Source organism: Dendrobates tinctorius, unplaced genomic scaffold, assembly GCF_039654945.1.
Source record: "Dendrobates tinctorius isolate UK_male_01 unplaced genomic scaffold, ASM3965494v1 ptg000019l, whole genome shotgun sequence".
Classification (NCBI taxonomy): domain Eukaryota; kingdom Metazoa; phylum Chordata; class Amphibia; order Anura; family Dendrobatidae; genus Dendrobates; species Dendrobates tinctorius.
The window spans coordinates 50,524,090-50,812,447 of record NW_027361687.1 but is presented as its reverse complement, the minus strand read 5'-3'; the positions used below and the strand labels follow the sequence as shown (position 1 = coordinate 50,812,447).

At 47.2% G+C, this 288,358-nt stretch overlaps 1 long non-coding RNA gene across 1 annotated transcript; it reads left to right on the top strand.

The window, feature by feature from the left end:
• Window positions 1-105,624: 105,624 nt before the first annotated feature.
• On the top strand, window positions 105,625-274,548 carry LOC141082703 (uncharacterized). Its single transcript, XR_012230554.1, has 4 exons — window positions 105,625-106,015; window positions 106,351-106,469; window positions 108,640-108,749; window positions 273,633-274,548. It is a non-coding gene; the product is annotated as an uncharacterized lncRNA (long non-coding RNA).
• Window positions 274,549-288,358: the final 13,810 nt, after the last annotated feature.

Here is a 288,358-nt window from a genome sequence, read left to right as displayed (position 1 = left end):
GGGATTCTCGCTGTGCAGCGTCAGAAATCCGATGCCTAACATTACCCCTCTGAGCCTCGCTGCTCTCAAACTCTGCAATGAGAAGAGGAGCGTGGATGTTCTCCACTGGCTCCCAGGTCCGAGCCTCAGGACCATGACCCTTACAATTCACCAAGTAAAACTTTTTGCCCTGCATCACCTTGCATCCCACGATGGCAATTGACCTCAAACTCATCAGACGACAGTTCTGATGTCCCAGCAGATGGCTCAGACAACCGGGACGTGAACCGGCTTAAGGAGAGACACATGAAATGTGTCCGAGATAGCCAAGTGTGGTGGAAGGACCAGACGGTAGATCACAGGATTAATCTGCTCGAGGACCTTGAAAGGGCCAATATAGCGTGGTGCGAACTTAGCGGATTCCACCCGCAGCCTGATGTTTCGAGCTGAGAGCCACACTAAGTCACCAGGGGCGAAGGTCAGAGCAGGGCGCCGGCGAGTATCAGCGGAGGACCTCATTCTCTCATTGGAGGCCCGGATAGCATCCTGTGTGCGATCCCAAATGTCACATGCCTCCACCGCCCAGTCTGCCACCCTAGAGTCGGTGGACGACACGGGCATGGGCACGGGGACGCTCGGATGCTGACCATAATTTAGGAGGAATGGGGTCTGATGGGTGGAGTCGGCCACAGCGTTGTTCAAGGTGAACTCCGCCCACGGCAGCAAAGATGCCCAATCATCCTGCCTGGCCGAGACAAAATGTTGCAGGTATGTCACCAGGGTCTGGTTGGCTCTCTCAACCAACCCATTCATCTCAGGATGATAGGCTGAGGAGAGATTTAGCTCAATGCTGAGCAGAGAACAGAGCTCTCTTCAGAACCGAGACGCAAACTGAGGACCCCGGTCACTGACAAACTTATCTGACATGGCGTGTAGGCGGAAAACATGTTTAATAAACAACGCTGCCAGGCCCCGTGCCGAAGGTAGCTGAGAGAGTGGTACCAGATGTACCATCTTGGAGAAATGATCGGTGACCACACAAATGACGGTGCTGCCACTGTACTTGGGCAGACCCACCACAAAGTCCATACCGACCATCTCCCAGGGCCTGTCCGCAATCGGCAGGGGATAGAGTAACCCAGCGGGCCGCTGCCGAGAGGACCGATTCTGGGCGCAGGAGACGCACGCCTGAATATAGTCCCTGACGTCACGAGCCATATGCGGCCACCAGTACGTCCTCGCCAGGAGATCAGAGGTTCGTTTGGTCCCAAAACGTCCCCCCACCCTGGACGAATGAGCCCAAGAGAGGACCTCCGGTCGCAGATGGGCAGGAACAAAAGTCTTGCCCGGAGGTACCGACTCAAGAGCAACCGGAGCCACGGTCCTCAGACTCTCCGATGGAACTATCAGCCGAGGCTCCTCCTCCTCTGATGACACCATGGAGCGAGAAAGAGCATCGGCCCGGACATTCTTCTCCCTAAAGAGAAAATGCAGTGTGAAATGGAATCGGGAGAACAAGGACCATCTGGCCTGGCGAGAATTCAGCCGCTGGGCAGTCTGTAGATAGACCAAATTTTTGTCATCAGTGAACACCTGGAAAGTATAGCGAGCCCCCTCCAGGAGGTGTCTCCACTCTGAGAAGGCCAGCTTCATTGCTAGCAACTCCCTGTCCCCGATGGAATAATTCCTCTCCGATGGTGTGAAAGTCTTAGAGAAGAAGAAGCATGGGTGCTTCCGACCTTGCGAGTCCTTCTGGAACAGGACCGCTCCAGCACCGACGGAAGAGGCATCCACCTCCAGAATGAAGGTCTTATCTTCATCGGGGCGATGTAGAATGGGAGCGCTAGCGAAGTGGGATTTAATCGCGGCGAAAGCCTTGGAGACAGTTTCCGACAACAGTTTGGGGTTTGCACCCTTCTTGGTGAGGGCTACCAAGGGCACTACCAAAGTTGAGAAATGGGGGATGAGTTGGCGATAGTAATTTATGAACCCCATAAAGCGCTGCACCGCTTTGAGAGAATGGGGCTCCAGCCAATCCATCACCGCCTGTAGTTTGGCAAGATCCATGGCCAACCCCTGGGCCGAGATGATATAGCCCAGGAAAGGCAAGGACTCCTGCTCAAACACACATTTCTCCAACTTTGCGTAAAGGGAGTTTTCCCGCTGGAGATCGAAAACTTTGCGAACATCTCTCCGGTGGGAGTCAATATCTGGAGAGTAAATGAGAATATCGTCCAGATAGACTACTACCAAGGTGGTAAGCATATCCCAGAAGATATCGTTCACAAAGTCTTGGAAGACGGCTGGCACATTACATAGCCCGAAGGGCATCACCAGGTATTCATAGTGCCCATCTCTGGTGTTAAACGCCGTCTTCCATTCGTCCCCCTCACGGATGCAAATCAGGTTATAGGCTCCTTGCAGATCAAGCTTAGTAAACAATCTCACTCCCCGTAGCCTATCGAACAGTTCCGATATCAGGGGTAGACTCAACCCCGGGGAGGCTCAGCACCGGGCAAGAGGTCAATAGGACAGTCGTAAGGGCGGTGCGGCGGAAGGGTCTCCGCCGCCTTCTTGGAGAAAACATCTGCATACTTGTGAGGCTGTGAAGACTCCAAAGGTGAACCCACAGGACCGCGAAGACGAACCTGCCCCCGGGCGAGCAGGCCAGGTGTACCACCCCCTATACAGGGAGTGTTAGGGGCAGGCCCGGAGGAGACTACCGCCGCGGAAGCTGGTACTTGGGGACAACTGGAGGAATAGACAGGCAGACACCGGGATGGAAGGCAGGCTGGCGAACACAGGAGGGACGGCTGCAGGACTGAACGGAGAGCAGGCAGGAGGAACCGGAGTAGGCAGGAGAGAATCAGGAAGGCACACACGGGTGACGACAGGAACGGACAGGAATGGCGGACTCTGGAAGGAAATACAAAGACGGTGAGAGGTCAACTGAATAGACAAGGCAGGTTACAGGCACAGGGCTGGGTACTAGCGAGTGAAACGCAGGAGACGGTGGCCCCGAGAATCTGTCGTAGGACACAATAGATAATCAGGCATGGGTCTGAAGGGGCAGCTCCCTTTTATAGGAGCAGGACTTCCAGGTCAGGCCTCCAGGGTCACGGGGGCGGAGAGATGGGCTGAGCCAGTCTGTGCTGAGGTGTGGGGTGAGAGGAGCGCATGCGCCCCGGGCTGATCACAGAGGCTGACCGCGGGGCAGGTCGCAGGAGAGCCGGTCGGGCGTGCGCCTGCTACAAAAGCATGCTGGGAGCTGCGGGATGACCGCGAGGCAGGATGCAGGAGAGCCGGTGGACGCACGCCTGCTGCAGGAGCGCGCGGGGAGCGGCGGACGCGCCCAGAGGCCATGGACAGCACGGGCCCAAGAATGGAAGCAGCGGCAGGAGCCGTGGGCGTGAAGGAGGCGGCGGGCGCGGGAGCAGCGGTAAGCATGACAATACTGCTGGTAAGGCTTGGGAAGTAAGGAGAGATCTGCGGGAACCTCAGAGGAAAGCGACCTGTACACAGTCCCTCAAACACCTACCCTCACTGTCATGGTATCTGGAATTTTGGTCTGACAAGCGAAGGGTTAATATCATGGTATCTGGAATTTTGGTCTGACAAGTGAAGGGTTAATGGTTGGAGCCTCTCTTTGGTCTCAGGGAGGGTATTTATGGCCACAGGCGAGCAACCGTCCCTGTCGTTTATACTTCATACTTGAGTGTGTCCGACCCTGCCTTTGCTAAGTGCCTCTCGCCTGTTTCCGTATTTGTGGTGTGTATGACCTGGTCTGGATTTTGGTTTTTGTCTCTTGGCTTCCTGATTTGCCATCCTGATCGACCCATGTTCTGATCTTTGGCTCCCCTAGACTACTCTCTGACTTTCTGATTTTGTACCATGCAGCCCGACCCGTGCCTGACCTCCTGCTTCCCTGACCATTCTTGCTCTGCCTGACTCTGTACCGCATTGATTCTCCTGTGTATGACTTCTGGATTGCCCGACCATCGCTACTGTATAAACCCCTGGCTCTCTGAGCCCTCTGTCTGTCACTTCAGCGTCCCTGCGATAAGCTCCGCTCCCTCTGATGTCACAGGTCACGTGGTGCTAGGTCCTGCAGCCTCTGAGTGCTTCTGCAAGCGCTCCGCCCCTTCTACAGGTCCTGCGACCTCCCAAACTGTGCTCCTGCACTGGTCCGTCTGACAGCCCCGTGGTCTGAGTTCCTTCACCAACGCCGGGACCACTGACCGGTCACGCTACATGCCTGCAGATAAGGGTAAGCGTGATACTCACAGGACTTGCTCCAACCGAGGATTTTTCCCTAGGACCACTCTATGTGAGGAGAGTGAGCTCGTAACCAGGGAACTCCTAGGAGGACCTGGTCGATACCTTCGGGCATGACCAGAAGAGACAGCATCTCCTGATGGGAAGGAGACAGTGAGAGTCTCAGTGGAGCTGTCTGGTGGGTGATTTGGGACAGAAGTGTCGCACCATTCACCACTCTGATAGTGACTGGCTGAGGTAGCAGGACCAGCGGGATTTCGTGTTGTAGGGCGGATGCAGATGACATGAAATTGCCCTCCGCTCCAGAGTCCACACAAACCTCCACCACCAGAGTGGAAGAATTAAATTCTAACGCCCCTTTAAACAGGAGCTTAGAGGAGAAAGTTGCTGTGTCTAGTAGGCCCCCTCCGATCACTACTAGACGGGAGCGTTTCCCGGACGCTGTGGGCGCTGGTTAGCTAGGTGCCCAGACTGCCGACAACGGAAGCTAACTGAAGGTACCCGTGCGGACCGGGTCCTGGACCCCGTGCGAGACACCTCCATGGCCTCTGGAGACTTAGGCGGCTGACTGAGGGGTTCCAGCGGCCTAACAAAGTTAGGAGCCAATCTATATTGTTGGCGGGACTTGGAGCGCTCTAGCCCTCGCTCAGTGAAACGAATACTAATCTGGGTGGAGACCATAATGAGCTCCTCCAAGGTGGTGGGCACCTCCCTGGTGGCCAGGGCATCTTTGACATGATCAGCCAGGCTTCTCCAGAAAATGGGTATGAGAACCTTATCCGGCCACTCAAGTTCTGAGGCCAGAGTTCTGAAGAGGATCGCATACTGACTGACCAAAGACGAACCCTGGGTTAGGGCCAACAACTGCAGTGCGGTGTCGTGCATGATCCGAGGCCCCAGGAACACCTGCTTCAAGGTGACCAGAAAATGGGTGGCACTCTGTACCAGGGGATCCCCACGCTCCCACAGTGGGGTGGCCCACTCCAAGGCCCTGCCCGGCAGAAGGGAGATGATAAATCCCACCTTGGCCCGCTCAGAGGGAAATTGTGTGGCCAGCAACTCCAGGTGAATGGAGCACTGACTCACGAAACCCCTCCATGAAGCACTATCACCCGCAAACTTTTCAGGCAGCGGGAGGCGAGACAAGGTCAGGATAGGACCAGCCGTGCAGACACGGGTGACAGCCTCTGTAGCTGCTTGAACAGCGACCGAAGTAACATCCGCAGCTGAGGTGGAACGCTCTAGCGCTGCCAACCTACCCTCCAGCTGCTGGATGTATCTATGCAGTCGTTCGTCCACCATTATTAGCCAGACCCTGGCGCTAAGATAAGGGGTTTCTTAATGAGTCATTCACCAGAGACATTCATGCATGCATACATCACTCACTCCACATAATCTGTAAATACAGTCTTATCCTAGCGCATGGCCGAGCGGCCATGCGAACCTTTTATAGCCGTGAGCGTCCGGGACCTTCCTGGCTTCTCGGATGGGCCAATCTGAACAGGAGCAGGGCCTGAGCATGTGACCTTCGATCTCCAATGGGAGATCACTCCACGGGCATGCTCAGTGGCCCGACATGGGGACTTAGTCCCTGGAGAATCTTGCTGCTGAGCAGCATGTATTGTCATAGCTGCGCCAGAGGTGGCAGCAGCAAGCAAACCCACGGAGCTGGTCTGGGCAGAGTGCCTGGACCGACGAGTTTGCTGAGCAACCTCCTCTGCGGCTGGAGAGGAATGGGAGACTGCTGGAAGTAAGGCTCGGGATTCTCGCTGTGCAGCGACAGAAATCCGATGCCTAACACTCACTCTGTGGGTGGTTCTCCATTGGGTTACGCTCTATTGATCCCTCTGCTGCCACCAGTTGTCACGGGGTCCTTCTCCGATACCACACAATCTACAGAGCGAGGGAAGGGTGAACAATCCCAAGACCTTTATTACAGGCAAAATTAGAAGGTCCATAAACAATCCACCACACTGAGGATACAATAGTCCAGAACAAGAATGTAGTCCAGAAACAGGATAAAATGTCCAGGGAGACGAGATTCCAAAACTCTAGCACCAGAGGATAAAATGGGTCCTTCTCTCTGAAGTGCAGTCTTTACATGATCCTCCCCACACAGGAACTGACTTGACCAGCTCCTGTCCTCCCCACCCCCTTCCTTGTGTCCAGGGGTAGTCAAACAGGTTGGGGTGGTTTCCAGGCCTCCCAGAGGAGAACAAAGGAGCCTTGCTGATTAAAGAACTACAGGGGGTCATCAAGAGACAGATACAGTCAGGCTATAGACATACAAGAAAAACACTATGAAAATAAGTGAAATAGAAATATACACAAAATGATATCCACATAGCCTATCCTGTGTGATAGTGTCTGCTGAGCTGTGTATCTAATCCTATCCTGTGTGATATGGAGTGCCCTCACTCGCCAGGGCCGTGGGGTACTCGGTACCGGGCCGGTTGATCTTCTCAACGGGAGTTGTCACGGCAGCAGTGACCCGGTCCGTGGCCCTGGGGCTCCATTGCAAAAGGGGTTGTTTCAGTGTGCTTATGGTGGTGAAAGTTCATAAGTGATTCGTGACGCCACCTGTGGTGTTCAGCAATGAAGATGTAAGCCGACGCTGCAGACAGATCATCTGGGACAGATGGTGTGGTGCAGCAATGATGTTATAGCCCTCCACAGGCAGGGCTGTATGTCATGATATGTATTTTTCCCCAATACTTTGCAATGTCTTGTGTATACCTGTAACAATATGTTTCCTTTCCCCATTGCCTGTGTCTCTGGGACTATAATGTAATTATGTAAGTAACCTGTCTCCTTTCCACAAGACTTGTGTATCTAGACCATAATTGAATTCAGGCTTGGTTCAACACAGCTAGGGGAATCACCATTGTTCTCCTCAGCAGGGGGAGGACTCACAATACACATGCTTGTAGACACCTCGGAGCCGTGCGATGGACCAAACCATTGACTAGGAGGTGGGAACTTCTACTCCCCTACACTTGGGCTGATCCCAGGAGCCCAAGACAATGGACTTATGTATGACCCAGCAGATGTGAGTTGGATGCTAAAAGAGAAGGATGAGGCTGTCTGAGGAAGCCTCAGCCTCTGTGTGATCGTGGTGGATTTCTGGGACTCTTAAAGGACTATGGTTTTGTGATCTGGCACAAGGATTGTCGGGAGGTGCCCCCGAATCAGTTTCCTGTGGACTTATTTTGGGACTCTGCAAATTACCTTCGTGTTGTTCCTGTTTTCTGGTCAATAAATCTGTTGGATCGTTCCCAGGCCTGTTGTCCCTCCTTGCTCTGGAGAATACTCCCGTCACACTGTAGTCCCAGGGCAGTGCAGGTGAAGTGACACTTAGATGGTGTAGTGTCGGGCGCAAGGGATGTAGCAGTGGTGGGCAGGTTGGCGCAGGAATAAGTGGAGGACACCAGGGCATGTAGTTTCAAAGTTTTACTCACAGTCTGTTGCAGGTACAGGTGCCTGCCTCCGTGCCGTGTCCTCCGGGTCAGGCGCTCAGCCAACTTCCAGGCAAGATGAAGTCCTCCTTTCCAGCACTCCGGTAACATATGTGCCTTTTCTGAACGTCTCCCTCTTAGCGCCTTTGAGTGAAGTACTCACAGTACTGAGTTACACTGGAGTTCCTCCTGTCAGATGTTCCTATGAACTCTACTTGTACGGCAGACAGCTGTAGCCTGCTTCGGGGACTCCTTACTACCTAGTCCCGGCTCACACACGTTGCTGTTGTGCCCCCAAGTCTGGTGTGGGAATAAAGTGCTCACTACTTCTATTCCTCCGGTGTCTGTCGCAGGACCATTAGTATCCATACAACCTCGGGGACCGGACCCCGACCTTGCGCTTAGAACTTGGGAAGGGTTCTCCTCTAACCGTGGTCCTTGTTCTCTTCTTCTCCTCACGTTCCGTATCAATCCTTTCTTTCTTATGGAGAGTCAGGCTTTCTCTCAATGTTCCTTTCTTGTGCCAGCGGACCCAGATCACTGAGGTTGGCTGCAGCACTACCTTCATCCGTCCCACGCAGAGGATCTCCTTTCACAGACTGACCTCGTCAGACTCCTGTGACTAACTGACTGCCCAAATCCTATCCTCTTCCCGCTCTTTTAGTGCAACCTAAACTCCACCCGCCTCCCAGCACGCTTCGTGTTCCAAGCAGGAAGCCACCAAAGGGTGCTTTGCTACACTACTATGTTGTGTGGGATGCAGGTGTTGGAGTGTGGTCAGGTGCCTCCAACTTACCTGAATGGTGGGGTACCACACCTCAGGAGGAGGTGCAGTACCTCTGTGGTGACTGAACCCTCAGGGGCGCCACAGATACTGGCTGCTGAGCCATGTATCTAATCCTATCCTGTGTGATACTGTGTGCTGAGCCGTGTATCTAATCCTCTCCTGTGTGATACTGACTGCTGATCCGTGTATCTAATCCTTTCCTGTGTGATACTGGCTGCTGAGCCGTGTATCTAATCCTATCCTGTGTGATATTGACTGCTGAGCCGTGTATCTAATCCTCTCCTATGTGATACTTACTGCTGATCCATGTTTCTAATCCTATCCTGTGTTATACTGACTGCTGAGCCATGTATCTAATCCTATCCTGTGTGATACTGACTGCTGAGATGTGTATCTAACCCTATCCTGTGTGATACTGACTGCTGAGCCGTGTATCTAATCCTAGCCTGTGTGATGCTGACTGCTGAGCCGTGTATCTAATCCTCTCCTGTGTAATACTGTCTGCTGAGCCATGTATCTAATCCTATCCTGTGTGATACTGTCTGCTGAGCGGTGTATCTAATCCTATCCTGTGTGATACTGACTGCTGAGCCGTGTATCTAATCCTATCCTGTGTGATACTGACTGCTGAGCCGTGTATCTAATCCCATCTGGTGTGATACTGTCTGCTGAGCGGTGTATCTAATCCTATCCTGTGTGATACTGACTGCTGAGCCGTGTATCTAATCCTGTCCTGTGTGATGCTGTCTGCTGAGCGGTGTATCTAATCCTATCCTGTGCGATACTGACTGCTGAGCCGTGTATCTAATCCTATCCTGTGTGATACTGACTGCTGAGCCGTGTATCTAATCATATCCTGTGTGATACTGACTGCTGAGCCGTGTATCTAATCCTATCCTGTGTGATACTGACTGCTGAGCTGTGTATCTAATCCTATCCTGTGTGATACTGACTGCTGAGCCGTGTATCTAATCCTATCCTGTGTGATACTGACTGCTGAGCCGTGTATCTAATCCTATCCTGTGTGATACTGACTGCTGAGCCGTGTATCTAATCCTATCCTGTGTGATACTGACTGCTGAGCCGTGTATCTAATCCTATCCTGTGTGATACTGACTGCTGAGCCGTGTATCTAATCCTATCCTGTGTGATACTGACTGCTGAGCCGTGTATCTAATCCTATCCTGTGTGATACTGACTGCTGAGCTGTGTATCTAATCCTATCCTGTGTGATACTGACTGCTGAGCTGTGTATCTAATCCTATCCTGTGTGATACTGACTGCTGAGCCGTGTATCTAATCCTATCCTGTGTGATACTGACTGCTGAGCCGTGTATCTAATCCTATCCTGTGTGATACTGACTGCTGAGCCGTGTATCTAATCCTATCCTGTGTGATACTGACTGCTGAGCCGTGTATCTAATCCTATCCTGTGTGATACTGACTGCTGAGCCGTGTATCTAATCCTATCCTGTGTGATACTGACTGCTGAGCCGTGTATCTAATCCTATCCTGTGTGATACTGACTGCTGAGCGGTGTATCTAATCCTATCCTGTGTGATACTGACTGCTGAGCCGTGTATCTAATCCTATCCTGTGTGATACTGACTGCTGACCTGTGTATCTAATCCTCTCCTGTGTGATACTGACTGCTGAGCCGTGTATCTAATCCTATCCTGTGTGATACTGACTGCTGACCTGTGTATCTAATCCTCTCCTGTGTGATACTGACTGCTGAGCCGTGTATCTAATCCTATCCTGTGTGATACTGACTGCTGACCTGTGTATCTAATCCTCTCCTGTGTGATACTGACTGCTGAGCCGTGTATCTAATCCTATCCTGTGTGATACTGACTGCTGACCTGTGTATCTAATCCTCTCCTGTGTGATACTGACTGCTGAGCCGTGTATCTAATCCTATCCTGTGTGATACTGACTGCTGACCTGTGTATCTAATCCTCTCCTGTGTGATACTGACTGCTGAGCCGTGTATCTAATCCTATCCTGTGTGATACTGACTGCTGAGCTGTGTATCTAATCCCCTCAGGTGTGATACTGTCTGGAATGACCACGCATTGACAAGGATGGCATTGTGGAGCCAGCAGTGGGAGGATGTATTAAGTTACAGATGTTTGGTTCATCAGACCACAAATCAATTATGTTTGCTACTGTTATGTAGATGATATATGGCAGGATTATGTGGTCTCTAGATGGCGACTCTATTTCTCCATGGTATTGTACTAAGACGGCAAATTAGTGGTACTTTTGAGAACGTCGACTCTTGACGTCACTATTGGGGGTCATCCACCAGGTCTGGAGGGGCACCGTGCACAGTACCCACCTGCTGACCCCTGGCTAGCAGATGTGCTCAAAGTTTACAGCATTCTATAGCTGACTCTAGATGTCCACGCTCAATCCCGGGATGACAATAACAGGAAGCAGATGTAGACAGTGATCATCTGTTATCATTCCAGTACAGGAAACTGTAAGCGAAGAATGACTGCCAAGCGTCACAGTTGAGGTCTCGGTGGGCCCAGGATGCCCTACTGCAGTCATTCTCATGTTATGGAAATAGAGGGGTGTGTCAGTAGTAGGGCGACGCTCCCATTAATCCTCCCGACAACCCCGAGAATATATGAAGTAGTGTTAGCCTATTTATAATTTAATGACACCTCCCCTTTAATTTTGGTAAATTTAAAGGGATTGGTCCCTTCCTATATATATGTAATTCTTTTACCTGGTATAAATGCCGCTGTTCTCCTGAATACAGCGTTGTTTTTCTTTTGTCCCTGCTCCTCTCCATTCCTGAGATATGGTCACTTTTTCCTGTTTATTAGTCTAGCACAGGGCATGGTCCTCAAGTAAACGCCCATGAAGAAATGTTCAGAGGCACGCCCACCTGGCTAACAAGTTTAATTTTTATATACTGGGAATACAGGGCTATATGTCTGGAATGGAGAGGCACATGAAAAAAGAAAAACAACTCTGGATTCAAGAGAACAGCGATATTTACACCAGGTAAAAAAATACATAGGAGAACTTATTTTTTTCTCCTTAATGTGGATAATTCCTTTTATATCCTCTCCTCCCACTCTTTTGTGTGTTGGCCTATGTATGTAGATAATGGCAAGAAAACAAAGATGGTTAGCGCTGCAGCCTTGCAGCGCTGGAGTCCTGGGTTCGAATCCCACCTAGGACAACATCTGCAAGGAGTTTGTATGTTCTCCCCGTGTTTGCGTGGGTTTCCTCCGGGCACTCCGGTTTCCTCCCACACTCCAAAGACATACTGATAGGGAATTTAGATTGTGAGCCCCATCGGGGACAGTGATGAAAATGTGTGCAAAACTGTAAAGCGCTGCGGAATATGTTAGCGCTATATAAAAATAAAGATTATTATTATTATTAAATGCATAATAGTGACTATTGGAGATTCGCCGTGGGTGGAGCTTAGAACTTCTATTAGTTTGTAAATAGATAGTAAAGGTGACATTTCCCTTTAAGGCTGTGTGCCCACGATGCGATTTTTAAGCGTTTTTGCCTTGATTTTCGATACTTTTTAATTGTTTTTAAACAAAGTGTCTGTTTGTTGTATCCATTAATAAAATTGATACTTTTTGATTATCATATCTTTGTGGTGATCCCTATTTGTGTGCATATACTTTCTTTTCTTCATGTGTTTTTTTTTGCCTTGATTTTCGGCGTGAAAACACTGCGAAAACGTTTAAAAATCGTGTACAGAACGCCCCCCATGCAATACTATGGCATTCCGCACATGCTGTGCTAATGCTGCGCTTTTTTCCGCGGCGGAATCGCATCGCGGAAAAAATCGCAGCATGATCATTCTTTTCTGCGGAATCGCAAAGAATTGCCGCGATTCCGCACCCATAGGAATGCATGGGAATCGCTTACTTCCCGCATGTGGCTATGCCCACCATGCGGGAAGTTAAGCGTCTCATGTGCGGTTGGTACCCACGGTGTGGAGGAGAGGAGACTGTCCTCCAGGCCCTGGGTACCATACCCCTGTAAAAAAAGAATAAAAAATAAAAAATCAGGGTATATTTACCTTCTGACGTCCCGCGCTACATTCCCGGCCTAAGCGTTCCCAGTAATGCCTTGCGGCAAGGTCCTGTGATGACGTAGTCTCGCGAGATCACTATAGTAACGCGAGACTAACGTCATCAAAGGTCTGGCAAGGCATTACTGGGAACGCTGAGGCCCGGGATGGCAGCGCGGGACGTCGGAAGGTAAATATACCCCGATTTTTTATTTTTTTTATCATTTTTAACATTTTATCTTTTACTATTGAGGCCGCATAGGCGGCCTCAATAGTAAACAGCTGGTCACACTTGTCAAACACTCTGTTTGACGAGTGTGACCAACCTGTCAATCACTTTCCAAGCGATGCTTCAAATCGCTTGGAAAGTGCTTGAGAAAATCGCGGCAAAATCGCGGTAAAATCGCGGTGAAATCGCGGTGAAATCGCGTGTAAACAACCGCACGATTTCTGGGAAGGAGTCCGGTTTTCATTGTGCGTTTTAAAACGCTACGTGGGCCCATAGCCTAAATTAGTATAGATGGCTAAAAATGCTTCCCATTATGGGTGATAAATGTCCATGTTCCCTCCAAGTTGGGAGGTTAGGTGGGGTCAGCTTCAGAACCTATGTCTCTTTTAGAGGTTGTCTCCTCCCCCCTCACAGGTGACTCTCATTTCTGTAAGCCCTCCCTTCTTCGAGTCCATCTCCATCTTGGAGACACATGTTTTATACAGCTCTGTACAAGGAAAGTCTCTTTTTACCTACTGTAACTGCGCATTATGCAAGGATTCAGCCGAGAATAAACCTTCTACTGGACCTTCAAACATGCTCCTTTCCAGTCGAGTTTAAGCTATCTGCAGACATCACTAAACGTGAGTAACGGTAAACAGTCACCATGAGATGGCAGTCTGAGCGTCCAACACTTAGTTTGGCCATGAGGCAGAATAGTAAAAAGAGACTCCTGCAGTTACACCTGTAAAGTCAGTCTCCAGCTTCTACAAGACAGAACAGACATCTGAAGATCTGCTTACATCATATAGATACCATCAGCTTGTATCAGCCTGTGTGCAGCACAGCCCCTCCCCCAGCCTTCACCCTGCAGAGACTGTAGCAGCTTGTATTACACAGATCTCATCTGCCTGTGAGTTATGATGGCTGAAGGAAAGTCTGCAATATCTTTACAAGAGTTCTCAGTCAGCGACAGACCAAAGCGCTCTGCTAAGCCATCAAGGAAAGCTATAGAGAACCTTGAAATTATTAAACATGAACTTTCTTGTAATATATCTGTCTTATGGCAAAGACCCAATAATGGCAAAGAGTCAAATTAACAGCATCTCCCAGTATGCCTTTCACGAGTTACCACCAGAGGGAGCCCTTTAACAATCGTACTCTGCATACCAGTCTTACAAAGACACTTGCCAAAAATACATCTCAACTCTACTGAAATTAAATATGCCAGAGTCATTAGAGGAATGCCAGGTCTTCCAACAGCTCAATGCCGAATGAGATAGCACCGTGTGCGACATCGTGAACAAGACAGAAGCAAAAATCACACAGATGTCAGAAGCTACATTGCACAGATCCAGGTCCGCTAGGAGCTCAATGCACTCAGTCAAGTCAAACTCATCAAGGTACTCAACCCTCAGTGAGCAGTTCATAAGATCGTGTGCTGAAGCAGAATCTACGAAAGTGCAAGCCATTTTCGCTCAAAAGAAAGCAGAGAGGGAATCGGAATCAGCGCACAAGAAAGCAGAGATTGCATGCAAGGAAGCAGAGATGGAAGCTGAATTTGCACGCCAGTAGGTGAAATAGAAGCCCTGCAGAAGGAATACGAACATGCAGCAGCCATGGCAAAGCTAAAGGTCTTCGAGCAGGCTCTAGGTGGGAGCCAAGGAAGCAGCCTCAATTCGTACGAACTCGACATGGAAGACCCACTTAAGCGCACAAGAAATTACATGCTGAGCCAAACCAACGAACCCCTGACCACCAATAACATTCCCATCTGCACCGACCTCTCTCTGGAGCATCAGGACGTTGATCCGCCTGCAGCTCCCAGCTTTCAAGGTCAGTCCAATGTACCACAATCACTCAAACCCGAACCTCCTTCATGCGTCAATACACGGCCTGACCGTACACCTCAGCAAACACCATACGCCAACATCTACATGCAACCTAACATGCCGATAAGGCACTACGCTCCTCACAACTGTGTGATTCCAGACCCGCATACAACAGAGATCATATGCCACAAATCGGTGGCTGGTCTAAATGCCTAAGCCACTCCGTATCTTCCCATGTTCTTGAACCAAGAAGCTACGACCCACGCTAACAGCATCACTCAGCAAGCAAATGTTTCTCCAAAGTCAGAAAGAACAGACATGTCTGATTTTGCGAGGTACATGATACGCCGAGAACTCACCAACACCGGTCTCACAAGGTTCGACGACCAGCCTGAAAATTACAGAGGTTGGAAATGTTCCTTTAAAGCTGCAATTAGTGACCTTGGCATCACTGCTGCTGAAGAGCTGGCACTGCTAATCAATCCTCGGGCTCGGACCTCAATCCACAGAGCGGGTCAAGAGGCTCAGATCCGTCCACATCAGCAATCAAGCAGCTGGTCTTATGGTTGCATGGGAAGGACTAGAACGTAGCTTTGTTAGTCCTGAAGCCATAGAGAATGCACTGTTTAAGCATCTACAGGATTTTCCCAAAATATCTGGCAAGGACAGTTCAAAATTCCTAGAGCTCAGCGACCTTCTCCTAGAGCTCCAGTTAGCCAAGGCAGACACACACCTACCTGGTCTCAGCTACCTGGATACCGCTCGGTGTGTTAACTCTATAGTTTCTAAGCTGCCATACAATATACAAGAAAAGTGGACCACTGTTGGGTCAAAATACAAAAGAGCCAATCAAGCCTCATTTCCTCCATTTTCTTTCTTCTGTGATTTTATCAAGGATATTGCAGAGCATAAGACTGACCCAAGCTTTTCCTATGTAGAACCCATTGGACCCGGTCCTACTCCTCCTAAGTATGAGGCCCACATTCTGTGAAAAATGAGGATGAATGAACTCATGGAGATCAACATCCAACACTGCGGAGACACCATCACATGTTTCTCAACGCAGTGATTCTAGAGCAATACCCCCATCCCTTATGGGAAATATGTAAAAACATGCAAAAAACAAGCCGCGGAGACACCATCACATGTTTCTCAACGCAAGCAATGACTAGTCAGGTCTTTCCCCAGGAAGGAACAACCACGGGAAGGGCAGTCTTGCTGCGTTGAGAAACATGTGACGGTGTCTCCGCAGTGTTGGATGTTGATCTCCATGAGTTCATTCATCCTCATTTTTCACAGTCTTCTACTAGTCATTGCTCCTACTGGCCAGTTTCCTACTCCACACTGATGAGGGGCAATACCCCGAAACAGCTGTCTGTGGATGGATACCATGTTTTGGCATAGGTGGTTTCCTTCATTGGAGACTGCCCTTCCCATGGTTATTCCTTCCCGGGGAAAGACCTGGCTAGTCATTGCTTGCGTTGAGAAACGTGATGGTGTCTCTGTGGCTTGTGTTTTGCATGTTTTTACATATTTCCCATAAGGGATGGGGGCATTGCTCTAGAATCACTGCGTTGAGAAACGTGATGGTGTCTTCGCAGTGTTGGATGTTGATCTCCATGAGTTTATTCATCCTCATTTTTCACAGTCCTCTACTAGGCATTGCTCCTACTGGCCAGTTTCCTACTCCACACTGATGAGGGGCAATACCCCGAAACAGCTGTCTGTGGATGGATACCATGTTTTGGCATAGGTGGTTTCCTTCATTGGAGACTGCCCTTCCCATGGTTGTTCCTTTCCCGGGAAAGACCTGGCTAGTCATTGCTTGCGTTGAGAAACATGTGATGGTGTCTCCGCGGCTTGAGGCCCACATACTAACCTGTAAAGCCAAGGAGGCCCAGTGTCAGCGAAAAAGGCCGACATACTTTCCACACCTACATCAGCTCCAGACAATAGCAACACAGGGGACAAGGTCGTAGATCCTAATCTTATGTGTCCCATTCATAAGAAGCCACATCCCTTAAAGAAGTGCATTGGCTTCAGAAAGAAGCCACTCCGGGAGCGCAAGGAACTTCTAAAGACATTTGGTGTATGCTACAGATGTTGTGCTTCTACTGAACACTTTGCTAAGGACTGTAAAATTCTTATTAATTGTTTGGAGTGTGACAGCGAGGATCACGTGCAAGCACTCCATCCATCCCAACCTAGCTCTGCTCAGCTTACACCTTCCATACCCACCACAAGCTATGGCGGAGAGGAAACAGAATAAGCAAGTCCTACCAAGGTATCATCTTCATGCACAGAAGTAAGTGGAAAAGACCTCTGGGACAAGTCATGCGCAAAGATATGCCTTGTGCACGTATATCCTAAGGCTCAACCCGAAAAAGAGCATAAGGGTGTACGCCATCCTGGACGATCAAAGCTTCCGATCACTTGCAAGGTCAGAGCTCTTTGATTTAAAGGGAAATGCTTACCCCTACACTTTGGGTACTTGCAGTGGTGTTACAGAGGTCCCTGGGAGAAGAGCCAATGGACTTATAGTATCTTCACTTGAGAACAACATAGAGATACCTCTGCCCACACTCATCAAGTGCAACCAGATACCATCCAATAGAGAGGAGATTCCAACGCCAGAGGCTGCTCTTCACTACCCTCATCTAATCAAGGTAGCCAACAAGATACCAGCTCTTGACAACAGAGCAGATATCCTGATCCTGCTCAGTAGAGACATTCTCTGACTGCACAAGGTACATCAGCAGATCAATGGACCGCATGACGCTCCATTTGCTCAACACTTTGATCTAGTCTGGGTTATCATAGGCAACGTCTGTATAGATAAGATGAAGAGGCCTACAAAGATTTACTCATGTAAGACTCATGTCTTGCCAAATGTTCACAGTACATACTGTCAACCATGCCCACATCACTACTGGGCAAAAGAAACACTGAGTGACTGTAAGGGTATGTGCACACGCTGCGGTTTTGCTGCGGTTCTGCTGCGGTTTTGGCCCTGCAGAACTGCAACAGTTCCACAGACATGGTACTTTACCATGTTAGCCTATGGGTTTTCAAAACCGCAGTGCTCACGCTGCGGTTTTTTACCTGCGGAAAAGCTGCGGTTTTTTTTCCGCAGCATGTCAATTGTTTCTGCGGATTCTGCTGCGGTTTCACACCTTTAACATAGTAGAGGTGTGAAACCGCAGGGCAAAACCGCAGGCCAAACCGCAGCAAAACCGCAGGTCACTTTACCTGCGGTTTTACCTGCGTTTCCGCGGGAAAAAACCCGCAGCAGAATCCGCAGCGTGTGCACTCACCCTAAGAGGCAGCGAGAAACCCATGACAACATGAACATGTTCTCCTGCGACGACAACCTCGGGTCAATGGTGTTTGATTCTACAAATGAAGATAACAAGTTGGCACCAGCAAGATAGGACATAGAATTCATCAAGGTCATGGACAAGGAATCCACCCAGGATGACTCCAACAACTGGACAGCACCCTTACCGTTTCGTTCTCTAAGGACAAGGTTGCCAAACAATCTACAGCAAGCAACTGCAAGACTCGCATCTTTAAAACGCACTTTAAAGAAGAAACCAGAGATGGAAAAACATTTCATCGACTTTATTCAGACTATCTTTGATAGAGATCATGCAGACCTGCTTCACAACTAAAGGAAGGGGAAGAATGCTGGTACGTTCCATCCTTTGGCGTCTACCATCCTCACAAACCCAACCAAATCAGAGTGGTGCTTGACTCCAGTGCTCAGTATGAAGGTCTCTCTCAATAACCTGCTCCTTACCAGACCCAACCTGAACAACAGTCTCATAGGAGTGCTGGTTCCATACCTCCCAACTTTTGAAGAAGGGACAAAGGCTGGGCCACGGCAAATTTTAGGCCACACCCCGACCACACCCATTTCACAACTAGTCACACCCATGTCCATGACTAACCACACCCATTTAGCAATGCTGATCACACTGACTGGTACTGAGGGCACAGTGGCTGGTACTGTGGGCACACTGACAGGTACTGAGGAAAAGAAAAAACAGAGCGAGAAAAAAGAAAACAGAGAGAGAAAGAAAGGAGAGTGAGAGAGAAAGAAAGAACAGAGAGAGGAAGAACAGAGAGAGAAGAAAGGACAGAGAGAGAAACAAGAAAGAACAGAGAGAGAAAGAAAGAGGGGAAAGAAAGAACAGAGAGCGAAAGAAAGAATAGAGAGAGAGAAAGCGGGGAAAGAAAGAACAGAGAGACAGAGAAAGAGCAGAGAGAGAGAAAGGAGAGCGAGAGAGAAAGAAAGAATAGAGAGAGAAGAAAGGACAGAGAGAGAAAGAAAAACAGAGAGAGAAAGAAAGAGGGGAAAGAACAGAGAGAGAAAGAAAGAGGGGAAAAAAAGAACAGAGAGTGACAGAGAAAGAACAGAGAGAGAGAAAGAAAGAAGTAAATAAAGAAAGAGGGGAAAGAAAAAGAAAGAGAAAGAAAGAACAGAGAGAGAAAGAACCATCCTGCTGTCCGCTCCATCGGAGGAGGACATGGTGATGGATCTGAAGCATTCCCTGAAGTGTCTCCATGGTTCCATCACAATCTCCTCATTAAATTACCTATTTTCAGGTCAGCTTCCAGCACATCACTTCTGGTGGAACGTCATGTGCGAGTTTTAAAGTGCTCCTCAGGGCTCTGCCGTGTACTCCTGTGTCCGTGGGAAAAGCCCGCTTTGTATGCCTCGTACACACTTGGCTCCGCTCTGTACATACCATACACATATGGCTCCACTCCTTACACACACGGCTCTGCTCCACACACCCTATACACACACGACTCCGCTCCACATACCCCTCACACGTACAGCTCTGCTCCATACACCTCGTACACGTGCGGCTCCGCTCCGTACACCTCGTACACGCGCAGCTCCGCTCTGTACACCTTGTACACACGCGGCTCCGCTACGTACACCTCATACAGACATGGCTCCGCTCCGTAAACCTTATACACACATGGCTCCGCTCCGTACACCTCCGTACACACGCGGCTCCGCATACCCCGTAAAAGCGCGGCTCTGCTCCGTACACCTCGTACACCCATGGCTCGGCTCCGTACACCGCATACACAGGCAGCTCCGCTCCATACACCTCGTACACGCGCGGCTCCACTCCATACACCTCGTACACCCAGGGCTCCGCTCCGCACACCCTGTACACACATGGCTCCGTACACCTCGTACACGTGCAGCTCCACTCCATACACCTCATACACACATAGCTCTGCTCCATACACCTCGTACACACATGGCTCTGCTCCGTACACATCGTACATGCGCGGCTCCGCTCCGTACAACTCGTAAACACGCGCGGCTCTGCTCCGTACACCTTGTGCATGTGCGGCTCCGCTCCATACAACTCGTACACGCGCGGCTCTGCTCCGCACACAAAGAGGGGAAAGAAAGAACAGAGAGAGAAAGAGAAAGAACAGAGAGAGAAAGAAAGAAGTATAGAAAGAAAGAGGGGAAAGAAAAAGAAAGAAAGAGGGGAAAGAAAGAACAGAGAGAGAAAGAAAAAAGAAACATTAGAGAGAGAAAGAAAAAGAGAGGGAAAGAAAGAACAGAGAAAGAAAGAAACAAAGTGGGAAGGAAAGAACAGAGAAAGAAATAAATAAAGAAAGATTCTATAAAGATACTATAGCGCCCGGATCCCATTGTAGTGCCCACCTGAGCCTCCCGATGCAGGACATATCATGATCAGCTCACATAGCCGGCATCCCCGATTCTAAGGCCATCCTGCTGTCCGCTCCGTCGGAGGAAGACACGGTGATGGATCTGAAGCATTCCCTGAAGTGCCTCCAAGGTTCCATCACAATCTCCTCATGAAATAACGTATTTTCAGGTCAGATTCCTGAACATCACTTCCGGTGGAATGTAATGTGCGAGTTTTAAAGTGCTCCTCATGGCTCATGTACTCCTGTGTCCGCGGGAAAAGCCCGCTTTGTATGCCTCGTACACACTTGGCTCCGCTCTGTACATCCTGTACACACATGGCTCCACTCCGTACACACACGGCTCCGCTCCACACACCCTATACACACACGGCTCCGCTCCGCATACCCTTTACATGCACGGCTCCACTCCGTACACCTCGTACATGCGCGGCTCCGCTCTGTAAACCTAGTACACGCGCGGCTCTGCTCCGTACACCTCGTACATGTGCGGCTCCGCTCCGTACACCTCGTACACACAGGGCTCCGTTTCGCACACCCCGTACACACACAGCTCCGTACACCTCGTACACATGCGGCTACACTCCGTACACCTCATACACACATGGCTTCACTCCGTACACCTCATACACACATGGCTCCGCTCCGTACACATCGTATACACGCGGCTCTGCATACCCCGTACACATGCGACACCGCTCCATACACCTCATACACCCACGGATCCGCTCCATACACCGCGTACACGCGCATCTCCGCTCCATACCTCATACACACGCGACTCCGCTCTGTACACCTCGTACACCCAGGGCTCCTCTCCGCAGACCCCATACACACACAGCTCCGTACACCTCGTACACGTGCGGCTCCGCTCCGTACACCTCATACAAACATGGTTCTGCTCCGTACACCTCGTACACACATGGCTCCGCTCCGCACACCTCGTACATGCGTGGCTCCTCTCCGCTTACCCCGTACACGCGCGGCTCTGCTCCGTACACCTCATACACGTGCGGCTCCGCTCCATACACCTCGTACACGCGCGTCTCCGCTCCGTACACCTCGTACATGTGCGGCTCCTCTCCGTACACCTTGTAAACGTGCGACTCCGCTCCACACACCTCGTACATGCGCAGCTCCGCTCCGTACACCTCATACACACACGGTTCACCTCTGCACACCCGGTACACCTCGTACACACATGGCTCCGCTCCATACACCGCGTAGACACACGGCTCCGTTCCGTACACCTCATACGCACATGGCTCTGCTTCGTACACCTTGTACATGCGCGGCTCCGCTCCGTACACCTCTTACGCGCACGGCTCCGTTCCGTACACCTCATACACGCGCGGTTCAGCTCTGCACACCCCGTACACCTCTTACACACATGGTATCCATTCCGTACACCTCGTACGCACGTGGCTCCGCTCCGTACACCTCATACACACATGGCTCTGCTCCGTACACCTCATACACACACGGCTCAGCTCCGTACACCTCGTACACACACGGCTTTGCTCCGTACACCTCGTACACACACGGCTCTGCTCTGTACACCTCATACACATGGCTCTGCTCCGTACAACTCATACACGCGCGGCTCTGCTCCATACACCTCGTACACATGCACCTCGTACACCCAGGGCTCCGCTCCGCACACCCTGTACACACACGGCTCCGTACACCTCGTACACGCGCGGCTCCGCTCCATACACTTCATACACACAGGGCTGCGTTTCGCACACCCCGTACACACACGGCTCGTACACGTGCGGTTCCGCTCTGTACACCGCATACACACATGGCTCCGCTCCGTACACATCGTACAAACGCGGCTCCGCATACCCCGTACACGTGCGGCTCTGCTCCGTACATCTCGCACACCCACGGCTCCGCTCCATACACCGCGTACACGTGCATCTCCGCTCCATACACCTCGTACACACGCGACTCCGCTCTGTACACCTCGTACACCCAGGGCTCCGCTCTGCACACCCCGTACACACACGGCTCCGTATACCTTGTACATGCGCGGCTCCGCTCCGTACACCTCATACAAACATGGCTCTGCTCCGTACACCTCGTACATGTGCGGCTCCGCTCCGTACACCTCGTACATGCGCGTCTCCGCTCCGTACACCTCGTACACTTGTGGCTCTTCTCTGTGCACCCCGTACACATGCGACTCCGCTCCGTACACCCCGTACATGTGCGGCTCCGCTCCGTACACCTCGTACACGCGCAGCTCCGCTCTCTACACCTCATACATGCACGGTTCAGCTCTGCACACCTCGTATACACATGGCTCCGCTCCGTACACCTCGTACACACACGGCTCCGCTCCGTACACCTCATACACACATGGCTCTGCTCCGTACACCTCATACACGTGCGGCTCTGCTCCATACGCCTCGTACACGAGCGGCTCCGCTCCGTACACCTCGTACACAAGCTGCTCCGCTCCATACACCTCGTACACACGCGGCTCCGCTCCATACACCTCGTACACACGCGGCTCCACTCCTTACACCTCGTACACGCGCGGCTCCGCTCCGTACACCTCATACACGCGCGGTTCAGCTCTGCACACCCTGTACACATCGTACACACATGGCTCTGCTCCGTACACCTTGTACACACACGGCTCCTCTCCGTACACCTCGTGCACACACGGCTTTGCTCCGTACACCTCGTACACACACGGCTCTGCTCCGTACACCTCGTACACACGTGGTTCTGCTCCATACACCTCGTACACATGCGGCTCCGTTTCGCACACACCGTACACACACGGCTCCGTACACCTCGTACACGCGTGGCTCCGCTCCATACACCTCATACACACATGGCTCCGCTCCGTACACCTCATACACACATGGCTCTGCTCCATACACATCGTACACACACGGCTCCGCATACCCTGTACACACGCGGCTCCGCTCCATAACCTCGTACACCCACGGCTCTGCTCCATACACTGCGTACATGCGCAGCTCCGCTCCATACACTTCGTACACACGTGACTCCACTTCACCTCGTACACCCAGGGCTCCGCTCCGCACACCCTGTACACACACGGCTCTGTACACCTCGTACACGCGCGGCTCCACTCCGTACACCTCATACACACAAGGCTCTGCTCCGCACACCTCGTACACACATGGCTCCACTCCGCACACCTCGTACATGCGCGGCTCCTCACCACTTACCCCGTACACGCGCGGCTCCGTACACTTCGTACATGTGCGGCTCCGCTCCGTACACCTCGTACACGCGCAGCTCTGCTCCGTACACCTCGCACAAGTGCAGCTCCTCTCCGTACATCCCGTACATGTGCGACTCCGCTCCGTACACCCCGTAAACGTGCGGCTCCGCTCCGTACACCTCGTACATGTGCAGCTCCGCTCCGTACACCTCATACACGCGCGGTTCAGCTCTGCACACCCCATACACCTCGTACACACATGCCTCCGCTCCGTACACCTCGTACACACACGGCTCCATTTCGTACACATCATATACACATGGCTCTGCTCCGTACACCTCGTACACGTGCGACTCCGCTCCGTACACCTCGTACATGCGCGGCTCCGCTCTGTACACCTCATACACGCGCGGTTCAGCTCTGCACACCCCATACACCTCATACACACATGACTCCGCTCCGTACACCTCGTACACACGGCTCCATTTCGTACACATCATATACACATGGCTCTGCTCCGTACACCTCGTACACGTGCGACTCCGCTCCGTACACCTCGTACATGCGCGGCTCCGCTCTGTACACCTTATACACGCTCGTCTCCGCTCCTTACATCTCATACACGCGTGGTTCAGCTCTGCACACCTCGTACACACATGGCTCCGCTCCGTACACCTCGTACGCACGCGGCTCCGCTCCGTACTCCTCATACACACATCGCTCTGCTCCAGACACCTCGTACACACACGGCTCCTCTCCATACACCTCGTGCACACACAGCTTTGCTCCGTACACCTCGTATACAGACGGCTCTGCTCCATACACCTCATACACATGGCTCTGCTCCGTACACATCGTACACACACAGCTCAGCTCCGTACACCTCTTACATGCACGGTTCCGCTCAGTACACCTCATACACGCGCGGATCAGCTCTGCACACCCCGTACACCTCGTACACACATGGCTCCGTTCCGTACACCTCGTACACACACGGCTCCATTTCGTACACATCATATACACATGGCTCTGCTCCGTACACCTCGTACACGTGCGACTCCGCTCCGTACACCTCGTACATGCGCGGCTCCGCTCTGTACACCTTATACACGCTCGTCTCCGCTCCTTACATCTCATACACGCGTGGTTCAGCTCTGCACACCTCGTACACACATGGCTCCGCTCCGTACACCTCGTACGCACGCTGCTCCGCTCCGTACTCCTCATACACACATCGCTCTGCTCCAGACACCTCGTACACACACGGCTCCTCTCCATATACCTCGTGCACACACGGCTTTGCTCCGTACACCTCGTATACACACGGCTCTGCTCCATACACCTCCTACACATGGCTCTGCTCCATACACATCGTACACACATAGCTCAGCTCCATACACCTCGTACACGCGCGGCTCTGCTCCGTACACCTCGTACACATGCAGCTCCGCTCCATACACCTCATACACAGAGGGCTCCGTTTCGCACACCCCGTACACACACGGCTCCGTACACCTCATTCACACATGGCTCCGCTCCGTACACCTCATACACACATGGCTCCGCTACGTACACATCATAGACACGCGGCTCCACATACCACGTACACACGCTGCTCCACTCCGTACACCTCATACACCCAAGGCTCCACTCCATACACCGCGTACATGCGCAGCTCCGCTCCATACACCTCGTAAACACGTGACTCTGCTCCGTACACCTCGTACACCCAGGGCTCCACTCTACATACCATGTACACACACGGCTCCGTACACCTCGTACACGCGCCTCCGCTCCATGCACCGCATACACACATGGCTCTGCTCCGTACACCTCGTACACACAGGGCTCCGTTTCACACACCCCGTACACACAGGGCTCGGTACACCTCGTACATTTGTGGCTCCACTCTGTACACCTCATACACACATGGATCCACTCTGTACACCTCATACACACATGGCTCCGCTCTGTACACATCGTACACACGCGGCTCCGCATACCCAGTAAACGTGCGGCTCCGCTCCGTACACCTCGCACACCCACGGCTCCGCTCCATACACCGCGTACACGTGCATCTCCACTCCATACACCTCGTACACACGCGACTCCGCTCTGTACACCTCGTACTCCCAGGGCTCCGCTCCACACACCCCGTACACACACGGCTTCGTACACCTCGTACACGCGCGGCTCCGCTCCGTACACCTCATATAAACATGGCTCTGCTCCGTGCAACTCGTACACACATGGCTCTGCTCCGTACACCTCGAACATGCCCGTATCCACTACGTACACCTCGTACACGTGCGGCTCCTCTCTGTACACCTCGTACACATGCGACTCCGCTCCGTACACCCCGTACACGCGCAGCTCTGCTCCGTACACCTCATACACACGCAGTTCAGCTCTGCACACCCCGTACACCTCGTACACACATAGCTCCGCTCCGTAGACCTCGTACAAACACGGCTCCGCTCTACACCTCATACACACATGGCTCTGCTCCGTACACCTCGTACACGCGCGTCTCCGCTCCGTACGCCTCGTACACATGCGGCTCCGCTCCATACACCTCATACACCCGCGGTTCAGCTCTGCACACCCCGTACACCTCGAACACACATGGCTCTGCTCCGTACACCTCGTACACACATGGCTCCTCTCCGTACACCTCGTGCACACACGGATTTGCTCCGTACACCTCATATACACACGACTCTGCTCCGTACACCTCATACACACATGGCTCTGCTCCCTACACATCGTGCACACACAGCTCAGCTCCGTACACCTCGTACACGCGTGGCTCTGCTCCATACACCTCGTACACATGCGGCTCCGTTTCGCACACCCCATACACACACGGCTCCGTACACCTCGTACACGCGCGCCTCCACTCCGTACACCTCGTACACGCGCGGCTCCACTCCGTACACCTCATACACACATGGCTCCGCTCCGTACACCTCATACACACCTGGCTCCGCTCCGTACACATCGTACACACGCGGCTCCGCATACCCTGTACAAACGCGGCTCCGCTCCGTACACCTCGTACACCCACAGCTCCGCTCCATACACTGCGTACATGCGCAGCTCCGCTCCATACACCTCATACACACGTGACTCGGCTCCCTACACCTCGTACACCCAGGGCTCCGCTCTGCACACCCTGTACACACGGCTCCGTACACCTCGTACACGAGCGCCTCCGCTCCATGCACCTCATACACACATGGCTCTGCTCCGTACACCTCGTACACACAGGGCTCCGTTTAACACACCCCGTACACACACGGCTCCGTTCACCTCGTACATGTGTGGCTTCACTCTGTACACCTCATACACACACGGCTCCACTCTGTACACCTCATACACACATGGCTCCGCTCTGTACACATCGTACACACGCGGCTCCGCATACCCCATACACGTGCGGCTCCGCTCCGTACACCCCGTACACACACGGCTCCTTACACCTCGTACACGCGCGGCTCCGCTCCGTACACCTCATACACACATGGCTCTGCTCCGTACACCTCATGCACACATGGCTCCACTCCGCACACCTTGTACATGCGTGGCTCCTCTCCTCTTACCCCGTACACGCACGGCTCCGTACACTTCGTACATGTGCGGCTCCGCTCCGTACACCTCGTACACGCGCAGCTCTGCTCCGTACACCTCGCACAAGTGCAGCTCCTCTCCGTACACCCCGTACATGTGCGACTCCGCTCCGTACACCACGTACATGCGCGGCTCCCCTCCGTACACCTCATACACACGCGGTTCAGCTCTGCACACTCCATACACCTCGTACACACATGCCTCCGCTCCGTACGCCTTGTACACACACGGCTCCGCTCCGTACACATCATACACACATGGCTCTGCTCCGTACACCTCGTACATGTGCGACTCCGCTCCGTACACCTCATACACACGGCTCCGCTCCATACACCTCGTACACACACGGCTCCGCTCCGTACACCTCATACACACACGGCTCCTCTCCGTACACCTCGTTCACACAGGGCTTTGCTCCGTTCACCTCGTACACACTCGGCTCCGCTCCGTACACTCGTACATACAGCTTCACTCCGTACACTTGTACTCACAGTTCTGCTACATCCACACTGTAAACCCCTCCTGACCCTACACAGAAACGTCACCTCATCCAGCACTATGACAACCAGCACAGCAGAGTCCTGCAGAGTGCAGACACAGAGGCCCCTGATCATGTGACCCCCCTGACTCCTCCCCTCCTGTGACCTCATCACAGGTCCTGTGCGCACAGCCAGCTACAGAACAGCCTAGGACGTCATTGTAGGCTGCGGTGGCTCTCTGGGAGGGCGAGGATGGGGTTGGTGCATGGGGGGGCGTGGTGGCTCAGTGCAGTGTGGGATAAATAGAGTCCCGGGCGGGACGTGGGTGGGGGAGTGTCAAAAATGGGACTGTCCCACAAGAATCGGGATGGTTGGGAGCTATGCTGGTTCGCTTCGGGCATGAACCCGTGGCAGTAATGGCCGAGATCCAACAAATGTTTCACTGTTTCATCATGAGGGAAGACAGTAGAAACTACCTCAGGTTCCTATGGCACAAGGACATTAAACAGGACACGTTCACATTCCAGGTATCAGCCCGCGATAAGCCTTTCACCAAATGAGGAGTCTTATCTGTGGTTAAAAGCATTTACGATCCCCTTGGATTGATAGCACCCATCTCTATCCAAGGCGAGATACTGTTGAGACAGACGCCGAGAACACAGAATGGGACACTCCGCTACCATCCCAGAAACAGCAAGGCTGAGAAACATGGAAGAAATCTGATCTTAGAACTTCTTCAAGTCCCACATTGTTATTTCTTAACGTCCCTTTCAACTGCCATCCAAAGAGAGGTTCACATTTTCTATGATGCATCTACAGAGGCTATAGCTGCAGTCTCAGAATCCAGCAACAGGGTACATTGTGGCTTCATCCTGGGTAAGGTCAAACTAACCCGAAACACGCAGATTCCATACCAAGGCTTGAACTTTGCGCAGCCGTACTGGCAGTAGAAACAGCAGAAGTGTTTGCTATAATAAATGCCAGACTGCTGGTACCAGTGTTGTCGGACCCTGACGCCCCAATGATATCTACACCAGCAAATCATCTTTGCAACGGGGTCTACCCAAGCTGGGGTACCTCTTTCAGTACCACCCTGTGTTTTCGGAGGTCCGCTCTGCGTTGGCTGGAGTCTGAATGAATGATGCTGGCTGGAATTCCTTGGTTACATGTGCGCATATAAAAGATCACTGCTTCTCCACGTATTTCCAGTCTGACAACACTTTACTCACAGGACACAGAATATATCACACAGATACAGAGGGCAGGCCAATAGAAAAGCAGCAGGCCAGACATGCATTACAAAAGCCGCAGGTGGCCGGAGCCTGCCGATGTTTACTGTAGGAATTACAAAGGTGGGGGGAGGGTGGACAAAAGGAGAATATTGTGTTCCCTCTCCCCAGGGGCGCAGCCTGTGGGCTGATGCATTAGGGACATGCATCTCACATAGAACCTATTATACATACATATAACTGCACAACATATTCTGGGTGCTGAGTGGTTCTGTAGCACGTAACAATCTTACACAGAAAATTGGAACCGCCACAATTCCTCCTGGAAATTTCAACCACAATGACATGTACAGATGTACAACACCTGTCTAATGTCTTTTGGCACCATGTGGAAGACCGAATACCTGCATCTGCTCCAGAGCCGTCACAAATGGCAGACAGCAAAACCTAACCTCCAAGAAGGAGACCTCGTCCTCCTAAAAGTCAAAGAAGCTCATCGCAATGACTGACCAATGGGTCTTTTCACCATGGCTTTACCCAGTGATGATGGAAAGACCCAAAAGATGGAAGTCGAGGTAACTAAAGGTGGTTCATCACGAGTTTTCCTTTGCCCAGTCACTTGTACTGTTTCTACCAAAGGAGGACATCACATAGAAGATATTTCTACTGGACACAGCTCACGATGGATAGCATACCGACATACACACTTAGCTTTTAAGAACTTTCATCTTTGGATTGTTTGGGTTGGTGGAAGTGTTGGCATGTTGTGGCTTCCCCAATCTGAAGATAGGTTCTCCTATGGACTTGGACTATCCATCCGTTGAGGACTTCACATCATCAACCAAGAATTGGACTTACAAATGTTAGGCTATGTACCCATGATTGCTGAAAATTCATGACTGAAAACCGGACTCCTTCCCAGAAAACGCGTTTTTTATGCGTTTTTTTCCCGAGCGTCCCGAGTCTCATAGAAAATAGATAGAAATGTGGATTTTTCTGGAAATTAATGAGCATGCTGCATTTTTTACTGCGATGCTTTTTTTCGCGGAAAAAAAACGCATCAATATGCACATGAAGTGCAGAATTCATTAAAATGAATGGGATGCTTCATGTAAGCGGTTTTTTAAGCGTTTTTGCTGGTAAAAACGCTTAAAAATAAAAAAAGCTTACGTGTGCACACACCCTTACAGTTTATTTTTGCATGTTGTGTTTCTTTTTTGTCTTCTAGGTTTCTAGGACGTCGTTGATCATCATCGTAACACGTCATGTCAAGTTGAATCATCATGAATTCTAAAGATTTCAGACGGGGAGTGTCATGTCCCATGATTTAGAATCATGCAGACAGTACTGCATTTAATCATATTGTTGTTTTTCATTGCTGTGTATAGAACTGTCCTTTTTAGAGGTTGTCTCCTCCCCCTCACATGTGACTCTCATTTCTGTAACCCCTCCCTCCTCCATCTTTGAGTCTTTCTCCATCTTGGAGACACACGTTTATACAGCTCTGTACAAGGAAAGTCTCTTTTTACCTACTGTAACTGCGCATTATGCAAGGATTCAGCCGAGAATAAACCTTCTACTGGACCTTCAAACGTGCTCTTTCCAGTCAAGTTTAAGCTATCTGCGGACATCACTAAAAGTGAGTAATGGTAAACAGATGCCATGAGATGGCAATCTGAGCGCCCAGTACTTAGTTTGGCCATGAAGCAGAATAACTGCATTTAGGCAGGGGGTTAGCTTAAAAGTCTGGCAAAGATCGACCTCTGTGTGCTCTCCTGGATAGAAGGAGCAGAAGAGAGATTGCTGCCAGTGGGAGGAGGCTGATGCAGCAACAGTGCTGTTGCTTGTAAATAGATTGTAAGTACCGCCCCTGAGGAGTAGAGTGCATGCAAGTATGAGGATTGATTGTCCATGAGGTGAAGTGCTACTGCTTGGGAATTACAGGGAGAAAGTACCTCACACATTCAGACCCAGTGAAGAGTGTGAACCTGCCAACATGAAGTAGACACCCAGGTGGGAGGCGAGAAGTGTATCTGAGGTTGTGCTGAAAACACAGTTATAGTTATAGGCTGTTTGTGATGTAGTTTGTCTGCACCATGGGGAACTTTGAAGAACTATCTCATTTTTGGGCTGTACATCCTCGTAACCTTAAAGGGGCAGAGCTCTCAAATATAAAAATTCAAGTATAAATAGAAAAAATATTAGAAAATAAAGTAAAAGTTTTAATAAAAGTTCTAAAACTGTTCACCATCTGTATAGGGCATAATGTCTATCTTTTGCCTAAAGCTTTATGTGTGACGTGCTTGGATCCTCTTTATCGAGCGGGCTGGCATACTTTACAGGCTAACCTTTAAAGTACTGGTCTTCAGTGTGCTAACACTGGTGGGTCCCTGCAGATCTGACTTTTGCAAGTTTTCGTACATTGCCCTTTAGATTCTCCAGATATTCTGAGCTATTTTACAGAGACATAAAATGTTGAGGAAATGTTTTGTTCTGTGTAATGGGGCAAAAGGAGATGCTAAAGACTCTTCTTAAAGGGGTCATGTGCCCTACATGATCCCTTGCTACATGCTGAGTTTCAATTAGACAGAAAAGGTTTTTAGTAAGTCTTTTGAAAACTACATCTAAAGATGGCCTGGGGCGCCCATCACAGTCCAGAGAAGCCGTACGGGGCCCCTAGCCTCACCGGGAGGTTGACATGACAGGGTCTAGTGGGAATAGGGTGAGCGTCCAGGATCTGGGTTGGTTGGGGGTTAATAACTTTAGGAGGTGTGACTTTGGGGGGTCTTTTCTGCGTGGGTTTAGGTGAGAGGAGGGGTTAAACTGGGGAGGGTGCAGGACTCTGGGGAGGGGGGGGAGGAGTGAGAGGACCAGTATATAGGGTTCGGCCATCTCAGACCAGGAGCCATTTTAGGTATCCCCCCAGACTGTTAAAGAAGAAGCTCCCACCCACCCGCCCTTTATGTTTAAGGTTATTGGAGCGGGGATTTATAGGTCATTTTTTCTTTAGAGGGTAATTTTTACTTATTTTATGTGGGTTGGTTGTTTCCGAAATTCAGTGAGGTATACTGGGAGGACTTTAATGTTATATTGTTTTGTCATGGCAGCGGGGCATGGGGGGAGGTCCTCGAAGTCTGTGGATCTTTGGAATGGTGAAGTGGTGGGGCGGGATCTTAACAGGTCCTGGACTCCCTATGGAGGAATTTAAGTGGACAGGGTGAATTAATCCCGTGTAATGGATAATCAGGGGACCCGTGATGGGTTCGGTTTGGCAGGGTTGACTACTGTATGCCTCCGAGCTGGTGTTGAGCGACTGGGGGTAAGACTCAACCTGGGGCCATGGTGGAACTTTCTGAGAATTGGTGGCTTTCTAACTTTGGGGCTTCGAGGACCGCCTCCTATGGTAGAATGGTTTGGCTTTAAAATGTTAAATAATTGTTTGTAATACTTGTTAATAAAAGGCTGCTGTGGCCATTAAATCCATTAGTTGTCTGGTGTATTTAATGGGGGGAGGTGTTTTTCGTAATATCTGGTGGGTGGTGATCATGCAAGGGTAATTACGGGTTTGTTTTCAAGCTCACTTGAATCACGAGTACCCTCATGTCAAGAGTTGGATATGCTGGATGTGTGAGAACAGTGGAGCTATTATATGGGGTTCAGACACTATGGAATTGGAGAACCGAGAGTGCACCCTGTATAGACAGTTCAGTATATGTAGTTAAGCACCTCAGTACAGCAGATTCGAATGTGTGGACATCATGTTGGAACAGTAGAGCTGTGTAGATGTAAGAGGGTGTGCTGTTCCATCTAAGTTCTTCTTTTATGTTCTATAGATTATTATTTTCCATGCTGTGTAGTCCTGCATTTGCTCTGCTGCCACCTGCTGGTCTGTTTTCAGTTTGGCAGCCTGCAGCTAATTAATTCACGCCTTCTCTTCCTGTTAGCAGCCATTTTAAGTTTCATTTTCTGTGGGAGAGAAACGCCTGTACCGAGCTGTGAAAGTCATCAGTTTTTCGACCACATTTGCTCCACTTTACTTACCACAATTTGCTCACATTTGCTGCACATTGCTGAACCTCTTTGCTCACACTTCGTTGCTCGCATCTTGTTGTTAACATTCTGCACGTCTGGAGAACCTACTGTATTACCAATCATACGCTGTATGTACAGATTTCCAAATAAACAAGTCTGGACTTCACAATCCCTGGTGTGTATCATCTCTCCGGACGCTGAACAGCCACCATAGTCCTGTCTGCTCTGCATTGAGGAAACGGAAGGTAGGAATCTCTCCCAGCCCCAATCAACTACACCTCCATTCGCCTCATGTGGGGACAGAACAGGGGGTGAAGGGAAGGAGGAACTTAAATGGGGTTATGTGGCGCCCCCAGGAGTATGGTCGCCACAGTTGCTTTGCCTTCCACCAGAGGAGGGTAATGCCAGGCTTGGAGGCAATGATGGGTCTCTCTCGCAGTCAATCCATGCATGCAACACAGTTCCACTCCAGGCCAGCAGGGGGAACTCTGAACCGTAATTAAGGGGAGGAGTGCTCTCTGAGGGCAAGAGGAAGGAGTGGGGAGTTAGTCTGCGGAGGGTGAAGTGTGCAGACGTGTGGAAGGAGCACTGAGATAGAGCTAAGAGGAATAGCTCATCTCTGGAGAGAGCGCATGAACTGGAGCCTGGTCTTCACGGTTGTATGGATACTAACGGTCCTGCAACAGACACCAGAGGAGTAGGAGGCTGTAAATGCCCTACCCCCATCTAAGACTTGAGGGCACAACAGCAGCTTGGAGAGTGTGCCGGGACTCAGGAGAGAAGAGTCCCCGAGATAGGCTACAGCTGTCTGCCGTGCAAGTGAGGTTCTTGAGAACATCTGACAGGAGGAACTTCAGTGTAACTCGGTACTGGAGATTCCGCAAATAAGCGCTAGTAAGGAGACTGCACAGCCCGTCTGCTGAGAGAGAATCCCTGAATTGCTTCCAGGCTAGCCTGCTCCAATACCATCTGTAATCAGGACCCTGGACTGCAGTTATCAAGTAAAGGTACAGAAATTGCACCCCGCTGTGTCTTGTCTGCTTCCTATCTTTCCGGCACTGCTACATCCCCGTGCCAACCACATCTACACTGCCCTTGGACATGGGCCATGCACACAGTGAACAAGTCTGTAGGATAGTGTTCACACTACCAAAAGACTGAAACACAGAAAAACACAGTATAAGGCTAGTTTTACACTACCGTTTTGGGCCGCAGCGCACGGCCGCCGCTAAGCCTCGCCCCCCTGCACGCCCCCTCCAGTCATCTCTGCCTAGTATCGCACATGGCTGCATGCGATCTGCACACCCTATCTTTAGCATAGGGTGCACTGACCGTGCGCTAGTAGAATTTTGCATGCGCTGCGCCCTTTTTACGGTGCTCCGAGCGCACCAAAATGCAGCATGGTGCGTTCGGCGCAAAAGGGCGCAGCGCACGCAAAATTCTACTAGCGCACGGTCAGCACACGGTCTGTGCACCCTATGCTAAAGATAGTGTGTGCAGATTGCATGCAGCCGTGTGTGATACTAGGCAGAGATGGCCGGAGGGGGCGTGCAGGGGGGCAGGGCTTGGCGGCGGCCGTGCGCTGCGGCCCACAACGCTAGTGTGAAGCTAGCCTAACAAACGTATAAAAAATTACTCTGTTGTAAAAAAGTAACAGTAGCCAGCAAGTGTTAGCAAAAAGATGTTAACAAAACGGTATTTGGTTGATACGTTTTTTGCAAAAATGTATACTAAGCCGCTTTACCAAACGTCAAGGTATACCCATATCAAAGCAGTCCCTAACTGATGTATTTAAAAACCTGACCATGTGTTTGATACCTATATGAGCAGGATTCAGAAAGGTAATGTCCGATGTAGACACGCTGTGGAAGACGGCTTATATGTGCGGCGCACAATGCGGTCTGATCAGTGCCTATCAATGCAGCCTTGCCAGTCCATATCCTTTCAGCCTCACCAGAGACCATATTGGTGGAACTCTGCTTTTTATCTCAGGCTCAGACTGATGTGGTGCGAGAGTCCCCAATAGGCAGGTAAATGTCCCTAATAGGCAGCATATGTCTCCAATAGGCAAGAAAATGTCTCCAACAGGCAGGAAAATGTCCCCAATAGGCAGCATAGATCCCCAATTGGCATGATAGACTAGACCCAGCTTTTAAAAAAAAACAAAATACCAGTACTGATCTATGTCGCCCGCTGGCGCCTGCTCGACTCCATCTTCTATTGGCACAGGCAGCATGATGTTGTGGCGCCCCCAGGAGTATGGTCGCCACAGTGGCTTTGCCTTCCTCCAGGGGAGGGTAATGCCAGGCTTGGAGGCAATGATGGGTCTCTCTCGCAGTCAATCTATGCATGCAACATAGTTCCACTTCAGGCCAGCTGGGGGAACTCTGAACCGGGATTAAGGGGAGGAGTGCTCTCTGAGGGCCAAGAGGAACGAGTGGTCAGTCAGTTAGTCTGAGGAGGGTGAAGTGTGCAGATGGGTAGAGAGAAGCCGGAGGTTGAGCTGGGAAAGGAGAGCTCCCTCACAGTGAGCGCATGAACTGGAGCCTGGTCTCCACGGTTGTACAGATACTAATGGTCCTTCAACAGATACCAGAGGAGTAGGAGGCTGTGAATGCCCTACTCCCATCTAAGACTTGAGGGCACAACAGCAGCTTGGATAGAGAGCCGGGACTCAGGAGAAAGGAGCCCCCGAGAGAGGCTACAGCTGTCTGCCATGCAAGTAAGGTTCTTGAGAACATCTGACAGGAGGAACTTCAGTGTAACTCAGTACTAGGAGTACTTCATTCAAACAAGCGCTAGGAAGGAGACTGCACAGCCCATCTGCTGAGAGAGAATCCCTGAGTTGCTTCCAGGCTAGCCTGCTCCGTTACCATCTGTAGTCAGGACCTTGGACTGCAGTTATCAAGTAAAGGTACAGAAATTGCACCCTGCTGTGTCTTGTCTGCTTCCTACCCTTAGGCTAAGTGCACACGTACCGGAACTCTCGCGGAAATTCCCGTGAGAATTCCGGAATTCCATTCCGCGGGAAAATCGCATTTTAAATTCCCGCGATTTTCCCGCGGAAAAACTAGCATTTTGCAAGCGTATTTAGCTTGCAAAATGCTAGCGTTTTCCAAGCGATCTGTAGCATCGCTTGGAGAACTGATTGACAGGTTGGTCACTCGTCAAACATAGTGTTTGACAAGTGTGACCAACTTTTTACTACTGAGGCCGCCTATGCAGCATCAGTAGTAAAAGATAGAATGTAAAAAAAAATTAAAAATTGGTGTTATTCATACCTTCCGACGTCCCGCGCAGGCGTTCCCAGTAATCCTTTGCGAAAATGCCCGCGATGACGTCCGTTCTCGCGGGATCGCGATGCCTCGCGGTAATTCGCGATGACGTCGCGCGAATGACCGCGAGACTTCGCGATCCCGCGAGAACGGACGCCATCGCGGGCATTTTCGCAAAGGATTACTGGGAACGGGAGCGTGGAGAGAGGCGGGAATGCTGCGCGGGACGTCGGAAGGTAAGAATAACAATATTTTTTATTTTAAAATTCTATTTTTTACAGGGATATGGTACCCAAAGCCCGGAGGACAGTCTCCTCTCCTCCGGACCGTGGGTACCATCCGCAATTGTTCTGCTTACTTTCCGCATGGTGTGCACAGCCAAATGCGGAAAGTAAGCGGAACAATGCAATCCTATGGGTGCGGGATCACCGCGATTCCGCAAATTAATGAGCATGCTGCGTTTTTTACCGCAAAGCGATTCCGCGGTAAAAACCGCAGCATTAGCACAGCATTGCGGAATCCCATAGAAATGCATGGGATGCTTATTTTTCACGTTTTCGCGGCAAAATAGCGCGGTAACGCGAAAAAAACGCCACGTGTGAACTCAGCCTTACGGCAATGCTACATCCCCGAGCCAACCACCTCTACACTGCCCTGGGACTATAGCTTCACCTGTGGGGAGCTTTTACATCCTTGCTGCACCCTACCATCAGTCCCAGCGGATCTGCATGCAGCGTCGGCTTAACACCTCCCTTGCCGAGCACCACAGGTGGCGTCACAAACTTTTCCATTCCATTAACTACATTTCCCCATTACTTGGGCGCCCAGGGCCACGGACTGGGTCACCGCTGCTGTGACACATTCCCCTGACACCAGCACGGTACCGAATACCCCACAGCACTAGGAGGGCGACCCAATGTCATCAGGCCGCACAGGCGGCGTGATGACAATCACGTGGTCTGTGGTCCATATGGAGGGCCGCGCATCCCCTTTCATCACCGCCTCGCCGTTAGGCCCGCGATTACAGGGCCCGCTGGCATTGAACTGTAGTGAAGTTAAATGTCGGCCAGGCCCAGAGGCCCAGGGGCCGGATAAATGTCCTCAGCAGGCCGCATGTGGCCTGCGGGCCATAGTTTGAGGACCCCTGGTCTATAGACACAATATTAGGACTGGAACAGATCCCAGAGCTGGATTGGGATGGATATAGGCACTGAGTAAGAAATGTGTGTTCAATACCTGAATACACAAGTACTGTGTAGCCTCCTGAGTTAGCTTTAAATGGCTTTGGATCATTACATCACAGGTGGGCCCTGGGCTACCGACCGTGTTAAACCGACACACTCTAAAGCCGAGTGAGAAAGCACTGGAAGTAGGAGGACGCATGGACCAAAGCTGGAGCCAGGACGTGAGGTTTTTGGGGTTTTTTTTGCAGGTGCCAAATCACTTCCATGTACTGTAAACTCCAAAAAGCTCCCACTATAAGGAGTCAAAACCATAGTAAGTATGGAGACGGAAACCCATTGCATTTCCTTTTCTGAAGCAGCACTTTATCTTGGATGCCAATTGGATCTTCTACAATGATCACGTCATTTAAAGCTTTTCTTTAGCAAGAACACATCCACATCTGGTCCTGAAGGACTATCAAGAGCAGACCTATGGTCACTCTCCTGGCCCAGTGGTTTCCATCGCTCACAGCTGATTTCGGCGGCTCGGTGTGTATTGAGTATTCCCCTCTAAATGACCCCCATACATTGAGTATTGTTCTTAATATTCTAGAATAGAGGTGGAGTATATATCTGACCTTATTCAGTTTGACTGCCAGGGCCAGTCGATAACACCACAAGGCATATTGTGGTGGATCAATCACACCTGCTTGCAGCGATCAATCGGGTCATCGATCTTTCTTTGAAAACAATTTCGTAAAAACTTCATTCTGGTCAGATAAATGGCAACAAATGACCGCAGGAGGTTAAAATAACCCTTCCAATAGGAAATCCAGAAAATGTCAAATGTTTTTAAAGGGGAAGAAAACCAAATACAGTATATATATCTAGTGGCATAGCATCATTGATCGGTAGTGGTCCAGAGCAGTGATCATTAGCGAATCTCTCACACCGTCGCACACTGGTATTTTTTTAGAGGGTTGCTCTTTTAGTTTAAGACTGCTCTGTGCTCTCTAACTTGCTCGCGGTGACATTTATTATCTCAGATAATCATGCTTTTAATTGTTATCGAAAGAATATCATAATACGTTATAAAGAATGGGCCTGTAACACTCTTCTATCAGCAACAGTTCCCATAGCAGCAGAAGTAAAAAAAAAATAAAAACAAAATTGACACTAAACCTGATTCCTTTGTATCTAAATCTCAGCATTCCTTATGATTACTACTCATTGATCTCTGAATGGATGAAGATTGGGCACTGGAAAGTGAACCTCAGAGGATGACATTACTGACCGACTTTTTGCCCAGAATGTACTATATAGTGCTCATCCGACAGCTATCAAGGGTACTAGGACTGCCCTGAATTTTCAGGTACATTCCATGCAAATTTGTGGATGTCTTCGAAGAGGATAAGTTTATGCAAAACCTGGCCAAAGAGTAGACAGTCCCTGTTAGGTGTGGGTGTTACCATGCAGGCCCGGGGCAGAGCTCAAAAGTCCCTTTCCTCAAACACTATTGTTGATAGCTGGGCAGGGGCGTTTCTGGGTAGAACTAGGGCCGAGCGCAAAAATCCCTTTTCCCCAATTAGTTATGTTGGTAGTAGGGCATAGGTGTTCTTGAGTAGAACTGGGGCAGAGAGTAAAAATCCCTTTCCCCCAATTAGTAATGTTGGCAGTTGGTCAGGGGTGTTCCTGGGTAGAACTGGGGCGGAGCTTAAAAGTTCCTTTTACTCAGCTACTAATGTTGATAGTTGGGCAGGGGTCTTCCCAGGAAAGACAGGGACAAATTAGACACAAGTTACCCTTATGGAATAACTATACTTATTTGGAAGGCCCAGATGAAGAAAGGGCAAAGCATGCATTGGGACGGCGGGGACATTACTCAAACCTTCGTATAAGATGTAAGTTTTTCCACTTTCTTGTATTTCTTCCTTAAACAAAGTCCTTTAGACCTTATTAATAATAACCAGTTGCATATGTACCACAGTGATATATCTGATTTGGATTGCACGCCTCCTGCATTTATTGCTTTATGCTTTACCGAGGTTGTTTATTATAATAATGACTCATGTAGACATATATTGTTAGTTTATTTCACCTTATAGGTGTTAATAATTGCACATGTCACTTCATAACAATTTTGAGCAGTCATTTATATATAAGGGTATTTTTTGTATGTTTAGTCACAACACTGGCTGTGGATGTTCCCATGCCACAGGTTAAATTATTTCTTTACTCCTAACACTGGTCATTGTTACGGATGGTGTAGAGGTATTTACTGGAGATCGCCACACATGCTTAGGTACATTTTTTTAATTAATGAATTTATATTTAATAAAGTTTTATTTGGTTAACAAATATACTCTGGGTTTCTAGGCCTTTTTGTTATGCCTGAAGTAATGTGAAGAATGAGACAAAGCCTAGAAAGTCCATTTTTCCAAGACATAAATGTTGGTAGTTTGGTGGTGGTGTTTCCAGATGGTATTGGGGTGAAGCTTAGGTTACTTTTCCCAAATCCCAATGTTGGTAGTTGGGTAGGGGTGTTCCCAAGTGGGGCTTGGGTGGAGCTTAAAAGTCCCTTTTCTCTCTAAGGCCGGGGTCACACATGTCAGAAACTCGGACGAGTCTCACATCTTAATTCCCGGCACTGGTAGGAACCCCTGAAGATACCAATTGCATTGTATTGTGTAATGTGTATAGTGTTGTACGTTTTTGTGAATATCATGATATAATGTGCCCTGTGAAATGCATGTGATAATGTACAGTTTAGGACACAGTAAAAGATAGGTAGCATAGGGATAGATAGTTGACGGTAGTTTAGCTAGAGTGATTGCTTGCTGTAGATAGGCAGATAGGGTTTAAAGAGTGAAAAGAGCAGTGCTACTGTTGGGGTGATTCACAAAAGGAATGGAGACTTGTGAACAGGGATAACGAGATCCTGAATTAACTGACGAAACAGAGTGGCCTTCCGGAAAAGGGTCTTTGGCTAGGACGCAAAGTAATGAGAAACCCCGAGCTTGCAATCGCTGATAGTAATGGGCCTAAACATGAATTTTATTTTGTGGGACTAGTGGTGGTGCCAAGTGTGTGGGTTCCAGGGCGCAAGTATTAGAAGAAATAGGATGCAGAAATGCTAAGTGAGTAGAGAGACTTGCTGCTCAAGACTGTGGCATAAAGCTGTGTTGTGACTAAGGGTATCGTTACACCTAGGGACTCACCAGCGATCCCGACCAGCGATATGACACGGTCAGGATCGCTGGTGAATCACTAGGTGGTCGCTAGTGAGCTGCCACACAGGCAGATCTCACCAGCGACATCGCTGGGGACGGGGATCGCTACTTACCTGTCAGACGAGGCGATCCTGCGTCCTCCCGCCCGGCTCCACGCGTCGCTCGTCGGCGCCACAGGAAGCGCCGCAGGAAGTGGACGACGAGGAATGATCCAGCAGCTTCTCGCGCGATCAGCGATTACCAGCGGGGGAGCCGGTCGGAGATAAATATCACATGCAGCGATATCGCTAGCAATATCGCTGCAACGTCACAAAATCGGTGACTTTACAGCGATATTGCTAGCGATATCGCAGTGTGTAACGGGGGCTTAAGTAGGATGAAACAGTGTGCTTCAGCGACCTTGGAGTAGTCTACAGAGGACGGATACTGTGTAAGTGAAAATGCTTTGTACTGCAAAGGAACCGTCCATAAGACTTTGTGCCCGCTATCTGTTTTACATAACCCTTACCAAGTTACCGTTCAGTAAGACTGGATTTTTGAACAGATGTCTCCTTCATTGAACTGTGGAATCCATGGTCCTGGCCAGCCACACCACCGGCTATAGGCAGCCTGTAAGGGCGCAAAGCCCTTACAACACGGATACAAACACCCAGCCATGACCCGCACTTTCATGCAGCGTGCCGGGACATAAAAGGAGGCGACGAGTGCCTTGCCGGTGGCTGCCGCCCTGCGTCATGCTACATAAACACCAGCTAAAAAAAATGACATATTTCTAATAAGCGACCGGTCCTCTTTAGAGACGGGGAGCAGGCACTATTGCGGGATGTTGCAGCATAATTTTCCTAACTGAACCGTGTGAGTGTGATTCATGTTGCTGGAAGCGGCTGATATTTTCTCTTCCATCTCACATTGAGTATGACAGGGCAGTCTGTTCCTGCAGATGCCGCCGGCCGCTCCTCACCAATCTCTGTGCCCTCTGTGATTACGGAGGAGGATAACTGGCACAGGGCCCCTTCAGCTTCTTCTGCGACCCACTGACATACAAGTACTTTTCTAGTCACTGCAAAGTGAACTGTCTGTGCTGACATAATCACAAAAATTGGCACGTTACGCCCCCTCTCCACCAAAATCAACGTACGCCTCTCCTGACTTACTCTGTGCTGCTGGAGACCACTGCTACCACCATGTATTATTTCAGAGAGTCCCAGATTTAGGGACTATGTATAAACTTCAGGTCAGCAGACAGTATCACACATGATCAGATTAGATACAGACTCGAGCAGATGGTATCACACATGATCGGATTAGATACACAGCCCAGGGATATACACAGAATGGAACATTATTTCATTATGAGGTGTGAGGTCCCTGGTGCCTCGTACCTCAATTATGTTTCCTGGGCAGTGACCCTGGGGCTGACTACCTGCAGTGCGGTCACGTATCCGTGTAACAATCCCCCGTGCTGAGGTTTCGCTATCTTTGGCTGATCTCAATCCTCTGAATGAGGAGACTCAAGGTGAGCCGGGATCTAATCGAATTTTCCGAATGCTATTGACGAGCGGCCATGACGTATCCGAGCAAATCTGCAGACGTCTTTATCTGATTCCGGCCTCGCTGCGCCCTAATTAACTTGATTTGATCCATAAATCTCGGCCTCGCGTGGGCTTTAAATTGTCCGACGCCGGACCCAATCCCAGAGACACATTCTCCTATCACATCACAGTCAGGAATAATCAGTTTCATGCACACAATTTCAGCCGAGTCCCTGGTGCGCTAAATCAGAGACAATTTCACGCCACCATTGGTCGCACTAGTGCGGAATGTAATCAAGCCGTCGCTGATCGCCATAACAGGGTCTTCTGCTGTGCATCTCTCAGCCGCAAGGAAAATAAGAATCTAATGCTCCATCTGGTAGTTGATCATTTCCCTAGAAAAGGCAGGACTGAGGCTGATCCTCTGGATAAACTGTGATGTCATAACTGGGGCATAATGATGTCATCACTAGCGTTTGATGACATTATCAGTACATATTAACCCTCCGTCAGGAACAATGGATCTGACAGGCGCAGCTCTTCTACTTTCATTTCTCCATTCTCACCAGATTTTCAGGAAACCCCCTCCCTCTAGATAGTCTCCTGGCTCTAGCTGCTGTGTGAAACCTGATACCACAGTTGGTCTGCAGAGCTTCAGGAAGGAAGATATAGCTGGGCTGGCTTCTCAGGCTCATTGGTCCCGAACACATCACACTTTATAAGTTTGGTATGTAATGTTTTTAGTCATTACTATTGTTTATTTAGCTTGTTTTATGAATAGATAGAGAAAGGTTTGTGGATATTTCATATAAATAAGGCAGATTTTCTTACAAATGAAAGTGTACTTCTCAGGAGTTTTGAAATTTGTGTATATCAAAGTTATTACTTTTATGTTGAGTAAATGGGTTTGTTTTGCACCTGATAATGTGTAGTCTCTTTTATTACATCCCTATGAAGGTCTCTGATCACTTTTAGATCACTGAAATTGAGAAAATTAGATATTCTAGGCATTTTTCTAGCCTGCGCTTGACAGGCACATTGTTCCATTACGAGTTTGTGCGAATATTGTTCCTGACAGAGGGTTAAGGATGTCATCACTTGGGCATGATAACTCCATCAGATTGTGGTTTCTTTTAGTAGGTTATGATGACAATATCACTAGGTCATGAAAGTCTCATTACTATGGCATGATGACGCCATTAATTGGTCACAATTCCTTCATTAGGCCCATTATGACATCATCACTATGTTGTGAAGTTGTCATCACTAGTTTATGATGACACCTTAACTAGGTCATGCTTTATTTAATAGGTCACAACTTTAGATGTTCATGATGACCTCATCACTAGGGGAAATAAAGATGGAATCACTAAGGCATGATAATACCATCATCAGATCATCCTCTGACAATATCATCCTCTGCATCCGTACTGTTACACACTTAACATTATGGCTGGTCCATACAATCAGGGCAACTGTTACCACCCACCCTTCGTGTCTCCCTCTTTCCTCATAGACTGTAAGCTTGCGAGCAGGGCCCTCATTCCTCTTGGCATCTGTTATGATCTATGTGATTATTGTTATGCTGTAATGTCTATTGTCTGTACAAGTCCCCTCTGAAATGTAAAGTGCTGCGGAATATGTCAGCGCTATAGAAATAAAATGTATTATTATTATTATTATTATTATCCTCTTTTTTTGTAGGTCATGGACATCATCACTAGGTCACAACTTCTTTAGTTGTTCATGAAGACATCATCACTCGGGCACAACTTTTTTAGCAGATCATGATGACGTCACTTCGCCTGACGAAGCTGCTTGACAGCGATACGCGTGGGGCTTCCCGCACCCCCGTGTCGCTGCTCTCTCTCTCCCCCTTGTTCTTCTTATTTGGGATGGATGGTTGTGCCTTGATTGTTGGGCACTATATTCTATGTTACTTTAAATGGATGCTATTTTTGTAAGATCCTTTTCTGATTGATCTCTTGGACCTATAACTGTCCACCTTTTGAACCTTATTGGAGGTCTCTTTCTCCTTTTTGGGGTGGATCTATTTATGTATGTGGGGAATGGGTGCAGCGCATCTCTAATTGCTATTCCATTAGGTCCTGGACTGTGACATTTCAAGCTTGTGGGGATGCCCACCATTTATATATCAATTGAAGTTGACCAGGTTTTTTGCATGAATTTTGGTTACAACATATATGGGTAGTTGTCATCTCTGTACTTTATGCTTGCTCAACTTTGATTCATCACTATATACAGCTCTGTATTTCTTGGACTTTATGTTAATTGTTTTTATACTCACCTTGCCTTGTCAATAAAGTTGTTTTTTACTTCATATATACAGGTGTGCACAAAATTATACGCATTGGCTTTTTCTTATATTTCCGATGATGTAATCACTAGGTCACAAGTTCTTTAGTAGATCATGAAGACATCACCACTAGGTCACAACCTCCTTAGTAGATTATGGTGACATCATAATTGGGTCACAAATTAGTACTACAAAATAAAGATCCGTGTGGTGAAAGAAAGATGAACATACAGTACTAACAACCAGAGATTTTACTTTTTTCTCCATAGATGATGATCCCCAGGGAGCCTCTTCTGCTCCCACTGTTGTAAACCTTTCATAAAAACTCGATATTGCTACATTACATTTCAGAAGGGTCCTCGGAAAACCGGCAGTTGGAAACTAAACATTAAAGAAGTGGTTTCTCCGAGCCAGGAGTACTGATGTATCGGGGGGGGGGTGATGGAACTTTTTACACCTCCTTATAATTAGTGGTTTTGTAATATTACACAATAACTGGTATTTAACATTATATTCCTGCATATCGCCAGATCCAGCGATCACACCGGTGAATTATTCACAGGGAATATTTGAGAATTTACAAAAATAAAAAAGGTGCACAGTGCCGTACGGACAAAGGTGAGAAGAGTGTGTCTACATGCGGGCAGCTGACCCAACTTGTATAACACACTTGGCATTTGTTTGCTTCCCTTCAAAGCGCGCCCGCTAATTACCCGGCTTACAGCAGCTGTTTTTTTTTTTTTGCTCATTTATTGTAATACGTGCAGGCGGCACTTCAAGGTCTCTCCACAATACGGGAGGACGTGATGGGCATTGGCGACCTTTTGTAAAGGCAGTTTGGCATCTGAAGTGGGTGCTTAAGAAGACAACACATGTTATGCATCAGTGGGCGCGCGTGAGTTTTTTGCTTTTATTTTTGAAGGTTGAATATTAGGTGATCAGATTGGACTGACACATTGATAGATGGGTATGTTTCCAATAATTCTGACCTTTTTTCAACAGCCATGTTGGTTAATATAGTCACTGGGTAGAACTTAAAAAAAAAAAGCAAAAACACTTTTTTTCCCCTTATTGTGGCCACCAGATGGCGTGATGTTATAATAGCAGCGCCATCTATCTGCATATTGTTTGGAATTATTTAGAAATGTATGGACTATTTTAAAGATACTCGATTTTTCATCAGATGTTACCTTAGTGGGCTGGTGCCGATTCTGTGGAGCCATTACTGGCTGGCAAGATTCTGTGTTATAAAAAAAGGAAGTTGTAAAATCAATCCTGGACTTTTCTCCGCCAGTTACCGGAATCCACTGTGATACTCCTGCCATCAAAATGAAAATTTAATGACGGAAATTAAATTGGCATGGCCATAATTAAACGATTTATACAAAGTTTTCAGCAATTAGACTCGGCATAAGAAATTCACGAGCATCTTCATTTTCAGGGATAGATTTCACACGTGAAATGTGGGATGTAGGGAGATATAGCTTGTGTGTGTTAGGCTAGTTTCACACTTGCGCCTTTTTGCGCAGCGTATCGAGCGCACAAGAAATGCATGTCAAAAGCGCATGCAAACGCTTGTAAACACTGCGGTTTTTTGAAGCATTATTGTGCGCATAACGACAAAAAATCGCAGCGTTTTTATGCGTTTGTAAGCGTTTTTCATGCGTTTGCATTTTTTATGCGCAATGGTGTCACTTCACAGGAGAAAAAATCCTTGAAAAATTCTTGCAACACACTCCACCAATGGGACAGCAGTGGGCGTTGTGGAACCTAGAAAAAAAAAATATTAGAATGTTTGTAATTTTGGAGAATGAAAAAGATAGAAAAAGAAACAGAGAAGAAGCAAGATAAAAGATGAAAATAAAGACATAAAAAAAAAATAAGGACAGATTATATACTAACATTGTGTCTCCTCGCCACAACTTGACTACGCTGCTCCCGCTCAGAATCCTCCCGCTCAGACTACTCCCGCTCAGACTGCTCCCGCACTTCACCTTGACTGGCCATTTCCAATGTCTGTAAAGCGAAAAAGAAATTAAAACATTTCTAGAGGCAGCTAAACTTACCCAAAGGCAGCAACATCTTCACCTCACGATCAGCTTGAGCCAGTTCTTGCCGAGATGGCGAATAGACCAATCCAGAAGAAGACATGCTGAAATTTAAACAAAAAATACATTAGTACATTAAAAAATTGTACAGGACACACACACATTATGTTGAAGAATACTCACATTTTGGCTGCTGAAGCTTGAATCCACAGTTGGAAGGCTGTCTTGTCTCTTCAAGGCTGTCTGTAGAGTATTGGTCTGGCCCTGAAGACACCTTCTTTTATCTAGACTCCTCTCAAACAATGTTGCTTGTTTAGGATGAGGTTTAGACAAGGGTCTAGACATTGTTTACTCAAATCGCGTGCGCACACAAAGCGCTGACGTGCACGCATCCAAGCGCACGTCAGCGACCCCATAGACTGTAATGCTATTTTTGGGCGCACCCGTGCACGTGCAATTTTTTTAACGATGTAGGCGGAACAAAAAATGCAACATGTAGCGTACGGCGCGTCTGGGCACACACCTGTAAAATGCACAGTGCACACTAAACGCTGATGAGCGCGTACAATCGCAAGACCCTGCGACCACCATGTTAAAGATAGGGGAACATTGCGCGTGCGCCCGATAGCACACGATGCGCTGCACAATAAAACGCTAGTGTGAAACCAGCCTAACATGGAGTGAGTGTATGTATGTATCATGTAGAATATGTGTAGCATGAAGTGTGTGTATGTATGTGTATGTAGCATGGAGTGACTGTGTGTGTGTAGCATGTAGAATATGTGTATCATGAAGTGTGTGTGTATGTAGCTTGGAGAATATGTGTAGCTTGGAGAGTGTGTGTAGCATGGAGAATATATGTGTGTAGCATACAGTTTGCATGTTTGTAGATTGGAGCGCATATGTGTGTAACACGGATGGTGTGTAGATTGAAGTGTCTATGTACCATTGAGAATGTGTGAGTAGCACTGAGTAGGCGTTTGTAGCATGAAGTGTGTATAGCATGTTGTGTATGTATGTGTACCATGGAGAGTGTGTATGTAACATGAAGAGTGTGTAGCATGGTGTGTATGTATGTGTACCATGGAGAGTGTGTAGCATGGCAAATGTTAGGACACCCACAACCACACCCATTTCACAACTAGTCACACATGTCCATGCCCCAACCACACCCATTTAGAACTGCTGATCACACTGACTGGTACTGAGGGCACAGTGGCTGGCATTATGGGCTCAGTGGCTGGTACTGAGGAAAAGAAAGAACAGAGAGAGAAAGAAAGAAAGAAAGAAAGAAAGAAAGAGGGGAAAGAACAGAGATAGAGAGAAAGAAAGAGGGGACAGAAATAGAACAGAGAGAGAGAGAAAAAAGAAAGGGGGAAAGAAAGAAAGAACAGAGAGGGAGAAAAAGAACAGAGCGAGAAAGAAAGAAAGAAAGAGGGGAAGAAAGAAAGAACAGAGAGATAAAGAGAAAGAAAGATGGGAAAGAAAGAACGTAGAGAAAGAAAGAACGTAGAGAAAGAAAGAACAGAGAGGGAGAAAGAAAAGAGAGAAAGAAAGAAAGAAAGGGGAAAGAAAGAACAGAGAGAGAAAGAAAGAAAGAGGGGAAAGAAAGAAAGAACAGAGAAAGAAAAAAGAACAGAGAGAAAAAAAAGAGTGGACAGAAAAAAAGAACAGAGAGAGAAAACAGAAAGAGGGGAAAGAAAGAACAGAGAGGGAGCGAGAAAGAAAGAACAGAGAGAAAGAAAGAACAGAGAGCGAGTGGACAGAAAAAAGAACACAGAGCGAGAAAAAAGAGGGGAAGAAAGAAAGAGGAAAGAAATGAAGAAAAGAGAGAGAAAGAAAGAACAGAGAGAAAGAAAGAGGGGAAAGAAAGAACAGAGAGAAAGATGGGAAAGAAAGAACAGAGAGAGAGAAAAAGAAAGAGAAAGAAAGAACAGAGAGAGAGAAAGAACAGTGAGAGAGAAAGAGAGGAAAGAAAGAACAGAGAGAAAGAAAGAAAGACAAAACAGAGAGAAAGAAAGAACGGAGAGAGAGAAAGGAAGAACAGAGAGAGAAAGAAAGATTAGAGCGAGAAAGAAAGATTAGAGAGAGAAAAAAAGAGGGGAAAGAAAGAAAGAATAGAGAGCGAAAGAAAGAACAGAGAGACAGAAAGAAATAAAGATTCTATAAAGATACTATAGCAGCCCGGCTCCCATTGTAGTGCCCACCTGAGCCTCCCTTTGCAGGACATAACATGATCCACTCACATGGCCGGCATCCCCAATTCCAAGGCGATCCCGTTGTCTACGCTGTCGGAGGACGAAATGGTGATGGATCTGAAGCATTCTCTGAAGTGCCTCCATGGTTCCGTCACAATCTCCCGAAATTACCTCAGTTCCGGTCAGTTTCTAGCACGTCACTTCCGGTGGAATGTCATGTGCGAATGTTAAAATGCTCCTCAGGGCTCTGCTGTGTACTCCTGTGTCAGCAGAAAAAGTAAGCTCCCGGCCGGGGCAGTGGGGCGGACTCTCTCTCAAAATCGGGACTGTCCCGCTGGATCCAGGATGGTTGGGAGGTATGAATGCTCCCCACCATACACCTTGTACACGCATGGCTCCGCACACCTCATACACACACGGTTCTACTTTGTATGCCTCGTACACACAGAGCTCCACTCAGTACACATATGGCTCCACTCCGTACACCTCGTACACACACATCTCTGCTCTGTACACCTCATACACACATGGCTCTGCTCCGTACACCTCGTACACACACGGCTCCGCTCCGTATACCCCATACACACACGGCTCTGCTCCGTACACCTCGTACACACACATCTCTGCTCCGTACACCTCATACACACACATGTTTAGCTTGCAAAAGAGAAGACTGAGAGGAGACTTAATAGCGGTCTACAAATATCTCAAGGGCTGTCACATTGTAGAAGGATCATCTTTATTCTCATTTGCACAAGGAAAGACTAGAAGCAATGGGATGAAACTGAATGGGAGGAGACACAGATTAGATATTAGAAAAAACTTTTTGACAGTGAGAGTAATCAATGAGTGGAACAGACTGCCACAAGAGGTGGTGAGTTCTCCTTCAATAGAAGTCTTCAAACAGAGGCTGGACAGACATCTGTCTGGGATGATTTAGCGAATCCTGCTTTGAGCAGGGGGTTGGACCAGATGGCCCAGGAGGTCCCTTCCAACTCTACGATTCTATCTCCGCTCCATACACCTCATACACACGGCTCCACTCCATACACCTCATACACACGTGGCTCCACTCCGTACACCCTGTACACACATGGCTCCGCTCCGTACACCTTGTACACATGTGGCTCTGCCCTGTACACCTTGTACACACGCAGCTCCTCTCCATACACCTTGTACATACGCAGCTCCTCTCCGTACACCTTGTACACATACAGCTCCTCTCCGTACATCAAGTACACACACGGCTCTGCTCCGCACACCTTGTACACATGCGGCTCTGCTCTGTACACCTTGTACACACGCAGCTCTGCTCCATACACCTTGTACGCACGCGGCTCTGCTCCGCACACACACTGCTCCGCTCTGTACACCTTATACACACACGGCTCCGCTCTGTACACCTCGCACACACACACGGCTCCACTCTGTACATCTTGTACACACACAGCTCTGCTCTGTACACCTTGTACACACACAGCTCTGCTACATCCACCCTGTAAACCCCTCCTGACCCCACACATAAACTTCCCCTCATCCAGCACCATGACAACCAGCACAGCAGAGTCCTGCATACACAGGCCCCTGATCATGTGAGCTCTGACTCTTCCCCTCCTGTGACCTCATCACAGGTCCTGTGCACACAGAGCAGCCCAGTGACATCATTGCTGGCTGTGAGGGGCTATGGTGAGTCTCTCCGGGAGGGCAAGGATGGGGTGCATGGGGGGCATGCAGTTTATCTTAGCGCAGTGCTGGAAAAATAGACTCCCGGGTGGGACAGCGGGTGGGTGGGGTCAAAATCGGGACTGTCACGCTAGAATCGGGACAGTTGGGAGGTATGCTACCACCCTAGCCTCCTTACACAGAATACACCTTAGGAGGGTTCAGCAAAGTAAACAGGGCCTTTCTGGCATAATGGCAAAACATAACATAATGCAAAGTCCATATGTCTGAGGGATTCACCAGCTCAGACCACCATGTGTCTTCAGCTCCTCCTGGAGCCACGTCTGGAGACTTTCCTCTACAAAACCACAGCACAAAAAAAAAAACAGTGGCTGTACATTTATCATCCCAGCCACACCCTTGAGGAGGAAATATGGTGTGTAGGCATCCCACCCATCTCTTACCTACTCACCTACAAACCTATCCCAACATGGCTGATTAATGCCTTCAGCAAATAGCATGCTGAAGAGAAACTTAAGGGTTTCTCGATCACGGAAGAAAGCAATCTACATGGCACAAATCTCCCCTCATATACCGTGCCAGTGACCCTGTCACAGTGTATAGTTTGGTGTGTGTTTGTGCTTACAACTTGTTGCCTTGGAAACCGACCACCACTGCTAGATAGCAGAACATGCGCAATGTTTACAATCTCTTTTCCAGTGTCTTCTCTGAGGCTGGCCTTGATCTTCGGAGCTTGCTATTACCTATGCTTTATTGAGCTGCTGGAGCTACTGCTCTCCCTCTTTATTCCTTCTACTGGATTATTGCTGTGCTGCACCAGGTGGAGTCATGGCACCCACTGTTTTGGCTTCTATGGACTCTAATCTTATAAGCGTGGTAAGCTCCCTCCTCCACTATTACCGCCTACTCCCAGTTTCAATGCAATCTTATAAGCTAGACAGCAGCAGTGGTCGGTCTCCTAGGCAGCAAGTTGAAAACAAAAGAAAAGTGTTAATTTCTCTAGAATGGTTGCAAATTTAATAAAGCAGTAAATTGCAAAAGTTCTTGCTTTAACAAGTACTGACGGTGTCCTTCCATGAAAATGGGAATAATAATCCTTTAAGGTAACTAAACTGAGTCTGGGTGGTCCCATCTTCAGATTAGATCTACAGAGTGGTACTGAGCTGTTCCCTCATTCCTGTGATGAATGTCATCACTTCCCTGGGCACAGCTGTTTCTTGGCGCTGCCCCTCACCCATAAAATGAGATGACTCGTGTTTACGGGAAATAAACCCATTTTCACGCTTTCTTTATGTCATTAAACTTGTGGCTAGAGAGTGAGCGAGACAGGAGAAAAGAAGCGAGCGGCAGCGGATGGCAGGAGACGTGCTAATTACTGCGGTACAGCTGTACTGCATTCATAAATAAACACACACGATCGATACCCAGCCCAATCTGCTCCCACCGAGGTCTGGGAAGCTGTAAACATCAGATGATTCGCAAGGCCGCGCAGGGGAGCCTGGCACGAAGCGTGCGGAGGGTGGTCTTTTTAAGGAGTATCTGTCGCTAAGCCTAGTTCCCAATAAAATAGGGAATTTGAAGGATGAGAACTGTGAGCTGAACAACCGTGCACAACCGTACCCTTTAAATTGCCCCAAAGTCTCAGTTATAAGCAAGAAGCTCCACCCCTCTGACTTTTAGGGCACTTCCTGGAAGTCACATCCCAAGCCTGCTGATTGGCTGTAAAGACGCACAAAAGGGAAGGGCCTATAGCTCTGAACTGTATGGCGGATTTAAAAAAACAAAACAAAACAGAGTACTCAGGGAAACAATGGGATTAAGATAAGAGCAAATACTCGTCACTTCTTTCTTGGTGACAGGTTCCCTTTAAAAACAAAGCATCAAATGTACTTTTGAAAGGCGCATTTTATTTTTGGGGGGTAATACCCAGAACGATCTCAGAAGATGGTGGATAAAGTCGCTCCAGTGTAATTATGTATTAGGTGACAGGTTCTGTTATTATGTTGGTCCAGACTATGTGCCGCTCATTGCGGCCCCCGATCTACGCCATAAATATATATTCGATGTCTCCATTTACGCTCCAGTGTTTTGTCACTTTGATCTTTGCTCTTTGTCATTTAGATGGAGGCGGCCATTGGCAGCTGAGATAGAAGATTCTTCATGCAGAATATGCTGGACCTTTAGAAGTAGCCAGAGCTAAATGGGTTGTAAATGGCTCTGCTCCTGCAGAACGGCGCGGCGGCGGTGGCCGTAGACGTTCCCTCGCTGCAGGGTTGTTCTGTGCTCCGGTGAATACAATCTGCTTGGTGCTAAATATTATTTAGAATTCATGGCATTGATCCATGGGGTGGTCAGGAAGTGCAGGCACCATAGAGACCAAGAGACAAAGCCACATCAATGAGTAACATTTGTATATGATTGCGTGATAGCGGGTGATGATCCATACAGATGTCATCACAGCCCCCGTGCCAGTCTGCCGCTCTATACCGCCATGCTGGTGGGAAAAAGTGCACCACTACATTACCTGGGTAATAATATCTGACTGCTACGGGTAACAGAACACTGTATATCTGGCTGCTATGGGCTACAAAAGACTGTATATGATTGCTATGGGTTAAAAAACACTATATAATATTTGGTTACTATGGGTTACAGAATACTGTATAATATCTGGTTACTATGGGTTGTAGAATTCTGTATAACATCTGGTTGCTATAGGTTATAGTCACTGTATAACATCTGGTTACCATCAGTTACAGAACACCGTATAATATCTGGTTATTATGGGTTACAGAACACCACGATATCTGGTTGCAATGAGTTGCAGTCACTGTATAATAGCTGTTACTATGGGTTACAGAACACCCTATAATAATTGGCTACTATAGGTTACATAACACTGATATTTTGTTGCTATGGGTTGTAGAATTCTGTATAACATCTGGTTGTTATGGGTTATAGACACTATATAATATCTGGTTGCTATGGGTTACAGAACACTGCATATTATCTGGTTTCTATAAGTTACAGAAAAGTACGATATCTGGTTGCTATGGGTTATACAACATTGTATAATATTTTGTTGCTATGGATTATAGAAAGCTATAATATCTTGCTGCTATGGATTATACAACATTGTATAACATCTGGTTGATATGGTTATAGAACTCTATATTATTTTGTTGCAATGGGTTACAAAACTCTATAATATTTTGTTGCTATGGGTTATAGAACACTGTAATCTCTTGTTGCTATGGGCCTTGGAACGGTGTATAATATCTACTTGCTATGGTTACGCCACATTATGTGGTTGCTATGGGTTACTGAACTCCACTACATTTCAGGATAAATTCCCCACAACTAATGAATTCATTTGCTGTACGATGGAGCCGCCGGGTCACTGCTCCTGATGAGGTCACAGAATCAATGCAAAAATTCAGAAGCAGGAAAATAAAGCAATCTCCAGCAGCAATTGATTTACATGTGAGAGCAATGGGCAAGACTGAGCAGAAAAGACATCATGAGATGGCGGAAGAGCTAACAATCTACAGGTATAATCATACACACGGTTACATTATACATCATCACAATGACATGATACAATGCCATAATAACAACAGAAATCTGTACAGTGACATCTTACATCATCACATGACATCATCACAGTGACATCACATGTACCCACAATGACATCATACATCCCCTCAATAACACACTACATCCTCAAATGACATTGTCACAATGTCATCAAATGTACCCACAATGACATCAGACATCCCTACAGTGACATCATGCATCCGTACAATGATATCATACATCACAGTAATATGGCAACAGACCACAATGACATAATTAATCACAAATTACCTATTTCACAAGTAACTTAACATGATCCAAGAATGACATCACACAGTTTCATAATATCAATATACATCACCTCAATGACAGCATGCATAACCACAGTGACATCACACATACCCTCAATGATGAGGCATCTCTGCAAATTCACAAATGCACACAATGACATCACACATCACAACAAAGACATGATACATCCCCACAATAACATCATTAATAAAAAAAATGACATCATTCATCACAAATGACACCACACATTCCCACAATGACATCAGACGTCCCCACAATGACCTCAGATATACCTACAGTGACATCATACATGACCACAGTGACAAAATACATGTCTACAATGACATCACACATCCTGACAATGACATTAGACATCTCTAAAACACCACACAACCCCACAATAACATGCTATAGCTCCACAATGACATCAGACATTCCCACAATGACCTTATAATCACAAATTACATCATTCATCAAAAATGACATCACACATCCCCACAGTGACATCAGACATCCCAACAATGACATCAGATATCAACACAATGACATTATTGACATTATACACCCCATCATTCTCTTGGATTAGGAGAGTCCAAACCTCCTAGAATTTTATTGTGAGTATTGAATTATGGGTAGAACACATTGAACAATGGATAGTTCTGAAACATCTTCACAGACTCTAGATCAGTGATGACGAACCTTTTAAAGACAGAGTGCCCAAAACTGCAACCCAAAACCCACTTTTTTGGTCGCAAAGTGCTAACATGGCAATTTTTGCTTAGAAAAAGCAACTTATGCGGAAAACAGGTGGGGGCAACTGAAAGCAGGTAGAGGCAACAGAGAGCAGCCACAGACAGTAGCAGGGGTACCAGACTGCAGATATAAAGGAATATGCTTCCTATCCTGGTATGTGCTCTCCCCATCCTGGTATATGCACCCATACCTTGGTATAGGCCCCCACCCTGGTATATGCCCCTCATCCTGGTATATGTCCCCCATCCAGGTATATGCTCCCCATCCACGCTTATGCACCCCCATGTTGGTATATGCTCCCCAATCCTCGTATATGCTCTCCCCCCTCCCATCCTGGTATATGCTCTCCCCCTGTCATCCTGGTATATGCCCCTTATTCTGGTATATGCTCTCCCCATCCTGGTATATGCTCCTCATCCTTGTATATGCTCCTCATCCTGGTTTATGCTCTCCCAAACTGGTATATGCTCCCCCATCCTTGTATATGCTCCCCCATCCTTATATATGCTCTCCCAAACAATGTATATGCTCCCATCCTTGTATATGTTCTCCCAATCCAAGTATATACCCCCATCCTGGTATATGCTCCCCCAATCCAAGGAATATGCCTCCATCCTTGTATATGCTCCCCCAATCCATGTATATGCTCTGTAGGGGTTTTACTCACTTGGGTGCGACGGGAGGAAAACAGGAGGCATGTTCCTTTAAAAGTTCATGGGGGTTTATTGCTTCATAAATCCCAGAAGCAAAACAGAAAATAAATAGCCTTTAGGTCCGGAAAATACAACACAAAATGTCCACAGCAGGGCTCTGCTCTGCCAGGCCTGTGGGCACACAGGCTGGGTTAGTGTCCAATTTTTTAAGCTCGGTCTGGAGCCAAACACACAGGAGGCCTTCTCGCTCCCACCACTCAGACCATGTGCCAAACAACAGCCTTCAATTTATAGGTTTTGACCACACCCATAGTTGAGGCATGTGGGTAGCCAGACCTTCCCATCTGTCATAGCTAACCACAAGCTGCCTCAGATGCACCAAACGAACCTCTTAGAAAATACTTCGGGTTACATCAGAGAGAGCAGCCATCTCTGTGACACATACCTCCCATCGACTACGCGGCCATTAGCCTCCTTACATACCTCTCCCCTCTGCCTAAAGCCATGGGGCTTGGCACTTTCTACTACCAGACAAGGGATTCTGGAGAGGTATCGATATTACCATGTAGCTTCCCTGCTCTGTGTTCCACATGGAAGTTGAAATCTTGCAGGGCTAAGAACCAGCGGGTGACCCTAGCATTTTTACCCTTTGTTTCCCTCATCCATCTGAGTGTGGCATGCTCAGATACCAATCTAAACTTACGTCCTACTAGATAGTACTGTAATGTGTCCACAGCCCACTTTATGGCCAAACACTCTTTCTCTACAGCTAAATAATTCCTTTCACTTGAGGATAGCATCCTACTTAGGCAGAGAACAGGGTGCTCCTCCTCGTGTATCTCCTGGGAAGGACTGCTCCTATAACGATATCTGAGGCGTCTGTTTGAAGTATAAACTCTTTCCTAAAGTCAGAGGCCACCAGAACCGGTTGCTTACACAGAGACCCTTTCATTTTGTGAAAGGCCATCTCTGCCTCTTCAGACCATTTAACCATTACTGATTTCGTCCACTTAAGGAGGTCAGACAGGGGCACAGCCATCATGGCGAAGTTTGGGATGAACCTCCTGTAGTATCCCACGATTCCCAGAAAGGCTCTAACTTGCTTCTTGGACAGTGGTCTCGGCCATGTTTGAATTGCTTGCACTTTACTGATTTGGGGTTTGATCTTACCTCGACTTACTATATATCTCAGGTACTTGGCTTCTTCTTTCCCCAAGGCACTCTTCTTGGGTTTATTGAAAACCCTGCCTTCCTTAGAGCATCAAACACTGCTTGGACCTTTTCTAGATGACTCTCCCAGTCCGGGCTAAATATAACAATATCGTCCAGGTATGCAGCGGCGTATTGCTTATGGGGTGCAAGGATTCTATCCATAGCTCTCTGGAAGGTCGTCGGAGCCCCCTGCAGTCCAAACAGAATCCGGACATACTGGAAGCATCTGTCCGGCATAGAAAATGCAGTCTTCTCCTTGGCTTCCTGTGCCATGGGGATCTGCCAATATCCCTTCGTCATATCCAAGGTGGTTATGTACCTTGCGGGCCCTAGTCTCTCGATTAGCTCATCGATGCTTGGCATGGGATGTGCATCGAACTTGGAGACTTCATTCAACTTCCGATAGTCGTTGCAGAACCTCCATTCACCATCGGGCTTTGGGACCAGGACAATCGGGCTCTACCAACCGCTCTTGGACTAATCAAAGACCCAGAGTTTCAACATGCACTCCACCTCCTTAGAGATCACTTCTCGATGGGCCTCCAATCCGATAAGGCTTCACGTTTACGCGCACATGTAGCTCCATCATAACTTTTGTTTTCTACAACCTTCGTGCACCCCGGCAATTCCGAGAACAGGTTCCTGTTCATCTGTAGCAACTCCCGACACTGCTGTTTCTGGGCCTTCGACAGCATTTCCGCTATGGCAACACCTCCAACCTCGCCTTCTGGGTTGCCCAGCAAGCACGGAGTTTCAGCCGGCTCTCTGTCTTTTCATAGCTTGATGAGGTTGACATGGTAGACCTGATATGGTTTCCGTCTTCCTGGTTGATGAATCTTATAATTTACATCACCAAGCTTCACCACCTCATACGGCCCTTGCCATTGGGCCAAGAACTTGCTCTCCACCATAGGAATTAGCACAAGAACTCGGTCCCCTGGATTGAATTGCCTCACTCTGGCTGACCGGTTGTAGACGCTGGCCTGAGTTTTTGTGCCTGGAGGATGTGTCCTTTTACAATGGGCATCATCTTCGCAATCCTCTGCTGCATCAGTGCCATGTGCTCAATGACGCTTCTGTGGGAAGTGACTTCGGCTTCCCAGGTCTCCTTGGCTATATCCAGGAGACTTCACGGATGTCGGCCATACAGAAGTTTGAATGACGAGAACCCTGTGGAGGCCTGTGGAACCTCACGGATGGAGAACAACAAATACGGTTGTCATGGTCACATGTGTCTGGACGCAGGATGATACCGCAAGGCGGACCCATAACACACATGACCCAGGATACAGCGCCTCCAGTGGCGAATTTAAATAATACGTGCAGATGGATACACCTCCTCCACCAGGCGAATTTAGGTATTACACGTTAATATAAATTCTGGAAACCCCGCCTCCGGTACGGCGAATTTAAATAATAAGGGGGAACCTGGGAAACATTAACAATGGTGGGCCCTGCGATAGGGAAATGGGGACATGGAGACCTCCTGCACTCCCCTGAGCCAGTGTCCCTGCACTCCTCACATTCCCTATACAGGCTCCGCACCTGTCGCCGCACGCGAACCTTAAGCCCTTGCTCGCCCTGACCCTAAACCCTCACTAGGGAATTGGTCGGTGCGGAGACTAATCCCACCACTGCACTAGAGACACAAAAGGAAAGAAGACAATACAGGGGAAACACCACTTAGCTTTAGGCTCTGTGCTTATGCTCCTGCAACAGAGCCCCACCTGCGTGCGTCTTCTCCTCCACCCGGATCCATCACCATCCTGGATCCTACTCCATAGTGCAGCCTTGGAGCAGAGTCCATCTCCAGTTGCAGCAGTCCAATAACAGAGTCCCAAGGATGAGTCAGCCTCTGCCAAAATTCTAAGCATGCTTGAGTCCAGCTCTCGGCCACCAAGCTGAGCATGCCGAGTGCAACTCTCTCCATAGTCGCCACTCCACAAAGCCATGCACGCACTTCCCGCCGACACCATAAACTGCGACTCCTCCACGCCATGCCAGCAATTCCTGCAGACACCATTAGCTGCCACTCGTCTCCTCTGGCTGACTGCGCAGGACTCCTCTTCAGCTCCATGTTCACCCAGGCTTCACAAACTCAGAATGACTCAATCAATCAGTATCACCAGCCGTGATTGCACACCCTGAGACTCACTTATAGAGCCCCACACCTGATTCATAATTACGTGCACATTAAACCTAAAGTGCGATACCACTAACCACCACCGGGGACAGTCAAGTCACTTGGCACTTGCCAAAGTAAAAAAAGTTCACCCTGTGCAATTTAAAACTGTCAGATCAAATTCAAATCATGACAACGGTAAGAGACAGTCTGTCACACCAAGGCAGGCGGTGCGAGGTTAGTGAATCCACTTGACCACAGAGGACACTGAGGAAGCTGAACCCTAGAAACCATCAGGACAATGATGTCAGATGAATTGCAAGGCTTTATTTATACTCTTAAATAGGAGAACCCACAAGAGAGAACCCCCTGGGCCAAAATACCGAATTCTCCCGAGAGAGCTCTGGCGAACGAACCCCTTAACAGGGATTGACCCGGCACAATCGAGGAGGCTCAAGTGCAACAGCTCCAAGCCCAGAGGGTCAGACTCAAGAGGAACAGTGGAACTGAGGGGAGGAGAGTGAGAGGTCCAGGGAGCCAGAGAAGGTGAACCAGAAGGGCCAGAGAGTACCATCAGAGTCCACAGGTAGATGGTAGGTAGGCAGGACCTCGGCACTAGAGGAAAGCACTGGGTATTAGTACAAGGCAAGACAAGGCTGAACAAGCAGGGGCTGGTCTGGAACCTGAAACAGGTAACCTAGAACAATGCACAAAGTTGCCCAGGCACCTCCCAAAGGAAGTGAGGGCCTTAAGTATAGACAGGCCTCTCAGCGATTGGCTGAGAGGTGATTATAGGAAAAGGATGCACTGGCCCTTTAAATCATTTGACAGCGGCGCACGCACGCCCTATGCTTGCTCCCTCACAACCCGGAAGTGAGGAGGCAGAGGAGACACGTTGGGAAGATGTCACAGCCTGAGGGAACATCTCGGGAGCGCGGACAGGGTAAGTAAGATTGCAGGGAACAGGGGAATACCTGCAGCCACACGGAGCCCGATCTCCCAATATCCGGGAGACGGGTCCCTCCGACCGGATCGTTACACAGTCCCAGTCTCTACCGTCCTTTTCTTTAACTTTCCTCAGCATGCTTGTTCTGTCTCCAACATAATCAATGAATCTTAACTGCCTGTTCTGATAACATACAATGATTGCTGTATGTATAGAATGCTCAGTCTTTTCCATAGATTCTAATGTTTGGTGTTTTTGGCTCCATCTAGTGGCCAAAGCAATAACTGCAGCGTTATCTTAGTTTCATTTTCGTTTCTGTATTTTCCCCCCAATCCACAATGTATCCCGGGTGACTTTGCAAGGTACCATGGTCTATCCCAGCCCCCTTTTTCTCTTTAGTCAGCCATTTCTATCAAATCTGCATACTGGAAGCACCTCATCGCTCTACTCCCCTTGTGTCAGCATCGGTGTTTTACCACATCTATATATCTACGTTCAATAAACCACAGATTCAACTACAGTCTCCCTTATTGGACCCCGGTGTAGCAGTTTAGCTGCTTGTTAAGCTATATGAATCCCGTTCATTTAGTGAAGACATGACAATGCTCTTTAGTGTTTTATTGAACCTTTCAACAAGGCCATCTGTCTGAGGATGGTACACTGAAGTCCTCAACTGGAAGATTTGCAGGACCTTGCATAACTCCCTCATCACCTTACTCATAAAAGGTGTTCCCTGGTCGGTCAGGTTCTCCTTTGGCAAATCTGTCTGGGAAAAGACATGGACCAATTTGCGGGCTATACATTTTGCAGAGGAGTTTCTCAGGGGAATTGCTTCTGGGTAGCGTGTGGCATAGTCCAGGATGACCAATATATATTGATGCCCACGAGCATATTTCATCAGGGAACCGACTAAGTCCATAGTAATTCTCTCCAATGGCACTTCAATAATGGGCAATGGCACGAGGGGATTCCGAAAGTGAGAGGTGGGGGCGGTTAACTGACATGTAGGGCAGGACCTGCAATAGTTTAATATTTCCTGGATACACCCAGGCCAATAGAACCTCTGGACTATCCGTTCCTGCGTTTTTTCCACTCCCAGATGTCCCCCCAAGATGTGTGAATGGGCCATGTCCAACACCTTCCGTCTATAGGGGCCCGGCACTATTAACTGTTCCACCAGCTCCTCCCTCAATTTTGTGACTTGATACAACAACTCCCCACTCATCATAAAATAGGGAAACCTTGTGTCAGCCCCTGGTTCCTGTGCAACCACATTAATGACAGTGACAATATTAAAGGCTTCCTTCAGAGTGGGGTCCTTATGTTGGGCAGGCCCAAAATTCCCACTGGTTACCCCTAACTCCGGAATGTCAGACACAGGGGACACTTCCTCCTCATTCCCCACAAAAGCACAAAAGAAAAACCTGTCTGCCTCTGGGTGTGGTGATACCTTATTAGGGTTCACTGGTTCCCCAGTCACGCCAGCAGACTCAGAACCCTTCCGCCACAGATTCCAAAATAAACAAACGTCCCCGTCTATAATAATAGGGTGCAACAAGTCCCGAATGACGCCCACCTCATGGGACTCAGTACCATGGGCCGTTTCAATGTCCACTCTTGCCATAGAGTAGTCCTTAGCAACACCATATATGCACCGAACGCCGACTTTTTTCCCTGGGATCAGTCGGAGAGGAAAAATGGCCCTCACAAGGGTCACTAGACTCTGGGAGTCTAGCAGTGCCGTTATCTCCTGCCCATTCACCTTCACGGGACACGCTTAAGGCTCTTTGTTGGGTGGAGAGTTCACACTGCAGGCCGGATATGCATAATATGAACAACGGCGTCCTATGCTGCCGTCCATCTGCTCGGGGGTCATGGGACAATGGGCGGCTATATGTCCTGGCCCATGGCACCTCCAGCAAATGATATCACCCGTCGGGACCTTGGGCACCACCTCCCCCGCCCCTTTGGATCTTGGATGCACCACCCCATTTTGGGCCTCTGTCCCCTGTTGGGACCCCCAGTAAGGAGTGGGCTGCCTTCCCACTGAGGAACCTTCAATCCCCTGGTATCTCTCAACCAGTTCATCGGCATTCCGGGGATCATCCTGGGCAACCCAAGTCTGTATGGGCCTCGGCAAAGAGTGCACAAACCGGTCTATCACCACCTGTTCTATTATATGCGCAGGCGTGGAGAACTCTGGTTGCAGCCACTTCTGGACCAGGTGCAACAGGTCAAATATTTTGGAGTGAGATGGTGTGTACCGGTGATACGTCCAGCAGTGAATCCGCTGTGCCTTGATAGTCATTGTCACCCCCAAGGGCGGGAGAATCTCAGTTTTTAGCTTGTCATGCTCTTTGGCGTCCTGCAAAGTTATGTCATAGTACGCCTTTTGAGGTTTCCCCCGTCAAGTATGGCGCCAGTACCTCTGCTCACTGCTCTGGAGGGAGTTTCTCCCTCTCGGCCACCTGTTGTGAACACTTTAGACCTGACTTCTGAGTTTGGGCTCCCTAAGGTGGCTGCTGCGGGTAATGGAGCTGGTCGGGTTGACAGAAGTCAATCACCTGAAGAGGATGATTGGAGGTCAGGTGTTACAGACTGGGAAGATTTAAGTCAGCAAGCTTCCCTCAGTTGTTGCTGGTGATTTGGTTTTCTTCCTGTGCATTTTGAAGTCCGCTTGCCCCCTGCTTGGTCCTGCATCCTTCAGATAAGTTATTTGTTTGCTGGAATATTTTTGCATTTGATCCAGTTTTTTCCTTTCTCTGCTTTCTGCTTTGCTGTGTGGGTTCAGCATTATTCCCTGCTGGGATTTGTGCTGGACCCTGCTCATATGCCACAGCTTATGTCAGTCTGTTCAGTATTGCTAGTCCCCTGTTATATCAGTATCTTTTGCTTTGCTTCCAGTTCACACCAGAATGCTGATCAAGCGTGGGAGAGGTCGTGTGGCCTCAATATATTTGAATATTAGACGTGTTGGATTTTTCTTGCATGATTGCAGACAGTATCTTTCCTGTCCTGTTCTAGCTAGACAGTTTGGGCCCCATCATTTGCTTAATCTATTTTCTGCCTGTGTTTGTGCCTCATCTTGTCTCATCGGTAATATATGTGTCATGTCGGACACTGTTCACACCACGGTGTCCGGCAGACAGCGGTAATAGCCTGTTGGGTATTCTGTTCCAGTCGGGAGAGGGTTAACCAGGTTGTCATGCTGGCTGAGGGCTGGGCCACGCCCTTGGTCTTTAAATAGTTCGTCCTGACTATGGGCGTCGCCGACTATAGCTTTAGCCTAGTGCTAGCAATACCGGTCAGCAGTGGTGGTGTTGGAGCGTCTGATATCTGGTGCAGTATATCCCTCAGTGGTTCTTTCTCCAATCTGTTATATATATATTTGGTTGCCCTTGCACATTATTGTATTCCCTTGTGTATTATCTGTGTGGTGTTTCTTTTACCCCTGTCCATACGTATTTGTGGGGTCTGGTGTCTGGTCCCCTCACTGGGTGGAGGGAGGTGGGTTCAGCTTAGGGCTGGACAGGAGACAGGGACAGGGTGGAGGCTCAGGCAGGCACACCTTCAGTGTAAACCCTGGGTAGAGGGACAGACAGGGTTCCCCTAGTCTGAGGGACATCGCAGGGGTCCCGGGGGTTTTGCCTAAAGTAACCTAGGCATACCATGACATTATAGTCGGCCCAAATAATAAAGTGAAAAAAAAAAAAAAAAAAAGGTATAGATAGGGAATATAGGGGTTACTTACTATAGATCCCATACTTTCCCTAACTAAGCAGCTGGAGGCTCTATCCATACAGGTCACTGAACTTAGGGGGGCGGTCCAGCAACAAGGTCTGTCAGCTCCTGCAGTACCTGCTGAGGCTGGAGCCAGGGCAGCTGAGCCCAAGTTTCCCCTTCCTGAACGATTTGCTGGTGATCGTGGTAAGTTCACGGTGTTTCGTGAATCATGCAAATTGTATTTCCGTATGCGTCCACATTCCTCAGGTAATGAGGCTCAACGCGTGGGCTTGGTGATTTCTTTGCTGAGTGGTGACCCACAGGCCTGGGCCTTTTCACTCCCTTCAGACTCACCGGCATTTGAATCTGTAGATTTTTTTTTCTCTGCTCTGGGTTTGATCTATGATGATCCGGATAGATTAAACTTAGCAGAGTCTAAGATACGCTCACTGCTACAGGGTGATCGACCAGCTGAGGATTACTGCACGGAATTCCGGCGCTGGGCGGTGGACACGCAGTGGAATGACCGTGCGCTTAGAAGTCAATTTTTGCATGGGGTTTCTGGAAGGGTTAAACAGACTCTCCTAATGTACGAGACTCCCGCCTCTCTGGAGGCTGCGATGGCACTTGTAGTACGCATAGACCGACGTCTCCGTCAGGGGGCGCTGGTTTCGTTGCCTCCGGGAGGTGGGGGAGTGGTCGGTGAGGTTGCCGCGGGTGAATCCGTGGAACCCATGCAGATCGCTGGTATAGCACAGTCACCGAGTAACAAGCCTAAACGTCCTTGGCACAGAAGGCAGGGGCTCTGTTTTTTTTGTGGCAAAGGAGGACATTTTATTAACGCTTGCCACCTGGTACCTAAGAAGGGCGCGCCGGCGGAAAACTGATAGGCTCAGAGGGTTTGGAGGAGTCTAGTCTGAGCCTTTGTGTATCCTCCGTCATGGTTTCCCAGTGTATGCTCCCTGCTAGGGTGGTACTTGGGGGGCAAATGCTCTCTATTACAGTATTTATTGATAGTGGCTCAGCTGCCAATCTCATTGATGAGAGGTTCGCGCATACAGCAGGATTTCCGGTGGAGAAACTGCCGAACCCCATCCGGGTGGTTACCATCAATGCTTCCCCGTTGTCTCAAGGGGAGATCACAGAGTGTGTGTTGGATATAGAACTCCACATCGGAGTATTACACTCAGAGCGGGTAACTTGTAAGGTGCTTAGTAACTTACCGGCTCAGATGGTTCTGGGCTTTCCATGGTTGTCAATGCATAATCCTGTTATTGATTGGAAGACCCAGGACATAATTCAGTGGAGCAGGGAGTGTCAGGAGAGGTGCCTGGCTACATGTATTTCCGCTTTGACCCCCAGTATCCCGGAGCCGTTGCTGGATTATGCGGATGTATTTTCTGAGAAGGGTTGTTCGGAACTACCACCGCATCGCCCCTATGACTGTGCTATTAGGTTGAAACCAGGGGCCAAGTTACCTAAAGCTAGAATGTTTAATATCTCAGGTCCCGAGAGGCTAGCTCTCAAGGAATACATTGCGGATAGCCTGAGCAAGGGTCATATTAGACCTTCCTCTTCTCCTCTGGCTGCTGGCTTCTTCTTTGTTAAAAAGAAGGATGGCGGTTTACGCCCGTGTCTGGATTTCAGAGAACTCAACCAGATTACGGTCCGTGATCCTTACCCTATGCCACTTATACCCGATTTATTCAACCAAGTGGTTGGTGCCAGGTGGTTCTCCAAACTGGACCTCAGGGGGGCGTACAATCTTATAAGAATCCGTCAGGGGGATGAGTGGAAGACAGCGTTCAATACCCCTGAGGGTCACTTTGAGAGTTTGGTAATGCCGTTTGGGTTGACTATGGCACCGGCGGTCTTTCAACACTTCATTAATGATGTCTTCTCTCAGTTGTTGGGGAGGTTCGTTATAATTTATCTTGACGACATCCTCATTTTCTCTCGCGACCATGATACACATATAGAGCATGTTAGACAGGTTCTGCAGTTGCTCAGAGAGAACAGGCTCTATGTCAAGCTTGAAAAATGTGTGTTTTTCGTACAGGAGCTACCGTTCTTGGGTTATATAATCTCCGCCTCAGGTTTTAAGATGGACACCGCAAAGGTGCAGGAGGTACTACATTGGGATTGGCCTGATAATCTTAAGGCGCTTCAGCGATTTCTTGGCTTCTCCAATTACTATAGGAAATTTATTAAGAACTTCTCTATGATTTCCAAACCACTGACTGACATGACTAAGAAGGGTACCGACTTTTCTGACTGGTCTGAGCCTGCGGTACAGGCGTTTGAATTCCTCAAGAATAGTTTTGCCTCAGCGCCCATTCTGGTGCAGCCCGATGTCTCCTTACCGTTTGTCGTGGAGGTGGATGCGTCGGAGGTTGGAGTGGGGGCTGTACTGTCTCAGGGCCCTTCTTGGACCAAGTTGCATCCGTGTGCCTTCTTCTCCAAGAAGCTGTCGCCTGCGGAGCGTAATTATGATATTGGCAACAGGGAACTATTGGCCATCAAATTGGCATTTGAGGAGTGGCGACACTTCTTGGAGGGGGCTGTTCATCAGATTACTGTGATAACCGACCATAAGAATTTGCTTTATTTAGAATCTGCTAAGCGCCTGTCCTCCAGACAGGCTCGCTGGGCATTATTCTTCACCCGGTTCAACTTCATTGTTACCTATCGACCTGGGTCGAAGAATGTTAAGGCAGACGCTTTATCCAGGTGTTTTCCTGGTGGAGAGTTATGTGAAGAGCCGGTGCCTATTCTCCAAAAGGGTGTGGTGGTATCTGCCATCACGACAGAGATTGAGGCAGAGATTGCGGAGGCTCAGGAGGTGGTACCGCCGGGGTTGCCTGCTAATAAATCTTTTGTGCCGCTACATCTACGCTCTAGAGTGTTGGGCGAACATCACGACACGGTACTGGCAGGTCATCCAGGGGTTAAGAGCACTCTGGAACTGGTATCGCGTCGTTTTTGGTGGCCTAAAATCCGGCAGGATGTGGCCTCATATGTGGCTGCCTGTACCACATGCGCACGGGCCAAGACTCCTCGTTCCCGTCCCGCTGGTAGCTTGCAGCCTCTCGGGGTGCCCAGTAAGCCATGGACTGAGATTTCCATGGATTTTATTACTGACTTGCCCGCCTCGGCAGGGAACTCGGTCATTTTGGTAATTGTTGATAGGTTCTCCAAAATGTCACATTTCGTTGCTTTACCGTCTTTGCCCAATGCTAAGACTCTTGCTCAGATATTTATTCGCGAGGTGGTCAGACTTCATGGTGTCCCGTCTGACATTGTGTCTGATCGAGGTACGCAGTTTGTGGCAAAGTTTTGGAGAGCTTTTTGTTCTCGCCTTGGAATCAAATTATCTCATTCATCGGCTTTCCACCCTCAGTCGAATGGACAGACTGAGCGGATGAACCAAAACCTGGAGCAATACTTGCGCTGCTTTATTTCCGACAATCAGGAAGAGTGGTCAGCGTTTCTTCCTCTGGCAGAATTCGCAATAAACAACCATTGCCAGGAATCGTCTGGGGAATCTCCTTTTTTTTGTGTGTATGGTCAACATCCTCAATTTTGCACCTTGCGTCAGGGGTGCTCAGTTGGCGTCCCTGAGGAGGACCAGTTGGGAGCTCAAATGTCGTCTGTTTGGAGGAGAGTCAAGCAGCGCTTGTTGAAGGTGGGTTCCAGGTACAAACGGGTGGCTGACTGCAGACGTGTGCCAGGTCCGGACCTGTGTGTGGGTGATTGGGTGTGGTTATCTACTAGGAACATTAAGCTCAAGATACCGTCACTTAAGTTGGGTCCCAGGTTCATTGGCCCATTTAGAATCTCCGCAGTGATCAACCCCGTGGCATTTCGTTTGGAGTTGCCGGCTGTGTATAAGATTCATAATGTATTTCACAAAGCATTGCTAAAGAAGGTCGTGGGTTTGGTGGATGGTTCCCCCGGGCCACCACCTCCCATCTTGGTGGATGGCGCGTTGGAATTTGAGGTGTCCAAAGTGGTGGACTCTAGGGTTGTGCGTCGCACTCTACAGTACCTGGTCCACTGGCGTGGCTATGGTCCTGAGGAGAGGACATGGGTGCCGGCCTCTGACATTCATGCTGATCGACTGGTTACTATGTTCCATCGTCGCCATCCGGACAAGCCAGGTCCTCGACATGGTGAGGTTCCGGAGGTCCCTCGTAGAAGGCGGGGTACTGTCATGTCGGACACTGTTCACACCACGGTGTCCGGCAGACAGCGGTAATACCCTGTTGGGTATTCTGTTCCAGTCGGGATAGGGTTAACCAGGTTGTCATGCTGGCTGAGGGCTGGGCCACGCCCTTGGTCTTTAAATAGTTCGTCCTGACTATGGGCGTCGCCGACTATAGCTTTAGCCTAGTGCTAGCAATACCGGTCAGCAGTGGTGGTGTTGGAGCGTCTGATATCTGGTGCAGTATATCCCTCAGTGGTTCTTTCTCCAATCTGTTATATATATATTTGGTTGCCCTTGCACATTATTGTATTCCCTTATGTATTATCTGTGTGGTGTTTCTTTTACCCCTGTCCATACGTATTTGTGGGGTCTGGTGTCTGGTCCCCTCACTGGGTGGAGGGAGGTGGGTTCAGCTTAGGGCTGGACAGGAGACAGGGACAGGGTGGAGGCTCAGGCAGGCACACCTTCAGTGTAAACCCTGGGTAGAGGGACAGACAGGGTTCCCCTAGTCTGAGGGACATCGCAGGGGTCCCGGGGGTTTTGCCTAAAGTAACCTAGGCATACCATGACAATATGTTTTAGGGGCTATCTATTCCTTTGGGGTTCTACTCTGGGGCAGTTTAGCTTTTCTCTTTCTTGCTTTAGGCTTAGTTAACTCTTTGGCTGTGCTGAGGCGTCTAGGGCATCATAGGTACGTCCCACGGCTAATTATAGTTGTGTTGTTAGTTTTAGGGGTCTGCAATCCACTTAGTTACCAACCTTTCTGGTTTTCTGGTTGCCTAGCTTATTCCCCGGCTATCCTCCTCGATGACCTAATCATAACAGCCACCCTTTCAAACACCACCAGGAAGGCCTCAACGTCATCCCGGTGGTCATTTTCTGCAAAGCCCGTCTTACTGCCTTCCGGACGTGGGCGTTATCAGCTGGACTTGGGGTTGGGGTGCTCCTCCTGCCCTGTATGACGGTTGCCAGAAGCTGCATCTGCTGCACCTGCTGGCTCTGCTGGATCTGCTGTAACAACAGCCTGTTGGTCTCTTGCTGCTGCGACTGGACTAAGTGATTCAGCAGGTCCTCCATTTTGTCTGGTGATGATTGCTGGCTTGCTACAAACTTAACCCTGGACTTGCAGTCCTTCCTGTAGCAGTCACATGTCTCCGCTGGGAACGCTGCCCACATTCTCCACCAATTGTAGGGGTTTCACTGTGTGTACACAGGCTGGGTTGGTGTCCAGTTTTTTAGGCTTGGACTGGAGCCAAACACACAGGATGCCTTCTCCCTCCCACCACACAGACCATGTGCCAAACAACAGCCTCTTTTTTATAGGCTGAAACCACACCCAGTGGTGAGGCATGTGGGTAGCCAGACTCGCTCATCTCTCATAGCTAGCCACAACCCGGACCCAGGTGCACCAAACGAACCTCTTAGTGCTTACGTGCACTAAAGAAAATACTCAGGGTTTCATCAGAGAGAGCAGCCATCTCTGTGACACATACCTACATACCTCCCATTGATTACGCGGCCATTAGCTTCCTTACAGCCCCCATGCTTATATATGCTCCCCATCCTTGTATACAATCTCCCATCCTGGTATATATGCCCCCATTCTTGTATATGTACTTCATCTTGGTATATGACCCTTCCATCCTGGTGTATGCTCCCCTCATTCTTGTATATTCTCCCCCAATCAAAGTACATGCCCCCCATCCTGGTATAATGTCCCCAATCCTGGTATATGCCCCCCTTCCTTGTATATGCCCTTCATCGTGGTATATATGCCACCATCCTGGTATGTCCCCCATCCTGCCGTTGCCGCTGTTCAATGCATAGAAAAAAGACAAAACACAATAAACATTGCTGCTCATCTCTCTTCCTTCCTCCCTCTCCCCCACCACGTTGTCTTCTGAATCTAGCAGCTGGTTTCAGCGTCCAAATGAAGGGAGGTGCATGACATCACTGCCATGCTCCCAGTTGAGTGTACGCTGTCTGCTACTGGCCTCTGATTGGCTAGCAGCATGTATTATGGTGCACGGACCCGGCAAGTTTGTGCGCTGCAATACACTTCAGCTAGGTGTGTGTCCAAGAGCGCAGATCCAGCTGAAGTAAGGACTGGCATCACTGGTCTCCTCACCCGCTGGTCCTGATCCACTGATGCAGAAAAGCAATTTCCCACAGGGAGGGCTCTGTGTGCCCCTAGGTTTGCCACCGCTGCTATAGATCATTTGTGAGTCCACCACCAGTGACTTTCTGACCTGTATGGCCATAGATTCACCAGGTGCTCAATCCTTGGTGCAGACATAGTTAAATTCTCTCCACAGAGCAGCAGAATATGGGCCGAGCCCTCAATCAGTGCGCTGCAGTCAGAGACATTAGCACCGATTCATTATGACTGGAGCTTTCTGAATAGTGCCTTGATAAATTAGACGGCTCTATATTTAGCAAATTGTTTTATTTTTCAGCTGCCTTGTTCTCCTTTCTAGAAGACATGAATTAGCATCACACTGTCTGCTCCCACAATTATACGTTAGAGCCGCAAAGAATCCCATCCAAGGAAGAAAAACAGCAAACAAGTAGAAGGAGTCCATGGTTGACCCAAAGGTCATCATGAAGGACGAGTATCAATGTGGTCTCCTCATGGGCTGAGAAATTCAAAATCTCAATACAAGATGGGTCGCTGTTGAGCATCACGTTCCATCAAAAAGTCATAGTTAAGAAAACTCAAATGGCTCGGTCTATTGTTGGCAGCTATCTGCTTGGTGTCCATCAAAGGGTAGGTTGAAAATGTCAGTCATTGGACAATTTTTTTTCTACGTAGAGCCATCACTTGAAGATCCTGAGCCCCCAAACCTACCATGTGCAGTTTTTTAATACTGATTTCTTCTTATGTTGTAAAGCAGCATTTGCCCTCTTAAGCACAAAGGCCCAGGAACAGCTGCTACCTCTACACTCCTTGAGCTTTGTCCCACCATTAACCACTTCAGCAGTCTTCCAAAAACTGTATTTTTGCACTTACTGATAAGTTTGTCTTCATGCCTGTGGTTGTGCAGGAACTCTATAGCAATGCTGATATTTGGCCTGGTGCAAGAATATTTTGGAACAGTTGTACCTTATTGGTCACCCAGGATATTCATTTCTGAGTTTAATTCTTCAGTGCAAGTCCTATGAACAATAGGGGCAGCCCATGTGGCTGTTTTAGGTTGTGAGGGTCTACGATCTTTCATTGACCCCCATTTCTCTCCTCCATCATGGGTGGGATGAGAACATCACCATTGTGAATAGTTAGCGTCCAGCATCATACAAGAAGCCCCACTTTGCCTGTTACATCTCTCCTCCATAGTCCTTTTCTTCGACATCTCACATTTACACATCTCGCCATCGTGTAGCAGCCCTCATATATTTAGATATCTATCATCCAGTCTTCTCCTTCATGAATGTCCACAATACTTATAATTAGAGTTGAGCGACTTTTGCTTTTTTAGGGTCGCGTTTCGTTTCGTGAAACCCGACTTTTCCAAAAGTCGGGTCGAGCAAGATCGTCCGATTCTAGGGAAAAGTCGGGGTCGTCCCGAAACACGAAACCCAATGTAAGTCAATGGGGAATAAAAGTCGGCAGTGAGAGGAGGACAGGAAACACACCTACAGTGCCCATTTGAATGCCAAAAGCATCAATTCTTCTTACTTAAGCTTGTCAACCTTAATTAACTTCATAATACAAGTTACGCACTGAAAAATGGGGGTTATTTGGCTAAATTTGTGGGGGGGGAGGGCTGGCTGCAGGTTTTCATGTGCCCTGGGCGAAAGAGCGCCCCTTTAACACATACCACAACTCATCATGCTCCGATACGGCAGAGAAATAGCGGTATAGTACAATGAAAAATACCTCACTTTTTACATCTCATGACGAGGCCCATCTATTTCTCCATACAAAATCATTGGTCCCATATAATGTTTGAAACAGTATATGATGAGCTCCACATAATGCTACAGTATATGTTGGTCCCCATGGATGAAGCTCCACTGTCTTATGGGCCCAAATAATGCTCCAAACATAATGGGCCCCATTTCTAATGCTCTAGTGTATAATGGGCCCTGTAAATGCTGCTCCAGTGTCTGATGTCCACCTTTGGAATGTTCCAGTGTATGGTGGGCCCCATCTATCATTCTCCAGAGTATAGTGCTCCCCAAAAATTGCTGTCCCAACATAGAAAACAATCAAATAAGTCTCCTCGCTAGGGAATCCCTGTACTTGTCTGGACAGGTGCTGTAGCTTGCTTAACAGCTCGCCAGCCGTTCTCACGCCCAGTATGGATTGCACGTGATTGCACAAAGGTTAGAAAGGGTACCGTATCCCTGGATAACATGTATGGATAGCGTACACATTCAAAATATATGTCTATACAGCATGAGGCAGGCTCAGACGGTGTTAGGCCCAGTATGGATTGCACGTCATTGCACAAAGGTTAGAAGGGGTACCGTATCCCCGGATAACATGTATGGATAGCGTACACATTCAAAATATATGTCTATACAGCATGAGGCAGGCTCAGACGGTGTTAGGCCCAGTATGGATTGCACGTCATTGCACAAAGGTTAGAAGGGGTACCGCATCCCCGGATAACATGTATGGATAGCGTACACATTCAAAATATATGTCTATACAGCATGAGGCAGGCTCAGACGGTGTTAGGCCCAGTATGGATTGCACGTCATTGCACAAAGGTTAGAAAGGGTACCGTATCCCCGGATAACATGTATGGATAGCGTACACATTCAAAATATATGTCTATACAGCATGAGGCAGGCTCAGACGGTGTTAGGCCCAGTATGGATTGCACGTCATTGCACAAAGGTTAGAAGGGGTACCGTATCCCCGGATAACATGTATGGATAGCGAACACATTCAAAATATATGTCTATACAGCATGAGGCAGGCTCAGACGGTGTTAGGCCCAGTATGGATTGCACGTCATTGCACAAAGGTTAGAAGGGGTACCGTATCCCCGGATAACATGTATGGATAGCGTACACATTCAAAATATATGTCTATACAGCATGAGGCAGGCTCAGACGGTGTTAGGCCCAGTATGGATTGCACGTCATTGCACAAAGGTTAGAAAGGGTACCGTATCCCTGGATAACATGTATGGATAGCGTACACATTCAAAATATATGTCTATACAGCATGAGGCAGGCTCAGACGGTGTTAGGCCCAATATGGATTGCACGTCATTGCACAAAGGTTAGAAAGGGTACCGTATCCCTGGATAACATGTATGGATAGCGTACACATTCAAAATATATGCCTATACAGCATGAGGCAGGCTCAGACGGTGTTAGGCCCAGTATGGATTGCACGTCATTGCACAAAGGTTAGAAGGGGTACCGTATCCCCGGATAACATGTATGGATAGCATACACATTCAAAATATATGTCTATACAGCATGAGGCAGGCTCAGACGGTGTTAGGCCCAGTATGGATTGCACGTCATTGCACAAAGGTTAGAAGGGGTACCGTATCCCCGGATAACATGTATGGATAGCGTACACATTCAAAATATATGTCTATACAGCATGAGGCAGGCTCAGACGGTGTTAGGCCCAGTATGGATTGCACGTCATTGCACAAAGGTTAGAAGGGGTACCGTATCCCCGGATAACATGTATGGATAGCGTACACATTCAAAATATATGTCTATACAGCATGAGGCAGGCTCAGACGGTGTTAGGCCCAGTATGGATTGCACGTCATTGCACAAAGGTTAGAAGGGGTACCGTATCCCCGGATAACATGTATGGATAGCGTACACATTCAAAATATATGTCTATACAGCATGAGGCAGGCTCAGACGGTGTTAGGCCCAGTATGGATTGCACGTCATTGCACAAAGGTTAGAAGGGGTACCGTATCCCCGGATAACATGTATGGATAGCGTACACATTCAAAATATATGTCTATACAGCATGAGGCAGGCTCAGACGGTGTTAGGCCCAGTATGGATTGCACGTCATTGCACAAAGTTTAGAAGGGGTAACGTATCCCCGGATAACATGTATGGATAGCGTACACATTCAAAATATATGTCTATACATCAGGAGGCAGGCTCAGACGGTGTCAGGCACAGTATGGATTTGACGGCCCAGATTACACAGCGGAGGAGCAGGGAGAGGTAAAGATTGCAAATGCTGGGGCCCTGGCCAAGCAAGGGGGGCCCACTCGTGGGCGTCGGTACTGGCACTGGGCCCCTCATAGTACAGCGGTGTGTCTGACGGCGGGTGTGCACCACCACCGTCAGAGACACTTGATTGCACTATGAGGGACCCTGTGCCAGTGCCCGCGCCCAAGAGTCGGCCTACCCACCTGTCCAGGGCAACGGCACTCGCACGGTGTCGTGCGCTAGGTGGTGACCCCGGCCATGGGGGGGGAGGCAGCACAGTTAGGGAGTTTTAGAAAGTGGCATATGTTGATGTTGGACATTCAACTGATGCAAAAGGCGAAATAGGTGAAGTACCAGGAAGAGGTGGACCAAAGCAAGCCATTTTTCTGTCACCCTATGTGTCATCAGGGGAAGGTGGGACAAAATCCTTGGAAACCCATGCGTGGTTCATTTTAATGAAGGTTAGATCATCCACATTTTGGGTGGACAGACGGGTCCTTTTTTCTGTCAGGATTGATCCAGCTGCACTGAAGACTCTTTCCGATAGCACACTTGCAGCTGGGCAAGCGAGCTCCTGTAAGGCATATTGGGCCAATTCAGGCCAGGTGTCCAGTTTAGCGGCCCAATAGTCAAAGGGGAATGACCTGTGTGGGAGAACATCGATATGGGAGGAAAAGTAGTTTGTAACCATAGTTGACAACTGCTGTCTCCTGTCACTTTCCATCGATGCAGTATTACCAGTTGTGTGAGCGGTATTTGAAAAATCAGTCCACAACATTGTCATGAAACCCCTGTCTCCAACGCCACTTCTGCTGTGTGCACCACGAACACCTCTGCCAAGCTGCCCCCGGCCCGTACGGCTCGTGTGAGAACCATCACCGCTGCTGTGTGCTGGGAATGCCTCAAGCAACCGATTTACCAGAGTTGCTTGTTTATTAGCCAATATTAGGTCAAGGTTCTCCTGTGGCATGATGTTTTGTAATTTGCCTTTATAGCGTGGATCCAGGATGCTGGCCAACCAGTAGTCGTCATCGTTCATCATTTTGGCAATGCGGGGGTCCCTTTTTAGGATCCGCAAGGCATAATCTGACATGTGGGCCAATGTTCCCGGTGTCAATGATGCACTGCGAGTGCTGGGTAGAGGAGCACTTTCTGGCAAATCCACATCCCTCCAGTCACGCACAAACCCTGTACCAGACCTTGCCACGCCAACATTTTCACTTGCCCCACGAGATGCATCCTCCTCCCCTAAGTAATCATCCCCATCATCCTCCTCCTCCTCCTCCTCTTCTTCCTCCACCTCGTCCAGGAGAGGTCCCTGAGCAGACAATGGCTGAATGTCATCAAGGATTCCCTCCTCCTCTTCCTCCTCATCAACATTGGCTGCAGATGCCTGCTCCTTAAGGTGCGTCAAAGTTTGCATGAGCAGACGCATAAGTGGGATGCTCATGCTTAGGATGGCGTCGTCGTGGTATCCTCCCACAAATGCATTATGGCCTGCCTCTGCTCGCACAGCCGCTCAACCATATGCAGGGTGGAGTTCCACCTTGTTGCAATGTCGATAATGAGGCGGTGGTTGGGAAGGTGGAGCAATCGCTGCAGCTTCTGCATACGAACGGAGTGTATAGGCGACCGGCGGATGTGCGCGCACAGTCTTCGCACCTTCTGGAGCAGGGCTGTTAACTCCAGATAATTTTTGAGGAAGCACTGCACCACCAGGTTCAAGGTGTGAGCCAAGCAAGGTATGTGGCTGAGTTTTGAAAGGGCTATGGCTGCCACAAAATTACGGCCGTTATCACTAACTACCTTGCCTGCCTCAAGATGTACACTGCCCAGCCATGACTCAGTTTGTCGCTTCAAGTACTCGGCCAGCACCTCGGCGGTGTGTCTGTCGCCCAAACACATCATCTGCAACACAGCCTGCTGACGCTTTCCACTAGCTGCTCGATAGGGGGACACATCGTGTGCAACAGTGGCAGCTGCAGATGGAGTGCTCGTACGACTGCGCTCTGTGGACGAGCTGTCGCTTCTGGAGGAGGAGGAGGAGGAGGAGGTTCGAACGCCTACAGCCAACTGTTTCCTAGACCGTGGGCTAGGCAGCACTGTCCCACCACCGCTGTCCCCTGTGGACCCTGCATCCACCACATTAATCCAGTGCGCAGTGATGGACACGTAATGGCCCTGGCCATGCCGACTGGACCATGCATCAGTTGTGAGGTGCACCTTTCCGCTCACTGACTGCTTGAGTGCATGGACAATGCGGTCTTTCACATGATGGTGGAGGGCTGGGATGGCTTTGCGAGAGAAGAAGTGGCGACTGGGTAGGTCATAGCGTGGTACTGCATAGGCCATGAGTTCACGGAAAGCTGTGCTTTCCACCAACCGAAAGGGCATCATCTCAAACGAGATTAGTTTGGCAATGTGGGCGTTCAAACCCAGTGTACGCGGATGAGAGACTGAGTACTTTCTTGACCTACTCATAGTGTCTGGGAGGGTGAGCTGGACTTGAGAGCTGCATATGGTGGAAGTAGCGGTGGACAGGGCGGACTGAGAGAGGGTTGATGATGGTGATGGAGTTGGTGTTCTTTCTGATGGCCTAGAATCAGTCTTTCGTTGATATAACAGTGGGATTCCCTGACTGCTGTGGCCTTGCAACGACACCTCAACATTTGCTGCTGTGCTAACCGGTGTGCTTACAGTGGGGGAAACAATGTAGCGTTGCTGACTACCTTCGTTGTGATCAGTTGCACATGTGGCACTTGAGGTTTGGTGTTGTGTCCACGCTTGCAAGTGCATGCTGGTTAAATGTCTAAGCATGCAACTGGTATTCAAATTTTTCAGATTTTTCCCTCGGCTAAAGGTCTTTGCGCACTTCTTACAGATAACCTTGGCCTGATCATGAGGATTTTGTTCAAAAAACTGCCACACTGCACTCTTCCTACTTTGGCAGACATTTTGCGGCCTAGCACGCTGTGATCTTTTGACCCTCTGGACAAGCTGTCCAGCAACTCTTTTGATGTTTGGAACCTGTCTTTGGAGTGCTCCGGGCCTGCCAGATAACAGCTGTTGCGATGTCGATGTCTGCTGTGGATGCTCCTCATATGAGCTATTGGAAGCAGCACCCTCTTCCCCCAATGGATGCCAATCTGGGTCAACAACTGGGTCATCCATCACCTCCTCTTCTATGTCATGTGCACCTTTCTCTGTGTCACCGTGTATGGTGGTATAGTGTGCGGGAAGGGGCACCTGAGTCTCATCAGGGTCAAAATCTGGCTCTGTACACTGCGAGGACAATGTAGTGCTCTGAGTGAATGTACCAGCAGAATCATCCATCAGCGGCTGTGCATCAGTGCACTCCATGTCAGATTCATCTTGGCCTGGGTAATTAACCATTTGACTTGATAATCCAGACATGGTATGTGAAAACAGCTCCATGGAGTAATCAGTAGTATGGCCTGCGTCATCCTTCAATCTTGGTTGGGGTGAAGGACACAAGGAAAGGTGTGGTTCATGAACATGAGCCTCCAATGACGACTCAGTGCTTTTACTTTTTACAACTGAAGAAGAGGAGGCGATAGAGCTGGAGGCTGAGTCAGCAATGTAAGACAAAACTTTTTCCTGATGCTCTGCCTTTAAAAGCGGTTTGCCAACTCCTAGAAAACTAAGCGTTCGAGGCCTTATGTAGACAGACGATGACGCAGGGTCAGCACCTCCTGCATTTGGTCCTATTTTGCTCTTGCCACTACCACCAGATCCACCACCAACACCATCATTACCAGCTGCCAACCCCCGCCCAATTCCACGGCCTCTTCCACCAGCCTTCCTCATTTTTGGTAGAAATGTAGACAAAATCCAACAAACTATATAGTAATGTAAAACAAGGTACAAGGTGTCTATAGGACAGGGGAGTTTTAGAATTTCTGCACACACTTGTGGACAGTGGACACTTGTGGATTGTGTGCGGCCCACTGATATCTGAGCGCTATGTGACACGCTCGATGGCACAGCTGCCTGTGACCAAAGTGACGAGAGGATAATGGAGATTTTGAATCTCTGCGTACACTTTTGGACACTGGACACTTGTGGATTGTGTGCGGCCCACTGATATCTGAGCGCTATGTGACACGCTCGATGGCACAGCTGCCTGTGACCAAAGTGACGAGAGGATAATGGAGATTTTGAATCTCTGCGTACACTTGTGGACAGTGGACACTTGTGGATTGTGTGCGGCCCACTGATATCTGAGCGCTATGTGACACGCTCGATGGCACAGCTGCCTGTGACCAAAGTGACGAGAGGATAATGGAGATTTTGAATCTCTGCGTACACTTGTGGACAGTGGACACTTGTGGATTGTGTGCGGCCCACTGATATCTGAGCGCTATGTGACACGCTCGATGGCACAGCTGCCTGTGACCAAAGTGACGAGAGGATAATGGAGATTTTGAATCTCTGCGTACACTTGTGGACAGTGGACACTTGTGGATTGTGTGCGGCCCACTGATATCTGAGAGCTATGTGACACGCTCGATGGCACAGCTGCCTGTGACCAAAGTGACGAGAGGATAATGGAGATTTTGAATCTCTGCGTACACTTTTGGACACTGGACACTTGTGGATTGTGTGCGGCCCACTGATATCTGAGCGCTATGTGACATGCTCGATGGCACAGCTGCCTGTGACCAAAGTGACGAGAGGATAATGGAGATTTTGAATCTCTGCGTACACTTTTGGACACTGGACACTTGTGGATTGTGTGCGGCCCACTGATATCTCAGCGCTATGTGACACGCTCGATGGTACAGCTGCCTGTGACCAAAGTGACGAGAGGATAATGGAGATTTTGAATCTCTGCGTACACTTGTGGACAGTGGACACTTGTGGATTGTGTGCGGCCCACTGATATCTGAGCGCTATGTGACACGCTCGATGGCACAGCTGCCTGTGACCAAAGTGACGAGAGGATAATGGAGATTTTGAATCTCTGCGTACACTTTTGGACACTGGACACTTGTGGATTGTGTGCGGCCCACTGATATCTCAGCGCTATGTGACACGCTCGATGGCACAGCTGCCTGTGACCAAAGTGACGAGAGGACAATGGAGATTTTGAATCTCTGCGTAGACTTGTGGACAGTGGACACTTGTGGATTGTGTGCGGCCCACTGATATCTGAGCGCTATGTGACACGCTCGATGGCACAGCTGCCTGTGACCAAAGTGACGAGAGGATAATGGAGATTTTGAATCTCTGCGTACACTTTTGGACACTGGACACTTGTGGATTGTGTGCGGCCCACTGATATCTGAGCGCTATGTGACACGCTCGATGGCACAGCTGCCTGTGACCAAAGTGACGAGAGGATAATGGAGATTTTGAATCTCTGCGTACACTTTTGGACACTGGACACTTGTGGATTGTGTGCGGCCCACTGATATCTGAGCGCTATGTGACACGCTCGATGGCACAGCTGCCTGTGACCAAAGTGACGAGAGGATAATGGAGATTTTGAATCTCTGCGTACACTTTTGGACACTGGACACTTGTGGATTGTGTGCGGCCCACTGATATCTGAGCGCTATGTGACACGCTCGATGGCACAGCTGCCTGTGACCAAAGTGACGAGAGGATAATGGAGATTTTGAATCTCTGCGTACACTTGTGGACAGTGGACACTTGTGGATTGTGTGCGGCCCACTGATATCTGAGCGCTATGTGACACGCTCGATGGCACAGCTGCCTGTGACCAAAGTGACGAGAGGATAATGGAGATTTTGAATCTCTGCGTACACTTGTGGACAGTGGACACTTGTGGATTGTGTGCGGCCCACTGATATCTGAGCGCTATGTGACACGCTCGATGGCACAGCTGCCTGTGACCAAAGTGACGAGAGGATAATGGAGATTTTGAATCTCTGCGTACACTTGTGGACAGTGGACACTTGTGGATTGTGTGCGGCCCACTGATATCTGAGAGCTATGTGACACGCTCGATGGCACAGCTGCCTGTGACCAAAGTGACGAGAGGATAATGGAGATTTTGAATCTCTGCGTACACTTTTGGACACTGGACACTTGTGGATTGTGTGCGGCCCACTGATATCTGAGCGCTATGTGACATGCTCGATGGCACAGCTGCCTGTGACCAAAGTGACGAGAGGATAATGGAGATTTTGAATCTCTGCGTACACTTTTGGACACTGGACACTTGTGGATTGTGTGCGGCCCACTGATATCTCAGCGCTATGTGACACGCTCGATGGTACAGCTGCCTGTGACCAAAGTGACGAGAGGATAATGGAGATTTTGAATCTCTGCGTACACTTGTGGACAGTGGACACTTGTGGATTGTGTGCGGCCCACTGATATCTGAGCGCTATGTGACACGCTCGATGGCACAGCTGCCTGTGACCAAAGTGACGAGAGGATAATGGAGATTTTGAATCTCTGCGTACACTTTTGGACACTGGACACTTGTGGATTGTGTGCGGCCCACTGATATCTGAGCGCTATGTGACACGCTCGATGGCACAGCTGCCTGTGACCAAAGTGACGAGAGGACAATGGAGATTTTGAATCTCTGCGTAGACTTGTGGACAGTGGACACTTGTGGATTGTGTGCGGCCCACTGATATCTGAGCGCTATGTGACACGCTCGATGGCACAGCTGCCTGTGACCAAAGTGACGAGAGGATAATGGAGATTTTGAATCTCTGCGTACACTTTTGGACACTGGACACTTGTGGATTGTGTGCGGCCCACTGATATCTGAGCGCTATGTGACACGCTCGATGGCACAGCTGCCTGTGACCAAAGTGACGAGAGGATAATGGAGATTTTGAATCTCTGCGTACACTTTTGGACACTGGACACTTGTGGATTGTGTGCGGCCCACTGATATCTGAGCGCTATGTGACACGCTCGATGGCACAGCTGCCTGTGACCAAAGTGACGAGAGGATAATGGAGATTTTGAATCTCTGCGTACACTTTTGGACACTGGACACTTGTGGATTGTGTGCGGCCCACTGATATCTGAGCGCTATGTGACACGCTCGATGGCACAGCTGCCTGTGACCAAAGTGACGAGAGGATAATGGAGATTTTGAATCTCTGCGTACACTTTTGGACACTGGACACTTGTGGATTGTGTGCGGCCCACTGATATCTGAGCGCTATGTAACACGCTCGATGGCACAGCTGCCTGTGATCAAAGTGACGAGAGGATAATGGAGATTTTGAATCTCTGCGTACACTTTTGGACACTGGACACTTGTGGATTGTGTGCGGCCCACTGATATCTGAGCGCTATGTGACGCGCTCGATGGCACAGCTGCCTGTGACCAAAGTGACGAGAGGATAATGGAGATTTTGAATCTCTGCGTACACTTGTGGACAGTGGACACTTGTGGATTGTGTGCGGCCCACTGATATCTGAGCGCTATGTGACACGCTCGATGGCACAGCTGCCTGTGACCAAAGTGACGAGAGGATAATGGAGATTTTGAATCTCTGCGTACACTTGTGGACAGTGGACACTTGTGGATTGTGTGCGGCCCACTGATATCTGAGCGCTATGTGACACGCTCGATGGCACAGCTGCCTGTGACCAAAGTGACGAGAGGATAATGGAGATTTTGAATCTCTGCGTACACTTGTGGACAGTGGACACTTGTGGATTGTGTGCGGCCCACTGATATCTGAGCGCTATGTGACACGCTCGATGGCACAGCTGCCTGTGACCAAAGTGACGAGAGGATAATGGAGATTTTGAATCTCTGCGTACACTTTTGGACACTGGACACTTGTGGATTGTGTGCGGCCCACTGATATCTGAGCGCTATGTGACACGCTCGATGGCACAGCTGCCTGTGACCAAAGTGACGAGAGGATAATGGAGATTTTGAATCTCTGCGTACACTTTTGGACACTGGACACTTGTGGATTGTGTGCGGCCCACTGATATCTGAGCGCTATGTGACACGCTCGATGGCACAGCTGCCTGTGACCAAAGTGACGAGAGGATAATGGAGATTTTGAATCTCTGCGTACACTTGTGGACACTGGACACTTGTGGATTGTGTGCGGCCCACTGATATCTGAGCGCTATGTGACACGCTCGATGGCACAGCTGCCTGTGACCAAAGTGACGAGAGGATAATGGAGATTTTGAATCTCTGCGTACACTTGTGGACAGTGGACACTTGTGGATTGTGTGCGGCCCACTGATATCTAAGCGCTATGTGACACGCTCGATGGCACAGCTGCCTGTGACCAAAGTGACGAGAGGATAATGGAGATTTTGAATCTCTGCGTACACTTTTGGACACTGGACACTTGTGGATTGTGTGCGGCCCACTGATATCTGAGCGCTATGTGACACGCTCGATGGCACAGCTGCCTGTGACCAAAGTGACGAGAGGATAATGGAGATTTTGAATCTCTGCGTACACTTTTGGACACTGGACACTTGTGGATTGTGTGCGGCCCACTGATATCTGAGCGCTATGTGACACGCTCGATGGCACAGCTGCCTGTGACCAAAGTGACGAGAGGATAATGGAGATTTTGAATCTCTGCGTACACTTTTGGACACTGGACACTTGTGGATTGTGTGCGGCCCACTGATATCTGAGCGCTATGTGACACGCTCGATGGCACAGCTGCCTGTGACCAAAGTGACGAGAGGATAAGGGAGATTGGATTGCTTTTAAAAAAGCAGTTTGCGGAGCAGTGGGTAAACAGCAATGCCAGCGTGTCAGGAAGCCTTAGAAGGCAGCCCAACAACCAACACCACTGATACACCACAATATAGCCTCCCCTTGCACTGCACACACAGTGACTTGTGTGTTGTGCAGGCCAAATCGCTAGCAGCAGAAGCAGTTTTTTTGTCTTCTTCCCTGCCTAACGCTCTCCCTACAGAATCAGCAGCAACCTCTCCCTATACTAAGATCGGCAGAAGTAAGATGGCGGTCGGCGTGCACACCCTTTTATACCCCCTGTGACGCCCACCAAAGCAAGCCAATCACTTGCATGCCCTTCTGAAAGATGGTGGTGACCCGTGCCTATGTCATCACGTTGCCCACAGTGTCCGTGGATCCTGATTGGCTGAAAAAGAGCGCAAAACAAACTTTTGAAACGCGACTTTGGCGCGTAAGTCGCCGACCTCGTGGCTGACCTCATCCTAGGGTCGGGTTTCGTTTCATGAAACCCGACTTTGCCAAAAGTCGGCGACTTTTGAATTTTTTCGACCCGTTTCGCTCAACTCTACTTATAATCAAAATCTAATTTGCCCTCGGTGGTTAGCAGTCTGTAAAAAGACAAAACTAGATAAAGAATTTTCATCCACGACCTCATGGGAAATTGACCCCTAAACCCAAGTCTTAATTAAAGGTTCGTCTTGCTGGAGGTCACAAAGTTATGAATCATCTTGTGACTTTTGTCTGCTGAGACCTCAGTAGTGGCTTATTGCTTGCCCTGAAAAAAGGAGCCTTTTCCTCAACTGACCATTGAATCCTTCCTCACAAAAATTACATCAGATGGTCTAGATGTTGACTGTCGTAGGGTCCATTTCAGAGGACCACAAATCTACTTTTATTTTTTAACTACTTTTTAAATAATCAGGCACCTGACTGTATCAGAGCCATGCGGGAAGAGTGGCTTGAATCCTGGAAAGCAGGGGTAGCTGAATGCATTGCTAAAAAAATGGTAATGATGGTCCAGCTCCTTAAAAATCTTCATACTTTATTGATCCAACATGGATATACAACAATAAAATTTCTTAGAAGAGGTGAACCTCAGGGGTTAAAGCTATGCGTTTCGATCTGGAACAGATCTTTATCAAAGCTAACTACCTACTGACAGTATGCGTTCTATATAGTCCGTGGGAACCAATCAAATTGTCGGTCAAGTGTCAGATGACGCAAATTCAGGTCCTAAAAGGTAAAATTCCACAGATTACATGAACCCACATGGTTAAATGAACACAAGCAATAGACATAATTAAAATTTCTATATATAGAAAGAAAAACATATAATGACAAAAATATTGTTACGGAGACATGACAAGCACTTCAGTAGTGAAACATAATTTCATTTTTCGTTTGGTATTCTCGTATCAGGATATATATCCAGAACGCTTCACGTGTGAGGAGACGCCGTCTGACATCTTCCCGCGTATAGATTTACTGACCTGCTCTATGCCACAGACCTGAAAGGATGCAATGCTACGTGAATGGTATGTGATGAAATGTTTGGCAGCTGTAGAGATGTTACGATTAGTATTATTGTTACTGGCTATGTTCCTCAGATGTTCTGAGATGCGTGTTTTAAGTTTACGTGATGTGCATCCTATATACGACATTAGGCAGATAGAACAATTAATTTTATACACCACATTGGTGGAATTGCAGTTAATGAATTTCTTTATATTAAATTCCATTGTACTCTCCTGATTGCAAAATGTCCTTGTGGTTAATGCATGTTTACAAGTTTCACATTTATTTGTGCCACACTTAAAAAATCCCTTCTCATCTAACCAAATTTTTCTTTTCTTTGTTTTGGAAGAAAACACTCTTGGGGAAACAAAGTTTCCAATTGTTTGTGCTCGTCTGCCTACCCATTTTCCAAAATCGATGCCAAAAATTGGTCTTCATATAAAATAGGGACAAATTTATTGATAATATTTTTGATTTGGCCAAATTGAGGGCTGTACTGTAGACACACATAAAGCTTTTGTAAATTACGGTATTGTTTTTTAATTGATTCTGTGTCCTCTTATCAGTTGGTATCACCAGATCCTTGCATTTTTTTTGTCTACTATATTACGGGCCCTTTTTAGCATCCAATCAAGCTACCTTCGGTTTTTAAGTTTTTTTTGTAAGAAATTCAAATTCTGACTCCATGTTTTTGCTGGTACTAGAATTTCTTTTGTGTCTGGTGAATTCACCCACCGGAATTGCCTTAATCGTGTGTTTGAGATGGCTACTGGTTGCGTGTAAGATGGTATTACCACTGTAACGTTTACTATGTGGTTTTGTTGATATAATTGTTCTTTTCTCCCCCCCCGTAAATCCAAGTCCAAAACTGAAATATCACTAGAACTTTCTATGTAGGTAAAGCTAATATTATATTAATTTGAAGTAACATATTGTATGAATTCTGGTGTGGCAGACACATCCCCCCCCATATAATGAGGACATCATCGATGTAGCTGCCTTACCAGACCTCACATTGTGAGAATGAATTAGATTCAGTAAACATATATTCTGACTCCCAGAAGGCCATGACTAGATTGGCAAGCGATGGAAAAAATTTGTCCCCCATCGCTACACCTGTTCTCTGGAGATAAAAATTCCCATCAAATGTAAAAATGTTGTGTGTCAAAAGATAGTGCGTAACCTGAAGAAAGAAATTAATGAGGTCCTGAGAATATGTACTATATTCCTTCAAATGAAAATGTAAAGATTGCATTGCTAGATTATGAGGAATACTAGTATACAATGAAATTACATCACAGCATAGCCAGGTATATTCAGAAGACCAGATTTTTTTAGAAAAGTTCCTGAGTATATCCCTTGAGTCTTTAATATATCCTGGAACCCTACATACCAAGGGCTGTAACAATGAATCCACCCATTCTCCCAAATGTTCATTAGCTGATCCTATACCCGACACAATGGGTCTCATTGGGGGTATTTTTTCTCCTTTATGAATTTTCAGAGCTCCATACAGTATCGGAAGCATAGGATCAGAGACACAAAGGAATTTGGCTTGTTTTTTAGTAAGGACACCCAAGCTGAGACCATCATTAATGATTTCCTTAATCTCTTTAACTGAGCTTGATGTGGTGTTGGTCCTGAGTTTTTCATATGTCGATGCATCAGATAGCATTTCCATCATTTTTGCTTGGTAGTCATCTGAGTTTAGGACTACCACCGCCCCCCCCTTGTCCGACATTTTTAAATGTTTCTTACCACATTGTTTTCTTTCAAAAATGCATTGCTACCTGAATAATCAGGCGGTGACCAGCTATCTGAGCCGGCTGTGGATGATGACATCTTCGGTGCCAGTTAACCATACTATGGATTAGGAGTGACAGCCATAGGGGAAGAAAAAACAGGAACTGAACAAGTGAGTAACACAACCTGTGCTGACAGCGTCCCTTTAAATAAGTTCTTATCTCTCCGCTTCCAGGAACCCTGTGAATAGAAAGTGGATATTAGGTTTCCCAGCACTCATGTCACAAGTTTTGGGTGGTAGACGGAGTTAGGGCCCCGTCACACATAGCGACGCACCAGCGATCCCGACAACGATATTACCTTGTCAGGATCGCTGGTGTGTCGTTACATGATCGCTGGTGAGCTGCCAAACAGGCAGCTTCACCAGCGATCAGCACCAGTGACAGGATGGTAACAAGCAACGCATGTCGCTTAGTTACCCACTGTGTACCTTAGTTACCAGCGTGCTGGTGCAGGGAGCTGGTAACCAAGGTATACATCTGGTTTCTAAGCAGTGCGCGGCACTTAGAAACCTGATGTGTACCTTGGTTACCAGCTCCCTGCATCAGCGCGCTGGTAACTAAGGTACACATCGGGTTTCTAAGCGCTGCGCGCCGCTTAGAAACCCGATGTTTACCTTAGTTACCAGCGTTATTCTGTCCCTGGGGCCTGTGGCTGCAAATATGGCTCTGTGAGATGCTGAATCTCTTCACCTTACTTACAATTGGCGACGATCACAGATAGCTCAACTCAGCTGTTGGCACACATGTTATGAAGAATCCAGAAGAGACTTTGATTTTTTTAAGAATTCTTGTTGAATGCATACAAACAGCAACAGGTAAAAAAGACTTTCTTCAGACAGGCTGAAAACACATGTGCTTCTAATGAAGCCAAGATGGAGAATGAGACACAGGGTGAAGAAGAAGGAAGTGACATCACACCCAGAAGAGGGAGACAGGAGGGACAAACTTGATGGAGAGGGAGGATTTCAGCTATGCAAAACACAGGAACACATAGCAACAGTAAACAATATGAGAGACTGCAATACAGCATGTAAAATGCACAGGCCAGTCTGAAAAATGTCTCACTCATGGGACATAACACTCCCCGTCTGAAATCTATACATTTCAAAATTTTTATGATGTCCTCTGGAGATGTCACTGTAGACCTGAAAAACAAAAGGAAAACAAGCATGCAAGAAAATAACAACAACAATTGTAGTCCAATTGGCATTATCCAATCTTCAGTTGGAGGCATGAAGTTCTCAACAGCAGAATAGAAACGTAAACTCATCTTCAGATTGGGGAAGCCGCAATGTGCAAACACTTCCACCAACCCAATAATCCGCTGGAGAAAGTTCAAATGTTAAAATGTTCCAACACAGCTGGAGGAATACGTGGAGGTAGGCTCCCTACTTTGAGCTGTGTCCATAAACATGACATTCATGTGATGTCCTCCTTTGGTAAAAGTAGCACAAGCTCAGTGACTGGATGGAAGAAAATACGAGTTGAACCGCCTTTAGTAACCTTGACTTCTACCTTACGGATCTTCCCGTCATCACTTGGTGTAACCTTGGTAATAAGACCCATTGGCCAGTCGTTGCGATGAGCTTGTTTATCTTTAAGGAGGATGAGGTCTGCCTCTTGTATGTTTTGCTGACTGCCATTTGTGATGGCTTTGAAGCAAGTGCAAGTATTTGGTTTTCCAGCGGTGCCAAAAGGCATTGGACAGGTGTTGTACCAGTTTCCACTGACGTCTGTAAATGTCCCCGTCCACAAACTTCCCTGGAGGGATTATGGAAGCTTCAACCTTCTGAGTAGGAAGTGTAGCAGGAGTAAGGATCATTGGTGCACCAGGGTCCGATGTTACTGGTACCACTATACTGTCTGTGTAGACGGTAAATGAATCAATAGCAATGTCCATTTCATCCTTTATAGCTACAGCTAACTCCAATGCCAGAACGGCAGCACAAAGTTCGAGTCTTGGAACAGAGTTATCAGGTTTCGGGGTTAGTTTTGCCTTACTGAGGATGAATCCACAATGCACCTTGTTACCTTCTTCCAAAGTCTTCAGGTAGGCTGTGGCAGCTATAGCCTCTGTAGAAGCGTCAGAGAAAATGTTGACTTCTCTTCTGATGGTGGCTGAAAGGGTGCTTGGGAAATAACAACGAGGGACTTGGAAATGCTCTAAGACCTTCAGAGACTTCTTCCATGCCTCCCACCTTTGTTATTTCTGGGACGGTAGCAGAGTGTCCCAATCCGTACTCACGGCGGTCAACTGTCTCAACAGTATCTTGCCTTGAATGGTGATGGGTGAGATAAACCTGAGAGGATCATAGATGCTGTTCACAACAGATAGGACTCCTCGTTTAGTGAAAGGTTTATCGCAAGCTGACACCTGTAAGGTGAACATGTCCTGCTTAATATCCCAAAGCAGACCGAGGCTGCGTTGCGTGGGAGGAACGTCAGAACCCAGAACAAGATCCCTTACACCAGCAGCGTGATCCTCAGATGGAAATGCTTTCATTACCTTTCTACTGTTGGAGATGATCTTGTGGAGTCTAAGGTTTGCTGTTGACAGCATTTCCTGAGTCCTAGAGAGCAGATCAATAGTCTCTTCACTTGTGGGAAGAGACTTAAGCCCATCATCTACATATAAGTTTCTTTCCACAAATAGTTGAGCATCAGACCCATACTCTCTCTCACCTTCCCGTGCTGTCTGTCTTAGTCCATAGATGGCCACTGCAGGCGAGGGGCTGTTCCCGAAAACATGCACCTTGATCCTGTAGTCTACGACCTTGTAGCGGACGTCGTTGTCTTTGTTCCATAGGAATCTGAGGTAGTTTCTGCTGTCTTCTCTCACGTTAAAGCAATGAAGCATTTGTTGCATGTCGGCCATTACTGCGACAGATTCTTGTCTGAAGCGAATCAGCACTCCTATAGGGCTGTTGTTTCGATTAGGCCTAGTGAGGAGCAGGCTATTTAGTGAGATGCCTTCATACTGAGCACTGGAGTCAAACACCACTCTAATTTGGTCAGGTTTGCGAGGATGGTAGACACCAAAGGATGGAAGATACCAGGATTCTTCACCTTCTTTTAGTGGGGGTGCGGGTTCCGCGTGACCTCTATCGAAGATATTCTGCATGAAGTCGACAAAATGTTTCTCCATCTCCGGCTTTCTTTTTAAGGTTCGTTTTATGGATGAAAACCTTGCTGTTGCTTGATGCAGATTATCAGGTAGCCTTGTTCTTGGAGAACAAAAAGGTAAAGGTGCTACCCAGCTATCTGAATCGTCTTGGGCGAATTCCTTTTCCATAATCTTTATAAATTCTTTGTGCTCCCATGCAGGTGCTGGCTGGTTGTCTTCTCTTGTAGAGTTGAACACTGTTGACCCGAGGTCATCATTACGGGACAGGAATATGTTCGTGTCGTCAGAGGTTTCTTTCTTACACTTGTTGTCACTTATCTTCTCTTTCACCCAGTAATGATGTGGGCATAGTGTTGAGCATTCCGATACCGCAAGTATCGGGTATCGGCCGATACTTGCTGTATCGGAATTCCGATACCGACTTCCGATATTTTTTCAATATCGGAATTCGGCATCGGAATCGGAAGTTCAGTTGATTGACAGCCTGACGTCATCATGATGCGCGGTGTGTGCGCATCATGATGCGCCGTCATTTCGGGCCTTCCGGGGGTCTCTGCCGGGGGGCTGTGCCGGCCTGCCGGGGGGCTGTGTGGACTGCCCGGGGTCTGTACCGGCCTGCCGGGGGGCTGTGCCGGCCTGCCGGTGGTCTGTGCACCCTGTGGGGGTCTGTACCGGCCTGCCGGGGGGCTGTGCCGGCCTGCCGGTGGTCTGTGCACCCTGTGGGGGTCTGTACCGGCCTGCCGGGGGGCTGTGCCGGCCTGCCGGGGGGCTGTGCTGATGTCCGGGGGTCTGTGCAAGCATCGTCCGATGGGACTACAAGTCCCATCTGGCGATGCCTGCTACCATGACAGTGATTGACACATTAGCCAATGATGGGACAGTAGTAGTCCCATCATCCGGCTAATGTGTTAAATGTTAAAAAAAAAAAATACTACATACATACTACATGCTACATACATACTACATGCTACATACATACTACATATATACTACATACATGCTACATACATGCTACATACATGCTGCATGCTACATACATACTACATACATACTACATGCTACATACATACTACATACATACTACATACATGCTACATACATGCTACATACATGCTGCATGCTACATACATACTACATACATACTACATGCTACATACATACTACATGCTACATACATACTACATATATACTACATACATGCTACATACATGCTACATAGATACTACATGCTACATACATACTACATACATACTACATACATGCTACATACATGCTACATACATGCTGCATGCTACATACATACTACATGCATACTACATACATACTACATGCATGCTACATGCATGCTACATACATACATGCATGCTACATACATACTACATGCATGCTACATACATACTACATGCATGCTACATACATACTACATGCATGCTACATACATACTACATGCTACATACATACCACATACATACCACATACATACTACATACTACATATATACTACATGCATGCTACATACATACTACATGCTACATACATACCACATACATGCTACATACATACTACATACATACTACATACATACTACATGCATGCTACATACATGCTACATACATACTACATGCATGCTACATACATACTACATGCTACATACATACCACATACTACATACTACATATATACTACATGCATGCTACATACATACTACATGCTACATACATACTACATGCTACATACATACCACATACATGCTACATACATACTACATATATACTACATACATACTACATATATACTACATACATACTACATACATACTACATGCTACATACATACTACATGCTACATACATACTACATGCTACATACATACCACATACATGCTACATACATACTACATATATACTACATACATACTACATACATACTACATGCATGCTACATACATACTACATGCTACATACATACCACATACATACTACATACATACTACATACATACTACATGCTACATACATACTACATATATACTACATGCATGCTACATACATACTACATGCTACATACATACCACATACATACCACATACATGCTACATACATACTACATGCATACTACATGCATACTACATACATACTACATGCATGCTACATACATACTACATGCTACATACATACCACATGCATACTACATACATACTACATACATACTACATGCTACATACATACTACATATATACTACATGCATGCTACATACATACTACATGCTACATACATACTACATACATGCTACATACATGCTACATATATACTACATGCATGCTACATACATACTACATATATACTACATGCATGCTACATACATACTGCATGCTACATGCATGCTACATACATACTACATACATACTACATGCTACATACATACCACATATATACTACATACATACAATACATTCATACAATACATACATAGACATACAGTACATATAACATAGAGTAACATACTTACCAATACTTGTCACATTGTTCCCCGAAGCCATTGTCTTTTCCGGAATAAATATTAACATAACAAACCACAAAAATACTCACCCACGATCCGAAGCAGTCCACGAGTGTGTCCCACGACGATCTTGGGTAGAGAACTGCAGCATCAGATGATGCTGCCGTTCTCTACGGGCTGCAGGAATCCAATGACGGAAGGTAGGTATCCTTCCGCACTGTATTCCTCCGCCACTTAAAAAAAAAAAAGTCCCTAGTCTCACTTTATGCCATTGCTGTGTGGGAATTTCCCACACAGCAATGGCATAAAGTGAGACTAGGGACTTTTTTTTTTTTTAAGTGGCGGAGGAATACAGTGCGGAAGGATACCTACCTTCCGTCATTGGATTCCTGCAGCCCGTAGAGAACGGCAGCATCAGCTGATGCTGCAGTTCTCTACCCAAGATCGTCGTGGGACACACTCGTGGACTGCTTCGGATCGTGGGTGAGTATTTTTGTGGTTTGTTATGTTAATATTTATTCCGGAAAAGACAATGGCTTCGGGGAACAATGTGGCAAGTATTGGTAAGTATGTTACTCTATGTTATATGTACTGTATGTCTATGTATGTATTGTATGAATGTATTGTATGTATGTAGTATATATGTGGTATGTATGTAGCATGTAGTATGTATGTAGTATGTATGTAGCATGCATGTAGCATGCAGTATGTATGTAGCATGCATGTAGTATATATGTAGTATGTATGTAGCATGCATGTAGTATATATGTATGAATGTATGTAGCATGTAGTATGTATGTAGTATGTATGTGGTATGTATGTAGCATGTAGTATGTATGTAGCATGCAGTATGTATGTAGCATGCATGTAGTATGTATGTAGTATATATGTAGTATGTATGTAGCATGCATGTAGTATGTATGTAGTATGTATGTAGCATGCATGTAGTATGTATGTAGTATATATGTAGTATGTATGTAGCATGCATGTAGTATATATGTATGAATGTATGTAGCATGTAGTATGTATGTAGTATGTATGTAGTATGTATGTAGCATGCATGTAGTATGTATGTAGTATGTATGTAGTATATATGTAGTATGTAGCATGTAGTATGTATGTAGTATGCATGTAGTATATATGTAGCATGTAGCATGTATGTAGTATGTATGTGGTATGTATGTAGCATGTAGTATGTATGTAGCATGCATGTAGTATATACGTAGTATGTATGTAGCATGTAGTATGTATGTAGCATGCATGTAGTATATATGTAGTATGTATGTAGCATGTAGTATGTATGTAGCATGCATGTAGTATATATGTAGTATGTATGTAGCATGTAGTATGTATGTAGCATGCATGTAGTATATATGTAGTATGTATGTAGCATGTAGTATGTATGTAGCATGCATGTAGTATATATGTAGTATGTAGCATGTAGTATGTATGTAGCATGCATGTAGTATATATGTAGTATGTAGCATGTAGTATGTATGTAGCATGCATGTAGTATATATGTAGTATGTAGCATGTAGTATGTATGTAGCATGCATGTAGTATATATGTAGTATGTAGCATGTAGTATGTATGTAGCATGCAGTATGTATGTAGCATGCATGTAGTATATATGTAGTATGTATGTAGTATATATGTAGTATGTATGTTGCATGTAGTATTTATGTAGTATGAATGTAGCATGTATGTAGCATGTATGTAGTATGTAGTATGAATGTAGCATGTATGTAGTATGCATGTTGTATGTATGTAGCATGTAATTTTTTTTTTTTTTTTTTACATTCAACACATTAGCCGGATGATAGGACTATTACTGTCCCATCATTGGCTAATGTGTCAATCACTGTCATGGTAGCAGGCATCGCCCGATGGGACTTGTAGTCCCATCGGACGATGCCTGCACAGACCCCCGAAGCCTGCACAGACCACCGGCAGGCCGGCACAGCCCCCCGGCAGGCCGGCACAGCCCCCGGAGCCTGCACAGACCACCGGCAGGCCGGCACAGCCCCCCGGCAGGCCGGCACAGCCCACCGGAGCCTGCACAGACCACCGGCAGGCCGGCACAGCCCCCCGGCAGGCCGGCACAGACCACCGGAGCCTGCACAGCCCCCCGGCAGGCCGGCACAGCCCACCGGAGCCTGCACAGACCACCGGCAGGCCGGCACAGCCCCCCGGCAGGCCGGCACAGACCACCGGAGCCTGCACAGACCCCCTGGCAGGCCGGCACAGCCCCCCCGAAAGGCCCGTACAGACCCCAGAGAGGCTGTACAAGGGCAGGAAAGGGTTTTTCTTATTCCGATACCGGAAGTCCCATAGACTTGAATGGGACTTCCGGTATCGGAATCGGCGATACCGATACTTTTTTTAAAGATCGGCCGATACCATCCGATACGATACTTTGAAGTATCGGACGGTATCGCTCAACTCTATGTGGGCATGGTTGAAAGTGCTGCAACCATTCAGTAGGACGTGAGTCTTAAATGAAGAAATCCTCGAAGGTCTCTTCATCTTTTCTATACAGACATTGCCTGTGATAACCCAGCCTAGGTCAAGGCGTTGAGCAAATGGAGCGTCGTGTGGCCCGTTGATTTGCTCATGAACCTTGTGAAGTCGCAGAATGTCTCTGCCAAGCAGGATCAGGATGTTTGCTCTGTTGTCGAGAGCTGGTATCTTGCCTGCCAAAGTCTTTATATGAGTGTGATGGAGTGCAGCCTCTGGAGTTGGAATTTCCTCTCTGTTGGACGGTATCTGGTTGCATTCGACCAGAGTGGGTAAGGGTATCTCCACATTGTTCTCAAGAGAAGACACCATGAGTCAATTGACTATTCTCCCAGAGACCTCCGTAACACCAGCGCTGCAGGTTTCTAGGGTGTAGGGGTGAGAGTTTCCCTTTAAGTTAAACATGTCAAAGAGTTCTGACCTTGCAAGTAATCGGTTGCTCTGATCGTCCAGGATAACATACACCCTTGCGGTTTTCTCTGGTCAACCCTTGGGATACACGTTCACCAGGCATATCTTCGCACATGACTTATCCCAGAGGCCTTCTCCGCAAACTTCTGTGCATGAAGAAGATATTGAGATAGAACTCACTGTTTGAACAGCATCCTCCCCACCTTGCCTTGTGGTGGGGAAAGGTGTAAGCTGTGTAGTGTTAGATTGGGATGGTTGGAGCGCTTGCACATGCTCCTCACTGTCACACGCCAAACACTTAATAGATATTTTGCAGGCCGTAGCAAAGTGTTCAGTAGAAGCGCAGCACCTGTAACATATCCAAAAGTTCTTCAGACGCTCTTTGCATTCCTGGAGTGGTTTCTTTCTGAAGCTGATGCATTTCTTTAAGGGATGAGGTCTCTTGTGAATGGGACACATACGATTAGGATTCTCAATCTTCTCACCTTCCTAACTCTTATCTTGTGATACTGTAGGTGTGGGAAGAACATCTGTCTTGTTGACGGACATTGGAGCTCAGCGGTTCCTGTAGTTAAGACGTGGATTCTCGTGTTTAGGAGATGAAGCAGGGTCGCTGTGTTCTCCATAGGAAAAACTTGGATCAGTTATACACTCTGCAATATTTTCTATGAACTCGCAGAAGTAGGAAAATGGAGGGAAGGAGACTTGGTTTTCCCTTTTGTATTTTGATCCAAGCATGGCCCACTTATTTTGGATATTGGACGGCAGCTTAGAAACTATTGGGTTTACCCTGTGAGCAGTGTCCAGGTAGCTGAGGCCAGACAGGTACGGGTCTGCTTTGGCCAGCTGAAGCTCTAACAGGAGGTCGCTGAGCTCTTGGAACCTTGTACTGTCCTTATTAGGTTCCTTTGGAAAATCCTCTAGTCGCTTGAACAGGGCCTTTTCTATGGCCTCAGGACTGCCATAGCTTCTTTCTAGTCTCTTCCTTGCAGCGGTGAGACCCGCAATGGGATTACTGGTGTAGACGGATTTAAGTCTCTTGACCCAATCTGTGGATTGTGGCCCAAGCCACCTGATTAGCAGGTCTAGCTCTTCAGCGGCGGTGATGCCGAGGTCACTGATTGTGGTTTTAAAGGTGCACTTCCAACCCCTGTAGTTCTCAGGTTTATCTTCAAACTTTGTAAGACTGGTCATAGTTAGATCACGCCGAATCATGTACCTTGCAAGGCCGGTCATATCAGCATTCTCCGATTTTGGAAGGACTGTTGCTGGCTGGATAGCATTGTTCCTACAGTCTGTGCTTTGACCTGGGAATGCAGGTACATATAGGCGTTCAGTCCATTAGTTTCTGCCACACATGGGACTGGAATTGTGTGACTTACCAGAGTGTGGTGACTTGCCTGCATATTGGCCTGCACGTATGTTTTTGTGTAAAGATTTGGTGAGGTGCAGGTTTCCGGTACATTTCGGTGCACAGCGGATCAGGAAGCAAGGTTGGCAGCGTATTGTACTGACCTCGGGTGCAGGATGTGGGTAAACACTCTGTGTCCTGTTGTCTCAGGGGAGCATCTGTGCGGTCAGGAAGGATTGCAGGAGCAGGGGTAGCGCTGTATTGGCTTTGTACAGTCTCTAGTAAGAGGGTCTTCAGTATCAAAATCACTTAAACTGATGCTGTCTCTTTGGCTCCCACTGATGGCTTGTTCCAGGACCTTTAACTTTGCCATGGCTATGGCGTATTCGCGTTCCTTCTCTAGGGCCTCTATTCTGTGCACTGCTTCGGCTGCCTCTATTTTCATCTCAGTTTCCTTTTGAGCGAAGGCAGCTTGTATTTTAGTGGCCTCGGCTTCTGCACGTGCTTTTACGAGCTGTTCGCTGAGGGTTGAAGATTTTGAGGAGCGTGACTTAGATGATCGCTTTGACTGTCTGGCTGAGCCAGAAATACAAGATGACATCTCGGCTATTAGCATGATTCTTGCCTCTGTCTTGGCTTTTATGTCGCGCACCATGTTTTCTCTCTCAGATTTAAGTTGTTGGAAAGCTTGTAGCTCTTTGCAGGTAACTAATGGATTAAGTCTCTTTAACAATGATATATACTGGTCTGCTATTTTTGCATAACGTTGATAATCTGAACACAGTTGTGCAAGGGTTACCTCTTGTGATCGTTGGAGAGAAGCAGGCTGAGACAGGCTGTCTATGTGAATCAGCAGTTTTTGCCATAGCTCTGCTGTAGCACGGAGATCATGTTTACTGGATTGTAGATTCTCCCTTACTTTCCATGTTGGCTTTGTGGGACGTCTAGCCTTCTCACTAAATGATGGATCAAGTTATATGCACTCTTCCTCTGACAATAGGTCTGGCAGAGACCATGTAGTCATTCCTTCAGCCATCCTGATTCACAGGGAGAAAGGGAGCTGTATAGTCTCTTATATGCTGAGAGCGGATGCTCTGCAGGAAGTTCTGTAGCTTTATAGAAGCTGTGGGCTTTACAGATAAATCTGGTCTTTTTTACTATTCTGTCCCCGGGGCCTATGGCTGCAAATATGGCTCTGTGAGATGCTGGATCTCTTCACCTTACTTACAATTGGCGACGGTCACAGATAGCTCAACTCAGCTGCCGGCACACATGTTATGAAGACTCCAGAAGAGACTTTGATTTCTTTAAGAATTCTTGTTGAATGCTTACAAACAGCAGCAGGTAAAAAAGACTTTCTTCAGACAGACTGAAAACACATGTGCTTCTAATGAAGCCAAGATGGAGAATGAGACACAGGGGGAAGAAGGAAGTGACATCACACTCAGAAGAGGGAGACAGGAGGGACAAACTTGATGGAGAGGGAGGATTTCAGCTATGCAAAACACAGGAACACATAGCAACAGTAAATGATATGAGAGACTGCAATACAGCATGTAAAATGCACAGGCCAGTCTGTAAAATGTCTCATTCATGGGACATAACAAGCGCGCTGATCGATCAAAAAAACGTCCTGGCCATTCCAGGACGATCAGCGATAACCGGCAGGGGGCCGGTCGCTGATCGCTGTCACACATAGCGACCTCGCTGGTGAGATCGCTGTTTTGTCACAAAAATTGTGACTCAGCAGCGATCTCGCTAGCGAGATTGCTATGTGTGACGGGGGCTTTACCCTTTAAATTTACTGCTAATATGGTTAGCCGCATGTTAATTGGATTAGAGGTGGGGGAGGGGCAGCTCTTTAACACACTCCATGGAAATTTAGACTTCGAGCTGAAACACGGAGCTTCTCGCCAGCATGACTTTCACAAAACTCATCCAAACTTCTAAAGGTATTATTGATCAAAACGCAGAACAGATTCCTAATGACTTGTGAAGGAGATGGAGGAGAGTGGAGCAACATGAAGACAAAGCTCCTCACTCCCGCAATCTCCTCCTAATGACAAACATCCCCCTGCACGGCAATCGCAGAAAGATCAGCAGCAGCTCTGCGGAAATTCGGTTTATACTCCACTCGCAGCCAAAGCTGCATTTACATCAACATTACATCTCCCAAAATGCAATGCAACAGAACATATTCTAAACATGTCGGGGGGGGGGGAAGTGGAGAGAAGGGAAGCCTGCCCCTGCAGGAAGTCTGCTGGAAAACACCCACAGAATTCTGAATGCAGCTCTGGGTGTGACTAGAGTATGATATATGTTACTGAAGTTTTAATCAAAGACTCCTGTCTACTCATATGTAGATTTATGCATTACCAGCAGAGGGCGACAATGAGTTGTCAGGTTTTGGAAACCAGCAGAATTGTGAATGCAGCTCAGGATGTGACTTTTATTTTATTATTATTATTTATTTATACTGTATAGCACCATTGATTCCATGGTGCTGTCTGTACATGAGAATGGGTTACATACAAATTACAGATATCACTTACAATAAACAAACTAACAATAACAGACTGATACAGAGTGGAGAGAGGACCCTGCCCTTTCGGGCTTACATTCTACAGGATGGTGGGGAAGGAGTCAGTAGGTTGGGGAGTTACAGCAGCTCCAGTGTGACTAAAGTATATTTCAATAAAGCATAAGGTGATGTTCACACTATCAGTATGTGGTCAGTATTTTACCTCAGTATTTGCAGCCAGGAGTGGGTGATAAATACAGAAGTGGTCAGTGTCGGACTGGGGGCCCACTTGCATACGGCTATTACACTACCCTCGTTCACAAATTTACCTATATCTCTATATAATAATAAACTGGATAGTTTGATTAATGAATGATGAGATGTTGCCTTTTTCTATACAGAATCAATTGAATTATGCCAAGTACATCTCATACAGTGAGGTTGGGGTCCCAGATCTTCACAGGGGCCCACCGGGGGATTCCACTGTTACCCTATGGGCCAGTATACTCTTCCTCTGATTGTGCCACTCCTGGTTTTGGCTGATACTGATGTAAAATACCGACCAAATACTGAACGTGTGAATGTGGCCATAGTCTCCTCTCTGCTCATATGTAGATTAATGTATTACCAGCAGCGGGCGACAACGAGTTGTCAGGCATTAGAAACAAGCAGAATTGTGAATGCAGCTCTGTATGTGACAGGAGTATAATGTCGCTCCCCATCGGTGTGTGCATGGCGTCTTATGTTAGCAGCACGTCTCCCCTGTGCACCGTTCTGTAATTCCTCGCCTAGTTCTGTAATCGGTGGCGGTAATTATGAGACGCTGCACTCACTGTAATGACAGCCGCGTGGAGTTTGATTTCTGGAATTGTTCCTTATGATGTTCATGTGCGACATTCTGCCGGGTTTGATGTGGAGGAAGCGATTTTTTTTCTTCCCTTTCCTCTGATTTTCTGTACGGCTCAGTCTTTCCAGGCACGCCGTCCAATCAACTGGGGAAAGATAGGAAGAATCCTGTAATCTGGCATCTAATGATCTGGAAACAAAGGAGGAGGAGGCAAAAATGAGGCCTTTCTGCCCCAGGCTCAAACAGAAAGGAACAGTATCACACCACCCAACTGTTCTAGATCAAGCAGGACAGATCCTAATTTAGGGAGCTCTGTCACTGTCCCAGGTGGTCGGGAGTCTGTCCTCAGGTCACAGACACAGATGAATATAATGGTGAAGCCGGCAGGTCTTCACCATTATTTCAAGGTAGAGCCTGAAAGTTCAAAGCTCTTCAGGTCACCTGACCTGAGAATGTCACAGGCAAATGTGATACTGTGTGTGGGGGTAATGACGGTACAATGCTGTGTGGGGGGCACTGTGGTGCCATGAGGAGTACTGTACTGTGTGGGGGGGGTCATAAGAGGGTACAATATTGTTTGTGGGGCACTGAAGAGCCAAGAGAGGAGTACTGTACTGTCTCTAGGGGTTATGAGAGGGTACGATACTGTGTGGGGGCACTGTAGCCCCACAAGAGTTCTGTACTGTGTGTGGGGGTCATGAGAGGGTACGTGTGTGTGCGTGTGTGTGGGGGGGGTCATGAGAGGGTACGATGGTGTGTGAGTGGGGCAATGTAGGGTCATGAGAAGAGTACTGTACTGTGTGTGGGGGAAATGAGAGGGTATACTACTTTATGTGTGCAGCACAGTAGGGCCATGACAGGGGTTTGGTCCTGTGTGTGGGGGTTAGAAAGGCCATCAGAATACTATGTGTGGGGGACCATGACAGGGAATATTACTGTGTGTGGAGCCATGAGAGGCCATAGTAATGGGGGGCCATGAGGGAATATTACTGTGTGTGGGGGGCCATGAGAGGGCATATTACTGTGTGTGAAGGCTATGTAATACCATGGCCGCCGGGGGATAGCTTGTGCGGCCGCTCCAGTACTCACTGTACCGGAGGCTGTTTCATCACCCGTATGCTGTTCACTTTGGGGGACCCAATTGACTGCAGACAGAGGCTGGAAACAACTTTAACAACTCAGCTTTATTCTCTTCAGGGCACAGCACGTCCAATACAGCCACAGAACTCTTTACTTGGTAACAGCAATACATCTTCATCTACAGCAGTACGTCACTTCTTCCTTCACATCACACATATGCACCACACAGGCAAGCTGACACGGCACACGGAGCATGATGAACACGGAACACTTCCCTTCTTCCAGAGCCCGACTTCAGCCCACGAAGGTACCCGACTTTTCCGTTACAGGTCACCCCCTTAAGGCACTGTTGCTCCTGTTCGTGTCCTAGATTCACAGCTCACTAAACTCTCCACAAAGCTCCCGTACTCCAGCTGCTACTCCCACAGGGACTCTTCCACGGACCTCCCTGGCTTGCAATTCTCCAGACATGGGCTGGACTCAATAGACTGACTTGGGTTGTCACTTCAGCTCTTCCTTGACTCCTTCTTCTGTCTTGCTAGACTTACAGTCCCTAGTCCCTGACTGCAAGGCCTCCAGCACCACTACATGCTGGCTACTGCTGTAGGCACTCCGATGTTCTTCACTCTTGTCCTGTCCTGTTCGCTACCCCAGCTCAACTAACTCTTGGAGGGAAATATATCTCCTTTCCTCCTGTCTAGTCACTCCTCTAAGTTAACTCCTAAGACGTCTTCTCACTAGTTGAGCTCAGTGCCCCCATCTAGTGGCCCTTTGCTATTACTACACCTGACTTATCTAACTAAAGTAATGTTGTGTGGACACAAACACACACACACACAACATGCATACTGCACACAGAATATGCAACAATATCAACATTTGCAGGTCAAAGCCCTTGCCCTCCTTACAGCTATACGGGCCATGAGAGGAGTACTGTACTGTGTGTGTGGGGGTCATGAGAGGGTATGATACTGTGTGTGTGCTGCACTGTAGGACTATGACAGAGGTTTGGTACTGTGTGCGTGGGGATCATAAGAGCCATTAGGATACAATGTGTGGGGGTTATGAGAAGGAATAGTACTGTGTATGGGGGCCATAAGAGGGAATAATACTGTGTGTAGGGGCCATGAGAGGGTATAGTACTGTGTGAGGACGCTATAAGGGCCATGAGAGGGGTACTGTACTGGGTGTGTGGCACTTTATGGCCATGAGAGGGGTTTGGTACTGTGTTGGTGTAGAGGCTATAAGAGGAGTACTGTACTGTGTGTGGGTGGGAGAGTAGTTGTGTGTGTGAGGGGGCCTGAAAAAGGTATGGTGCTGAGGGGGCCATGAGAGCGGTACAGTGTGTGTGTGTATTAAGGCCATTATTACTATGTATAGGGAGTCATGGGTATTATTAATATACTGTATATGGGGGATTGACGGCATTATTACTTCACATGGGGGGCTCAGGGGGCATTATTACTATATATGTGATGGTCGATTAGGGTGTATGATTACTGTATATGATAGAATCTGGGGCTAAAATTATTATATATGGGTAAGCAGGGGTATTATAAATATGTACGATATTACTATACATGAAGAAGCTGAGTGAACGGTATTACTACTAACTGATCAGGGGTATTACTATACATGGGGGATCAGTGGACATTATTACTATTTATGTTGGGATCAGGGGTATTAGTACAGTATATATGATTTCTATATATGGGTAATCAGGGGTATAACTACTATATATGGGAGATCAGGGGGCATGATTACTATATATGGTGGTGGGGTTACTCTAGGGCATTTACTACATTGTAGGGCTACTAGGGGCATTATAACCATCATAGAGGCATTATTACTTTCTAAGGCACTCACACAGGGCTTTAAAATTTTCTAGGGGGCAATTTTACCATATAGAGAGCACAATGGAGGCCTTTTACTTTGCAAGGAGCATAGTAGTGAACAATACTATGTGGGGTATTAAGTGGAGCCCTGTTATTGTACCATACAGCAGGTGCTCTAATAGGGAAGAATATGACAGTAGAAGGCTCAGCATTGGGGTGACTGCAGGATGAGTAGTTTGTGCAGGACAGGAATCGATGAGGACGGGGCAGGAAATACATGTTTTTGAGAGCCGCAGAGAACTACTGCGCATGCCCAAGATTCCCAGCACCGCAGTGTGATTAAATCATAAGCGATTGCGGGGCGGGATCTCTGGCAGTGTGTCCACGCAGGCACGATAGCCAGGCCATGAAGTGATGTGAGAGAACGGGCAGCACTGACTACGCATGCCCAAGAAAATACATTACAGCGCAGGTGCCAGCATTTGAATTGAACACAGAGGAGGCAGAGCTAAGACATAAGGAGGAAATGAATGATGGATGCGAGGCGTCGGTGTCATAGGGCGAAAGACCTGCCCCCTGGTCAAAATTCTGGTATGTCTGACTAATTTTTAAAAATGCTTATTTCGGCGGTGGAAGGGACGCTAAATAAAAGAGCCACCTTGACAGAATGCAGCATTAGTGCTGCACAAGGTGGCTCTTTTACTTAAAAACGCCTGGGGGGGTGACAGGTTCCCTTTAATTTTCATCCTGGTCTTTTGTACAATGATTCTTTTTAGTTACAGCAGGGTCATATACTGATGCTGGCTACCCCGAGCATGTAGAAGAAGGTGCTATGGTCAGATGAGACCATAGTAGAACCTTTTGGGCTAAATTCAAAATTTTATGTATGGCGGAAAACTAACAATGCACATCACTCTGTAAACACCATCCCCACTGTCACACATGGTGGCAGCATAATGCTGTGGGGAGGCTTTTCTGAAGCAGGAGCGGGGAATCTGATCCAAGTTGATGGGAAGATGGATAGAGCTAAATGCAGGGTAATGATGGAGGAAAACCTGTTAGAGGTTGCAAAAGACTTAAAACTAGGGCGTAGGTTCATCTTCCAGTGGACAGCGACCCTAAACATCCTTCCAGAGCTACAATGGATGGTTTACATCAAAGCATATTCCTGTGTGTGAACGGCCCAGTCACAGTACAGACCTAAATCTCATAGAGAATCTGTGGAAAGAAAAATTGCTGATCACATAAGGTTCCATCCAATCTCACTGAGAGAAAGCGAGGATGCAAAGAAGAAGGGGCAAAAATGTGACAACTAGATGTGCAAAGCTGGTAGAGCCAGACCCCAAAAGACCACACGAGAAATTGCAGCGAAAGATGGTCCTACAAAGTATTGATTCGAGGCTTTATACCCTGGCACCACCCGCTCTGGCGCCCAGTCCTCCCGCTGACAGGTCTGAGTTGGTTTTGCGCTGATTACTTGTAATACTTCAGGTGACAGATGAATGGACGATAATGATCCCATTTACCTCCTGATAACAATGTGCGGTGATTTCCTGCCGGCCATCACATCTTTATAGTGCGTACTGTAATTAAGAGTAACAGGAAGCTCTGAAATACTCTGTGCTGTGGAGCAGGCCAGATTTATTCCCAGTGCTTCCTACCATGACACTGCCCAGTGCCCAGGCTGCATTTCCTAGGATCTGATGAATGCAGCCCACAAAAAACAGCATATTAATCCCCTGAAATACTCTGCACTGTTTAGATTTCTTTTGCATCCTTTGCTTCCATTATGACACTGCTCTTTCGCTTTCTGATTTGTCTTCTGGGCTCCTCTGTAGTTGGGAATGGATCCTCCACTGCTGCCACACGTACAGTAGGACTGGCTCTAGAACAGTGTATTATATCGATCATGTGAAGATTAGCCACCTGGTCATAACCAATCGGAGCCTGTCCTTCCCCTTCTGGGCAGCGCAGAGGACCAATGACAGGAAGAGAAATTGGCCAATCAGTTGCGTGTGGGTGGAGTTTATTTAGTGCGGCGGAAGTAGAAGGAGAGACAAAGAACCATAAGAGTGGGCGGCAGATGAGCTTCGCTGTGCGGTGTGTTCCCGCCTCCCCTTACCCCCAGCAACCAGTAACCCTGTGTTAGGGGTTTTCCACTTCTTCACACTTAAAGGAATTCAACACATTTCCCTACATATTCTGTGACTGGAAACACCTTTATAAACGTTATCTGTCCTCAGTAATGTAAGTCACATTACTGAGGACAGATAATATATATAAAGGTCTGGCCAGACTGGCCATTTGGCAATTCTGGCAAATGCCAAAAAGGCCTGTCTGGGTGTGGGCCGCCTTGTCTGCTACGTTGTTAACAGAATCAGTGTTCTCAAGGCACCCATACTGCTAAGAGTTGTGATGGAGCACAAAGTCACTGACTCCCTCACTTACCCCAGCAGGCAGCGGGTATCATTAAAAAAAAATGGTCTTGTAGCAAATCTTGCTTTCCTCCATCCAGGGCAATATTAGTAATATATCCCCATCTGGTTCATGGGGACGGGAATAACATGGGCCTGTGTGATTTTAAATGCCAGGGCTGAATTTCAGCCCTAGTCTGTACCTGATATGTGACCATCCACTCTGAGGTACCTGTGACTGTCTGCTGTGAGGAGACCGCGACCGTCCGCTCTGAGGGATCCGCGACCGTCTGCTCTGAGGGACCCGTGACTGTCCGCTCTGAGGGATCCGTGACTGTCCACTCTGAGGGACCCGCGACCGTCTGCTCTGAGGGGACTGCGACCGTCCGCTCTGAGGGATCCGCGACTGTCTGCTCTGAGGGACCCGCGACCGTCCGCTCTGAGGGATCCGCGACTATCTGCTCTGAGGGACCCGTGACCATCCGCTCTGAGGGGACTGCGACCGTCCGCTCTGAGGGATCCACGATCGTCTGCTCTGAGGGACCCGCGACCGTCCGCTCTGAGGGGACTGCGACCGTCCGCTCTGAGGGATCCACGATCGTCTGCTCTGAGGGACCCACGAACGTCCGCTCTGAGGGGACTGCGACCGTCTGCTCCTTTTACTTACAGCAGGGAATATGGTAATTTTGCTTCTATCTTGTTTTTTTTTCCTGTCACGTGCAGTAATATCCTCACTGACATCACCTAATAATTGGGCAGGTGACTGACTAAACACCGCACCAATGTGACACACCTCTCTTGAAATACTCTGTGCTGCTGTGGTTTCCAGCTCTTCCCTCATTCCCTTCTTCCCATCATGGCACTACCCTTGCTGCCATGTCTTGACTAGCAGCATGGCACAATGAGGGCAGGCTAGAGCATTCAGCAATCGCGGCGTACCCCTCTCTTAAAATACTCTGTGCTGCTGTGGATTCCTGTTCAAACACCCCGTCTTGTTTCCGCATGCCCCTGTTATATGCAGTCATGTCCTCAAAGGCTTCATCACATGAATGACCAGGTCAGTACCTGCCAAAAGATGGGCAGACTCATATACTCAAATACTGCTGGTCCACGCTGTTTTTATCACGATATGAACGTCCACTCCCCTCGCTCACATCATGGCACTGCTCCGGTTACTGACAGCTCCCTCCACCTCTGCAGTATCACGTGGAATCCTTGTCTTAATGACTGCCTCCTTAATTCCTCTGTGCTGCTGTGGGTAATTCTGTTCTCTCTCCAGCCTTGTTCTCGCCCGTCTCTCCTTCCCTATTTATAACATGACAGTCGCGTTATGTAAGCACACAAATGACTCCGCCACGGTCGTGTACTAAGCAGACGCTCCGACACGTTCCCAGCGGGAGCTGCGGCGCTTCCTCGGGAGAGATCGCAGAATAAATGCAGGTGATTACAAGTAAATGGCGTCTAATGCGCATTATCATCGCCGCTGCGACTTCACACCATTCCACAAACATTAGGCAAAAAATGGAGGATATAGTAAAAAAAAAATAAATTAATGGAGGTGGGAGAAGAGGAATAAAATGGCACCATTTACTGGTTCTAATTTGTCTTCCCGAATAATGTGTCCCCTCATAGCGAGCGGTGGCGGCGGTCTATGTTTGCAGCCTAGGTGATATCGACGAAGCTCGGGAAAAATTACCCTGGATTGTGCCGGCAGCCGGACTCCAATTTCTTACACATTATTTATTTTTTAATTTATCTTTTTATTTTTTTTATAGTCTTCGAGGCCGTGGCGAGAATCCCGGAGAGACTAGAATTTCATTACCCTCCTTCTGAGAGAAGCGCTGGGTCGGCTTTAATGTGACAAGAGGGCGAGGATGGCAGAGCTCATAAATAGGTAAATAAGAAATGCAGGAAGGGTCATCGTCTCTTATGCTCCCTGGTCTGGGATTTGCTCAAGGCCTTCAGGAAACTCCAAGGAAGGAACAAGAAGAAAATGGTTTCTAAGGGAAGTTATACAAAGCATCGCATCAGGTGATAGTACTGCCATATGGCTCACAAGTAGTAATACCGAACAATGCCCACATGGTGTTATACAGTATGTAAATAATAATTTCATACAGGATCTAATCTAAAACACAAAATTTGAGCTTGGTTTGAGTTGATACACATGCAGCATATAAATGCATGTTGACATTAGCCATAAAACATAAAACCTGCAAAAGACAAAGTGAACAAAAACACTGCTGTAACTAAAGGATCTAATCTAATCCTAATAGTTAAAAAATAATCAATAATTCTGCCATTTAACCTATAGTGCCGCCACATGGCTCACAAGCAATGATGCTGTACAATGCCCAGAGAGCCACACAATGCATCAATAAATCTTTCATACCATCTAGAGCTAGTCCTGCCATATACAGTAATGTACAAGTAACAATGCCGTACAATGCCCACATACCATCATAAACGGAATGTATAATTATTCATACTGGACCTAATATGATATCCTAAAATTATATGTAATACCACACACTCCATTAATAAATCTGTCATACAATCTAGAAATAATCCTGCCATGTACTGTAGATCACAATAATGCCGTACAATGCCCACATAGTGCAATAAAGAGAGTATATATTAATTTCATACAGGACCTAATGTGATATAATCCTATAATAATAGAGTCACAAACTCCATCAATAATTCTGCCATTAAACCTATAGTACTGCCATATAGCTTACAAGCAATAAAGGTGTACAATACCCAAATAGCATCTTACAAAGAATAAAAAAATATTTCTTACAGAACATCATGGACTTTGACACACAATCAGTAATTCTGCCATGCAATCTATAAATAGTGCTGCCATATAGCTCACAGGTTACAATGACAACTTCCACATGGAGTGAATATATCATCATTTCATGCAGGAGCCAATGTCAACATACTCTGCCATATAAGCCATGAAAATACTGACATGTAATTCACATGAAAGAGGGTACAATATTATATATTGTCATAGAGAAAATAAATAATGTCAAACAGGACTTAATCTACTTTGCCATACAGTCCCAAAATAATAGTGATGTATGATACATAAATAGTGCTGCCAAATGGCTAATGCTAATAAGTAATAATACCATATAATGTCCTTATAGCATCATGGATTAAATACAGGACCTAATGTTCTCTGGTATGCAGTCCAGAGATAATAGTTCTACAAATTCTGTCAATAATTCTGCCATGCAAGCCATAAATAGTACCGTCATATAGTTCATGTGAATCAATGCAATACAATGATCACATAGCATCATAAAGTGAAAATGTAATAATTCCAAACAAAACCAGAAGTAATGTAACCTACAGCTTGCAAATGTTAGCATCATAAAGGGCAGAAATAATGTTGCAATAATAATACCACCATGCAGTGCTGAACATCATAGAACATTGTAGACGCATACAATAGGCTATCGACACGGGACCTGAGTAGTTTTTTGTTCAGTTTTCTAGTTTCTTTACAGACACTGAATTGTTGATCTACAGCTGTGTCACCCAAGAGGTTCTGCAGCAGCAGTTTATAGAGTTGTGAAGCCTCTGTTGACTTCATATCTTGGCCTCCAGGCTCCAGCTGAGCCCCTGTCAGTGAGGCCTGAGCTGGATTGATAAGCAGACAATTACAGAGTTATACATCACTGTAAGGCTGCCCGATGGGGAGATTGCCGCTGACTGTGCCAGGGAGAGCCGAGGAGATGGAGCCCAGGGGGGACGATCGTCTGAGGATTATAGAGGTCAGCAAGTGGGGCCAGTAGATGGAAAGGTCTTGTCAACATTCACCCACTCTCTGCCCCAACGTCCTCCTCTGAGTAGGGCAATGGTGGACCCTAGTGAACATGTGCCGCTACAACCACAACGACTGGTTCACAGGATGTCAGCTCTGGTCTGGTGTGATGCCCCGATGATGCATTGGTTAAATTTTGAAGCCACTTCTTGATATAACTAGCTTTATATACACCATGCTGAGAGCGTTGCCACAAACCAAATTGCTTTTTTTTTTCATGTTGCAGGAAAAAAAGGTCTATGGGAAACGCGGCCTTCTCTCACTGCAGAAGCAGCCAACAAATGGATTATCACCCCCATCATGGTCAGGAGTTAATTTCCCGGAATCAATGTGAAGGTGAGAGAGAAATAAGTGGAGCAAAGACCCCCTGCAGAACAAAGAGATAGCCACTCAGTAATATCTCTGGAGGCAGATAAGATCTTCTGCCTTCATCCAACATCAAATGTGACTACTGCCAGAGCTGCACTCACTATTCTGCTGGTGGAGTGTGCATATGGAGCGCCCCACCAGGGCCTAGCGGGGTATTTGGTACCGGGCCCATCGATCTAGCTGCCCACGACTCAATCTAGAAGCAGGGTCTGAGCCTCCAGCCAGGGCGCCGGGGAGATCCAGCTCAGCTTCCCCGCGCTCCGCAGGCCTCCTCCCCTCCTCTTCCATCATGGCGTTCTGGCGTTCTTCCTGTCTCGGCGCCTTTCCTGCTGCTGGCTTCCGCTCCTCCTTCCGGGGCGGCGTCTTCTTCCAACTCCTCCATACCAAGCCAGTATACGAACCCCTCGGGGGGTGGGCCAAGTTGCTGTCGCATAGAAGTTCAGACAGGGGAGGCCCAGGACAGTCCGCGCTCTTTTCTTGGGACCACCCATATTATCACGCCCTTCTTCTCTAGGCTGTTGGCCATTTTTAATATTCATTTCACAGTCTATTAAATTGGGTCTTCGCACATTCTCACAAGTTTTAAGTCCAACAAGTCTTAGGCACACAGAACCCGATGGCATCGGGTCTCGTCATCCTGTTCGTGACGCCAGAATGGAGGGCCCCACCAGGGCCTAGCGGGGTACCGGGCCCGTCAATCTCAATGGGAGTTGTCACGGAAGCTGTGACCCGGTCCGTGGCCCTGGGGCTCTATGGCAAAAAGGGGGTGAATGAACAATGAAATAAAGTTTATGAATAGTTTGTGATGCCACCTGTGGTGCTCAGCAAGTGAGGTGTTAGGCCGACGCTGCATGCAGATCCTCTGGGACTGGTGGTGGGTTGCAGCCAAGATGGTGAAGCTCCCCTCAGGTGGAGCTGTAGTCCCAGGGCAGTGTAGATGTAGCAATGGAGGAGAGGCATAGGATGTGTAGAGGCTGGTACCCAGATGTAGTAGTGCGGGGTGTAGTGGTGTGGGAATAAGTGGAGGACACCAGGGCATGTAGTTCCAAAGCTTTACTCACAGTCTGCAGTTCACACAGATGCCTGCCTCCGAGCTGTGTCCTCCGGGTCCTGGGCTCAGTCAACCTCCAGGCAAGATACAGTAGGATGCTCCCTTCCAACACTCCGCCAACATGTACCTTTTTGAACGTCTCCTCTATAGCGCCTTTAAGTGAAGTACTACTAGTACTGAGTTACACTAGAGTGCCTCCTGACAGATGTTCCCAGGAACTCTACTTGTACGGCAGACAGCTGTAGCCTGCTTCGGGGACGCCTTACTCCTGAGTCCCGGCTCACTATCCAAGTTGCTGTTGTGCCCCAAGTCTTAGATGGGAGTAGTGCATTTACAGCCCCCTACTCCACCGGTGTCTGCTGCAGAACCATTAGTGTCCATACAACCTCGGGGACCGGGCCCAGGCCTTGCGCTTAGAACTTCTAGGCAGGGTTCTTCCTCTAACTCACGTCCTCTGTGTTCCCTTTTACTCCTACGTTCCGTACTTGTCTTTCTTTTTTATGGAAGCTCAGGCTTCAGTTCAATGTCTCTCCTTCTTTCCTTTCCCGTGCCAGCAGACCCAGGTCACTGAGATCTACTGCAGCACCTCCTTCCTTCATCCTTCTCTTAGGGATCTTCTCTCCTCACTCCTCTCTGAGTGACTCTCCTGACCGACTGAACTAACTAACTAACTAACTGAAATTCTAAACCTTCCCACTCTTTTATGCATTCTAAACTCCACCCACCTCCCAGCACGTTTCGTGTTTCCAAGCAGTGAACCACCAAAGGTGCTCTGCTACTCTCTAAGCAAGGAGCCGCAATGTGGCTTTGCTACACTACTTTGTGGTGAGGGGTGCAGGTGTTGGAGCGTGGTTAGGAGTTCCCACCTTACCTGGATGGTGGGGCACCACACCTCAGGAGGAGGTGCAGTACCTCTGTGGCGACTGAATCATAGAATTGTAGAGTTGGAAGGGACCTCCTGGGCCATCTGGTCCAACCCCCTGCTCAAAGCAGGATTCCCTAAATCATCCCAGTCAGATGTCTGTCCAGCCTCTGTTTGAAGACTTCCATTGAAGGAGAACTCACCACTTCTTGTGGCAGCCTGTTCCACTCATTGATCACTCTAACTGTCAAAAAGTTTTTTGTAATATCTAATCTGTGTCTCCTCCCATTCAGTTTCATCCCATTGCTTCTAGTCTTTCCTTGTGCAAATGAGAATAAAGTTGATCCTACTACAATGTGACAGCCCTTTAGATATTTGTAGACAGCTATTAAGTCTCCTCTCAGTCTTCTCCTTTGCAAACTAAACATTCCCAAATCCTGCAACCTTTCCTCATAAGACATGGTTTGCAGACCGGTCACCATTCTGGTCGCTCTTTTCTGAACTTGCTCCAGTTTGTTGATGTCTTTTTTAAAATGTGGTGCCCAAAACTGGACACAATATTCCAGATGAGGTCTGACCAAAGAGGAGTAGAGGGAAATAATGACTTCACGTGATCTAGACTGTATGCTTCTGTTAATACATCCTAGAATTGCATTTGCCTTTTTTGCTGCTGCATCACACTGTTGACTCATATTCAGTCTGTGATCTATTAGTATACCCAAGTCTTTTTCACATGTGCTGTCACTTAGCCCTATTCCTCCCATTCTGTATATGCTTTTTTCATTTTTATTGCCCAGATGTAGTACTTTGCATTTCTCCCTGTTAAAAACCATTCTGTTAGTTGCTGCCCACTTCTCCAGTTTATTTAAATCTTTTTGAATCCTCTCTCTCTCTTCTCTAGTATTAGCTATCCCTCCTAGCTTTGTGTCATCAGCAAATTTAATTAGTTTACCCTCAATTCCTTCATCTAAATCGTTGATAAAGATGTTGAACAATACAGGGCCCAGGACAGAGCCCTGTGGTACCCCACTTGAAACATTCTTCCAACTGGATGTGCAGCCATTTACGACCACTCTTTGGGTCCGATCACTAAGCCAGTTATGAATCCACTGAAGCCTCAGGGATACCACATACCCCCCCCCCCCCCGTTAAACACAGCACGTCCGCGGGCTGCAAGTGAAACAAAGATGTTACAAAATAAGGAACATACAAAATTTTTGAAGTGCTTAATAAACAGTTCTTAAATACACACACACATTACATTACTGATCCTGTAATGATCTTGCGTTACATCCTGTATTATACCCCAGAGCTGCACTCACTATTCTGCTGGTGCAGTCACTGTGTGCATACATTACATTACTGATCCTGTACTGATCTTGAGTTACATCCTGTATTATACCTCAGAGCTGCACTCACTATTCTGCTGGTGCAGTTGTGGCGCTCCTGAGGGTTCAGTCGCCACAGAGGTACTGCACCTCCTCCTGAGGTGTGGTACCCCACCATACAGGTAAGGTGGAGACACCTGACCACACTCCAACACCTGCATCGCACACCACAAAGTAGTGTAGCAAAGCACCTTCGGCGGCTCCCTGCTTGGAGTGTAGCATAGCACCCCTTGGTGGCTCCCTGCTTGGAACACGAAACGTGCTGGGAGGTGGGTGGGGCAGAGTTTACATAAAAGTGCGGGAAGAATTGAGTCAGTCAGTCAGTTATTCATTCAGTCAGTGAGTGAGGATGTAGAAGGACAGAGAGTGAGACAAAGAAGATCTCCGTGAGAGGGAAGGAAGAAGGAAGTGCTGCAGCAGGCCACAGTGATCTGGGTCTGCTGGCACAGGAAAGAGACAGAGAAAGGAAGCTTGATTCTCCATTGGGAAGAAGGATTAGCACGGAACATAAGGAGAATAGGAGGACCAAGGATCAGGGTTGGAAAAGAGAACCCTTCCCAAGATCTAAGCGCAAGGCCGGGGTCTGGTCCCCGAGGTTGTATGGATACTAATGGTCCTGCAGCAGACACCGGAGGAATAGAAGTTGTCACCGCTTTATTCCCACACAAGACTTGGGGGCACAACAGCAACATAAGAGAGAGCCGGGACTAAGTAGTAAGGAGTACCCGAAGCAGGCTACAGCTGTCTGCCGTACAAGTAGAGTTCATAGGAACATCTGATAGGAGGAACTCCAGTGTAACTCAGTACTGTGAGTACTTCACTAAAGGCGCTAAGAGGAAGACATTCAGAAAAGGCACATATGTTGGCAGACTGTTGGAAAGGAGTTCTTCATCTTGCCTGGAAGTTGGCTGAGCTCCTGACCCGGAGGACACGGCACGGATGCGGGCACCTGTATCTGCAACAGACTGTGTGTAAAGCTTTGGAACTACATGCCCTGGTGTCCTCCACTTATTCCTGCGCCAGCCCGCCCAGCACTGCTACATCCCTTGCGCCCGACACTATACCATCTAAGTGTCACTTCACCTACTCTGCCCTGGGACTACAGCCCTGCCTGTGGAGGGCTATAACATCACTGCTGCACCACACCATCTGTCCCAGAGGATCTGTCTGCAGCGTCGGCTTACACCTTCATTGCCGATCACCACAGGTGGCGTCACGAATCACTTATAAACTTTCACCACCATAAGCACACTGAAACAACCCCTTTTGTAATGGAGCCCCAGGGCCACGGACCGGGTCACTGCTGCCGTGACAACTCCCGTTGAGAAGATCAACCGGCTGGGTACCGAGTACCCCACGGCCCAGGCGAGTGAGGGCGCTCCACAGTCACTGTGTACATACATTAGATTACTGATCCTGTACTGATCCTGATTTACATCCTGTATTATACCCCAGAGCTGCACTCACTATTCTGCTGGTGCAGTCACTGTGTACATACATTACATTACTGATCCTGTACTGATCCTCAGTTACATCCTGTATTATACTCCAGAGCTGCACTCACTATTCTGCTGGTGCAGTCACTGTGTACATACATTACATTACTGATCCTGTACTGATCCTGAGTTACATCCTGTATTATACACCAGAGCTGCACTCACTATTCTGCTGGTGCAGTCACTGTGTACATACATTACATTACTGATCCTGTACTGATCCTGAGTTACATCCTGTATTATACTCCAGAGCTGCACTCACTATTCTGCTGGTGCAGTCACTGTGTACATACATTACATTACTGATTCTGTACTGATCCTGAGTTACATCCTGCATTATACCCCAGAGCTGCACTCACTATTCTGCTGGTGCAGTCACTGTGTACATACATTACATTACTGATTCTGTACTGATCCTGAGTTACATCCTGTATTATACCCCAGAGCTGCACTCACTAGTCTGCTGGTGTAGTCACTGTGTACATACATTACATTACTGATCCTGAGTTACATCCTGTATTATACCCCAGAGCTGCACTCACTAGTCTGCTGGTGTAGTCACTGTGTACATACATTACATTACTGATCCTGAGTTACATCCTGTAGATCTTTTATTATAAAAATGAAAAACATGACAATAATAATAACAGAAACATAACAGGAATATCAGCGAGAAAATAATCTGCATACTGAACACTGGTCCAGCCGCTCATTCTCTCCTCTCACACATATTATACATATATACAGAATAATATCTAATAATAACTTACACCTTCCTGTCCGGTCACCAACAAACTAATAACAAACAATAAAATAAACAAAGGCCGACATAAATATATACATAAACATTTTTTTTTAAATATATATATGAAATAACCAAACTATACAAATATATACAAAACCAGGGGAAGAGTCTTGAGGAGATCATTTGCATATTCCCAGTGCCTTCTGGGATAAGTGAAGAGTCTCCGCGAGCTCAACGATCACTGGGTTTTGGCCGTTGCAGCTGAGAAGAGGAAATCGGAATTTTGGCTCATCTTTCATCGTTTTTAAGAAATCTCAATATGGAAGAGGCCAGGAGCCATTTGGTGAGCTGCATTTCTTGCTACATGTTCACAGACTTACCAGTGGAAAAGCCAAACTTCACATGCCACAAATGCAAGCTTGTGTCCCTGTTGGAGGAAAAGTTGCAAAATCTCGAAGAGAGGTTAGCTACGTTGCAGATCATTAAGGAAGGTGAAGAGTTCTTGGACAGAGCAGAATTATCTCTTCATGTTACAGAAAGAGAAGAAATTCGAAGTGCACCTGAAGAAACAGAGGAATGGAGACATGTGACCCAGAGAAGCAGGAGGATCAGGAGGCAGTCAGCACCCATACTTCTCAGGAACCAGTACCAGGCTCTCACGCAGGAAAACGATGAAGAAATACATCAGGATAAGACTTTGCCAGCAAACAGCAACCTTGTACGCCTTCAGAGTCCTCCTGGATGGAGAAAGAAAAATGTTGTGAAGAAGAAACGGAGAGTGGTGGTCATGGGGGATTCCCTGTTGAGAGGAACAGAGGCCGCTATCTGCAGACCGGATATAACTTCAAGAGAAATGTGCTGTCTTCCAGGTGCAAAAATTAAAGATGTGTCTGACAGGATATCAGGACTCTTCAGACCTACAGATGACTACCCATTCCTGCTAATACATGTGGAGACAAATGACACCGCAAGAAACGACCTGGAAACCATCTGCAGAGACTTTGAAGACTTAGGCAAGAAAGTGAAAGAACTGGGAGCGCAGGTGGTCTTCTCTTCCACCCTCCCAGTGGATGGCCATGGAACAAGGAGGTGGAATAAGATTCTGGAGGTGAACAACTGGCTACGTCGATGGTGCCGTCAACAAAGATTTGGATTTCTGGATCACGGAGTGAATTACCTTTACGATGGACTACTTGCTAGAGATGGGGTGCACCTTACGAAGACTGGAAAGCATGTATTTGGAAGTCGCCTTGCTACACTTGTAAGGAGAGCTTTAAACTAGAACAACATGGGAAGGGAAGCAAAATACCAGAAAAAGCCATACACCTGACATATGCTATTGAAAACTCTGGTATTAGAAGTGGAAAGGAAGAACAAAGACAAAAGAATCTAATTATTAAAAATATTGGAGAAAGAGAAACCTATCATAAACTAAAATGTTTCTATACTAATGCACAAAGCATGGGCAACAAACAAGGAGAATTGGAACTACTAACACAGGAAAAGAAATATGATGTCATTGGAATCATTGAAACTTGGTGGGACAATACACATGACTGGAATACAAGACTAGAAGGATACAACTTATTTGCAAAAAACAGACTTGATAAACGAGGAGGAGGTGTTGCATTGTATGTTAGAAACGCGTATATCTGCACAGAGATTGAAGCTTCAGAGACTGGGAGTTCTGTGGAAACTGTTTGGGTAAGAATACAAGGACAGAACAATGGAAAGGACACCATTGTAGGCATTTACTACAGGCCGCCTGTGCAAGCTGAAGATATGGATGAACTCTTTATGCATGAAATGGCCAAGTTCTCCAAAAAAATATGACATAGTTGTCATGGGAGATTTCAACAATCCAGACATTTGTTGGGAATCTCTCTCAGGCAAAACTAACAGGTCAAGGAAATTCTTATCCTCTCTTGCTGACAACTTTATCTTCCAAAAGGTAGGGGAGAAAACAAGGGGAACTGCCACCTTGGATCTAATCCTTATAAACAGGGAGGAAATGGTTGAGGAGGTAAAAGTGGCTGGGACCCTAGGAGGTAGCGACCATGCTATTTTAGAATTTTGGATAACTAGAGGCGGAAGACCTGTGAAGACTCAGACGTCAAGGTTAGATTTCAGAAAGGCAGATTTTAAGGGATTCAGAAAGAGAATTGGAGGGATCCAATGGCTGGATATACTTAAAGACATAAATGTCCAGGAAGGATGGGAAATCTTGAAAAATGAAATTCTCAAAGCACAGTTGTTAACAATTCCGAAAAGAGGGAAGAATAGGAAGCATTTAAGGAAACCAGGATGGATGAACACAGAACTTAAGCACATGCTAAAAAGGAAGAAAAAAATGTTTATAAAATGGAAAGAGGGAGGCATAGCTAAAGAAGAATATAATGCTGTCTGCAGAACCTGCAGGGCACAAATCAGATTACTAAAGCTGAAAATGAATTGAGGCTTGCAAGAGATGTCAAAAGCAATAATAAAGGATTTTGGGGATATGTCAAAAGTAAAAGAAAAGTCAAAGATGCTATAGGATTTTTACAGGATGAAAATGATGAAATGGTAAGACAGGATGCTGAGAAGGCTGAACTTTTAAATTCCTATTTTGCATCTGTTTTCTCTCAGAAAGGAAATGTAACATCAACTGTTCTTCACTGTCCTATTAAGGGAATAGAAGAATCCAGGATATCTATAAACAAAAAGATAGTGAGGAAACACTTAGCTAACCTAAATGAATTCAAGTCTCCAGGTCCAGATGAATTACACCCCAGAGTACTGAAGGAGATAGCAGAAGAAATTTTTGAACCCCTCTCCATAATCTTTGAAAATTCTTCGAGAACAGGAGAAGTGCCAGAAGACTGGAGAAGAGCAAATGTTGTTCCTATCTTCAAAAAGGGGAAGAAGGTGGACCCAGGCAACTATAGGCCGGTGAGTCTGACTTCTATACCAGGAAAGATCTTTGAACAAATTATTAAACAACATGTATGTCAATACCTGGATAAGAATGAAGTGATTAAACAGAGTCAGCATGGGTTTGTAACTAATAAGTCATGTCAGACTAACTTAATTTCCTTCTATGACGGTATCACTGATTGGGTGGATCAAGGAAATGCTGTAGATATAGTATATCTTGACTTCAGCAAAGCATTTGACAAAGTCTCTCATACAATCCTTATTGAAAAAATGAAATGGAATGGAATGGACAAGGCAACTGTTAGGTGGATTCATAACTGGCTTAGTGATCGGACCCAAAGAGTGGTCGTAAATGGCTGCACATCCAGTTGGAAGAATGTCTCAAGTGGGGTACCACAGGGCTCTGTCCTGGGCCCTGTATTGTTCAACATCTTTATCAACGATTTAAATGAAGGAATTGAGGGTAAACTGATTAAATTTGCTGATGACACAAAGCTAGGAGGGATAGCTAATACTAGAGAAGAGAGAGAGGATTCAAAAAGATTTAAATAAACTGGAGAAGTGGGCAGCAACTAACAGAATGGTTTTTAACAGGGAGAAATGCAAAGTACTACATCTGGGCAATAAAAATGAAAAAAGCATATACGGAATGGGAGGAATAGGGCTAAGTGACAGCACATGTGAAAAAGACTTGGGTATACTAATAGATCACAGACTGAATATGAGTCAACAGTGTGATGCAGCGGCAAAAAAGGCAAAGGCAATTCTAGGATGTATTAACAGAAGCATACAGTCTAGATCACGTGAAGTCATTATTTCCCTCTACTCCTCTTTGGTCAGACCTCATCTGGAATATTGTGTCCAGTTTTGGGCACCACATTTTAAAAAAGACATCAACAAACTGGAGCAAGTTCAGAAAAGAGCGACCAGAATGGTGACCGGTCTGCAAACCCTGTCTTATGAGGAAAGGTTGCAGGATTTGGGAATCTTTAGTTTGCAAAAGAGAAGACTGAGAGGAGACTTAATAGCTGTCTACAAATATCTAAAGGGCTGTCACATTGTAGAAGGATTAACTTTATTCTCATTTGCACAAGGAAAGACTAGAAGCAATGGGATGAAACTGAATGGGAGGAGACACAGATTAGATATTAGAAAAAACTTTTTGACAGTTAGAGTGATCAATGAGTGGAACAGGCTGCCACGAGAAGTGGCGAGTTCTCCTTCAATGGAGGTCTTCAAACAGAGGCTGGACAGACATCTGACTGGGATGATTTAGCGAATCCTCCTTTGAGCAGGGGGTTGGACCAGATGGCCCAGGAGGTCCCTTCCAACTCTACGATTCTATGATTCTATGATAAGACTAAGTTAAACACCCCACACTCAAGCCCACCATTCCCAACCCCCGCACTGACCTGAGAGCTTGTCCTGCGTCTCATGCCTCAGTCCATGTCCAACTCCAACGTCCATAGGCCAGATCAGGCAGTGCCAGTATTTCCCCAAACACCCCAGTGTCCCATAGTCCCACAACATAAACCCACCTCCCCCCTTTTCCCACCACCCAACCTAACACCTACACCCAAATCTATATCCCTATATACAATATATACAGAAACAAACACTACAATACCACAAATCACAAAGCCCAAGTTCGGCGCCTGCAGCCCTACATCACTGTATACCGATCACAAAACAAAAATCTACAGTGTCAGCAGCAGCCCACCACAAGGAAAGGAGACGACCAGACTAGGGCACACTAAAAGAAAATCCCCTCCAGAGGAGAGCGGCCCTACGTGTGCCCAGTCTCTCATACTCCAGAGAGTGAACTTTCACCAGGTCACCGAGTATGGTCCTAAACACCTCGTCCACTGGGAGGATATTCCGTTGCGTCGATACTAAGCACCATGCGTTCCACGTGTGATACCTAACCACTGCGCTAACTAGAAATAAGGTGCAGCGGTCCCGGCCACCAAGGTCTCTGAATGCTCCATAGGGCCTTACCGCATAGGAGAGACCAGCCAGCCGAGACCAGCCAATGGAGGCGCCCACCCTTTTGTACACCTGTGTTGAAGGGACAACGAAGCAGGAAATGGTCCATGCTTTCCAGCATGGTACCACAATGCTCCTGAGGACAGTTCCTGTCCTCAGAGCTCCTACACTTCAGATTGTCCCTCATAGACAGTTTCCCATGGAAGCAGGACCAAGCCAAGTCCCAAAACTTCGAGGGGATCCTGATAGAATTCAAAAGATGCAAACCCACCCCAAGATCCCGACTTGGGCAATCCCTCAACACCAGAGGCCTCTGGAAATGGGTCAACAGAACCCTATTGTCAAGGAGTTTCCTTGGAAGAGTCCTAATCTCCCACATTCCCAGACCCCACCGGCAGATTACCTTCAGAATCAAGGTAGCATAAGCCGGAAGATGTCCATGCAGTGTGTGAAGATCCTTCACTTGCCCTCCTGTCTCCCATTCCTAGAAGAAAGGCTGAAACCATCCCCTACAGGAGAATACCCACGGTGGAGCCCTCTCTTTCCAGAAATTTGCAATATTGATCTTAATGAAAGTATCCACAAGGAATACCACAGTGTTCACCATACCCAACCCTCCTCATCTCCTCGTATGGTAAGTAACCTCCCTCTTGACCAGGTTCAGTCTATTCTCCCATAACAGTTGGAAGAACAAACTGTAGACCCGAGTCCAGAGAGACTCCGGCAAGATGCACACACTGCCCAGATAAATCAGTAAAGGAAGCAGGTAAGTTTTGATCAGGTTTACCCTTTCCCTGAGGGTCAAAGACCAACCCTTCCATTGGTTCACCTTCTGAGTGGCGATCTCCAGCCTGCTGTCCCAATTTTGTTTGGGGTAATCCCCCTGGCCAAATTTGGTTCCAAGGACTTTTGCAGAGACTTTGGGTCCTGGAAGGGTGTCCGGGAGATCAAAACCAGGATCTCCTCCTCCCAGCCAGAGACTCTCACATTTATCCCGGTCGATCTTGGACCCGGATGCCTCCGAGTAGCGATCTACCTCTGACATCAGCCACCCTGCCTACTCGTGAGAGGAAACAAAAACAGTGACATCATCGGCATACGCCACCACCCTCAGAGTGGCTTCCGGTGCTGCCCGGTCCATCCCGATCCCAGCCAACGGTCCACCCTCCTAAGAAGTGGGTCAATCGCGAACACGTACAGCAGCGGGCTCAAGGGACAACCCTGGCGAACACCAGATCCAACCTCAAAAGAGCTGCCAATCCAGCCGTTCACAAGCGGGAAACTCTCTGCCCCACCGTACAAGGTTTTAAGCCAATCAACAAACCCCCCCGGCAGGCCATATCTCAGAAGGACAGACCAGAGGTACTCATGATTAACCCGATCAAACGCTTTTGCCTGGTCCAGTGACAGCATGTACCCCTTCTAGTGACCAGCCCTACCCTGCTCCACCGCCTCCCGGACACCGAGCACATCCCTAAATGTGCTGCGACCTGGAACAGAGCAATTCTGGGCCTCCGAAAGGAGTCGGGGTGCAAATTTCACCAGCCGATTAAACAGCACCTTTGCCTGAATCTTCCTGTCTGCATTGAGAAGCGCTATGGGATGCCAATTCTCAATGCACGATGGGTCCTTACTAGAGTTGAGCGAAACGGGTCAAAAAATTTCAAAAGTCGCCAACTTTTGGCAAAGTCGGGTTTCATGAAAAAAAACCCGACCCTAGGATGAGGTCGGCCACGAGGTCGGCGACTTACGCGCCAAAGTCGCGTTTCAAAAGTTTGTTTTGCGCTCTTTTTCAGCCAATCAGGATCCACGGACACTGTGGGCAACGTGATGACATAGGCAGGGGTCACCACCATCTTTCAGAAGGGCATGCAAGTGATTGGCTTGCTTTGGTGGGCGTCACAGGGGGTATAAAAGGGCGTGCACGCCGACCGCCATCTTACTTCTGCCGATCTTAGCATAGGGAGAGGTTGCTGCTGATTCTGTAGGGAGAGCGTTAGGCAGGGAAGAAGACAAAAAAACTGCTTCTGCTGCTAGCGATTTGGCCTGCACAACACACCAGTCACTGTGTGTGCAGTGCAAGGGGAGGCTATATAGTGGTGTATCAGTGGTGTTGGTTGTTGGGCTGCCTTCTAAGGCTTCCTGACAGGCTGGCATTGCTGTTTACCCACTGCTCCGCAAACTGCTTTTTTAAAAGCAATCCAATCTCCCTTATCCTCTAGTCACTTTGGTCACAGCTGTGCCATCGAGCCTGTCACATAGCGCTCAGATATTCATTGGGCCTCACACAATCCAAAAGTGTCCAGTGTCCAAAAGTGTGTGCAGAGATTCAAAATCTCACTTATCCTCTCGTCACTTAGGTCACAGCTGTGCCATCGAGCCTGTCACATAGCACTCAGATATCAGTGGGCCTCACACAATCCAAAAGTGTCCAGTGTCCAAAAGTGTGTGCAGAGATTCAAAATCTCCCTTATCCTCTAGTCACTTAGGTCACAGCTGTGCCATCGAGCCTGTCACATAGCGCTCAGATATCAGTGGGCCTCACACAATCCAAAAGTGTCCAGTGTCCAAAAGAGTGTGCAGAGATTCAAAATCTCCCTTATCCTCTAGTCACTTAGGTCACAGCTGTGCCATCGAGCCTGTCACATAGCGCTCAGATATCAGTGGGCCTCACACAATCCAAAAGTGTCCAGTGTCCAAAAGTGTGTGCAGAGATTCAAAATCTCCCTTATCCTCTAGTCACTTAGGTCACAGCTATGCGATCGAGCCTGTCACATAGCGCTCAGATATCAGTGGGCCTCACACAATCCAAAAGTGTCCAGTGTCCAAAAGTGTGTGCAGAAATTCAAAATCTCCCCTGTCCTATAGACACCTTGTACCTTGTTTTACATACTATATAGTTTGTTGGATTTTGTCTACATTTCTACCAAAAATGAGGAAGGCTGGTGGAAGAGGCCGTGGAATTGGGCGGGGGTTGGCAGCTGGTAATGATGGTGTTGGTGGTGGATCTGATGGTAGTGGCAAGAGCAAAATAGGACCGAATGCAGGAGGTGTTGAGCCTGCGTCATCGTCTGGCTACATAAGGCCTCGAACGCTTAGTTTTCTAGGAGTTGGCAAACCGCTTTTAAAGCCAGAGCATCAGGAAAAAGTTTTGTCTTACATTGCTGACTCAGCCTCCAGTTCTATCGCCTCCTCTTCTTCAGTTGTAAAAAGTAAAAGCACTGAGTCGTCATTGGAGGCTCATGTTCATGAACCACACCTTTCCTTGTGTCCTTCACCCCAACCAAGATTGAAGGATGACGCAGGCCATACTACTGATTACTCCATGGAGCTGTTTTCACATACCATGCCTGGATTATCAAGTCAAATGGTGAATTACCCAGGCCAAGATGAATCTGACATGGAGTGCACTGATGCACAGCCGCTGATGGATGATTCTGCTGGTACATTCACTCAGAGCACTACATTGTCCTCGCAGTGTACAGAGCCAGATTCTGACCCTGATGAGACTCAGGTGTCCCTTCCCGCACACTATACCACCATACACGGTGACACAGAGGAAGGTGCACATGACATAGAAGAGGAGGTGATGGATGACCCAGTTGTTGACCCAGATTGGCATCCATTGGGGGAAGAGGTTGCTGCTTCCAATAGCTCAGCTGAGGAGCATCCACAGCAGACATCGACATCGCAACAGCTGTTATCTGGCAGGCCCGGAGCACTCCAAAGACAGGTTCCAAACATCAAAAGAGTTGCTGGACAGCTTGTCCAGAGGGTCAAAAGATCACAGCGTGCTAGGCCGCAAAATGTCTGCCAAAGTAGGAAGAGTGCAGTGTGGCAGTTTTTTGAACAAAATCCTCATGATCAGGCCAAGGTTATCTGTAAGAAGTGCGCAAAGACCTTTAGCCGAGGGAAAAATCTGAAAAATTTGAATACCAGTTGCATGCTTAGACATTTAACCAGCATGCACTTGCAAGCGTGGACACAACACCAAACCTCAAGTGCCACATGTGCAACTGATCACAACGAAGGTAGTCAGCAACGCTACATTGTTTCCCCCACTGTAAGCCCACCGGTTAGCACAGCAGCAAATGTTGAGGTGTCATTGCAAGGCCACAGCAGTCAGGGAATCCCACTGTTATATCAACGAAAGACTGATTCTAGGCCATCAGAAAGAACACCAACTCCATCACCATCATCAACCCTCTCTCAGTCCGCCCTGTCCACCGCTACTTCCACCATATGCAGCTCTCAAGTCCAGCTCACCCTCCCAGACACTATGAGTAGGTCAAGAAAGTACTCAGTCTCTCATCCGCGTACACTGGGTTTGAACGCCCACATTGCCAAACTAATCTCGTTTGAGATGATGCCCTTTCGGTTGGTGGAAAGCACAGCTTTCCGCGAACTCATGGCCTATGCAGTACCACGCTATGACCTACCCAGTCGCCACTTCTTCTCTCGCAAAGCCATCCCAGCCCTCCACCATCATGTGAAAGACCGCATTGTCCATGCACTCAAGCAGTCAGTGAGCGGAAAGGTGCACCTCACAACTGATGCATGGTCCAGTCGGCATGGCCAGGGCCGTTACGTGTCCATCACTGCGCACTGGGTTAATGTGGTGGATGCAGGGTCCACAGGGGACAGCGTTGGTGGGACAGTGCTGCCTAGCCCACGGTATAGGAAACAGTTGGCTGTAGGCGTTCCACCCTCCTCCTCCTCCAGAAGCGAAAGCTCGTCCACAGAGCGCAGTCGTACGAGCACTCCATCTGCAGCTGCCACTGTTGCACACGATGTGTCCCCCTATCGAGCAGCTAGTGGAAAGCGTCAGCAGGCTGTGTTGCAGATGATGTGTTTGGGCGACAGACATGGTGCTGGCCGAGTACTTTCAGCGACAAACTGAGTCATGGCTGGGCAGTGTACATCTTGAGGCAGGCAAGGTAGTTAGTGATAACGGCCGTAATTTTGTGGCAGCCATAGCCCTTTCAAAACTCAGCCACATACCTTGCTTGGCTCACACCTTGAACCTGGTGGTGCAGTGCTTCCTCAAAAATTATCTGGAGTTAACAGCCCTGCTCCAGAAGGTGCGAAGACTGTGCGCGCACATCCGCCGGTCGCCTATACACTCCGTTCGTATGCAGAAGCTGCAGCGATTGCTCCACCTTCCCAACCACCGCCTCATTATCGACATTGCAACAAGGTGGAACTCCATCCTGCACATGGTGGAGCGGCTGTGCGAGCAGAGGCAGGCCATAATGCATTTGTGGGAGGATACACGGCCAGGCACTTTGAGAGCAGACATGGAGTTGACAGGTGTGCAGTGGTCGAAGCTGAAAGACCTCTGTAAAGTCCTTCAGTGTTTTGAGGAATGCACACGGCTGGTAAGCGCAGACGACGCCATCCTAAGCATGAGCATCCCACTTATGCGTCTGCTCATGCAAACTTTGACGCACCTTAAGGAGCAGGCGTCTGCAGCCAATGTTGATGAGGAGGAAGAGGAGGAGGGAATCCTTGATGACATTCAGCCATTGTCTGCTCAGGGACCTCTCCTGGACGAGGTGGAGGAAGAAGAGGAGGAGGAGGATGATGATGGGGATGATTACTTAGGGGAGGAGGATGCATCTCGTGGGGCAAGTGAAAATGTTGGCGTGGCAAGGTCTGGTACAGGGTTTGTGCGTGACTGGAGGGATGTGGATTTGCCAGAAAGTGCTCCTCCAACCAGCACTCGCAGTGCATCATTGACACCGGGAACATCGGCCCACAAGTCAGATTATGCCTTGCGGATCCTAAAAAGGGACCCCCGCATTGCCAAAATGATGAACGATGACGACTACTGGTTGGCCAGCATCCTGGATCCACGCTATAAAGGCAAATTACAAAACATCATGCCACAGGAGAACCTTGACCTAATATTGGCTAATAAACAAGCAACTCTGGTAAATCGGTTGCTTGAGGCATTCCCAGCACACAGCAGCGGGGATGGTTCTTACACGAGCCGTACGGGCCGGGGGCAGCTTGGCAGAGGTGTTCGTGGTGCACACAGCAGAAGTGGCGTTGGAGACAGGGGTTTCATGACAATGTTGTGGACTGATTTTTCAAGTACCGCTCACACAACTGGTAATACAGCATCGATGGAAAGTGACAGGAGACAGCAGTTGTCAACTATGGTTACAAACTACTTTTCCTCCCATATCGATGTTCTCCCACACAGGTCATTCCCCTTTGACTATTGGGCCGCTAAACTGGACACCTGGCCTGAATTGGCCCAATATGCCTTACAGGAGCTCGCTTGCCCAGCTGCAAGTGTGCTATTGGAAAGAGTCTTCAGTGCAGCTGGATCAATCCTGACAGAAAAAAGGACCCGTCTGTCAACCCAAAATGTGGATGATCTAACCTTCATTAAAATGAACCATGCATGGGTTTCCAAGGATTTTGTCCCACCTTCCCCTGATGACACATAGGGTGACAGAAAAATGGCTTGCTTTGGTCCACCTCTTCCTGGGACTTCACCTATTTCGCCTTTTGCATCAGCTGAATGTCCAACATCAACATATGCCACTTTCTAAAACTCCCTAACTGTGCTGCCTCCCCCCCCATGGCCGGGGTCACCACCTAGCGCACGACACCGTGCGAGTGCCGTTGCCCTGGACAGGTGGGTAGGCCGACTCTTGGGCGCGGGCACTGGCACAGGGTCCCTCATAGTGCAATCAAGTGTCTCTGACGGTGGTGGTGCACACCCGCCGTCAGACACACCGCTGTACTATGAGGGGCCCAGTGCCAGTACCGACGCCCACGAGTGGGCCCCCCTTGCTTGGGCAGGGCCCCAGCATTTGCAATCTTTACCTCTCCCTGCTCCTCCGCTGTGTAATCTGGGCCGTCAAATCCATACTGTGCCTGACACCGTCTGAGCCTGCCTCCTGATGTATAGACATATATTTTGAATGTGTACGCTATCCATACATGTTATCCGGGGAAACAGTACCCTTTCTAACCTTTGTGCAATCACGTGCAATCCATACTGGGCCTAACACCGTCTGAGCCTGCCTCCTGAGACATATATTTTGAATGTGTATGCTATCCATACATGTTATCTGGGGATACGGTACCCTTTCTAACCTTTGTGCAATCCATACTGGGCCTAACACCGTCTGAGCCTGCCTCCTGAGACATATATTTTGAATGTGTATGCTATCCATACATGTTATCTGGGGATACGGTACCCTTTCTAACCTTTGTGCAATCCATACTGGGCCTAACACCGTCTGAGCCTGCCTCCTGAGACATATATTTTGAATGTGTACGCTATCCATACATGTTATCCGGGGAAACGGTACCCTTTCTAACCTTTGTGCAATCACGTGCAATCCATACTGGGCCTAACACCGTCTGAGCCTGCCTCCTGAGACATATATTTTGAATGTGTACGCTATCCATACATGTTATCTGGGGATACGGTACCCTTTCTAACCTTTGTGCAATCCATACTGGGCCTAACACCGTCTGAGCCTGCCTCCTGAGACATATATTTTGAATGTGTACGCTATCCATACATGTTATCTGGGAATACGGTACCCTTTCTAACCTTTGTGCAATCCATACTGGGCCTAACACCGTCTGAGCCTGCCTCCTGAGACATATATTTTGAATGTGTACGCTATCCATACATGTTATCTGGGGATACGGTACCCTTTCTAACCTTTGTGCAATCCATACTGGGCCTAACACCGTCTGAGCCTGCCTCCTGAGACATATATTTTGAATGTGTACGCTATCCATACATGTTATCTGGGGATACGGTACCCTTTCTAACCTTTGTGCAATCACGTGCAATCCATACTGGGCCTAACACCGTCTGAGCCTGCCTCCTGAGACATATATTTTGAATGTGTACGCTATCCATACATGTTATCTGGGGATACGGTACCCTTTCTAACCTTTGTGCAATCACGTGCAATCCATACTGGGCCTAACACCGTCTGAGCCTGCCTCCTGAGACATATATTTTGAATGTGTACGCTATCCATACATGTTATCTGGGGATACGGTACCCTTTCTAACCTTTGTGCAATCACGTGCAATCCATACTGGGCCTAACACCGTCTGAGCCTGCCTCCTGAGACATATATTTTGAATGTGCACGCTATCCATACATGTTATCCGGGGAAACGGTACCCTTTCTAACCTTTGTGCAATCACGTGCAATCCATACTGGGCGTGAGAACGGCTGGCGAGCTGTTAAGCAAGCTACAGCACCTGTGGTTTGCACACGTAAGTTTTTCATTTTTTCAGGAATGACGGTTAGGCCTAATTCCGGAACTGCAGTTGACCTGCACTTACTGGGAAATCATTGTTCGCGGGTAATAATTGTAATCAGTGATCCCCATCACTAACGTTGTTCAGCGGGTTATCTGCACCTGTAAGCGACAAACGCTGGCCTTTTCAGTGTAGCGCACATGCAGCCACGGACATGTAAGGGCATGACACACCAGTTATTGGCCAATCTCATGTGCCAGAGCCTCACGTGTCCCTCTAGTAAGCCGGACTCGGACCGCGGGGCATGACGGAGTCTCATTCGTTAACGGAATTAAGCTTGCAATGTGTGCATCTGTTCTGTAGCTGGCATGTTTGAGGTTTCCCAGGTGGAGTCGAATTTAACCGTAGGCTCCACTCCTGGTGGTGCCCTTCTGGACATTCCTTTAAGGTTCAGCTTTGCAACCATACTGCCCACGTAAAACAAACACTTTGCCTTCATGAACGCTGTTTGGAGGGTCATGACTCGTGGGAATAACGCCGCCCAATCAGTTAACCTGCTAGAGAGATCGTTCGTTGCTCCCAAGCATGACATCACACTCCCTAGGAGGAAGGTAATGCCACTGTGGCGATCGTACTCCTGGGGGCGACACAAGTGCACTGATGCTCAGCCACTGCTCGATGAATCTGCTGGTACATTGACCCAGACCACTACATTCCCCTCGCACGCTACATGGCCTGAATCTGACCCTGATGAAACTCAGGTTACCCTTCCCATACACAGTTCCATCTTACACGGTGACAAAGAGGAAGCTGCAGATGAAAGTGCAGGTTCGGCCCACACGCCGTCAGACACACCACCGTACTATCAGGGGCCCTGTGCCAGTGCTGTCGCCCCCCCTGCTTGCTCAGGATCACAGCACTTGCAAGGTTGAAATACTGTGCAGTGAGATGAAAGATGGGGACGACGAGGAGTCCAGACTAGTACATGGATTCCATAGCGAGGAGACTTATTTCATTGTTTTCAATGTTGGGACAGCAATTTTTGGGGAGCACTATACTCTGGAGAATGATAGATGGGGCCCACCATACACTGGAACATTCCAAAGGTGGACATCAGACACTGGAGCAGCATTTAAAGGGCCCATTATACACTAGAGCATTAGAAATGGGGCCCATTATGTTTGGAGCATTATTTGGGTCCATAAGACAGTGGAGCTTCATCCATGGGGACCAACATATACTGTAGCATTATGTGGAGCTCATCATATACTGTTTCAAACATTATATGGGACCAATGATTCTGTATGGAGAAATAGATGGGCCTCGTCATGAGATGTAAAAAGTGAAGTATTTTTCATTGTACTATACCGCTATTTCTCTGCCGTATCGGAGCATGATGAGTTGTGGTATGTGTTAAAGGGGCGCTCTTTCGCCCAGGGCACATGAAAACCTGGAGCCAGCCCTCCCCCCCCCCACAACTGTAGCCAAATAACCCCCATTTTTCAGTGCGTAACTTGTATTATGAAGTTAATTAAGGTTGACAAGCTTAAGTAAGAAGAATTGATGCTTTTGGCATTCAAATGGGCACTGTTGGTGTGTTTCCTGTCCTCCTCTCACTGCCGACTTTTATTCCCCATTGACTTACATTGGGTTTCGTGTTTCGGGACGACCCCGACTTTTCCCTATAATCGGACGATCTTGCTCGACCCGACTTTTGGAAAAGTCGGGTTTCACGAAACGAAACGCGACCCTAAAAAACCAAAAGTCGCTCAACTCTAGTCCTTACCATTTGACAAGATGATCAGGGCAGACCTCCTCATTGACTTTGGCAGAGTGCCCGAGGAAAGGCACTCATTGAATACCTCAGTCAAGAGGGGAACTAAAGCATCCTTAAAGGTCTTATAAAACTCAGATGTTAAGCCATCTGGACCAGGTGATTTTTTTCGGGCAAGCCCTTCAATCGCCAACTTAACTTCCTCTTTCCTGATCACCTCTGTCAATACGTCAAGAGAGGGGTCTACCCCTGGTTCGGGAACGGCTTCAGCCAGAAAAGCCAACATCTCATCCCAATCAAGATCCCTCTTCCCCAAGAGGTGTGAGTAGAAGGATCTGACAACCTCCAGGATCCCTGATCTGGATCGCCTCAGGGACCTCGTAGTGTCGATCAATCCTGTAACCACTTTACTATTCACTGACATCTTGCAGTTTCTGTAAGGGTCAGGCGAGCGGTACTTCCCGTAATTCCTCTCAAAAACCAAAGATGCGTGTCTATCGTACTGATACCTCCTGAGCAAAGATTTCACTCTGGAGATCTCCTCACGGCTACCTCCAGTTGATACAAGATGCTCGAGTTTCCTCCTCAGACCCTGATACAGGCGGTACCTGTTCAGACTCCTGAGGCTCGAGAGCTGGCGGAAGAATCTCGCAACGCTTTTTTGAACATCTCCCACCACTCTGACTTACTACTACAAAGATCCAGTAAAGGTACCTGGCTCTGAAGAAAATCCTCAAAGGACTGTCTTATGTCCGCTTCTTCCAAGAGAGACGAATTGAGCCTCCAAAAGCCTCTTCCCATCCGCAGGGTCTCTGTAACATTCAGAGAAAGCAAAATTAAACAGTGGTCGGAGAATTCCACCTCAACAACAGACACTGCTGAAGAGACAGCTTCCTCCTTTAAATAAAACCTATCTATTCTGGACCTACAGTTACCTCTATGATAGGTGAACCCCTCGTGGCCTGGGGTGTGCCGAATGTGGACATCCACCAGGCGAGCCTCACTAGCTATACAATTAAGGGCGACGCTATCATAAGTCAGCTTGTCTCTGGAATCTCAGGGCCTCGTGACAGTATTGAAGTCCCCTCCAAAGACAACCTGCTGACTTGTAAAAAGGTTGAGTTTGATCCTCATAAAGAGATACTTCGGTCCCACTTAGATTGGGGACCATAGATGTTAATAAGCCTGGGCTCTTGTCCCTTCATGAGGACATCTAAGATCAGGCACCTCCCCATTTCTAACTCAATAACCCGTCAGCATTCCACCGGTACCGTAAAAAGGACCGCCACTCCGCTATACGCCTCGGCCGCAAGAGACCAATAAGAGGGCCCAAGTCTCCACTCCCTCTTGGCTTTAAACACATCTGCCATGTTTGGCAGTCTGGTCTCTTGCAAAAAGAAAATGTCAGCTTCAACACGGCTGAGAAAATCAAAGGCCGCAAATCTGGCTGTATTTGACTTTATGCTGGCGACATTAATGGACACCAGCGTCAACGGAGTGGGTACCGCCATCATTGGTGATTGAGTTAGATGGCTTTCTTCTTCCCACTCCCCTTATCCTCTGCCTCAGAGGAGGAATCCTTAGCCCTCTTTAATGACACAGAGGAGTCCATTCCCATGTGATTTTTCTTTTTGTCGTCCTCGTCTCCAGACTCCGGGCCAGTCCCTCCCTCCAGGGACCTTACATTCCCAGAAGAAGGAGACTCGGCACCCCCTGTAAGCTCCGCCGAAGCCGGAACCTCACCCTCAGCTTCCTCCTCAGAGGAAGAGATGTTCTCAAGGGCTTGGAACCGGTTAGAAAGGCCAACCAGAGGGGAGTCAGTTTTTCCTTCCTTAGGTACCTTGGTCAGAGCGGGAGAAGATGTTTTATCTCCTTTCTTTCACTTCTTTTTGGTGCCGAGCTTACGCTTGTCCTCTAGCCACTGCCTATTATCCTCATCCATACTTTCATAATGGGAGAATTCGGAGGCAGTGGCAGTTTCCTCCCTGTGGATCCTCCTGACCTCCTCATCCAACTCATCATCCCTCAGGGTCTCAGCAGCAAGACTGGCATCCAGAACAGGGGTCAACGCAGTAGCCCGGGGCTCGCCCAGCTCCCTCTCCTGTCTGCGCTTGTCTAGACGCCTCAGCTGGGAAGGCGTCTTTTTATTGCTTTTCCTCCTTGTCCCCTCAGCTCCCTCACCCCTGCTAGTCCCTTCCCCAGCAGAATCAGCCTCACGGCTTTCTCCCACCGGGGTCAAGACTGCATTAGCGAAGGAGTGAGGACAGGTGGCACCTAATCTCCACACAAGATGCAACAAGATGGCCGATATCCCCACACAATGCACATTTCTGCACAGTGCAGTTTGCACTGAAGTGTGTGGGGTCGCCTCACTTGTGACAGAGCTTCGGTTGCCCCTGGAAGAAGACCTGGATACAATCCCTACCCAGGAAGGCAGATGATGGAATGTGGGCAACCGTACCACCTGAACGCTTAAGTTTTACCATAAACGTCCAGGCCCCTGACCAGATACCATACTCATTGCGGTTTTTCTTTGGCAATTCCACCACTTCTCCATATCTGCCAAGCCACGTCATGATGTCATAACATGAAAGCGACTCATTACAAGTCATCACGGTCACTTTCTTGACTTGATTTTGGCGAGACACCGCCTGGATGGCAAAGTCTCGCCAGCCGTGCTCATTTTTTGCCAACTCATAATTCGACCAGAAGAGCTCAAGCCCCTCTGGCCGAACAAAGCTGACATCAAACTCAGGCATGGAATAGAGATGTATCAAGGCGTAGATGTCAATAGCCTTGAAGCCCATCTTCAGCAGGAGCTCCACAACCTTAGACCTTGGAGGACATGTATCATGGCCCCTCCACCGAAGACGGACCATATTCCTACGCACACTACCTGGCCCGGCTGTCGGAAGGGACCACACTGTATTTCCCCCATTTTGCTCTCGGAAGGCCCAGAGGCCATGCCTCTCTATCCAGAAGGATACATCAACCTCTCGACCCTCTACCATTAGTGATCTCTCCCCCTTCTTTAGAGCCTCCAGGAGACGCCGCTGCAACATGCCGTCCCCAGAGGCCGGAGACGAGGAGGACGCCCTATTTCCCCCAGAGGTGACAGCGGCATAACTACTGACGGTACTGCCACCACCGGGGGGGCAACCGGACCAGTGACCACATCAACAGTATCACTATTACCCACCTCCATAACACCCTCACTCTCCACCAAACCAGCAACCACACCAATAGACAAAGAAATTTCCTTATTCACACCTCCCACCACATTCTCTCCTGCTGGACCAGTGACAACAGGGGGTGACATTTCGACCTCCGCATCATCAGGCACAAGGGGCTCAGTCTCCTCCACAGAACTGGAGGCGACCTTACCCCTGGACTTACGGGTGCCCTCCGCATCATCATTTGGTAAGTTGGTAAGTTTCTTTGCTTCATTAGGCGCCGCTGATCTTTTGCCGCCGTGAAGCGCCGCTGATCCTTCATATCAAGATCTTGCTGATTGGCGGCGCTAACGCAGAACAGGATTTTGGGAGGATCGGAACACCCAGCCCCAACAGCCCCCTCACACTGCTGCCGCTTCTCAACTAAGTGATCAGCGGCAACAGCATTGAGGGGCACCGAAGCTACCGGAGCTGCCCCGACACTGGGTTGCTCCCCCCTCCCACTGAGGAGCATACCACAGTATCATGGCCTAACCATATGCCCGCCACCGCCACCGGGCCGCCATCACTGTCCAGCCTCTTGGCTGATGCACCTGCTGCTACGTCCCCACTACTAGGGGGCTAGGCAACGGGGCTTATGCAGCGAGCTGACCCTGCAGCTGACTCAGGGGGTACAGGGAGGGGGGCATATACATATCTTACCGCTTCCTGGAGCTTCAGCTTGTTCTTTGCCTTAGTCTTCTGGCCCCCAGGTGCCTCCTCTGGTAAATCATCACCAAGATGGAAGTTCTGAAGGCACACTGGGGACTCCAGGAGCTTGATCTCCGCCATTAGAGCCCCTCCCTGGCCGCTGTTGTCACTGTCCTCCCCAGAGCCAGCAGAACTGCGACCAGATGCCAATGTCGCCTGTCCAGCAGGGAGCTCTCTGCACGAGGCCTGCGGGTGACTTTGCAGGCTGCCAGGTGGGGCTTTCTGCTGGTCATCATCCTCCTCATCGTCATCACCATCATCCACCTGGCTCTCAGGCTGCAGCCGCATCTGCTTTTGCTCTCTGTTATCAGCCATTTCTCTAAATCTGTCCTCATTCATCAGTTTTTCTTTAAATGGGCCACTTTTCCCTCCAGCTCATTAATATCCAGCTTCAGTTGCTTTACCTCCACCTGGAGTTGGGTCTTCCTGGGTCTGGAGGAACCTGCATCTTTGGCGCTTGTTTAGCGCAGCTCCTCCCAGAGCCTCCTGATGGTCTTACTTGCCTCTTCATACTCAAGGAGGTGGATCATGACCCGGAAGGCATATGTGGACACAGACTCCTTTGGTTTCTGCAGCCCCCAATCTTCCTCTGTGAGGTCTGCCTTACCTCCGTGAGCACTCAGCTTTCCTCCGGAAGGACCGCCATCTTGCACGCTGCTAGCAGGCTTCTCCTCCATGTTGGAAGCCTTACGGCTTCTCTGGGTCTCTGCAGGCCTGGGGGGAGTAGGAGCCACATTGCTGCAACTCCTGGTGGAGCGTCTCACCCCCGTGTCCTCTGATGTGCAGGCCGGTTGCTGGTTTCTTCTGCTCCCCGCCGGCCTGGTCCGGGAAGCAGAAGCCTGGGACTTGGCTCCTTCACTCATCCCAGGAAACCCACTCCTCCCTGGTAGGAGAGAGAGCAGGTCCCTGGGTGGAGAGGTGTTGATTCTCTGGAGCTCAGGAACACACAGCAGGATCAGTGTCGACCGCACCCACAATCACCACAATGAGCAGCAGCTGAACAGACCTGCACTCACTATTCTGCTGGTGAAGTCACTGTGTACATACATTACTGATCCTGAGTTACATCCTGTATTATACCCCAGAGCTGCACTCACTATTCTGCTGGTGCAGTCACTGTGTACATACATTACATTCCTTGACAAAGGGTATTCGAGACTCCTCATAGCTTCCAACCCCTTTTACCATTTTAGACAAATCCCATACCTCTTTTTCCAGCCTCATGGCGCCTATCCATTTCTTCATGAGTCAAATACAGACAGATATACTTGTTGGATAATTTGGCCACAGCAGCCATATGTTAACATATAAACAAACGTTTTACAGTAATTCACGACCCGGAGGGGTGGTCCTTGATGCCCCAAAACCAAATCATCCATGATGATATTATGCCAACACTGCCCCCAGGTCGAGTCTTGCCTCCAGCCGTAAAGCACCAGCTCAGAGGCACCAAAACGACCCGCCTGGCCATGAACCATTACCATTCTTTCAGTTACTAAGGGGTACCTAAAATGGTTGCCCTTGTAAGATGGCTCCTCCTATTTATACCAACTTCTCTCGACCCGCCTTCTCCTTGACTCCCCTTGGTAAACCCAGCCCAGCTCTGCCTAACTTCAGATTAACCTCTTACGCAACACCTCCTTATCCAACAACTGCAGCTTCCTCTTTCCCTCTCAGCCTTGTCATGACGGCCTCCCTCTTTTGGCCTATGGCGTCGCGGTCCCGCGAGAACAGACACCATCGCGGTCATTCTCGCAAAGGATTACTGGGACCGGGAGCGTGGAGAACGGCGGGAAGGCTGCGCGGGACACCGGAAGGTAAGAATAACAATATTTTTTATTTTAAATTCTATTTTTTACAGGGATATGGTGCCCAGAGCCCGGAGGACAGTCTCCTCTCCTCCGGACCGTGGGTACCATCCGCAAATGTTCTGCTTACTTTTCGCATGGTGTGCACAGCCACATGCGGAAAGTAAGCAGAACAATGCATTCCTATGGGTGCGGGATCGCCGCGATTCCGCTAAATTAATGAGCATGCTGCGTTTTTTACCGCAAAGCGATTCTGCCGCGGAAAAAAACGCAGCATTAGCACAGCATTGCGGAATCCCATAGGAATGCATGGGATGTTTATTTTTCGCGGCAAAATCGCACGTTTAAAACCGCCGCGAAAACAACGCTACGTGTGAACTCAGCCTTATACTCCAGAGCTGCACTCACTATTCTGCTGGTCCAGTCTCTGTGTGCATACAGTGGGTATGGAAAGTATTCAGACCCCTTTAAATTTTTCACTCTTTGTTCCATTGCAGCCATTTGGTAAATTCAAAAAAGTTCATTTATTCCTCATTAACGTACACTCTTCACCCCATCTTGACTGAAAAAAGAACAGAAATGTAGAAATTTTGCAAATTTATAAAAAAAAAACAACTTGAACTATCACATGGTCATAAGTTTTCAAAACCCTTTGCTCAGTATTGAGTAGAAGCACCCTTTTGATCTAGTACAGCCATGAGTCTTCTTGGGAATGATGCAACAAGTTTTTCACACCTGGATTTGGGGATCCTCTGCCATTCTTCCTTGCAGATCCTCTCCAGTTCCATCAAGTTGGATGGTGAACGTTGGTGGACAGCCATTTTCAGGTCTCTCCAGAGATGCTCACTTGGGTTTAGGTCAGGGCTCTGGCTGGGCCAGTCAAGAATGGTCACAAAGTTGTTCTGAAGCCACTCCTTTGTTACTTTAGCTGTGTGCTTAGGGTCATTGTCTTGTTGGAAGGTGAACCTTCGGCCAAGTCTGAGGTCCACAGCATTCTGAAAGAGGTTTTCATCCAGGATATCTCTGTACTTGGCTGCATTCTTGTTTCCTTCAATTGCAACCAGTCGTCCTGGCCCTGCAGCTGAAAAACACCCCTATAGCATGATGCTGCCACCACCATGTTTCACTGTTGGGATTGTATTGGGCAGGTGATGAGCAGTGCCTGGTTTTCTCCACACATACCGCTTAGAATTATCACCAAAAAATTCTATCTTCATCTCATCACACCGGAGAATCTTATTTCTCATAGTATGGGAGTCCTTCATGTGTTGTTTTAGAAAACTCTATGCTGGCTTTCATATGTCTTGCACTGAGAGGCTTCCATTGGGCCACTCTGCTATAAAAGTGTAAGCAGGTTACAGGGTGCAGTGACGCAAGGAAGGCAGAGCAAGGGTTAGCAATTTAATTGAATAGTAAAGATACTCGTCGCAGTGAGATGAATAGTTAAATGGCAAATGATAGGGAAATAGACAACAATAACAATGTGATAGCAATCCACTCAATAAACTTACCGTGTTTGGCCACTTATGATCCAATGAGGGTTGTAGTTTCAGCAACGGCTGGTGTAATATCCTCAGGGGAGATTCCTCAGCTCGTGGTCTCCGCTTTCAACCGCTGAGCCAATAGTCCATAAACTTGTGCAGCCAAAGTCAAGGGAGCGGTGTACAGTCTATTGTCGAGGGAGATTTGCGGTGTGCTGTCCAGCAACGAACAGTCCTGAACCCAGCCCCCATTCCTATGACCATGCAGGCACTTAAAGTAGCTCACGGCCTTTCCTCTGCTGCTGATCTCAGTGGCGTGCTTGCGTGAAGTCGCCCACGGTATGTTGCGGGGCTACTGCACGCTAAGCGGAGCATGCTGCGCACACACCTGCTCTGTCCCCATCGGTGGGAAACTGCTCGTCGCTGCGCGCGCTTTTCTCTCTCTGCCACTCCACCTGCCTCCGGGTAAAAATGTCCGTCTGGGTCCCTATTCTTTCCCTCGGACAACCTGGGACGCAGCCTCAATGGTTCCGGACACGGCGCAGTACAGGTGCCCGCGGCCCGGTCTTCCTCCTTACACTCCTCCTCTCCTTTAGCTCGTCATTCCAAGAGTGAGAGTTCCTGTAGTAGATGTTGGCATTCTTCCATCTCTTGAATAATCCACTGCCAAATAAACTGGTCTTGTTCATAACGATTAGGAGGTATTCCAGCTGTCGATCGATCTGTGCGATGCAAGTCAAGTTGAGTAGGTACACGCCTGAGTTCAATGGAGCAGTCATTTCTGGAGTTTCCGGTTCTCGTAATTCTCCTGAGCTGGTTGGCAGCGGACCATCCATGTCGGAGGATGAGGCAGATGGTTCTTCTTCATCACAATCGAAAACCGTAGGAGTGGGCATTTCGTGGTCACTTAGCACTCTCTCTTTTCTTTCAGGATCTAGTGATAGGCAAGGATGTAGCACACTTCAGTGAACTATTTGGGTAGTGGCCCCTTCTTCACCTTCAGGTTGAACTTCGTAGACGGTACCATTGGATCCAATTCGGTGTTTCACCCAATACGGAGTCTTTTCCCATCGTTGCTCTAACTTGCCTCGAGGTCGCTTGTCTCGGACCAATATTTGGTCTCCTGCCTTGAGAGCTGTCCTGTGGAAGGGGGTTGTCTCATGGTGCTCAAGTTCCCGAAACTTAGTCTATACCAGCCGGTGTAGAGTCTGCAAATGATGTCGATGCTCACGGACGCAGGAGGACATTCCTGTCTGCGGGTAATCCTCCTCTGGATCCAACTCCAGCTCGGTAATCTTTCGTCCTTTTCACCCGAACAGCAGGGTGTATGGTGTGTATCCAGATGTACTGTGTACTCGATTGTTATATACCCAGAGCAATTCAGCCACTTACTTAGGCCAATGGACTTTCCTGTCTTACTCCAACGTTCTCAACATCTGAATCAGCATCCGGTTAAAACGCTTGCAGGCTCCATTCCCCTGTGGATGATAGGGCGTCATCCTGGACTTCCTAATCTGATACAGGCGGTGGAGCTCCTCTGTGGCCGCCTCACTGATTATTTTTTTCCGGGAGTACCACTTGCCAGGTGACTCCCAACTCTCATACCAACTGCACTTCCGATACAGCAAGTCATCTTCCAGTTGCAGCCTCTCCCACTGCCTGAGCATCTGCAGTGTTCCTGGTGACAGGGCGTCTCTCTCACTTCAGCTGGAGAGTCGTTTTAGGGCCACCCACTGCCTCAACTGAGCTAGTTCTCTATCTTCCTGCTGAAACTGCACCCAGGCATCACGAGGTTGTCCTAGCATGTGTTCTCCCGACATCCCTTCGACCTGTCCCTGCGTCACCGCCAATGTCCTGGCAATGTTCCGGAACCCAAGGATCTATTCTGCCTCCAACTCTTCATCTCGATCACATCCAGGTCGCTCATGGGTCACTCTGGACAAGGCATCGGCATGTGATCTTATATCGGTATTTCGCCATACGGGCCACCCAGCTTTGCTCCATGGCCCCCAGCTTCGCGTTTTCTAAGTGGGCCAAAGGATTGTTATAGGTGCGTACCAAGGTTTCTGATCTTGACAGATATTCAGCAAATTTCCCAGTCATCGCCCACACCAACGCCAGTAATTCCAGCTTGAAAGAACTGTAGTTGTCCAGGTTTCGTTCTGAGTCATGTAGAGACTGGCTTGCGTAAGCAATCACTCACTCCTTTCCGTCCTGCATCTGTTACAACACAGCCACTAGTCCATGTAGACTTCCATCGGTGTGAAGGATGAAAGGTTGAGAGAAATCTGTGTAGGGCAGTATGGGTGCTTCGTTCAGGGCCATCTTCAGGGCTCGAAACGCTTCTTCCTGGCCATCCCCCCCACTGAATGATCCAATTCCTTGCACTGGACGGTACGCCTTTCAATAACTCTAGCAATGGGTTAGCAATACGAGTAAAGTTTTTCACGTACCGTCGATAATATCCAGTAAGCCCCAGAAAGGCCCACATGTCCTTCACTGTCTTCGGGGTGGGCCAGTCCTGCACTGCCGCTATCTTTTCACTAACAGGTCATACTCCCTCAGCAGATACAACATGTCCCAGATATTCTGTTTGCTTGCAGAAATGATGACACTTTTGGGGCTTCACTTTCAGGCTGTGTTGGAGATGTTCCTTAAAAGTGGCTGCATAGACGATGATATCCAGATAAATGAAGGTAGCCTCGAAGTTCAGGTCTCCCAAACATCTCTCCATCAGCCGCTGAAAGGTTCCAGAAGCATTGGTAAAGCAGAAGGGCATCCGGTTGAACTCAAGCAACCCCATGGGCAGTATGTATGCTGTCTTCGGCCGGTCATGCTCAGCCATGGTCACCTGCCAATATCCACTGGCCAGATCTAGCGACGAGAAATACTTTGCTTTTCCCAGGGCAGACAATGACTTCTCGATTCTTGACAGGGGATGAGTCTTGCACGGTACAAGCATTCAACTGTCTATAGTCAACACAAAAACGCAGAGTTCCGTCTTTTTATTAACTAGAATGATAGGCGCCACCCACGGGCTCTGACTCTCCCGTATAACTCCACTATGTAGCATGTGTGCCAGCATTTCTTTCACTTCCTGGTACATATTTGGCGGGATCTTGATATCGTTCCCGATTCGATGCGGCACTTCCTTTGGGTATCTCGTGAGTTATGGCTGTGGTGCGCCCGAAGTCATCGTCATGATGGGCGAGGACATCCTAGTAATGCTCCAGCACAGCTTCCACCTGTTGTGACGAGAGTTCCGTCAGTTCAGCCCGCATCTGCTCCAGGATCTGGCGCCCTTCTTTCATGCTGCCAGTCGGATGCTCGTAGGACATAGTGACCGCTACAATCCAGGGATCACTGCCAACTGAATGGCCTACGATTGCATCATTTCTTCTGGCTTGCCCAGCTCCTGCGCCACTTTACTCTTGGGCAAGAGTGTAAGATCATCCTCCCCTAGGTTGACACACCACACCACTACGTTACCGTCGTGAACGATGGCTAATGTCCGGGCAGTGAGGAGACCTGCAGGTAGTTAGTCCATCAGGGCAGGCTCTATCTGGACTTCCACTCCTTCCAGGGGTCTACAAGCTCGCACAGGCAACGTGAGCACAGTTTGACCGGGTGGTAGGATGAGTTTAGCAGCGGCCCCGACTACTACCTTCCCCAGGACTTTTCCTTCACGTGATGTTTCCTGAGCCTGGGCAACCCATATCAGTTGTTGAAAAACCTTCCTCTGGGTAGTGCGAGGGCTCCAATGATCGAGAAAAGCATCTGGTGACTCGCTGATCAGGATGGTCCCAAGTTCCTTCAGCACATTCATCCCTAAAGTCACTGTGGGGCCATTGCCAGGGTCTCCGTAGGTCAACACAACTCCTTTCCGGCCCACATCTTTGCCGCACATGGCGATTTGCATCCATACCACCCTTGCAACTGGATGGGCAATTGATTAGCCGTGATTAACTTGATCACTGGGCCCCATTCAGGCCGCATTGCCTCAGAAAAATGACATCTGAAATAAGTCTCTGGCATGGTAGTCACTTGGGAACCAGTGTCAACTAGGCAGCGGGCGGCGGGGCTCAAGGAAATCAAACTTGCGGGACTTCCTTCTCTCCTCTTCTCCTTGGCTGCTCAGGCTTTGGGCAGAGTCCCCCAGCCACGGAGCCCACTAGTTTAACGACCACTGGGTAAGCGGCCTCCCCGACAGTGCGCATCCTCGGGCGTAAAGTCCAGTGTCCCCCCATTTAAAAAAAAATCGGATGTCTCTCTGTTCAGAATGGCCCCACTTCCCATTGGGGCTCGGGATCAGTTCTGTCTCTGGACGGGTTTGGAACCACCAAGGGGGCTTTTCTTAAACCAGACCACTCTTCCCGCATGTCCTGTATTTCTTACCGTACTTCCTTGACCCATCCTGGTTCAGCTGTGGGCGGCATGGAAACCTCCCCGCTCCAGACCTTCCCTGCCAAGACTGCCGTCCCCTGCTCTTGCTCTCGCTCGTGCGTGCGTCCGCCCTGATTTCCAGGAATGACATGCTCTCCCTGAGGCCTGTTTAAGCAGCACATCCCAAAGGCCTGCCAATAGTTGGTCCCTCAAAACCACTTCAGGAGGCCCCACGCCCACATCATCCCGCTTAGAGATCGCTGCGTGGATCTATTGCAACGCGTTCATATATTGGGTCACAGACGCCCCCTCCTTTTGGACGCGGCTAAACAGGTGCATCCGCAGTTCACCGACATCTGTGGGGTCCTGATGCATCTCTTCCAAAATTTGCAACACTTTGGTGAAAGTGTTCCGCTCATGCGGGGACCAGAACATGACCAAGCATCTAGCTTACCCATCCAGGGCCATCACAGGAATCTCTGCCTGCATAGCGGGGGTCATGGGTTGCATTCTTAGCATGTCTTTAACCCACTTGGACCAGTCCCATAGCAGTGAATTGCTCCCAGTAAACTTTGGGAGATTGCTGAGCATAGCCCTCAGTGGCAAGCTGGCCCTTGGGACACCCAAGGCCGCTTGGTCTGTCACCTCTGCGCCCGTGGACTGCATCCTGCTGACTACACCAAGTGTAATCAAGTTGTGGGATGCAATGATGCAAGGAAGGCAGAGCAAGGGTTAACAATTTAATTGAACAGTAAACATACTCCTCGCAGGGAGATGAATAGTTAAATGGCAAATGATAGGGAAATAGATAACAACAACAATGTGATAGCAGTCCACTCAAACTTATCGTGTTCGTGGCTTCCTCAGCCACGGATGATCCAATGAGGATTGTAGTCCCAGCAATGGCCGCTGCAATATCCGCAGGGAAGATTCCTCAGCTCGCAGTATATCTTCTGGCGGCAACAGGCTGTCTCCGGTTTTACCCGCTGAGCCAATAGTCCATAAACTTGTGCAGCCAAGGTCAAGGGAGCGGCGTACAGTCTATTGTCGAGGGAGATTTGCGATGTGCAGTCCGGCAAAGAGCGCCACAATGAACAGTCCTGAACCCAGCCCGCGTTCCTATGCTATGATAAGTGCACGGCACTTATCGTAGCTCACGGCCTTTCCTCTGCTGCTGATCTCAGTGGAGTGCTCGCATGAAGCCGCCCGTGGTACGTTGGAGGCTGCTGCACGCTAAGTGGAGTACCCTGCGAACACACCTGCTCTGCCCCTGTTGGCGGGAAACTGCCCGTCACTGAGCGCGCTTTTCTCTCTGCCGTGCCCCCTGCCTCCGGGTGATATGGTCCGTCTGGTTCCCTATTCTTCCCCCGGACAACCTGGGACACAGCCTCGACAGTTCCGGACCCGGCGCACTACAGGTGTCCACAGCCCTGTCTTCATCCTTACACTGGCAAGACTGGTGGAGGGCTGCAGTGATAGTTGACTTTGTGGAATTTTCTCCCATCACCCTACTGCATCTGTAGAGCTCAGCCACAGAGATCTTGGGGTTCTTCTTTAGCTTTCTCACCAAGGCCCTTCTCCCACGATTGCTCAGTTTGGCTGGACAGCCAGGTCTAGAAAGACTACTGGTGGTCCCAAACCTTCCATTTAAAGATTATGGAAGCCACTGTGCTCTTAGAAACCTTGAGTACTGCAGAAATTCTTTTGTAACCTTGTCCAGCTGAGTGCTTTGCCACAATTCTGTCTCTGAGCTCTTCAGCCAGTTCCTTAGACCTCATGATTCTCATTTGGTCTGACATGTACTGTGAGGTCTTATATAGACAGGTGTGTGCCTTTACAAATCAAGTCCTGTCAGTTTAATTAAACACAGCTGGACTTCAATGAAGGAGTAGAACCATCTCCAGGAGGATCACAAGGAAATGGACAGCATGTGACTTAAATATGAGTGTCTGAGCAAAGGGTCTGAATACTTATGACCATGTGATATTTCAGTTTTTCTTTTTTAATAAATTTGCAAAAATTCTACATTTCTGTTTTTTTCAGTCAAGATGGGGTGCAGAGAGTACATTAATGAGAAAAAAAAGAACTTTTTTGAATATACCAAATGGCTGTAATGAAACAAAGAGTGAAAAATTTAAAGGGGTCTGAATACTTTCTGTACCCACTATACATTACATTACTGATCCTGTACTGATCCTGAGTTATATCCTCTATTATACTACAGAGCTGCACTCACTATTCTGCTGGTGCAGTCACTGTGTACATACATTACATTACTGATCCTGTACTGATCCTGAGTTACATCATGTATTATGCTCCAGAGCTGCACTCACTATTCTGCTGGTGCAGTCACTGTGTACATACTGTTATGATTGAGTCACCGTAGGAGGCAAAAACAAAAATGCTAGCTAAGTCCAGAAAACCAGAGAGGTTGGCAGCTATCGGATTGCAGACCCCTGATCCTATCACAACAACTAACAGTAGCCGTGGGGGGTTCCTACGATGCCCTAGACCCAGGGGTGGATTAAGGGTAGCCAGGGCCCGGGGCAGTTCAGACTCTGTGGGCCCCCCTCGTCACGTGATGGGGGTCACGAATCGTAGAGCCACACTCTACATAGAGAATAATGGGGCCTCCAGCACCGACCTCCACCCGCAGAGCCACACTCTACATAGAGAATAATGGGGCCTCCAGCACCGACCTCCACCCGCAGAGCCGCACTCCACATAGAGAATAATGGAGCCTCCAGCACCGACCTCCACCTGCAGAGCCCCACTCCACATAGAGAATAATGGAGCCTCCAGCACTGACCTCCACCTGCAGAGCCCCACTCCACATAGAGAATAATGGAGCCTCCAGCACCGACCTCCACCCGCAGAGCCCCACTCCACATAGAGAATAATGGAGCCTCCAGCACCGACCTCCACCCGCAGAGCCGCACTCCACATAGAGAATAATGGAGCCTCCGGCACCGACCTCCACCCGCAGAGCCGCACTCCACATAGAGAATAATGGAGCCTCCAGCACCGACCTCCACCCGCAGAGCCGCACTCCACATAGAGAATAATGGAGCTTCCAGCACCGACCTCCACCCGCAGAGCCACACTCCACATAGAGAATAATCTGGCCTCCGGCACCTACCTCCACCCGCAGAACCCCACTCCACATAGAGAATAATGGAGCCTCCAGCACCAACCTCCACCCGCAGAGCCGCACTCCACATAGAGAATAATGGGGCCTCCAGCACCTACCTCCACCCGCAGAGCCACACTCCACATAGAGAATAATGGAGCCTCCAGCACCGACCTCCACCCGCAGAGCCGCACTCCACATAGAGAATAATGGAGCCTCCAGCACCGACCTCCACCCGCAGAGCCACACTCCACATAGAGAATAATGGAGCCTCCAGCACCGACCTACACCCGCAGAGCCGCACTACACATAGAGAATAATGGAGCCTCCAGCACTGACCTCCACCCACAGAGCCACACTCCACATAGAGGATAATGGAGCCTCCAGCATCGACCTCCACCCGCAGAGCCACACTCCACATAGAGAATAATGGGGCCTCCAGCACCTACCTCCACCCGCAGAGCCACACTCCACATAGAGAATAATGGAGCCTCCAGCACCGACCTCCACCCGCAGAACCGCACTCCACATAGAGAATAATGGAGCCTCCAGCACCGACCTCCACCCGCAGAGCCACACTCCACACAGAGAATAATGGAGCCTCCAGCACCGACCTCCACCCGCAGAGCCGCACTCCACACAGAGAATAATGGAGCCTCCAGCACCGACCTCCACCCGCAGAGCCCCACTCCACATAGAGAATAATGGGGCCTCCAGCACCGACCTCCACCCGCAGAGCCGCACTCCACATAGAGGATAATGGAGCCTCCAGCACCGACCTCCACCCGCAGAGCCGCACTCCACATAGAGAATAATGGAGCCTCCAGCACCGACCTCCACCCGCAGAGCCGCACTCCACATAGAGAATAATGGAGCCTCCAGCACCGACCTCCACCCGCAGAGCCGCACTCCACATAGAGAATAATGGAGCCTCCAGCACCTACCTCCACCCGCAGAGCCGCACTCCACATAGAGAATAATGGAGCCTCCAGCACCGACCTCCACCCGCAGAGCCGCACTCCACATAGAGAATAATGGAGCCTCCAGCACCGACCTCCACCCGCAGAGCCGCACTCCACATAGAGAATAATGGAGCCTCCAGCACCGACCTCCACCCGCAGAGCCGCACTCCACATAGAGAATAATGGAGCCTCCAGCACCGACCTCCACCCGCAGAGCCGCACTCCACATAGAGAATAATGGAGCCTCCAGCACCGACCTCCACCCGCAGAGCCACACTCCACATAGAGAATAATGGAGCCTCCAGCACCGACCTCCACCCGCAGAGCCGCACTACACATAGAGAATAATGGAGCCTCCAGCACCGACCTCCACCCGCAGAGCCGCACTCCACATAGAGAATAATGGAGCCTCCAGCACTGACCTCCACCCACAGAGCCACACTCCACATAGAGGATAATGGAGCCTCCAGCACCGACCTCCACCCGCAGAGCCACACTCCACATAGAGAATAATGGGGCCTCCAGCACCTACCTCCACCCGCAGAGCCACACTCCACATAGAGAATAATGGAGCCTCCAGCACCGACCTCCACCCGCAGAGCCGCACTCCACATAGAGAATAATGGAGCCTCCAGCACCGACCTCCACCCGCAGAGCCACACTCCACACAGAGAATAATGGAGCCTCCAGCACCGACCTCCACCCGCAGAGCCGCACTCCACACAGAGAATAATGGAGCCTCCAGCACCGACCTCCACCCGCAGAGCCCCACTCCACATAGAGAATAATGGGGCCTCCAGCACCGACCTCCACCCGCAGAGCCGCACTCCACATAGAGGATAATGGAGCCTCCAGCACCGACCTCCACCCGCAGAGCCGCACTCCACATAGAGAATAATGGAGCCTCCAGCACCGACCTCCACCCGCAGAGCCGCACTCCACATAGAGAATAATGGAGCCTCCAGCACCGACCTCCACCCGCAGAGCCGCACTCCACATAGAGAATAATGGAGCCTCCAGCACCTACCTCCACCCGCAGAGCCGCACTCCACATAGAGAATAATGGAGCCTCCAGCACCGACCTCCACCCACAGAGCCGCACTCCACATAGAGAATAATGGAGCCTCCAGCACCGACCTCCACCCGCAGAGCCGCACTACACATAGAGAATAATGGAGCCTCCAGCACCGATCTCCACCCGCAGAGCCGCACTCCACATAGAGAATAATGGAGCCTCCAGCACCGACCTCCACCCGCAGAGCCGCACTCCACATAGAGAATAATGGAGCCTCCAGCACCGACCTCCACCCGCAGAGCCACACTCCACATAGAGAATAATGGAGCCTCCAGCACCGACCTCCACCCGCAGAGCCACACTCCACATAGAGAATAATGGAGCCTCCAGCACCGACCTCCACCCGCAGAGCCGCACTACACATAGAGAATAATGGAGCCTCCAGCACCGACCTCCACCCGCAGAGCCACACTCCACATAGAGAATAATGGAGCCTCCAGCACCGACCTCCACCCGCAGAGCCGCACTACACAGAGAATAATGGAGCCTCCAGCACCGACCTCCACCCGCAGAGCCGCACTCCACATAGAGAATAATGGAGCCTCCAGCACCGACCTCCACCCGCAGAGCCGCACTCCACATAGAGAATAATGGAGCCTCCAGCACCGACCTCCACCCGCAGAGCCGCACTCCACATAGAGAATAATGGAGCCTCCAGCACCGACCTCCACCCGCAGAGCCGCACTCCACATAGAGAATAATGGAGCCTCCAGCACCGACCTCCACCCGCAGAGCCGCACTCCACATACATGGCTGCTCTCTGTGCTGTGCGCACAGGACCTGTGATGAGGTCACAGGAGGGGAGGAGTCAGGGGTCACATGATCGGGGGCCCTGACACCTTCCCTCCTGTGATCTCATCACAAGCCTTTGCACGCTACCAGCAGCATCAGCGTTCAGGCTACTTGTAGATGCTGCTGGTAGCAGAGCACATAATGCCGCCCCCACGGTCACTCACTTTTAGGTGGGGAGAAGATGGAGTGCCATTGCAGCAGCCAGCAGGAATGTGGTGGGGGCCCCCTTAGAAGCTCTTGTGGTGGGGGCCCCGGGGCTGAAGCCCCGCCTGCCCTGCCTGTAATCCGGCCCTGCGCGGTGGCGGATTATAATGGGGCAATTTACTGGCCTGGGCTGTGGGCCCCTTAACCCCACTGGGCCCGGGGCAACTGCCCAAATTGACCTCATTATAATCCGCCACTGCCTAGACCCCTCGATCACAGCCGGAGAATTAAATAGGCCTAAAGAAAGAAAGGGGAAATCTAAACTGCCCCAGAGCAGACCCCAAAGCAATAGGCAGCCCCCAACATATAATGACGGTGAAGCAAGATGAAAACACTAACACAGACAGAAAGATAGACTGAGCAAAGACGGGGCCCAAAACTACCTAGATAGGAAAGGACAGGAAGGCTGCTGTCTGCAATCCGTGAAAAACCCTATGAAAATAAGAGCCGACAGGCTGACAATAAAAAAGGCCCTGAAGACGCTAGGCTTCAAAAAAGCTATGTCAGTACTCAGGAATATTCTGAAGACAGAGCAACCGGCAAAAGGAGATTCAGCTCATCCCAGCAGGGAATGGCAGAATCCAGAAAAGCAAGGAAAACAAACACAAACCACAAATGCAAACAGGCAAAGCAGAAACTTAGCTTTAGGGAAGCAGGAATCAGACTGGTGTCTTAGAAGTCCACAGAGAAATCACCCACAGGGCAGGAGGGCGTCGGCACCCTTATATCCAGTCAGTGACTCCACTCAGCCAGTCATCCTCATTAGACTCAGGTGCCTGATAATCAGGCTCATTACCTTCCTTTACCAGAATAGGGAGTTCCCCAGACCTCAGTGAAGAAGGGGAAAATGAACTCACAACACATACATTACATTACTGATCCTGTACTGATCCTGAGTTACATCCTGTATTATACTCCAGAGCTGCACTCACTATTCTGCTGGTGGAGGCACTGTGTACATACATTGCATAACTGATCCTGAGCTACATCCTGTAGTATACCCCAGAGCTGTACTCACTATTTTGCTGGTGCAGTCAATATGTACATACATTACATCACTGATCCTGAGTTACCTCCTGTATTATACTCCAGAGCTGCATTCACTATTCTGTTGGTGCAGTCACTGTGTACATACATTACATTACTGATCCTGTACTGATCCTGAGTTACATCCTGTATTATACTCCAGAGCTGCACTCACTATTCTGCTGGTGGAGGCTCTGTGTACATACATTACATCACTGATCCTGAGCTACATCCTGTAGTATACCCCAGAGCTGCACTCACTATTCTGCTGGTACAATCACTGTGTACATACATTACATTACTGATCCTGTACTGATCCTGAGTTACATCCTGTATTATACCCCAGAGCTGCACTCACTATTCTGCTGGTGCAATCACTGTGTACATACATTACATAACTGATCCTGTACTGATCCTGAGTTACATCCTGTATTATACGCCAGCGCTGCACTCACTATTCTGCTGGTGGAGTCACTGTGTACATACATTACATTACTGATCCTGTACTAATCCTGAGTTACATCCTGTATTATACTCCAGAGCTGCACTCACTATTCTGTTGGTGCAGTCACTGTGTACATACATTACATTACTGATCCTGTACTGATCCTGAGTTACATCCTGTATTATACTCCAGAGCTGCACTCACTATTCTGCTGGTGGAGTCACTGTGTACATACATTACATTACTGATCCTGTACTAATCCTGAGTTACATCCTGTATTATACTCCAGAGCTGCACTCACTATTCTGTTGGTGCAGTCACTGTGTACATACATTACATTACTGATCCTGTACTGATCCTGAGTTACATCCTGTATTATACTCCAGAGCTGCACTCACTATTCTGCTGGTGGAGGCACTGTGTACATACATTACATCACTGATCCTGAGCTACATCCTGTAGTATACCTCAGAGCTGCACTCACTATTCTGCTGGTACAATCACTGTGTACATACATTACATTACTGATCCTGTACTGATCCTGAGTTACATCCTGTATTATACTCCAGAGCTGCACTCACTATTCTGCTGGTGCGGTCACTGTGTACATACATTACATTACTGATCCTGAGTTACATCCTGTATTATACTCCAGAGCTGCAGTCACTATTCTGCTGGTGCAGTCACTATGTACATACATTACATTACTGATCCTGAGTTACATCCGGTATTATACTACAGAGCTGCACTCACTATTCTGCTAGTCAGTGATCTGGAGCTAGAGGGGTTAATTCACTTAGTAAATTCCTAGAAGGCAGGATGGATTCTCTTGCAGTGAGGACCCCCGTGGAGAGCCATCACCACCGCAATCAACCCCCCCAACAGCACCTGATGCAGACATTGGCGTGGGCAGCGCTCTGAACGTTCTGTCGCTCAGCGTCTTCGTTAATGAAATTTTTCCTTCTCTATCATCTTCAGAGCAGACATGGAGGTGAGTCTACTAATCACTGGGAGCTGTCACATCCTTGCGCCTCCGTCATTAGCGATGACCTTATGCCTCGTTTCTGCCATCCTTTGGCGGTTTCATTTAGTGTCGCGTTTTGCAAGAATTCAACCAATCGTTTGCACTAATGAAACAATACACTGTGAATCCGTGACAAAATTGCTCCTGTTGTTATAATGAGTGGATAGACCCAGTGCATTCTTTTGTTGAAATACGTTGTGCTGCTGTGTGGCCTGCTACTTCCACTCTTAATGGTTATCATGTAAGTTCTACCCTTACTATATTCATATGACTAAACAAGTCAATGCCCCCACCAGATTTATTATATCAGCCTCCTTTGCTCAAATACGCTGGGCAGCTTGATGGAGACCTTGGCCCTGAGGACACACAGTTGCCTCCGTTCTCCTCCTCTCATCCCTTCTAATACTGTTTTGATAAAATAAGGAGTAGACAGAACCCTACTTCCCAAAAGAGAAGTACTTTCATCTCCTGAAATACTTTGCCACCAGAACTCAACATTTCCTAGATGAAAATGTGAGCTTTTCAGATGGAGACACAGTTTTACTTATTTCATTACTGCAAATTGAGATCAGTTTAAGGGACTGCCAAGCCCTGCACAGTAGTAGATACTTGGCGAAATGTCAGCATTGCTGCCCAGTACTGACAGTGATATACTGCCGTGCGAGCCTTAGAATAGATGGCGGTTTAATGAACTCATCTTGGCCTGATGAGATCTGAGAAGATGAACACATGATAACTCCTATAAGATCAGGCCACACCTCCAAAATGACTGGCAAACTGCTGGTATTGACCCCCAGATTGACTCCTATAAATTGTGCTGAGGGACACATAATGTCTACATAATATATACAGTGCCTGCATAATATCGTTTATGGTGGTGTTGGAAATAATGGTTATGATGGTAGAAGATGTGGATGATGTAATTGGTGGGGATAGTGGTGGTAGAGATTATGGTGATAGTTGTAGGACTGATGGTATTGGTGCTGTCTAGTGGTAGTGGTAATGGTGAGGAATGTGATGGCAGCAATTAGAGTGTTATGAGGATGATGATAGAGAGATGTGGTGATGGTAGTGGAGATGGGGTTGGTGATGGTGGTGATGATTGTAAGGGGCAATAGGGATGGTTGACATGATGGAAGTGGTGATTCTGATGCTGGTAGTGGTGGCGTTGGTGTTGTAACACCGGTGCTGATAATGGTACTCTTGGAGGTGTGGATAGTGTTCTTGGTAATAGTGATTTAAGTAGTGTGGCTTTTTGATAGTGTTAGTAGTAATGATTGGTGATGGCTTTGGCAGGGTAGAGATTGTCATAGAGTTAGTGGTGATGATCGGGTTAGTGACTTCAGTGGTGGAAACATTGATGGTGGCGCCAAGTTTGGTGGTAATGGAGTTGGTGATGTTGTTGGTGGAGATAGTAATGGTGTTTGCAATGGTGGAGATAGTAATAGTGTTGGTAACGGTGGAGATGGTGATGGTGTTGGCAATGGTGGAGATAGTAATGGTGTTGGCAATGGTGGAAATAGTGATGGTATTGGCAATGGTGGACATAGTGGTGTTTGCAATGGTGGAGATAGTAATGGTGTTGGCAATGGTGGAGATAGTGATGGTATTGGCAATGGAGGAGATAGTGATGGTGTTGATCTTGGTGGAGATACTGATGATGTTGACGGTGGGTGGTGGAGATGGTAATGTTGTTGATGGAGATACTGATGGTGCTGACGGTGGATGGTGGAGATGGTAATGTTGTTGGTGGAGATACTGATGGTGTTAGTGAAGATAGTGATTGTGTTGATGGTAGTGATATTGATGATGTTTGCAGTGTTGGTGGAAATAGTGATGGTTTTAGTGGAGCTAGTTATGGTGTTGGTGGTAGGGGAGACAAAAACCTTAGCACTTTGTGCTGTATTTTGTAAAAATTTCCATTTAACTGTACAATATTTGCTGTGATTCCGCCGCCCTGCGCAGCACCTAACCCTCCACACAGTACCAGCTTCAGTCTGTGAATTAATTAGCAGCCCAGATGGGGTAATTAGCTGGCCTGTCACAGAGACAAGAAGATGAACAAGGTCGTGAGGAAGAAAATATTTTTGTCCTTCCTGGCCGTCTGGTGTCTTAGAAGTGAGAGCAAACTTTTACTGAATGTTGGGATGAGGCCGGGAGACCTGGAGCTGATTTTAGAGGTGAATGTGAGGATCCTTCTAAGTGCGTGTGGAAGCGGAGAGCTGGCTGGGGGGTGTTTACACGCCATCTGTTCTGGCTCGAGAATGACATGCGTGTAATATTTGGCTGTGAGAGCCTCAGAGAGGAGCGAGCACACAGCTTTGTAGCAGCTAGAACAACGAGCTGGTGAGTTCTCAACAAACACACAAAGAAGAAGATATCACTTACAAGTGGATCCACACAGAAAGCCTCCCTGAAAGGGAATCGGTCTCTTGGCATAATTCCTTTAAATTAGACCCTTTGAAAAATTCCTAAAAGGCAACTCGTGGTAAAAAAAGACAGTTGTCAGGAACACCGCACTGCACCTGCTCACTGAGCCAGTACGCGTGTCCTGAGTACAAAACTGTGCACAAAGATACCTGTGGAATGGGGCAGCAGTGGTGCCGATGCATGCTCCAGGCTCACAGGACCTGAAGCATGTGACTGCTGAGGGCGTGGTCTAAACTCCAGAGAGCTAGGAGCTGAGGAAAACTAATAGAAAGGTAACTACAGGACAATGTTACCAAGGGGCATAGACAGAGACAGAAACCAGATCAAGCCAGGGTCAAAGCACAAGATAGCACGACAGTACCAAAGGGTTAGGCAGAATGGATAGTCAGGACGTAGCAATAGATCAGAAAACCAGAACGGGCAATAGACAGTACAATAGGGACAAACTGTAACGGAGTAATGATAGCCAAGCCAGGAGGTCAGAACCGGAAAAGACAATAATACCAAAATGAGAGACGGAGTACAGAGTGAGGGGACAGACCGGGTCATACACGGGAAGCAAACAATCAATGCAGTGCACACGCACACTAGGGGGGAAAGACACACAATCAGAACAACAGTATAGCTGACAGAGAACCCTGGTAAAGAGTGAGTATAAATACCCCTCCCAGATCCAGAAAGAGGCCACGTACACTTAACCCCGTGAGTGCAGGGCAAGAACACTGACCAAACCATGACAGTACCCCCCCTCTTAACGGGGGACCACTGGACCCCCAAGCTTGTCTGGGTATCTGGCGTGGAAAGCCCGCACCAGACGATCGGCATGCAACAAACTGGCCAGAACCCATGACCGATCCTCCAGAGAGTACCCCTTCCAGTGTATCAGATACTGGAGTCTCCGGTACACCCACCGGGAGTCAACAACGCGGCCTACTTCATACTCCAGCTGCCCCTCTACCAGCACTGGCGGAGCATTGGATGAGGAATCCTCTCTCACTGTCCCCACAGGCTTTAACAGGGACCTGTGGAAGACATCAGAAATTTTAAAGGAGGTGGGCAGCTGCAGTCGGTAGGCTACTGGTTTAACAACCTCCACAACTTTGTATGGGCCAATAAACTTGGGGCCCAGCTTTATACAAGGTATCTTAAGCTTGATATTGCTGGTGGATAGCCACACCTTCTCCCCTACTGCAAATGCTGGACCTGGCCCCCTCCTCCTGTCAGCAAACCACTTATAGTTTTCCTGGGCCTTGGAAATATTCCTCTGAACCTCCCTCCAAAGAATTCTAAGACGTTGTGTCGTATCCTCAGCACCAGGACAACCTGAATCCATGCGGGAAAACTCTCCAAAATGTGGGTTAAACGCATAGTTGATCTGAAAGGGATTTCCCAGTGGATTGGCTCACACGACTGTTGAATGCAAACTCTGCCATGGGCAATACCTCACACCAGTCCTCCTGCCTGGAAGAAGCCAAGCATCTCAGAATCTTCTCCAATGATTGAGTGCACGAACCAGTCTGTCCATTAGACTCTGGGGTATAGGCAGAGGAGAAGGACAATGAAATCCCCAGCTTTTTGCAAAAAGCTCTCCAGAACCTGGCCACAAACTGTACCCCTCTGTCTGACACCACATTCATAGGCACTCCATGCAACCGAATTATATGCTGAATAAACAAACGGGCCAGGGTTTCAGCAGATGGTAACGCGGGGAGAGGTACAAAGTGGGCTTATTTTGAAAACCTATCCACCACCACCCATATCACCGAGTTGCCCCTGGAAGGAGGAAGATTTGTGATAAAATCCATGGAAAAATGTGTCCATGGTCTATCCGGAATTGGCAAAGGCACCAAATTTCCGGCCGGCCGGACCTGAGAACTTTTAGAACGAGTGCACACCCCACATGCAGTCACAAACTTTTTAATATCTGTTACCATAGAGGGCCACCAGAAACCCCTCGCAATTGCCCCCTGGGTAGCTGCAATCCCAGGATGAGCACTCAACATAGAATCGTGAAATTCCTGCATAAGTCCGAGATGAAAATGTTCCGGTACAAACAATTTACCAGGGGGTTTACCACCCGGAGCCCGAGCCTGGGCTTCCAAAATCCCTCTCTGTAACTCAGATGAGATTTCGGCCACCACTAGTCCTGGCTGAAGAATGAAGGAGGGAGGTTCTGGAGGGGACACCGAATCAAAGCTTTGGGATAAGGCATCAGTTTTGATGTTTTTAGATCCCGGGCAGAATGTGATGTTAAACTGAAATCGAGAAAAAAAAAGCGCCCACCGAGCCTGTCTGGGGGTCAATCTCTTGGCAGACTCGATATAAGCCAAATTTTTGTGATCAGTGGTGACTGTAATGGGATGAACGGCCCCCTCCCGGAAATGCCTCCATTCTTCAAAAGCCAACTTTACCGCCAATAACTCTCTACTGCCGACATCGTAATTTCTCTCGGCAGAGGAAAATTTTTTAGAGAAGAAGGCGCAAGGTCTCAGATTAGTAAGGGTAGGAGGGCCCTGAGACAATACTGCCCCCACCCCTACTTCCGAGGCGTCAACCTCCACGACAAAAGGTCTTGACGGGTCGGGTTGTACCAATACAGGGGCTGAAGAAAAGCATTTTCTTAATGTCTTGAAAGAATTTTTTGCAGCTACAGACCAATTTTTTACATCAGCTCCCTTGAGAGTGAGGTCCGTTAGAGGCTTTACCACCTGCGAGAAGCCCTTAATAAATTTCCTATAGAAGTTGGCAAAGCCCAAAAATCGCTGCAACCCTTTCAAGTCATGAGGCTGCACCCAGTCCATAACAGCCTGGACCTTCTTAGGATCCATGCGGAACCCCTCCCCTGACACAATCAAACCCAGAAAGGATAATTCTTGCATGAAAAATGAACATTTTTCCAACTTGGCATACAAATGATTCTCCCTGAATCTCATGAGAACCATCCGCAAATGGTGCAAGTGAGATTGACTGTCCACCGAGTACACCAAAATGTCATCCAAATAGATAACCACAAAACGACCAATCAAATCAGAGAAAATTACATTAATAAAATTCTGAAAAACAGCAAGAGCATTGGTGAGACCAAAGGGCATAGACAGAGACAGAAACCAGATCAAGCCAGGGTCAAAGCACAAGATAGCACAAGAGTACCAAAGGGTTGTTAGGCAGAATGGATAGTCAGGACGTAGCAATAGATCAGAAAACCAGAACGGGCAATAGACGGTACAATAGGGACAAACTGTAACAGGGTAACGATAGCCAAGCCAGGAGGTCAGAACTGGAAAAGACAATAATACCAAAATGAGAGACGGAGTACAGAGTGAGGGGACAGACCGGGTCATACACGGGAAGCAAACAAGCAATGCAGTGCACACGCACACCAGGGGGGTCAGACACACAGAACAACAGTATAGCAGACAGAGAACCCTAGTAAAGAGTGAGTATAAATACCCCTCCCAGATCCAGAAAGAGGCCACGTACACTTAACCCTGTGAGTGCAGGGCAAGAACACTGACCAAACCATGACAACAGTCAATAAAAATGTTCCTTTTATGGCTGGATCAGTCAGAAGCATTGTACAAAATTGTGTGAAGGAACCTAAGTGTGGTGTTTGGTTTGGTCACTCTTGCCACCCCACACCATATGTCTATGCAACTTTATGGTATTTTTGATGGCTGCACTTTTCTCAGTGGCGAGAATCGGTCAAGAGATCCTTCTCCTTTGAGGAGCTTTTTCCAACCTCTAGTGTTAAGGCTTGAGGTCAACTTTGAAGTAATAAAATATACAGCCATTTCAAGAACCAAAAACTAATACCCATAACCATACTCTATTATGTAATGATCTACCACATATGCTCTATCGGATTACTTCACTTCACCCATATTTGTATACTTTGGTGGTCCTATCTTCCTACATGGTAAGTAAGGGTTGTTGGACCCTCCTTAAAGCAACAGGACTTATTCTAGGAGTGACCTGAGATTGCAGTTTCTCTATATCAACTCCATTATTTCAAGAAATGGGAGCTTGGATTCTATTACCATCAAAGCACAACCCATTTATTCACCCCCTAAAAAAAATCTTTTTCTTCTTGAATCTATCACAATTACCCATGTTCAGAACTTGGTAGCACAATCACTGATGAGCATGGTCGTTAAAAGGAATCTTTCACCCCTTTTATCGAATATGAGCTGCTGACGGCGACATCAGGGGCTTATCTACAGCATTCTGTAATGCTGTAGATAAGTCCCCGATGTAACTTGAAAGATAAGAAAAAAGAGTTAGATTATACTCACCAAGGCGTCCGGTCCGGTCCGATGGGTGTCGCCGTCCGGTCCGGCGCCTCCCATCTTCATACGATGCCGTCCTCTTCTTTCCTTCCTGTCATGGCTCCTGCGCAGGCGCACTGCTCTGCCCTGTTGAGGTGAGTATAATATAACTCCTTTTTCTTATCTTTCAGGTTACATCGGGGGCTTATCTACAGCATTACAGAATGCTGTAGATAAGCCCCTGATGTCAGTGCCGGCAGCTCATATTCAAAAAAAAGGGGTGACAGATTCCCTTTAAGTTGACCTCATAGCAGACTCGACACAACAAAATCGCTCTTCTGGGATTGATGGGAACTGATGGTTTTTCCGACATCTACTCCAAATTTTCAAGCACGGGGACTTGATTTATATTGCCACTGGAGTATAACATATTGATAAGGGTCTCGTTTATAGAAAATCCATAAAATCTGCCAAAGTTGTCCGTCTCTAGAACGTAACTTGGTTGCACAATGAGCTTTGTGGTTAGGTGGACCTCATAGTAGCTTATATTCAACAAGATCGCTCTTTAAAAATTAAGGGGAGCTGATGCTTTTTGTTTTCTGACATCTGCATAGTTTCAAGTCAGAGGCACTTGGAGTGTATGGCCACCAAAGCAAAACTCATTGAATTACCCCCAAATACATTTTTTTTTAAAACACCCTTGTACATCTTCAGAACATGACATGGTGGCACCATTCACAATAAACTTGGTGACCTCATAGTAGACTCAATTCAACAAGGTCACTCTTCTAGGATGGATCGAAGCTGGTGGTTTCCTGACATCTACCCCATAGTTTTGTGTTACAGTGGTGTGTCCTGTCTCGGATAGGATCTCCTACTCGAAGCACCATATAAAGCTATATTGTATGCCAGCCACAACAACAACCAACCTGCCAGTAACTTTATCCCAAATTCTGATCAGCACAAGCAGTAAAATATCCTTAGATGGTCACGTATCACCAGGCAGGCACGGGACAGTGGGTCGACAACCAGAGGCTGATGGCTCTCTTTCCTGTAGTGGAGACTGAGCCTTACGAGGGGCTTCTCGACAGCTGTTGGCACAGAGGGTCTGTGTTAAACCATGAGGAACAGTCACTGCAAATGGGTCAAGGTCTGGTGGAAACCACACACTTGGCATTCAATGAAAGGGCACTTGGGCGCCATGCTAACACACACCAAGGCTGCAGCTGTCTCTTTCATTCAAGTCATGTAGTGTCAAACGGCTAGGAAAAATAACACAACATCCAGTGTAGTGTACATCCAGCACCCTGACATCACTACGCAGATGTCTCCAGACCTGAGCGTTCTTTCTACTAGCACATACTGTAGATCAGAAGCATTAAGATGATATTGTAGGCCCAGCATGGCGGGAAGTGACATATGTATGCAGCAGGCAGGGTTTTATGTGGGGCTTCAAAAGTCTTCCGCAACCAAGTTTTGACTTAAATATTGGACAAGATCCTAATGACTTGTCTAAGGTCACAGAGATTCATAAGGTCCCTACTGTCATACCGGTCCTTCTCCTAGAGTCAGTCCATGGAGTCAAATAAAATTACAGCTTGTACATCAGCTAAGGGAATGTCAGAAGTTTCAAATAACTGAAAAGTGCCTTATCCCTACCTCTTCCTTTATTGTTAGGTTTATATTATTAGCTTCTAAATAAGGCACTTATAGTAATTTTCTTGTACACAGGAGCAGTGTAAGGGTATGTGCACACGTAGTTTTTAGTCTCTGCGGATTTTGTAGAGAAAACCGCAGGAAATCCGCAGGACAAAGTGCTGCGGTTTTTCTGCGGTTTATCTGCGGATTATCTGCGTTTTTTCTGCGGTTTTGCCCTGCGGTTTTACACCTCATAATGGATGAGGTGTAAAACCGCAGCGTTTCTGCACCAAACAATTGACATGCTGCGGATTGTAAACCGCAGCAAAACCGCGCGGAAAAAAACGCAGCATGTGCACAGCTTTTTTTTATTTCCATAGGAAATAAAGGTACTGTACAACGCAGCAAAATCTGCTGCGTTTCTGCAGAGCCAAAAACGCTGCGGAAACGCAGCAGAATCCGCAGCGTGTGCACATACCCTTATAGTAGTTATATTCTTTTACATAGGATCCGTATTATAGTAGTTACATTCTTGTACATAGGAGTGGTATTATAGTAATTATATTTATGTACATAGGACCAGTATTATAGTAGTTCTATTTTTGTACTGTAAGAAGGTGAGACAAAACGGAGTCAGTGGTGTGCGGTGCCCTTTAAGGCCGGAACTATCGGGGCTGTCACCACTGTTGATGGGGAAGTTGTCCTCTGAGGGAGAGAGGCCTTTCTGTCGGACACCAGGGGGTGTGGACTACAAAAGAAGACCTGAGCGCCGGAATGGGGCAGGCTTGGCGGGAAGGTGGCAGGGGAAGGTTGACTCCCTCTCCGCTGCTCCTACTGACGACTCCTCTGTTTCTAGACCTCCTTGTGCTGACTTTGAGATTTCTCTGGATGCTATTGAGTCACCGTCCGTATCCGTACCGTTGAATATCCCTGCTTCACCCGAGATACCGGAACAACAGCTTAGAGACTACTCTGAAAGACCGCGGGTTGTTGCGGCTTGTACACTTGCTCACGACCCTTGTCCGGCGCCATTTCTGAGGCATTCATACAAAGGACTGTTTCTACGTTCCATCGTACCCAAGACAAAGAGGACTGAATCCTTTGGCACTGTCGGGCAGCAGTGTTACTCGTTTTTTCGTAGCAGAGCCAGAGACTTGGTGCATCGTTTGAGACGTCGCCGGGAGATATTCCAGCCTTCCCCCTGCCAGAACTGCAACCGATAAGTGTTAACCCCTTCTCCGGCTCCGGTTACCCACTGCATCCGACAAACTGATTGCTCTCTTACATTTTGGCGTAATCATTTAATCATTGATTAAGGCGGGACGACTGTTGAAACGCGTATGATTTTAAATGCACTTTAAGCCTGTGACTGTCACTGGTAGGAATTACCCATTTTTTGTGTCTCTGGATATAAAGACGGATTTTGGACTTATGTGCTTTTAATGGAAATGGAATAAAAGTTATTTTTGATGGATATCACCCATGCTGGATTCTGCTTCACCTTCATACTACTTGTAGCACTTCATGATCCGTGCGGTGGGACTGGAGAGGAGGTGAGCTGATCTTTGCTGCTTCTTTTTCAGTATTATAGAAGTTATATTCTAGTACATAGGAGGCAGTATTATAGTACTTATATTATTGCACATAGGACGGAGCAGTAATATAGTAGTTATATTCTTGTACATAGCAGCAGTATTCTAGTGATTATATTCTTGTATGTAGGGGGTATTATTATACTAGTTATATCCTTGTACATAGGGAGCAGTATTATAGTAGTTATATTCTTATATGTAGGGGGCAGTATTATAATAGTTATATTCTTGTACATATGAGGCAGTATTATAGTAGTTATATCCTTGTACATAGAGACAGTATTATAGTAGTTATATTCTTGTACGTAGGGAGCAGTAATATAGTAGGTATATTCTTGTACATAGGGGCAGCATTATAATAGTTATATTCTTGTACATAGGGGGCATTATTATAGTGGTTATATTCTTGTACATAGGGGGCAGTGTTATAGCAGTTATATTTTTGTACATAGGAGCAGTATTATAGTAGTTATATTCTTGTACATAGGGGGCATTATTATAGTGGTTATATTCTTGTACATAGGGGGCAGTGTTATAGCAGTTATATTTTTGTACATAGGAGCAGTATTATAGTAGTTATATTCTTGTACATAGGGGGCATTATTATAGTGGTTATATTCTTGTACATAGGGGGCAGTGTTATAGCAGTTATATTTTTGTACATAGGAGCAGTATTATAGTAGTTATATTCTTGTACATAGGGGCAGTATTATAGTAGTTATATTCTTGTATATAGGGAGCAGTATTATAGTAGTTATATTCTTGTACATAGGGGACAGTATTATAGTAGTTATATTCTTGTACATAGGGGGCAGTATTATAGTAGTTATATTCTTGTACATAGGGGCAGTATTATAGTAGTTATATTCTTGTATATAGGAGCAGTATTATAATAGTTATATTCTTGTACATAGGGGTAGTATTATAGTAGTTATATTCTTGTACATAGGGACAGTATTATAGTAGTTATATTCTTGTACATAGGGAGCAGTAGTACAGTAGTTATATTCTTGTACATAGGGGGCATTATTATAGTGGTTATATTCTTGTACATAGGGGGCAGTGTTATAGCAGTTATATTTTTGTACATAGGAGTAGTATTATAGTAGTTATATTCTTGTACATATGGGGCAGTATTAGAGTAGTTTTGCACATAGGGGGCAGTATTATAGTAGTTATATTCTTGTACATATGGGGCAGTATTAGAGTAGTTTTGCACATAGGGGGCAGTATTATAGTAGTTACATTGTAGAATGTAGTATAACAGTTCTTTTCCAGATTTTACTGTGAGTGTGAATATCTCTGTAAGCGAATTAGTTTGGTGTCATTGCATAATACCTTTATTGAAGAGTAAAGTCTTTTCTGTCTCTTTATAAGCCTTGAGAGATGGTGTTTGCTGGAGAGGAATCGGCAAATTCTTCACCTGAGTTTTGTGCTGGATCTGTAGGAATCAGGACATGACTATAAATTGTGGATATCTGTCTCTCTGCATTAGTCATGATCCCAGCTGAGGTGGTTGCATGTATCAGGCCTAATGCACTGTACTGCGATGCTAATATCGCAGCATGGCTCACTCTTCCATTAAGCAGGACGGATGCGCGGCTGTCTATCAGGAATGTGTCTTTTTCAGACCCCAGTGGGAGCTTTGGTGGAGCAGATCAGGGCGATGGGCCTTAGTGCATCAGTAGCTATTTGACTTCATCATCCCTGGCGCTGGGCTGATGGCACATTCCTCTCCTCACTAATTCCAGGATTTGTTCTGCTGGTAATTGACAGCTGTGTCTTTATCGAGTAAAAAACTGAAATCGTGAGGAGAAAATGCACTGTACAAAGCTCCCAAGTCACAGAGGAGAACTGTCTGTATGGCATCAATTTTGACACCACTAAAGCCCAAATTAACTAGGATTGTTTCTGAAAATGTGGGAAAATCCCTGCAAATTAAAGCAATTAGGCATACCATAGTGGCTACCATCAAAGAGTGTAATTCTAGGGGTACAGAGGTCGCACTTGTACATGACATCACCATTTCATGATTATGATTTTTTTCATTTAGAGGACGTCTTTCAGATATTAATGCACTATGGCCTTTACTAAAGGGAAGCATTGGTGTATGATGGTACTTCTGTATTAGTCTGATCGTGAGTAGCAGGGTTGTGCTTCAGCACTTCTGCTTCCTTCTAGGTCTGGTTTCCTGATGGTCCACTGACCCCTGTCGATTTCCGCTCACCCCGTGCTGTTTTTCTCCAGCAGCGTCCGGCCAGCTTGCAGTGCAAGCCATATTGCTCTTGGCAATGTCCAAATCAGACACAGTTCAGGAAATGCTGACGAAGGGCAATAGGTGCTGTCTCAGACTTTGCGTCACTAAACGGGTCATTAAAGGAAATGTATGACAATTCGTTTCAGTAATTAGTTGTCTGTCTTTAAAAGAGAAATTTACTTAGCCTTTTCTATGTATATAGTGGCACTATCATGCATTGTCTAGACATCCAAGCTACTGCAGAGCTGTTGTTTTTAATTACACTCACGCTTATCACTGAAAATGAGATTACAAATCCCACCCCTGAGGATGGGACAACACAACTGACCTTGCCCTGAAGGCTCTGCATACTACATTCTCTAAGGCCTCTTTCACACTTCAGTTTTTTGTGTCAGTTAAAATCCGCCAAAAAGGCGGAAAAGCGGATCCGTTCCTAACTGATGTGAACGGATGCCACAGGACCCGTTTTTGACGGATCCTCAGAATGAAGAATAGAGAGAGAGAGAGAGAGAATTTTTTTTTCCTCTGCCAGAAACGATTTCAGGGTTAATTTTCTCCCTGACTTCCTTTCTCCGGGCATGCGCAATGGAAAATGCGGATCCAACAACAACAAAAACGTTGCTAGGTCTGTCCAGGCATGCCGGCGGACGAAAAAAATTTGACGAATCCTCACAAAAACGGATCCAACGGATGGCCATCCGTCAAGATCCGCCAGTAATGCAACTCAATGGGGAAAAAAACGGATCCGCTAAAAAAAATGGCGGATCCGTTTTTTTCAACACCTGGCGGATTTTGACTGATGGTCAAAAACGGAAGTGTGAAAGAGGCCTAAGCGATGACTTTGCTGACTCCACCCTGTAATGATAATTGGACATCATTGATTACCACTTCTTATAATAATAATAATAATTATAATGAGATGACTCTGCTATCATTATCCTCTAATTATAATATAACTCTGGTCACTATGTCATCTAATGATATTAAGATGACTCTGCTTACCCAATTGTATCATAATATTGAGATAACTCTTCTGCCTATGCTTTATTATGATAATGAGACAACTCTACTGACCTTGTTCTAATATGATAATGAGACTTTCCTGATCCCACCTTCCATTGATAATGAGCCTGTCCTCTACTTACTTTGTCCACTAATGACAGTAAAGCCCTGTCATAGAATCATAGAATCATAGAATCGTAGAGTTGGAAGGGACCTCCTGGGCCATCTGGTCCAACCCCCTGCTCAAAGCAGGATTCGCTAAATCATCCCAGTCAGATGTCTGTCCAGCCTCTGTTTGAAGACTTCCATTGAAGGAGAACTCACCACTTCTCGTGGCAGCCTGTTCCACTCATTGATCACTCTAACTGTCAAAAAGTTTTTTCTAATATCTAATCTGTGTCTCCTCCCATTCAGTTTCATCCCATTGCTTCTAGTCTTTCCTTGTGCAAATGAGAATAAAGTTGATCCTTCTACAATGTGACAGCCCTTTAGATATTTGTAGACAGCAATTAAGTCTCCTCTCAGTCTTCTCTTTTGCAAACTAAACATTCCCAAATCCTGCAACCTTTCCTCATAAGACAGGGTTTGCAGACCGGTCACCATTCTGGTCGCTCTTTTCTGAACTTGCTCCAGTTTGTTGATGTCTTTTTTAAAATGTGGTGCCCAAAACTGGACACAATATTCCAGATGAGGTCTGACCAAAGAGGAGTAGAGGGAAATAATGACTTCACGTGATCTAGACTGTATGCTTCTGTTAATACATCCTAGAACTGCATTTGCCTTTTTTGCTGCTGCATCACACTGTTGACTCATATTCAGTCTGTGATCTATTAGTATACCCAAGTCTTTTTCACATGTGCTGTCACTTAGCCCTATCCCTCCCATTCTATATATGCTTTTTTCATTTTTATTGCCCAGATGTAGTACTTTGCATTTCTCCCTGTTAAAAACCATTCTGTTAGTTACTGCCCACTTCTCCAGTTTATTTAAATCTTTTTGAATCCTCTCTCTCTCTTCTCTAGTATTAGCTATCCCTCCTAGCTTTGTGTCATCAGCAAATTTAATCAGTTTACCCTCAATTCCTTCATCTAAATCGTTGATAAAGATGTTGAACAATACAGGGCCCAGGACAGAGCCCTGTGGTACCCCACTTGAGTTTTGTGACACAACAGCGATCTCACCAGCGAGATCGCTGTGTGTGACATCTATCAGCGACCGGCCCCCCGGGTATCGCTGATCGTTCTTGAAAGCCCTGGACTTTTTTTGGGTCGTTGGTCTCCCACTGGCCAGCACACATCACTGCGTGTGGCAGGCGGGAGAGCAACGACCAGCGAACACGAGCTGGTAACAAGGTAAACATTGCGTTTCTAAGCGCCGCGTGGCGCTTAGAAACCCTCTGTGTACCTTAGTTACCAGCGCGCTGGTGCAGGGAGCTGGTAACCAAGGTAAACAGCGGGTTTCTAAGTGCCGCGCGGCGCTTAGAAACCCGCTGTTTACCTTGGTTACCAGCTCCCTGCATCAGCGTGCTGGTAACTAAGGTACACAGCAACGCGCCCGCTCGTCGTCGCTGGTGCTAATCGCTGGTGAAGCTGCCTGTTTGGCAGCTCACCAGCGATCATGTAGCGACACACCAGCGATCCTGACAAGTTCATATCGTTGTCGGGATCGCTGGTGAGTCGCTATGTGTGACGGGGCCCTTAGAAGACTTTAGTGATCCTCTCCTCTTATGATAGTTAAATAACTCTGCTAAAGGTACTGTCACACTTAGCGATGTACCAGCGATCCCGACCAGCGATATGACGCGGTCAGGATCGCTGGTACATCGCTAAGTGGTCGCTAGTGAGCTGCCACACAGGCAGATCTCACCAGCGACATCGCTGGGAACGGGGGTCGCTACTTACCTGTCACACTAGGCGATCCTGCATCCTCCCGCCCGCGTCCACGCTCGTCGCTCGTCTCTCCACAGGAAGCGCCGCAGGAAGCTGACGACGAGAAGCGGTCCTGAACGTTCTCGCGCGATCAGCGATAACCAGCGGGGGAGCGGGTCGTTGGTAAGTATCAGAGACAGCGATATCGCTAGCAATATCGCTAAAACGTCACGAGTTATAGCGATATTGCTAGCGATATCGCTTAGTGTGACAGTACCTTAAAGGGCATGTCACACTAAGAGATATCGCTAGCAATATTGCTATAACTAGTGACGTTATAGCGATATTGCTAGCGATATCTCTGTGTGTGATACTTACCTACGGCCGGCTCCCCCGCTGGTTATCACTGATCGCGCGAGAACGTTCAGGACTGTTTCTCGTCGTCAGCTTCCTGCGGCGCTTCCTGCTGTGAAGACGAGCGACGCGTGGAGCCGGGCGGGAGGACGCAGGATCGCCTGGTGTGACAGGTAAGTAGCGACCCCCGTCCCCAGCGATGTCGCTAGTGAGATCTACCTATGTGGCAGCTCACTAGTTACCACTTAGCGATGTACCAGCGATCCTGACCGCGTCATATCGCTGGTCGGGATCGCTGGTACATCGCTAAGTGTGACAGTACCTTAACTCTGCCCTTTAATGATAAGATAGCTTTCATGATCCATTGATAATTAGACCCTGCTCTATCATGATAATAAGATGACACTACTTACCCAATCCTCTACTGATAACAGGATGACCTTACTAGGATAGTGAGGTTACTCTACTGACCCTGCTCTCTTTTGATAAGCGGATGGTATTACTGACCCTGCACTCTTATGATAATGGGGTTACACTACAGACCCTGACCTCTTATGATGAAATAACTAGGCTTAGGGCCCAGTTACACGTAGCAATGTCCCAGCTATCCCACCAACGATCCGACGTTGATGGGATCGCTGGGACATAGGTGATCGCCGGTGAGCTGTCACATAGACAGCCCCACCAGCGATCAGGACCAGCGAGCAAGCTGAATTCCAATGTAAACAGCGGGTATTCAAGAGCCGCACGGCTCCTAGATACCCGCTGTTTACATAGGAAACCAGCATGCAGCGTCGCTGATCGTTGCTCTCCCACTGCCACATGCAGCGTGCTCGCTGGCCAGCGGGAGACCAACGATCAAAAAATGACCCAGGAAGATCCTGCACGATCAGCGACACCCGACAAGGGGGACCGGTCGCTGATCCATGTCACACATAGCGATATCGCTGGCAAGATGACTGTGGCGTCACAAAATCAGCGATCTCACTGGCGATATCGCTGTGTGTGACGGGGCCTTTACCCAATTCTGTTATAATAAATGGATGACTCTACTGTCGTTGTCATCTCCATCACGGGGATACCGCAACAGAGAGGGTCCAGAAGATGGCTGTGTCTGCTTACCTGAATTCCTGCATCGTTTAGAAGTGCTTCACCATCATACTAAACCGTGCAGGTTTGCTTTGCTCTGGCATTGCTAAGGTTAATCAGTTCAGTTGATCTGCTGGGGCTCTCCATCATGGATTGTATCAGCTGTTCTGTGTTGGACACTCCCCTTTCAATATATGCTTGCCACTGGCATTTGGGAATTGCCAGTAATAGTCCATTCTGCCTGTTTTGGAGTTGGAGGAGTGGTTCAGTGTTTGGAGTTGGCGTTTGGAGAGTTGTTCTGGCGATTTCTGCATGGAATTTGTTTGCGTGTTTATCCTCATCCTCTCCTATTTGGTTTCACCTACCTTACCCTCCCCTGTGTTCTACTCTATTGTTTGGTGAGTGTGTTTCATATGATTTTTCATTTATCCTCGTTTGTCTTCACTTATCTGTCTGGTTCGTGTAATCCTATACACTTCGGCCACACACCCTCCTGGATGGGGGAGGGAACCGATAAGGGTAAGTCAGGAGCATAGCAAGGCATGTGACCCCCGCATCTCCATTTTCCTGGGTAAGCCAGGGGTCAGGGATAGACTAGGGTGCGCCCTAGCTTGAGAGATAGGGAAGGAACACCTTTCCCCACTAAATCCTGCACAGTTCTGTGACATTATCATTGGCCATACCTTTTTAGATTTATTATGGATCTGGTGGCTGCTCTAGCTGGGCAGCTACAACAACTCAGCCTGGAGATGGCAGACTTCTGCACAGTTGCTATGCAGTGCCCATAAACTTCAGGCTTAGGGCCGGCAGCTCTCATGCAACCCCCAGTGGGGCCCAAGATCGATCTACCAGATTGATTCTCAGGGGGTCGTTATAAGTTCGTTATTGCAAACCAGACTTGCTTCTCATCTCTCATATCCTCCCTGTCTCACAACCCTAAACAGCTTTTCAACACTTTCAATTCTCTACTCCGTCCCCCAACACCTCCCTCTTCTCTCATTTGTGCTGAAGACTTTGCCTCTTTCTTTAAGCAGAAGATCGATAACATCAGAGAACGCAGCCCCTTATGCCCCTCCTCTTAACTGTTCTGCCCTGTTCTTCCAAAACTAGCTTCTCTACCATGACAGATCAGCTCTCCACCCTTCTGTCAAAATCACATCTCATCTCTTGCATGCTTGACCCACTCCCATCCCACCTCATCCCTAACCTCACCACAGTCTTCATCCCAACCCTAACACATCTCTTCAACCTTTCAATTACAAATGGTCTCTTCCCCTCTTCCTTCAACCATGCCTCAATCACACCCATCCTCAAAAAGCCCACCTTTGACCCATCCTCTGTGCCTAGCTATCGCCCAATATCACTTCTCCCTTATGCCTCAAAACTACTGGAACAGCATGTCCATCTTGAACTGTTCTCTTACCTCTACTCCTGCTCCCTCTTTGACCAGGTACAATCTGGCTTCCGACTGCATCACTCAACTGGAACTGCCCTAACTAAAGTCACCAATGACCTACTTACTGCTAAGAACAAGCGACACTAATCTGTCCTCCTCCTCCTGGACCTGTCTTCTGCCTTTGACACTGTAGACCATTCCCTCTTGTTACAGGTTCTCTCATCTCTTGGCATCACATATTTGGCCCTATCCTGGATCTCGTCATATCTAACAGACCGGACATTCAGTGTCTCTCTCTCCCACATCACCTCTGCACCTCGCCCCTTGTCTGTCGGTGTTCCCCAAGGCTCAGTTCTAGGACCCCTACTCTTCTCCATCTACACCATTGGCTTGGGACAGCTCATAGAACCACACGGTTTGCAGTGTCATCTCTACGCCCATGACACGCAGGTCTACCTATCTGGACCCGACATCACCTCCTTACTGACCAAAATCCCACAATGTCTGTCCGCTATTTCATCTTTCTTTTCTGCTCGCTTTCTAAAACTGAACATGGACAAAACAGAATTCATCACCTTTCCCCACTTCCCCCAGTCCCGCATGCTCAGTGTCTCAGGGTGATCCTTCGACTCTGCCCTCTCTTTCCAGCCACATATCCAAGCCCTTGCCTCCTCCTACCAACTCCAACTCAAAAATATTTCACGGATCCATACATTCCTTGACCAAGAAACTGCAGAAACGCTTGTGCACACCCTCATGATCTCCCGCCTTGATTATTGTAACCTCCTACTCTCTGACCTCCCCTTTGGCACTCTTCCACCGTTCCAATCTATCCTAAGCTCTGCTGCCTGACTAATCCACCTGTCTCCCCATTATTCCTCAGCCTCTCCTCTCTGCCAAGCCCTTCACTGGCTTCCTATTGTCCAGAGGCACCAGTTCAAAACCCTAACTATGACATACAAAGCCATCTACAACCTGTCTCCTCCATACATCTGTGACATGGCTTCCCGGTATTTACTTATGTGGCGCCCCTGAGGCTCAGTCGCCACAGAGGTACTGCACCTTCTCCTAAGGTGTAGTGCCCCACCATCCAGGTAAGGAGGGGAGCTCCTTTCCACACCTCAACACTCGAACCCCACACAACAGGGTAGTTCTGCACAACCACATTGCGGCTCCTTGCTCAGAGGGTAGCAGAGCACCTTTGGTGGTTCCCTGCTTGGAACACTGGACGTGCTGGGAGGTGGGTGGAGTTAAGATACATAAAAGAGTGGGAAAGTGTAGGATGACAGGTTCAGTCTGACAGAAGGTCAGTCGGGTAGGAGGTCACTCAGACAGGAGTGAGGATCCCTGGAAGAAGGGATGGAGGAAGGAGTGCTGCAGCTGCCTCAGTGATCTGAGCCAGCTGGCACGGGAAAGGAAAAGAAGGAGAAAGACGTAGAACTGAAACCTAAGCTTCCATAAGAAAGAAAGACAAGTGCGGAATGAGGGAGTAGAGAGGACAGAGAGGACGTGGGTTAGAAGAGGAACCCTGCCTATAGGTTCTCAGCGCAAGGCCTGGGCCCGGTCCCCGAGGTTGTATGGACACTTATGGCTCTGCAGCAGACACCGGTGGAGTAGTTGGCTGTAAATACACTTCTCCCATCTAAGACTTGGGGCACAACAGCAATTGGATAGAGAGCCGGGACTCAGGAGAAGGGAGTCCCCGAAGCAGGTTACAGCTGTCTGCCGTACAAGTAGAGTTCTTGGGAACATCAGTCAGGAGGAACTCCAGTGTAACTCAGTACTAGGAGATCTTCACACTTTAAGGCGCTATAGAGGAGTCGTTCAGAAAGGTACATGTTGGCGGAGTGTTGGAGGGGAGAATCCTAACTTGCCCGGAGGTTGATTGAGTCTCTGACCCGGAGGACACGGCCCGGAGGCAGGCACCTGTGTGTATGTACAACGGACTGTGAGTAAAGCTTTGGAACTACAAGCCCCGGTGTCCTCCATTCATTTGTGCGCTAACACATTCAGCACCGCTACAGCTGGGTACCATTCTCCACACTGCCTGCACCTCTCCTCTTTCATTGCATCCACACTGCCCTGGGGCTACAGCTTCACCTGTGGGAAGCTACACCATCTAGGCTGCAACACACCACCAGCCCCAGAGGATCTGCATGCAGCGTCGGCCTAACATCCTACTTGCCAAACACCACAGGTGGCGTCCCGAACTATTCCACCATTTACATTCCCCCATTGATTTGGGTGCCCAGGGCCACGGACCGGGTCACCGCTGCTGTGACACATCCCGCTGACACTGGCCCGGTACCGAGTACCCCACAGCCCTGGGAGGGCGACCCAACTTGGCGTTACGAACAGGATGACGAGACCCGATGCCATCGGGTTCTGTGTGCCTGAGATATGTTGGACTTTGAACTTTTGAAAATGTGCAGAAGACCAAATTTAATAGACTGTGACATGAATATTAAAAATGGCCGCTGGCACGGAGAAGAAGGGCGTGAAGAGATGGGAGGTCCTAGGAAAATACAGCGAAGAGTCTTGGGCCTCCCCTGCCTGAACTACTATGTGACAGCAACATGGCCCACCCCCCGAGGGGTTCGTATACTGGCTTGGTATGGTGGCGCTGGAAGAAGACGTCGCCCCCGGAAGGAGGGGCAGAAGAAGCCAGTGGCGGGAAAGGGGCCGAGGCGGGGAGAAGAACGCCAGAACGCCATTTTAGACAGAGAGGGAAGGAGGCCTGTAGAGCGCACGGAGGTTAAGTTGGATCTCCCCGGCGCCATGGCTGAAGGCTCCGACCCTGTCTCTGAGATGAACCGCCTGCAGCTGGAGGATGACATCGGCCAGCTGATGCGCCGCCTGCAACTGAGGCAGGAAGCACTATGGACATTGAATCTGCAGCGCGCCCAGGTGGGGCCTACACCTGCGGTACCCGCGACACCTGTACCAGCCGCTGCTGCACCAGACCTCTTCCCGACAGACCCTGTGGAGCCTCCGACCACTGCCATGTCACTGACAGCGTGCCCTGTTCCCTCTCTGCCGCTACCACCGGAGGAGTTGTACACAGCCCAGGGAGCTGAAGTGGAGGAAGAGAAGCTCCTGCCCAGACCTGACGCGGCTGCGCAGGTCCCGCCAGCGACCCCCACGGTGCCGGAGCTGCCATTGGCTCCGCTGCCATCCCCGGTGTCTCACCGGGCAGCGCCCGTTGCCACCATGCCTGCACCGGAGCGGAGACCACACCGCCAGGAGGCACCAGGTATATACCCCGGCCCTCCTAATGGGTTGCCCTCCGAATTCACGTTGTCAGAGGCGGGTTTGCGGCAACTCGAAATGGGGCAGTTGGAAGAGTCCGCTGGGGGCGCTAGTCAGTCAGAGATGGGGCGGTGGAGGAGGTCTCTACTGAGAAGGGTACGGCTGGAACAGACGCGCACGATTCAACATCTTCGGGGAATAGAGGAGTCTAGGTCGCTTTGGGAAAGTGACCTCGGGATCCCTTCGTTGACAAGTCCCCATGTAGTTGCCTATCAGCGCCGACAAGCTGCGGAATCCCTCGGTGCTAGGCCTCGTACCAGAGCAGTGGAATCACCTATTGAGGAGGAGCAGTTGGTGGGCATTGAGATGCATCATGGGTTCCCTTTACCACAGCTTCAGTGCCCTATAGCAGGTAACCAGCAACAGAATGAAGACACCCAAAGTATCACATCTGGTAGCAGTTCCCCATCAGCTTCCAGAACCCCAGGAGGGGATCAGCATTAACAACTCTCGTTACCCAAGAGGGTTTATTTGCACCGTTGTGCCTTCTTTTGTTCATCATGTTTTCCCTGTTTGCACTTTTGTTGCCTAGTTTTTGATTGGCAGCGTTTTGTAATTTGAACTTCCGTGATCATGAACTTGGAGTGCATCACAAACTTTATTGTAAATAGTTTGCACCTCTTTAGGTGCCCTCTCTTGGTTTTACATAAGGACACTTTTTGAAGAAAGAGTCTACCTCAACGGACACTGCAAGAAATCCCGGCTGGGAGCGGTGTCCAGCACTTACAAGAATTTTTGAAAAGTTTTACTGTGAAATATTTGCTAATGTGTCTTATGATAGTAAATGGCTTTTATATTGAAGTAAGAATGTTTTGATACGTAAAGATGAGAAATTTGAATAAAGAATTAAAAATTTTAGGTGACGAACCAGGTATTTATGGTTGTCGTCCAGAGTCTAGAAGAGACAGTGAAAAGAAAGAAATGTATTGATGAAGAATACTGAAGTGATAGTGAGTAACAGATGACAGCACTTTGAATTAAGTAAAGATTTGCACTTTTGACTTAGAATTTTGGATAGGTAATTAGGAATTGTTTGCAATGTTTAAGAAACAGTGCCTCTCATATTGGGAAGTTATAGTATAAGAGATGTTGTTCAGCATTGCAAAATTTTGTATGTTCCTGTGCTGTCAACTTTGTTTATCTTGCAGCCCGCGGATGTGCTGTGTTTATCGGGGGGGTATGTGGCGCTCCTGAGGCTCAGTTGCCACAGAGGTACTGCACCTTCTCCTAAGGTGTAGTGCCCCACCATCCGGGTAAGGAGGGGAGCTCTTTTCCACACCCCAACACTCGAACCCCACACAACAGGGTAGTTCTGCACAACCACATTGCGGCTCCTTGCTCAGAGGGTAGCAGAGCACCTTTGGTGGTTCCCTGCTTGGCACACTGGACGTGCTGGGAGGTGGGTGGAGTTAAGATACATAAAAGAGTGGGAAAGTGTAGGATGACAGGTTCAGTCTGACAGAAGGTCAGTCGGGTAGGAGGTCACTCAGACAGGAGTGTGGATCCCTGGAAGAAGGGATGGAGGAAGGAGTGCTGCAGCTGCCTCAGTGATCTGAGTCAGCTGGCACGGGAAAGGAAAAGAAGGAGAAAGACGTAGAACTGAAACCTAAGCTTCCATAAGAAAGAAAGACAAGTGCGGAACGAGGGAGTAGAGAGAACAGAGAGGACGTGGGTTAGAAGAGGAACCCTGCCTATAGGTTCTCAGCGCAAGGCCGGGGCCCAGTCCCCGAGGTTGTATGGACACTTATGGCTCTGCAGCAGACACCGGTGGAGTAGTTGGCTGTAAATGCACTACTCCCATCTAAGACTTGGGGCACAACAGCAATTGGATAGAGAGCCGGGACTCAGGGGAAGGGAGTCCCCGAAGCAGGCTACAGCTGTCTGCCATACAAGTAGAGTTCTTGGGAACATCAGTCAGGAGGAACTCCAGTGTAACTCAGTACTAGGAGATCTACACACTTTAAGGAGCTATAGAGGAGGCGATCAGAAAGGTACATGTTGGCGGAGTGTTGAACGGGAGAATCCTAACTTGCCAGGAGGATGATTGAGTCTCTGACCCGGAGGACACGGCCCGGAGGCAGGCACCTGTGTGTGTGTACAACGGACTTTGAGTAAAGCTTTGGAACTACAAGCCCCGGTGTCCTTCATTCATTTGTGCGCTAACACGTTCAGCACCGCTACAACTGGGTACCATTCTCCACACCGCCTGCACCTCTCCTCTTTCATTGCATCCTCGCTGCCCTGGGGCTACAGCTTCACCTGTGGGAAGCTACACCATCTAGGCTGCAACACACCACCAGCCCCAGAGGATCTGCATGCAGCGTCGGCCTAACATCCTACTTGCCGAACACCACAGGTGGCGTCACGAACTATTCCACCATTTACATTCCCCCTTTGATTTGGGTGCCCAGGGCCACGGACCGGGTCACCGCTGCTGTGACACATTCCGCTGACACCGGCCCGGTACCGAGTACCCCACAGCCCTGGGAGGGTGACCGACTTACATGCAACCTTCGATCCCCTCAAGATCTCCTTTTCTACTCCCCTCTTATCTCTTCTTCCCACAACCGCATACAAGACTTCTCCCGTGTTTCCCCCATACTCTGGAACTCTCTACCCCAACACATCAGACTTTCGCCTACCACGAAAACCTTCAAAAGGAACCTGAAAACCCACCTCTTCCAGAAAGTCTACAACCTGCAGTGATCCTCAGTCTACTGAACCACCGCACAACCAGCTCTACCCTCTCCTAGTGTATCTTCACCCATCCCCTATAGACTGTGAGTCTTCACAGGCAGGGTCCTCTCTCCTTTTGTACTTGTGTGTGCCCTGTATTGCTCATGTTTATGGTATGCCCCTTTTTCACATGTAAAGCGCCATGCAATAAATGGTGCTATAAAAATGTATAATTTTCAGGGAGACCTGCAAACTCTATTTTAAGTTACATCCTCATTCCTCAGGTACCGAGGAGTAACGGGTGGGGATTGTAATTTTTCTCCACCAGAGTGACCCTTGAGCTTTGGGATTTTCTCTCCTGTCTGACTCTCAGTCACTTCAAACAGTTGAGGAACTTTTTTCAGGCTCTGGGTCATATCTATGATGACAATGACCGCATCTCAGCAGGGAGACTGGCCAGCGGAGGAGTATTGCTCTGAGTTCTGTAAGTTGTCTGCGGATATTAAATTGAATGACCCTGCGCTCTGTAGTCAGTTCTGTCAGGGGCTTTCTGTGAAACTAAATGATACCTTTGTCTTGTATTAAACTCCGGTTTCCCTGGAGGCGGCCATGTCTCTGGCTATTCATGTGGACCTCTGTCTTCGTCAGAGACATAAAAAGACGCCGCAATTTTCAGGGACTCCAGGGTCAAGGGAACGTAGGGCTGAATCTACCGAGGAACCCATGCAGTGGGGAGGGACGACTCATTTTATTAGGTTCCTGCAGTTTGGCCCAAAGAGGGAGTGTGTTTATCTGTGGTGTGAATGGTCATTTTGGGGATATACTGTATGTCCATCCATATATAACCGCAGACAGCTGCCACAAATCTAAGAAGCCCAGGTTGTGGGAAGATTAGCAACCTGGGTATACATATTTCTTCTGTGGGTAGGTCACAATTCTTTTTACTAGCCGAGACCTGTTTTGGCAAAAGTAAGGTGATTTTTCATTTTTAATCTGATTGACGCTTGGTTCTTCCAGAATCGGGGTCTGAAGCCACAAACTGTCTAGATCAATACCCATAATCGCTATAGACTCTGCACCCTTGAGCTAAAGTTATTTTACTCAAGTTGTTCAAAAGGTACATCTGCAGGTAGGGGCCAAGCACTCTGAATCAATAGAATGTTATTTGCTAGAGGGCTTGCCCTCTCATGTGGTTCCTGGTTTAGGTTGGCTTACCTTGCACAATGCTGTAGTGGACTGGTGGTCTCAGGAGGTAGTAAGGTGGAGTGAGTAGTGTCAAGGACACTGCTTGAGCATCCGATTAGCCAGAGTTGATACCCGTTGTCTGCCAGAATACCTGTCTGACTTTGGGGATGCTTTTTTGGAACAGGGATGTCAAGAACTCCCTCCTCATCATTCTTATGATTGTGTCATTAATCCCATTGTTGAAGCCAAATTGCCTAAGAGCAAGTTATATGATATTTCAGGTCCAGATAGGCTGACCATGAAGGGCTATATTGCAGAAATTCTGGCTAATGGTAATATCAGACCTTCCTCATCTCTCATTGCAGCAGGTTTTTTCTTTCTTAAGCCTCTGCCTAGATTTCCATGAACTAAATTGGATCATGGTCTGGAATCCATAACCTCTTCCTCTCATTCCAATCCTCTTTAACTAGATCGTCGGGGCAAAGGGTTTTCTAAGCTGGACCTGAGGGGGGGCTCATAATCTCCTCCATATAAAAGAGGGGGATGAGTGGAAGACTGCTTTTAGTTCCCCTGAGGGACACTATGAAACCCTTGTGAGGCCATTTGGGTTGACTAATGCTCACGCCATCTTTCAGCACTTTGTAAATTACATTTTTTGTCACCTGGAGTAACATTTGTTGTAATCTATCTTTCTGACATTGATTAAATTATATGTCAAAGCAGAGTAATGGATGTTTTCGGTTTAGAAGATCCCTTTTCTGGGTCATTACCTATGGTCCACCAGTTTTCGCATTGATCCGGCGAAAATCCATGCGGTACTGGATTGGGACCATCCTGAAGACTTAAAAGCTTTACAAAAGCTTTTATGGTTTGCCATTTACCACCATAAGTTCATGAGGAACTTTTCGGTAGCGGCCAAACCTTTGACAGATATGAGCAGGAAACGGATAGACTTTTCCAAATTGTGAGTCCGGCAAGTGATGCATTTGATATTTTAAAGAAATGTTTTGTTTCCGCGCCAATTCTTAAGCTATGTGCACTCTTTGCGGATTTTGTTGCGGATCTGTAGCATTTTTTCCACACAGAATTGCACCAAATCTGCAAAGGGTAGCTCAAGGAATGTTAATCAATGGGAATCCAGAATTGGTGTGTACATGCTGCAGAAAATTCCTCACTGATTTGCAGCTTTTTATTTTCTGCAGCATGTCAATTCTTTTTGCGGATCTGCAGCATTTCTGCACCCATTGATTTACATTGAGTCAGTCAAATCTGCAGCTAAACCGCAGGTGTAAAAAGGTTTGCGGATTAGCTACAGATTTGCGAGCCAAAAACGCTGCGGAAAGGAAGAAGAAAGAGTGTGTGGGTGGAGACTATGTGTGAGCGGAGAATATGTGCGTGTCTGTATATGTCTGTCTGCGGGTGTATGTGTCTGTCTGCGGGTGTCTTTGTCTGTTTGCGGGTGTCTGTGTGTAACCAGGCATCAACTGATGAGACTACTACTCATATCCGGCTATGACTGCTGTCACATACAACAGTGACAGCATGAGCCGATGATGGGACAGTAGTAGTCCCATCATCTGGCGACTGTGTTCAATTGTAAAACAAAAAAAACATTCGTACTCACCAAACACCTAATCTCCGACGCCCTCAATCTCCTGCTACAAAAATAAAATAATAAACCAACATATACTTACCTTTCCGCTGTAGTCCATTTAATAACGAGTGTCCCACGACGATCACATGTGTAGAACAGTTACGTCAGGAGATGTGACCGCTCTACTCGTGCTCCGGTGATACACTGACAGGAGGTGATCCTTCCGCAGTGTATCAATGCGCCGCTAACAGAGTTCACCGGAGTACGTGCTGTCACTTGCAGCGCCGCTGCATGAGAAAATTCTCACACAGCGGTAGTGCTGTAAGTGAGAGCACGAACTCCGGTGAACTCTCAGTGATACACTGCGGGAGGGATTACCTCCTGTCAGTGGATCACTGGAGGTCGTGAAGAGCGACCCTTGTGACTGTTCTACACGTAAGATCGTCGTGGGATACTCGGTAAATGGACTACGTCAGACAAGGAGTATTTATGTTGGTTTATTATTTTACTTTTGTTGCAGGAGATCGAGGGATTCAGGGATTAGGCGATGCAGTAAGTATGGTAAATTAAGATTCAATGAAGGAGTTTGTGTAATTATTTCAATTAAAGGACTTTATTTTGGCTGTGTCTCTATTTACCATATTAACTATAGGATTAGCAATGGATAGGTGTCTTATTGATGCTTCTCCATTACTAATCGGTGGGCTTGATGTCACCGGACAATACAAAGGTGAAATCAACCCCACAAATATTACCTCACTTGCCACTGCTACAGGGCAAGAGTCAATAGCAAGGCCAAGTGCCAGAATTGGCACATCTATAAGATGCGCAATTTCTGAAATGGCTTAAAGCTGATGTTTTTAGCCTGGGGGTGCCAATATACATGGCCCCTTCCCAGGCTATTAATATCAGCCTGCAGCTGTCTGCCTAGCCTTTGCTGGTTCAATTTTATAGGACCCCATGTCAATATTTTCTGGGGTTCCCCTGTAAACTAGCCAGTAAAGGCTAAGCAAACATCTGTGAGCTGATATTAATAGCCTGGGTACCTTTATGGCTATTGGCTCCTTCCCAGACAATTAACATCAGCCATCTGCTGTCCCTCTGCTGGTTAAGAAAATTCAGTGGAAAGTTTCCAACAACTTCAAGAAGATTTTGGCTTACCTCGTACCTGTTTCTATTAGTATTTACAAATCAGACATGCCCTGGCTACACAGGGAAACACAGATCTGAGGATACAGAATCATCCCCTAATAGATATGATAACTTCTGCAACCCATAAAAAGGGTATGATATCCAATATATATAAACATATGTTAATAAACCAGTTGGAGAAGCCCCCTATAAAGGTGTACTCTAAGGTGGGTGTCGGAGGTGGGCCCTATAACAAGTGAACAATGGGACGAGATTCTGGCAAATGTTCCTGGGTTGTCACCGTGCAAAGCCCAGAGACTTTCCCAGATCTACCTGATTTACAGTGTCTTACAGGACCTCCAGCTTCCTACATAAGATTGGAGTGCGAACAGATGCGAAATGCCCTAGATGAGAGTGTGGAGAAGCTCATCTATTGCATATGTTTTAGGAATGTCCAAAGATAGGCCTGTATTGGAGGGGGTCTAACCCGAGTCTCACCTGGCTATAGGCATTGGCAGAGTTTTATTCTAAGCAAGAAAACTTATAACATTCCATTGGCTGTACTCCCGACCCCTGAATATCAGGGAATTGAAGGGGAGGATAAACAGTAATATCTGGTTGGAGAATGGAGTGTATATGAAATGTTAATGCGATGCACAAGTATGAAGGGATATGGGGACCATGGCTAGATGTTCCAGGATTACCATCTGATCAGCAGATTAAAGATAGAATTTTTCTACAGTAGCAACTTTTAGTGGTAACATCATATTAATGCTCAAACGTGATGGAACATAGGAGTGTATGGACATAGAGACGAGATTCTCTGGTAAGGTGTTGGGAGTTGAGAAGGGGGGATGGGAGGGAGGGTAAATTGGTTACATGAAAAGGTATAACCTAATAATTCTGTATGGATTTGATATGTATGCTCTATCTGATATGTGCTATCAGCATTGGAAAGTGTAACCATAGTTTGTTTTTCAATAGAAAAGATCTGATTTAAAAAAAAAAGAAAATTACGCGGGAGCCCATGCAATTTTATTTTTTTTAAATTAAACAGATATTGCATTTCATGCAGATTTTGTGTGTGTGTGTTAGGCGCAAGGATTTTCCCGCTGCACTGGACGGATCCCAAGTCTTGTCTCGCCCTGCGGTCTCCAATTCGGGTCCGGCCGCTGAGACTGCTGCTCAGCACAGGCGTCGGTCCTGGGGTCTTGCTCATGTTCATGCCATGTGTTTGGTTACTGATGGCTCTCTAACTAAGTCTTTAGTAACCAGTGGCATACAGGGGCAGCCTTGCGCTCTGGAGGCAGATCACCTTAATGAGCATGTTCGTGGCATCTTCCCATTGGAGGTCAGACGTCAGCTGCTCTGGTGATGTGGCAGCTCCAGATTGGTCCATGGGTAAGGTCCTGTCTGACTGGACATGAGCCTAATGCATAAAAGGCTCTCAGAGGCGCAAGCCTGCTACCTTCACCCAACGGGACGCAATTCTAGTTGTTATGCTTCCTAAGCCAATCTCCATTCGGGTGGCTAATGGGTCTGTTTTACCAACCCTGATCTCCCATCAGACTATACCTCTTACGGTTATTATGTCTCCAAAGCATCAGGAGATAATCTCCTTTCTTGTCATCCCTGAGGGTATGGATGAGGTACTTGTGGGGATGCCTTGGCTGCGCCTCCATTCTCAGATTAATTGGGCGATGGGGAGCATACTAAAATAGGGTGATTTCTGTGAGAGTCTGTGTCTTAAGGCCCAGGTGCCCTCGGGTGAGATCTTTGTACCAACTAACCTTCAGCCGGAGGGTCACTCTTGGGCCCATATCTGTAAACGAGGAGGTCCCTCTAGTATTAAAAGGACCTCTGTGTGGTTAGAGCAAAGGAGAGCTTTGGCCGATGAGCAAAAGCACATCCATGCCTTACAGCTTGTGACGACTTTCAAGCCTGGCAATCGTTGACGGGGAGGGGATGTTAGGGAGGGGGATAATGTTAGGCGCAGGATTTTCCCACTGCACGGGATGGATCCAAACCCTTGTCTAGCCCTGCTGTCTCCCATTTGGGTCTGGTTGCTGAGACTGCTGCTCAGCGCAGGTGTTGGTCCCGGTTTCTTGCTCAGGTTCATGCTGTGCATTTGGTTACTGTTGGCTCTCCAGCTAAGTCTTTAGTAACCAGTGGCATACAGGGGCAGCCTTGCGCTCTAGAGGCTAAGTCCAGAGATCACCTTACTGAGCATGTCCGTGATGTGGCGTCTTCCTTTTGGAGGTCGGACGTCAGCTGCTTTGGTGATGTGGCAGCTCCGGATTGGTCCACAGGCAAGATCCTGTCCGATTGGACATGAGCTTAATGTATAAAAGGCTCTCAGAAGCGCACGCCGGTGTGCTAGTATCATTTGAGATTGTGGTTATGTGTGTGGAGACTATACCACTCTGCCTGCATATGCTATTCGTCCATCTAACTTGGGACTGAACCTGTAGGTAGATAGCTAGTGGGTTGCCCGCCAGGGCCGTGGGGTACTCGGAGCCAGGCCCATTGATTTCAATGGGAGATGTCACAGTGGCGGTGACCCAGTCCGTGGCCCTGGGTGTCCATGTAAAAGAAATAGTGTGGTTAAAGTTTATAAGTGGATGATTCGTGACACCACCTGTGGTGTTCGGCAATGAAGTTGTTAAGCCGACGCTGCAGACAGATCCTCTGGGACAGATGGTGTGGTGCAGCAATGATGTTGTGGCCCTCCACAGGTAGGGCTGTAGTCCCAGGGCAGTGTAGATGGGGAGATAGTGAGGAGAGCGTAAGTGTGGTCAGGTGTCTCCACCTTATCTGAATGGTGGGGTACCACACCTCAGGAGGAGGTGCAGTACCTCTGTGGCGACTGAAACCTCAGGGGCACCACACTTGCGTCCGTGGGAGCAATTAAGTGCTAGGCATAGCATCTGAAGTATAGTATTCACTTATATTTGTTTTGTGTGTGTAAACATTATATTTGAACATGGTATGTAATGATATTATGGTCTTCAATGGAGAATGTAAAAGAAGAGGTTGCACAAGGAAATTACCGTGTTTTTCCGACCATAAGACGCACTTTTTTCCCAAAAATTTTTTGGGGAAAGTGGGGGTGCATCTTATGGTCGCAATATACTAACCTGCAGTGCGGTGGTGGCAGCGGGCGGGGCTCTGCGGTGCGGTGGTGGCAGCGGGCGGGGCTCTGCGGTGCGGGGGTGGTGGCGGGTTGTGCTCCGATGCAGGGGCGGCAGCTCTGCCGGCATTTCCTCGCAGCCCGGAGGCCCCCGCACATCCCTTGCTGGCCGCCGGAAAGATGGCCGCTGGTCCGGGAACGGCGCATGCGCGGGTTCAGATCTCGTCCCGAGATCTCGGGGGGACGAGATTCAAATCTCGGCAACACCACCCTCACCTCGCAGAGCCCACCTGCCCCAGCTCTGCACAGGCCACCTGTCCCAGCAAAGCTGCCCCTGCCCCAGCACAGCTGCCCCAGCCCCAGCCCAGCTGCCCCAGCCCAGCTGCCCCTGCCCCAGCACAGCTGCCCCAGCACAGCCCACCTGCCCCAGCCCCAGCGCAGCTGCCCCAGCACAACCAACCTGCCCCAGCACAGAGCTGCCGCCACCGCACCAGCCTGGACCACTGAATGACCCCTGTGACCACTCCTCCACCTGTGCCGGATCCCTTCCCAGGTAAGCTGAATTCGGACTGTAAGACGGACCCCCATTTGACACATTATTATTTTTTTCCTATTTTCTTTCTGAAAATTGGGGTGCGTCTTATGGTCCGGTGCGTCTTATAGTCTGAAAAATACGGTACATCACAATTCTTTTTTTTTGTTTTGTTAAATAATATATCTTTATTTAGCTTGCAAATCTGCAGACAAATCTGCACAGAAAACCGCATGAAGATCCGCATCAAAACTGCATGGATTTTCAACTATGTTTTCTGCGAAGAGAGAGAGAATCCACGCAAATCCGCAATGTGTGCACATACCCTTATGCAGCCTGGCGTCACTCAACCATTAAATTGTAGAGGTTGACGCTTCAGATGTAGGGGTTGGGACTGTATTATCGCAGGTACATCTTCAAGTAAATAGCGTCCATGTGCATACTTTTCAAACAAACTGTTGTCCGCTGAGAAAAACTATGACATTGGTAACAGGGAACTTTTGGCAATAAAGGCAAGCCCGGACGCCTGCCCCAAAGGGGCTACAGGGAGGGCGCACATGACTAAGGAGGGATGCTAGGCCTGAGGGTTAGTGAAGGGTAAGGTGTAGTGCTTTTGTGTTTGTGGGGAAGGTGTGGGTTGGAGCTATGGGGCTTATGGTGCAATGTGAGTTGGCAGGGAGTGGTCAGTAGTGCTTTGTGTTTGTGGGGAAGGTGTGGGTTGGAGCTATGGGGCTGATTGTGCAATGTGAGTTGGCAGGGAGTGGTCAGTTGTGGGATGGATATATAGGGCAGAACTGTGGGGGGATGGTCATTCCTTACCTTGCAGACGTCTGGAATCGTCAGCTCCTCACATCTGGGACTTCAGCTTGAATCTTTGGATCCAGAAGATGGAATACCTCGTGGCACAGATGAAGAGGATGATGGAGCAGCGCGGCCAGCAGTGGATGAAGGAACAGCTGCAGCGATGGTCTGGTGATAGCGACGGCGGAGAAGATAGGACCCCTCTGCCTCCGAAGCAGCAGCGACGATCACGGCCTCCTGAGCACCTCAGCCCGGAGTTAAGTTTGCAGCGGAGGATGAGCCCCATTAGCAGACCTGTTGCAGAAGACATCGCGGGGCCGGAGCCAGAAGTCGAGAGGCAGGCAGCAAGGTAACGGGGCGGTGAGTGACGTGGCCGGCCTCCCCTCCATTTCGGATAGCAGCACACAGTGGTGACGCGCACGTCGCGGCCACGTTACCCGGCGTGGTCACCTGACCCGGCGCGGTCATCGGCATCGGTGGACGGCGGTGACGTGACGCGGCAAGGAGCCCGGTGGCGAGGTGGTGTGTGACTTCACCGGCCTCATTTCCTTTCTCGCGGCGCTGGGGGGAAGCGGGCGGTGGCTCGGTCATGTGGCCACCCTTCAGCTGCCAAGGGCCACAGGTCATGTGGTCCAGCGTCGCGTTCCCCCGGCGTTGGGTGCCAGATTCAGGAGGTGTTGCCTGCGGCTGGAGCGCCAACCTCCCCCCCGTTTGAGGCTCCGAGCCGGTGACTTTTTACCATGCGTTCCCGGACGGACAGTCGGTCTGGGCGCTGGCACTGCGGCCCAGGAGGGCTGCAGTCGGCGTAGATCCATGGAGAAGATCGCAGTTGCGGTGCTCGACGCGGAGGACACGTGACGGCTGTTCCATGGGGTTTCGCGGAGTCAGCCTAGTAAGTAAGGCTCACTTAAACCTTTATTAATGTCTAGATTATATTGGTTGGGAAGAGTGTTGCTACGTATGGTTTCGCACTAGGGTAGTAGTTGGTTTGTCACGGGGTTTCGGAACGATGCACGGCTGGTCCATGTAGCCAGCGTTCAAATCTGCGAGGGAATGGTTGCTTTGTGGTCCAGGAGGCCGTTTTGTGCACTTCATGAGTGTTGGGTGTTTTTTTTTTTTTTTTTTTATTTTCATGCTAGTTTGCTTTTATGATAGTGGGTATATCTATAGGTGATGACATCATTTTATTTTGGTTAGTATAATTGTGCTTGCATTCTCTGGGTGTTTGTGTATGACTGGTGGTGATTCCATGGCGGTTTGTGAGTAATTCAGGTGGTGATATGGATATTGGCAGAGCGGTGGTGGATAGCCATATCCATGCCAGTTTTATGGTTTATTGTTATAGGCATGGGGTCTTTGGGCTGGAGGATTATCGCCGCGCCTAGTATTTGATAAGGGTTTGATGGTAGTTCACTGATGTGGTGAGCTGTTTTATCGCCGCGCCTAGTATTTGATAAGGGTTGATGTTAGTTCACTGATGTGGTGAGCAGTTTTTTCGCCGCACCTAGTATTTGATAAGGGCTTGATGGTAGTTCACTGATGTGGTGACCAGTTTTATCGCCGCGCCTAGTATTTGATAAGGGTTGGATGGCAGTTCACTGACGTGGTGATCTGTTTGGGTAGTGCATCGGGCGGCTTAATCTTTCACGTTACAGTGGGGTGTGTTCTATTGCTGGTCAGAGGTGAGGGGGTAGGTGGTCGAGTTTTCATTACGGTGTGTTTTATTTATATGCCGGGTTCGGTTCTCCAATAGGGGCTTTGAGTGTACTAAGGGTTTTCATGTTCACTAGGGGCATTTTGGTTTGTTGCAGCAGACGTTCTGGTGAGGTCGAGATGCTTGGGACGGCAGATCTTTTGGGAACCTGCCTTTCTGGCAGCAATGGATGACATTTCCCCCGGGGGGCTTGGAGTTGACCTTTTACCGGATTTGTTTTCCTGGTTAATTTCTGGGGGTACGTAGATATGGCGTGGAGCTGGGGTTTTATGGTTGGTCACTGTCCGGTTGTTGAGGTCCGTGGTTTGGTTTCTGTGTGGTAGTCGGGGACTATCTGGTATTAGGGATGGTGCAGTGCATATTTTCTGTTCATGGTCCAACCTGGGACTACTATCTGGTATTAGGGAATGTGGTGTGCTTATTTCTGTTCATGGTCCAACCCTTGACTACTTTGGGTTTCTTCATGCTCAGGGCGTAGTTGCGGTTATCATGTGTTTGGATAAGTCAAAGTGTTTGATTCACCTGGGGCCCTATGTCTAAGTCAGGTTAGGTTAACGAGTACATCGTGTCAGGTCGGGGGTCGTTATTAGGTTCCCGTGTATATCGCGCTGCTGTTTTGGGGGGTTGATTTTGGTTATTGAATACGTGGGGCTACGATCCACTGGGGGTTTTTGCATGATCTGCAGTCATATGGCGTTCTTACGGTAATTTGCTGGTCGTGGCTGCCCTGGGGCAGTTTTAACAACTTTTGTACGTAAGGACTGGTGGGTTCTCACTGCGGTTCTTTAGGGTTGCCGATTGAGCTTTTGGCAGACTGTATCGGGTGATATTTGTTACAGCCGTTGATTGCAGCTACGTAGGAGTTTATTATACAGAGTGGATAGTTTTTCGTTACGATGGGCTAGGAGGTTTATTGTGGGTGCAGCTGGTCCTGCTTTGCCTTCTGGGTATACAGCTCTCCTTAGAGTCTTTTCTTTTTGGCTGCCCCCGGACGGGGGGGGCCAGGGTGAAGTGTTGCGCTAGGATGATGCAACATTTGAGTTGGTAACCCAGCGTGTGCTTTACTGGTCTCGGGGGTCCTTGTTGGTGAATGGTTTGTTTATCCAGTGGGTGTTGTTCCATTTGTCAGGAATTCTGTATAGAGCATGAGGCAGGACATGTTGTTTCGATGGCCGTGTGAATGGTCTCCCGCGTGGGTGTAGCCCGTCCGGCAATACATGGCTATGTCATTTCTTCCGTTATGCGCACTTGTCAGGACCGGCTGGTATTATGGGGACACGGTTGTGGTGCAGCGCTGCTGCGGGGGAGGTGTACTTTAGGTAGTGGGTGAGCAGGTTGCAACTATAACATTACTTTCATTAATGTCAGGCTGGTGGTACGCTGTGGCAGGGGAAGCTAGTGCGATGTGCATTGACTTTTAATGATTCTGAGGACCTGGTAATCGTCTGGGGCTGTGCTCCGTTTGGGGGTGCTTTTTGCGGTGCTTTAAGGCTGAGTGGTGGACAAGCATCGGGCACCGGTGAGTGCAATGTTTTGACGGATGGCCCGGGTTTATGGTGTCTGGGGTTTTCGGGAGACGTGATGTGTGTCTGAGTTTTCCTGGACTTCAGGTGGTGTGGAGTTGCTTTTCTTTCTTTTGTGAGTAGTGTCGAATCCGCAGTTCAGCGGGGAATGGGTGCGGAGTACATCTCACTTTTGGTAAGAGGGTGGCAACAATAGTGTTGTGATTCTGGGTTCGAAGTGCACGGGTGATGCACACAATTAATTCGTTCCGGGTCGTGGTGATTACGGGGTGGATTGGTTTATGTTTTCTAGTTGGGTGGATATTTTAAGATAGATGCTATCACGCAGGGATGACGGGACCAACAGCGTTTTGGTACTGCACGTGTGTGGTGGAGACTTGGTCGCTGGGGCGTCAAGGGGTTTGATCTGAGACATCGGGCCTGAATGCTCCTGCCTGGGAGCCATGCTCGTGTTGTTGTTCATGACTATATAGTGGGGCACGTTTCTCAAGAATCTGTCGGAGGTTGGGGAACCAGTGTAGGTTCTGTTGTTACGTCTATAATGGTTGGCTTTGATTATTATCAGGTGGAGTGCAATTTTCTGCCTGGGAGCCGTGCTCGTGTTGGTGTCCATAGGGGCTCCTGTTTGGAATGACTACATAGTGGGTTTTACTGGGCACATTTTCAAGAATCTATCGGAGGTTTGGGGAACCAATGTAGGTTCTTTTGTTCACGGCAATAATGGTTGGCTTTGATTAATTATTAGGTGAAGTACAATTTTCGGAGGCGCTTGCAATGTTGCGGTCTCAACGAGGCAGAGGCGGCGGCTCAGGTTGGGGACTGGTCGTGCAGGCGGTGCATAGGATTGGACGATGCGGTTGGCTAGTTGCAGGTCTTGGGTGTGGCTGACCTTGTTGTACTGGTATTTTGGTGTAGGTTGGCATTGTGAGGTCTAATGGGAATCAGTTTTGATCGATTGGTCTTGGTGCAGAAACATTGGTTACTCGAGCCGCAGAGTCGGCTCGGGTTGGGGTTTTTTGGTGGTGGTACTCGCATGTACAAGGTGTCATACGTGCTCGCGGTGGCGGAAAGGAGGGGGGTATTTGAAGTCGGTGGATTGCACAAAGAGCAGGGGGGTGAACCCAGTGCAGGAGCGGGTTACCCCTGGTGGTGCAATGGTATACTTGGTTAAGGTGGGTCCCAGCTGTGCTGGGTCACAGCGGGACATGTTAACGTGGGACCCTGCTGTGTTGGGTCACAGCGGGGCATGTTAACGTGGGTCCCTGCTGGGCTGGGTCCCAGCAGGACATTGGTTGGGCAGCACTCGGCTGGGTGTCCTCGAGCCGGTGTGGTGCGGCTGAGGGCACGTGGTGGAGCTGGTGTTGCAATCATGTACAATGGACTCTTCATTTACCCCCCCCTCCTTTTGCTGGTGGTTATGTTTATGGAATATTTCTACGTTTATGGATAAAATGTTATTGCTTGTTTGGTGTTAATAAACGGGGCTGCTGTGGCCTTTTACATCCAATGTCACGCAGTCGTGTCTTATTTAAGTTAAGAAGGGGTAAGTGTGGGTTTTGGGAGGGGTCATTACAGTGAAGCCGTCAGTCAGACTTTCCTAAGTCAAGGCAAGCCTGGACGCCTGCCCCAAAGGGGCTACAGGGAGGGCGCACATGACTAAGGAGGGATGCTAGGCCTGAGGGTTAGTGAAGGGTAAGGTGTAGTGCTTTTGTGTTTGTGGGGAAGGTGTGGGTTGGAGCTATGGGGCTTATGGTGCAATGAGAGTTGGCAGGGAGTGGTCAGTAGTGCTTTGTGTTTGTGGGGAAGGTGTGGGTTGGAGCTATGGGGCTTATTGTGCAATGTGAGTTGGCAGGGAGTGGTCAGTTGTGGGATGGATATATAGGGCAGAACTGTGGGGGGATGGTCATTCCTTACCTTGCAGATGTCCGGAATCGTCCCGCCCTCCCGCCCTAATTTTAGGATCTTCTGGAGATCGACATGGTGAGGAGAAGAAGAGGTTTGACGTTGTCGCAGCAGTCGGCGGAAAGGAGGGGGGTATTTGAAGTCGGTGGATTGCACAAAGAGCGGGGGGGTGAACCCAGTGCAGGAGCGGGTTACCCCTGGTGGTGCAATGGTATACTTGGTTAAGGTGGGTCCCAGCTGTGCTGGGTCACAGCGGGACATGTTAACGTGGGACCCTGCTGTGTTGGGTCACAGCGGGGCATGTTAACGTGGGTCCCTGCTGGGCTGGGTCCCAGCAGGACATTGGTTGGGCAACACTCGGCTGGGTGTCCTCGAGCCGGTGTGGTGCGGCTGAGGGCACGTGGTGGAGCTGGTGATGCAATCATGTACAATGGACTCTTCATTTACCCCCCTCCTTTTGCTGGTGGTTGTTTATGGAATATTTCTACGTTTATGGATAAAATGTTACTGCTTGTTTGGTGTTAATAGACGGGGCTGCTGTGGCCTTTTACATCCAATGTCACGCAGTCGTGTCTTATTTAAGTTAAGAAGGGGTAAGTGAGAGTTTTGGGAGGGGTCATTACAGTGAAGCCATCAGTCAGACTTTCCTAAGTCAAGTGGGCTTTTGACGAGTGGCAACATTTTTTGGAGGGGGCAGTTCATCCAGTCATGGTAATCACTAATCATAAAAATGTTTTGTATTTGGAATCTGCAAAACATCTGACACCTACACAGCCACTGTTCTTCACCAGATTTAACTTTTTTGTTACGAGTAGGCCGGTTTCTATATTACAGAATGGGGTAGTTATTGCAACTATATATTCTGATCTGGAGAAGCAGCTCGTAGAAGCTCTGCCTGTCCTTCAGGTAAACTGTTTATTCCTGTGAACATCCGTCTTGAAGTTTTGAATGAACATCATGATCTGGTCTTGGTTAGACATCCTGGTAGTAATGACACCACAGATCTTCTAACTCGTCAGTTTTAGTAGTCTAGGGTGCACCAGGATGTCCAGGAGTATATAGCTGCCTGCAGTACGTGTTCTAAGACTCCACATACTCGTCCGTCTGGGGTTCTTCAACCTTTGCCGATTCCCTATAGACCCTGGACTCATTTGTCAGTAGATTTCATCACTGATCTACCCGTATCGGTAGGTAATACTAAAATATTGGTGGTGGTGGACAGATTCAGCAAGATGACTCAAAGCTACTTGCTTTACCTAATGCCAAGACCTTGGCTTAAATTGTTATTAAAGAAATCGTGAAATTACATGGAATTCCATCTTATGCTGTTTCCGACAGAGGATGCAATTTATTTCCAAATTTTGGAAAGCATTTTATGCTCACTTGGGGGTTCATGTTTCATTTTCTTCCGCCTTTCAGTCTAATGGGCAAACTGAATGTGTGAACCAGAATCTTGAGACATATCTTAGGTGTTTTGTGTCTGAGAATCTGGTGGATTGGGTTTCTTATTTACCTCCAGCTGAGTTTGCTGTGAATAACCGTTGTCATTAATCTTCTGGTAAGTTCTTCGGGCATACGGATTTCATCCTCAATTCTGCTCCTTCAACAGGAATCGTTCTTAAGGAGTACATGGGGAGGAACGGTTTTCTTTGTCTATTACATCAGTGTGGCAAGTTGTTCTTGATAATTTGAAGAAGATGGAGTCCAAAAATATGAGTGTGGCTCATCAGAGACATTTGGTGGGTCTGGACCTGTGTGTTGGTGATTTGGTGTGGTTGTCCTTGAAGATCATTAAATTGAATGTTCCTGGGACCCAGGTTATAATTGGTCCCAATAAGATTGTGGGTGTGGTCAATCCAGTAGCATTTCGCCTTACTTAGCCATCCACTTTTAAATTTCGTAATGTGTTTCACCCATCACTTCTCAAAAAATACATTGCTTCCTCTGAACCATCCCCACTCCCACCTTCCCCAGCCATTGTTGATAGGAATCTGGAATTTGGTACATTGGAAGAGTTACGATCCTGAGGAAAGATTGTGGATACCAACATCTGACGTTCATAGGATCAGGGTGGTCTGGTCTTTTCATGCTGCACACCCAGATAAACCTGGCCCTGAGGTTGCAGAGGTCGCTCTTAGAAGGGGAGGTACTGTCACTGTGATACTGCAACAGAGAGGTGCCGGAAGATTGTGGTTTTAGTTACCCCAACCCTTGCACTAAACAGTGCAGGTTTTCTTTGCTCTGGCATTGCTAGGGTTAATCAGTTCAGTTGATCTGCTGGCGCTCTCCATCATGGATTGCCTCAGCTGTTCTGCATCAGGAGTATAGCAAGGCACGTCTCCACCTTCATCAAGGCTAATCAGGGGGACAGGGATAAACTAGGGCGCCCCTTAGCATGAGGGATAGGGAAGGAGCCCCTTTACCCTAGAAATCCTGCACAGTACCATGACAGTCTCATGATAGTATAATGACGCTGCTCAATCTGCTCTCTAATGATAGTAAGCTGGCTCTGTGTTTCCGATCCTATCATAATTAGATAACTCTATTGACCGTGCTCTATTGCCTGCCCTTTACCCTTTAACTCTACTGATCTGCCGGTAACTCTGCTGACCCCACCTTCTAATACTAATGATGTAAGTTTACTTACCCAGCTCTCTTTGCTGACATCACAGTCTACTGAAAATGAGATTACTTTGCTGACTCTGATCTAGTCTACACAGCAAAGCTAAAAGCGAGACCTGCAGTGCAGGAAGTGTGTTTTTTTGTGCTCTCCATTGGTTAAAGTAAAAACTGCAATAGAATCATAGAATGGTAGAGTTGGAAGGAAACCCCTGGCTCATCTGGACCAACCCCCTCAAAGCAGGATTCACTAAATCATCCCAGACAGATGTCTGTCCAGCCTCTGTTTGAAGACTTCCATTGAAGGAGAACTCACCACCTCTCATGGCACCCTGTTCCACTCATTGATCACCCTGTCAAAAAGTTTTTTCTCATATCTAATCTGTGCCTCCTCCCACTCAGTTTCATCCCATTGCTACTAGTCTTTCCTTGTGCAAATGAGAATAAAGATGATCCTTCTACAATGTGGCAGCCCTTGAGATATTTGTAGACAGCTATTAAGTCTCCTCTCAGTCTTCTTCTTTGCAAGCTAATGTAATGCTGCGGTAGCACCGTACGCAGTGAAGAGGCAGTGACCCACAAAGTTCAAACAAAAAGTCCTTTTAATGTGTTTCCTCACAGCATTAAAGTCCAATTCACACAAGTGCAAATAATATTAATAATATTAGTGTTCAGTTCACATCTGTCAATTGCACTTCATAGTACATGGCTTTGTATCACAGTACCTAAACATGCCGGACTTCATCTTGTCCAGTTTCCAATGGCAACTGCACTCCGTGCCAATGTCTCACACTTACAGCCTCCCTTAGTCTGCAGTCATGACACACGCTAGTCCACCTCTGACTAGTTCCCGTGGGTGTCCTGCACCGCTGTATCACAGTCTCTCCTCACAGCCGTACACAGACTTTGACATCCTCCTGTCTGCAGCTGTGACATATGCCAGTCCTTCCTTTGGGTACAGGACAGTCTACCTCTGAGCACAAGACCTGTCCACATCCGTGACCAATCATCGTGGACAGCAGCACCACTGTGTACGCTGTTGGTTGCCAGGCCTCTCTTTGGCCCTGACACACCTGAGGCTTGTGAGGCTGGGTGGACTCCAGGGGTGAACCCTCAGGACCGCGACGACGAACCTCCCTCGGGCGAGCTGGCCAGGTGTACCACCCCCTATACAGGGAGCGTTTGGGGCAGGCACAGGGAAGACTATCGCCACGGAAGCTGATACCTGGGGACAGCTGGAGAGGGACACAGACGGGTGACAGACAGGAAGGAGAAGCCGGCGACCACGGGGGAGACTGCTGTAGGTCCGGGAGGAGGTTGATGACACGGGTAAAGGCAGACACGGATCGGGATGGACGGACACTGGGAAAGACACTGGTGCAGGCAGGCACAGGCTGGGAAGGATGGACTCTGGAAAAACACTGGTGCAGGCAGGCACAGGCTGGGAAGAACGGACTCTGGAAAGGAATACAAGGAAGTCACTAGGAGAGGTATGACAGGAGCGATAGGTACGGAACAGAGCGCAGGGCAGGAGGAACGCATGAGAGCGTGGACCTGAAATCAATCATGAAACACAAGTGATAATCAGGCACCGAGCAGGGGGCGAGGCTACCTGATATAGGGCATGCTGCAGGACTTCCGGCTCAGGGTCCTCCAGGATCACGGAAGCCAAGGGATAGGATGGTTCAGTCTGGAGGAGGTGTGCCACAGTCTATGGTATGAGGCGCGCATGCGCACCCGACGGGGGACAGAGGCCGGCCGCAGGACCGGAAGTGGAGGAGCTAGATGACGCGCGCCTACTGTGGGAGTGCGCTGGGAGAGGTGAGCGCGCCGGGGAGCTGTGGATGGCGCAGGCACGAGAGGGAAGGCAGAGGTGGCAGGACCATGCGGCTGCAGTGACAGCGGAGGCAGCGGCTGCAGCAATGGTATGCGTGACAGTACCCCCCTCCTTATGCCCCCTCTTCTTAAGACCATAAAAGAACCTTGCTAAAATTCGAGGTGCCTGGTTTTTTTCCCGGGGTTCCCAAGATCTTTCCTCGGGACCAAAACCCTTCCAATCAATTAGGAAGAGGGTCTTACCTCTAGAACTTTTCATAACGAGAATGTCTTTAACTTCAAAGGCATCCTGTGTGGAAACCGGTGGAGGCGAGCGACCAGTAGAAGCGTGGAACTGGTTACGTACAACAGGCTTCAGGAGGGAAACGTGTAAGAAATTGGGGATTCGTAGCGAGGCGGGGAGCTTTAACTTGTAGGCAACATCATTGATAAGAGCTAAGACCTCAAAAGGTCTGATGTACTGGGGACCTAGTTTATATAAGGGGCGCTTAAGGTGGACAAATTTTGAGGACAGCCATACTTTATCCCCAGGATGATACAACGGGGGATCTAGGCGTTTCTTATCGGCATGTCTCTTGATCCTGTCTCGTGGTCGTTCAAGTGTGGTTTTGGTCTCCTGCGAGACCCTGGAGAACTCCTCAGTCAGAAGATCAGCCGCCGGCACACCCGAGACAGGGGATACTGGCAGAGGTACACCAGGATGTTGCCCGTAGACAATAAAGAACGGTGACTTGGAAGAGGATTCGCTGGTATTGTTGTTGTAGGCAAATTCGGCCCAAGGGAGCAAGCTGGACTAATCGTTCTGGTGGGCGTTGGAGAAATGTTGGAGATAAGTTGCAAGGATCTGATTAGTACGTTCTGCTTGACCGTTAGTTTGGGGATGGTAGGCAGAGGAAAAGTTTAACGTCACCTCCATCATTTTGCATAGGGCTCTCCAAAACTGCGAGGTGAACTGAACCCCTCTGTCCGAAACAATGTGCTTGGGGAAGCCGTGAATCCGAAAAACATGGGAGATGAAAATTCTCGCTAACTCGGGAGCAGAAGGTAATCCAGGCAGAGAGATGAAGTGGGCCATCTTGGAAAATCGATCCACGACCACCAGGATGACTGTGTGGCCCGAAGACTGAGGCAGATCAGTAGTAAAGTCCATTGCAATGTGCTTCCAGGGAGCTAAAGGAACTGGAAGCAGGTGCAAGAGACTAGAGGGAAGGTGCCGAGGGACTTTGTTTTCGGCACAAGATGGACAAGAGGCGATAAAACTTCGGACATCTTGAGGAAGAGAGGGCCACCAATAGAAACGAGAGATGAGGGAGAGAGTTGTCTTGAGGCCAACATGGCCTGCTAGTTTGGAGGCATGACCCCAGTGTAAAACTCGCTTCCTTTCACTTTCTAGAACAAAGGTCTTACCCGGCGGCAATGAAGTCAGATTAACGGGGCGACCATGATGACTTTGCTAGGATCCACAATGTGCGATGGTTCGTCCTCGTTATCGGTGACTAGAAAGGACCTGGATAAGGCATCTGCTTTGAGATTCTTATCGCCAGGACAGAAATGAAGCTCAAAATCGAACCGGGCAAAGAACAGCGACCACCTGGCTTGCCGGGGATTAAGTCTTTGTGCTGACTGGATGTATGTCAGGTTCTTGTGGTCTGTGTAGCTCTTGATTGGATGTACAGCTCCCTCCAGAAGATACCGCTACTCCTCCAAGGCTAACTTAATGGTGAGCAGCTCCCTGTCACCGATGGCATAGTTTCTCTCCAAGGTGGAGAACGTTTTAGAGAAGAAACCGCAGGTGACCAGTCGTCCGGAGGAAGATCTCTGAGAAAGAACCGCACTGACTCCGGTGATCGAGGCATCTACCTCAAGGGTGAAGGTCTTGTTAGCTTCAGGATGATGGAGTACGGCAGCTGTAGCAAAGGCTTGTCTCAAGGTTCGGAAGGCGTTCTCGGCTTCAGGAGACCAGAGGTGAGGGTTGACTCCCTTACGTATCAGGGCGGAGATAGGAGCAGTCAAGGTGGAAAAGTGTGGGATAAACTGCCGGTAGTAATTAGCGAAACCAAGGAACCGCTGGATCGCCTTAATTCCCTGGGGACGCGGCCAGTTGAGTACGGCGGACACTTTTCCTGGGTCCATACGTAGGCCAGAGTCGGAAATGATGTAACCCAGGAACGGCAGGGAAGACTGTTCGAAGGCACATTTTTCGAGCTTGGCATAAAGACGATGCTCTCTCAGACGTAGTAAGACTTGGCAGACATCTTTTCTGTGAGTAGACAGGTCCGGAGAAAACACCAGAATGTCGTCCAAGTACACCACTACGCAGGAGTAGAGTAGATTTCGGAATACGTCGTTGACAAACTCCTGGAAGACTGCGGGAGCATTGCACAAGCCGAAGGGCATGACCAAATACTCATAGTGGCCGCCATGGTTGTTGAAAGCGGTCTTCCACTCATCTCCGGAGCGAATACGGATCAGATTATAGGACCCCCGAAGATCCAGTTTTGTGAAGATCCATGCCCCCCGCAGACGGCCGAACAGCTCCGGAATGAGGGGAAGCGGATATTTGTTTTTAATGGTGATGTCGTTGAAGCCCCGGTAGTCAATGCAGGGACAGAGGTATCCATTATTTTTCTTGACAAAAAAGAAACCTGCTCCTGCGGGCGAAGACGACTTGCAAATAAAGCCTCTGGACAGATTTTCTTGGATATATTCGGTCATGGCCTGGGTCTCGGAGGGCGACAGTGGATAGATCCGACCTTGGGGCGGGGTGGAGCTGGGGACAAGGTCAATTGGACAAATATAAGGGCTATGCGGAGGTAGGCTCTCCACCTCCCTCTTGTTAAAGACGTCTGAAAAGGCCCAATAGACAGAAGGTAAATCTGTAGACACCGAAGTTGATCGCGAGGAGTTCTTTGGAAGGACGGTAAGCAGACACTTGTTGTGGCAAGACTGTCCCCAACGCATAATGTCACTGGAGCGCCAGTCTAGGGTAGGCTCGTGTGTTCTTAACCAAGGAAGACCCAAGAGGATGGTATGAGATAATGAAGGCAGCACGTAGAAGACTATCTTCTCCCGGTGTAAGGCTCCAATCTGAAGTTCCACCTATTCGGTGACCAGAGTAACGGACTCCCGCAAGGGTTGGCTGTCGACCGAAGCAATCTGCCGAGGGGTCTACACTCTCCAGGGATCTGACAGAGATCCAAAGTCTCCTAACCACCTCGAGCTGCATAAAGTTTCCAGCCGCACCAGAATCTACATAAGCCCACTTGGAGCTTAGATGCAAAAGGATGGAAAGGGTCAAGGGTAGAGAGGAATCACAGGTACCTAGGGAGACTTCTCTTACCTGTCCTAGGCGGAGGCATTTCCCAGGCGCACAGGACAGGAGCACAGGAAGTGGGATGCACTCCCACAATAGAAGCAGAGACCCTGTGCAGCCCTCTCTCTCCGGCGCTCCTCCACCGGCTTGAGTCGATCCACTTGCATGGGTTCTGGTTCAGGGGCCGCAGAAGCTGTCACAGGGTGCGAGCGGGACGGACTACGGGTAGCCAGAAGGAAGCAAGGAAATCTCCTCTCTCTAGCTGCCTCTCGGGAGCACTCCGGAAAGCGCAGGTCGATGCGGGTAGCCAGGTAGATCAGGTCCTCCATGGAGGTTGGGGTATACCGACCCGCCAGCTCGTCCTTGATTCGATCTGAGAGTCCTCGTCAAAAGGCTCGTACCAAGGCCTCATTGTTCCAACCCAACTCTGAGGACAGGGTACGGAACCGAATAGCATACTTACCTAACGAGAGCGTACCCTGGTGAAGATTAAAAAGCGCTTCGGTGGTAGAGGCCAGGCGGCTCAGCTCGTCAAACACATTACGAAAGATGTCCAGAAAAATGGAGAGTTGGGAGACTAACGGGTCATCTCATTCCCAGAGAGGATTTACCCAGGCTAAAGCCTCCCCCTCTAAATGGGACAAGACAAAGGCCACCTTGGCTCAGTCAGTGGGGTACTGCTGTGGCAACAGCTCAAAGTGTAACTGGCATTGATTTAGGAACCCCCTACACAATTTGGGGTCGCCACTATACCGTGGGGGTTTTGCCAAACGGGGTAGCAGGTGCAGGGCCGCAGCCTGGACAAGGGCAGAGACAACGGTCTGGAGTGCCAGGAGGCGATTATCGACCGAGGCCATATAATTTAGAATGTGTGCCTGAGTGTCACGCTGCTGGGTGAGTTCCTGTTGGAGACCGGCCATCTCGGGAGCACTCCCAGGATTGGAGGCCTGCAAGGATGACAGATGGGACTCCATGGATTTGAGAAAAGACATTATCCTCATCTGATTTTCCTGTAAGAACAGAAGTTCCCTTGGGTAGGGGTCCATGACCTGATTATACCATGAGGCTGGGTGGACTCCAGGGGTGAACCCTCAGGACCGCGACGATGAACCTCTCTCGGGTGAGCTGGCCAGTTGTACCACCCCCTATACATGGAGCGTTTGGGGCAGGCCCAGGGGAGACTATCGCCACGGAAGCTGATACCTGGGGACAGCTGGAGAGGTACACAGATGTGTGACGGACCGGAAGACAGGAAGGAGAAGCCGGCGAACTTAGGGGAGACTGCTGCAGGTCCGGGAGGAGGTTGACGACACGGGTGAAGGCAGACATGGATCGGGATGGACGGACACTGGAAAAGACACTGGTGCAGGCAGGCAAAGGCTGGGAAGGATGGACTCTGAAAAAACACTGGTGCAGGCAGGCACAGACTGGGAAGGACGGACTCTGGAAAGGAATACAAGGAGGTCACTAGGAGAGGTATGACAAGGCGCGATAGGTACAGAACAGAGCGCAGGGCAGGGGGAACACAGGAGAGCATGGACCCGAAATCAATCATGAAACATAAGTGATAATCAATCAGGCACCGAGTAGGGGGCAAGGCTACCTGATATAGGGCGCGCTGCAGGACTTCCGGTTCAAGGTCCTCCAGGATCACGGAGGCCAAGGGATAGGACGGTTCAGTCTGGAGGAGGTGTGCCGCAGTCTATGGTACAAGGCGCGCATGTGCACCCGACGGGGGACAGAGGCCAGCCGCAGGACCGGAAGTGGAGGAGCTGGGAGACGCGCACCTACTGTGGGAGCGCGCTTGGAGAGGTGAGCGCGCCGGGGAGCTGTGGATGGCGCAGGCATGAGAGGGAATGCAGAGGTGGCAGGAGCAGCGGCTGCAGTGACAGCGGAGGCAGCGGCTGCACCGACGGTATGCGTGACAAGACTCACTAAGCACTCACTAATCCTTTCCTGCAAGGTTTTTAACATAGCAACCTATGGCTTTCAGACACATGGAAAACCTGGGTCCGGATTGGAACAGACTGCAACACTATCATACTGCATCCAGAGCAGGTTTTCCGTACCTCCGCCTTGAACACTTACATGTCCAAGACTAACACTTACTATTACTATCAGTCTGCATTGCAGCCACCGTTATGCCCGTGACTGCCATACACACCTATGGCCTTCATACACCTCTGTGTATATCCTGGGGAGACTACACCGCGACCCCTACCTGTGACATCGGTCACTGCTTCACCATTGCAATCCCAGCTACGTCTTTGACTGCAATGCATTCCCATAGCCTCAATACGCCTCCGTGCGTATCCTGGGGAGAACATACAGCGCCCCCTAGCTGTAACAGGGGTCACAGCCTCACATATCCCCCTCTCCTGTTCAAACCTGTAGGGTTGAACACTTGACACCCCACATGGGCACGAGACAGGGCATTCGCATGCCCCTGTGACATTCCTGTCCAACACTGCACTAAGAAACCAAAGTAGGGTCCAGAACCATTGATCAGCACATGTATCCCTCCCCTTTGCATTTCTCCTCCATACTACTTCATTCCGATACCACCCACCACGCCGTTCTCCATTGCGGACGCCACGCTCACTTTCACATTTAACCGTAGATTTGGGCCGATTTTGGGTGGTCTCCACCTTGTTTATTTTGGGTTCAGTAACCCCATATCTCATCCTGTCACCTAAGTACCGTTTCCTCCATACCGTTACCCATGCCTCGGTGACTATATCACGCTGAAACGCCTCGGTCTGTCCGGCAACTCCGAGCATCCATCTTTATTACGTGACACCTGAACCTGAACCTCTCGACACTGCTGTCTAGCAAGCGCTCTTTCTATTGTACCCTGACCCCCGGCCATATCCTTGCCTGGTGCCAGAGGGTTCCTCGTGCGCACGTCCCCAGTCGCCTCCACGACCACACACTCCCGATTCTTCCCGGCGTTCTTTTTAAGCCTGCGGTTTTTTACATCAGTTTCTCTGCGTGGGACCCTAGAACTGAGCTGTCCCGAACTTACCAGGGGACATTTCCAGCTCTGGGTTCAGTGGAGTCTCCACGCCCTCTACTGCCACAACCTCTACGGGTAGCCTATCGGGTTACACTCTGTCCCTAAGTTGGCGACCTCTGTGGCAGATATTTCTGACTTGACATCTTCGGGTTCTGCACCCGAAACAACATTTTCATTCCCCCTACCAATATCTCCAGGAGAAGCCTATCGGGATTACATTCTGTCCCTAGGTTGGCGACCCCTATGGTAAGTATCTCAACATCTTGGGGTTCTATGCCTGGCACAACCTTTACCGTGAAAGGGTTGACCCAGGTCTCCCACACGGACCAAAACAGAGTCAAATCTCTCCCCAACACAGTCCCATATGGAAGGGTCTTCGCCACTCCCACCACATGTTTAAAGTCCCCATATCGTGTAGAAAAATTGACCTCCGTGGTCGGGAACTCCCGGATTTCCCGATGGATACCCCACCTCCACTTTCCATCCTTTGGGGTTGTCCCCGGCAACAAAGGACCTATGGACCAAAGTCACTCTGCTCCCCATGTCCAGGAGAGCCTCTGTGCGGCACCCGTTCACAAGCAACTGGCACAGTCGCTGCATGCTGTTGGCAGTGCCTGTAATGGTGGTACTGATTGGCTGGGCATACATAGATACAGGGCGAGTATACCCACAGTACATGAGTTTAGATGTCACAGAACAGTTATTATCCCCATGCCCGGGCTCTGGTGCAACATCGTTAGTGGGTTTATACCGTTCAATCTATGCTATCAGCAGGTCCATGGGCAACTACACTCCATGACAACATCTCTGACTTACAGCCTCTTTTAGTCTGCAGTCACGACACACGCTAGTCCACCTCTGGCTAGGTCCCGTGGGTGTCCTGCACCGCTGTATCACAGCCTCTCCTCACAGCCGTACACAGACCTTGACATCCTCCTGTCTGCAGCTGTGACATATGCCAGTCCTTCCTTCAAGCACAGGACAGTCTACCTCCGGGCACAAGACCTGTCCACATCCGTGACCAGTCATTGTGGACAGCAGCACCACTGTGTACGCTGTGGGTTGCCAGGCCTCTCTCTGGCACTGACACACCTGAGACTCACCAAGCACTCACTAACCCTTTCCTGCAGGGCTTTTAACGTAGCAACCTATGGCTTTCAACCACATGGAAAACTTGGGTCCGGATGGGAACAGACTGCAACACTATCATACTGCATCCGGAGCAGGTTTTTCATACCTCCGCCTTGGACACTTACATGTCCAAGACTAATACTTACTTTTACTATCAGCCACCATTATGCCCATGACTACCATGCACACCTATGGCCTTCATACACCTCCGTGTATATCCTGGGGAGACTACACCACGACCCCTACCTGTGACATCGGTCACTGCTTCACCATTGCAATACCAACTACACCTGTGACCGCAATACATTCCCATAGCCTCAATATGCCTCCTTGTGAATCCTGGGGTGAACATACAGTGCCCCCTAGCTGTAACAGGGGTCACTGCCTCACACTAAACATTCCCAAATCCTGTAACCGTTCTTCATAGGACATGGTTTGCAGACTGGTCACCATTCTGGTCGCTTGTCTCTGAACTTCCTCCAGTTTGTTAATGTCTTTTTTAAAATATGTTGCCCAAAACTGGACACAGTATTCCAGGTTTGGACTGCCCAAAGAGGAGTAGAGTGCAATAATGACTTCACGTGAGCTAGACTGTATGCTTCTGTTAATACATCCCAGAATTGCATTTGTCTTTTTTGCTGCTGCATCACACTGTTGACTCATGTTTAGTTTATATGACCTATTAGTATATCCAAGTCTTTTTCACATGTGCTGTTGCTTAGCCTTCTTCCTCCCATTCTGTATATGCTTTTTGCATTTTTATTGCCCAGATGTAGTACTTTGCATTTTTCCCTGTTAAAAACCATTCTGTTGGTTTTTAGTTGCTGCAAACTGCTCCAAGTTATTTATATCTTTTTGAATTCTCTCTCTCTCTTCTCTAGTTATTACATATCCTTCCTAGCTTTGTATCATCAGCAGATATAATCAGCTTACCCTCAATTCCTTCATCTAAATCATTTATAAAGATGTTGAACAATACAGGGCCCAGGACAGAGCCCTGTGGTACCCCATCTGAGACATTCTTCCAACTGGATGTGCAGCCATTTACGACCACTCTTTGGGTCTGATCACTAAGCTAGTTATGAATCCACCCTGCCTTGTCCATTACATACTTAGTCATGTTTTCAATAAGGATGGCGTGAAATAATTTTTGTCAAATGCTTTGCTGAAGTCAACATTTCCCTGATCCTCCCAGTCACTGATTCTGTCATAGAATTAAATTTAGTCTGACTTGACTTATTAGTTACAAACCCATGCTGAATCTGGTTAATCACTTCATTCTTATGCAGGTACTTACATACATGTTGTTTAATCATTTGTTCAAAGGTGTTTCCTGGTATAGAAGTCAGACTCACCGGCCAATTGTTCCCTGGGTCTTCTTTCTTCCCCTGTTTGAAGATAGGAACAACATTTGCTCTTCTCTAGTCTTCTGGGACTTCTTCTGTTCTCCAAGAACTTTCAAAGATTTTGGAGAGTGGTTAAAAAATTTCTTCTGTTATCTCCTTCAGTAGTCTGGGGTGTAATTCATCTGGACCTGGAGACTTGAATTAATTTATGTTAGCTAAGTATTTCCTCACTATCTTTCAATAATCAAGGGAAACAAATCCATAGTTCACAGTAAGCCTCATATATACAGCTGGGTGAATCGATTTGTAGATCTGTGCTCCTGCTCGGATCTTATCTGTTATTTCCAGTGACAAAGTGTTAATTTGACTGTAGTCACGGGCAGGACCGTAATGATGTGTGATAGTAGCAGGGAGGTGACGTGTTGGGGAGAATTTATTCTTGAAGCCTCATACTGTGCTAATTAATTAAACCCATATAAGACTGAAGACAGATGTGACATATGTAATGTCTGACGGCTCAATCTGTGTGTGTATGTATGTATATATATATACAGTATGATGAGATTATGGGGGGCTATATATGAAAAAAAGTAGAGAGCACAGCTCCACCTAGTGGTCAGATAAGCATGCAAATTAGGGCATGAATACCAGGCAAACTTGGGCATTCATACAGCGGTGTTCTTCTGCTATGGCTATGCCCAGCCTCTACAGTTCTCTTGGGCCATCTACCCCAGATGCCTAGTATAGCTCGCTCCTACTTTCTGTAGTGACCCAGGGCATTGTACTGTAACCGGTTTCTATTATACTATCCTCTAGTGTTCTGTGTCCTGCAGCCTCTCTCTCTCTTTTACTATATTTCACCCCAGACCACTTTTCATCAGTGGCCTGGCACTGCTGGCAATGTCTATAACATAATATCGTTTAATTCTTTGTGTCTGTGCACCAACTTTCCCTTATTTCCACCTCAGCGATGTGGTATCTCCGTCCCGGTCTCCTACTGTGATAATGGAAACTGTCCTCCACAATTATTATGTTAACATGCACACAATTCCCTGCCCCAGAACCCACTGTGTGGTGCTAGTAGGGAGGACTCGCAATGCAAGGAAGGATGCGGCATCAAGACGTTCAAAGACTAGAGGACACAATCTGTAGTTACTGAATTTATATACAACAAACTGCAGAAGGACCTGCTAGTCGTGGGTGAGCTTCGATCTCCACTCGCTCTGGCATCCTACAGACAAGGGGTGTCTCAGTCCTGGTGGTGCTTTCCACTTACTTCTGGCCAGCAGGCCTTTTCTGAGTCCAGGAATCCCTCTTCTGGAACCAGGGCAGTAAACAGTCCAGGAGACACGTGGTTAATAAAAAACAAACTTTTACTTACAGAATGGCAGTCTGTACAATATTCACAAGCAGGTTTAAAGGATAAGGCCCAAAGGGTTGTCATCTCTCCCACAGGTACCAGATATAACTTTAGCCCTGGTTCTCGAGATAGGTAGCATATCCCCCCACTCAGGCTTTCCTTACCCTTGGGGATATTCCTCACCTGTTACAGCATCTCTGGATTGCGATACCTTCTGCCCCATGTAGTCTGAGTTCATCCTTCTATCTAGCTTCACAAGCTGAGTGCGCCCCTGGCCCCCAACGTCCATCTCGAGATTGTGCTTGGCCATTAGACGGAATCACATAGAAGGTATTTATGGCAATCTGCTGTCCCGAATATTGAGCTCATAGCGTCCCTACCATCCCAATATACTGCTGAACATGCACTTCTGCCCTCCCATTAACTGAACTGTCACTTCCCCCCTCCCATCTGGGTTGGCCATTACAGTTAACCCTGTCCCAGCTAACTGCAGCCCCATGGGGTATTCTGCCTGTACCACATACAAGTACAGAAACATATTTAAACCTTGGGGGTCTGGAAGCAGTCCATGGGATTCCACCACCGTTACATAAGTCTACAATGTGTGATAATGTATTCTGATCTGATGCTTCTAAGACTACTATGTGTGATACTTTACTTTGATCAGGAATATCTATGCCTACTTACACAGTACAGATACGGCACCAACATAATACCACACAGTACACATATAGTACACACAAAATACATGCACAGAACATATAAATTATACACATTATACATGCAGCGTCCATATACAGTGCACACATATCTGCACAGTACACACATAATACATGCATAATACACATAAAGTACACGCAATACATGCACAGTACACATAATACATGCACAGTACACATACAAAATACTTTCACCATACATATACATTATACAGATACATGCAAAATACACATACAGTACACACATAATAAATGCACAGTACACATAAAGTATATAATCCCACATAGTACATGTATAGTATACACAATACGTGCATAGAACACATACAGTGGCGACCAAAAGTTTAGCATTTTTTTAAAAAGTGTGATTACTTCTGTCTGGTTGTTGTTAGGCCATTTTCCTGATGATGGATTGAAAGTGCATGTGTGGCGCCACTGAGGCTCAGTCGCCACACAGGTACTGCACCTTCTCCTAAGGTGTAGTGCCCCACCAACTAGGTAAGTTGGGAACTCCTTTCCACACTCCAACACTCGCATCCCACACAACAGGGTAGTTCTGCACATGCACAGTGAGGTGTCTCTCTCCTCCTAGACATTAGGAGTGCTTTGGTGGTTCCCTGCATGGAACACTGGATGTGCTGGGAGGTGGGTGGAGTTGAGACATAAAGGATTTGGAAGGTTTAGAATTACAGGTCAGTCTGGCAGGAGGTCAGGCGAGAGGAGTTCAGGCTGGACAGTCAATCAGGAGAATCTGAGGACGGGTCCGAGGAGAAGGAGTGTGGCAGCTGCCTCAGTGATCTGAGCCAGCTGGCACGGGAAAGGAACAGAAGGAGAAGGACGTAGAACTGCAACCTAAGCTTCCATAGGAAAGAGGAGTAGAGAGAACAGAGAGGAGTTGTGGGTTGGAAGAGGAACCCTGCCTATAGGTTCTCAGCGCAAGGCCGGGGCCCGGTCCCCGAGGTTGTATGGACACTTATGGTTCTGCAGCAGACACCGGTGGAGTAGTTGGCTGTAAATGCACTACTCCCATCTAAGACTTGGGGCACAACAGCAACTGAATAGAGAGCCAGGACTCCTGAGAAGGGAGTCCCCAACAGAGGCTACAGCTGTCTGCCATACGAGTAGAGTTGTTAGGAACATCTGACAGGAGGAACTCCAGAGTACCACGGTACTGGAGAGCTTCACACTAAAAGGCGCATTGGCGGAGTCGTTCAGGAAAGGTACATGTTGGCGGAGTGTTGGAGAGGAGAGCCCTGACTTGCCCGGGATGTTGATTGAGTCTTTGCCCCGGAGGACACACCATGGAAGCGGGCACCAGTGTGTACCACGAACTGTGAGTAAAGCTTTGGAACTGCAAGCCCTGGTGTCTTCCATTCATTTGTGCGCTAACACCGTCAGCACCGCTACATCTGGGTACCAACATTCCTCACACCACCTGCGCCTATTCTCATCTATTGCAATTACACTGCCCTGGGGTTACAGCTTCACCTGTGGGGAGCTACACCATCTATGCTGCAACACATCATCAGCCACAGAGGATCTGCACGCAGCGTTGGCTTAACATCTTGCTTGCCAAACACCACAGGTGGCGTCACGAACTATTCCATTCCATTAACTACAAACCACCATTGATTTGGGCACCCAGGGCCACGGACCGGGTCACCGCCGCTGTGACATCATCCCACTGACACCGGCCCGGTACCGAGTACCCCACAGCCCTGGGAGGGTGACCCACATGAAGTTGTCATCATGCAAGACCTTAATTTTAACCAAAATGCTTTAGACTATAGGTATGGTCATTTATTGAAAGAAAACTGACTGCCAAAAGTTTTGCATATAATACAGGTGCTTCTCATAAAATTAGAATATCATCACAAAGTTAATTTATTTAAGTTCTTCAATACAAAAAGTGAAACTTATATATTATATAGCGTCATTACAGAGTGATCTATTTCAAGTGTTTATTTCAGTTAATTTTGATGATTATGGCTTACAGCCAATGAAAACCCAAAAGTCATTATCTCAGTAAATTAGAATAATTAACAAAAAACACCTGCAAAGGCTTTCTAAGCATTTAAAAAGGTCCCTTTATCTGTTTCAGTAGTCTCCACAATCATGGGGAAGACTGCTGACCTGACAGTTGTCCAGAAGGCAGTCACTGACACACTCATCAAGGAGGGTAAGCCACAAAAGGTTATTGCTAAAGAAGCTGGCTGTTAACAGAGTGCTGTATCCAAGCATATTAATGGAAAGTTGAGTGGAAGGAAAAGCTGTGGGACCTTCTGGTTCTTTGCAGAGATGAATGGCTTCTTGACTGGATCTCGAGCATTCAGCCCTACTGTTCTTAGCTGTCGCTCCCCAGTTTGGTGACTCACTTTGATCCCATATTCTTCTTTCATTTCATGTGAAATCTGTACAGCATTTTTATTGACATCAGATACTGACTTTTTCTTAATAATGTGATCAACTTTGGAGGAAGTTTTCTGTGGTTGTCCACGTCTAGGTTTATGAGCTGTTCCATAACCTTTATTTTCTTTCATGACACTTGACTCTGAGAGCAGTTGAATTTCATGGCTACCTCTTTTTAGATTTTGCCAGACTTCACTCTCAGAATAATAAGCTTACTGGCATCTGGTGATAAATGTGGCTTTGTCTTTGCCATGTTTTAAACCGAAAAACACACAAAAAAAAAAAAATAGGCAAAATTTGACTACCCACGACAAACTATGCAAAGCATTTGCCCAGCAAATGCTGAAAACTAACACATAAAGGGATAAACGATGTCAAACACAATTTTCATCCTTATAGCTGACAACCGTTTGCTTCTGGTTTACTAAAATCACCAGGAAGATGGTGTCACAATAACCAGACAGAAGTAATCACACTTAAAACAAACAAACAAAAAAAGTACACATAATACCGGCCCAGTTCAAATATAATACCTTCACATAGTACACATACAATACACACAATACCTACAAATAAAACACATCCAGTACACACAATACGTGCACATAGTGCACATACGGTACACACACGGTACACACGTACCTGCACATAGTACACACAGTACATAATACCCACTCTGTACACATATAGTACACATACCTGCACAGTACACACAATACACACACAGTACACACATAAAAATGAACTATATACATATAGCACACAAATAATAGCCACATGATACACACAAAATATACGCCCACTACACATATAGCACCAACATAATACTCACACAGTGTGTATACACTACTACCTATACAATACCAACATAATACCTACAATACACATATAGAATCTACATAATACCTACACAGTACACACTTAATACCTGCACAGTACACATACAGTACACACATAATACCTGCTCAGTGCATGTATAGTAAGTAGGCACATAATACCGGCACAGTACGCATACAGCAGACACAAGATACTGTGGGAAGAAGGGCCCCCGCTGCGTGTTCGGGCCGGAACTACGGGGACCATCACCTAGAGTTCAGGGACGGACCGTTGAGATGGACAGATGGGCTGGGGGAGGAGCCAGTATAAAAGGGGCGGGAAACGCTAGTCACCGTGAGTCAGCAGACTGGGACAGAAGCAGCAGGAGACCGTGGGAGCGACAGAGAACCAGAGCGACTTATCAGAGCCAGGAGAGACGTTCCTCGGGGATATCAGAGGGACGGCACCGAGATGACCGTCCGAGAGCTGCTGCCCCGCTTCAGCCCGCGGCCGCCTCGCCCCTGCCCGCAGCTGCGGCCTGCCCACGGTCACTCACAGCCGTTGCCGCCTCGCTCCGGCCCGTGGCTGCAGCTTGTCCCCCGCCACCATGGCCGCCCTGCTCCTACCCGTGGCCACGGCAAGCCCAGTGCCGCCGGCCACCACTGTCCCGCTCCGGTCCGTGGCAAGGGCGGGGCCGTTGCTCGCCGCGGATTCCCCATCGCAGCTGGTAGCTGCGCAGGTGGCCTGCCCCTCGCCACCCCACATCGCTACCGCTTGCCCCAGTCCGGGGGCTGCGGCCCATCCGTCCAAGGACTCCTCTGGGGCCTGTGTGCTCCAGTGTCATCAGAGCGCCGGAGTGCTCGAAGACTTCGTCAACGCTTCAGCACATACAGTACACACAATACCTGCATGGTACACATGTAGCACAGACATAATACCTGCATAGTACACATACAGTACACACAATACTGGCATAGTGCATATACATTATACACATAATAAATACACAGTCAACACACAGTACACATATAATACCTGCATAGTAGACACATAATACCCACACGGTACACACAAAATACTCGCTCAGTACACATATAGCACCAAGATAATACACAGCTGTGACGGGGTATACGACAGAGCAAGAAGGGACAACAGGCCGAGGGACGATCCAACGAGATTTATTAAGGCAGGGAGCATACAACATCAAATATCCATAATGTCCTTGGAGTCCATGAGAAGTCCACAATAAGTCCACACAATGGAAACAAATCCGGGCACCTCACGATAGTCCTTGTGTCAGATGCGATAACAATAATCCGTGCAATAGTCCACAGGATTCCACACAATCCCATGGACGTCACGAGCTGGCCTCAACTCAGTTCGTGACTCCTTCACGTCTGCACTCAAATCACAACTGATCTTAAAACAAGAATGTATTGTCAGGGCTCCTGGGATCAGCCCATCTGAAGGGGGGTAGGGGTCACACCTACTATTCAATGGTTTGGTCCATCAGAAGATTCTAGAAATGTAAGGGCTCCACTGAGTCTACAGGATGTGTATTGTAGGTTATCTTCTGCTTAGGAAACAATAGCCAAAGTTCCACTAGCTGTTGACACAAGCCTAAATTAGATTATGGTCTAGGTACATCACAAGACATTGCAAAGTATTGGGGAAGGAGACATGGTTAATTTACAGCAAATACAACGAGAGAAAAGTTAAATGACATATTATACAAAATACAGGACAGGGCAAAACTACAAATCATGACAACAGCCCCAACATAACATTCACACAGTATACATATGCTACACACATAATACCTACACAATACATGCATAATACCAGCACAGTACATCCATAATACCTACTCAGTACACATACAGTACTCACAAAATACCTCCACAACACACACACACAATATCCACACAGTACACATATAGCATCTATATAATAAATGCACAGTACACATACTGAAGATAACACCCACACAGTACACATATAGCATCTATATAATACATGCACAGTACACATACTGAAGATAACACCCACACAGTACACATATAGCATCTATATAATACATGCACAGTACACATACAGAAGATAACACCCACACAGTACACATATAGCATCTATATAATACATGCACAGTACACATACTGAAGATAACACCCACACAGTACACATATAGCATCTATATAATACATGCACAGTACACATACAGAAGATAACACCCACACAGTACACATATAGCATCTATATAATACATGCACAGTACTCATACAGAAGATAACACCCACACAGTACACATATAGCATCTATATAATACATGCACAGTACACATACAGAAGATAACACCCACACAGTACACATATAGCATCTATATAATACATGCACAGTACACATACAGAAGATAACACCCACACAGTACACATATAGCATCTATATAATACATGCACAGTACTCATACAGAAGATAACACCCACACAGTACACATATAGCATCTATATAATACATGCACAGTACACATACAGAAGATAACACCCACACAGTACACATATAGCATCTATATAATACATGCACAGTACACATACTGAAGATAACACCCACACAGTACACATATAGCATCTATATAATACATGCACAGTACACATACTGAAGATAACACCCACACAGTACACATATAGCATCTATATAATACATGCACAGTACACATACAGAAGATGACACCCACACAGTACACATATAGCATCTATATAATACATGCACAGTACACATACTGAAGATAACACCCACACAGTACACATATAGCATCTATATAATACATGCACAGTACACATACTGAAGATAACACCCACACAGTACACATATAGCATCTATATAATACATGCACAGTACACATACTGAAGATAACACCCACACAGTACACATATAGCATCTATATAATACATGCACAGTACACATACTGAAGATAACACCCACACAGTACACATATAGCATCTATATAATACATGCACAGTACACATACAGAAGATAACACCCACACAGTACACTTATAGCATCTATATAATACATGCACAGTACACATACTGAAGATAACACCCACACAGTACACATATAGCATCTATATAATACATGCACAGTACACATACTGAAGATAACACCCACACAGTACACATATAGCATCTATATAATACATGCACAGTACTCATACAGAAGATAACACCCACACAGTACACATATAGCATCTATATAATACATGCACAGTACACATACAGAAGATAACACCCACACAGTACACATATAGCATCTATATAATACATGCACAGTACACATACTGAAGATAACACCCACACAGTACACATATAGCATCTATATAATACATGCACAGTACACATACAGAAGATAACACCCACACAGTACACATATAGCATCTATATAATACATACACAGTACACATACTGAAGATAACACCCACACAGTACACATATAGCATCTATATAATACATGCACAGTACACATACTGAAGATAACACCCACACAGTACACATATAGCATCTATATAATACATGCACAGTACACATACTGAAGATAACACCCACACAGTACACATATAGCATCTATATAATACATGCACAGTACACATACAGAAGATAACACCCACACAGTACACATATAGCATCTATATAATACATGCACAGTACACATACAGAAGATAACACCCACACAGTACATATATAGCATCTATATAATACATGCACAGTACACATACTGAAGATAACACCCACACAGTACACATATAGCATCTATATAATACATGCACAGTACACATACTGAAGATAACACCCACACAGTACACATATAGCATCTATATAATACATGCACAGTACACATACTGAAGATAACACCCACACAGTACACATATAGCATCTATATAATACATGCACAGTACACATACAGAAGATAACACCCACACAGTACACATATAGCATCTATATAATACATGCACAGTACACATACAGAAGATAACACCCACACAGTACACATATAGCATCTATATAATACATGCACAGTACACATACTGAAGATAACACCCACACAGTACACATATAGCATCTATATAATACATGCACAGTACACATACTGAAGATAACACCCACACAGTACACATATAGCATCTATATAATACATGCACAGTACACATACTGAAGATAACACCCACACAGTACACATATAGCATCTATATAATACATGCACAGTACACATACAGAAGATAACACCCACACAGTACACATATAGCATCTATATAATACATGCACAGTACACATACTGAAGATAACACCCACACAGTACACATATAGCACAAACTTAATACTCAACACAATACACAAACTATGCACATAATACCTACACAATACACACATAATACCCTCAAAGTACGTTTCCTAAATGTATATCTGGTGCACTTGATTTGGTATCATTATTTCACAATGATACAGTGAGCGCATTCCTTCGGGATCTTCATGCAAAAGAAAGAAGTGTATGATGGGCCTAGTGCCAGACCCATACCAAGGAATACATGTGCCGTATTAATACGAGTGGGCACAGGATAAGCATTTTCATCTCAACACTCCTTTGTTGAGAGGAATTCTGCAGAAACTGAAATATTTGTTGAAGGTGGGCAAATACTTGTGCCCGTGGGCTGCCCAGAAGCCTATTCACAAAGGTGGCTGCACAGACTTTTCTGTTAGTGCCCATTGTTATGTTGTGTAGTCCTCACCAGAAGAGTTCAACGACCGCAGGACGTTAGTGCCCTCCAGTCACTGCCACCTCCTGCCAAGCTGTTCGATAAGGACATTGCATTCCTCCTGGAGAAATGTCAGACAAATACTCTGGGTGTAAGCTGCTCAATTCTCCCTCTGTAAGCGGCATCACAAAAACAACCTATTTTGTTAAAGGGATATGAAATTAGAGCGCAGATGAGATGTCACACACTTACCAGACCCTTAAAAAGCCAATAGGGGGGACATACTTTATAATAACTCACCCCACTGGAGTATTCAGGTAGTCAAGAGCATTGTGGCTGTTGCGTTAGGACTATTGCTGTTGTGGGGCATTATTATTATTATTATTTATTATTATAGCGCCATTTATTCCATGGAGCTTTACATGTGAAAAGGGGTATACATAATAAAAACAAGGACAATAATCCTGAACAAAATGAGTCACTGACCGGTACAAGAGGAGAGAGGACAATCTACTGTGGCAATTAAAATGGGACTGTTACTCTTATGGGGGCATTTTGGCTTTTACATTGCCACTCTACCTCTTGTGGGGCACTTTTGCTATTACAATAGCCCTATTGCTGTTGTGGGCCACTGTGGTTGTTACTGTTGTGGGGGCAGTTTGGCTGTTACGCTGGCACTGTTACGTTGGCTCTGTTGCTGTTATGGGGGCATTGTGGCTCATGATAGCACCCTTAAGTGTGATAGGAAATATATATTTTTGGGAACACTGTGGCCATTTAGGAGGCACTCTGATGGGGCATTGAGACGTATGGTAAAATTTTAAATGGGCAATGTGGTTACCATCTCTTATGTGGTACTATCATTATAGGGCACTGCGACTGTTATGGGGGTAGTGCAGCAGGCAATATCAGGTACTATATGTGGACATTCTGGGAGGCATGGGCTGTTGTGGCTATTCGGGGGAACTGCAGCAATCACTGAGTTATTAGAGTTCTGTGGCAGTCGTTATAGGGGTACTATGATATGGGAGTACTGCTGCTGCCATTAATGGGGTGCTATGATATAGGGGCACTGTAGCAGTCATTACAGGCCATGTTGAAAGTATCTAAGGGACGGGACTCCCATTCCTTCTCTCCACCTCTTTCCTCACTGATGACCCATGTTCGTTTTACGTACGAAGCTCTCCTATCAGACGTTTTGCCACTGACATAATCCATCATTGTAAAAGGTTTGTATGTGGTTTTTATCTACCCATCTGAGGAGTAAAACTCCATAATAAAGCAATTTCTATTAGCAGCCTAATATTCTCTACAAGGAGATCAATTACGCTCCAGTGCCAGCCCCGGACGGCACAGTTTGCCTCCATTTTAATTGCTTGCACTTATTATGAGGAACGGCCATTATTTCGCCAGAAATAGCACAGCGCATCCGCGAGCAATAAGAGCACGAAGCTGAACGCAGAGAGGATATATCGGATTAAGCATTCACATCTCCATGGAGCGGGATGAAACAGCCAGTAGAGACGAGGATATGTGAGCTGCATCCATTGTCACAGTAGTGTCATCGTCATCCTCCTCTACAGTGTCGCAGGGGACCAAATCACTTCAAATCTCAGCTGACTTGACACTTTAGTAGGCCTCATTTATCAAAACTGTCAGGTGTCCATAGCAACCAATCACAGCGCAGCTTACCTTCTACCATAGCAGTTGTAGAAATGTATTGTGACGAGCCTTGATTGGTCACTATGGTTTGTAAACTGAGGACTACTGTGGACATTCACAGTGGATACGGAGAGTATTCAGACCCCTTTTAATTTTACACTCTTTGTTTCATTGCAGCCATTTGGTAAATTCAAAAAAGTTCTTTTTTTTTCTCAGTAATGTACACTCTGCACCCCATCTTGACTGAAAAAAAAAACAGAAATGTAGAATTTTTTTCAAATGTATTAAAAAAGAAAAACTGAAATATCTCATGGTTATAAGTATTCATACCCTTTGCTCAGTATTGAGTAGAAACACCCTTTTGAGCTAGTACAGCCATGAGTCTCCTGGGGAATGATGCAACAAGTTTTTCACACCTGGATTTGGGGATCCTCTGCCATTCTTCCTTGCAGATCCTCTCCAGTTCCATCAGGTTGGATGGTGAATGTTGGTGGACAGCCATTTTCAGGTCTCTCCAGAGATGCTCAATTGGGTTTAGGTCAGGGTTCTGGCTGGGCAAATCAAGAATGGTCACAGAGTTGTTCTGAAGCCACTCCTTTGTTATTTTAGCGGTGTGCTTAGGGTCATTGTCTTGTTGGAAGGTGAATCTTTGGCCAAGTCTGAGGTTCAGAGCACTCTGGAAGAGGTTTTCATCCAGGATATCTCCGTACTTGGCCGCATTCATGTGTCCTTCAATTGCAACCAGTCGTCCTGTCCCTGCAGCTGAGAAACAAACCCATAGCATGATGCTGCCACCACCATGTTTCACTGTTGGGATTGTATTGGGCAGTGCCTGGTTTTCTTCACACATACTGCTTAGAATTATCACTAAAAAGTTGTATCTTAGTCTCATCAGACCAGAGAATCTTATTTCTCATAGTCTGGGAGTCCGTCATGTGTTTTTTAGCAAACTCTAAGCGGGCTTTCATATGTCTTGCACTGAGGAGAGATTTTCATTGGGCCACTGTGGCATAAAGGCCCAACTGGTGGAGGGCTGCAGTAATAGTTGACTTTGTGGAACTTTCTCCCATTTCCCTACTTCATCTGTGGAGCTCAGCCACAGTGATCTTGGGGTTCTTCTTTACCTCTCTCACCAAGGCTCTTATCCAACAATTGCTCAGTTTGGCTGGAAGGCCAGGTCTAGGAAGACTTCTGGTGGTCCCAAACTTCTTCCATTTAAAGATTATTAAGGCCACTGTACTCTTAGGAACCTTAAGTACTACAGAAATTCTTTGGTAACCTTTGCCAGATCTGTGCATTGCCACAATTGTGTCTCTGAGCTCCTTGGCCAGTTCCTTTGACCTCATGATTCTCATTTGGTCTGACATGCACTGTGAGCTGTGAAATATTATAAAGACAGGTGTGTGCCTTTACAAATCAAGTCTTATCAGTTTAATGAAACACAGCTGGACTCCAATGAAAGAGTAGAACCATCTCAAGGAGGATCACAAGGAAATGGACTTAAATATGAGTGTCTGAGCAAAGGGTCTGAATACTTATGACCATGTGATATATAAGTTTTTATTTTTTAATAAATTTGCAAAAATTTCTACATTTCTGTTTTTTTTCAGTCAAGATGGGGTGCAGAATTAATGAGAAAAAAATGAACTTTCTTGAATTTACAACATGCCTGCAATTAAACAAAGAGTGAAAAATTTAAAGGAGGCTGAATACTTTCCGTACCCACTGTATATCCCCCAACCCCTTCGATTTCAGCAGGAATTAATATGGGGTACTACTGTAAGGGGGTGCATGAGGACTGGTCTGTGCCCCACTCTCCTTTCTCATGTGTCTGACATCCCTGACAAGTGCTGGTTCATGTTGTATATATAATGTATTCATAAACAAGGTCTATGCTTTCTATTGCACAGATAGGGAAAGTGTAGTATGCAGATTAGCCTCTAGAGGGGGGCATATTAGAAAACCACAGGATAAGATAGAGTAATAGAAACTAGTTTACATAGGAGGCACCAACAGGGAAAAGATAGTGAGATTCCTGGTTTATAGTTAGTAGGGCCTGGGAGCCCGAACAGGGCACTTAGCAGTGTAAAGTTAAGCAAGTAGCCCAGTCGTCCAGGGCCTGTGGGCCGAAGGTCACAGCAGTAAAGGAATGCAGGGCAGCTCCAATATGTGGCAGCTAACTACATGGGCAGATGCCCTTATGTCTGGGGTGAAACAGACAGGGGAACGCCTGAAGTTAGTTGAGGCTGACCAGAAGGAACGCTGCGGTACCAGACGAGTCGGTGTGACTCTGGGACATTCTGGAAGAAGTAAAGGAAAGCACAGGCAAAGAGAAGGGTGTACTCTGTGATGAACTCTATGTTGCTTCTGTGACTGAGCTGGACGTACTGAGATTGAAACTTAGTAAAATCGTTTATTTTAAGTTGGAACTGGACTCTGTCTCTCTTTGTGTGAAACCGTCAGAAGGAAATCCTCAGCAGATCAGAGGGGACCCTGATGGATTCAAAAGTGGGAAGAAAAGTAAGCTACAAAGGGAACATTGTGTGTATGTGGCGGGAGACCAGGGTGTGACAGAGCAACCACTATCAGAACGACTACCCTCCCAGTCCCCTTTTCACTACTACTGTTATTGGCTTAATGTTAAAAACAGGCAGACCTCTCAGATTGCAGAAGAGTTGGCGCTGTACAAATGTCCCTTAAGGTAGCATTCCTCCTAATTTTTCATCACGCACATTCATAGGAAGGAGACAGAGCGTGGCCTACCAAAATGGGTGTCTTTATGCTAATAAAATTTAAAGGAATGGTCCATAATGTCTGTATGAGCTATTTTTTCTCCATAATTTATATGAGCCTCGACGATAGACTCATATTATCCTAACATTTTCATTTTTCGAAGATGTAATAACTATAGATGAGTGAGTCAATTGGTAATGAATCAAACTCAATAGGAATTTCCTGAAAAATTTGATTTCACACTTTTGTCAACTGTTTTTACACCACTCCTTAGTCCTCTGTAAATATCTTATGTTCGGCAGGGGAAATCTGAGGCCTGTGATTGGCTAATGTGATCACATGAACAAGAGAAACACATGTCATGAGCTGAGGTGGGGTAAGAGGCATAAGATCAGGTAAGTATAAAGTTTTTATTTTATTTTTTTAAGTTACCTATTCTGGAGATCGATGGGGATATGAGAAGTAGGACACCCATTGATCTAGATGTTACTTACTACTCATCCTGTGGAAAGGTGAAAAATTCTATCTACTGGAATGCTCCTTCAATGGAAAGCTTAAAGTTGAAGTCCATAAAAAAAAGTAATTTGGCCATTTTTTACGAGATAGGAGTCTATGAGCCAAGACTTCAACCATCCCAAACATGGACATGTTGCCATGAGGATCTTTAATCTCGGAATCCACACCTATGGCTGATTATCGTAAGGGGCAAAACAAAGGAGTCAATGGCAATGGGCTAAGATTACATTGTGAAAGAAGAAAGATGTCAATTTCTTTGCCCTCACAAACGATTGCAAAGAAGCTGAGACCTCTTTAAAGATCTTTCAAGGGTACATATTTTGAGGACAAAAACACATTTTTTGGATGATTTTCTGCTATGTATTTATATTTTTTGTTATATTAGCCCTTTAAGGGAAGCATCATTTTTTAATTATCCGAGCCATTGAAAATGGAAAGGATCTGTGAAAGCCATTACCTCCATGTACACGCACCGTATGAAGAGATCAGCATAGTTGCCGTGCAAATAAGCGTTTAATAGATAGTGAGTGGGAGAAAAACTGCACAGAGAGAATTCAGGAATGTTTAATGAGGATTTTGCAGGCAAATCCTACACACGACTTAGTATGTTCAGTCATGACTGCAATCAACATGTCACCAACATCACATAAACCGCGCAACAAAGAGAGGGGTCAAAGCGCTGAGAGAACCAAGATGAACAGCATCTGTGCAGTAGTTCTAGTACTTATATTCTTGTACATAGGAGCAGTATTATAGTAGTTATATTGTTGTACATAGGGACACTATTATTGCAGTTACATTCTTGTCCATAGGGGACAGTATTATAGTAGTTATATTCTTGTACATAGGAGCAGTATTATAGTAGTTATATTCTTGTACATAGGAGCAGTATTATAGAAAATATATTCTTGTACATAGGTGGCAGTATTATAGTAGTTATATTCTTGTACATAGGAGCAGTATTATAGTAGTTATATTCTTGTACATAGGGGGCAGTATTATAGTAGTTATATTCTTGTACACGGGCAGCATTATAGTAGTTATATTTTTGTACATAGGAGCAGTATTATAGTAGTTATATTCTTGTACATAGGGGGCAGTATTATAGTAGTTATATTCTTGTACATAGAGCGCAGTTTTATAGTAGTTATATTCTTGTACATAGGAGCAGTATTATAGTAGTTATATTCTTGTACATAGGGAGCAGTATTATAGTAGTTACTGTATATTCTTGTACATAGGGAGCAGTATTATAGTAGTTATATTCTTGTACATAGGAGCAGTATTATAGTAGTTATATTCTTGTACATAGGGAGCAGTATTATAGTAATTACTGCATATTCTTGTACACAGGGAGCAGTATTATAGTAGTTATATTCTTGTACATAGGAGCAGTATTATAGTAGTTATATTCTTGTACATAGGAGCAGTATTATAGTAGTTATATTCTTGTACATAGGGACAGTATTATAGTAGTTATATTCTTGTACATAGGAGCAGTATTATAGTAGTTATATTCTTGTACATAGGGAGCAGTATTATAGTAATTACGCATATTCTTGTACACAGGGAGCAGTATTATAGTAGTTATATTCTTGTACATAGGAGCAGTATTATAGTAGTTATATTCTTGTACATAGGAGCAGTATTATAGTAGTTATATTCTTGTACATAGGGACAGTATTATAGTAGTTATATTCCTGTACATAGAAGCAATATTATAGTAGTTATACTGTTGTACATAGGGACAGTATTATAGTAGTTATATTCTTGTACATAGGGACAGTATTATAGCAGTTATATACTTGTACATAGGGAGCAGTATTATAGTAGTTACTGTATATTATTGTGCATAGGAGCAGTATTATACTAGTTATATTCTTGTACATAGGAGCAGTATTATAGTAGTTATATTCTTGTACATAGGGAGCAGTATTATAGTAGTTACTGTATATTCTTGTACATAGGGAGCAGTATTATAGTAGTTATATTCTTGTACATAGGAGCAGTATTATAGTAGTTATATTCTTGTACATAGAAGCAATATTATAGTAGTTATATTGTTGTACATAGGGACAGTATTATAGCAGTTATATTCTTGTACATAGGAGCAGTATTATAGTAGTTATATTCTAGTACATAGAGGGCAGTATTATAGTAGTTATATTCTTGTACATAGGAAGCAGTATTAAAGTAGTTATATTCTTGTACATTGGAGCAGTATTATAGTAGTTATATTCTTGTACATAGGAGCAGTATTATAGTAGTTATATTGTTGTACATACAGTTGAGGCCAAAAGTATTCACACCCCTGCAATTTTGTCGGATAATACTCAGTTTCTTCCTGAAAATGATTGCAATCACAAATTCTTTTGTATTATTATCTTCATTTAATTTGTCTTAAATGAAAAAACACAAAAGAGAATGAAGCAAAAAGCAAAACATTGATCATTTCACACAAAACTCCAAAAATTGGCCAGACAAAAGTATTTGCACCCTCGGCCTAATACTTGGTTGCACAACCTTTAGCCAAAATAACTGCGACCAACCGCTTCCGGTAACCATCAATGAGTTTCTTACAATGCTCTGCTGGAATTTTAGACCATTCTTCTTTGGCAAACTGCTTCAGGTCCCTGATATTTGAAGGGTGCCTTCTCCAAACTGCCATTTTTAGATCTCTCCACAGGTGTTCTATGGGATTCATGTCTGGACTCATTGCTCGCCACCTTAGAAGTCTCCAGTGCTTTCTCTCAAACCATTTTCTAGTGCTTTTTGAAGTGTCTTTTGGGTCATTGTCCTGCTGGAAGACCCATGACCTCTGAGGGAGACCCAGCTTTCTCACACTGGGCCCTATAATATGCTGCAAAATTTGTTGGTAGTCTTAAGACTTCATAATGCCAGGCACACGGTCAAGCAGTCCAGTGCCAGAGGAAGCAAAGCAACCCCAAAACATCAGGGAACCTCCGCCATGTTTGACTGTAGGGACCATGTTCTTTTCTTTGAATGCCTCTTTTATTTCTCCTGTAAACTCTATGTTGATGCCTTTGCCCTAAAAGCTCTACTTTTGTCTCATCTGACCAGAGAACATTCTTCCAAAACGTTTTAGGCTTTTTCAGGTAAGTTTTAGCAAACTCCAGCCTGGCTTTTTTATGTCTCGGGGTAAGAAGTGGGGTCTTCCTGGGTCTCCTACCATATAGTTCCTTTTCATTCAGAAGCCGACGGATAGTACGGGTTGACACTATTGTACCATCGGACTGCAGAGCAGCTTGAACTTGTTTGGATGTTAGTCGAGGTTCTTTATCCAACATCCGCACAATGTTGCGTTGAAATCTCTTGTCAATTTTTCTTTTCCGTTCACATCTAGGGAGGTTAGCCACAGTGCCATGGGCTTTAAACTTCTTGATGGCACTGCGCACGGTAGACACAGGAACATTCAGGTCTTTAGAGATGGACTTGTAGCCTTGAGATTGCTCATGCTTCCTCACAATTTGGTTTCTCAAGTCCTCAGACAGTTCTTTGGTCTTCTTTCTTTTCTCCATGCTCAATGTGGTACACACAAGGACACAGGACAGAGGTTGAGTCAACTTTAATCCATGTCAACTGGCTGCAAGTGTGATTTAGTTATTGCCAACACCTGTTAGGTGCCACAGGTAAGTTACAGGTGCTGTTAATTACACAAATTAGAGAAGCATCACATGATTTTTCGAACAGTGCCAATACTTTTGTTCACCCTCTATTTTATGTTTGTTGTGAAATTATATCCAATTTGGCTTTAGGACAATTCTTTTTGTGTTTCTTCATTTATGACAAATTAAATGAAGATAATAATAGCAAAGAATTTGTGTTTGCAATAATTTTCAGGAAGAAACTGAGTATTATCTGACAAAATTGCAGGGGTGTCAATACTTTTGGCCACAACTGTAGGGAAAGTATTATAGTAGTTATAGTCTTGTACATAGGAGCAGTATTATAGTAGTTATATTCTTGTACATATGGGGCAGTATTATAGTAGTTATATTCTTGTACATAGGGGCAGTATTATAGTAGTTATATTCTTGCACATAGGAGCAGTATTAGAGTAGTTATATTCTTGCACATAGGAGCAGTATTAGAGTAGTTATATTCTTGTACATAGGGGCAGTATTATAGTAGTTATATTCCTGTACATAGGGGCAGTATTATAGTAGTTATATTCTTGCACATAGGAGCAGTATTAGAGTAGTTATATTCTTGTATATAGGAGCAGTATTATAGTAGTTATATTCTTGTACATAGGGGCAGTATTATAGTAGTTATATTCTTGTACATAGGAACAGTATTACAGTAGTTATATTCTTGTACATAGGAGCAGTATTATAGTAATTATATTCTTGTATATAGGAGCAGTATTATAGTAGTTATATTCTTGTACATAGGAGGAGAATTATAGTAGTTATATTTTTGTAAATAGGGGCAGTATTATAGTAGTTATATTCTTGTACATAGGGGCAGTATTATAGTAGTTATATTCTTGTACATAGGGGCAATTTTTATTGTAAAAACCAAACAAATAAAAATAACATTCCTCCAATAATACAAAACTGAATTCACTAGGATTGTACATACATTCATTACATATCCAGGTTATACATATCAAATTAACTTAGAGTCCATACTCCTAGTTTGCGGGGGAAAAAAAAAAAATAAACACTTTGCAAACAGAGCTCATCATGTTCCTACCCAGTGACTCATCCTTCTCTATCTTAACATTTCCTAATTTCTCCTAACGATTTTCCCTATCTGAGTTTGGACATTATCTGGTTGACAGCGTCACAGATCTGAGTCGGAGTTATTCTGTTCACCACCGGTCTCCATCTCAGACTCTACCCGAGTGCCCTCAGGTAAGGGCTTCCGCTTTGGCGGAGGACAGTCCTCTACGTCCCTATCAAGCTCTGCGTCAATTCTTTTAAGGTCATCTTCAAAATCGCCGTTAGACTCAGACAGAACATCAAACCTGTTAGATACGACCATTACACCTGCAGAACTCTGGAATTTCTTCCCGGCTCCTTGGCCAGTGTCATACCCCTCAGGTTTACAGGAGGCCTTGTCCTTTTTCTTCCTTTTCTGATTATTGCTATACTCTTCAGACACAGATGGTAGCACTGAAGTAATACCTTCCTGTGACTGCTGCCCCTGAGGTACAACCTCCATACTCCCCTGTTCTCTCTCTGAACCCTGCTGCTCTGGTGTTAGCTGAGTAGACCCCTGGTGGACCTCTGGTCTGGTCAGTATTTCCCCTGACAGTAAAGCTGCCTCCTCCAGAATCTCTGCCCCTGCCACCAAGTCCTCGTCAGGAAAGTCCTTACAGATATTGTGCCAGGCGTCTGGACAGTCCCTGTGAGGGTGACCGATCTTCCCACAGAGGTTGCACCTGATGTTCTCGCAGTCTGCAGCTAGATGGCCGACCTCCCCACACAGGCTGCACTTCACCACAGTACAGGTATTTGCCAGGTGACCTGCCTTGCCACATTTAAAGCACTTACGAGGCTGCCCAGGATAGAAACACACACCCCTCTCCCTCCCAATAAAGAAAGAGTTGGGTAAATGGGCAGTGATGTTATTACATTGGCGCAGTTTCACCAAAACCCGCCACCCTCCTGTCCAGATACCATCACTGTCCCTGCTTTTGGTGAGGTCAGAGACCAGGTCACAATGCCTCCGGAGCCACACCACAATGTCCTGCGGGGGAACAGACTCATTCCAGAAGATGACACTAACAGTAACGGTATCTGGCTTAGAGATAGGAATAAAGCTGAACTTACTCCAGCCCTCCGTGTCTCTAAACTTGGGGAATCTAGACCAGAATCTGTCCAGGTCAGACATGAGCTTAAAGCTGACATCATAGCCCTGCCTGTCTGGAAGATTAATCACTGCCAGGATGCTGACTGGCACAAACCCCATCTGGTGGCACAAGAGCTCCCTGACGACAAACCTCCTGTCTGGCAGATCCTCCTTGGGACCTCTATGCCGGAAACGCACGACGTTTCTCCGTTTAAACGCCTGGCCTGTATAATTGGTACCAGAGGTAAAGGATGGAGCACCACGACTCCAGGCATTACTGGAGGGACCGTGTGGGGTCACATTGGGTTGACTGACGGGGTGAAGGTCTGCAGCAGGAGGGGCAGCCACACCTTGTGTGCTTGAAATTAAAGGGGGGAAATCACAGACATTATCATGCACATTGTTATCATCAGCATCAGTGTCATTATCAGACTATGCAGCGTCCACCAAAGATACTGTGCTCCCCCAAGCCCCCAACCCCACAGATACAGTGCGATTATCCCCAGCATCAGAGCCCTGCTGGGCACCATCAGTAACGACCAGCGCATGTCCACTGCCCAACTGTTGTGCTTGGCATTCAGAGACTTGTAGTCCCTCTACTGGAATGTGCAGTCCATGCTGCTGCTTGGAATCTGCTGCAGGCTGCTGTGCTTGGCATTCTGAGACTTGTGGTACACCTGCTGGAATCTGCATAACATGCTGCTGCTTGGGGTCTGCCGCAGGCTGCTGCGGCTGCAGTATTTGACCCTTTTGGAAGCAGAAAATTGCAGGCTGCAGCACTGGCCACACCGGCTTCTGGGGCCCACCTGGGACAATGTCTGAGCTGGAACCTGCAGAGTCCTGCTTGTGTGCCATAAACAGTTCCTGGTTCCTATAAGTCTCTGCCAGGGGCCCCATCCTCTCTAGGACACAGTCCATGTCCTTCACCACTTTTGCCAGCTGTATACCAAGCATGTTCAGAGTCTGATCACAAAAGGTGTGATCCCCACCAGGATTAGCAGCCTTTACATTATAGCCCATGTCTATTTGTTTCTGCAGCAAGTCTTTGTGCTGCTGAAACTCACCGAGCCTCTTGACCAGTCCTGGGATCTCCTCTGCAACCTGAAGCTCAGGTGCACATGGCGTCTCCTCCTGGGATCCTGCTTTCAGCAATATCCCCGGATGCTTGAAACCAGACGTCTCCTTAACTTTCACCACCGCTGGTTTCGTGGTTCCAGGCTCCACAGCACTTTTACTGCTGCCACCTGACTGCGACCTTGTGCGCCCAGAGCTCGCCATTCCGGCCACCACATGCTGCTGCTGCAGGTTCTCCTGGAGCGTCTGTCTCTCCAGTGAGGTTCTCCTCTGTCTGCTGGGAGTCAGCTGCACACCTGAAGATGGTGATGGCACCTCCTGAGCTGCAGGCTGCTTTCCTCCATTCAGCTTCTCACCAGTAGATTTCTTCTGGATTTCTCCTAGTTGTCCTTCACTCTGCTTGCCTTGGCTGGCCGACTGCTTAACTGGAACTTTCTTACCCACAGCCATGGCTTTTCCTTGTTCCGTTACTTTTTGCACTTTCACAGCTTCATCTTTCTTGCTGCTGCTGCTACTTCCATTCTGAGCTTTCTTTCCCTCAGAAACAACTTTTGGACTTGCATTCGCCTTAGACACAACATGAGCGTTACTTCCAAGTGTAGGCCTGGAAGCCTGGGCCTTGCTTGGGGAGTTACCCCGCCCAGGGTGGCCTCCCCCTGGGCTTGCTCCAGACATCAGGAGAGCTACAAACACACAACCTCACAGCTAGGAGGCAGTATTATAGTAGGTATATTCTTGTACATAGGAGCAGTATTATAGTAGTTATATTCTTGTATATAGGGGCAGTATTATAGTAGTTATATTCTTGTACATAGGAGCAGTATTATAGTAGTTATATTCTTGTACATAGGAGCAGTATTATAGTAATTATATTCTTGTACATAGGAGCAGTATTATAGTAGTTATATTCTTGTACATAGGAGCAGAATTATAGTAGTTATGTTCTTGTACATAGGAGCAGTATTATAGTAGTTATATTCTTGTATATAGGAGCAGTATTATAGTAGTTATATTCCTGTACATAGGAGCACTATTATAGTAGCTATATTCTTGTACATAAGGGCAGTATTATAGTAGTTATATTCTTGTACATAGGAGCGGTATTATAGTAGTTATATTCTTGTACATATAAACAGTATTATAGTAGTTATATTCTTGTACATATAAACAGTATTATAGTAGTTATATTCTTGTACATAAGGGCAGTATTATAGTAGTTATATTCCTGTACATAGGAGCGGTATTATAGTAGTTATATTCTTGTACATATAAACAGTATTAAGTAGTTATATTCTTGTACATATAAACAGTATTATAGTAGTTATATTCTTGTACATAGGAGCAGTATTATAGTAGTTATATTCTTGTACATAGGAGCAGTATTATAGTAGTTATATTCTTGTACATAGGAGCAATATTATAGTAGTTATATTCCTGTACATAGGAGCGGTATTATAGTAGTTATATTCTTGTACATATAAACAGTATTATAGTAGTTATATTCTTGTACATATAAACAGTATTATAGTAGTTATATTCTTGTACATAAGGGCAGTATTATAGTAGTTATATTCCTGTACATAGGAGCGGTATTATAGTAGTTATATTCTTGTACATATAAACAGTATTATAGTAGTTATATTCTTGTACATATAAACAGTATTATAGTAGTTATATTCTTGTACATAGGAGCAGTATTATAGTAGTTATATTCTTGTACATAGGAGCAGTATTATAGTAGTTATATTCTTGTACATAGGAGCAGTATTATAGTAGTTATATTCCTGTACATAGGAGCGGTATTATAGTAGTTATATTCTTGTACATATAAACAGTATTATAGTAGTTATATTCTTGTACATATAAACAGTATTATAGTAGTTATATTCTTGTACATAAGGGCAGTATTATAGTAGTTATATTCCTGTACATAGGAGCGGTATTATAGGTGTTATATTTTTGCATGTGGCGTAATATATTATAGCATGTCACCCTTTGTTTATTGTGGATGGTTTGGCCATTTGGCAGCGCGTTGTGCACGGTGATTGCGGCTTGCTGGCAGTCCAGAAGGGTCTTATATTGCTGAATGAGGGGCTGCGGCCACAGCATTGATAATTCCCTTACTGCAGAAGCCTAATTGCCGGTTCACAACAGGCAGCCTGTCCGGCGACTAATTATCCTAGGTGCAGTTCCCTGACTGACCTGGGGGTAAGGGGGGCGCCGGAGAGCTGCGAGTTCCAAAGTGGAACTGAGAGAAAGTGGGATGTACATAAATCCCTGCAGTACTTGGAAGATTGATAGCAGTGGTGGGGCATCCAAAATTCTCCCCTGCGGCAAATTGTAGAGCGAGATTAGCTTGCTGGATAATTTTTGGTCACACGGTGCCAGTGGTGGGATAACTAAGATAAGCCCCCACTGTGACTGTGATAGCCGTGTGCCGGCATTGTGTCTCGTCCCTCCGTCCGCTGATACACCGGTGTCAGTGGTGGGATTGTGACATAGTGTTGACACAGGGTCCGCTGTCCGTCGCATTTTGGTGGCAGCGGGACCCCCGTCAGTCGCCCGTATTTGGACGAACGGCGGTGGGCTGTCACATCTCCAGTCCCTTTCCCCTGCTGTCACCCCTCACCTAACTAAAATATTTAACCTCTCTCTCTCTTCTGGTATTTTTCCCTCCTCATTTAAGCATGCCATCATACATCCACTACTTAAAAAACCATCCCTCGACCAAAACTGTGCCGCTAACTATAGACTTGTCTCTAATCTTCCCTTCATCTCTAAACTCCTGGAACGCCTGGTCCACTCCCGTCTTATCCGCTATCTCTCAGAAAACTCTGTTCTCGACCCTCTCCAATCCGGTTTCCGCTCTTTACACTCCACTGAAACTGCCCTCACTAAAGTCTCTAATGATCTGCTAACAGCTAAATCAAATGGTCATTACTCCATGCTAATTCTCTTGGATCTCTCTGCAGCATTCGACACTGTGGATCATCAGCTCCTCCTCACTATGCTCCGTTCCATTGGCCTCAAGGACACCGTTCTCTCCTGGTTCTCCTCCTATCTCTCCGAACGCTCCTTTACTGTATCTTTTGCCGGTTCCTCCTCCTATCACCTTCCCCTTACTGTTGGGGTCCCCCAAGGATCGGTTCTAGGCCCCCTCCTCTTCTCCTTGTACATTGCCCCTATTGGTCAAACAATCAGTAGATTTGGTTTCCAGTACCATCTCTATGCTGATGACACCCAATTATACGCTTCTTCTCCTGACATCACGCCAGCCTTTCTAGAAAACACCGGCGATTGTCTAAACGCTGTGTCTAATATCATGTCCTCACTATATCTGAAACTGAACCTGTCAAAGACTGAACTCCTGGTGTTTCCTCCCTCTACTAATGTACCTATACCCGACATTGCTATTTCTGTGTGTGGTTCCACTATTACTCCCCAGCAACAGGCCCGCTGTCTTGGGGTCATACTTGATTCCGAGCTTTCCTTTGCCCCCCACATTCGATCACTGGCTTGCTCTTGTCATCTGCACCTCAAAAACATTTCTAGAATTCGACCTTTTCTTACTTTTGACTCTGCAAAAACTCTTACTGTTTCTCTTATTCATTCTCGTCTGGACTATTGTAACTCTCTACTAATCGGTCTCCCTCTTACCAAACTCTCCCCTCTCCAATCTGTCTTGAATGTTGCAGCCAGGATCATATTCCTCACCAATCATTACACCGATGCCTCTACCTTGTGCCAGTCATTACACTGGCTACCCATCCACTCCAGAATCCAGTACAAACTTATCACCCTCACCCACAAAGCCCTCCATGGCTCAGCACCACCCTACATCTCCTCCCTTGATTCAGTATACCACCCTACCCGCGCCCTCCGTTCTGCTGATGACCTGAGGTTAGTATCCTCAATAGTCAGAACCTCCCACTCCCGTCTCCAAGACTTTACACGTGCCGCGCCAATTCTTTGGAATGTACTTCCCAGGTCAATACGATTAGTCCCCAATCCCCAAAATTTTAAGTGTGCCCTGAAAACGCATTTATTCAGACTGGCCTATCGCCTCAACACATTAACCTAATCTATCCCTGTGTGGCACAGCCAAAAGTTTTACCATAACCAGATTTCCCGCATCATGTTCCCACATGCTTTATGCATCCATTAGCCTCCTGTGTCTGTAATGTTACACACTTAACATTATGGCTGGTCCATACAATCAGGGCAACTGTTACCACCCACCTTTCGTGTCTACCTCTTTCCTCATAGACTGTAAGATTGCGAGCAGGGCCCTCATTCCTCTTGGTATTTGTTATGATCTATGTGATTATTGTTATGCTGTAATGTCTATTGTCTGTACAAATCCCCTCTGAAATGTAAAGTGCTGCGGAATATGTCGGCGCTATAGAAATAAAATTTATTATTATTATTATTAGTGGCAAGTGCTGCGGAATATGTCGGCGCTATAAAAATAAAATGTATTATTATTATTATTATTAGTGGCAAGTGCTGCGGAATATGTCGGCGCTATAAAAATAAAATTTATTATTATTATTATTAGTGGCGTGCACTATCTCGCCTGGTCACAAGACTTGCTCGTTGTGACCGTGGATAGGAAGGAAGCAAGCTGTCTTGTCTTTAATAAGTGGGGAATGCTGCAAATATTTACCACGTTTTTCACTGCATGAGCTTTGGGCGCAAGGAAAATGCACAAAATTTGAATTTTTGGAAAAGCAGAAATGAATGAAAGGTAATACATGAAGGTGGAGCGGCACTGCGCTTCTGCAGGCAACTGTTGTGTGCCATCAATAACACACAACTCCAGCCTGCTATTCTACTAATACCTGAGTACTATAATTACACTGGAGATTGCCACTTCATACCTGTTTTTCATGGCAACAGAACGAGTTGTGCTGACGGCTCCGACAAATAGAATTACTGCTGAGAATCTTACTTTCTACTTATTCCAGAGTGCGAAGGGATTTGGAGAATACAAATGAAAGGATGACACCTCCATATTACCAATACATAGGAAAGAATGATACCTTCTTTGTACTGGCTAGAATAAGAAGTTTTTCATCTCTGGTAAATATCGCCATCAAATCTTAATTCAACCTTTTTTTCCATTTTTCTACTGCAATACCATTTTTTACCACCTTTGGCAGTAAATCCTTTCCGTAGACACCAATGCAACAGCGCCCCCAGCGGGAGGAACTTATTTTGTAAAAGATATTTTGAAATTGACCTTTTCTACTGTACATGGAGATTTGGAAGGAAAGGGATCCTTGGGGCCCGAATGCACATGCTACATGAAGTGCTTGATGGTAATTCAGTTGGATAATAATCAATGACACATATTCTGGATTCACTTTCAATATTAGCCCTTGCCAGATAATTTGTAAAAAATGCTATGTAGGAATATTTGCAAATACTAAAAAGAAAAAAATACAGACAAGTGGAGGCAGGACTAAATGTTACAGAATAAACTTGGGAGAGGTATGGCCTGCAACTCGCAATTATGACACGTACACCTGGAGTTCAGCCTTCATGCAGGAATGAGTTTTGGTATTTTCAACATTTAGAAATTCTGACACCCACTTGTAATATCCATAAATGTCAAACAGTATCGACAAGTTTTCTCATATCTACATACAGATTTAATCAACCCAACTAGCATCTGTGATAATGCAGTCTGTAAATTCACTAGAGACCAGCGGTGACATCACTAAGAATGCCACCTTTCCATCACTAGAGATCAGTGGTGACATCACTGAGAATGCCTCCTATCCATCACTAGAGATCAGCGGTGACAACACTGAGAATGCCTCCTATCCATCACTAGAGTTCAGCGGTGACATCACTGAGAATGCCTCCTATCCATCACTAGAGATCAGTGGTGACATCACTGAGAATGCCACCTATCCATCACTAGAGATCAGAGGTGACATCACTGAGAATGCCTCCTATCCATCACTAGAGATCAGTGGTGACATCACTGAGAATGCCTCCTATCCATCACTAGAGACCAGCGGTGACATCACTGAGAATGCCTCCTATCCATCACTAGAGATCAGAGGTGACATCACTGAGAATGCCTCCTATCCATCACTAGAGATCAGTGGTGACATCACTGAGAATGCCACCTATCCATCACTAGAGATCAGAGGTGACATCACTGAGAATGCCTCCTATCCATCACTAGAGATCAGCGGTGACATCACTGAGAATGCCTCCTATCCATCACTAGAGATCAGTGGTGACATCACTGAGAATGCCTCCTATCCATCACTAGAGATCAGAGGTGACATCACTGAGAATGCCTCCTATCCATCACTAGCGATCAGTGGTGACATCACTGAGAATGCCTCCTATCCATCACTAGCGATCAGTGGTGACATCTCTGAGAATGCCTCCTATCCATCACTAGAGATCAGTGGTGACATCGCTGAGAATGCCGCCTATCCATCACTAGAGATCAGTGGTGACATCACTGAGAATGCCACCTATCCATCACTAGAGATCAGCAGTGACATCACTGAGAATGCCTCCTATCCATCACTAGAGATCAGCAGTGACATCACTGAGAATGCCTCCTATCCATCACTAGAGATCAGTGGTGACATCACTGAGAATGTCGCCTATCCATCACTACAGATCAGCGGTGACATCACTGAGAATGCCTCCTATCCATCGCTAGCGATCAGTGGTGACATCACTGAGAATGCCTCCTATCCATCACTAGAGATCAGAGGTGACATCACTGAGAATGCCTCCTATCCATCACTAGCGATCAGTGGTGACATCACTGAGAATGCCTCCTATCCATCACTAGAGATCAGTGGTGACATCACTGAGAATGCCTCCTATCCATCACTAGCGATCAATGGTGACTTCACTGAGAATGCCTTCTATCCATTACTAGAGATCAGTGGTGACATCACTGAGAATGCCTCCTATCCATCACTAGCGATCAGTGGTGACATCTCTGAGAATGCCTCCTATCCATCACTAGAGATCAGTGGTGACATCGCTGAGAATGCCGCCTATCCATCACTAGAGATCAGTGGTGGCATCACTGAGAATGCCTCCTATCCATCACTAGAGATCAGTGGTGACAACACTGAGAATGCCTCCTATCCATCACTAGAGATCAGTGGTGACATCACTGAGAATGCCACCTATCCATCACTAGAGATCAGCAGTGACATCACTGAGAATGCCTCCTATCCATCACTAGAGATCAGCGGTGACATCACTGAGAATGCCTCCTATCCATCACTAGAGATCAGCGGTGACATCTCTGAGAATGCCCCCTATCCATCACTAGAGATCAGAGGTGACATCACTGAGAATGCCTCCTATCCATCACTAGCGATCAGCGGTGACATCACTGAGAATGCCTCCTATCCATCACTAGAGATCAGCGGTGACATCACTGAGAATGCCTCCTATCCATCACTAGAGATCGGCAGTGACATCACTGAGAATGCCGCCTATCCATGACTAGAGATCAGTGGTGACATCACTGGGAATGTCGCCTATCCATCACTAGAGATCTGTGGTGACATCACTGAGAATGCCACCTATCCATGACTAGAGATCAGTGGTGACATCACTGGGAATGTCGCCTATCCATCACTAGAGATCAGGGGTGACATCACTGAGAATGCCGCCTATCCATCACTAGAGATCAGCGGTGACATCACTGAGAATGCCTCCTATCCATCGCTAGCGATCAGTGGTGACATCACTGAGAATGCCTCCTATCCATCACTAGAGATCAGAGGTGACATCACTGAGAATGCCTCCTATCCATCACTAGCGATCAGTGGTGACATCACTGAGAATGCCTCCTATCCATCACTAGCGATCAGTGGTGACTTCACTGAGAATGCCTTCTATCCATCACTAGAGATCAGTGGTGACATCACTGAGAATGCCTCCTATCCATCACTAGCGATCAGTGGTGACATCTCTGAGAATGCCTCCTATCCATCACTAGAGATCAGTGGTGACATCGCTGAGAATGCCGCCTATCCATCACTAGAGATCAGTGGTGGCATCACTGAGAATGCCTCCTATCCATCACTAGAGATCAGTGGTGACAACACTGAGAATGCCTCCTATCCATCACTAGAGATCAGTGGTGACATCACTGAGAATGCCACCTATCCATCACTAGAGATCAGTGGTGACATCACTGGGAATGTCGCCTATCCATCACTAGAGATCAGGGGTGACATCACTGAGAATGCCGCCTATCCATCACTAGAGATCAGCAGTGACATCACTGAGAATGCCTCCTATCCATCACTAGAGATCAGTGGTGACAACACTGAGAATGCCTCCTATCCATCACTAGAGATCTGTGGTGACATCACTGAGAATGCCACCTATCCATCACTAGAGATCAGTGGTGACATCACTGGGAATGTCGCCTATCCATCACTAGAGATCAGGGGTGACATCACTGAGAATGCCGCCTATCCATCACTAGAGATCAGCAGTGACATCACTGAGAATGCCGCCTATCCATCACTAGAGATCAGTGGTGACATCACTGAGAATGCCGCCTATCCATCACTAGCCCTCCGTCAGGCGCAATATAGATTCTCCTCAGTTCATGCGCAATGTGCCTGACAAGCACAGGTCAGAAAACCACCTATAGTAGCTACATATTTCAATTTCAGGACTATAGAAGTAGTCAGTGACCTTCATAGGAATGTATTAAAAGAGATTACACCAAATCAGATGCAAAAAAAAACATTTATTAACCATAAACTTATTAAAACTAAAAGTACCACTTTTCGGTAGTACCGCCAAATAGGCTCCAGTTATCTTTACTTAACTATTGCTTAAATATAAAATTATGGAAAAAAACTTAAAGGATATTGCACTTAGATGTTACTTAATTATTTTCTACTCATCTTCAGTGGTTTCAATTGCAGCAGAAGATCATCGAAACGGAGGCAACGGATCAGGACTTTGAATCGTTTCAGATTCATCACAAGGCTGAATTTTTCGATGCCATCACCGTCTGTCCCCCACAGCTCCTCCAAACTTTGCCTATTTGCTCTGAAAGCACCAGCTAGGTATAACAAGCCAATAAATGCCTTGAGTTCAATCACATCAGTGTTTTTGATGTCCCTCTCTCTGGAGAATTGCTCTTTGATTGTGTCAATATACTGGTTAGTGAACCGAACAATAGTTTCCAACATGCTATCTGTAATTAGATTACTCCAACATTCCACTGCAGTTTTAGCTTTTCTAGCACTTCCAATAACTCCAGGAAGGTGTGTAATAATATTGTGGGATTCTCTGCGCTGTTTGTTCTTGGGTGCCTTTTTGTTCCACTTTGTATTTTTATCTTTGCCCAAATAATAAGCTAGATCTGTGTCTGTTTCCTCTGTATCAGTGTCATCACCATCCTGCTCTGTTCCAGAATCAGTGTTACATTCTGCTACCTCATCTTCAGATGAAATGTCACTAGATTCCTCTAAATCCTCAGTTACTGCTGGTTCTTCCTCATCATCTTCTAACAAAAAAATCTTCATTTCTTCTAAATGAAGGGGTTTAGATGAATCATACTGTTTTCTGGCCATTGCAGCAGAAAATCTGAAGCAAGAGAGAAAGAGTATGTGTTAGGGCGCAATGTGCCTTAGAAGCCACCCTCCTTTTGTCTAAGAAAACAGTACTTATGTACACTAACTGAGCATTAATCCTTCATAAAACAAGCTAAATACACAATCGTGATGAATAAAAAAAGAAAATACTAACCTTTCAATTTGTGTTGAAATCAGGCGCAATGTGCCTGAGAAGCCAAAGTGTTGATATCTGCTCACTAGAAGGTCTGCTGAGTCACTGTGATATCAGGTTTCACAGAGCCTGTAGAGTCAGGAGATAACTAGGAGGGGTGGGGTTTTCTGATAAGTGGGCAAGGAGAGAGAAGTGAAACTAATTACTGTGTGCCTGTCAGATCTATTGCGCCTGACGGAGGGCTAGAGATCAGTGGTGACATCACTGAGAATGTCGCCTATCCATAACTACAGATCAGCGGTGACATCACTGAGAATGCCTCCTATCCATCGCTAGCGATCAGTGGTGACATCACTGAGAATGCCTCCTATCCATCACTAGAGATCAGAGGTGACATCACTGAGAATGCCTCCTATCCATCACTAGAGATCGGCAGTGACATCACTGAGAATGCCTTCTATCCATCACTAGAGATCGGCAGTGACATCACTGAGAATGCCTCCTATCCATCACTAGCGATCAGTGGTGGCATCACTGAGAATGCCTCCTATCCATCACTAGAGATCGGCAGTGACATCACTGAGAATGCCTTCTATCCATCACTAGAGATCAGTGGTGACATCACTGAGAATGCCTCCTATCCATCACTAGCGATCAGTGGTGACATCTCTGAGAATGCCTTCTATCCATCACTAGAAATCAGTGGTGACATCGCTGAGAATGCCGCCTATCCATCACTAGAGATCAGTGGTGGCATCACTGAGAATGCCTCCTATCCATCACTAGAGATCAGTGGTGACATCGCTGAGAATGCCGCCTATCCATCACTAGAGATCAGTGGTGACAACACTGAGAACGCCTCCTATCCATCACTAGAGATCAGCGGTGACATCACTGAGAATACCTCCTATCCATCACTAGAGATCAGTGGTGAGGTGACATCACTGAGAATGCCTCCTATCCATCACTAGAGATCAGAGGTGACATCTCTGAGAATGCCCCATATCCATCACTAGAGAACAGAGGTGACATCACTGAGAATGCCTCCTTATCCATCACTAGAGATCAGAGGTGACATCACTGAGAATGCCACCTATCCATCACTAGAGATCAGAGGTGACATCACTGAGAATGCCACCTATCCATCACTAGAGATCGGCAGTGACATCACTGAGAATGCCTCCTATCCATCACTAGAGATCGGCAGTAACATCACTGAGAATGCCTTCTATCCATCACTAGAGATCAGTGGTGACATCACTGAGAATGCCTCCTATCCATCACTAGCGATCAGTGGTGACATCTCTGAGAATGCCTCCTATCCATCACTAGAAATCAGTGGTGACATCGCTGAGAATGCCGCCTATCCATCACTAGAGATCATTGGTGGCATCACTGAGAATGCCTCCTATCCATCACTAGAGATCAGTGGTGACATCGCTGAGAATGCCGCCTATCCATCACTAGAGATCAGTGGTGACAACACTGAGAACGCCTCCTATCCATCACTAGAGATTAGCGGTGACATCACTGAGAATACCTCCTATCCATCACTAGAGATCAGTGGTGAGGTGACATCACTGAGAATGCCTCTTATCCATCACTAGAGATCAGAGGTGACATCTCTGAGAATGCCCCATATCCATCACTAGAGAACAGAGGTGACATCACTGAGAATGCCTCCTTATCCATCACTAGAGATCAGAGGTGACATCACTGAGAATGCCACCTATCCATCACTAGAGATCAGAGGTGACATCACTGAGAATGCCACCTATCCATCACTAGAGATCGGCAGTGACATCACTGAGAATGCCTCCTATCCATCACTAGAGATCGGCAGTGACATCACTGAGAATGCCTACTATCCATCACTAGAGATCTGTGGTGACATCACTGAGAATGCCTCCTATCCATCACTAGAAATCAGTGGTGGCATCACTGAGAATGCCTCCTATCCATCACTAGAGATCGGCAGTGACATCACTGAGAATGCCTTCTATCCATCACTAGAGATCAGTGGTGACATCACTGAGAATGCCTCCTATCCATCACTAGCGATCAGTGGTGACATCTCTGAGAATGCCTCCTATCCATCACTAGAGATCAGTGGTGACATCGCTGAGAATGCCGCCTATCCATCACTAGAGATCAGTGGTGGCATCACTGAGAATGCCTCCTATCCATCACTAGAGATCAGTGGTGACATCGCTGAGAATGCCGCCTATCCATCACTAGAGATCAGTGGTGACAACACTGAGAACGCCTCCTATCCATCACTAGAGATCAGCGGTGACATCACTGAGAATACCTCCTATCCATCACTAGAGATCAGTGGTGAGTAGAGTTGAGCGATACCGTCCGATACTTCAAAGTATCGTATCGGATGGTATCGGCCGATCTTTAAAAAAAGTATCGGTATCGCCGATTCCGATACCGGAAGTCCCATTCAAGTCTATGGGACTTCCGGTATCGGAATAAGAAAAACCCTTTCCTGCCCTTGTACAGCCTCTCTGGGGTCTGTACGGGCCTTTCGGGGGGCTGTGCCGGCCTGCCAGGGGGTCTGTGCAGGCTCCGGTGGTCTGTGCCGGCCTGCCGGTGGTCTGTGCAGGCTCCGGGGGGCTGTGCCGGCCTGCCGGGGGGCTGTGCCGGCCTGCCGGGGGGCTGTGCAGGCTCCGGGGGGCTGTGCCGGCCTGCCGGGGGGCTGTGCCGGCCTGCCGGGGGGCTGTGCCGGCCTGCCGGTGGTCTGTGCAGGCTCCGGGGGTCTGTGCAGGCATCGTCCGATGGGACTACAAGTCCCATCGGGCGATGCCTGCTACCATGACAGTGATTGACACATTAGCCAATGATGGGACAGTAGTAGTCCCATCATCCGGCTAATGTGTTAAATGTAAAAAAAAAAAAAAAAAAAAAAATTACATGCTACATACATACAACATGCATACTACATACATGCTACATTCATACTACATACTACATACATGCTACATTCATACTACATAAATACTACATGCAACATACATACTACATATATACTACATGCATGCTACATACATACTGCATGCTACATACATACCACATATATACTACATACATACTACATGCATGCTACATGCATGCTACATGCTACATACATAACACATATATACTACATGCATGCTACATACATACTACATGCTACATACTACATATATACTACATGCATGCTACATACTACATGCTACATACATACTACATGCATGCTACATACATACTACATACATACTACATATATACTACATGCATGCTACATACATACTACATGCTACATACTACATGCATGCTACATACATACTACATGCTACATACTACATATATACTACATGCATGCTACATACTACATGCTACATACATACTACATATATACTACATTCATACTACATACTACATATATACTACATACATACTACATACATACTACATACATGCTACATGCATGCTACATACATGCTACATACATACCACATACATACTACATGCTACATACATACCACATATATACTACATACATACAATACATTCATACAATACATACATAGACATACAGTACATATAACATAGAGTAACATACTTACCAATACTTGTCACATTGTTCCCCGAAGCCATTGTCTATTCCGGGATAAATATTAACATAACAAACCACAAAAATACTCACCCACGATCCGAAGCAGTCCACGAGTGTGTCCCACGACGATCTTGGGTAGAGAACTGCAGCATCAGATGATGCTGCCGTTCTCTACGGGCTGCAGGAATCCAATGACGGAAGGTAGGTATCCTTCCGCACTGTATTCCTCCGCCACTTAAAAAAAAAAAAGTCCCTAGTCTCACTTTATGCCATTGCTGTGTGGGAAATTCCCACACAGCAATGGCATAAAGTGAGACTAGGGACTTTTTTTTTTAAGTGGCGGAGGAATACAGTGCGGAAGGATACCTACCTTCCGTCATTGGATTCCTACAGCCCGTAGAGAACGGCAGCATCATCTGATGCTGCAGTTCTCTACCCAAGATCGTCGTGGGACACACTCGTGGACTGCTTCGGATCGTGGGTGAGTATTTTTGTGGTTTGTTATGTTAATATTTATCCCGGAATAGACAATGGCTTCGGGGAACAATGTGACAAGTATTGGTAAGTATGTTACTCTATGTTATATGTACTGTATGTCTATGTATGTATTGTATGAATGTATTGTATGTATGTAGTATATATGTGGTATGTATGTAGCATGTAGTATGTATGTGGTATGTATGTAGCATGCATGTAGTATGTATGTAGTATGTATGTAGCATGCAGTATGTATGTAGCATGTATGTAGTATGTATGTAGTATATATGTAGTATGTATGTAGTATGTATGTAGTATGTATGTATGTAGTATGTATGTAGCATGCAGTATGTATGTAGCATGTATGTAGTATGTATGTAGTATATATGTAGTATGTATGTAGTATGTATGTAGTATGTATGTAGTATGTATGTAGCATGCAGTATGTATGTAGCATGTATGTAGTATGTATGTAGTATATATGTAGTATGTATGTAGTATGTATGTAGTATGTATGTAGTATGTATGTAGTATGTATGTATGTAGCATGCAGTATGTATGTAGCATGTATGTAGTATGTATGTAGTATATATGTAGTATGTATGTAGTATGTATGTAGTATGTATGTATGTAGTATGTATGTAGCATGCAGTATGTATGTAGCATGTATGTAGTATGTATGTAGTATATATGTAGTATGTATGTAGCATGCATGTAGTATGTATGTAGTATGTATGTAGCATGCAGTATGTATGTAGCATGTATGTAGTATGTATGTAGTATATATGTAGTATGTATGTAGTATGTATGTAGTATGTATGTATGTAGTATGTATGTAGCATGCAGTATGTATGTAGCATGTATGTAGTATGTATGTAGTATATATGTAGTATGTATGTAGTATGTATGTAGTATGTATGTAGTATGTATGTAGCATGCAGTATGTATGTAGCATGTATGTAGTATGTATGTAGTATATATGTAGTATGTATGTAGTATGTATGTAGTATGTATGTAGTATGTATGTAGCATGCAGTATGTATGTAGCATGTATGTAGTATGTATGTAGTATATATGTAGTATGTATGTAGTATGTATGTAGTATGTATGTAGTATGTATGTAGTATGTATGTATGTAGTATGTATGTAGCATGCAGTATGTATGTAGCATGTATGTAGTATGTATGTAGTATATATGTAGTATGTATGTAGTATGTATGTAGTATGTATGTATGTAGTATGTATGTAGCATGCAGTATGTATGTAGCATGTATGTAGTATGTATGTAGTATATATGTAGTATGTATGTAGCATGCATGTAGTATGTATGTAGTATGTATGTAGCATGCAGTATGTATGTAGCATGTATGTAGTATGTATGTAGTATATATGTAGTATGTATGTAGTATGTATGTAGTATGTATGTATGTAGTATGTATGTAGCATGCAGTATGTATGTAGCATGTATGTAGTATGTATGTAGTATATATGTAGTATGTATGTAGTATGTATGTAGTATGTATGTAGTATGTATGTAGCATGCAGTATGTATGTAGCATGTATGTAGTATGTATGTAGTATATATGTAGCATGCATGTAGTATGTATGTAGCATGCATGTAGTATTTTTTTTTTTTTTTTTTTTTTTTTTTTAACATTTAACACATTAGCCGGATGATGGGACTACTACTGTCCCATCATTGGCTAATGTGTCAATCACTGTCATGGTAGCAGGCATCGCCCGATGGGACTTGTAGTCCCATCGGACGATGCTTGCACAGACCCCCGGACATCAGCACAGCCCCCCGGCAGGCCGGCACAGCCCCCCGGCAGGCCGGTACAGACCCCCACAGGGTGCACAGACCACCGGCAGGCCGGCACAGCCCCCCGGCAGGCCGGTACAGACCCCGGGCAGTCCACACAGCCCCCCGGCAGGCCGGCACAGCCCCCCGGCAGGCCGGCAGAGACCCCCGGAAGGCCCGAAATGACGGCGCATCATGATGCGCACACACTGCGCATCATGATGACGTCAGGCCGTCAATCAACTGAACTTCCGATTCCGATGCCGAATTCCGATATTGAAAAAATATCGGAAGTCGGTATCGGAATTCCGATACAGCAAGTATCGGCCGATACCCGATACTTGCGGTATCGGAATGCTCAACACTAGTGGTGAGGTGACATCACTGAGAATGCCTCCTATCCATCACTAGAGATCAGAGGTGACATCTCTGAGAATGCCCCATATCCATCACTAGAGAACAGAGGTGACATCACTGAGAATGCCTCCTTATCCATCACTAGAGATCAGAGGTGACATCACTGAGAATGCCACCTATCGATCACTAGAGATCAGAGGTGACATCACTGAGAATGCCACCTATCCATCACTAGAGATCGGCAGTGACATCACTGAGAATGCCTCCTATCCATCACTAGAGATCGGCAGTGACATCACTGAGAATGCCTACTATCCATCACTAGAGATCTGTGGTGACATCACTGAGAATGCCACCTATACATCACTAGAGATCAGTGGTGACATCACTGGGAATGTTGCCTATCCATCACTAGAGATCAGGGGTGACATCACTGAGAATGCCGCCTATCCATCACTAGAGATCAGCAGTGACATCACTGAGAATGCCGCCTATCCATCACTAGAGATCAGTGGTGACATCACTGGGAATGCCGCCTATCCATCACTAGAGATCAGTGGTGACATCACTGAGAATGTCGCCTATCCATCTCTACAGATCAGCGGTGACATCACTGAGAATGCCTCCTATCCATCGCTAGCGATCAGTGGTGACATCACTGAGAATGCCTCCTATCCATCACTAGAGATCAGTGGTGACATCACTGAGAATGCCTCCTATCCATCACTAGCGATCAGTGGTGACTTCACTGAGAATGCCTTCTATCCATCACTAGAGATCAGTGGTGACATCACTGAGAATGCCTCCTATCCATCACTAGCGATCAGAGGTGACATCTCTGAGAATGCCTCCTATCCATCACTAGAGATCAGTGGTGACATCGCTGAGAATGCCGCCTATCCATCACTAGAGATCAGCAGTGACATCACTGAGAATGCCTCCTATCCATCACTAGAGATCAGCGGTGACATCACTGAGAATGCCTCCTATCCATCACTAGAGATCAGCGGTGACATCACTGAGAATGCCCCCTATCCATCACTAGAGATCAGAGGTGACATCACTGAGAATGCCTCCTTATCCATCACTAGAGATCAGAGGTGACATCACTGAGAATGCCGCCTATCCATCACTAGAGATCTGTGGTGACATCACTGAGAATGCCACCTATCCATCACTAGAGATCAGTGGTGACGTCACTGGGAATGTCGCCTATCCATCACTAGAGATCAGGGGTGACATCACTGAGAATGCCTCCTATCCATCACTAGAGATCAGCGGTGACATCACTGAGAATGCCTCCTATCCATCACTAGAGATCAGTGGTGACATCACTGAGAATGCCTCCTATCCATCACTAGAGATCAGCGGTGACATCACTGAGAATGCCGCCTATCCATCACTAGAGATCAGCGGTGACATCACTGAGAATGCCTCCTATCCATCACTAGAGATCATCGGTGACATCACTGAGAATGTCGCCTATCCATCACTAGAGATCAGAGGTGACATCACTGAGAATGCCTCCTATCCATCACTAGAGATCAGCGGTGACTAGAGTTGAGCGACTTTTGGTTTTTTAGGGTCGCGTTTCGTTTCGTGAAACCCGACTTTTCCAAAAGTCGGGTCGAGCAAGATCGTCCGATTATAGGGAAAAGTCGGGGTCGTCCCGAAACACGAAACCCAATGTAAGTCAATGGGGAATAAAAGTCGGCAGTGAGAGGAGGACAGGAAACACACCAACAGTGCCCATTTGAATGCCAAAAGCATCAATTCTTCTTACTTAAGCTTGTCAACCTTAATTAACTTCATAATACAAGTTACGCACTGAAAAATGCGGGTTATTTGGCTACAGACTGTGGGGGGGGGGAGGGCTGGCTCCAGGTTTTCATGTGCCCTGGGCGAAAGAGCGCCCCTTTAACACATACCACAACTCATCATGCTCCGATACGGCAGAGAAATAGCGGTATAGTACAATGAAAAATACCTCACTTTTTACATCTCATGACGAGGCCCATCTATTTCTCCATACAGAATCATTGGTCCCATATAATGTTTGAAACAGTATATGATGAGCTCCACATAATGCTACAGTATATGTTGGTCCCCATGGATGAAGCTCTACTGTCTTATGGGCCCAAATAATGCTCCATACATAATGGGCCCCATTTCTAATGCTCTAGTGTATAATGGGCCCTGTAAATGCTGCTCCAGTGTCTGATGTCCACCTTTGGAATGTTCCAGTGTATGGTGGGCCCCATCTATCATTCTCAGACGGTGTTAGGCCCAGTATGGATTGCACAAAGGTGAGAAAGGGTACCGTATCCCCAGATAACATGTATGGATAGTGTACACATTCAAAATATATGTCTATACATCAGGAGGCAGGCTCAGACGGTGTTAGGCCCAGTATGGATTGCACGTGATTGCACAAAGGTTAGAAAGGGTACCGTATCCCCAGATAACATGTATGGATAGCGTACACATTCAAAATATATGTCTCAGGAGGCAGGCTCAGACGGTGTTAGGCCCAGTATGGATTGCACGTGATTGCACAAAGGTTAGAAAGGGTACCGTATCCCCGGATAACATGTATGGATAGCGTACACATTCAAAATATATGTCTCAGGAGGCAGGCTCAGACGGTGTTAGGCCCAGTATGGATTGCACGTGATTGCACAAAGGTTAGAAAGGGTACCGTATCCCCAGATAACATGTATGGATAGCGTACACATTCAAAATATATGTCTCAGGAGGCAGCCTCAGACGGTGTTAGGCCCAGTATGGATTGCACGTGATTGCACAAAGGTTAGAAAGGGTACCGTATCCCCAGATAACATGCATGGATAGCGTACACATTCAAAATATATGTCTCAGGAGGCAGGCTCAGACGGTGTTAGGCCCAGTATGGATTGCACGTGATTGCACAAAGGTTAGAAAGGGTACCGTATCCCCAGATAACATGTATGGATAGCGTACACATTCAAAATATATGTCTCAGGAGGCAGGCTCAGACGGTGTTAGGCCCAGTATGGATTGCACGTGATTGCACAAAGGTTAGAAAGGGTACCGTATCCCCGGATAACATGTATGGATAGCGTAAACATTCAAAATATATGTCTCAGGAGGCAGGCTCAGACGGTGTTAGGCCCAGTATGGATTGCACGTGATTGCACAAAGGTTAGAAAGGGTACCGTATCCCCGGATATCATGTTTGGATAGCGTACACATTCAAAATATGTCTCAGGAGGCAGGCTCAGACGGTGTTAGGCCCAGTATGGATTGCACGTGATTGCACAAAGGTTAGAAAGGGTACCGTATCCCCAGATAACATGTATGGATAGCGTACACATTCAAAATATATGTCTCAGGAGGCAGGCTCAGACGGTGTTAGGCCCAGTATGGATTGCACGTGATTGCACAAAGGTTAGAAAGGGTACCGTATCCCCGGATAACATGTATGGATAGCGTACACATTCAAAATATATGTCTCAGGAGGCAGGCTCAGATGGTGTTAGGCCCAGTATGGATTGCACGTGATTGCACAAAGGTTAGAAAGGGTACCGTATCCCCAGATAACATGTATGGATAGCGTACACATTCAAAATATATCTCTCAGGAGGCAGGCTCAGACGGTGTTAGGCCCAGTATGGATTTCACGTGATTGCACAAAGGTTAGAAAGGGTACCGTATCCCCAGATAACATGTATGGATAGCGTACACATTCAAAATATATGTCTCAGGAGGCAGGCTCAGACGGTGTTAGGCCCAGTATGGATTGCACGTGATTGCACAAAGGTTAGAAAGGGTACCGTATCCCCGGATAACATGTATGGATAGCGTACACATTCAAAATATATGTCTATACATCAGGAGGCAGGCTCAGACGGTGTCAGGCACAGTATGGATTTGACGGCCCAGATTACACAGCGGAGGAGCAGGGAGAGGTAAAGATTGCAAATGCTGGGGCCCTGCCCAAGCAAGGGGGGCCCACTCGTGGGCGTCGGTACTGGCACTGGGCCCCTCATAGTACAGCGGTGTGTCTGACGGCGGGTGTGCACCACCACCGTCAGAGACACTTGATTGCACTATGAGGGACCCTGTGCCAGTGCCCGCGCCCAAGAGTCGGCCTACCCACCTGTCCAGGGCAACGGCACTCGCACGGTGTCGTGCGGTAGGTGGTGAACCCGGCCATGGGGGGGGAGGGCAGCATAGTTAGGGAGTTTTAGAAAGTGGCATATGTTGATGTTGGACATTCAGCTGATGCAAAAGGCGAAATAGGTGAAGTACCAGGAAGAGGTGGACCAAAGCAAGCCATTTTTCTGTCACCCTATGTGTCATCAGGGGAAGGTGGGACAAAATCCTTGGAAACCCATGCGTGGTTCATTTTAAAGGAGGTTAGATCATCCACATTTTGGGTTGACAGACGGGTCCTTTTTTCTGTCAGGATTGATCCAGCTGCACTGAAGACTCTTTCCGATAGCACACTTGCAGCTGGGCAAGCGAGCTCCTGTAAGGCATATTGGGCCAATTCAGGCCAGGTGTCCAGTTTAGCGGCCCAATAGTCAAAGGGGAATGACCTGTGTGGGAGAACATCGATATGGGAGGAAAAGTAGTTTGTAACCATAGTTGACAACTGCTGTCTCCTGTCACTTTCCATCGATGCAGTATTACCAGTTGTGTGAGCGGTATTTGAAAAATCAGTCCACAACATTGTCATGAAACCCCTGTCTCCAACGCCACTTCTGCTGTGTGCACCACGAACACCTCTGCCAAGCTGCCCCCGGCCCGTACGGCTCGTGTTAGAACCATCACCGCTGCTGTGTGCTGGGAATGCCTCAAGCAACCGATTTACCAGAGTTGCTTGTTTATTAGCCAATATTAGGTCAAGGTTCTCCTGTGGCATGATGTTTTGTAATTTGCCTTTATAGCGTGGATCCAGGATGCTGGCCAACCAGTAGTCGTCATCGTTCATCATTTTGGCAATGCGGGGGTCCCTTTTTAGGATCCGCAAGGCATAATCTGACATGTGGGCCAATGTTCCCGGTGTCAATGATGCACTGCGAGTGCTGGGTGGAGGAGCACTTTCTGGCAAATCCACATCCCTCCAGTCACGCACAAACCCTGTACCAGACCTTGCCACGCCAACATTTTCACTTGCCCCACGAGATGCATCCTCCTCCCCTAAGTAATCATCCCCATCATCATCCTCCTCCTCTTCTTCCTCCACCTCGTCCAGGAGAGGTCCCTGAGCAGACAATGGCTGAATGTCATCAAGGATTCCCTCCTCCTCTTCCTCCTCATCAACATTGGCTGCAGACGCCTGCTCCTTAAGGTGCGTCAAAGTTTGCATGAGCAGACGCATAAGTGAGATGCTCATGCTTAGGATGGCGTCGTCTGCGCTTACCAGCCGTGTGCATTCCTCAAAACACTGAAGGACTTTACAAAGGTCTTTCAGCTTCGACCACTGCACACCTGTCAACTCCATGTCTGCTCTCAAAGTGCCTGGCCGTGTATCCTCCCACAAATGCATTATGGCCTGCCTCTGCTCGCACAGCCGCTCCACCATGTGCAGGGTGGAGTTCCACCTTGTTGCAATGTCGATAATGAGGCGGTGGTTGGGAAGGTGGAGCAATCGCTGCTAATTTTTGAGGAAGCACTGCACCACCAGGTTCAAGGTGTGAGCCAAGCAAGGTATGTGGCTGAGTTTTGAAAGGGCTATGGCTGCCACAAAATTACGGCCGTTATCACTAACTACCTTGCCTGCCTCAAGATGTACACTGCCCAGCCATGACTCAGTTTGTCGCTTCAAGTACTCGGCCAGCACCTCGGCGGTGTGTCTGTCGCCCAAACACATCATCTGCAACACAGCCTGCTGACGCTTTCCACTAGCTGCTCGATAGGGGGACACATCGTGTGCAACAGTGGCAGCTGCAGATGGAGTGCTCGTACGACTGCGCTCTGTGGACGAGCTTTCGCTTCTGGAGGAGGAGGAGGAGGAGGAGGGTCGAACGCCTACAGCCAACTGTTTCCTATACCGTGGGCTACGCAGCACTGTCCCACCACCGCTGTCCCCTGTGGACCCTGCATCCACCATATTAACCCAGTGCGCAGTGATGGACACGTAACGGCCCTGGCCATGCCGACTGGACCATGCATCAGTTGTGAGGTGCACCTTTCCGCTCACTGACTGCTTGAGTGCATGGACAATGCGGTCTTTCACATGATGGTGGAGGGCGGGGATGGCTTTGCGAGAGAAGAAGTGGTGACTGGGTAGGTCATAGCGTGGTACTGCATAGGCCATGAGTTCGCGGAAAGCTGTGCTTTCCACCAACCGAAAGGGCATCATCTCAAACGAGATTAGTTTGGCAATGTGGGCGTTCAAACCCAGTGTACGCGGATGAGAGACTGAGTACTTTCTTGACCTACTCATAGTGTCTGGGAGGGTGAGCTGGACTTGAGAGCTGCATATGGTGGAAGTAGCGGTGGACAGGGCGGACTGAGAGAGGGTTGATGATGGTGATGGAGTTGGTGTTCTTTCTGATGGCCTAGAATCAGTCTTTCATTGATATAACAGTGGGATTCCCTGACTGCTGTGGTCTTGCAACGACACCTCAACATTTGCTGCTGTGCTAACCGGTGGGCTTACAGTGGGGGAAACAATGTAGCGTTGCTGACTACCTTCGTTGTGATCAGTTGCACATGTGGCACTTGAGGTTTGGTGTTGTGTCCACGCTTGCAAGTGCATGCTGGTTAAATGTCTAAGCATGCAACTGGTATTCAAATTTTTCAGATTTTTCCCTCGGCTAAAGGTCTTTGCGCACTTCTTACAGATAACCTTGGCCTGATCATGAGGATTTTGTTCAAAAAAGTGCCATACTGCACTCTTCCTACTTTGGCAGACATTTTGCGGCCTAGCACGCTGTGATCTTTTGACCCTCTGGACAAGCTGTCCAGCAACTCTTTTGATGTTTGGAACCTGTCTTTGGAGTGCTCCGGGCCTGCCAGATAACAGCTGTTGCGATGTCGATGTCTGCTGTGGATGCTCCTCATCTGAGCTATTGGAAGCAGCACCCTCTTCCCCCAATGGATGCCAATCTGGGTCAACAACTGGGTCATCCATCACCTCCTCTTCTATGTCATGTGCACCTTCCTCTGTGTCACCGTGTATGGTGGTATAGTGTGCGGGAAGGGGCACCTGAGTCTCATCAGGGTCAGAATCTGGCTCTGTACACTGCGAGGACAATGTAGTGCTCTGAGTGAATGTACCAGCAGAATCATCCATCAGCGGCTGTGCATCAGTGCACTCCATGTCAGATTCATCTTGGCCTGGGTAATTCACCATTTCACTTGATAATCCAGGCATGGTATGTGAAAACAGCTCCATGGAGTAATCAGTAGTATGGCCTGCGTCATCCTTCAATCTTGGTTGGGGTGAAGGACACAAGGAAAGGTGTGGTTCATGAACATGAGCCTCCAATGACGACTCAGTGCTTTTACTTTTTACAACTGAAGAAGAGGAGGCGATAGAGCTGGAGGCTGAGTCAGCAATGTAAGACAAAACTTTTTCCTGATGCTCTGGCTTTAAAAGCGGTTTGCCAACTCCTTGAAAACTAAGCGTTCGAGGCCTTATGTAGCCAGACGATGACGCAGGGTCAGCACCTCCTGCATTCGGTCCTATTTTGCTCTTGCCACTACCATCAGATCCACCACCAACACCATCATTACCAGCTGCCAACCCCCGCCCAATTCCACAGCCTCTTCCACCAGCCTTCCTCATTTTTGGTAGAAATGTAGACAAAATCCAACAAACTATATAGTAATGTAAAACAAGGTACAAGGTGTCTATAGGACAGGGGAGATTTTGAATTTCTGCAGACACTTGTGGACACTGGACACTTTTGGATTGTGTGAGGCCCACTGATATCTGAGCGCTATGTGACAGGCTCGATGGCACAGCTGTGACCAAAGTGACTAGAGGATAAGGGAGATTTTGAATCTCTGCACACACTTTTGGACACTGGATGGACACTTTTGGATTGTGTGAGGCCCACTGATATCTGAGCGCTATGTGACAGGCTCGATGGCACAGCTGTGACCAAAGTGACTAGAGGATAAGGGAGATTTTGAATCTCTGCACACACTTTTGGACACTGGACACTTTTGGATTGTGTGAGGCCCACTGATATCTGAGCGCTATGTGACAGGCTCGATGGCACAGCTGTGACCAAAGTGACTAGAGGATAAGGGAGATTTTGAATCTCTGCACACACTTTTGGACACTGGATGGACACTTTTGGATTGTGTGAGGCCCACTGATATCTGAGCGCTATGTGACAGGCTCGTTGGCACAGCTGTGACCAAAGTGACTAGAGGATAAGGGAGATTTTGAATCTCTGCACACACTTTTGGACACTGGATGGACACTTTTGGATTGTGTGAGGCCCACTGATATCTGAGCGCTATGTGACAGGCTCGATGGCACAGCTGTGACCAAAGTGACTAGAGGATAAGGGAGATTTTGAATCTCTGCACACACTTTTGGACACTGGACACTTTTGGATTGTGTGAGGCCCACTGATATCTGAGCGCTATGTGACAGGCTCGATGGCACAGCTGTGACCAAAGTGACTAGAGGATAAGGGAGATTTTGAATCTCTGCACACACTTTTGGACACTGGATGGACACTTTTGGATTGTGTGAGGCCCACTGATATCTGAGCGCTATGTGACAGGCTCGATGGCACAGCTGTGACCAAAGTGACTAGAGGATAAGGGAGATTTTGAATCTCTGCACACACTTTTGGACACTGGATGGACACTTTTGGATTGTGTGAGGCCCACTGATATCTGAGCGCTATGTGACAGGCTCGATGGCACAGCTGTGACCAAAGTGACTAGAGGATAAGGGAGATTTTGAATCTCTGCACACACTTTTGGACACTGGATGGACACTTTTGGATTGTGTGAGGCCCACTGATATCTGAGCGCTATGTGACAGGCTCGATGGCACAGCTGTGACCAAAGTGACTAGAGGATAAGGGAGATTTTGAATCTCTGCACACACTTTTGGACACTGGACACTTTTGGATTGTGTGAGGCCCACTGATATCTGAGCGCTATGTGACAGGCTCGATGGCACATCTGTGACCAAAGTGACTAGAGGATAAGGGAGATTTTGAATCTCTGCACACACTTTTGGACACTGGATGGACACTTTTGGATTGTGTGAGGCCCACTGATATCTGAGCGCTATGTGACAGGCTCGTTGGCACAGCTGTGACCAAAGTGACTAGAGGATAAGGGAGATTTTGAATCTCTGCACACACTTTTGGACACTGGATGGACACTTTTGGATTGTGTGAGGCCCACTGATATCTGAGCGCTATGTGACAGGCTCGATGGCACAGCTGTGACCAAAGTGACTAGAGGATAAGGGAGATTTTGAATCTCTGCACACACTTTTGGACACTGGACACTTTTGGATTGTGTGAGGCCCACTGATATCTGAGCGCTATGTGACAGGCTCGATGGCACAGCTGTGACCAAAGTGACTAGAGGATAAGGGAGATTTTGAATCTCTGCACACACTTTTGGACACTGGATGGACACTTTTGGATTGTGTGAGGCCCACTGATATCTGAGCGCTATGTGACAGGCTCGATGGCACAGCTGTGACCAAAGTGACTAGAGGATAAGGGAGATTTTGAATCTCTGCACACACTTTTGGACACTGGATGGACACTTTTGGATTGTGTGAGGCCCACTGATATCTGAGCGCTATGTGACAGGCTCGATGGCACAGCTGTGACCAAAGTGACTAGAGGATAAGGGAGATTTTGAATCTCTGCACACACTTTTGGACACTGGATGGACACTTTTGGATTGTGTGAGGCCCACTGATATCTGAGCGCTATGTGACAGGCTCGATGGCACAGCTGTGACCAAAGTGACTAGAAGATAAGGGAGATTTTGAATCTCTGCACACACTTTTGGACACTGGATGGACACTTTTGGATTGTGTGAGGCCCACTGATATCTGAGCGCTATGTGACAGGCTCGATGGCACAGCTGTGACCAAAGTGACTAGAGGATAAGGGAGATTTTGAATCTCTGCACACACTTTTGGACACTGGATGGACACTTTTGGATTGTGTGAGGCCCACTGATATCTGAGCGCTATGTGACAGGCTCGATGGCACAGCTGTGACCAAAGTGACTAGAGGATAAGGGAGATTTTGAATCTCTGCACACACTTTTGGACACTGGATGGACACTTTTGGATTGTGTGAGGCCCACTGATATCTGAGCGCTATGTGACAGGCTCGATGGCACAGCTGTGACCAAAGTGACTAGAGGATAAGGGAGATTTTGAATCTCTGCACACACTTTTGGACACTGGATGGACACTTTTGGATTGTGTGAGGCCCACTGATATCTGAGCGCTATGTGACAGGCTCGATGGCACAGCTGTGACCAAAGTGACTAGAGGATAAGGGAGATTTTGAATCTCTGCACACACTTTTGGACACTGGATGGACACTTTTGGATTGTGTGAGGCCCACTGATATCTGAGCGCTATGTGACAGGCTCGATGGCACAGCTGTGACCAAAGTGACTAGAGGATAAGGGAGATTTTGAATCTCTGCACACACTTTTGGACACTGGATGGACACTTTTGGATTGTGTGAGGCCCACTGATATCTGAGCGCTATGTGACAGGCTCGATGGCACAGCTGTGACCAAAGTGACTAGAGGATAAGGGAGATTTTGAATCTCTGCACACACTTTTGGACACTGGACACTTTTGGATTGTGTGAGGCCCACTGATATCTGAGCGCTATGTGACAGGCTCGATGGCACAGCTGTGACCAAAGTGACTAGAGGATAAGGGAGATTTTGAATCTCTGCACACACTTTTGGACACTGGACACTTTTGGATTGTGTGAGGCCCACTGATATCTGAGCGCTATGTGACAGGCTCGATGGCACAGCTGTGACCAAAGTGACTAGAGGATAAGGGAGATTTTGAATCTCTGCACACACTTTTGGACACTGGACACTTTTGGATTGTGTGAGGCCCAATGAATATCTGAACGCTATGTGACAGGCTCGATGGCACAGCTGTTACAAAAGTGACTAGAGGATAAGGGAGATTGGATTGCTTTTAAAAAAGCAGTTTGCGGAGCAGTGGGTAAACAGCAATGCAGGAATGTCAGGAAGCCTTAGAAGGCAGCCCAACAACCAACACCACTGATACACCACTATATAGCCTCCCCTTGCACTGCACACACAGTGACTGGTGTGTTGTGCAGGCCAAATTGCTAGCAGCAGAAGCAGTTTTTTTTCTTCTCAGCAGGACAAAAAAAAAAAATTGGGATTGCTTTTAAAAAAGCAGTTTGCGGAGCAGTGGGTAAACAGCAATGCAGGAATGTCAGGAAGCCTTAGAAGGCAGCCCAACAACCAACACCACTGATACACCACTATATAGCCTCCCCTTGCACTGCACACACAGTGACTGGTGTGTTGTGCAGGCCAAATCGCTAGCAGCAGAAGCAGTTTTTTTGTCTTCTTCCCTGCCTAACGCTCTCCCTACAGAATCAGCAGCAACCTCTCCCTATACTAAGATCGGCAGAAGTAAGATGGCGGTCGGCGTGCACGCCCTTTTATACCCCCTGTGACGCCCACCAAAGCAAGCCAATCACTTGCATGCCCTTCTGAAAGATGGTGGTGACCCGTGCCTATGTCATCACGTTGCCCACAGTGTCCGTGGATCCTGATTGGCTGAAAAAGAGCGCAAAACAAACTTTTGAAACGCGACTTTGGCGCGTAAGTCGCCGACCTCGTGGCCGACCTCATCCTAGGGTCGGGTTTCGTTTCATGAAACCCGACTTTGCCAAAAGTCGGCGACTTTTGAATTTTTTCGACCCGTTTCGCTAAACTCTAGCGGTGACATCACTGAGAATGCTTCCTATCCATCACTAGAGATCAGTGGTGACATCACTGTGAATGCCTCCAATCCATCACTAGAGATCACCGGTGACATCACTTAGAATGCCTCCTATCCATCACTAGAGATCACTGAAACACAGGCTATCTTTTCTATCCATATCCACTAGAGAGCATCACTGAGAATGAAATCTATTTACGGCAAAAAAAATAACATGAAGGAATATTCTCAGTGACATTTTCCAGCAGTGTGTAGTGTTTGAAATCTAAGAGGATGAGCGGTTTCCTGCTGTCACTTAAGATCCTTACCAGCTCCATAGACTGTTGTGAATTTCCATGAATGGAGTTATCTAAAAAGCTTGGTTCCTCCGTTTTCCATCTCAGTAAGAGAGGAATGATATGAAGCTTCTTTGAGATTTCTTCGGAATGGCGATGGTTCAGCTATAACTCATCCAGGTAGATGTTCTCCTACCATATATGAGGTTGGAGAATCACTCTGAGGACCTCGAAAATACCAAAGATTTTTTCATTTTTCAAGTTTGTTCTTCTGAAACCATAATATTCTACATGACTCCATGACATGAAAATTTGTCTCAACCACTTTCTGTAAGCCTGTCTTGTGAAATATGGAGGTAAAAGATACATTAGTGGTAGTCTATGACCTTTCTCTGCCATATAAAATTAGGTAATGAGGTCAAAACTCAACTTGACCAATATTCATCAGTGCCTGAGAAGACACACTTTTAACGTTTACCATTTCATTTGACGATTTCTTAAGAGGGATATCATCTTAATACAGTATATGACCTAGAAGGTGGCTTTAGTGGTTTTCCATAATGGCAGAATTCCTCCAGTGTTGGAGGACTTCTCCGGTCCATAGGTTATGAAAAAGTAGCATCGTTTCCAGTGAATTTATGTCTTGCAAAGCAAAACAGCTTAATTTCATACGAGTCATGGACTGTTTTTACTTCCCACTTCCAGAGGACACAATACTAGCCACAATGGATGTAGAGTCTCTATTCCAACGTTCCTCATGAGGATGGAATTGCAGCATGCAAATATTTCCTTCAAAAGAACAATATAGCCACAGAACCAACACTGCAATTTATCAGGTTTGTGCTCCATCACAACTATTTTTCTTTTGGGAACAATTTATACAAACAGTGTATGGGCAGTGCAATGCGTAGCAAAACATCCCCACAATATGCTAACCTATTTATGGCGAAACTGGAGGAGGAATTTTTGTCATCTTGCTCTGTAAAACCTCTTGTATACTTCTGCTACATTGATGATAATAATAATAATACATTTTATTTCTATAGCGCAGACATATTCCGCAGCACTTTACATTTCAGCTGCTAATAATCTGGACAGACTCAAAAGATGATCTGCTCACTTTCCACAATAACTTCAACAAGTACAAACCCAACCATCAAGCTCACCCTCAACTTTTCTAAGTGCCAAATACATTTTCTGGACATGACCATATATATCAAGGACAACGCCATACCGACATCAATTTACCATAAGCCCACAGGATGTCCGGCATATCTTAGATGAAACAGCTTTCATCCAAGACACACAAAAAAATCCATCATCTACAGTCAAGTTCTGAGGTATATTCGGATCTGTCCAGACAGTAAAGACAGGGAACTACAGCTCCTATCACTGAGGAATACATTCCTGCAACAAGGGTATCATCCACTGGTAATAGATGAGCAGATCCACAGGGCTACAAGGATCACAAGAAGCAGCCTCCTGGATTACAAACTGAGAGAGGACAACAGGGTACCTCTTGTGGTCACATACAACCCCCACATGAACATCTTAAGGAGAATTGGTGCTGATCTCCAACCCATATTCCACAAAGACCACAAATTGAAAGACATATTCCCAGAACTGCCACTTCTTTCCTACAAACAAGCCCCTAACTTAAGGAATCTCCTTGTCAGAAATGTTCTCTTATCACCATCAGTGACTGGCACATTCCCATGTAACAATAAAAAATGCAAAATTTGTACCCACATGTTACCAACAAATATAGTCCGCGTACCAAACACAAATCAGGACTATAAGGTCATGGGTTCCTTTTAATGTACATCCTCCAACGTGGTGTACATCATATAATGCGCAAGGTGCCCTGGAAGTATCTATATTCGGGAAACCATGCAAAAACTACAAACAAGGATGAATCTACACAGACACACAATCAGGAATGAAATGGACACGCCTGTAGGAAAACATTTCTCTGGACCTGGACACTGTATGATGGACTTAAAAGTCTTAATACTAAAAGGTCATTTTAAGGACGACAGAGAAAGAAAAATTTTGGAATTCAAACTGATAAAGATGTTCAATTGTTTGACACTAGTACTCAATTTAACACCTGGATTTATGACTCACTACATGAATACAATTCACACCTCCACCAAAAGGACTCCAAATAACTAAAGGCCCCGTCTCACATAGTGAGATACCTAGCGAGATCGCTGATGCGTCACCGATTTTATGACGCAGTAGCGATCTCGCCTGCGATCTCGCTACATGTGACACACAGCTGGATATCACTGATCGTGCTCGAATGTCCTGGGCCATTTTTTCATCGTTGGCGTCCCGCTGGCCAGCCTGCATCGCTGTGTTTGACGCCGACGAGCGACCTCGTTGGCGACGCAGAACTCAGGGACGCTGGCTGGAATCATTCAGAATAGCTGCGGTGTGACAACGCCCCAGGGATCCCTACCAGGTCGTATCGTTGTCGGGATCGCTGGTGCGAAAAGGGACCCTTACATCATTCCCACTGCCTCTCCATTTGTAAGAAAATACATAATTGGATCTCCTTGGCTTATCTTTAGGAGGCATCACACCTCCCACCTCATGAACAAATGTGCTACTGTAGTATCCCTTAAATCTTGTGCTTTTTTCTTATTTATCTATTTGTAATATATGCCTGAGAAGGAGCCTCTGTGCTCTGAAAGCTTGCAAACATATTTTCTGGTTAGCCAATAAAGGTATCACTCCTAAAATACTTTTGTCATCATTGGGCAGAAAAGTATTCGCATTGATTTTTCTGGATAACACGGTACCACAATATAATTTGGTATTGTACTTCCTTCACCTTGCATTTCCTTTGCAGAGGAGTGTCTTGCATGGGAGAACAGACCAACAATAGATGTTCCAATTTGTAGAGTGACTTTGTCCTAATGAAGATCTGCCACAAAAAGTGTCTTTGGAAGAATCAGAATCCACATGTCCATATATGACATAGACTGCCAATTAAGAACTATGTAATACCTCAGTTGCTCTGCGGTGGAGCTGCATTAAAATGAAGCACTTGCTATTGGGTTCCTCCACCGATCAGAACTGATCAATTGGAGTTCTAGACTTCCTGTAATCAGTAGCTTGTTACGGGATCTTTCAAATGAAATGAATTCTCCAAAACAGACTAGACCTAATATGGGAACCCAAGTACAGAACCCTCCTTCCACCATGACCCATTATATATGTTTCTCATGTGAAAACCATTTGATCCCCTTGTTATTTCCACAGTGGACTCCATTAATTTTGTGAAATCATCTATACTATGTTCCAATCCCTTGTATCTGCCATATCATGTCCTCTCAATCCCGAGCTTATCATTTATATTACTTCGGCTGTATAATGATCCATGTTCTTATTATACAACATCGGCGCAGCTCCCCTTCCCCCACTTTAAAAAAAAAAATCTGGTGTAGTACAATAAAGATGCCTGAATGTAATTTCTACCTCGGTGTATGGATTTAGTAGCAATACCAGCGACTATAAATAGAACGTAATAAACATTCTCCCATACGCTGAGCCCGGAGCGCGGCTGCTGGCTGCAAATTTATCTGCCAGAACAACGCGCCTCCAATTCTGTATTGTTTTCTATTAAAATGTATCAATAATATGTAAACGACTATTTGTACGACACTTGTCTTCCATCTCTTCCAGTGTTATATTGTCTGCCTATAACCAATCCTATCAGTCTTTTTTGTGAGACGTAGGAAAGGCCCCGCTGAATTTTAAGGAGTCTGTGGTTCCATTAACACATCAGTCACTGCCTTTGAAAAAGCAAAGTGGGTAGAAGGAATATCGACTTTGCAAAGACTTGTTCAAAAGACAAGGCACCTTGTCCCATTACTCCGCCAAATGTAAGGAGGTCACATGACCGATTTCCACCGGCGCCCGAGAAAACACACTTTTGAATCTTAGCATTTCATTTGAATCATTTCCTAAGTTGGAGGTTATCTTAATATATGACCTAGAAGATGACACAATGTTAGTTCATGACCTTTTTTACTATATGTAAGGTCTTCACGTAGTCAAAATCCCGCAAATTGTACGTTTACTGGTGCCAGTATCTCAGAGAACACACTTTTAATACTTACAGACTCTTTTGAGACAGTATTGAAGAATGAGACAATAATAATGTGTGACCTAGAAGAAGCTTTTGATAGTCCATGACTTTTTGCCATACAGAAGTGGATAATTTGGTCAAAACCCATAAGGGTACGTTTCCACAAACAGTAAACGTTGTGAGTTGGATGCTGCGTACATCCACAGTGTCCAACCCGCAGTGGCTGGATGTTACAGCATAGTGGATGGGATTTCATGAAATCCCATGCCCACTATGCGTGCTCCGACACCCGTGGCTTCCCTGCGGAGACAGATATACGGTTCTTTTTTACAGACCACAGCATGTCTAATTATCTTGCAGATAAATTTCACTTGTATAATGTATTGGACGGGGTGATTCCACATGGTTCAATTAACACATCCGGAATCACCTGCGTATAAAAGCCGGCAGCGCTTTGAACGCAGCGGACATGTGCTGCGTCCAAAGCACTGCCTAATACTGAATGTATGCACATACCCTTATGACCAATGCGCCATTGTCGGAAAAGACATACTTTGGATTCTTACTAGTTCATTTGAACTAGTTCTTAAAGGGAAGACCATCTCTAGAAGATGCCATTAGTTGTAGTCCATGAGCTTTCTATTCCATTTGGAAGAAGGTTACATGGTCAAAACCCACTATTACCAATGTTCTCTGATGTTTGAAAGACACACTTTTGAAAATTACCTTTTTGTTTGAACGATTTCTTAAGAGGGAGATGATGTTAATATATAACCTAGATGATGCCATTACTGGTAGTCCATGACATTTCTTTGCCATATGTCAGGTGGTTGCATACTCAAAGATCACTAGTGCTGTAGTCTCAGAGGACACACTGCTAAGGCTGGGTTCACATGTAGCGTTTTTTTTTTTTGCGTTTTCGAGGCGGTTTTAAATGCGTGAAAATGCAAAAAAAAGCTTTCCACACACGCTGTGCTAATGCTGCATATTTTTCCACGGCGGAATTGCATCGCGGAAAAATACGCAGCATGTTCATTCTTTGTGCGGAATCGTGGGAAAATCTGCACACATAGGATTGCATTGTTCTGCTTACTTTGCATGTGGCTGTTCCCACCAAGCGAGAAGTAAGCAGAACATTTGCGGATGGTACCCACGGTCTGGAGGAGAGGAGACTGTCCTCCAGGCTCTGGGTACCATATCCCTATTAAAAAAAAGAATATCATGTTATTCTCACCGCAACGTCATCAAAGGTCATTGTTGCAAGGCAACCCTGGGAACGGGACTTACTAGGAGCATCGCGATGATTGGAAATGGGTCGCCCTACCAGGGCCGTGGGGTACTCGGTACCGGGCCGGTGTCAGGGGAAGGGGTCGCACCGGCGGTGACCCGATCCGTGGCCCTGGGCGCCCAAGTAATGGGGAATGTAGTTAATGGAATGGAATAGTTCGTGACGCCACCTGTGGGGTTCGGCAAGTGAGATGTTAGTCCGACGCTGCAGGCAGATCCTCTGGGGATGGTGATGTGTTGCAGCATAGATGGTGTAGCTCCCCACAGGTGAAGCTGTAGCCCCAGGGCCATGTAGTTGCAATGGTTGTGGAGAGGCACAGGCAGTGAAAAGGATGGTACCCAGATGTAGCGGTGCTGAGTGGGTTGGCGCAAGAATGAATGGAGGACACCGAGGCTTGCAGTTCCAAAACTTTACTCACAGTCTGCCGTACACAAGGGTGCCTGCCACCGGGCCGTGTCCTCTGGGTCAGAGACTCAGCCAACCTCCAGGCCAGATGGAAAGCTCCTCTCCAACACTCCGCCAACATGTACCTTTCCTGAACGACTCCTCTATTGCGCCTTAAAGTGTGAAGATCTCCAGTACCGTGGTACTCTGGAGTTCCTCCTGTCAGATGTTCCCAAGAACTCTGCTCGTATGGCAGACAGCTGTAGCCTGCTTCAGGGACTCCCTTCTCCTGAGCCCCAGCTCTCTAATCAGTTGCTGTTGTGCCCCAAGTCTTAGATGGGAGTAGTGCATTTACAGCCTACTACTCCACCGGTGTCTGCTGCAGAACCATAAGTGTCCGTACAACCTCGGGGACCGGGCCCTGGCCTTGCACTGAGAACCTATAGGCAGGGTTCCTCTTCCAACCCATGTCCTCGCTGTTCTCCTTACTCCTTCGTTCCGTTCTAATCTCTCTCTCTCTTATGGAAGCTTAGGTTGCAGTTCTACGTCTTTCTCCTTCTTTTCCCCTTCCCGTACCAGCTGGCTCAGATCACTGAGGCAGCTGCAGCACTCCTTCCTCCATCCCTTCTTCCAGGGATCCTCACTCCTGTCTGAGTGACTTCTTACCCACCTGACCTTCTGCCAGACTGAACCTGTAATCCTACACTTTCCCACTCTTTTATATATCTCAACTCAACCCACCTCCCAGCACATCCAGTGTTCCAAGCAGGGAACCACCAGAGGTGCTCTGCTACTCTCTAAGCACTGAGCCGCAATGTGGTTGTGCAGAATTACCCTGTTGTGTGGGGTGCGAGTGTTAGAGCGAGGAAAGGAGTTCCCATCTTACCTGGATGGTGGGGCACTACACCTTAGGAGAAGGTGCAGTACCTCTGTGGCGACCGAGCCTCAGGGGTGCCACATACCCCCCGTTAAACACAGCACGTCCACGGGCTGCAAGGCAACAAAGTTGACAATACAGGAGCATACAAAATTTTATAATGCTGCATAAACATTTCTTATCCTAAACTTCCTAATATAGGAGACATTGTTTCTTGAACGTTACAAACAATTCTTCATTAACTGTCTAAATTTCAAGTCAAAAAGTGCAATTTTTCATATTTTACGCAATTCTAAGTGCTATTATCTGTGACTCACTATCACTCCAGCATTATTCAGCTTTCCTTCTCTAGTACACATTTCCTTTCTCTTTCTAGTGTACATTTTCTATTCTCTTTCAAGTGACACCTGTGATACCTGGTTCACCATTCACATTTTCAACCGTTTATTTAAATCTCTCATATCAAAACATTTCTCATTCTATATAAAAACCATTTCCTAGTTACTAATACTCTCATAAGATACATCATTATCAAAACATTTCACATTAAAACTTTCAACAATTATTCTTGTAAGTGCTGGACACAGCTCCCAGCCGGGATCTCTTGCAGTGTCCTTTGAGGTAGACATCATCTTCGCAAAGTGTCCTTATGTAAAACCTTGACATCATCTTCGCAAAGTGTCCTTATGTAAAACCAAGAGAGGGCACCTAAAGTGGTGCAACTATTTACAATAAAAGTTTTGGATCATACAGCGTTCATCATCTTCTCAGTTCCAAGTGTAGAAACGCTGCCAATCAAACAGGGCAACTTTGGGAAAACCAAAAATTAAACCATGATGAGCAAACAAAAAGGCACAACGGTGCTAAATAAACCCTCCTGGGTCACGAAAATTCTAGTGCTGGTCCCCTCCTGGGGTTCTGGAAGCTGATTGGGTACCACTACCAGATATGGTATCTTCATCTTGATTCTGGCTTCTGGCTAAACGCATGTATTCTGCCTCCCACAGGGTGAGATAGGGACTGGTCAGGTAATGGAAAGGGCCATTGAAACATCAAATGCCTGCGGGGATGGCGCATCCGCTGCCAGCACTGTTGCTGCTGTTGGCGATTCTGCTGGCGCCTTCACTAATTCCTCTGGATCTGACTCCTCAGTGTCCATTGCGACTTCAGTCAATGGTACTGCAGTCGGGGATCGTCGGCTGAGGTAAACTGGGCCATTCCTATCCAGGGGCTCCGCTCCCAAAGCTAGGGTCAACCCAGGGGCAGTATTCTTACCTGGCGTTTCCAGCCGCGGTTCCTAGCTCCGGTACTGGGTGCTAGATGGCAGCAGCCGCAACTCCCGGGGTGACTGGTGGGATGGGCCGCAGTTGGATCCGTGCCGGGGCCAGGCCGGTCTCGGCCGGGGTTGTCGGTGGGGGTTGGCACAGCCGCGCCCGATCCTGGCGGGGGCGCGGTCCTGGGCCTCCATTCTGTTCTAGCGTCCTCATATATCGTCTCCAAACAGGGCTCACCCAATGACAGTATTGGGTGTGAGGCGGTGGCAGCCGCTCCTGAGGGTGGATCAGCGGTCGCAGCCTCCGCAGGTGCGGCCTGGGGGCGAGTGGCCTCTCCTCCCCCTGTTCTTCTAACTTCTCCTCTGTCTTCATCATGGCGCTATGGCATTCTTCCTGCCTCGGCCCCTTTCCCGCCATTGACTTCTTCTGCCGCTCCTTCCGGGGGCGGCGTCTTCTTCCAGCGCCTCCATACCAAGCCAGTATATGAACCCCTCGTGGGGTGGGCCATGTAGCTGTCACGTAATAATTCAGGCAGGGGAGGCCCAAGACTCTTCGCGGTCTTTTCCTAGGACCTCTTATCTCTTCACGCCCTTCTCCGCGCCAGCGGCCATTTTTAATATTCACGTCACAGTCCATTAAATTGGGTTTTCTACACATTTTCAAAAGTTCAAAGTCCAACAAATCTCAGGCACACGGAACCCGATGGCATCGGGTCTCGTCATCCTGTTCATGACGCCAAGTTGGGTCGCTCTCCCAGGGCCGTGGGGTACTCGGTATCGGGCCGGTGTCAGGGGAAGGGGTCACAGCGGCGGTGACACGGTCCATGGCCCTGGGCGCCCAAATAATGGGGAATGTAGTTAATGGAATGGAATAGTTCGTGACGCCACCTGTGGTGTTCGGCAAGTGAGATGTTAGGCCGACGCTGCAGGCGGATCCTCTGGGGCTGGTGATGTGTTGCAGCATAGATGCTGTAGCTCCCTACAGGTGAAGCTGTAGCCCCAGGGCCATGTAGTTGCAATGGATGAGGAGAGGCGCAGGCGGTGTAAAGGATGGTACCCAGATGTAGCGGTGCTGAGTGGGTTGGCGCAAGAATGAATGGAGGACACCGGGGCTTGTAGTTCCAAAGTTTTACTCACAGTCTGCAGTACACAAGGGTGCCTGCCTCCTGGCCCTGTCCTCCGGGTCAGAGACTCAGTCAATCCCCAGGCATGATGGAACGCTCCCCTCCAACACTCCGCCAACATGTACCTTTCTGAACAACTCCTCTATAGCGCCTTAAAGTGTGAAGATCTCCTAGTACTGAGTTACACTGGAGTTCCTCCTGACTGATGTTCCCAAGAGCTCTACTTGTACGGCAGACAGCTGTAGCCTGCTTCGGGGACTCCCTTCTCCTGAGTCCCGGCTCTCTATCCAGTTGCTGCTGTGCCACAAGTCTTAGATGGGAGTAGTGCATTTACAGCCAACTACTCCACCGGTGTCTGCTGCAGAACCATAAGTGTCCATACAACCTCGGGGACCGGGCCCCGGCCTTGCGCTGAGAACCTATAGGCAGGGTTCCTCTTCCAACCCACGTCCTCTCTGTTCTCCTTACTCCTTCGTTCCGTACTTGTCTTTCTCTCTCTTATGGAAGCTTAGGTTTCAGTTCTACGTCTTTCTCCTTCTTTTCGTTTCCCGTGCCAGCTGGCTCAGATCACTGAGGCAACTGCAGCACTCCTTCCTCCATCCCTTCTTCCAGGGATCCTCACTCCTGTCTGAGTGACTTCCTACCCGACTGACCTTCTGTCAGACTGACCTGTCATCCTACACTTTCCCACTCTTTTATGTATCTTAACTCCACCCACCTCCCAGCATGTCCAGTGTTTCAAGTGTAGGGAAGGTGACCTGACGGACGGACGGACTAGTCAGAGTGAAGAAAGATAGGTTTGCACAGTGTAGGTAGGAGACAGTGATTACAGTGGGGAAACAACTAGAAAAGTGTAGTGGACGTGCAGTACCTTGGGATGACCAGTAGATGGCAGGGTGGAGTGTGAGCAAAGGACTTTACAGCAGCTTAGGGCTTTAGAAACCGTTGGTCATGGGGGGCGTGGTGACAGTTAGTGACAGTTTCAAGGAACCGGGGAAGTTATAAATACTGAGGGAGGGTTCCAGAAAGTTCCAGTCCCCAGGGGGAGCCCAGGTGACAGGAGGACTTCGCCAGTCTGTGTGTCCTGAGGAGAATCCGACCAAGGGGACTGAGGAGAGGGAAACGTCAGGGGGTGGTCCTGACAGAAAGATACCGCAGAAGAGACGAGGCAGTGAGTGCCATATACCGTATTTGACACGACGACTGACCAGTGAAAGCGCTGTTGGTTATTGGGCCTAGGGCGGCCACAGTGGCGGACCTGGCAGGAGCGTCGAACAAGTGAAGGAGGGACAGTACGCATATGTACGTCCTTATTGTAAAAGTACGGTGTGTGAACGGCTCTGGAAACGGAGGGCCGATAAGTGAAGAAACGTGCGGTGTGCTGCGGAGGCCGTCAGGCGGACGGCAAGTAATGAAATAAACTTGGACCTGTTGCACCCAGAATCTGCCTCATCGTGTCTCTGTTGTCATCTCTGCGCGGTATAAAAGTAGGACCACCCCCCCCAGCTCGGCACCCCACCACCGACCCTACATTTGGCGTAGTCGGCAGGATAGACGCCGCTAATACATCATCTTCTGCGGCAGGCCTGCCTCAAAGACTGGAAAAGGACTTGGACTACTCTGTTTGGATTACAATTACCTGTGGATTACAAATGACCTACCTGTGGAATACAAATGGGAAGCGCTGTGGCGGATCTGTGTGGCCAGCAGAGGATCCGGGGCGGTACCAGGTACTGTGCAGTATGGCGGTGTTGCTTCAGCGCAGAGGAGAGGTCCGGGTGTTTGCAGTCATGTTGAATGGACTGGGACCCCCTCCAACGTATCCCAAAAGGAAGCAGTATGTGCCTGGAGATCGACGCTTCCATATATTGGACCCTGACAGGAGGGTGGAGAGGCCTGCCGACACCTCACCTCACAGAGGGAGTGGCACAGAAGAAAAACTTGGCTGCGGCTGTCTGATACCATTCGAGTGCTGCCCAACGGACGGTATGAGACTCTGCAGGTGTCGGGGCATCGGCCGCCTAGAGTGGCAGTGGCGGCAGGGGATGGAGCTGTGCCAGAAGTCACCCTCAGAGCCACGGGAGAGCAGCGGGATGCTGAGCTGGGGAGCGGAGCCTGAGCGGAGTCAGCGAGAACGGCCGCCACCAATACCAGCAGAGGACTTCTCAGCGGAGCCCCCGAGTTTGGGGGAAAGACCCGCGGGACAGTGGAGCGAGGGACGGAGGCTGCGGGTGAAGCCGCGTATTGATGTGATGGAGGCCGCAGCGCCGGGGAAGGTGAGAGTACCCCCGGCACCACCAGTGCCTCCGCCAGCGGCCCTCATCATTCCGCCGCAGCACGCTGCCCCCTGCGCACCGGAAGGCCTGGGTACATCGGGCCCAGTGGTGTATGCAGAGTTGTGCGAGGCACCTGCTCAAGTCCCTGAGGTACCCCGCCTGGAGCCGCCAGTGCGGAAGTCATCCAAAGAAGACGTTGCTGCGTTCCCCCTGCTGATAGCAGCTGCGTCGTTGGAACCGACCGTTACTCCGGCTCCATTGGAAGTAGTGGATGCGGCCTGTCCTGAGGCCGCGGTTATGCCGCTGCTGAAGTCGACTGTGGCCGACTTAGTGGGCCTTGTGATTCCAGCCTCCAAGGACCCGGTTGTCCCCATTTGCCACCTGGCCCCAGCGGCTGTTGAGCCGCAAAAATCATCGGCCGCCTCTGATCCACGTCCTTCTTCGGTTAAGTCCCGCCCACCGGACTCCAGGGCTCATGCCGGACCCTCTGTTTGGGTCGCAGGAGTTATAGAGAAGAAGAGTGCCAGGGGGCAGGAAGTCTGGAACCTGCTCCATGAGAGGGGAGAGGCTGGCATGGCGGCTGCACGACCCCCGGGACGGCTCGTTTATACTATCTTGCAGAAAGGGACACTTCTTGCATCCTGGGAGCTCCACGGTTGTGGGGTCCCATACTACTGACCACCGAAAGGAGGATTGAACTGTCAGGAGTTCGTTGCACCGTTGTGCAGGTCAAAAGGACAGTTCGCGGTCAGCTTTTAAAAAAAAAAAGAAATGTTTATCTGTGATTTTTATGTCTGTTTTTCTATGTTCCTCTTACAGGATAGATTGTGTTTACTTTTTAGACTGACAGAGCGCGGGATACTTAGAAGAGAGGGAGTGTCCATGTCCAAGGAAGGGAGGAGGAAAGGAGACATGCAATGTTATGTTATATTTTGGTTTTAAAAGCAAGAAAAAAAAAAAAAATTATAAAAATGGGTACTTGTGCTATTATAAAGTTGTTTAATGTATAATATGCCAAAGTAAATGCAACAGGTCCGGGTAAGGGAAGGTCTGCGGGACCAAAGGAAAGTGTGAGATCCGGTAGGGATCTAAGAGTTGAGGAGGTCTGGGAGACCGGGACGCCGACCATGACATGTAATTGAAAGAAGGAAAATGAGTTGGAAGACGTGAGAAAGACAGCCATCCTAGGTCAGGTCCCCAACACCACGGACACCCCTGAAGAAGGAAAGGCGGGCGCCGGCAATGATCTGGTAGGTGAGTGGCCTCGATCATGGCGTACCGAATAGTGAAAGGTAACAGTAGGGGAGAGTAGGGGAAAGATACACGCCGTAGAGAGAATACGGGTGTACCTTGCCCAATTTGAAAGACGTTGTCATGTGGCGTGCGCGCTGGTGAGTAGCAGTAGGCTGCTCAGAGCATAGTGCTCCCAGTGTGGTTCGGCCCCCGCAGATAGTGGGTTTGGCTCAACTTCTGGTCCGACAACAGAATGTAGGTGTAGATTCAGAACGACGAAGGCAGGGATGACGATTGTCGAGGACGACAATGGACAAAGGAAGGGGGAGTGTAGGGAAGGTGACCTGACGGACGGACGGACTAGTCAGAGTGAAGAAAGATAGGTTTGCACAGTGTAGGTAGGAGACAGTGATTACAGTGGGGAAACAACTAGAAAAGTGTAGTGGACGTGCAGTACCTTGGGATGACCAGTAGATGGCAGGGTGGAGTGTGAGCAAAGGACTTTACAGCAGCTTAGGGCTTTAGAAACCGTTGGTCATGGGGGGCGTGGTGACAGTTAGTGACAGTTTCAAGGAACCGGGGAAGTTATAAATACTGAGGGAGGGTTCCAGAAAGTTCCAGTCCCCAGGGGGAGCCCAGGTGACAGGAGGACTTCGCCAGTCTGTGTGTCCTGAGGAGAATCCGACCAAGGGGACTGAGGAGAGGGAAACGTCAGGGGGTGGTCCTGACAGAAAGATACCGCAGAAGAGACGAGGCAGTGAGTGCCATATACCGTATTTGACACGACGACTGACCAGTGAAAGCGCTGTTGGTTATTGGGCCTAGGGCGGCCACAGTGGCGGACCTGGCAGGAGCGTCGAACAAGTGAAGGAGGGACAGTACGCATATGTACGTCCTTATTGTAAAAGTACGGTGTGTGAACGGCTCTGGAAACGGAGGGCCGATAAGTGAAGAAACGTGCGGTGTGCTGCGGAGGCCGTCAGGCGGACGGCAAGTAATGAAATAAACTTGGACCTGTTGCACCCAGAATCTGCCTCATCGTGTCTCTGTTGTCATCTCTGCGCGGTATAAAAGTAGGACCACCCCCCCCAGCTCGGCACCCCACCACCGACCCTACACAAGCAGGGAACCACCAAAGGTGCTCTGCTACTCTCTTAGCAGTGAGCCGCAATGTGGTTGTGCAGAACTACCCTGTTGTGTGGGATGCGAGTATGAAGAGAGAAGGAAGATCCGGCACTGGAGACTTGATAAAATCCACGATAAGTTTTATTCACATAATTTCATGATAAAACCATAAAGGGGAAAACAGACCCCCACGCCTGGGATGCGAGTGTTGGAGGGTGGAAAGGAGTTCCCACCTTACCTGGATGGTGGGGCACTACACCTTAGGAGAAGGTGCAGTACCTCTGTGGCGACTGAGCCTCAGGGGCGCCACACATACTCCACTCCTTCCTGCCTGTTCCAGTACTTGCACCTGTTGTGTGAACAGATCTCTACCTGTTCTTTCATACACTATGCCTTCCTGCCTGTACCAGTACCTGAACCTGCACCTTCATATACCACTCCTGCCTGCCCTGTGTCTCAGCCGTGCCTGCCTGCCCTGTGTCTCAGCCGTGCAAGCCTGTCCTGTGTCTCAGCCGTGCATGCCTGCCCTGTGTCTCAGCCGTGCCTGCCTGCCCTGTGTCTCAGCCGTCCCTGCCTGCCCTGTATCTCAGCTGTGCGTGCCTGCCTGCCCTGTGTCTCAGCCGTGCCTGCTTGCCCTGTGTGTCAGCCGTGCCTGCCTGGGTACCAGCCATGCCTGCCGTACCCACCTGCCTGCCTGTCAGTCGCACCTGTCCAAGTGTCCTGTCCCCCCAGTGGGATCAGCAGCCACAGCCAGACACCACCCTGGAGTGGCACCTGGCAGCTACCTGCCGCACAAGCCTGACCTGACCTTCAGAGGCTCCAGCGAAGACTGAGGCAGCTGTCTTAGTCACGCCCCTTCCAGAGTAGTCTGGTTTGTGGCACAGTGGGGCCACAACCCCCTGGCTCATGCCCACCAGTTAGGGCGTGAGCGTGACAGTGACATCCCTTTCAAGAGACACTATTTTGGACCGACCCAAAAACACATCTACAAATAACCATATTAAGGGACATCTCGGGCTGTTTCAATGAGTCCTTCTGGATAAATGTTGCCTACTACACTGCAATGTAATGTAGCAATAATATACAGTAGGGTCAATGTGTGATTGGGTTCATCAGCCATCAGAAGATTTTGGATCAATGTGTGATTGGGTTCATCAGCTGTAAAAAGATTTTGGATCAATGTGTGATTGGGCTCAAAGACTATAAGCCATGAGAACATTATGACTTGAGTCATATTTCCCCCTCGCATTCTTTGCTTTTGGAGAATCCATAAAAGAAAGGGGGAATCGGCAAATCAATTCCCCCATTGTAGTCTATGACGAACCATACAGATTGATTAGTTCATTTCAACTTCTGTCAATTGTTTCTATCTTTTTTTCTTAGTTGAAGTACATACTGGGAAGGGGTTAAGAAATTTTTGTCATCCGTAAGCAAACTAGTAAAATGTTTTGGCAGACCCATGTGAGCGTGTGTAGCGCTCAAACACATGCTGGGCCCAGTTCTCTTAACTACAACCAACTTCAGCAGATGGGAGCGGAAGTCATTTAACTCCTCAGAATCCGGAATGTTGCTTCCCAGACTACCAAATCATTCGGAAAGGAAAATGTTAACTCTGGACTTGAGCAAATCTCCAGTTCTCAGTGTGACACACAAGACCTTTTTGCAGTAAATTTATATATTGTTCTGCAGAGCAAACACTGCGGGGAATTGCTTAGAGAAACTGCAATAATTGAACAGCTGTGTCACTGTGGGGTTTGTTCAGTCTCGCTCCAAGCTTGAGAGAGAAAAGTAGGAAGGAGGGGGCCAGGAAAGGGGCCTTGGTTGTGTCGATGTAAGTTTTCTTGGAAGAAGAGCAATTTTGGAAATGAAGGGGTCTTTTTAAGAAGACAATAGTTTTAGCAGAAAATAGCAGAAGTTCCCAAGCTAGGAGCTTTGGCCATGGATATTTCTTCTTCTGCAGATGTACAAGCATTGCCAATTTATAATATGGCAAAGTCTCCTTCTCATCTTCAGACTGCCTGTTGTTAACTCTCTTTGCTCTGCTAATGCCTTACTGGCATGGCGCAGAGCCTTCTAAAGTCATGTCCTAAATCTAGCTAGGTTTTCCTTCATTGGCCTGGCATTCAGCACCCAAACACAATCTCCATTGCTCGCCCCCATAGATACACATCTGGTCAAGATCTCAAGATGTCCATACATCTTAGATCTAATGGGTAAGGTGGAGAATGACAAGCCAGGCCTGTCATGCCACTTTGAGGTGTCTCTCCATACAGGCATGCCAGACCAGGCTTGTCACTCTCCAAAAGGAGAAACCTTACCTTTTAGATCCCAGTCTTAGCCTCTCACCTAGCCGAATCAAATCTCATACTTTCCACTGATGAGCAATACCCTGAAACAAAGTGTCTGCAAATTTAGATTTTGGTTTGGCTTTTATCCTAAGTCATATTTCAGGGCTCGTTAAAGTTTGCTACTTCGAATAGGTGGCACTAGAGTTCAAATCCTCTTCCTCTCTGAAGAGACAGTTTGCATATACCTTAGATAACTGTCGATTGCTTGTTTGGTAAATTTCCTCTGACTATTCTATACACATTCACAATCAGTTTGACGTCTGACCAAGTGTTTATGTGCTTACAATATGTAGAGAGGAGTAAAACATCGCAGTAACCTTGATTGTTTCTTCTTTCCTTGGAGATTTGGTGTTTAAATTTAACAGGCCAGATCATTCTGACATGTTAGGTGGTTCTATTATAATTAGAATCATAGAATCATAGAATCGTAGAGTTGGAAGGGACCTCCTGTGCCATCTGGTCCAACCCCCTGCTCAAAGCAGGATTCGCTAAATCATCCCAGTCAAATGTCTGTCCAGCCTCTGTTTGAAGACTTCCATTGAAGGAGAACTCACCACTTCTCGTGGCAGCTTGTTCCACTCATTGATCACTCTAACTGTCAAAAAGTTTTTTCTAATATCTAATCTGTGTCTCCTCCCCTTCAGTTTCATCCCATTGCTTCTAGTCTTTCCTTGTGCAAATGAGAATAAAGTTGATCCTTCTACAATGTGACAGCCCGTTAGATATTTGTAGACAGCTATTAAGTCTCCTCTCAGTCTTCTCTTTTGCAAACTAAACATTCCCAAATCCTGCAACCTTTCCTCATAAGACAGGGTTTGCAGACCGGTCACCATTCTGGTCGCTCTTTTCTGAACTTGCTCCAGTTTGTTGATGTCTTTTTTAAAATGTGGTGCCCAAAACTGGACACAATATTCCAGATGAGGTCTCACCAAAGAGGAGTAGAGGGAAATAATGACTTCACGTGATCTAGACTGTATGCTTCTGTTAATACATCCTAGAATTGCATTTGCCTTTTTTGCTGCTGCATCATACTGTTGACTCATATTCATTCTGTGATCTATTAGTATACCCAAGTCTTTTTCACATGTGCTGTCACTTAGCCCTATTCCTCCCATTCTGTATATGCTTTTTTCATTTTTATTGCCCAGATGTAGTACTTTGCATTTCTCCCTGTTAAAAACCATTCTGTTAGTTGCTGCCCACTTCTCCAGTTTATTTAAATCTTTTTGAATCCTCTCTCTCTCTTCTCTAGTATTAGCTATCCCTCCTAGCTTTGTGTCGTCAGCAAATTTAATCAGTTTACCCTCAATTCCTTCATCTAAATCGTTGATAAAGATGTTGAACAATACAGGGCCCAGGACAGAGCCCTGTGGTACCCCACTTGAGACATTCTTCCAACTGGATGTGCAGCCATTTACGACCACTCTTTGGGTCCGATCACTAAGCCAGTTATGAATCCACCTAACAGTTGCCTTGTCCATTCCATACTTAGTCATTTTTTCAATAAGGATTGTATGAGAGACTTTGTCAAATGCTTTGCTGAAGTCAAGATATACTATATCTACAGCATTTCCTTGATCCACCCAATCAGTGATACCGTCATAGATGGAAATTAAGTTAGTCTGACATGACTTATTAGTTACAAACCCATGCTGACTCTGTTTAATCACTTCATTCTTATCCAGGTATTGACATACATGTTGTTTAATAATTTGTTCAAAGATCTTTCCTGGTATAGAAGTCAGACTCACCGGCCTATAGTTGCCTGGGTCCACCTTCTTCCCCTTTTTGAAGATAGGAACAACATTTGCTCTTCTCCAGTCTTCTGGCACTTCTCCTGTTCTCCAAGAATTTTCAAAGATTATGGAGAGGGGTTCAAAAATTTCTTCTGCTATCTCCTTCAGTACTCTGGGGTGTAATTCATCTGGACCTGGAGACTTGAATTCATTTAGATTAGCTAAGTGTTTCCTCACTATCTTTCTGTTTATAGATATCCTGGATTCTTCTATTCCCTTAATAGGACAGTGAATAACAGTTGATGTTACATTTCCTTTCTGAGAGAAAACAGATGCAAAATAGGAATTTAAAAGTTCAGCCTTCTCAACATCCTGTCTTACCATTTCATTATTTTCATCCTGTAAAAATCCTATACATTGAATGTTCAGCTATTCCTAACTTAATAAGGCGACATTCTAATGTGCATCCAGAACAAAAGCTACTCTTGATTTTCCATTGTGTGACCATGATTATCATGAGCTTGGAACTTCAGTTTGAAACTAAAACACAGCACCCCCTATCAAAGGGCTCCTGAAGTCTGAAACCTTCAACCTTCAAGTATCGTCAAAAAAGGGCCAAGCTCAATCATGGAAGGTAGTGTAAATATTATCAAGATCATGGTTCCACCAAAAGGCATGCACAAACATTTACAATTGTTTCCTTCAAAGCTACATTCCCTAACTACATTTCTCTCCATGACAAGAAGGGAACTAAGTTATTTAAACCCACCATTTATTTAAGTTATTTAAATCCACCATTTCCTAGCTGGCCCCATAAGAACCAAGGAAGAACCTATTTATCAATTATGGCCAACTCTTGACTGTAAAGAAATTCCTCGAAATCTTTATGGCTGAAGAGTAATTTCCGATAATTTCCATAGAAAGTGCCCTAGAAAAAAGAAATCAGTGTGAACTTAGGTTTACTCACTTCAAACCCCATTCATTTCCAGGCTTATAATTATCTCCCTCGCACTATCATGTCCTTTGTCTAATGCCCCTTGACAAGGAACATATTGATGCACTTTGCTCTCAAAGCTGTCATTATAATGAATGGCTTTGATCTTTTGATACATGTGGTTGTATTAAGTGTCTCTTATCCTGCAAGTAATTTCTTACTGAACCCCTTAGATCATGTATGAAACCATGCAAAGCTGGGGTAGGAGAGAATGGTGGTCTTTCACATTTTTATTGTAAGAAAGGGTAGAAAAAAGTGTCAAATAAATGGTTCTCATAGAAACTTTGAATATCTATTCTATTATTTATAACACTCTTTTTTGGTGATTACTTTGTATCTCCATTCATACTCCACCCACACACAAATGATACACCATTTGAAAGGTAAACTTGACCCCTTCAGCAAGAAAATAGCCAAAAAAACCACACATCCACGATTTGATCACAAAATACAGTTTAAACATTAATTTTCATAAACCTGCAGTAAGGAAAAATGACCTGCAGATGGCACCACAGTACCCCAAAGCACACTACCACAAAGCTGCTTACAGACATCACAAACAAATCCAAACATTTGTCTTGGGGGCTTTCCAGCTTGCCGAACTGCTTGCCCAGCCTATTTTAGCCAAATTGGAGGATTGCACACTTCACTGCAGGTGAGACACATATGCAAACACATTTGTAAACATGCACTGCCTGTTGAATTGCACACTTGCTTCGTTCATACTCCACCCACACAAACCAAATAATACACCATTTGAAAGGTCAAATTACCTGCAGGTGGCAGCACACTACCACAAAGCTGCTTACAGACATCACAAACAAATCCAAACATTTGCCTTGGGGTCTTTCCAGCTTGCTCAAGTGCTTGCCCAGCCTATTTGAGGCACATTGGAGGATTGCACACTTCACTGCAGGTGAGTCACATATGCAAACACATTTGTATACATTCACTGCTTTTTCGGTGATTACTTCGCCCCATACACACAAATGTTGAGTCACATATGCAAACACATTTGTAAACCTGCACTGATTTTTCGCTGATTACTTTGCCCCCCACACACAAATGATACACCATTTTAAAGGTAAACTTGCACCCTTCAGCAAGAAAGGAGCCAAACAAACCACACATTCACGATTTTATCACTAAATACAGTTTAAACATTAATTTTCATAAACCTGCAGAAAGACACAATGACCTGCAGGTGGCACCTCAACCGGAAAACATTTTTTGGCCTCTACTTATCAAACCAGATTATTGGATAACCAATCTACATATACACTGCTCAAAAAAATAAAGGGAACACTAAAATACCAAGTCCTAAATATCTCTAAATGAAATATACTCTAGTTGCAATTTTTTATTCATTACATAGTGGAATGTGTTCAGAACAATAAAACATAACAATTATCAATGTAAATCAAAATGAATATCCCATGGAGGTCTGGATTTGGAATGATACTCAAAATCAAAGTGGAAAATCAAATTACAGGCTGATCCAATTTCGGTGGAAATGCCTCATGACAAGGAAAAGATGCTCAGTATTGTGTGTGGCCGCCACGTGCCTGTATGACTTCCCTACTGTAAAACTACTGGGCATGCTGCTGATTAGGCAGCAGATGGTCTCCAGAGGGATCTCCTCCCAGACCTTGACTAAAGCATCCGCCAACTCCTGGACAGTCTGTGGTGCAATGTGACGTTGGTGGATGGCGTGAGACATGATGTCCCAGATGTGCTCAATCGGATTCAGGTCTGGGGAACAGGAAGGGCCAGTCCATAGATTCAATGTCTTCATCTTGCAGGAACTGCGGACACACTCCAGCCACATGAAGTCTAGTATTGTCCTGCATTAAAAGAAACCCAGGGCCAACCGCACTAGCATATGGTCTCACAAGGGGTCTCAGGATCTCATCTCGGTACTTAATGGCAGTCAGGCTACCTCTGGCGAGCACATAGAGGGCTGTGCGGCCCTTCAAAGAAATGCAACCCCACACCATTACTGACTCACTGCCAAACCGGTCATGCTGAAGGATGCTGCAGGCAGCAGATCGCTCTCCAAGGCATCTCCAGACTCTGTCATGTCTGTCACATGTGCTCAGTGTGAACCTGCTTTCATCTGTGAAGAGCACAGGGCGCCAGTGGCAAATTTGCCAATCCTGGTGTTCTGTGGCAAATGTCAAGCATCCTGCACGGTGTTGGGCTGTGAGCACAACCCTCATCTGTGGACGTTGGGCCCTCAGACCATCCTCATGGAGTCAGTTTCTAACCGTTTGTGCAGACACATGCACATTTGTGGCCTGCTAGAGGTCATTTTGCAGGGCTCTGGCAGTGCTCATGTTCTTCCTTGCACAAAGGTGGAGGTAGCGGTCCTGCTGCTGGGTTGTTGCCTTCGTACAGCCGCCTCAACGTCTCCTGGTGTACTGGCCTGTCTCCTGGTAGCGCCTCCAGCCTCTGGCCACTACGCTGACAGACACAGCAAACCTTCTTGCCACAGTTCGCAATGGTGTGCTGGGACGTCCTCACACTTAGGGCTGTGGGGTACTCGGTACCGGGCCCGATGAGCTTCAATGGGAGATGTCAGGGCAGCTGAGACCCGGCCCGTGGCCCTTGGGTGCCCATTGTAAAAGGGGAATTTTGAGTGTGCTTATGATGAGTGATTCGTGACGCCACCTGTGGTGTTCGGCAATAGAGATGTAAGCCGACGCTGCAGACAGATCCTCTTGGACAGATGGTGTGGTGCAGCAGTGATGGTATAGCCCTCCACAGGCAGGCCTGTAGTCCCAGGGAAGTGTAGGTGAAGTGATACTTAGATGGTGTAGTGTCAGGCCCAAGGGATGTAGCCGTGCTGGGCAGGTTGGCACAGGAATAAGTGGAGGACACCAGGGCATGTAGTTCCAAAGCTTTACTCACAGTCTGTTGCAGGTTCAGGTGCCCGCATCCATGCTGTGTTCTCCGGGTCAGGAGCTCAGCCAACTTCCAGGCAAGATGAAGTACTCCTTTCCTACACTCCGCCAACATATGTGCCTTTTCTGAACGTCTCCTCTTATAGCGCCTTTGAGTGAAGTACTCCTAGTACTGAGTTACACTGGAGTTCCTCTTGTCAGATGTTCCTATGAACTCTACTTGTAAGGCAGACAGCTGTAGCCTGCTTCGGGGACTCCTTGCTACTAAGTCCCAGCTCACTAATATGTTGCTGTTGTGCCCCCAAGTCTTGTGTGGGAATAAAGTGGTCACTACTTCTATTCCTCTGGTGTCTGCTGCAGGACCATTAGTATCCTACAACCTCGGGGACCGGACCCCGGCCTTGCGCTTAGAACTTGAAAAGGGTTCTCCTCTAACCCTGGTCCTTGTTCTCTTATTCTCCTCACGTTCCGTACTAATCCTTCTTCCCCATGGAGAATCAAGTTTCCTTTCTCTGTCTCCTTCCTGTGCCATCAGACCCAGATCACTGTGGCCTGCTGCAGCACTTCCTTCTTCCATCCCTCTCCTGGGGAACTTCTCTGTCTCACACTCTGTCCTTCTACATCTTCACTCACTGACTGAATGAAAGACTGACTGACTGACTCAACTCTTCCTGCTCTTTTATGTGAACTAAACTCCACCCGCCTCCCAGCATGTTTCGTGTTCCAAGCAGGGAGCCACCAAGGAGTGCTTTGCTATACTCCAAGCAGGGAGCCGCCGAAGGTGCTTTGCTACACTACTTTGTGGTGTGGGGTGCAGGTGTTGGAGTATGGTCAGGCGTCTCCACCTTACAGTACCTCTGTGGCGGCTGAACCCACAGGGGCACCACAGTGCCATCCTGGATGAGCTTCACTACCTGAGTCACTTGTTTGGGTTGTAGAGTCCATCTCATGCTACCACGAGTGTGAAAGCACAACCAACATTCAAAAGTGACCAAAACATCAGCCAGAAAGCGTATATACTGAGATGTGGTCTGTGGTCCCAACCTGCAGAACCACTCCTTTATTGGGGGTGTCTTGATAATTGCCAATAATTTCCACCTGTTGTCTATTCCATTTGCACAACAGCATGTGAAACTGATTATCAATCAGTGTTGCTTCCTAAGTGGACATACATGCAAAGAGAAAATATGAGTAACTTGGTGAGTATAATAAAAATACGTCTTTAATAGTTAGCATATGTATCACTTAGTACAAAAGCACAAAGAGTAAAAAGACACCACAGGGTAGAAAACAGAAGCCCGGGAAGAACACCCAGCCACAAGATATCAAATAACAAAACAGTGTATATAGGATATAGCCACATCTAGCCCTCCGTCAGGCGCAATAGATCTGACAGGCACACAGTAATTAGTTTCACTTCTCTCTCCTTGCCCACTTATCAGAAAACCCCACCCCTCCTAGTTATCTCCTGACTCTACAGGCTCTGTGAAACCTGATATCACAGTGACTCAGCAGACCTTCTAGTGAGCAGATATCAACACTTTGGCTTCTCAGGCACATTGCGCCTGATTTCAACACAAATTGAAAGGTTAGTATTTTCTTTTTTTATTCATCACGATTGTGTATTTAGCTTGTTTTATGAAGGATTAATGCTAAGTTAGTGTACATAAGTACTGTTTTCTTAGACAAAAGGAGGGTGGCTTCTAAGGCACATTGCGCCCTAACACATACTCTTTCTCTCTTGCTTCAGATTTTCTGCTGCAATGGCCAGAAAACAGTATGATTCATCTAAACCCCTTCATTTAGAAGAAATGAAGATTTTTTCGTTAGAAGATGATGAGGAAGAACCAGCAGTAACTGAGGATTTAGAGGAATCTAGTGACATTTCATCTGAAGATGAGGTAGCAGAATGTAACACTGATTCTGGAACAGAGCAGGATGGTGATGACACTGATACAGAGGAAACAGACACAGATCTAGATTATTATTTGGGCAAAGATAAAAATACAAAGGACGTCCCAAGGACGTTCCAGAACAAACACCGACTCTACCACCTTCTAAAAGACGCAGTTGTACTACCTGCTCATTTGTATCTGGTTTCAGAAGGCTTTCTAAATATGACTGCAAAATATGTAAAGAATCAATCTGCCTTTCCCATGCAACTTTCGTCTGCCAGCCTTGCTTTTCTAAGTGTACCTGTGCTGCTTCTGCTGCAATTGAAACCACTGAAGATGAGTAGAAAATAATTAAGTAACATCTAAGTGCAATATCCTTTAAGTTTTTTTCCATAATTTTATATTTAAGCAATAGTTAAGTAAAGATAACTGGAGCCTATTTGGCGGTACTACCGAAAAGTGGTACTTTTAGTTTTAATAAGTTTATGGTTAATAAATGTTTTTTTTTGCATCTGATTTGGTGTAATCTCTTTTAATACATTCCTATGAAGGTCACTGACTACTTCTATAGTCCTGAAATTGAAATATGTAGCTACTATAGGTGGTTTTCTGACCTGTGCTTGTCAGGCACATTGCGCATGAACTGAGGAGAATCTATATTGCGCCTGACGGAGGGCTAGGTAAGTAACCAGTGTCTGCTAATTCCCCTACGCCACATTATAGATCCATTGTAATAACCTAGTGTGCACAAGTAAATCTCATATGGCCAGTTTGAAAAGATATCTTACCAGGTGTACAAATAGAGGCTGAGTGGACCCGGGACCAGGTAAGGGGAACGCCCGACGCGCGTTTTGCGTGACTACAGGCATGCTTTCTCAAGGGAAGTATACCGGGGAGTGCGCACAGGACCTTCTTAAGCCCATGTGATTAGTCACATGGCTCCCGATCAGCCAATCAAAGCAGTTCGGCGCGGCGCATGCGCGCTGTACACCCGAAGGGCCGGACAATGCAGGAGAGAGCGTCAAACGTTACCCCGGGCAGCAGGGGAGGAGGAGTCCCCGGGAGCCCAGAGGAAGGCAAAAGACACTCCTCCGCATGTCGGCCACAAACAGGGACAGTGGGCATGCGCACAACCACTGATACCAATGAATGTAACATGCATCAAAGTAGTGCACAGAATGTTGGGCACAGGTCAAAAGTGGACAGAAATATATATTCACATAAAACAGGCAAATGCAAATAGAGATTTATACATATATATCAGTTGGTACTGAAGAATTCGGATATAACATCACAGCACATTTAATCTCTTCAAATTATAGCATCCCATAGTCGTCCATAGACACCAATGTCCAAGATAATGAGCATCCAGTGTAGATATTAAAATTAAGGCCAGTGGAACAGCCAAGTATAAATATAAAATATGGATCCAATTGATGGATGGAAAAGAGGTCCAGCATAAACTAAAAAAGAAAATAAGTGAAACATATATAAAAAAAAACACACATAAAAAATAATGAATAAAACCAACCCAAAACCTGGGATATGGGGAAACAGTGGGGAAGAGGGGGCACAAAATAAATAAATAAAACGGACCAAAAAGGCCCAATAGGAAAATATTCAACGTTCAGGATACCCTACAAAAAAGAGGCAAACGACAATGATTCATTAAGCCCTTTAGGGGCCATTGTGTCGAGTGTAATAATCCATTTGGCATCAATTTGAGCCGACCTACGTTTATAAATCCCCCCCTCACCCCTAAATGTACTTGATCAATCCCTCTAATTTTAAGGGAAGTTGATTCGCCATTATGATATTGTCGAAAATGGCGGGGCAAGGTTTTAAGGAGGGACATATCGGTCACTGTCTTGGATGCACAGATGTCCCGCACGTGTTCACGCACCCTCATCCTAAGCTCCCTTGACGTAAGTCCAATGTAAATTTTTGGACAGTCACATGTGGCGTAATAGATCACGTTCGTACTGCCACAGGATATTCGATGGCGTATATCGAACTGTCTCCTTCCATCCGAGGTACTGAAGGTGGTGCAGCGCAGAACATTTGTGCATGCAAGACAGTGACCGCAGGGTATGGAACCAGGTATAGGGCCCCTGGAGCCAAACGGATTAGCCTGTACGGGTAGGTAGTGACTCTGCATGAGAATGTCCTTAAGATTTTTGGACCTTCTTGGAGTCATTGAAGGATACGATCCCAAGGATGCTCCCAGGGAGGGTTCAGTACCCAAAATAGACCAGTGTTTCATAAGGATCTGTCTCATATCCTCCCATTGATGATTGAAAGTAGATATAAATCTAATAGGTTCCTCCTTATTTGAACGAGAGGGCCTCTTCGAAGATTCCAGGAGACTGCCGCGTGGTGTTGCCCTTGCTCTTAAGTAGCCTTTTTTGATACTTCTATTTGAGTATCCACGGTTCAGAAAACGCATCTTCAAATCAGCCGATTGAATCTCAAATTTGGTATCCGAAGAGCAGATCCGCCTCGCCCGTAGGAACTGTCCGACCGGGACGGCCCCTATGATGGAAGGGTTGTGGGCAGAGGACGCATGAACCAAAGAGTTAACGGATGTCGGTTTGCGATAAACATCCGTCTGAATATAACCAGAGTGATCAACACTCATGGTAATATCCAGAAAACTAATCTTAGTGTTATCATAGGAATAGGTCAAGTGAATATTAAATTCATTATGGTTCAGCGTCCTCATGAAATCCCCGAGCTGTTGCACCGATCCATCACACAAAAAGTGGACAGTTTGATTTCACAGAAGTTTGATATACTTGGAGTTATATTCTGTTGTTTAAGTGTTCCTTTCATTTTTTTGAGCAGTGTATAAATACCTGTCTGTGTTCATCATCTCATGAAATTCATTTACATTTGACCAGCTTGCTTTTTCTGAAATTGACTGCGCCCCCAACGACCAATGTGAGAATATTTTGCACGGGCCAACTAGTGTATACTTAAAGGCAACTCCATTCAAATCATCTCATTAGATTTGTCTGAATTTTTATTGTCCTTTTTTTATAATTGTCAATTTTTATTGAAAATAAACATTTCTAAAGTGAGTAACATATGTTAGGCATCGAGCTCCTGCCACTGCACAGAGGTAATCTCAAGCCATGTCCTCTGCGGTCTCCCAATCTTCTTCAGCTGCAGAGGTTCCTGCTTAGCAGAGACATCAATCCCAGCGTCTTGCTCAGGATAATGCTATGTGTCTGGTTGCTGCTACTGCTGCTGCCCCAGGTTCAGCTATAGCATCCAGCATTAGTCAGCGGTGAGCAGACACTCCTGGGACAAATAACAGAAAAACTGACGGCACATCAAGAACTAGACTGAATAGGTGCATACCAAAAAACAGCATACATATCAAAAATAGAAAAATGGTTGCACTTAGTTGCATTAAGGCATATCAATGTGAAATATATGAAGTGTGAATAACATAATGGCCTTTGAAATTTAGAAAAAACATAAGATGCTTAGCACAAAATTTGGCCAAAAAATGTGAACCCACTCACCAACGTCAAGGTGATCTCATGATCGAATGGGTCCCTAATCTAATCTTAGATTTTGTGCTAAGCATTTTATGTTTTTTCTAAATTTCAAAAGCAATTATGCTATTCACACTTCATATATTTCATATTGACATGTCTTAATGCAACCATTTTGCACCTGGGACAAAGTCCTGCTTTTTTCCATCTGAGCATGCCCGTGAGATGACCGCTCATTGGTGGTCGGAGGTCACATGCCTAGGTCCTCAAGCAGCTCAGATTAGGCCATCAGCAAGGTCCTAGAAGGCTGCGGTTTATAAAAGGATTGCACGGCCGCACGGCCATGCGCTAGTATAGACCATGTGGAGTGAGAGTTGTATGCACATATGAATGTCTCTGGTGAATGACTCATTATGAAACCCCTACCCTTGGTACGCATGTGTTGTTCAGCCTTGCCAGTTAGTGCCTAGGCTGTTATTGCAGGTAGGAGCCAGTCAGGGACTAGCTTCAGTGCCAAGTAATGGTTTTTCCTTTACACCACTGTGCACTTGGTCTGCACTCTATAGTAGTCAGCATCTATTAGTGGCATTCGCAGGTGCGACACCGTGCGCTTAGTGGGTCTAGAGAGGCTCTTACCCCGCGCCCTTGGGGCGGAGTCTTGTGACTGTACACTAGCGCTGACTCAGCTGTGCCCTGTGACAGTCAACAGGGCACTGCATCTGTGTTCTGCGGTTCCGTGGCTCTGCGAAGCAACAGAGCCCATTGCTACTACACACTGGGTGGCGTTTAACCCACGTGTGTCCAGTGCGATACCGCCATTTTGTGTCCGCCATTACCGAGCAGCAGTTAACATCTCTGCACGGTGTACCCCAGGCTGCGAACGCACCTTATTACCATCTTCTTATTAATTGGTGCCTTCCACCAGCCCCTAACAACATATAACTCTTATAGAAAAGTTTCAAACAATAAACTGTCAATTCAATGAGCTAAATTTTTATTGTCCTTTGACAACGTAGCACCTTGATCCACCATTTAAAGGATCAGTGGGAAAAAGTTGAGTAATATTTTTTTCACTTTCTTTTTACACAGCCAACTTCATTAGTTGTGGTTGGATCTAAATTTCAAATCTACTCTCTAAACTAGGGTACTACTTATGAGCAAGTAAAAGGACACAGTCCATTTCTGGCTTCACTATGTCTTATTGCAGATAAACTCCTCTTTAAATTCTGAAAGAATCCTGCCTTTATGACTCTTCACAGTTCTTGTACCTAGTAATTTTTTTACATTTCTCACCTATAATCTGTATGATAAGACATAAACTTCTCTGAATTATTCATTTAAATTGTAGAAGAAACAAGACTCACCCTAATTATACTTTTTAAACTAAGCACTATGTTTAGAGTAGTTAGGAGGGTGGACACGTTTGTTATGTGATTCATTTCAGCTGAGATAGAGCTATATATGTTATTTATTTCAATCCCCATGATAATCAATTTGAGAAGAAATTTTGTAGCCACATTGGAGCCTGGACTTGATCCCTGTAGGAATGACTTATTAGACCTAAGTTACATTGAATTACGAATTTAATGGCTAAAAGAAACAAGTTCCACCCATATGACTCCATATTGGCCATGTGATCAATTTTAGCTAAATTGATTGGCTGAGATTTTTTTTTTTTTAATTAAAGGAATGTTATATAGGATCTTTTGTCTGTCCACATAATGGGCACTTTGAGAAGCAATTTTATTGGTCCATTGCACCGTTTAGTTTTTATCAGAGGCATTCTAATTTAAAAGGAGCCTGTACCTTTAAACCAATTTTAAGAAGCAAACCATTGACTTTCAAAGTAGAAACCACATCCTACCCCCCACATATCTCAGAAAATCATCACAATCCTTGGAATACGACCAAGGACGAGGCCCAGAATAATGTGCAGACGGCCGAGTTAATGCAACTCACGTTAACCTGTGATTTTGCAATCAGATATTCTCCTGCACGGCTTGCGGTGGGCACAGCCCCCGGGATGGGAGCAAGGGAAGAGACAGAATTGTATAGATCAGTCGAAATAAAAAAAAAAATTGAACTTTTTTAAGAGGATGAATGTGAGAAACGAGGATATGAAAGAAGCATCTAATTAACTCTGCATGTGCCACTAAGCCACTTTTATAATATCTTCCAGACAATCTTCTATTTAAAGACTGGCAGGTAGAAAATGACAGGTTACAACCAGAGACGCAAATAGAAAATCTTACAGGAGGAGAAAAAGAAGTCGACTTACTCCCGGCCCACGTAAAAAGATATAAATATATGTGTCAGCCAGTAAGTCGCGTATGTATGGAAAAACATGTGTATGGCCCCCTCGGTGCAGACATGGTAATTACATGAGGTGCAAATATATTTTTGGATGTTTTGTTTTCTTATCTGCCTAGAAATAACTTACTTGTTATGTTTTTAAAAGTATCTGAAGTCACCAAAGCCTAAAAGACATCTGCAGACCAAGAGATGGTTTCACAGAAAAAATGGACCCCTATAATGGTGCCATGTTCTGCCACTCAGGATAGTAGATCATGGGTTTATTTTCCTATCCAGCTCCTTTCCTTGACCCCTGTGCCAGTTATTCACCACAAGTCCTATATGATTGACCAACACCTCTCAAAATTGTACGTCATTATGGATTTTTAGTGCGGTTGTACTGTATATTGAAGCTTGTCTTACCCCTGCCAGATCTTCTACCCAGTTCCTTTGCAAGATTGACTTATTCTGTGGTTCCGAAATTGAAGAACATCATGGATTTCCGTGCAGTGGTATATTGGAGCTTGTCTAAGCCTTGCCAGATCTTCTACACAGTTCCTTTGCAAGATTGACCTATTCTATGGCTCCGAAATTGAAGAACCTGATGGATTTGAGTGCGATGATATATTGGAGCTCACTTTGTTCCGTTATCTGGTTTACCTAATGCTGAAACACTTTCCATATTATTTATCAATCGTGTGGTGAGATTGCATTGCATTCCTTTAAACATTGTATCTGATAGAGGGATGCAATTTGTCTCTAAATTCTGGAGGGCATTTTGTAGGAAGTTAGGGATTGATTTGTTGTTGTCCTCTGCTTATTACCCTTAAACAAATGGTCAGACAGAGAGGACGAATCAATCACTAGAAAAAAATTTTAAGATGTTTTGTGGCGGCTCAGCAGGAGAACTGGTCCTCATTTTTGCCTCTTGCTGAGTTTGCCTTTAACGTCGGGTCAATCATCAGTCCACTGGGACCTCTCCTTTCTTTTGTAATTATGGTTTTCATTCTCATTTTGGTGAATTCTCTAGAATGAGTTCTGGATGCCCTGGAGTGGAGGTGACCATTCAGAAACTCGTGGACATTTGGATGGAGGTTCAGAGATATATTGGGGTGGCTCACCTTTGGCAAAAATGTAACTTCGATAGGAAACATTTGACAGGTTCCACTTTCAAAGTTGGGGATAAAGTTTTGTTATCGTCAAAGAATATTAGGCTGAAAGTACCTTCAGCTAAGTTGGGTCCAAACTTCATTGGCCCGTACAAGGTTCTGGAGGTAGTAAATCCAGTTACCTTTAGATTAAAGCTTCCATAGTCCCTTCATGTCCCCAATGTTTTTCATACATCCCTGTTAAAGAAGTTTGTTCCTTCCGTGTTGTCTGTCTCTTCCTCTCCTCCTCTAGTCTCTGATTCTCTGATGGAGGTTTGGAGTATGAGATGCTACGGACCCGAGGAGAGATCCAGGGTTCCGGCTCATTCAGTGAAGGCCGATCGTTTTGTTGGAGATTTTCATTGTAGGTTTCCTGGGAAACCTGGAGTCCAGGGCCCCCCAAGAAGAGGGGGTACTGTCACGATTCCTCTGCTCAGAGTGTCTGGGACTCAGTGATGGACATCTCTGTCATCCTATCCTGTGCTGGGGCGTGCTGAGCTTTGAATGCTTTGATTGACAGCTCAGTGGACCTATCTGAGACTGGTGGGTGCTGATATTCCCAAAGGTGCTCCCAGTTCTTGGTAATTGCCCTGCTATTTAGGTGAGCTGTCTGGCCCAGATCACTGCCAGTCAAAGCTTGTTCTAAGCTTGTGCTCTCGGGTGTGTATTCGCCTGATCTGTGTGCTGTAAGTTCTGATCTTCTTCTGCTGCTGAACTTTGGATTGTGTTCAAGCTACCCGTTTGTTAGTGCCCCTTTGCATCTCATATTCTGCTGATGACCTTCGGACCGCGTTCAGACTACCCGTTTGTTATTGCCCTTTTGCATCTTATATTCTGTTGCTGACCTTTGGACCGTGTTCAGACTACCCATTTGTTATTGCCCCTTTGCATCTGATATTTTGCTGCTGACTTTTGAACTGTGTTCTGACTACCCACTTGTTATTGCACATTTGCTTATTTGCTATTTCTCTGGTATTCTGACCCTGGAATGTGACCTGACTTACGACTTTGTATTTTATCTTGGTTTACTACATGCTCTTTTGGTATTGACCCCGGAACATCTGACTTCGCTGTCTCATGGCCTGTCTGTGGGTTTTGTCTAGTGTCACAGAAGAACCTTCTTGAATTTAGGAGCAAATTCATCGGGCAAATGACATTTACTGACTCTTCTGGGAATCTGGGAAGTCTCTTCTTATTCAGGGAGCCTTCAAGAGAGGTGGCAAATAAGATTTTGGACCAATATTCTTATGGAGAGAGTTTTTATTATTTTGCGTGAAGAGAAAATGTAACCCAACATTGGGAAGATCCCATTAAACAACTCTTGAAATCCTCGGTTCGCAGAATGTGAAATTTTATTGATCTCTGAATTTTTAGATTTGGTGAAGATTTATTCTGTAGTTATTTTGTGTAGCATCAGACCTCTCAAGACCTTCTGCTGGAGAGAAGGCCTGCTCCTTTAAAAAAGGGACACAGCTGTCTGTCTGAAGAGTGAGCAGTGGATGTTTAGTAGCAATTAGGATGGTGAAGGAAGAGATAAGAGCTGGCAGGCCTTCATCAGTGATTAGTCAGTGCCAGGTATAAATGGGGGATTAGCGTGTCCTTCCATTTGATGTCTTGGGACACACACACAGGAAGATAAATATGAATGGAGGATGAGTTTTGCTCTGTGTGGATTTTACTCTTAAGCTGCCATAGACACAGTGAATTTAAACCCAGATCTGACCAAATAAACCAAAAATTCTGTGAGGATTGTAAATGATGGGATTGAGGCAGCTGTCGAATCTAAAATATGTTCCAGTTAATTAAACAGATTTCAACTGGTTGGAAATGATCATATTATCACTACAGGCACTAAAATGAGCAAAACAATCAGCTAAACCATTGATGGATTCTGTATCAACGCAATTTACCAAAAGTAATTTCCATACTCCAGTGCTGCACCCACTATTCTGCTGGTGCAGTCACTGTGTACATACATTACATTACTGATCCTGAGTTACATCCCGTATTATACCCCAGAGCTGCACGCACTATTCTGCTGGTGCAGTCACTGTGTACATACATTACATTACTGATCCTGAGTTACATCCCGTATTATACCCCAGAGCTGCACTCACTATTCTGCTGGTGCAGACACTGTGTACATACATTACATTACTGATCCTGAGTTACATCCTGTATTATACCCCAGAGCTGCACTCACTATTCTGCTGGTGCAGTCACTGTGTACATACATTACATTACTGATCCTGAGTTACATCCCGTATTATACCCCAGAGCTGCACTCACTATTCTGCTGGTGCAGTCACTGTGTACATACATTACATTACTGATCCTGAGTTACATCCTGTATTATACCCCAGAGCTGCACTCACTATTCTGCTGGTGCAGTCACTGTGTACATACATTACATTACTGATCCTGAGTTACATCCCGTATTATACCCCAGAGCTGCACTCACTATTCTGCTGGTGCAGACACTGTGTACATACATTACATTACTGATCCTGAGTTACATCCTGTATTATACCCCAGAGCTGCACTCACTATTCTGCTGGTGCAGTCACTGTGTACATACATTACATTACTGATCCTGAGTTACATCCCGTATTATACCCCAGAGCTGCACTCACTATTCTGCTGGTGCAGTCACTGTGTACATACATTACATTACTGATCCTGAGTTACATCCTGTATTATACTCCAGAGCTGCACTCACTATTCTGCTGGTGCAGTCACTGTGTACATACATTACATTACTGATCCTGTACTGATCCTGAGTTACATCCTGTAGATCTTTTGTTATAAAAATGAAAAACATAACAATAATAATAACAGAAACATAACAAAAAAATGAGCAACAAAATAATCAGTATACTGAACACTGGTTCAGCCGTTCATTTTCTCCTCACACACATATTATATATACAGTGCCTTGCGAAAGTATTCGGCCCCCTGGAACTTTTCAACCTTTTCCAACATACCATGTTTCAAACATAAAGATACCAAATGTAAATTTTTGGTGAAGAATCAACAACAAGTGGGACACAATTGTGAAGTTGAACGCAATTTATTAGTTATTTTAAATTTTTGTGGAAATTCAAAAACTGAAAAGTGGGGCGTGCAATATTATTTGGTTGCTTTACTTTCAGTTAGAGTTGAGCGACTTTTGGTTTTTTAGGGTCGCGTTTCGTTTTGTGAAACCCGACTTTTCCAAAAGTCGGGTCGAGCAAGATCGTCCGATTATAGGGAAAAGTCGGGGTCGTCCCGAAACACGAAACCCAATGTAAGTCAATGGGGAATAAAAGTCGGCAGTGAGAGGAGGACAGGAAACACACCTACAGTGCCCATTTGAATGCCAAAAGCATCAATTCTTCTTTCTTAAGCTTGTCAACCTTAATTAACTTCATAATACAAGTTACGCACTGAAAAATGGGGGTTATTTGGCCCTGTGGGGGGGGAGGGCTGGCTCCAGGTTTTCATGTGCCCTGGGCGAAAGAGCGCCCCTTTAACACATACCACAACTCATCATGCTCCGATACGGCAGAGAAATAGCGGTATAGTACAATGAAAAATACCTCACTTTTTACATCTCATGACGAGGCCCATCTATTTCTCCATACAGAATCATTGGTCCCATATAATGTTTGAAACAGTATATGATGAGCTCCACATAATGCTACAGTATATGTTGGTCCCCATGGATGAAGCTCCACTGTCTTATGGGCCCAAATATTGCTCCAAACATAATGGGCCCCATTTCTAATGCTCTAGTGTATAATGGGCCCTGTAAATGCTGCTCCAGTGTCTGATGTCCACCTTTGGAATGTTCCAGTGTATGGTGGGCCCCATCTATCATTCTCCAGAGTATAGTGCTCCCCAAAAATTGCTGTCCCAACATTGAAAACAATCAAATAAGTCTCCTCGCTAGGGAATCCCTGTACTTGTCTGGACAGGTGCTGTAGCTTGCTTAACAGCTCGCCAGCCGTTCTCACGCCCAGTATGGATTGCACGTGATTGCACAAAGGTGAGAAAGGGTACCGTATCCCTGGATAACATGTATGGATAGTGTACACATTCAAAATATATGTCTCAGGAGGCAGGCTCAGACGGTGTTAGGCCCAGTATGGATTGCACGTGATTGCACAAAGGTTAGAAAGGGTACCATATCCCCGGATAACATGTATGGATAGCGTACACATTCAAAATATATGTCTATACAGCATGAGGCAGGCTCAGACGGTGTTAGGCCCAGTATGGATTGCACGTGATTGCACAAAGGTTAGAAAGGGTACCGTATCCCTGGATAACATGTATGGATAGCGTACACATTCAAAATATATGTCTATACAGCATGAGGCAGGCTCAGACGGTGTTAGGCCCAGTATGGATTGCACGTGATTGCACAAAGGTTAGAAAGGGTACCGTATCCCTGGATAACATGTATGGATAGCGTACACATTCAAAATATATGTCTATACAGCATGAGGCAGGCTCAGACGGTGTTAGGCCCAGTATGGATTGCACGTGATTGCACAAAGGTTAGAAAGGGTACCGTATCCCTGGATAACATGTATGGATAGCGTACACATTCAAAATATATGTCTCAGGAGGCAGGCTCAGGCCGGTTTCACATTAGCGCTTTTTAAGCGCACGCACGGCCGGGGGTAGCTCCGCCCCCGAGCCGGCTCTCTGCCCGGCGTGCCCGCCCCTTGCTTGTAGCACCGCCTCCTAGCGGACAGCGGCGCCTGCGATCGGCGCACCCTATCTTTAGCATAGGGTGCGCAGATCGTGCGCAGGCCGTGCGCTAGTTGCGCTTTGACCTGCGCTGCGCACTTTTGACGGTGCGCCGTGCGCGCCAAAATCAAACTTTTCGGATTTTGGCGCGCACGGCGCCCCGTCAAAAGTGCGCAGCGCAGGTCAAAGCGCAACTAGCGCACGGCCTGCGCACGATCTGCGCACCCTATGCTAAAGATAGGGTGCGCCGATCGCAGGCGCCGCTGTCCGCTAGGAGGTGGCGCTACAAGCAAGGGGCGGGCACGCCGGGCAGAGAGCCGGCTCGGGGGCGGAGCTACCCCCGGCCGTGCGTGCGCTTAAAAAGCGCTAATGTGAAACCGGCCTCAGACGGTGTTAGGCCCAGTATGGATTGCACGTGATTGCACAAAGGTTAGAAAGGGTACTGTATCCCTGGAAAACATGTATGGATAGCGTACACATTCAAAATATATGTCTATACAGCATGAGGCAGGCTCAGACGGTGTTAGGCCCAGTATGGATTGCACGTGATTGCACAAAGGTTAGAAAGGGTACCGTATCCCTGGATAACATGTATGGATAGCGTACACATTCAAAATATATGTCTATACAGCATGAGGCAGGCTCAGACGGTGTTAGGCCCAGTATGGATTGCACGTGATTGCACAAAGGTTAGAAAGGGTACCGTATCCCTGGATAACATGTATGGATAGCGTACACATTCAAAATATATGTCTCAGGAGGCAGGCTCAGGCCGGTTTCACATTAGCGCTTTTTAAGTGCACGCACGGCCGGGGGTAGCTCCGCCCCCGAGCCAGCTCTCTGCCCGGCGTGCCCGCCCCTTGCTTGTAGCACCGCCTCCTAGCGGACAGCGGCGCCTGCGATCGGCGCACCCTATCTTTTGCATAGGGTGCGCAGATCGTGCACAGGCCGTGCGCTAGTTGCGCTTTGACCTGCGCTGCGCACTTTTGACGGTGCGCCGTGTGCGCCAAAATCGAACTTTTCGGATTTTGGCGCGCACGGCGCCCCGTCAAAAGTGCGCAGCGCAGGTCAAAGCGCAACTAGCGCACGGCCTGCGCACGATCTGCGCACCCTATGCTAAAGATAGGGTGCGCCGATCGCAGGCGCCGCTGTCCGCTAGGAGGCGGCGCTACAAGCAAGGGGCGGGCACGCCGGGCAGAGAGCCGGCTCGGGGGCGGAGCTACCCCCGGCCGTGCGTGCGCTTAAAAAGCGCTAATGTGAAACCGGCCTCAGACGGTGTTAGGCCCAGTATGGACTGCACGTGATTGCACAAAGGTTAGAAAGGGTACTGTATCCCTGGAAAACATGTATGGATAGCGTATGTGATGTACAATATCTGCAAGATATGTTTTCTGTTGCAATGTGCTAACAAATCCTCCATCCTAGGACATTGTAAACTGTCAGTAGTAGGAATTCCTTCCCCCCAGGTTTTACCAACCCTGCCACTTCCTCTGGAAGAGCAGGAATGTTAATTAGCTAGACCATCTTCCTCACACCATTTGGCTTCTCTCAGCTGAAAGAGAAAATGCGGGAAAAAGGTCTTTGTTTGAAATAAAACTTTAAGAGCCTGCCCTGCGAAAACCGTACCAAGTAGAGATATGAAAATCATATTTTTGTAACCTGAGCGGTCCCAGCTTCGAGACCGCGTATGTTTCGAAGTTCTACCCTGTCCAGAACAGGAGATAGGATTTGCGCCCAAATGGATGGTCATATCGCATAGATGTTTGATGTTTTCTTGATAGGCTCATTACGCTGGGAAACATGATACCACTGATGAGTCCATACCAGCTTCTCCCATAAAGTTATAGCTAATCTAAGTTTTGTAGCCAAAACATAACTTGGATAAGAGAGGTGGGATCAACCCAGAATGCACCTCTCTGTGATGTCACATAGGAAAGTCTATAAGGCATTTCCTGGGCAAACCAGCTCAGAACAGCTGCAGAATCCGTGCTGACAAGAACTCAGATGAGCGGAGAAGTGCAGCTCCGCCTCCACCCACCTTAGCCGCATGGTCTGCCTAAGGAACAATATGGAACTGTGAGTGTAATCTCTTTGTTTTCTCCACTTTTATTTTATACCTGTACTGTACCTATTTTATGTCTCAATTTTATAGCAACTTTTATCTGTAATCACTGTCCTCTTTCGGAAAATAAATGAAATAATTATTTAGATCTGTCTCTATGCTCTAAGACTCGAACTATACGCCTTTGATAGATAATCGCTACTAATTCAAGGGGTTTGCCACGGACCCTCTTAATTTAACACTGTGAATTAAGTAACCGTGACTGGTGGCAGCGCGTTGTGTACGGCTATTACGGCTTGCTGGCAGTACAGAAGGGTCTTATATTGCTGAATAAGGGTCTGCGGCCACAGCATTGATAATTCCCTTACTGCAGAAGCCTAATTGCCGGTTCACAACAGGCAGCCCGTCCGGCGACCAATTATCCTAGGTGCAGTTCCCTGACTGACCTGAGGGTAAGGGGGGCGCCGGAGAGCTGCGAGTTCCAAGGTGGAACTGAGAAAGTGGGATATACACAAATCCCCGCAGTACTTGGAAGATTGATAGCAGTGGTGGGGCATCCAAATTAAACTCCCCCTGCGGCAAATTGTAGAGCGAGATTAGCTTGCTGGATATTTTTGTCACATGGTGCCAGTGGTGGGATAACTAAGATAAGCCCCACTGCGCCTGTGATAGCCGTGTGCCGGCATTGTGTCACGTCCCTCCGTCCGCTGATACACCGGTGTCAGTGGTGGGATTGTGACATAGTGGTGACACAGGGTCCGCTGTCCGTCGCGTTTTGGTGGCAGCGGGACCCCCGTTAGTCGTCGCCCGTAAGTGGACGAACGGCCGTGGGCTGTTCG